We start from the raw sequence: 264,163 nt of genomic DNA on the forward strand, positions 1-264,163 counted from the left end.
CGGTGATCATTTACCACAAATTTTACCAGGAAAAGTGTTATTAATAAAGTATTTAGTTGTGTTCTTTGCTTTGTTTGCCAATAGTCACTGGGCTTCACTTGTACCATCTTAAACCAGACTTCCTTTCACTATGAAAATTTCCTTCTAATCTCCCCAATGATTCTCAGGATTTTATGTAGGATTGTGCACTGTTGTAACTGTCAAACTCTGGAAACAATCGATCAAAGTTACGGTCTTTACCTCCATTGAGAATTTTCTTAACAGAAATGATTGAAGAGGCAATTTGATGCTGGAAATAACAAAGCTGCTATTACTTAGTGTACTAAAGTGCTTCTTCAGAACTTGCTATTTCTGTTATTGTTCTGTCTTTTTATCCTTCTGTATTTATTTTATTTCAAATAAGTTTTATATTTAATTACTTTCCTCAGTTGAGAATAACATAGCCATAAATAGCTGATCAATACAACCTGATAAAATTATGTGAGGCACTAAAGGGCTAGACATCAACATCTTTTTCCCAGGGTAGAAACAATAAGTATCAGAGGACATGCATTTAAAGTGAGAGGAGGAAAGTATGAAGGAGGTGTTGAGGAATTTTTTTTACACAGAGTATGGTGAGTGGTTGAAACTGGCTGCCAGTGATTATAGCGAAAGCAGGTATGGTAGTGTCTCTTAAGAGGCTGTTAAGCACATGAATATGCAGGGAATGAAGCGATATAGATCATGTACAGGCAGAAGAAATTTAGTTTAATTCAGATCATGTTCAGTGCAGACATAATGGACCAGAGGGCCTATTTTGTGCTGAACCGATCTATGTTCTCTCTCCCTGCTGTTTGTTTTCCACAAAAATATTAATGGATATACAAATAATAGCTAAAATTAAGAACTTACTTAGTCTCCAAGAGTTAAATAATTACTGCGAAGAACTCCATGCTTAGAAATGACATTACTGAGAATTTTAGAACAATTCTAAAATTGTTTTTGTTGGGTACATTAATTGGAGAGGGAAAAATGTACAAAAATAACGTTGAAGTTTAGATACCAGAAAATATTTATGTTTTACAGAAAACCAATAGTAAATTATATATTTCATATGGATTTGGCTAAGTCTTTAAAAAAACATTCCTGCCTAGTATGAAGCACTAAATGAATGCATAATAGTGGTTTTGCATTCTATTATGTTTTCAAAATTTGGTTCAATTGAATTCATATGAGCAAAAGCAAAATATAGTAGGAACTGCAGGTCTAAAGTTAAACTGAAATTGCTAATAATATTCAGAGGACTAGGTGTCACTTCTGAAGGAAGAATCAATTAAATTTTCAGGTTGATACATAAAAAATACATTAGCTAGACAATTGTACAAAGGTTGAGGGGCAGGCCATGTTTTGAAGGAGCAAAGGCATACAGAAATACTGGAGACACATGGGATAAGAACAATCACTTAAAAGAGGAACAGCATCCATACGATATATTTAGCTGAAAAGTCCGGTTATTTGTGTAACTTCACCAGAAAATAAGCAATGGATTGTTGCTTGCCTTGGAGATGGAGGTGATTTCCTGAAGCTTATTCTAATTAAATGTACTTCTCATTATCCTCACCTGTCTGGAGATTGAGTGATTATTGTGTGAATACATTGTGTATGTGGCTGTAACCTTCCTAAATGAGGAAAGTAAATTGTTGGGACAATCTTATTTCTCTTTTATTTAATTCATTTTTCAGGATGTGAGCACCATTGACAAGGAATTTATTGCTCATTCCTTCATGTCTTGGAGAAGATGGTTCATATTTGCTGCATGGATAGTGGTGTGGAACCACATATCCTATTAACATGATCATGATTCTTCCACTGAACATCAACTGGAGGAACAAATGAATAGAATTTCACCTGACAAGGAAGGAATTAGGAAATGAAGCTTGGATCCTTATGAGTCATGAGGTGAGAGCTGTTGCATTGTGATTGCATAAAGTAATACAACACTCCCCACCCTTCCTGTTCCAAATTAATTAAGCTGTGTTGAATACCTGAAACTTAAAGGTCTTCATTAAAGCATAGTCTGCAGAAAATGTGGTCTGAATATAATGGTGTTGGATATTTGTTTTTCAAATTGGGATGTGTAGGGGCAGATAACACAGGTTGCTGCTTTTATTTGGTTTGAACCCTGAGGAATGTAATTTGAGTACAATATTAAAGTTTAAAGTAAATTTAATATCAAAGTACATATATGTTACCATATACTACCTTCAGATTAATTTTCTTGCAGGCATTTACAGGATAAAAGAAATACATTCCAGCTGGACTGTACATACTGGCTGTGTGGTGAAAAAAGCACAACAGCACCTCTTTCACCTCAGATGGCTGAAGAAGTTTGGCGTGGGTTCCCAAATCCCCAGGACTTTCGACAGGGGCACCACCGAGAGCACCCTGACTGGCTGTGTCACTGCCTGGTACGGGGACTGTACTACTCTCAATCACAGGACACTGCAGAGAGTGGTGTGGATAGCCCAGCACATCTGTGGATGTGAACTTTCCTCTATTTAGGACATTTACAGCAGCCGGTGTGTAAAAGAGCCCCAGAGGATCATCAGGGATTTCAGCCACCCCAACCACGAACTGTGTCAGCTGCTTCCATCTGGCAAACAGTACTGCAGCATTCAGACCAGGACCAAGTGGCCATCAGATTTATCAATACATATTGATCTCACTGCATATCTGACCTACATTGTATTTGACTGTACATACATGTATACAAAACAATTATGTATACAATCTTAATGTTTGGGCAATATCTTCCCACATTTTGCTTCCTTATTGCTAGTACTGTGCATTGTGATAAAGGTTTTTACTCCCTCATGTTGTGAGATGGATGTAAGAAATAAAAAAATTCTACATTATAAATTCTACAATAAAATTTTATGAAAAAGTATGCATAACAAAGACTGACAAGTAACCAATGTGCAAAAAAAGACAAGCAGCGCAATTAAAAATATTACTGAGAACATTAGTTTTAAAGAGGCCTTGAGAGTGAGTCAATAGGTTGTAGAATCAGTTTAGAGTAGTGGTGAATGAAGTTATCCACACCAGTTCAGCAGCTTGATGGCTGTAGGGTAATAACTCTTCCTGATGTGGGACCTAAGGCTCCCGTACCTACTAGCCAATGGTAGGAATGACAAGAGGGCAAAGCCTGCATGGTGAGGGTCTCTGATGAAGGATGCTGTTTTCTTCTGGGAGTGATCCAAGTAAACTTACTCAGTGGTGGGAAGGTTTTCCCTGTGATGGACTGGGTTGTATTCTGCACATTCTGTACCCTTTTCCATTCCTGGGCATTGATGTTTCTATATGAGGCCATGAAATTTCTTTGCTTTTGAGTTAAATTCATACATCAGTATTTTGCAAGCTTTTCCAGGCCTACAAACCTATAGAACTAATGCTCTTTTGTGATTCTTTTGGTATTTCTTTTACATTTCCAAAATTGCTTTATTTGCTTCTCTCTGTCTTCACCTTGACAGCCTACTTTAAATTGGTCGTCTGCAGCACAGCTAGCTAATGTACACTCAGTGGGCACTTTATTATGTACACCCGTGCACTTGCTCATAAATGCAAATATCTAATCAATGCAACTCAATGCATAAAAGCACGCAGGCATGGTCCAGATGTTCTACTGTTGTTCATACCAAACATCTAAATGGGGAATAAAATTTACTTTACACCAGTAAGGTACTGTAATGCATTAGTATTACAGTGGAGTAAAAGGAAGTACTGAGAGAGGAGTTGGCCAAAGTTCATTGGAAGAGGACACAGGTAGGAATGATGGTAGAACAGCAATAGCTGGAGTTCCGGGGAGCAATTGTGAAGGCGCAGGATAGATACATCCTGGAGAAGAAGAAATATTCTTAAGGCAGGATGATGCAATCGTGGCTGACAAGGGAAATCAAAGCCAACATAAAAGCAAAAGAGAGGGCATGTAAAAGTGCAAAAATTAGTGGGAATTTAAAGGATTGGGAAGCTTTTAAAAACCAACAGAAAGCAACTAAAAAGCCATAAGGAGGGAAAAGATGAAACACGAAGGTAAGCTAAGCAATAACATTAAAGAGGATACCAAATTTTTTTCAGATACATAAAGAGTAAAAGAGAGGTGAGAGTAGATATCAGACTGCTGGGAAAAGACACTGGAGAGTTGTTACTGGGGGACAAGGAAATGGCAGACAAACTGCATAAGTATTTTGCATCAGTCTTCACTGTGGAAGACACTAGCAGTATGCTGGAAGTTCAAGAGTGTCAGGGGCAAAAATGAGTGCAGTTACTATTATTAGGGAGAAGGTGCTTGGGAAGCTGAATAGCCTGAAGGCAGATAAGTCACCTGGACCAGATGGACTGCACACCAGGGTTCTGAAGTAGGAGACTAGTAATGATCTTTCAAGAATCAACAGATTCTGGCATGGTTCCATGGGACTGGAAAATTGCAAATGTCACTCCACTCTTTAAAAAGAGAGGGAGGCAGAGATAAAGAAATTACAGGCCAGTTAGCTTGACTTCAGTGGTTGGGAAGATGTTGGAGTCAATTGTTAAGGATGAGGTCTTGGAGTACGTTGAGACACCTGATAAAATAGGCCAAAGTCAGTATGGTTTGCTTAAGAGAAAATCTTGCCTGACAGATCTTTTGAAATTCTTTGAGGAAATAATAAGCAGGATAAACAAAGGAGAATCAATGATGTTGTGTACTTGGATTTTCAGAAGTCCTTTAATAAGGTGCTGCACATGAAGCTGCTTAGCAATATAAGAGCCCATGATATTACAGGAAAGATACTAGCATGGGTAGAGCATCAGCTGATTGGCAGGAGCAAGGCGTGGGAATAAAGGGAGCCTTTTCTGATTGGCTGCTGGTGACTAGAAGTGATCCACAAGGTTCGGTGTTGGGACCACTTATTTTTTACATTACATGTCAATGACTTGGATGATGGAACTGATGGCTTTGTGGTCAAGTTTCCAGACAATACAAAGATAGACGGAGGGGGCAAGTGATGTAAAGGAAGCGGGGAGGCCGCAGCAGGACAGAACTGAAGAATGGGCAAATGAAATACAGTGTCAGGAAGTGTATAGTCATGCACTTTGGTAGAAGGAATAAAAACACAGATTATTTTCTAAGCAGGAAGAAAATTCAAAACTCCGAGATGCAAAGGGGAGTCCTCGTGCAGATTTCCCTAAACATTAACTTGCAGGTTGAGTTGGTGGTGAGAAAGTGAAATGCAATGCTAATGTTCATTTTGATAGGACTAGAATATAAAAGCAAGGATGTAATGCTGAAATTATATAAGGCACTGGTGAGGCCTCACTTGGTGTACTGTCAGCAGTTTTGGGCCCTTGTCTAAGAAAGGATATGGTGACATTGGAGAGGATTCAAAGGAGCGTGATTCCAGGAGTGAAAGGGTAAGCAGATGAGGAGTGTTTGATCGCTCTGGGTCTACACTCACTCAAATTTAGAAGAATGAGGGGAAGGGGATCTCCTTGACACTTCTCAAATATTGAAAGGCCTAGATAGAGTGGATGTTTCCAATAGTGGGAGAGCCCAGAATCAGAGGGCACAGCTCAGATTAGAGGGCCATTTATTTAGAATGGAGATGAGGAGGTATTTCTTTATCCAAAGGATGCTGAATCTGTGGAAAGTTCCTTGGGTGTATTTAAGGCAGAGGTTGATAGGTTCTTGATTAGTCAGGGAGTGAAAGGTTACAGGGACAAGGAAGGAGAAGGGGTTTGAGAGAGAAATGGAGCAGCCATGACAAAATAGCAGAGCTATTTTTGAATATTGAGAAATAAAAAGGATATGGGGTCCATACAGGAGAATGGTGCTGAAGTAAAAGATTGACCATGATCTTACCGAATGGTGGTGCAGATGTGGGGGTGGCCAAAAGAAGTACTCTTGATTTACTTCCTTATCTGATTAGGTTTCCATAAAATATGGATGTGAGAAATATAAACAACTGCTTTATGAAGTTTATAGTTACTCAGTCTGGAGACTTGCCTTGTCATTACAATATTTACATCACTGAGAGTTACTAGATTCAGGGTTCAAGATTGTTTAATGTCAATTTCAGTAATCAGTGTAAAGGAGAACAAAATAATGATTACCCTAGCTCTGATGCAGCACAAAAAACACACAATAAGATAAAGAACACAATAATAATAAACAGAATAAATATATTTATTTATATTTATATTTATAAGATAGCTTTAATACATATATTGATTGTATGTCCTTGATGTAGCGTCAGGTAAAGGAGTGTCCTTCCATAAGGTGACTAATAGGAAATGATAAAGTAATAAATCATAAATACAAATAAGTCTGCAGATTCTGGAAATCCAAAGCAACACACACAAAATGCTGAAAGAACTCACCAGGTCAGGCAGCATCTATGGAAGTGAACAAACAGTCAAAATTTCAGGCTGATACCCTTCTTCAGACTGAAAAAGAAGGGGGAAGACACCAGAATAAAAAGGTGGGGGAGAGTAAGGAGCCTAGCTTGAAGGTGATAGGTGAAGCTAGGTGGGTGGGAAAGGTCAAGGGCTGGAGATGAAGGAATTTGATAGAAGACAATAGGAGAAAGGGAAGGAGGAGGGGACCCATGGAGAAGTGATAGGCAGGTAAGAAGAGATAAAAGGCCAGAAAGAGGTAAAAGGGAAATTGAAGAAGAGCAATGGGGATAGGGTTTTGTGGGTGGAGATGTTGATCAGCTTTACTGCTTGGGACAAGTAGCCTTTTTTGAGTCTGGTGGTCCTGGCGTGAATGCTACATAGCCTCCTCCCTGATGGTAGTGGGACAAACAGTTCATGAGCAAGGTGTGTGGGATCCTTCATGATGTTACTGGCCCTTTTCCAGAACCTTTCTGTATACAGTATATGTCCTTGATGGTGAGTAGGCTGGTCCCAGTGATGCATCGGACAGTTTTGACTACCTGTTGCAGAGCCTTCCTGTTCACTGCAGTGTAGTTTCTGTACCGTGCAGTCATGCATCTTGTTAGAAAGTTCTCCACTGCGCAATGTGTAGAATCACATGAGTAGAGAAGTATATAGTACAGCTTTCTTCATCCTCCTGAGAAAGTAGAGGCATTGATGACCTTTCCTGGTTGTGTAAAATGTGCTCTGGGACCATGAGAGGTTGTGCGAGATGTTTAGTTCCAGGAATTTGAAACTGCTCATAGTTTTCCGTTCTGTGCCGCCGATGTAAAGAGGGGTGAGATTGTGTGAGTTTTCCTGAAGTCGATAACCACCTCCTTTCTCCTGTTGGCATTTAGAAAGAGGTTAGCTGCCTGGCATCAGGTTTTGAGTTCTTCCTCCTCCTCTCATTAAGACATTTCATTGTTGTTAGTGATGAGCCCCACCACTGTTGTGTCACAGGCAAACTTGACAATGTGATTACTTGGGTGTTTGGCCATGCAGTCATGTGTGAGTAGAGTGCACAGCAATGGGCTCAGCACACGGCCCTGGGGGCACCCTGTGTTGAGGATGATGAGGATGGAGGAGTGGTTGTGCATCCTGACTATCTGAGGTCTGTTGGTCAGAAAGTCCAACACTCAGTTGCACTGTGGTGTACAATGCTGTTCATTGACTTTAGTTCGGCATTCAATACTGTGATCCCCTCCAAGCTGATCACCAAACTTCGCCAGCTTGGTATCAGCTCATCCCTCTCCATCTGGAACTTGGACTTTCTGACTAACAGACCACAATCAGTTAAGTTAGACAACCTCTCCTCCTCCACTCTCACCCTGAACACCGGCGTGCCTCAAGGCTGTGTGCTGAGCCCTCTTCTGTACTCTCTTTTCACCTATGACTGCGTTCCTATACATGGTTCTAACTCCATAATCAAATTGGCAGATGATACCACGGTGGCTGGCCTAATTAGAGGGGATGACGAAACGGCCTACAGGGACAAGGTCCAGCACCTGGCCACATGGTGTGCCGATAACAACCTGGCCCTTAACACTCAGAAGACCAAGGAGATCATTGTGGTTTTCAGGCATGCTAGGAGCCACACTCACATCCCCATCCACATCAACAGAGCTATAGTGGAGCGTGTCTCAAGCTTCAAATTCCTTGGTGTCCACATTTCCAAGGATCTCACCTGGTCCCTGAACTCCTCCATCCTGATCAAAAAGGCGCAACAGCGCCTTTATTTCCTGCGGAGCATCAAGAAAGCTCATCTCTGTCCCAGGATACTGACGGACTTTTACCGCTGTACCATTGAGAGCATACTCACCAACTGCATCTCAGTGTGGTATGGCAATTGTCCCGTATCGGACCGCAAAGCACTCCAGCGTGTGGTGAAAACTGCCCAGCGGATTATCGGCACCCAATTGCCCACCATTGAGAACATCTACCATAAACGCTGCCTAGGCAGGGCGAAAAGCATTATCAAGGATGCATCTCACCCTAACCATGGACTTTTTACTCTCCTCTCATCTGGTAGGCACTACAGGAGCCTCCACTCCTGCACCAGCAGGCACAGGAAGAGCTTCTTCCCTGAGGCTGTGACCCTGCTGAACCTCACATCACAGCGATAAGCAGTATTGCACCCATATTGTACTGTCTCAGTACTTTTATATTTGTGTGCTGTAGCACTTTTTATTCGCAGTTATTTTGTAAATAACACTATTCTTTGCATTTCTGGTTAGATGCTAACTGCATTTCATTGGCTTTGTATCTGTACTCGACACAATGACAATAAAGTTGAATCTAATCTAATCTAATTTTAGACTGAGAAGTAGGAGTTTGTTCACCAAGGTCTGTGGGACAATAGTGTTGAATGCTGAACTGAAATCCAGAAACAGCTTTATGACATAAATGACCTTGTTTTCTAGGTGTGTCATGGCCAAGAGTACAGCAGACACTATGGCATTTGTCATAGAGCGTTTGTCAGTAAGCATATCGGTGAGTTCAAACGTAGGAAAACAATGAGTGTACAATAAAGAAAACTGGACTAAACATTATAAATGGAATTTTTCTTGAGGTGTGACTTGTGACTATTAATGCAGAAGAATTAAGTTTTAACAGGGAACAAGAAATTGAGTCACTAGCTCTTTTGTTCAGTCCATGTTGAAAAACTGTTCTGCACACACCTTTGGTCAGGCTGCATGGTTCTGTTACTCACTCTCCCCTCTTCTGAGCAGGGATCTCATAAATAATACACAGTGGATGAAAACATGGCCCTTAGCAGGTCATTTGCTGTTTTACTTTACGCTTGTGAAAAGCAGGTGTAAAATACTGCAATCAATGTAAAGAAATGGACAGAATTTTAAATACATTCCTTTTTTTTCACCTGACATATTATAATTATATGCGATAGTTTTATTGTTTCTAATAGTACAATGGCTATAAAATGCATTCATTTATTGTTATTACAATATAACATTATTATATTTTTTCAGATCAAAATCCCCAAATGGTACAAAATACAGTGAGGGTATTTGCCTCACTAAGCTACAGAAATTCCATGGAATTTATCTTTTTGCAGAAATGGTAGGTCTTTCCATGATTCCGTATTTAAATCTAGAATTATGGTGTCTAGAGTAATAACTGTCATGTTTCAATTCCAAACTGGGGTGTAGGAAATAAATTATTAATTGAAAGCTGCAAGAACTGCCACATTAGAATATTCAATTAAGCAACAAATGTTAAAAGAAAACACTATGTTTAGAAATATTATTCACAAATTTGATCTGTTGCTACCTTTCAATTCTACTGCATTATTTTTAAATATTTATGAAAAGGATTTTTCATTTATAATTTAGAAGTAGATAGTACAATACAAACACCTTACTAAAGTAAAATTCAAAAACTGAAGTTCACAGTGCTCACAGACATTTGACACTTAAGAATTTAGATCGAAATAAATAAACACCTTGGTTTGGTGAAAGGGAGGCCTGGATGTGTACCAGCATTTATGAAAACACGTTAATTTCATGTTGCAATCATCTGTTTCATAATCCTTTTGTGATAACTTGTTTCACTATCCTTTCCTCTTGCTAGTCTTGTTATGATGTATATCTTCTCTGGCAAGACAAGTCAGCCAAGCTCACTCACTCCCTGTGAGAAGCAACCTTGCCTTTACAAGCTGCCTCTCAACAGAAACGTTAATGAGCTCAGAAATTTAATGTTTGAAAGAATTACCACATTTTACCACATAAGACCTTTGTGGTACACCTCTAGAAGTCCAGATAGATCGTGTTGACTGTGTTATCCTCATTCCTGTAACTTTAGAACCTTAATTAAGTTTTTCAGAGATTATTTTCTTTACAGAAACAGTGCTGGATATACTTAGGAGTAGTGAAATATGAGATTTCCAATGATTAAGGATTTCATTTATTAGTGAAGTCCGGCTGATAGCCCCTTACATATTTGTTTTCAGCACACAGTATTCTGAGAAAATTGAAGCCTGTTGGCATTATTCCAGTTATTAAGTAATTGAACTGTATCATGGGAATATTGTTTGTAAAGACTGTTTGGTGTTTGGAACTCTTGCTTAACAGTGCAGAACAAGTAATACGTCAATGTTGAGATTCAAGATTACAATATGACGGCTTGCAGTGATTGTACTTGGAAGAGTTGGGTTGGTGAACAAAGCAGTTCTTTTGGAGGGAGGTGTGCAGAGGCTTCCAACTAATAATATCCTAATCATCCAAGAAAGCACGCCACTTCACTTGCTTCCTGCAATATCAGCTGTGTAACCATCTGGCTTTCTGATATTCTCTGGGACACACTACTAATGTTGTTTTCTAACTGTAGAGTTGTGAAACACACAATATGTTCCCACAATTAGCAAGATAGTACTGACTGCAAACCGCAAGGCACCTTTGATCAAATCAAGGTACTGAAACATCTCTTCAGTTCTTAACACTTCCTTATTGTTCCACTCTTCTGTGATACTGATCTTACGAAGAGCTGTCATGTGAGTTGCAAGTTTCTCTTCTTGTTCAGCCATCCTTTCTACCGTTGAACCAGAGCTGAGACTCTAAATTAAACAAAACATTGGAAGAGGTGGTCCCAAATTTCACATTTGGGAAGTTTAGTTTGTAATGCATTAAATAATTATTTAAATTCTGTCTAATACCATTCAATGACATGAATTTCAGTAATGCTCCATTACAACTCAGTATTGTCATCGCTTATGTAATTGTCAATTATTTATGTGCCTGTGATGTTGCTTCATCTAGGCTTTTCATTGCACCTATGCATACATGCACTGTACCTGTGCATTTGTCATTGAACATTTGATGAATTTTACTTCATGGCTTAGCATAGATCACACATAGTGACAGGTGACTATTGATGTGGATGGAGAATTGGTTAGCAGACAGGAAGCAAAGAGTGGGAATAAACGGGACCTTTTCAGAATGGCAGGCGGTGACTAGTGGGGTACCGCAAGGCTCAGTGCTGGGACCCCAGTTGTTTACAATATATATTAATGACTTGGATGAGGGAATTAAATGCAGCATCTCCAAGTTTGCGGATGACACGAAGCTGGGTGGCAGTGTTCGCTGTGAGGAGGATGCTAAGAGGATGCAGAGTGACTTGGATAGGTTGGGTGAGTGGGCAAATTCATGGCAGATGCAATTTAATGTGGATAAATGTGAAGTTATCCACTTTGGTGGCAAAAATAGGAAAACAGATTATTATCTGAATGGTGGCCGATTAGGAAAAGGGGAGGAGCAACGAGACCTGGGTGTCATTATACACCAGTCATTGAAAGTGGGCATACAGGTACAGCAGGCGGTGAAAAAGGCGAATGGTATGCTGGCATTTATAGCGAGAGGATTCCAGTACAGGAGCAGGGAGGTACTACTGCAGTTGTACAAGGCCTTGGTGAGACCACACCTGGAGTATTGTGTGCAGTTTTGGTCCCCTAATCTGAGGAAAGACATCCTTGCCATAGAGGGAGTACAAAGAAGGTTCACCAGATTGATTCCTGGGATGGCAGGACTTTCATATGAAGAAAGACTGGATGAACTAGGCTTGTACTCGTTGGAATTTAGAAGATTGAGGGGGGATCTGATTGAAACGTATAAAATCCTAAAGGGATTGGACAGGCTAGATGCAGGAAGATTGTTCCCGATGTTGGGGAAGTCCAGAACAAGGGGTCACAGCTTGAGGATAAAGGGGAAGCCTTTTAGGACCGAGATTAGGAAAAACTTCTTCACACAGAGAGTGGTGAATCTGTGGAATTCTCTGCCACAGGAAACAGTTGAGGCCAGTTCATTGGCTATATTTAAGAGCGAGTTAGATATGGCCCTTGTGGCTACGGGGATCAGGGGGTATGGAGGGAAGGCTGGGGCGGGGTTCTGAGTTGGATGATCAGCCATGATCATAATAAATGGCGGTGCAGGCTCGAAGGGCCGAATGGCCTACTCCTGCACCTATTTTCTATGTTTCTATGTTTCTATGTGACCTCCCAAGTCCAGTCTTTGGCAAACAGAACCAAATGAATTATCTTGTGATGGCCAAACAACCAAAAGAGCATTTAACTCTTTGCATCTGCACTATTCTAATGCACCCTAATAGTTCAACTAGAATTCCCAAATAGATAGCAAATCCTTAGCTAGCATTTAACGCTAGTCCTCTGATATGGTCTCATGACAGAGTGTCAAAAACCAACCACTATATTTCAAGTAATTTGACAATATAGTTGTGGGAAAGGAAATCAAACAGTGCTTTTGGGTCATTGCCATGTCAATTAACATCATGTCCAAAAATAAACAGATTGTACCCAGTAACCATACCAGGAAGCAAATATATTCCAGGGTGCCCTTTTGATCATGTTGTCAGACTATTCACATTTCATTGCTTCACTCAATTGTCTGGGAGCTCATTTGCCAGGGCAATTTGATTTAAACTGAATTCTTGAAGCAAATACAGCTAAAGAAATGTCTAATGCTATGTATTCACATAAGTTATTTTTCTTGTTTACTTCTCCTTTAAAGATAAATTATTTCAGCTTGGATGCAATCCTATAATACCAGTCAACTTTAAAGTGTATTTATTTGAGCTCTTTGACTGTCCCTTAAAGATTGATGACCATTGTTTGGAACGGTTTTATAAATCCTCAACCAAGCCACTAGATGGAGCTCCTTGGGTTGCCAGGACTCTCCTAAAGCTATTTATAGAATGGCAAAACAAGTTTTTTCCTTAAGCCAAGAAACATTTGTTTTAATTCAAATTAAAAATAAAAAAAAATCCTATGTGTTCATAACAGTAAGTCACAACACTTACACAAAAGAAAGTAGAACATTAATTCCAAGTCCTCCACCCTCTTCCACTCCTGATAAGCACAGAAATCAATGTCTCCTTTGGATTGTTTTTGTAGGAAGTGCGACATGCAGGTTAATCAATTGATATTATTCAAGTGCTTCAATTACATTTAATTGCAAAGGAAATACAAGTTTTAAGCATTTTTTATTTTAAGTTTGCTATAAATTATTATGTGCTTCTGTATTTACCTATTAAGCAACACCACCAGCAATATCTGTAGGATTCCTATTAAAGGATTCATAAAATTACCATAAGACCATAAGACAAAGGAGCAGAAGTCAGCCATTCGGCCCATCGAGTCTGCTCCGCCATTTTATCATGAGCTGATCCATTCTCCCATTTGGTCCCACTCCCCCGCCTTCTCACCATAACCTTTGATGCCCTGGCTACTCAGATACCTATCAATCTCTGCCTTAAATACACCCAATGACTTGGGCTCCACTGCTGCCCGTGGTAACAAATTCCATAGATTCACCACCCTCTGACTAAAAAAAATTCTTTGCATTTCTGTTCTGAATGGGCGCCCTTCGATCCTTAAGTCATGCCCTCTTGTACTAGACTCCCCCATCATGGGAAACAACTTTGCCACATCCACTCTGTCCATGCCTTTCAACATTCGAAATGTTTCTATGAGGTCTCCCCTCATTCTTCTAAACTCCAAGGAATACAGTCCAAGAGCAGACAAATGTTCCTCATATGTTAACTCTCTCATGCCCGGAATCATTCTAGTGAATCTTCTCTGTACCCTCTCCAACGTCAGCACATCCTTTCTTAAATAAGGAGACCAAAACTGCCCACAGTACTCCAAGTGAGGTCTCACCAGCGCCTTATAGAGCCTCAACATCACATCCCTGCTTCTATACTCTATTCCTCCAGAAATGAATGCCAACATTGCATTCGCCTTCTTCACTACTGACTCAACCTGGAGGTTAATTTTAAGGGTATCCTGTACGAGAACTCCCAAGTCCCGTTGCATCTCTGAACTTTGAATTCTTTCCCCATTTAAATAATAGTCTGCCCGTTTATTTTTTCTGCCAAAGTGCATAACCATACACTTTCCAACATTGTACTTAATTTGCCACTTCTCTGCCCATTCTTCTAATCTATCCAAGTCTTTCTGCAGACTCTCTGTTTCCTCAGCACTACCGGCCCTCCACCTATCTTTGTATCATCAGCAAACTTAGCCACAAAGCCATCTATTCCATAATCCAAATCGTTGATGTACAATGTAAAAAGAAGCAGCCCCAACACGGACCCCTGTGGAACACCACTGGTAACCTGCAGCCAACCAGAATAGGATTCCTTTATTCCCACTCCCTGTTTCCTGCCAATCAGCCAACGCTCTATCCACATATGTAATTTTCTCGTAATTCCGTGGGCTCTTATCTTGTTAAGTAGCCTCATGTGTGGCATCTTGTCAAAGGCCTTCTGAAAATCCAAATATACAACATCCACTGCATCTCCCTTGTCTAGCCTACTGGTAATTTCCTCAAAAAATTGTAATAGGTTTGTCAGGCAGGATCTTTCTTTAAGGAATCCATGCTGAGTTCTGCCTATCTTGTCATATGCCTCCTGGTACTCTGTAACCTCATCCTTGACAATCGACTCCAACAACTTCCCAACCACCGATGTCAAGCTAACAGGTCTATAAGTTCCTTTTTGCTTTCTTGCCCCCTTCTTAAATAGCGGAGTGACATTTGCAATCTTCCAGTCCTCCAGAACCAGGCCAGAATCTATCAACTTTTGAAAGATCATTGCTAATGCCTCTGCAATCTCCACAGCTACCTTCTTCAGAACACACGGGTGCATTCCATCTGGTCCGGGATTTATTTATCTACCTTTAGTCTATTCAGCTTCCTGAGTACTTCCTCTGTCGTAATTGTGACTGCGCACACTTCTCTTCCCTGCCACCCTTGAGTGTCCGTTATGCTGCTGATGTCTTCCTCAGTGAAGACTGATGCAAAATACTCGTTCAGTTCCTCCACCATCTCCTTATCTCCCATTACAATTTCTCCAGCATCATTTTCTATCGGTCCTATATCTACTCTCACCTCAGATTTGCTCTAAGTATCTGTAAATCAAATTTACATGGCCTCTGCTGACAGGTATTTCTTGATATAAATAATAATGGCAGTTCAATAGTCTGTGATAATTTATCAATTAGGATACAGTAAGATTTTCTTTTCAAACATAAAATAGTTTTTCTTACTTAATGACATTTAATTGCGTCCTGAAAAAAGGTCTTGGCCCGAAACATCGACTGTTTGTTCATTTCCATGGACCCCACCAGATCTGCTTAGTTCCTCCAGTATTTTGTGTCTTTTGCTTTTGATTTCCAGCAGCGGCAGAATTTCTTGTATTTATAATTGTGAATGGTGTCATGATTACTTTTCCTTAACATCTTGGGCAGGTTAGGCCCATCAGTTATTGAGTATACCCTAAGGTAATGCTTTGTGTCATTGATTATGAAATCCTGATCTTTGTTAATAATTAACTGCCTTTCTATAGAATAAAGGAGCTTCAATTGCCTATTAAGTGTGAATTTTCAAGTTCAGTTTGTAGCTGCACAGGGACTGAATGGCCTGATTCTGCTCCCATGTTTTATGGTTTCACAGACCCCCCTCACTTCATTTGTCCTGTCTGTATGCTCCAGTACAGTTCAACAAACCATCACTTCTCCAATATCATGCTACTGAACCTTCTCTTCCTGCTCCTGCACATTTAACTCTAGAGACTCGTTAGAACTTATACTTGTATCCTTTATATTTCTCATCCTATTAACAAAACACATTAGATGCTCAAGTCACCTGAAGATACTTTCTCCTTTCTGGACCCAGACACTCTTTTTGATTTGACAAAAGTGTTTCTATTAGTATATCATTCACAACATTTGAGTGTTTCTCACTATGGTAAAGGCCTGCTATAAATCCATGCTGATATTTTCCAGAAGCTGTCTATGTCCCATTGTTCTATATATTGCTACTTCTCTTCTGCGATAATCACGTATAGGAATATCCCTACAGTATTCTTACAGAAACAGGGAGTAAGTTTGCTTTCTTACCAGTGATCTAAACCTAAAAGGAACATAACAAAAGTGAAGGTAGATGTAAGCAAAATGGGGGTGGGGAGGGTGGTGGAGAAACTGCTGTTAAAATAATTATTTATTCATCTGCAAAAATCTAAATTGTATCTGTTAGAGCATTTTTTGGGGTTAGCACATATAGCAACTAACTTCAGCGACCAATCTTCAGCTGCAAATTCAGACAATCCTACGCTGCAAAAACTCATTTCAGGGAGGTAGCACCATCAATTTGCGGGACACTCCTTAGCAGCTAGCCAGCTAGTTTAAATAACGGTAGCTATGCTAATGAACGAATGACACCTGTTAAACTCACCTCAACATGTCTTTTACATTTTAACCCACCATGGGCAATAGAAAAGTCACTGTTGCAAACAGCGCAGCGAGCAACACTGTCATTATTTTTTACCCCTATCAGGCAGGGGTACACTTTAGTGTAGTCTAGGGTGACGTACATTTCATATTTTCTTTTTTTGGAACACTCGGCCATGGCGCTCTCTCTCTCTCTCTCTCTCTCTCTCTCATGGTCGCTCTCACTTGCTTTCTCTCGCTCGGTTTCAAAAAAGTTGATTTCCGTGACATTGTATATAATTTGCAGGCATCAGGGAGCCACTATGAATATGCGGGAGACTCCTGGAACTTCTGGGAGAGGTGGGATGTCTGCAAATTTACATTGTGGATTAACTCTAAAATGCAGCCCTGAACAATGGGTTCCTCAGAACCATGAACCAAGTTAACTGGAAGACCAGACAACGATGACTTATATTTGTTATTTGGATGTCTGTAGTATGGGTGTGAAGAGAAGGGTGTGAAGGTAGTGTTGTAAATATGGAATTGTCTTTGATCTTCGGCATATAAAATTACATGTAGTGTTCGTTGGGTCATCCCTCTCCCCCTCACGACCACAAAAGCCTGTCAGCTTTTTTTGTGAGTGTGTGTATCAAATTAAAAGACTACTTTTCATATCTATCTATTTTGCCTCTCCAGTGATTTTGTTCACATGCCAACAGGATCTATACAGACTTAACCGACTCAGAGCCTTTTAGTTTAATCATCAGATCCTGGCAGCTGTTGCACACTATAGTACCAAAATAATCTAACTCCAGTACAGCAAAAGTCAAAACCTAGAAAAGTAAGAGTTGATTCACAATTATTGTGTGGATCGCAACATTTCAGAACAACAAAGAAACATGAAGAAGCACTTAAAAATAAATACATACTGTCCATTTAGCAGCTTTCACACACTTGCGTTGTCTGGAGCCAACAGCCAATGAAATAGTCTTAAAACCCAACCATTCTTTAATGTAGAAATTCCAGCAGCCAATTTTGCACAACATAAAGAATAAAACTATATGTTACTGTACAATCTGTTTTAATTTTTGGCTGAGAGATAAATGATAAGCAAGATACCATTAGTGGAAATTTACTATAGTGTACAATACATTAGCCATATATAAATACATTAATTAATCTAAATTAATATTGCATTATTAAATCATTGATGAAAACATGTCTCCTCAATGGGCGGTCTATCAAAATGATCATAAATGGAGACAGATATGTCATATTATCATAAACCACAAAAGTTATAAGTTTCTTTGAAGCAACAATAGGAACTATGATAAAATATATTTGCAAAAGTAATTCAGAGTTCAAATTAGTGTAGTATTTCTGAATCTTCTAATTCTGTTACAAATATGATGATCCATTCTGGTCTTTAATGAATTACAAGTGATTCTTTGACTCAAGTGGGTAGTCTTTTAACACAATAAGATATCTGAAGATGCTTCACAAAAGAATTATCAAACAAAATTTGACACAGCTACAAGAGTAGATATTACAGATAATGATAAATAGCTTGACAAATAGGTATTATGTAACATCTTAATTAGATATAAGAGATGGGAAGGTGTTGGCTGAGAATTACTGGTTGTACCACCTCATTAGATGAGAGATAGCAGATGGAGCAATTAAAATTGAGATCTACAAAAAATTGAAGGATTACACTTATTTTGGAAATTTATAAGATTAGAAATTATGAAGGGAGAAATGACACCTTGAAGGTATTTAGAAACAAGTATTGGGATTTTGAATCCATGACACTCTAACCAGAAACTAATATAGTCCTAGCCATTGCGGAGACATTTTTGTTCATTCAATTATTTAATATTGCAATATTAATTTAGACTAATTAATGTATTTATACATGGCTAGTATAGGCCTATGCAGAATGGTATTGAAATCTGATGTGAGTTAAGACAAAGCTAGCTGAAGTTTGCATGAATTTAATTTTATAGAATGCAGAATTCTACAAATTGAAATGCACATAGTGGTCCCATTTTGAACAAAAGTGTGATACCTGAAAGCCACAGCAACCTCTAGTGCAATTGCTTCTATGGACTTTCTTGAAAACGATTCTTTATTATCCAAAGCCCTATCTTGTTATTGTGAACTGCCAATATGCTTTTTATGCAGACTACAAGTGTACATAAATGTGAAATAGATTATATCACTATCAAATTATTGGATGGAACATCATTATGAAAAATGCCATATGGACATTCTTGGCAATAATTAAATATCAAATTTACTACTTGAGAAACCTGGATAGTGGAATTTCCTGTCTGCAAAAAATGTAGATCCAATGAATAATGCAAATTTACAGCTAAAATATAAACATTTCAGTCTGTCACTTTTCAACATTTCAAAAGGATACAAACTAGTTTAATTTTATGCTGGATTTCCTGATTAGGAGCCAAAACTTGTAAGTACCTGCCAGCCTGCAAATTTCCTCCACTAAGCAATAATTAACTTTCATTTGACATCAGAATCTGCTACTTACAGCTAGCAGACCTTATGCTTCAAATGGACAGGCAGAATTGCATCTCAGCAAGATAATCATTCTCACTAATTTATCAAGAATCATGTCATGAGAGGTTTTTAAAATATGTCAGACAGGAAGCATAGAGCATTAAATTTAAATGCAAGTGTGTGAATAATCAACAGAAACCCTAGTAATTAAGTACAAATTATTTACAAAATCCACCGATATCATTGAATGGTCTTTGAATTTTTGCCTAAAATTAACATATTTCACTTTCGTTGTTCATCCCCTTCTGTTTTTCTACACCATTATTTGTACCTGAAAAATTTAGTAGCCCATCACATTCCATTGTTAATAGTGCTAAACAATTAAAAGTAATGGGAGGAGGAGACAGCTCCTAAAACATTCATCATCATTATTATGTGCCATGTTGTATGACGTGGGCAATCATGGTCTTCCATCTGCCTTTAATCTGAGAAGTTCGCATGACATTAAACATTAACCTCCTCAATGGTTCAAGGATAATGCCCCGGGGAACTCCTGCATTAATACCATAAGGTTAAGGTGATTGATTTCCAATTATTACAGCTATCCATGTGTGCTGTGACTACAACAACAGGTCAGAATTAAACTGTCCTGCCACAAGTGACTCACTCCCTGATACCCTTTTCATTATCTATGAGGAACAAGTCAGGAGAATAATGGAATACTATCCATTTGCCTGAATGAGTGCAGCTTCAACAACACTCAAGTTTAATACTATTCAGGATAACAAAAAAAATCATTTTAGTGTTATCCCATCCATCTCCCTAAAAATGTAATACTTCCACTGCAGGTGCACAGTGTCTGATGTGTGTACTACGCACTGTATTTACTCAGCTAGGGTACTCCAGCAGTATCTCCCAAGTCCACAGGGTCACTAAAGAGAAAATAGACTTCAGGCACATGGAAGTTCACCGCCTGCAGGTTCCCTGCAAATCACACAGCACCTTGACTTGGAAATGTTCTGTATAGTTGTTACTTCATCACTATTATGCATAAATTCTGTAAGTCTCATTCCAACAGTACAGGAGGATTACTTGCACAATAATTATCAATAAACGTTGCCCTCTCTCGTATTGCTAAATCCCCCAAAATAGAATAAGTTGAAAAAAATCCTAAACGTCTACATTTTTCAACCACCAATGTGCCATGGTTGCAGAATACACTCGTTTCAATATGAAAAGCAACTACACATCAGCTATTCCAATTATACATATCTCCCAAACTAACACAACTGTCACCAAGAAAGATAAAATAGTGGGCATTTGTGAATGCCATTGTCTGGTGGTTTCTGAGTTACAAACCATTTTGAATTGGCAATTCAGCCCTCAGCAGCTTGTGGGAAACCTAATTAAGAGTTAGTAAATTCAATTAATTTTCAAATGAACTAGTACATACGAAGCAGTTTGGCAAATTGGTTTAGGCATTTTTAATTTCTAAGTATATCTCAGCAAATGATACCCCAGAAGATCCCTATATGAAGAGATTACAGATATTTATCTGGTTCCTTGCCAAGTATAAAACCAGGATGTTTCCTTTTAGACTCTGCCTTTTCTTTACATATCTTTTCTAAAATTTCAGATATAAATGAACTTAATATAAACTGTTTTCTATGTAATTACGCAATAACTTACATGAACATGTCAACCTACCAGCCAGGGTAGTTAGCATGTATTGAATGAACATATACAGTATATTCCATTATACAATGTTAGACTGTATTGGGGTATCATATTCGAGCCAAGTTATCAACCAATTTGTTTTCTTTTGTAAATTTTATTGTATTGTTAAAATGTTACAAGTACCTTTCAGAATTTTGAAATATAACCTTGAAAGACTATTTGTGTCTTGCATTTATTTCAGTCTTATATTTCTTCACTTTATTTGTATCAATGCCTAATTCTAATCATTTGTTGAATACTGCAGCCAATTATTGAGATATATTTCACAAAGAGAACAAGAGTTAGACTAAAAGCCAATTTAAAATTGTGTGACTTTGCCAAAAATCCTTATTATTATCAGTTGCTTGTAGTGGCAGCCCAGGAAACCAGACAAAAATAAAGTTGGCACTTGGCTAGCATTTGCTGCATATGCCCTTTGTTCCTGGAATCTGGTAGCTTTTGTGTAGTACAAAATTAAATGCCTAATAACCATATAATTTAACCATGAGTAAGGAAATAGATGTGAAAGGATCAAAATGTTGAAATATAGAATTAAAGCACATTTGCTCCAAATAAATACATTTCCTGGCTTTCTAAATCAATAAAAACTGCACAAATGCTACATTGAAAACATAAAGGAAAACCTTTGGATATAAAACAACTTCAAAGTTTAATATGTATGAAGAAAATTACAAACCCTGTACAATGGCAAGTACACATTAAAAAGTTGTGAATATTCACATAACAGAAATAATACACTGTTCATCAAATTTTATATAGGAGGCATTGAAGAGGAATTGTAACATCTCTGGGAAACTAATTCCTTCATCCTACATATTCCCACTTAGTATATTTATTAACATTCTACAGTTTCTTTAAAAGTTTTGTTTCTGCAGAAATCTTTTATTTATTACTCAGCACATTAAAATGAAAGAAAGACAACAGTGGAAGACTTCCAATTGACAGAGGCACATGCTAATAAACTGAAAGTTGTGATCTACGATGTCACAATGCACTTTTCAAACACCCTCATTATCGTGTAACTATACATTATATTACATGATGTGATCATGAATCAATAGCAATAAAATAATTACATAGTATTATTGTATATTTTCTGATGTATACCCACAATTCTGCATCAGAATTATTACAATATTATTACAAAGTAATTGTATTCCTAGCCATGATATCAAACCATTATAACGTGAGAGTGTATTATAATAGCACCCATACCATTATGAAGCATATGGTTTACAAATTGAAATATGGATCTTCCTAACATTTTAGAATATAATGACCCATAAAAGAAATTTAGTGTGTTTTGTAAATTCACTTGCAGTGTGGTGCGCTTATACTGTATCAAGTTAATTTTGCTGCCACTGCAGTGTCACTACTGCCACCTGTTTTAAAGCTGCTATATTTTTGCAATCAATATTAATTATGGTCTTAATGTATATGCCCATAAAACTGATCTTTGCTGTTTCTGAACCTGCCACTCATAGTGCTAGTATTCAAGGTATAGAGCAGAGGCAAGTGAAATGAATACATAAACAAGTTTCCTTTCATTTCAAGAGTGAAGTAAAAGACTACATCAAGGACAAAAATGTTCAAAAAGATCATTGAACCCTTTAACTAGTTTAGATCTTTTTTTTGTTGATTTGCCCTTCAGAACTTTATAAATTACTGCTAATATTAGTAAATATTTACCTTGTTCATATAACATTTTCTATCTGCTGACTGAAAGAATCATTAAAGCTGAATATTTGTTTCCTGTTTTCATCATGTTTATTGGAAGTATTCCTGGGTTATAAAGAAACATAGTGTTTGTGAATAGAAAGGAACTTGCTTTCTAATACACTGTGTTGCACATTTGACTACACCCTGATAAGGACAAAGCTATTTCCTATTTAGATCTATGGATTTCCCTCTTCAACAGTTTGTGTCCTAACTCAACAGTTAATTTCCCTATTTTTTTGTAGTTAAAAAATGCATCACTAAACTGAATGGAATATGCTGACCTATTTTCCACTGGATGCGTGTTATTATCTTTCCTCTTTTTGCAATACAGCAGTCAAATCTGTCTTATCTATGTTCTTTTCCATTGCTTTTATACTGAGAAAGGTCTAACTATTGTGATAAATTATTCTCAATTTCCTCGGCAGCTAGATTCGAAAAATGCCAGATTAATACAACCATTAGACTATAGTCACTAGTAAAGTTATCACCAAGTTGGATGTCACAAGTTCATCAAATATGCTGCATTAAAACTTACATCATTCCTTACTTTCAGATTAAAATGCTCAATTTTTGTTTGCTTCTTACTGACGACCTGTAAAACAAATAAATATTACTACAATCTTATCTTTAGAATTGTGATACTTCTGTTTCACGTTTTCTTTGTTTTGTCCTTGACGGCATATTTTACAGATATGTAGTTCATGGCACAATTATTGATCTGCCTCTTTTAATAACTCTAGCAGTAAAGATTTACTGTCAGACAGGTATCCATTGATGCATAACTGATGAGCATGGACAGTTAGGTCAGGAGCAGGCACTCAAAGATTATTAAAAGTGCAAGAGGCAGGATTCTGAGGCCCCCAGTGTGAATATATTTTTAAACAGATGAGGGCAGTGTTCTCCAAAAGAAGCTTAAATACAAACTTGGCAGATTTGGTCTGTACTCTAACATTTGCTTCTATATCATCCTTCTCACCAAAGTTTTCTCTAAACTAAGCAGTTACAGAATTGCAGATAGAATGCCCTGGCTGGCACATCATACTTCACTGGCCATAAAATGGCATTAAACTCAATAAAAACAGAAGGCCGAGGATAGCTAGACACCATCACACCCTTCACTGCACCATTACTAAACATGATGCTGGAAACTGATGTATAGTGTTGGAGAACTAGCCTGTCCAAATCAGAAAGGTGAGCTGGAAGCATCAAAACATGTAATCTGAAGCCTAAGAAAGAAGTAATAGATCAGAACCGTCCAATACGTCTCTAGGGCCTCACTATTATCATAAAGGGCAATCAAAATTTGACATATCCCCAAAGCAAAATATTAATCTTTAAACAAAATGGCACATATTTCTTGAAAAGTGTATATATATGCAGTGGTATGCAAAAGTTTGGGCACCCCTGGTCAAAATTTCTGTTACTGTGAATAGCTAAGTGAGTAAAAGATGAACTGATTTCCAAAAGGCATAAAGTTAAAAGTGACACTTTTATTTAATAGTTTAAGCAAGAAAACTTTTTTATTTCCATCTTTTACAGTTTCAAAATAACAAAAAGGGAAAAGGGCCCGAAGCAAAAGTTTAGGCACCCTGCACAGTCGGTACTTAGTAACACCCCCTTTGGCAAGTATCACAGCTTGTAACCGCTTTCTGTAGCCAGCTAAGAGTCTTTCAATTCTTGTTTGGGGGACTTTTGCTCATTCGTCTTTGCAAAAGGCTTTTAGTTCTGTGAGATTCTTGGGCCGTCTTGCATGTACTGCTCTTTTGAGGTCTATCCACAGATTCTCAATGATGTTTAGGTCGGGGGACTGTGAGGGCCATGGCAAAACCTTCAGCTTGCGCCTCTTGAGGTAGTCCATTGTGGATTTTGAGGTGTGTTTAGGTTCATTATCCTGTTGTAGAAGCCATCCTCTTTTCATCTTCGACTTTTTTACAGACGGTGTGATGTTTGCTTCCAGAAATTGCTGGTATTTAATTAAATTCATTCTTCCCTCTACCCATAAATGTTCCCTGTGCCAGTGGCTGCAACACAAGCCCATAGCTTGATCGATCTACCCCCGTGGTTAACAGTTGGAGAGGTGTTCTTTTCATGAAATTCTGCACCCTTTTTCTCCAAACATATCTTTGCTCATTGCGGCCAAAAAGTTCTATTTTAACTTCATCAGTCTACAGGACTTGTTTCCAAAATGCATCAGGCTTGTTTAGGTGTTCCTTTGAACCTTTTGAATAGAACTTTTTTGACCTAAACATCACCAAGAATCTGTGGATAGACGTCAAAAGAGCAGTGCATGCAAGACGGACCAAGAATCTCACAGAACCTTTGCAAGGAAGAATGGGTGAAAATCCGCCAAACAGGAATTGAAAGACTCTTAGCTGGATACAGATAGCGCTTACAAGCTGTGATACTTGCCAAAGGGGGTGTTACTAAGTACTGACTGTGCAGGGTGCCCAAACCTTTGCTTCAGGCCCTTTTCCCTTTTTGTTATTTTGAAACTGTAAAAGATGGAAATAAAAAAGTTTTCTTGCTTAAAATATTAAAGAAATGTGTCATCTTTAACTTTATGCCTTTTGGAAATCAGTCTATCTTTTACTCACCTAGCTATTCACAGTAATAGAAATTTTGACCAGGGGTGCCCGAACTTTTGCATGCCACTGTATAAGTGTAGATCACAAGACTAGGCATGAAGGACTTTGATAAGATGAATTGAGTTTCCACTGTAAGGTAGTAAATTAAAACTTTTGAAGTATTGCAGTGGTGTTAAATTCTTTATTTTATTTTTATTTAGAGATACAGCTCAGTAAGAGGCCCTTCTGGCCCAATGAGCCTGTGTTATCTAATTACACCCATGTGACCAGTTAACCTACTAACCCATACATCTTTGCAATGTGGGTAAAAAAGAGCACCTGAAGAAAACCCCATGTGGCCACAGAGAGAACGTACATGCTCCTTGCAGCCAGCAGAGGAAATGAACTTGGGTCGTTGGTGCTGTAATAGTGTTATGCTAACCGCTTCACTACCATGTCCCTCCAACAGATAGCATTTTTTAAAACTGTTGCCTCTTTCATTGTTTCTTACAAACGTCACCTCTCTCAGTGCTCTTATAAATACTTAAACATATAATATATTTCTTGCCAGCAGTTCTGTGGGATTGTATACCATCTCTTCCAGGATGGGGTGGCAGAATTAAATGATGCATGTTAAACACAAGCCAGTATGTTTTCCTTCAAATTAATTTGCAAAGTTATGCAGTTTCCATGGAAAGTGAAAAGTGCTAATATTAATTTTGTGTAAACATCAGCTGTTATCTTAATGCTTCACAATTATTAAAATCCTCAAAAATATTAACACTTCTTTGACATTTATTCAAGACCTGGTTTTACAGTCTAATAAATAATGAAATTTCTTATGGTGTCAAATCTGACTTGGTTAGCAGCATGTGCCTCTTAGCTGGAAGATTCGGGGTTCAAATCCCACTCCAGAGATTTGTGGATGAAAATATAAACTGGCATTCCAGTCCTATACCAAGGGACCACAACATTGCTTGAAGTGCTGTCTTCAGATGTGAGGTCAAACTAAGAATCCTTTTGCTCTCTGGTTTAGATGCCAAGGTCATTATGTTCCATATAGAGCAGCAAAGCATTTCTCCATCAAACCAACATCAGTATAACTGATTATCTGACCAACATCACTACTGCAGTTGTGCAGTTTGTTGTGCACAAATTGCTGCCACATTTTTTTCACATTACAGTAGTGACTACATTTCAAACAGTGAACATCCTGATATTGTGAACAATACTATACAAAGAAATAACACTCAGTTTTTGAATTTCGGAAGTAGTGTGGTTAAACAGACATTACATCTGAGCTCAGTCAGCCATTTACTCTTTAGCTTAGAATGATTATTAAAATTGAAAAGGATTCGATCAAATATGTTTTTAAAAATCACCTAACATGGGGGCGATTTTGTATGTAGGAAACAAGGCCTGAAAGCCAGCACAGGTGACATCAAATAAGGTCTTTGACATATCACAAATCAAAAAATAATTCACTGTAAAAATTAGTGAAAAACTCTAATACAAGAAAAGTTGAATGAGATTTGAAGATTTGTTTAAACAAATTTGAATAAATGTTCTGGTAAATCAGAGGCACTAATTGTCTGGCAGGATAGAATGTTATTTCTCTATCCCAAGGAAATTAATAGTTCTAATGAACAGCCATTTAGCAAATTGAAGAGAAAATTAGCCATCTTTTTTTAGTCTCCAGAGTTGACTGTCTTTATTTTCAGAGTATGGGAAATAATAAAATGACTAAACTGGGTTTCTTTCCTTAATGTGCTTCAATGACTCTGTAAACCAATTCCCCAAAGTGCTACTGTAGACTCACTGCTTGAATTCCCATTTTCTCTCCTCTCAGATGAGCAAATTTTCATCAATCTAGACAAGGGGAATTATGGCAATTTGACTGAAAAGATGTTTATATTAGAAATGACTGCAGTTTGAGGCAATGTTGAAAAAGTTAATTGTTTTGGAATGTGATGACTGGAACCAGGTGAGCTGGTGTTTTTGTTATTTCATGCTCTTGTTGCAGTGATCTTCGTCAGCTGAAGAGTTGGTTGTAGAAAAATCTTTTCACTTATGTCGACCTGTAGGGAAAGTAAGACACCATTCTATAAATAAACTGGATTTTACATTTTAAAACCTTTCCTTCTCAACTAAAAACATTGTTTCCTTAACAATGTAATCAACTTAGCTAGGTGAGCCATAACATTGTGGTTAGATTCCTCAGCTGAAAAATTTGGAACAGCGCTGTTGTTTTGTAGGGGAGGAGGGAAGTTCCCCTGGTCAGAATCTCTTTCTAACAACTTGAACTATAGATTGGTGGGTATAAGGTTGCTCACACTCGTCCTATCTTCCCTGCAGTCCCCTACCCCATAACAGCTGATCAATCAGCATCATTAGTAATACGTGGACTGAAGCAATGACTTTTCAAGGACTTTTCCATATGTTTGATCGTTAACAGAAGGGTTTCTCCATTTCCTGACACTGAACTTCCAAAATTGGATAATTACATGATGTGCTAATAACCAGCAAACTCATTGCATACTCAGATCCATGCAAGCTCTTTGAAAAGTTGATACTTGAGTATCTATTGTACTAAAGTTATCAGAATCAAAACAAATTCAAAACTCATCTATAGTTACTTCCTGCTCTTATTTCCCAAGCTGGAAAGACCAAATAAAATGGAATAATCGGGAAATCTCTTCTATTAATGATTTCACATTGCAGTATTAGATGCTGAATGTGGCTAGTTTATTAAGCCCACCTGACTGGCATGGAACATTGTAACACAAGAGTTCAGACAGGACCAACGTGAAGGAAAAAAAGCTTTAAAAGTAATTTGGAGAATTAACTCCTCTGAAAGCTTTATAGCAGCAAAAAGTTCAAGGTTACAATATAATGCAATCAAAAATATAACTCTACAGGTTATTCATATAGAACACAGACTATTCTGGAATGAAAAGATATTAACAAATAAAAATTTAATTAAGAAATATTAGTTTCTTGGGAAATAGTGACAATATTTTCCCCACATGCAGTATACAGTATATAAATAGGTTCTCACATTCAGTAAACTTCAGTCTGTATACATCAGCATTTTTAACTTTTGCTTAAAATAGTTGAGTCTTGATCCAATGCTCAGCCTGTTATAAAGATTTTCAGTATGAACTGCAAAGGGAACGAAAGGATCCAGAACAATTCCATTCCGTGTTATGGCAGTCAACTAATATCATGTAATCTTCTTACCAAATACTTAACAAGGGGAATTCTTTAATACTAAATTGTTCACTTTTTTTACTACTTAAAAGATTCAAAAAGGAGCTAAACTTTATGTGGTGTGAAGAGAAAAGAGGTATTTTACACCTTGGAAAGCAAACGTTCCTCATTTCAGGTACAGCAAATTGAAAGTTTGGGTAAACCCAAATTTTCAATTTGTCCTGCAAACCAGTGGGTACCTTACTGGTGGCAGGAACTCGTACAATGTTTGCTAGTGAACTCTGTAAGGCCTCAGCCTTGTATTCCAGCGGTATCAGAACACCCTCTATTATATCTCCAAGCCTTATTCAGACATGGTTGCTAAAATGGAAAATAGACAGTTCAAAGATTGCATGTTGCAGTACAAAAAAAAAGCCATTATGGTGACATGAGTAATTACTTACAGATAAATTGGCTTTAATAGTACATGAGAGGGTTTCTGAGGCACATGGTAGACGGAGAATGAATCAAATCCACCTATAAAATCAACTGAAATCACAACAAAATTGTAAATAAATAAGATGTATGAAGAACACCTTTCCATGGTTAAAACAAAGCAACCAAACAGCAATTCAAGATGAAAAATATAACAAACTGATCAAGATAAAGCTGAAATGAAAACAAACCAAAGCCAAGATACAAGAAAATACAGATAATGAGAAGAATTTCATTTTCAACACCAAACTGAAAAAGTATTCCATCAGGTAGACCAGAAATGTTTCTGCTCCAGCAATTATTATTCGACATCATTTAAAAACCGTGACACATCAATGTTGCAAATTCAAGCAGGCAACTGAATGCAATCAACAAACTGAAAAGTTGAATCACCCTTGTATGACAAATTCCTTCAGATGGGCTGGGACCATCACTGTGAACATTGAAGAAGGATCCTATGATGCAAAAGGTGATGTTTGAATTCTATGCTTCATATTTAATCTAACTCATTTTGTTATTTATTGAAGGTGTGTGAGCTTTGAAGAAGTGCACTTCATTCAACCTCAGACTTAATTATACCTCTTACTCTTGACCTCCGGTTCCAAGAATCTATAGCTCTTTAAGTTAGGAATGCACTTTTCAGTTGTTGCTTGGAGACCAACAAGAGTGCAATCAGAAGGGAAAGGAAGGCAACAGCATTTTAAAAAACTTTCAATTTCAGATTGTTCCTTATGAGCAGATCTCTGCTCACAGAACTTTTACAAAGATATGAAGGAGCACTGTTACATTCTACTATAGGTGCCAAAGAGATGTGTTTAATCAAGCACTTCCTTGAGCCAGTACAGTATCCCCAGATGTTTTTGTGTAGTTGATGGTGAAGCACATTCTTGAACCGGTGCAGTCAATAAGATAAAGTTATTTTGGCAGTGCTAATATGTAGGGATATTTCCAAGTGAGGATGATTTTCAATTAGTTGGGAAATATAAAGGCGGTGGACTACCCATGCCTTGACACTTCTAGGTAATAGAACTTGCAGATTGCGAATGCTGTTCAAGAAACTGTGAGCTGCTGTATTACATATTTAAGAAGTAAACATTGCATATTTATAATGTCAATGGTGTAAAGTAGAGCTCCATTTTGTAGAAAGGAGATGATAGAAAAATAACCTGGCAGATGTCTTCCAAGATTATGAAAGGTTAGAGCTGGAAAAGTTTATTTCTATTTGAGATCAGAAACAAGACCTTTTAATGTGTTAGTAATTAACAATCCAGAAAAAAATACCCAGAGAAAGGGGAGAATTGGGAGTTTTGTCACCACAAGTAATATTGAAGGAAATAGTATAGATGTGTTTAAGATATATGCACAAAGATGGGTGCATGAGGGTCAGAAGACAAGGGTGGGATGACATCATTAGGATGGAGTTTGTTGGTGTCCTAATGGTCTGAATGATCTGTCTCTTACATTTGGTATCTACAAAGAAATAAAGACAGGACAAGTGAATGAACCAGATGAAGTAAAATATGGGAAGATGTGCAATTGTCTAAATTATCTAATCGGAGTTAGATGCAGCAATTCCTGACAACAAGATACTGAAAGGTTACTTGGTTAAATAAGATAACAGACTTGAATTTACAGTCACATTGATCATGATCTTACTGTTTCAAAGAGCAGTTTCAATGGGCTGAGTGGCCTCATGTTGCTCTTAATTTGTATGTATGAACATATGCCCTTTTTCTAATTCAATTTCTCCTGCCTTCCACCCAATCACAGACCTTCCCTTTCATTCTTTCTTTTCCTTTCCACTTCTGCAGTATTTCAAACCTTGATTTCCAGCATTTTAGTCTTGATAAAAGACCATTGACCTAAATAGTTAATTCATTTTCTTAGTTTATAGGTGCTGCTCAAATTGCTGAAAGTTTTATGTGGCATCTTTTTTTAAAATTAGAATTTCCAGCAGTCATAGTATTGCAAACTTTGCAATATGAAATATAAGTTATGCAAGAAAATTAATGACTGTTAAATGTTAGAACCCCAAAGTCCCCCCCAGTTCTCCTCCCTCCCGCGCGTAAGCTGCAGCAAGCAATGATCCCCCCTCCCCCACCGGCAATGTATTATCATTCTTTCCTTCTTATACATATGCTCTCAGCGAATATAGATAGATAAGTAGATACTTTATTGATCCCAAGGGAAATTACAGAGTCACAGTAGCATTATGAGTGCACAGATATACAAATATTAGAAGAGAAGTTAAAAAGAATAAAAAATAAGTTACCTCAGTCTAGCAGGAGGGGGGTCATCACTTCCCCGGCTGTAGATTGATTCATTATAGAGCCTAATGGCCAAGGGTAAGAATGACCTCTTCATTGCACTTTGGAGCAGCACAGTTGTCTTAGTCTAATAATAAAAGTGGCCTGCAGAGGGTGAGAAACATTGTCCAGAATTGCCAGGATTTTCCATAGGGTCCTTTGTTCTATCGCAGCATCCAATGTGTCCAGTTTGACTCCTATAACAGAGCCAGCCTTTCTAATCAGTTTATTCAGCCTGTTTGCATCTCCCGTGTTGATGCCATCGCCCCAGCGCACCACCACAAAGAAGATTGTATGGGCAACTAGGCCGGTAGAATGTGTGAAGGAGAGGCCTGCATACTCCAAAGGATCTCAGCCTTCTCTGAAAGTAAAGGCGGCTCTGGCTCTTCTTGTACACAGCCTCTGCGCTGGTGCTCCACTCAAGTCTGTCATTCAGCTGCATCCCAGGTACTTGTAGGTCCTCAACACATCCACTTCCTCACCGTCAATAGTAACAGGGAGCAGAGCAGGCTTAGTCTTCCTAAAGTCCATCACCACCTCCTTTGTCTTACTAATGTTGACCTGCATATGATTCAGCTTGCACCATTTGACAATGTCCTCCTCCAGGTCCCTGTATTCATCCTCCCGTCCTCCCTTTATATACCCAACTACTTCTGAGTCATCAGAGAATTTCTGCACATGACATGGCTCAGTGTTGTATCTAAAGTCCGAGGTAGACAGGGTAAACAGGAAAAGAGACAATACAGTCTCTCTGTGGGGCCCCCAGTGCTGCTCATAGCCATGTCTGACACAGAGCTCTGAAACCACACAGACTGCCGTCTGCCTGTCAGGTAGCCCATTACCCAGGATACAATAGAAGTGCCAACTGCATTGAACAGTGCTTATCCTCCAGCAATGAGGGCTGTGTGGTATTGAGGGTACTCGAGAAATCAAAAAACATGATCCTCACAGTGCTGCCCTGCTTATCCAAATGAGAGTAGGCTCTATTCAGCAGGTAGGTTAGCTACCTTTTGTCTGAATGCTTATCAGGTATAAATCTGTCCATTTCTTTGTTTTCATACTTGTCTTTGTATCAGTACAAATAAATGCAGTAGTTATAGTCAACCAGCATCAAGGGTATCTGTCCTGGTGAAAGTGTTATTTTATCCCTTTACCTTTTCCTGTACAAATCAATACCCCGCCATTTCATGTGACCAGAGTGTGGTCAGACAAATAAGAAATGGTGTACAGGTCCTGTTAAAATAATCAGTATTAGGAGGTTTACTGGTACACGGGACTTTTCTCAGTTTCATTCTTAATTAATTGTGTACTAATTACATTAACTTTGCTGTTCTGTGTGACATTTCAGCTTTCTATGAACTTCGTTCAGGCCTGTATCAATTAGCAGAAATTACTTTGGTCTACTAACCATGATGTCTCCTCTATGCTCCACTAATTGCATTATAGCTAATTTGCCTTCTTCATTCCACACAACATTGATCTTTTTATTAGCCTGATCCAGAATTGGCTCTATCTTAACTTCTCATCTTGTTTCAAAAGCCTTTGGAGGAAGCCGTTGACACATTTCTGGCTATGTTTACACAATGAGAGTTAAATGGAATTTGTAAAATAAAAGAGTTAACAGTATGTAAATGTCAATTGTACATATAACTGATTTAGAGAGTGAAAGTATATGTTCACATGTTCTACCAGTCTGTTGTCACCAGTACAATTTTCTACGCAGTGGTGTGCTGGGGCAATGGCATCAACATGGGTGATGCCAACAGGCTCAATAAACTGATTAGAAAGTCTGGCTCTGTTATAGGAGTCAAACTGGACACACTGGAGGCTGTGGGCGAACAAAGGACTCTACAGAAAATCCTGGCAATTCTGGACAACATTTCTCACCTTGGGATGCCACCTTGGCTGAACAGAGGAGCACTTTAAGTAATAGACTAAGACAAATGTACTGCTCCAAAGAGTGCTATATGTGGTCATTCTTATCCTCGGCCATTAAGCTCAATAACAAGTCAAACTATAGCCGGGGAAGTGATGATCCCTCTCCTGTTGGATTGTTTGAGGTAATCTATTTTTATTCTTTTTTACTTCTCTTTTAATATTTGTATATCTGTGCACTTGTAATGTTACTGTGACACTGTAATTTCCATGGGGATCAATAAAGTATCTATCTATCTATCTAATATTGGAATACATGGCTGAACATAACTGTGTAACATTATATACACAGAATCCCACAGTTGGGCTGCCTGCAGTGCTTTAAAGGGGTTACCAAGTGTATGCACTGTCAAATTTAAAATAAATCTTCAACAGTGATTTAAAAAAAACTTATTAGGCATTGTAGTTGGTATACTTTATCAAACACAAGCCACGTGAGAAGACTATTTCACAGTATGTCAATCATTTCATTCTATCATAGTACTGGGACACAAAAGCAGAAATCACTGCTGATCAGCTTGAAAAAGGCAATACATCTGGTCCAGATGGCGCCTGCGTATAAAGCTCCTTCGGTCAACATCTTCTGGATAGATCATGAAACTATATATTTCACTTCTTTTATGTCTTTTATATTTGTTCTTCATGTTGAATGTGATTCTGGAACTGCTGGAGCCTGTGATTTGCTGTTTGGAGATTATTTGGGTGTTCCAGCACTCTGCAGACTCCAAGAGGATTCTGGGAGGTAGAGGTGGCAAGCATGGGCAGGCAGCAGGACAGGCCACAAGCTGATGTTTAGCTACATTTCACCAATTAAAGCTTCCATTGTCCACCGATTAAAGCAACAAGCAAGATTGAAACATTGAGGTGAATGTGGCAGCTTGGAGGGCGTTTGGGTGTGTCAGTGCTCCACAATCTCCAAGAGGATTCTGGGAGACAGAGGCAGTGTGCACAAACCTTGTAGCGGGCAGGCTGTGACATGGAGCGCAAGCCGATGTTTGACTCCATTTTACTGATTAAAGCTTCAATTATTCACCGATTAAAGTGAAGAAGGAGATTGAAACATCGAGGCGAGTGCAGAGGGTGAGCACCAGCTGCCCGTCTTTTGATCACTCTGCTAAGGAGAGAGAAAGGCCTATTGGAGAGTGTTGCACAGGTTTTCTGCATTTTGGATATGGACTTGAACTATAGACTTCTTTCAGTCTTATAGTTTTCTACATTCTGTGTTTTTTGCGCAATCTATCTTGTTTTTTTTTTGTGGAGAGGGGGATTTGGGGGTCGATGTACCTGTTCCATTTAGTTCATTTTTTTTGTGCAGGAGGAAGGATTTGGGGGTTGATGTGCGGGTTCCATTTTGTTTGTTTTTTTGTGGGGAGGGGGATTTCGGGTTGATGATCATGCTGCCTTTCTTTTCTTTCTTGGTTTTATGGCTACTCAGAGAAGAACTTCAAGATGTATACTTTGATAATAAGTGAACTTTTGAATCTTTTGAACATTTACCTCTGAAACCTGAAATATTAGACTGCACCCTAAAATATATTCATTAGAACACATCAACACAAATAGTCTCTGAAGCTCCTGTCTTAGCTGACCAATTACTGATAAAAAAGTTACCAGATCAAGATGGTGCCACGTACAGCGGCTGTGTTGCGAGCTCCATTCCAAATCTACAGTATACTACTAATTTCTACAATTGTCTTAGCATTTTCTGTTCAAGTAGCTGATAGTCACTTCAGTATGATAGATTGACACTTCTGAACATCGGAAAGATGGCATTTACCCACGATGTGCTGCCTTTCCGACACTGTGATCCCCTGCTTGCACAAGCCATGGGAGACTCATCTCTTACACCGCCACTCCCTCGGAAGGAGCGCCAGAGGCAAGGGAGAAGGGCTGGCGTCCTATTGAGGCTGAGATGGTGTGCTAATCGGCAACTGCTCCCTAGCATACTCCAGGCTAACGTTCAGTCCCTGGCTAACAAGCTTTGTGAACTGAGATCCAGAATCTCCTATCAGCTGGAAACAAAGGATTGTAATGTTCTGTGGTTCGTGGAGACCTGGCTGACAGAGGAGATACCGGATCATGCCATCAAGCCCTCTGCGTTCTCCCTTTTCTGGCCGGACAGGTCGAAAAACATCACTGGAAAGAGTAAGAGAGGAGGGGTATGCTTCATGATCAGCAATGCTTTGGTGTGACCCCCAGAATGTGCATACCCTAAAACCTTGCGTTCCCCAGACCTGAAATACCTGGTGCTGCTGTGCAGACCCCACTGGCTGCCTAGGGAATTCACGGCTGTTATTATCACAGCGGTGTACATTCCACTGCAGGCTGATACTGACCTGGCTCTCAAGGAACTGTACAAGACCATCAACATGCTGGAGACTGCACACCCAGAGGCTGCCTTCATCATCGCCCGTGACTTTAATCGAGCAGCGCTGATGAAAGTCTCTCCGAAGTTTTGTCAGCACATTCAGGTGAACACACGTGGAGATAAGATACTTGACCACTGTTACACTCACTTCTGCAAGACTTACAAAGCTCTTCTTCACCCAGCTTTTGGAAAATCAGATCACTCTTCGATCCTGCTTTTAGCGACATACAGACAGAAGCTGAAACAAGAGGCAGCCATATTTAAAACCATCCACTGTTGGTCCGACCAATCAGCCTCCATGCTGTAGGATTGCTTCGATGGCATCGACTGGAATGTCTTCCATGATGAGGATGTCTCCGAGTTCACGGATGGAATCATGTGCTTCATCCAGAAGTGCATCGACGACGTTGTCCCCAGAAGTCAGTCAGGGTCTTCCTGAACCAGAAACACTGGATCAATAGCTCCGTGCGAGCAGCACTTACCGTGCGACATCGAGCTTACATCACTGGTGATCAGCTAGAGCTCAAGAAAAGCAGCTATGATCTGCCCAAAGCTATCAAGATTGTGAAACAACAACATAGGGACAAGAGCAAGTCAAGATTCACAACGAATAGCACACGAGACTTGTGGTGAGGGCTGCATACCATCGCAGACTTCAAAGCCATGACTGTGGCCTCTCTCCCAAATGAGCTGAATTGCTTTTACGCTCGATTTGATGTCGCAAACTCTGAGCCTCCAAGGAAAGCCACCGCTATAACCTGCAACCTCATCATCTCTGAGGCTGACATACGCAGATGTCTCTAATGAGTGGACAGTCGCAAAGCTGCGGGACCAGAAGGCACCCCAGGGTGAGTACTCATGATGTGTGCAGCACAACTGGCAGGTGTGCTTACTGACATTTTTAATCTCTCCCTCTCCCAGTGTAGAGTGCCCTCCTGCTTCAAATTATCCACCATTGTCCCTGTACCAAAAAAGACCAAGATAACATGCCTGAATGACTGGTGTCCTGTCGCACTCACCTCTAAAATAAGCAAATGCTTTGAGAGGCTGGTCAAGGACTACATCTGCAGCATGCTACCGCCCAAATAGGACCCCCTACAATTCACCTACTGACACAACCAATCGACAGATGATGCAATAGCCACAGCTCTACACACCATCCTTACACATTTGAAGAAGAAGGATGCTTATGTGAGAATGCTGTTCATAGACTACAGTTCAGCATTCAACACCATAGTTCCATCCAGGCTCGACAAGAAGCTCAGAGACCTCACCCTTGACCCTGCCTTGTGCAGCTGGATCCTGGACTTCCTGTCAGATCGCCGGAGATGGTAAGAGTTGGCTCCCTCACCTCCATCCCTCTGACTCTCAATACAAGAGCCCCTTAGGGCTGCGTACTGAGTCCCCTCCTTTACTTCCTGTATACCCATGACTGTGTTGCCACCCACAGCTCCAATCTGCTAATTAAATTTGCCGACGACACGACATTGATTGGCTTTATCTCAAACAATAACGAGGTGGCCCACAGGGAAGGAGTTATCCCTCTGACACAGTGGTGTCAAGAAAACAACCTCTTCCTCAATGTCGCAAAAACAAAGGAGCTGGGTGTGGATTACAGGAGGAATGGAGACGGGCTAACCACTATTGACATCAATGGATCTGGGGTTGAGAGGGTAAACAGCTTCAAGTTCCTCGGCATCCACATCAAAAATGACCTCACGTGGTCTGTACACACCAGCTGTGTGGTGAAAAAGGCAAAACAGTGCCTCTTTTACCTCCGACGGTTGAGGAAGTTTGGTATGGGCCCCCAAATCCCAAAAGCCTTCTGCAGGGGCACAATTGAGAGCATCCTGACTGGCTGCATCACTGCCTGGTATAGGAACTGTACCTCACTTAATCGCAGGACTCTGCACAGAATTGTGAACGTCCCATGATTAAGAGTATTTACAAGGACAGGTGTGTAAAAAGGGCCTGTAGGATCATTGAGGACCCGAGTCATCCCAACCACAATCTATTCCAGCTGCTACCATCCAGGAAACGGTACCGCAGCATAAAAGCCAGGACCAACAGGCTCTGGGACAGCTTCTACCACCAGGCCATCAGACTGATTAACTCATGCTGATGTGAGTGTATTCTATAATACATTGACTGTTTTATTTATTATGAATTATTATGATTGCACATTGCGCATTTAGACAGAGACATAATGTAAAGATTTTTATTCCTTATGTGAAGGAGATGTAAGAAATAAAGTCAATTCAATTCAATTGCTTGTTTTCAGTTACTAATTCTGACATTGTCACAGCAAAACCAGAGTGCACTGAAAACGTTGTTTGTCTGTGGTCACTTCCTCGTGCTGCTATAGGCAGAAGTCTTTCTTGGTTATAGGAGATTTTATACCTAACCATATGATACAGAACCTGAAATGCTTACAATGACATGGGTGGAATTAATGACAAAATATTCTATTCCATAACATGGACATCCCTCTTCTGGAAGAGCATAAAAATGATTTATTTGTCAGGGACTCATCACAATACAGTGCCCTTATAGGCCACGCGACGACATGATATATTTAAGTAATTCAGATCTGAAGGACACCATAGAAATGATTCGAGAACTGTATGCAACACACAGTCAAAAGACACAGTTGAAAGGTTAAAGAAAATGAGACAAATTGCTAACTTTAGTGAATGCAGATAAGTAGAGGTTGTTAAATATGGCAGAGACAACATTTTGTATTGGATTCAGGTTTCTCAGTAACTTGGAAACAGCAACTTGTATAAGCACATGTGACATAATGGATAGGTTTAATAAAGCAGAGTATTCCGGATTGAAGAGTTGTGGATGAAAATGAGTGATGATACAACAGGGAACAAGATATCATTGCCAATACCTTGTGGATTTTCAAGGATTTTCACTGCAGACACAATTTACTTCAGGGTAATAAAATGTACATGACACTGTAAGGGAAGCCAATGCGAAGACAGAGAACTGAAACGAGTCAGTCAACTTGAACGGCCCATTCTGATTTTATACTCCACATAGGTCTTCTTCCACTGAAGTGTATTTCTTCTGCTCAGCATGTCAACGGTCTTTTCTCTACTTCACATATTTATTTAGCTTTCTATATTTATGCTAATTGTCTCAATAACTTATGGGAGCAAATTTCACTTCTTAATGATTCTGGGTAAAGCTGCTCTCCCCAATCTTTCCATGCAATTTCTTATGCCCCCCCCCAACCACCTGTAGTTTTGGTCTGACCCAGATGTGAAATCATCTTCTCCATACCTAACTTACTAAACCAATTCATAGTTTAAATCTTGCTGCCAAGTTACTCTTCAGCTTTTTCTCAAGAATAAATCTCCACATTAGTTTTGCCTTCTTGATACAAATAATCTCGCAGTTCTGGTAAAATGCTTGCAGACACTTGGAGCACCTTGTCCAGTAGCTTGATATCCTGAAGACAACATGGAGATTAGAATAATGCCTAAATAATTGTTTATAGCATCCAGTGTTTTCTCTCCACTATAAAACCAATTAAAGGACCTTGATTTTCACTTATTTGGACAAATTAAGGTAACAAATTGAATTACCAGCAGCCTTAAATCTTGATCCTCCTGTGTGTAATCTGATGCTAGATATAGATACTCACCATCAACATTAAAACTTAATTCATATGACATACAAGTACTTCTTGGGTAACAAATAGTACTGTTGGCATGAAATGAATTGTTACAGATTTTAAGTTGGATTATGTTTGATGTTTCACCTATCCTCAAACAAAATCGAAATGTTTAAATCCTGAATTAGGGTAAGGTGCTTGCACATAAAATGTACTGCCAGCTTCACTGTTGACTCATGATCAGAATATTGTGGCTTGAATTCCCTGGCTGGTCTTGACTCCACTTTCTAAGATTCTTGGTTAAATGATCATCTCCAGTCTTACTTCAGGCACTTCAGTTTTGTATATGCATCATATGATGCGTGGCATTATTGAGTAAAAGCTGTGGCAATAGTTGCTGAGGTGCTAGAATCATCTTTGATATTTGTATATTCCAAAGAATTCTCTGGTGTAACCCTGTGAAGAAGCAAATAAACAAATCCAACTATGCCAGTATCCTAATAGCATTTTATTAAAAGTAAACAATCCCAACCAGCCTTGCCCAGGTTCTTTGAAACAAACCTCAGATACCTTCATAGATTAAAGAGAAACTGATGAATAGTTAACAGGTGGAAGGTGCATCTTTAAAGCAGTTCTCACTTTTGGAGAACAGCTTGTAGCTGGCTATGTTACTTTAAGCTATTCAAAACACAAATGTGTGTACAATGGCTTCCGAAAGTGCTCTACTTTCCAAAATTCATTCTGACAATGTTCCAGAAAATTGGAGGATCTTTGAGTTAGATTGATAAAACTATGCTTGTGGCAATGAAGCAGTAGCAGATGATGGAAAGCATCCAAGTAACAACACATTTTACTCTGAAGGGTAGAAATATTTAAAGGTTAATCGATTTGGACAAAGGGGGCCAAGAAGGGGATGGAGACAAACTAGTAGATGTGCTTGGAGGTTATACCTGCACTAACAAACATGCAAACACTTTCCCTTTGAGAACATAAATTCAACATTTGAATCCAGGGGGCTGGAAAATGATGAGTAGTATGGAACAGCGTTACAAAAACTTACTGAACGATATAAGTTTCATAGGATTACACAAGAAGAAATACTCAGTGAAAGGTATGTTTATAATTGCTGATGAGAGTGGGAAATTTTGAGAAATTAACCTAACCTTTCAAAAAAAGTGAGATTTCTCAGATGGCAGAGAGCATAAAGGTAAAGGAGAGTCAGTGGATATTGTTTACTTGGATTTTCAGAAGGCCTTTAATAAATTGCCGCCCTGCACATGAGGTTGTTTAACAAGATAAGAGCCCATGGTATTGCAGGAAAGACATTAGCATGGACAGAAGATTGGCGGACTGGCAGGAGGCAAAGAGTGGGAATACAGGAGGCCTTTTGCTGGTTGGCTGCCAGTGACAACGGTTGGTGTTGGGAGTGCTTCTTTTCATGGCATATATCAATAACATGGATGGTGGAATTGTGGCCAAGTTTGGAGATAATACGAAGATAGTTGGAGGGACAGATGGTGTTGAGGAAGCAGGGAATCTGCAGGAGGACTTAGGTGCAGTAGATAAGGAGAATGGGAAAAGAAGTGGCAGATGGAATATAGTGTAGGGAAGTGTATGGTCATGCACTTTGGTAAAAGGAATAAATTTTCTAAACTGGTAGAAAATTCAAAAATCAGTGATACAAAGGGGAGTCCTCATTCAGCTTTCTCTAAAGGTTAGTTTGCAGGTTGAAGTGCCGGTAAGGAAGGCAAATGCAATGTTAGCATTAATTTTGAGAAGACTAGAATATAAAAATATAATACTGAAGCTTTATAAGGCATTGGCCAGACAACACTTGGAGTATTTAGAGCAGTTTTGGGCCTCTGAGCTAAGAAAAGATGTGCTGGCTTTGGAGAGATCCAGAGGAGGTTCACGAGAATGATTCTGGGAATGAAAGGGTTACTATATGAGGAACATTTAAAGACAAGAGAATGGGGTTGAAAAGGATGATAATTCCCAGCCATGATGGAATGGTGGAGCAGATTTGATGGTCCAAATGGCCTAATTCTACTCCCATGTCTTATGGTCTTAATTTAAAATGATCAGTAGGAAGGGAAAGGTATGTCGCATCCGGAGTTTCTCCGGTTAGCGGATGATTTCCCTCCGCGCCTCTCTGACGTAGTGGGGAACCGCGTACCAGGCAAGTTACAGCAGTGGTTTGCTATTGCCTTCTGCCGGGTGAGTTTCCAAAGAGATCACAAGTCGTACCCCAGCACAGATGGAAAGTGTGCAGGGGAGCCGGCTGGATTCGAACTCGAGACCTTTCGTCCCGAAGTCCGGCACTGATGCCACTAGGCCACCAGTAAACCAACAAAATATAACACATGCAGCATGTAAATCAAAAGAAATATCCAGGGATGACAAAAATAAGTTTAAAACTATAGTTAAAGAAATGAGTATTAGAATTGTGAGCAGAAGCTCAAGTTCCACATGAGAAGATTGTGTCTTATTTGTGTTAAAATATGTGGCAACTACAAATAGAGTCAAATAGAGTAATCATTTTACAAAGAAATAGCATGGAAAAGAATTTGCATTTAAACAACCAGGCAGAGTCATTTATTAAAAATCAATAATAGTTTTTTATGGCCAATGAATTCAGTACTTTGGTTTGGATGATAGAGTCAGGCAACTACCTATGATTTTAAATATACATTACAATTCAATATGATGCAGTCCAGTTCACAATATTGCAGCAAATGATTTTCAACAAAGGTGCAATCACATACATCACCAATTATAGGTTAAAATTAAACTCTCTTCCAGTTGGAGGGCAGAGGGAACTATTACTTTAGAATCCCCATCATGAGCATAATGTTTCTTGTGAATAGTACAGCTTGTTTGAGCATGAATATTATTAGTTATAATGATAATGACGCAATAGAATACAATCCACTTCAGTCTTGACTAATGTGGTAAAAGACCATCCCAGAATAGTTAGTGTTGATATATTCTGAAGTGATTAGTGATAGAATTGGACAACATATGGGAGAATCCCCAAGCTAGTCTCTTTGAAACAATAGATCTACATGTCACTTTAAGGGATACGCTGAAATAAACATTAAAAGGCATGATCAGATAAGGTTTTCTGGCCCTAAGAACAACAACTACTCAGATATGTTCAATAGGAGCTATTGTGATGCACGATTATTCAGCTACAGATATCAAAGACTTTAATAACGATATTTTAAAAAGTTTCATCTACTGCTAACTCATTTTAAGCATTAAGAATCGTGAAAACTTTAGCACCATGTGGGTGGTTATAATGCTTAAAATGAGTTTTGGCATATAATATTGATGATTAGTCATCACACAACAATACTGGAAATGCATGATATTTGAGACTACCTCAGTGATAATGTTCTTTAAAGGAAATTGCATGAGTTGGTGGAAGAATCATAATTCAGTACAGTTATATGATGTAGCTGCAGACTTTAGGGAAACAGTAGAAGTGACTTAAAGCTACAATAAACACTTGGCTTTTGGGAGCAGCTTGTAGTTGAGCCCACTAGATGAGCAATTCTGAATTGGGTGTTATGTTATGTTATGAACCAGATATGATTAGGAAGCGTAGGGGCCTGTGATCATAATATGATAGAATTCACCCTGCAATTTGAGAGGGAGAGACTAAAGTCAGGTGTATCAGTATTACAGTTGAGTAAAGGGAGTTACAGAAGCATGAGAGAGGAGCTGGCCAAAGTTGATTGAAAGGGGACACTATCAGGCATGACAGCAGAGCAGCAATGGCTGGAGTTTCTGGGAGCAATTTGAAAGGCACATGATGGATGCATCGTGAAGAAGCATCTAAATCTAGCATCATATTTTAAAAGCAGGATGAAGCAACTGTGGCTGACAAGCCAAGTCAAAGCCAACAAAGCCAACAAAGCCAAAAAGATGGTACATAATGGAGCAAAAATTAGTGGGAAGTTGGAGGATTGGGAAATTTTTAAAAGCCAACAGAAAGGAGGAGCTTAGGAGGGATAATGGTGCCTAACGGCGACTCTTTTGCTTGTATCTTCAGAAACAGCTCTATTTCCACCTTTAATATCTTTATTTTTCCCTTTCAGGGTTCTTTTGATGACCCTGACCTGGAATTACATGCAGCCTTTGGTTCTTTGCAGGAATGGGACCTGTTCTCGGGGTTCCACAGCTGGCTGTTATTCCACATGCCAAGGGTTTGGCCTGAGAGTCTCGATCGTGTTTGGAAGCCTGAGATCTCAGGGCTCTAGAAACGGGCGGATTGAAGGTCGGTGTCATTGCAGGAGACTCCTGTGTCGTCGGGAAGGCCAGAAAATCTTTTGCTGCAGACCTGAAGACCCGAGGTCTTTGCGATCTTCAGAACCAGAGCTCGAAAAAAGCGACAAAATGGACTTTTAACATTGTAACCAGTGGGTTGTTGCTATGTCTCCCACTAGCACTTTGGTAGAAGGAATAAAAGCATAGATGATTTTCTAAATGGAGAGAAAATTCAACAATCCAAGGTACAAAATGATTTGAGAGTCCTCATGCAGGATTCCCTAAAAGTTAATTTGTAGGTTGAATCAGTGGTGAGGAAGGCAAATGCAATGTTAGCATTCATTTCAAGAGGACTAGAATCTAAAAGCAAAGATGTAATGCAGAGGCCATATAAGGCACTGGAATATTGTGAGCAGCTTTGGGGCCCTTATTTAAGAAAGATGAGCTGACATTGGAGACTGTTCAAAGAAGGTTCATGAGAATGGTTCTGGGAATGGAAGGGTTATTATATGAGCAGCGATTGAAGGTTTTGGGTCTGTAGTCACTGGAATTTAGAAGAATGAGAGGAGATTTCATTGAAACCTATCAAATGTTGAAAGGCCTCGACAGAGTGGATGTGAAGAGGATGGAGATCTTTGGTCGAGGATCAGAGGGCACAGCCTCAAAATAGTGGGATGTCCATTTAGAACAGAATTGCGGAGGGATTTCTATAGCCAGAAGGTGGTAAGTCTGTGCAGATTATTGCACAGACAGCTATGGAGGCCAGGTTACTGGGGGTATTTAAGGCGGAGGTTGTTACGCTGTTTATTAGTCAGGATGCAAAATGTTATGGGAAATGATAAGAGAATGGTGTTGAGAGAGAAATGGATCAGCCGTGATGAAATGGGCCAGACTCGATGGGCCAAATGGCTGCTCCTATGTCTTATGGTCTTACAGGATTTCAATATTTCTTGGGATGTCTCACATATCCATCAGACAAGTTGAAGCTGCACAGAGATTTGCAGAGTCATTCTGGGAAGAAACCCAAAAAACAGCACCATAACAACTTTGCCAGGTTTTAGAAATCATAATATTGAGGAGGCAGTAACTTTACAAATTGCTGCAGCTCGCTCAGAACTTGTGATAATAATTATACATAATGGTTATCAGTTGTCTTCCTATCAAAGGAAGCAGAGATAAGATATGCAAAAATGAGAAAGGAGCTCTTAGCAAATTGTGTTTGCCTGTGATGAACTTGAAAAGCAGCGAACGATACAGGGCAACTCACACAAAATGCTGGAGGAACTCAGCAGGCCTGGCAACATCTATGGAAATAAATAGTCAACGTCTTGGGCTGAGACCCTTCATCAGGACTGGAAAGGAAGTGGGGAGAATGTCAAAATAAGGAGGTGGGGGGGGGCGGAGAAAGAGGATAAGCTAGAAAGTGATAAGACCATAAGACTATAAGGCATAGGAGCAGACTTAAGCCATTCAGCCCATTGAGTCTGCTCCGCCATTCCATCATGGCTGATCCTGGATCCCACTCAACTCCATACACCTGCCTTCTCATCATATCCTGTGATGTCCTGATCAATCAGGAAACTATCACTTCTGCTTTAAATATACCCTCAGTCTTGGCCTCCACCACAGCCTGTGAATCCAGGAGGCTGGGGGTGAGGGCATAAAGATGGTGGGAAAGGCAAAGGGCTGGAGAAGATGTAATCTGATAGGAAAAGAGAATGGACCATTGGATAAAGGGAAGGAGGAGGAGTACCAGGGTAGGAAAGGATTGTCATGGCATGTAAACCAAGCAAAGGATATCAGTCAGAGGTCAGCACTTGTGATTTTATACAAGATTGAAGAAATTGATCACTGTAAACATTTCCAGGTAAGGATACACATTGGCAATAGCTCCATCATATGGCTGCAGATGTGCATGTGCGTTAATAAGCAAATAACATTGGGCCAGGTTGAGCTGATCCCAATCAGGAGACCATCTCTGCCTGTGCTATGAGTTAATGTAGCACCTTGGAAAAGATCAGCCCTGATCTTACTGAGTCCAGTGGATTCAATAATTAAACAAAAGGTGATACTGGATTGGAACTGCCATGCCTCAAAGGAACAGAATCAACTCTCCAGGCACCTGAAGGCTGAGATCCAGAAGAAAACGTATGACCTAAAGAACAGATAGCAATAGAAACAGTGCAGGAAGCTTAGCAACTTACCGACAACCAAGGTGTTTGATGCAGCCAAAGAACGAAGACCCCATCCAAATGAGAGCGAACAAGTTAACGTAAGAAAGGAGAAAGGGAACACTTTGAAGATCTCAACTGCATTGTCCTTGAAATATGCGCCCTTGACCCCTCAGCAAACTCTTCAATCCAAATTTGCTGTCACTTCTGACCAATTTGGTGTCAGAAAGGGTTCATGCCAAGTGAAAAACAACAAAACCTCTGGAGCAGATAATATACTTGTTGAACTTCCAGAACTCACCAGTGAGAAATTTCACTCACAAATCCAGAATGTCATTGTCTGTATTGAGTAAGAGGAGGATGAAAAGTGAGCCTTTGGAGATACCATAATTGTCAATATAAGTGATACATCTAAATGAGATAGTAGCTGAAGAGGCATTTCTCTATTGTCTACAATCAGAAAAATTCTGCTCAATCCTCTCCTCACAGTGGTCAGGAGCTCCTCCTCAAAAACCATGTGAATTCCATCTATATAGTGGCAGAGTTAACATGATCTTCACCATACAACAATTTCACAGAATGCAAGAACTGCATCAATCTGACTGTTTTTGAACCCACTAAAGCTTTCGACTCCATTTATTCGGATATTATGGAGTTCTTTTCTTATATTAGGCTGCCTGCAGAAATTAATATCTATTTGTGTATGATGACTGGGATCCTAACCAATAAATGTACACACAGCCAATCACGGCTGGTGTCAATCAAGGCTCTGTCATTGTCCTGACACATTATTAATTTTTCTTGCAACAATGATGCACCTCATCTTCACCAAGTTTACTGCTGAAGTGGAATTAATTCATAAGGTTAATGGATAGCATTTAACCTACATCACCTCATAAGCTCTTTACATACAGATGATACCATCAGTTGTTGTTCTTTGAGCATTGGATTTCCTTGTACAGTTAGTTCATTTTAAAAACTGGAAGAGGCAAGAAAATTCACAGCTACCTCTAACTTGACCCTTGATGATGCTTGCTTCTGAAATGACCAATTGTGATATTTGTTGTGTTCAAAGTTCATCACACGAGGAACCTTCAACACGACAATCTGGTTTGATCAGCGGTGAAGATTGTTGCTGAACTCCATGAGGTATATAGCTCTAATCCGCTCTGTGATTATTACAGTAACTATATTGAAGTTCATCAGCCCGGCCTGGACTTGGGTGCAGGTCGGTCAGGTCTGCCTGACAGCCCAGCTGGAGAGTGCAGCGCTGACTGGCTGGTAGGAGGCTGTGGAGACCTGGCGGTGGGGCCGGCCCAGACACAGGACTTGGCTGGGGAGCGGCTGCAACTCCGACAGCATCGTCGCTCCAGTAGTTGATGATTTCTGGACCAAATCGCAGTGAGACTAGGTTCGTTTTTGGAGGTTATGGAGAAACAGCTGAGGGAATCTTCACCAGTGGCACCATCAAAGCTATGAGTACATAGTCAAACTGCCTTGGATGTGCCTCGGGAAAGGCAAAGGCCGAGGGAGTAAACCCCTACAGAAAACCTGGAGTGGAGTCCTATGGTGGGTGGATGGCTTACTACATCGCCTTCGGGCAACTCTTGCAGCAGTGCTGGCACCATCTGTATTGGCTCCCGCTTTCCATTGGACTCAGCCAGCAACGCCAAGAGGGGGGTCTTGGCGTCAGGGCAGCCCAAGACCTCCATATCCCCCACCTCGCCCTGGCCCGTGACACTATGGAGAGGACAGTCATCGATGTCGCAAGATATCGGCACAACACTGGGAGTGGCAGTTACCAGTTATAAGCTCATCTAATTGGCGTAGGAAACGAGCGCCAGGGACCACTTCTGACAGTGGAAGAGATCATCACATCTCACTGAACAGCTACCACCCGCCTTAGGTTGGGCAGCCTCCAGCCAGTAAGGTGCTATCCTTAGGCACAGGGACCTGCACAGTGCAGACTGCAACACAGACCACTCCTTTGTTATCAGTCAAGAGTGGGGCCATCATTCCAAGACTAAGGGCCGATCTCACATCAACGCCTGCTGAAAGAGAACAGCAGTTTGCATATGCCTTCAAGGCCACAATGAAGAACAGTTCTGCTGACAGTACCTCTATTAACTCCAAGAGGCCACAACTCTGTGATGCCATCAGCCATAACAGCATTTGGGAAAAGGAGCACGAAAACGCAGACTGGTGTGAAGCGGACTGGGAAGGAATGGAGCAAGTGACTGAGGCCAAGGGGAAAACCCTGCTGGCCAACAAGCAAAACCCCTGCACGAGCACACGTGACGGCCTTAGAGTTACTAGAAACAAGGTGCACGACATTCGACATTATGCAAACAACTACTGACTGAATTTGTGCAGCGAGATCCAATCAGCTGCTGACTGCAGAAATGCAAGAGGGATGTTTGACGGCATCAAGTCAGCAACAGGCCCTTCAGCCACCAAGACAGCCACAGTGAAGTCTAAAACTGGGGAGTCACCACGGACCAGAGCAAGCAGCTTGAACATTGGGTAGAGCATTACCTGGAGCTGTATGCAACTCGGAACATGGTGACCCATGCTGCCCTGGAGGCACTGCCTGACTTGCCTCCATGGAAGAGCTTGATGAGTTGCCATCTCTGGAGGAACTCAGCAAAGCCATGGACTGTCTCACCAGTGGGAAAGCCCCAGGGAGAGATAGAATTCCCCACAGAATGCTGAAGAGTGGAAAGCCTGTCTTGCTGCACCATCCACTTGAGCTTCCATGTCTTTACTGGGAGAAAGGTCACATCCTGCAAGGCATGCGGGAAGCCAACATTGTCACATTGTATGAAAACAAGGGTGACCGTAGTGACTCTGACAACTACCGTGGCGTCTCTCTCCACAGTATTGTGGGGAAAGTGTTTGCCTATGTTACCTTGGCACGACTTCAGAGCCTGCCTACCCAGAGCCCCAGTGCAGGTTCCAAGCAGGCAGGTCTAAAGTGGACATGATCTGCTCACCGCGCCAGCTGCAGGAGGAGTCTCGAGAACAGCAGAAGCCACTGTACATGACCTTCATTGATCTGACTAAGGCGTTCGACCTCGTTAGCAGAAGCCTACTCTTCAAACTCTTGCTAAAGACTGGCTGCCCCCAAGACCGCGTATCATCATATCATCCTTCCGGAAGGACACACTCAGCACTCTCTGCTTCAAAGGAGCAACTTCTGATGTCTTTCCAGTGAGCATTGGAGTGAATCAAGGTTGTATCCCGGTACTGACACTCCTTCACTACGCTTTCACAGACATAGCTGAAGGCATCTCCCTTTGCACAAGAGCTGTTCACAAGCTGTTCAATATCACTCGCTTATGCTCCAAGACCGAAGTTAGGACAGCCCTCATCCACGAGATGCTGCTTGCAGATGATGCAGCATTGACATCACAAACTGAAGGCCGACTCCAAAAATCCAACAATTGATTAACTGCTTCGCCCCTGCCTGCAAGGAGCTTGGGTTAACCATCAGTCTAAAGAAGACAAGCCAGAATCTCCAGCAAGCATCACCATTGATGTTTGCTCTCTTGATGTAATCGACTCCTTCACCTATCTTGTGTCGACCATCACCAGCTCCCTGTCCATTGAAGCAGAGGTGAAGAGCAGATTGCCAAAGCTGCAGCTGTCATGGCCAGACTGAACAAGAGAATGTGGAACGGCAGACAGCTGACACCTCCGACATTCACGCAGCCACAGACGCCCCAGATGGTTGGGCCGTGACAAACGGATGGACCAGGGACACATTCCCAAGGACACGCTGCACGGCGAGCTGAGCGAGGGTTACCACCCACGAAGAAGACCATGCCTCTGCTGCAGGGATGTCTGCATGCCAGACATGAATCTGGCAGGCACCAACCCCAGCATATGGGAGGAAACAGTTGAAGACCAGACAGCATGGAGGCTGCAGTGAAAAGCGGTGTACAACGTGCTGAGATAGCAAGGGCCAACGTGCTCACCAACGAGAGAGCCAGAAGAAAAGCCAGAGCTGCATCACCCAGAGCACGTTCCTCCTTCACCTGCAGCTGCTGTGAGCGAAACTGTCATTTTAGAGTGGAGCCGTACAACAACTCCAGAACGTGCAAATATCCCAAAGTCTACAACCCAAGAGCAATCAGAAAAAGTGTCACACTATCATCTCCCAAGACGTACGGATGCTGACGACGATATTGAAGTGACGAGAGTTATTTTAGATACCTTTAGGAGTGTGTTCAAAAGATATTGAACATTCATTAGATCCAAATAGCAAACGTACAACTTTGTTTTGCAAAACATCCCAAACATAAGGGACCATAATTTACTTTTGCAGTGATTGCTATGTCATTAAGTGATGATGGCATGTGTCAAACATATCCAGTCTATAATCATATGATCAGGCTAGGTACGTTGTCAAATCAGTCAAAAGACTTTTCCGGACTGCGTCCGGTGCTCCCGATGTGGCCTTTTATATATTTGCGAGACCCGACGCAGACTGGGAGACTGCTTTGCTGAACACCTACGCTCTGTCCGCCAGAGAAAGCAGGATCTCCCAGTGGCCACACATTTTAATTCCACATCCCATTCCCATTCTGACATGTCTATCCACGGCCTCCTCTACTGTAAAGATGAAGCCACACTCAGGTTGGAGGAACAACATCTTATATTCCGTCCGGGTAGCCTCCAACCTGATGGCATGAACATCGACTTCTCTAACTTCCGCTAATGTCCCAGCTCCCCCTCGTACCCTATCTGTTACTTATTTTTATACACACATTCTTTCTCTCACTCTCCTTTTTCTCCCTCTGTCCCTCTGAATATACCCCTTGCCCATCCTCTGGGTCCCCCCCCCGCCTTGTCTTTCTTCCCGGACCTCCTGTCCCATGATCCTCTCGTATCTCCTTTTGCCAATCACCTGTCCAGCTCTTGGCTCCATCCCTCCCCCTCCTGTCTTCTCCTATCATTTTGGATCTCCCTCTCCCCCTCCAACTTTCAAATCCCTTACTCACTCTTCCTTCAGTTAGTCCTGACGAAGGGTCTTGGCCTGAAACGTCGACTGCACCTCTTCCTAGAGATGTTGCTTGGCCTGCTGCGTTCACCAGCAACTTTTATGTGTGTTGCTTGAATTTCCAGCATCTGCAGAATTCCTGATGTATTGTGTTTGCCTGCAGATTTCTGTAACATTCATTCACTCAGAGTCTTGGACTATATTTTTTTGTGTGACTTTATTTTACTGACACCTTATATGTGCTTGCTATCTTATATGCACTACATGAGGGGTGATTGATAAGTTCATGGCCTAAGGTAGAAGGAGTCAATTTTAGAAAACCTAGCACATTTATTTTTCAACATAGTCCCCTCCTATATTTACACACTTAGTCCAGCGGTCGTGGAGTATACGGATCTTGGACCTCCAGAAACTGTCCACAGATGGGTGATTGATAAGTTTGTGGCCTGAGGTAGAAGGAGACGAGTTATACAGCTCTCGTTACATGCACATGCAGTTCAACTCTTTGAGTGATTATGCAGAAAGTTTGAAGTAAATAACATTACCTCCTTCTATCTTAGGCCACGAACTTATCAATCACATCTGATGCGTTATTAACTTCAAACTTTCTGTATAATCACTCAAAGAGTTGAACTGCATGAGCATGTAACGAGAACTGTATAACTCATCTCCTTCATATATTTTAGTAATTTTTACTATGGAGACTAATTTACAATACTGTTTATTTTTCACATATATTAGTCTTCGGGAGGTCACTTATTTAACATATATTTTTGGAGTTGGCCCCTGCAGAAATGGGGTTAAAGTTAGTATTAGTTAGTGCTTTCTTCAGCCTTTTCTGGCTTAGTTCGGGTTTCTACTTGGGGTTGGGGGAGGGGGTTGTCTTTTTCTTTTTTAATTTTTTCTATTGGGCTGATTCAGAACTACAAAGTTGTCCCCAGTGTCGAGATTTCCAGTTCCTCTCTAATCATGTATTCCTCTTCCGATTTCATGAGCTCACATTATGGTTAACCCCTTACTTACCAAAGGGTTAATTTTTAGTTATGGCTCATTCTATTAATTTTGTCTCTTGGAATACAAATGGTTTAAACCATCCAATAAAACGGAAAAAGATTTTCAAAATATTCCAAAGACTGAATGCTCATATTATCTTTGCTCAAGAGACTCATGTAAGGAAAGAGGACAGTCAACGCTTCTTTAAGTTTTGGAAAGAACAACAATACCATTCAAATGCTCAAGCCAAAATTAAAGGCGTTTCAATTTTTATTGATCCCTCAATTACATTTATTCATCAAGACATTATTTCAGATCCTAATGGCAGACTTCTGTTAATTACGGGGGTACTTTTTAATAAAAAGGTCGCTATGGTTAATGTTTACGCTCCGAATGTGGATTATCCTGAATTCTTTAAACACTTACTCACCTCCTTTCCTAATTTAAACGAGTATATGTTGATAATGGGCAGTGATTTTAATTTATGTTTGAATCCCATGTTGGATAGATCCATAAGTAGTCCGGCTTTACCGAATAAGTCGGCTACTATTATTAACTCTTTTATGTTGGATACTGGGATTTCAGAAATTTGGTGATTTCTACATCCAAATGATAAGGAATTCTCCTTTTTTTCACATGTACATCGTTCTTTTTCCCGAATTGATTATTTCCTGATTGACTCTCGTTTGATTCCATATGTAGTTGATTGTAATTATGACATTATTGCCATTTCAGATCATGCTCCATTGAAACTTTCCATCAAGTTAATGGATACCTTTTGTACTACCAGACAATGGCGATTTAACCCTATTTTGCTTCAAGATCAGGACTTTGTCAAATTTATAAAGGAGCAGATTGATTTCTTCTTTTCAACTAATACTACGGAAGTTTCCAACGGAACTGTTTGGGACGCCTTTAAAGCTTATATCCGTGGTCAGATTATTTCCTATTCGGCTGGTTTGAAAAGACGTATTAACAATGAAATACTTCTGTTGGTTGATAAAATTAAAGAAGTCGATAAAAAATATGCCATTTCTCCTAGTAAGGAGCTGTACAAACACAGAGTTGAACTCCAATTGGAACATAGCTTATTATTAACATCCTCGATCGAAAATCAATTAATGAGAACTAGAAGTGATTTTTATATTCATAGTGATAAATCGGGTAAATTACTGGCTAACCAATTGAAATTTGATTCGGTTAAACGTCAAATTACTAAGATCCGCAAACAGGATGATACTTTCACAGTTGATCATGTTGGGATAAACCAAACCTTTCAAGAATTTTATACCTCTTTATATCACTCTGATTTTCCTCATGATTCTAATTTCATGCATGATTTTTTAAGTAAATTGAGTTTTCCGAAACTATCTCCCGAAGATTGCCTATCATTAGAAACTTCCATTTCAGAGGAAGAAATAATAACTGCAATCTCATCATTGAATTCCGGTAAAGCACCCGGTCCCGATGGGTTTACAGTGGAATTTTTAAAATTTTTTTCCTCCATTCTTTCTTCTAAGTTGTCTAGAATATTTAAGGAAGCAATCAGTTTAGGTAAATTACCACAATCGTTTTATGAAGCCTCTATTTCCTTAATTCTTAAAAAGAATAAAGATCCTACAGATTGTGCATCATACAGACCGATATCTCTTCTGAATGTAGATTCAAAAATTTTTTCAAAAATTCTAGCTACTAGACTGGAGAAGGTGTTACCTCAAATTATTTCCATGGATCAAACCGGATTTATTAAAAATCGTTATTCATCCTTTAATATTAGGAGGTTAATGAATATTGTTTACACCCCCTCATTTACTACCCCGGAATGTATTATCTCATTAGATGCTGAGAAAGCCTTTGACAGAGTTGAATGGCCTTATTTATTTAATGTTCTTGAGAAATTTAATTTTAATTTGACATTTATATCTTGGATTAAATTGTTATATTACTCCCCGGTAGCCTCAGTTTGTACAAATAATTATAGATCTCCTTTTTTTCGTCTTTTTCGTGGTACTAGGCAAGGTTGCCCTCTTAGTCCTTTACTATTTAATATTGCTCTTGAACCTCTAGCAATTGCTATTCGTGACTCGCCAAATATTGTTGGTATTACCCGTGGAAACGAAATACATAAATTATCATTATATGCAGATGATTTGTTGTTATATATCTCTAACCCGGAGAAGTCAATTCCTGCTATCTTAGATCTGTTAGCTCAATTTAGTAACTTCTCTGGTTACAAATTGAATCTTAGTAAGAGTGAATTATTCCCTTTAAATAAGCATGTACCTATTTATGGATGTTTACCATTTAAATTGGTTACTGATTCATATATATATTTAGGGATAACAATTACGAAAAAATATAAAGATTTATTTAAAGCTAATTTTTTACCTTTAATTGATCAGATTAAACTTTTATTTACCAAATGGTCCCCAATCTCTTTGTCTTTGATTGGTCAGATTAATGCTATTAAGATGATCATTTTGTCCAAATTTTTGTATATATTCCAATCGGTTCCAATTTTTATCCCAAAATCTTTTTTTGATAACGTAGATTCAAAAATTTCCTCATATATCTGGCAGAATAAAAATCCTAGGTTAGGTAAAAGATATCTACAGAAATCTAAAAAGGAGGGGGGGGCTCGTCCTCCCAAATTTTAGATTCTATTATTGGGCAATTAATATTCAATATTTAAAATTTTGGCTACAAGATTTGGACGCATCCTTAAACCCTCATTGGGTAAATCTTGAATCTAATTCATTACAAGGGTTTGCCTTGGGTTCGGTTTTAGGAACTTTACTTCCTTTTACTTCTTTTAAATCATATAAACAAATGAATAACCCAATAGTTAAACATACTTTACGTATATGGTTTCAATTCCGAAGATTTTTTGGGTTTAATCAATTTATTCTAGCAAGTCCCACTATATCAAATTTTCTTTTTCAACCTTCCACGATGGATCAAGCTTACTTTGATTGGAAAACCAAAGGTATAATATCTTTTCGCGATTTATTCTTGGATAACTGTTTTATGTCTTTTGATCAACTCTCTAATAAATATAACTTACCCAGATCTCACTTTTTTAAATATCCACAGATTAGAAACTTCTTAATTACTGTCTCTCCTAATTTTCCACACCCATATCCAATGGACACTTTGGAAAAAATCTTAGATTTAAATCTTTCTCAGAAAGGTGTAATAGCAATTATATATAATATAATTATGAATCTATGTCCTGATGCCTCTAATAAAATTAAAGCTGACTGGGAAAGAGAACTTGAGATTAATATGCCGACTGAAAAATGGGAAAAAATTCTTCAGTTGGTGAATTCATCCTCTGTATGTGCTAAGCATAGGTTGATACAGTTTAAAGTAGTCCACAGGGCTCATATGTCCAAAGATAAACTATCTCGTTATTACTCTTATATTAATCCAATATGTGACAGATGCCATTCTGAGATTGCTTCTTTAACCCATATGTTTTGGTCATGTCCCTTGTTGGAGAAATATTGGAAAGATATTTTTGATATTATTTCAACGGTCCTAAATATAGACTTACAACCTCATCCAATTACTGCTATCTTTGGACTACCAATGATAGACTTAAATAATTTAACCTCTTTATCACGAAGGATGATTGCATTTCTTACTTTAATAGCTAGAAGGTCCATTTTGTTGAATTGGAAAGAGATCAACTACTGTATTTCATTGGTTTTCACAAACTATGGTGTGTTTGAATTTGGAGAAAATTAGAAGTGCAGTTTATGACCCTTCTATTAAGTTTAAAAAAACTTGGAGGCCATTTATTCAGCATTTTCATTTGATGTAATTTGATCATTTCCAAACTTGTTTTATTTCTCTGTACTGTTGTCGGAGGGGAATGGAGTCGTCGACACTGAGGTTTTCTTCTTTTCCATTTTCAAGTTGTTAGTTTTGCCCAAGTCTTTTAGTTTAGTTTAGTTGATTAATTTTTTTTTCTTTGGGGATGGTTTTTTTTTTTTGTTTTTTTTTTTCTTTTTCTTTTCTTTTCTTTTTTTTTGCTTTGTATTATCCGTGATTAGTTCTACATGTATGGGAGCTTTGTTAATTTCCATTATTTGGTTTTGCAATTACTTTTTTTAAGTGTAACAATGTATCTCCTATTATCTGTATTATTGCTATGTTTTATTTCTGTATTCTGAAATTAATAAAAAGATTGAGAAAGAAAGAACTCATCTCCTTCTACCTTAGGCCACAAACTTATCAATCACCCCTGCTGTAGACACTGTCTGAAGGTCCAAGATCCGTACACTCCACGACCACTGGACTAAGTGTGTAAATGTAGGAATGGACTATGTTGAAAAAGAAATGTGCTAGGTTTTCTAAAATTGACTCCTTCTACCTTAGGCCACAAACTTATCAATCACCCTCGTACGTATCTTATGGATAGGGGAATCAAGGGTTTGGGGACAAGGCAGGAACCGGGTATTGATAGTAGATGATCAGCCATGATCTCAGAATGGCGGTGCAGGCTCGAAGGGCCAAATGGTCTACTTCTGCACCTATTGTCTATTGTCTATTGTATGTTGCTTTGTGCTGTTTGTGATTGTTGGTATTGTGTTTTGCACCTTAGACCTAGAGTAACGTTGTTTCATTTGGCTGTATTCATGGGTATTAATACATGGTTGTATGACAATAGTCATAGTAGTCATAGTCATACTTTATTGATCCCGGGGGAAATTGGTTTTCGTTACAGTTGCACCATAAATAATTAAATAGTAATAAAACCATAAATAATTAAATAGTAATATGTAATTATGCCAGAAAATAAGTCCAGGACCAGCCTATTGGCTCAGCATGTCTAACCCTCCAAGAGAGGAGTTGTAAAGTTTGATGGCCACAGGCAGGAATGACTTCCTATGGCACTCTGTGTTGCATCTCGGTCAAATGAGTCTCTGGCTGAATGTACTCCTGTGCCCAACCAGTACATTATGTAGTGGATGGGAGACATTGTCCAAGATTGCATGCAGCTTGGACAGCATCCTCTTTTCAGATACCACCAGTTTCATCCCCACAACATCAATGGCCTTACGAACGAATTTGTTGATTCTGTTGGTGTCTGCTACCCTCAGCCTGCTGCCCCAGCACACAACAGCAAACATGATTGCACTGGCCACCACAGACTCGTAGAACATCCTCAGCATCATCCGACAGATGTTAAAGGACCTCAGTCTCCTCAGGAAATAGAGACGGCTCTGACCCTTGTAGACAGCCTCACTGTTCTTTGACCAATCCAGTTTATTGTCAATTCGTATCCCCAGGTATTTGTAATCCTCCACCATGTCAACACTGACCCCCTGGATGAAAACAGGGGTCACCGGTGCCTTAGCTCTCCCCTGGTCTACCACCAGCTTCTTAGTCTTTTTCAAATTAAGCTGCAGATAATTCTGCTCACACCACGTGACTAAGTTTCCTACTCAGCCTCATCTCCCTTGCTGATGCATCCAACTATGGCAGAGTCATCAGAAAACTTCTGAAGATGACAAGACTCTGTGCAGTAGTTGAAGTCCAAGGTGTAAGTGGTGAAGCGAAAGGGAGAAAGGGAAATTTGAGCTCTTAGAAGCTGAACTATTATGATATTTTACACTAATGTAAGGGGTTTCTTCTTTTATGTTACTGCTAAGGCTAATAGAAATGGCTTCTTTGTTATGTTAGAATAAAATGGCTTTTTTGTTATGTTAACTGCTGAGAAAGTGCTTCTCTCTTGCAGCTTGTTTGGGTTATAATTATTGATAGAGAGAATTGTATTCATTTGTTAACCAATTGGGATAGATGTTATTCTTTCTTGTGTGTCTGTAAGCTATAGTTTTTGTGGGCTTTGGGGCAGAAGGCGTGATGGGGACAGAGAGAGGAGACGCGATGCTGTAAGCTGGGCGATGGAACAGACCCTGAGCGGGAGTCTGAGGCCCAGGGTTTTCGGGAGGAGAACTGAAGAGGAAGGACGTGCTGGACACGCTCTGGTCGACCACTGTGGTTGGTCCCAGGAGGCGGGTCAAGGGGGTTGGAGGAAATCGCACAGTGGAAAGAAGACCCCATTCATTGAGCTCCAACGGTTGTGTATGAAGTGGTTGAACTTTGTTAATTTTGGCGCCTTTTACTTTCCTATTAAATTTTATCTCTATTAATTACATAGTTCCAGTAAGATCTATAAAGTGTAATCATTTAATCGCATATGGTGTATTGTCTGTTATTTGGCGGGGTGGGGAACATCACGCAGCATCCATAAAAACTTGATTACCCAGTTTGGCGGGGCCTAAGGCTGCTCTCCCTAGACGAAAGCGAGCTGAGCGAGCCTGAGGCTTACCAGGGGGCTACACTAACTATTATAACATACAAAATCTATAAGTTGAAAGGAATTCATTTCCACAAAAATAACATTTTACTGAATCAGAAAAGGCTTTAGAATATCACTTATAAATGTTCTCAGTATTGAATTAAATGTGCCAATAAAAATTAATTGAAATTGAACATTGATAAATTTGCTGAATAAGTCCAAAACTTACTTTAAAAGGAAAGTGGTGACTTGACATGTTTTACATCTTTAACATCAGTTTTATATGACCAACAGAATATATATTTCAAAATTTGCCAGATGATGAGCTATTAAAGGAAATTCTATAGTTATAATTTAGCACATTTTCAAAATGGAAAAAACAAATATGATTAACAAAAATTCAGATGAATCTGGGTAAGTGACTGTATTAGCTGCTGACAATATTAATGATTGATGACCTACCAAAGTTAATTATTTTAAGTGGTACATTTGGCATGAATATACAAATAAAATAGCTCTCCTGTGTATTAAAGCATCGAAGAGTCATAAAACAATAAAGTCATTTGGAAATAACAGGAATTCTGCAGATGCTGGAAATTCAAGCAACACACATCAAAGTTGCTGGTGAACGCAGCAGGCCAGGCAGCATCTCTAGGAAGAGGTGCAGTCGACGTTTCAGGCCAAGACCCTTCGTCAGGACTAACTGAAGGAAGAGTGAGTAAGGGATTTGAAAGTTGGAGGGGGAGGGGGAGATCCAAAATGATAGGAGAAGACAGGAGGGGGAGGGATGGAGCCAAGAGCTGGACAGGTGATTGGCAAAAGGAGATACGAGAGGATCATGGGACAGGAGGTCCGGGAAGAAAGACAAGGGGGGGGGACCCAGAGGATGGGCAAGAGGTATATTCAGAGGGACAGAGGGAGAAAAAGGAGAGTGAGAGAAAGAATGTGTGCATAAAAATAAGTAACAGATGGGGTACGAGGGGGAGGTGGAGCCTAGCAGAAGTTAGAGAAGTCGATGTTCATGCCATCAGGTTGGAGGCTACCCAGACGGAATATAAGGTGTTGTTCCTCCAACCTGAGTGTGGCTTCATCTTTACAGTAGAGGAGGCCGTGGATAGACATGTCAGAATGGGAATGGGATGTGGAATTAAAATGTGTGGCCACTGGGAGATCCTGCTTTCTCTGGCGGACAGAGCATAGATGTTCAGCAGAGCGGTCTCCCAGTCTGCGTCGGGTCTCGCCAATATATAAAAGGCCACATCAGGAGCACCAAACGCAGTATATCACCCCAGTCGACTCACAGGTGAAGTGTTGCCTCACCTGGAAGGACTGTTTGGGGCCCTGAATGGTGGTAAGGGAGCAAGTGTAAGGGCATGTGTAGCACTTGTTCCGCTTACACGGGTAAGTGCCAGGAGGGAGATCAGTGGGGAGGGATGGGGGGAACGAATGGACAAGGGAGTTGTGTAGGGAGCGATCCCTGCGGAATGCAGAGAGAGGGGGGGAGGGAAAGATGTGCTTAGTGGTGGGATCCTGTTGGAGGTGGCGGAAGTTACGGAGAATAATATGTTGGACCCGGAGGCTGGTGGGGCGGTAGGTGAGGAACAGGGGAACCCTATTCCTAGTGGGATGGCGGGAGGATGGAGTGAGACCAGATGTACGTGAAATGGGGGAGATGCGTTTAAGAGCAGAATTGATAGTGGAGGAAGAGAAGCCCCTTTCTTTAAAAAATGAAGACATCTCCCTCGTCCTAGAATGAAAAGCCTCATCCTGAGAGCAGATGCGGCGGAGACTGAGGGATTGCGAGAAGGGGATGGCGTTTTTGCAAGAGACGGTGAGAAGAGGAATAGTCCAGATAGCTGTGAGAGTCAGTAGGCTGAAATAAATCCAGTGTCAGTAATGTAAAAATGAACAAATAAATAATGAGTATTAACAGAGCAATTAAGAAGTTCCTAAATGCTAGGCCTCATTTGGAATATTTTGTGCAGTTCTGATCGCGCTATTACAGGAAGGATGTAGAAGCTTTAGAAAGGGAGCAGCTAAGGCTCATCTGGATGCTTCCCAGATTAGTGAGTATTAAATATTTAAGGAGAGACAAAACAATTAAAGATCATTTTCTCTTTAGTGGAAGCAAATGTGAGACCTGATAGAAGTTTACAAAATTATGAGGGGCATGGATAGTATGTATAGTTAAAGTCTTTCTTGCAGGGTAGAAACGTCAAAAGAGTGCAAGTTTTAAGGCAAGAAAGGACTGAAGTTCAAAGGAGAATTGTGGGGAAGTATTTTTTTAAACACAGAGAGTGACAGGTGCCTGGAACATGCTGCCAGGGGTGGTAGTGAAAGCAGACACAACAGTACCACTTAAGACACATCTTGAAGGGCACATAAATATGCTGGAAATGGACGGATATAGATCACAACCAGGACAATAGGTTTAGTTTAATTTGGTATCATGGTCAGAACGGACGCCGTGGGCCATAGGGCTTGATCCTGTGATATCCTGGTCTATGTCCTGTGTTCCAATGTAGAACTTTCATAATCTTTCAATTGATCAGATAAAATCATGCAACTTAAATCAGGCACAGTACGTGGGAGCATGGAAAATAGTGAAGAATTATTTGACACCAAGAACAAATTCTTCATTTATATAGCATACGGTTAGGAAGGTATAGCATTACAGAATACAAGGAATAAATCACTGGAGATTCTGTGGATATGAATTAATAATTCAACCTGCCTTTAAAATGTTCTGTGAAAGAATTTCTGTCACAGGGACGCTATTTATTTGAAGACATGTTGACAGTTCCTGTGGAAATGAGCTGGTGTTCTTTGGAGCCCTAGGCTACTACAAACAAATTCAACATCTCATGAAGTTATAAATTCTATCATTTACTCAAGGATTCAAATCAGTCTTTTTCTCTGCTCATTAATCCTTCCACCAGAGCTGATTGTGTCAGTTTCAGCACCATCTTTCCTGTTGGCATGTCACAGGTTTTCGCTGTTGCCAGCATGTAGCCCAGCAAGTCTGACCTCTGAAGCTAATTCTTAAAGGCAGCACTGTGCCAACTACAGCAGGGAAGGCGACGGGGGGAAACTATCCTCGACAGTTCACAGGGACCCTGGTGCTGTCAAAAAACCATGGTGTCTTTTGTGAATGGCAGCACCAAGACTCTCCTGGGATTCAGCCAGGCATTGTTGACAGGATACTGCCAGGGAAGTCCTGTTAGGGATTAGGTACATTCTATAAATGCTAACATTTTAAGGAAGCCTGCAGAGTTCCCAGGCTGCCTGTTCCCGTGAGCTAACAGAAAATATATCCTCTCAAGTGTGAGGTTTGACTCACCATCATAATGCAGTGGAGAGTAGCAATCTGCAGTATGGAATGGCCCTGAGAGTAACTATTACTTTGACATCCACAGGCAAAGCTTAGAACATAGGAACAGGAAGCAGTCAAGCCTGTGTGTACCTAACGAAATGGGAGCTCATAGTTCTGGTTCAGGATAAACAATGCAGTTTAAGTGTTGGGATCTTTAAATAGCATGAAGACATTGGGTCTCTGAGTTAATAAAATCTTGAGACCTGAAAATGTCACTATAGACCAATATTAAATACTGTTGATGTTGTTATAATGTTGAAGCCATTGTGTAAGGTTATAAAAAAGAATGCTAATGCAAATAAAATTCTCACAAAATTTAAGGAAAAGAGTTTCCGCATGGGCACTTGCATAAGGTTACTCTGTGTTAAGCCAATTTCTGAGAGCACAACATCATTTCTTTCGCAGCTGTAAAACTGTTTCCAGTCTAAAGCTAATAGCTCTATCATGAATTTGGCATTGGAGAAGGTTTCTTTAGCCAAATGATCTCTTTATGCTCTGAAATTTTGATGGTTTTATATCAAATGTCAATGACAATCAGAAAATTAACTTTTAAAAAAATTAGTTAAAACTCAGGAAGAATCTATGTATCACATACAAAATGCTAGTGGAACGCAGCAGGCCAGGCAGCATCCATAGGAAGAAGCACAGTCGAAGGGTCTCAGCCCGAAACGACGACTGTGCTTCTTCCTATAGATGCTGTCTGGCCTGCTGCGTTCCACCAGCATTTTGTGTGTGTTGCTTGAATTTCCAGCATCTGCAGATTTCCTCGTGTTTGCGTTTTTAAAAGAATCTCCGTATCATTGCTCACCCATCAGCAAACTGAATTATTTGCACCCAAGATGTAATACAGCTGAACTTCCCAATTTTTCAGTTAAGAAATGGCATGGCAAGGTGTTGAATTGTCCCCCACACGTATCAAAAGAAACTTCTCAGATCAACAGCAATGGAACAACTTTGTATGCAGGCAGTGGGAGCAGGAGTATGACACCTGAGCCTTCAAGGTCATTCGTCAAGTAATGGTTGATCTTCTACCTGAGCACTATTTTGTTGCACCATCCCCATATCCATTCATTACCTGAATATTCAGAAATCTGTCCATCCCATTTTTGAATGAAAATCCTTAGACCTCCATGCTGTTCTGGGGAAAATAATTCTCTGAGGGAAGAAATTTCTTCTACATCCTAATCCTAAATGTCATAGCTCTTATTCTGAGGCTACGTCCACACTACGCCGGATAATTTTGAAAGCAAAGCTTTTTCTCTTCGTTTTGACCCTCCATCCACATTGAAACGGCATTTTTTCATCCCCCGAAAACGGAGCTTTTCTAAAACACTCTCCAGAGTGTGTAAATTTGAAAGCGATTGTTGCGCGTTGTAGTGTAGACAGGGTAAACGGAGATATTTTAAAACACTGTCATAACAACACCACAACAACAATGCTTTTTCTGCTTCTGCTTGGTACTGCGCAAGCACTGCCGTACGGCTGTTATAACGCGCAGTCGGTGTGAACGGCGTGAGAGTTAAATTGTAAAGTGAGCTTTTTTGACTATTTAAAAACGCTGTCATGACGTGCTGGAACAGATGGCCGCAGCGCGGCATTTCATTGTTTTCTTGAACGCAACCCCCCCCCCACTCAACCTAACAATTTCAGAACAGACAGCAACGAGACTGAAGCCAGAAGAGTTAGAAATGTACTCACCAAATACTTTGACCAATAGCTTACTGAATAAATAAGTATACTCACTTTGCCCTGTTTTCTGTTCTTGCTTGTATGAAGGTGGTTTACCTATTTATGCAAATACTTCTCTGACAATAGATGTGTAACAGCCTAATGTAATGTTGTATGGAAATACAAGATAACACTGATGCAGACATGTTTTATACATTTAACAAGGTGCTTTATTAATGCAACAGAATTAGTCAGGTTTTCAATGTTCATTGTCAGCTGGGTCATACTGTCCGTGAACTCCCTGTTGGTTGCCTCCATACGCTCCAGTATTTGTTGTCTTTTAGTTTTAAGTCCTCCTGCACCAGAGCAAACAGCAATTCCTTTAAAGTTTTTCTAGTCTGTAACTGGACAAACGCGCACTAAGTATACCGTTTCCTCTTCACTTGTTTTCTGTGTGTCCTGGCCATGCCCAGTAGGAGGAGTTTCACCCAAATATCCGTTCTAATGTGGACAGAGATATTTTGAAAAACGCTTGCTGTGGACGCTTGTCATTTTCACTCGAAACCGGCGTTTTCATAATTATCCGGTCTACTGTGGACTTAGCCTGAGATTATATATTCTGGTTCTAGAGTCTTCAACAAGAGGAAGCATCCTCCCTGAGACTTATTGAGCCTTGTATATGTTTTGTACTCTTATGAATTCAGGCCTAGTCCCCTCAGGCCGCAAACTTGCCCTCCCAGGAACAGATCTAGTGAATGTTTTTTTTGCATTCCTTCTAAGGCTTTATATCTATTTCTATTAAATGGGCAATCGTTTACATATTACTCCAGGTACAGGCTCACTGAAGTCTCACATTATTGTATGGAAATATATTTACTTAATTTTAAAATCCCCTCATAATGATGACTGATATACCACATTTCATTCCATTTTTTATTATACCTGCCTATTGGTTTGAGTTGCAAAGTTTCCAAGGTCCAGGTGAATATCAATATTTTCCAATTTGCCACCATTTAAAGACTATCTGCTTTTCTGTTTTGTCCAGCACCCCAAATGATATCACATTTTTCTGTATTATGTTACGTGTACTCTTCTGACCTACAGCTATGCTTGGCTCTATCCCCTCAATACATCTTTAGATCCTCCCCCATACAAGTAACTCTGCCCAGTATTGTTTCATCAACAAAATTCAGACTCAGAGTTTGAGAGGAGAGGAATTAGGGACGTGACCAAAGGCACAGCTCAAGAGATATGTTATAATGTGGAATCTGGAACAAGATGGAAACACGTTAGTGGCTAGTTGCAGAATGTGGAAGCAAAATGACTAAACCAAAAATATGGCAAAATGCTGAAAGACTTGTTCCTTGATTTTGAGTTATTTCTCTGACCCATTGTTTTCCCAATGCCTCGAAATTATCCGTTATATTTGTGATTGTAATTTTCTCTTTCCTGGTAGGCAACTTTGAAGCTGATTGGCATGGGATGAAGTTTGGATCATATTGTTGCACCCGGTGTTTCCAAGATAAAAATGTAGCAGAAGTCACTGCTCAAATACAGTATCTGTACAAGCTGCTAAAATAATGTTTTGTACAGTCTAATAATGCATCTTACACATATAAATCAGTGAGACATTTGTTGCAGCTGCTGTAGCTCTGTGTGTTCTTTTCCTTCAATGCCAGAAGTCACTGGAGCTGAAACCTATAATTCACATGGGTTTGAAAGAAAAGATTCCAGTTCCCTTTCTCACTGAAAGCTGTTACAGCTGGCTCACTTTACACATACTATGTCTCACTCCAATTAACCAGTTAACAGTTTCACACACCAGTACTTACAGCTATCTTCTTCCTCTGTAAAAACACTGATAACATAACAGGCGTAGACAAATCCAACGAGCTGCAATGGAAAGAAGAAAGACTTAATAACAATAGATTATTTTAAATGTACATTTATTTTCAAGTTCCAAACACTCTATCATTATAAAATAGGATATATTCTACATGAATATTCTATTCAACAACTACGCTATCTAAAGTAAAACATTCAAATTCCTTCAGAGGATTCTATTATTGGCACAAAGCTGTCAGTAATTACATTTATGGAAAATCTCATAGTGCAATCAAACTAATAGTGAGTTTCTGGTGCAGTGATGATTATGCCTTCAATAACAAATATGGAATATTCTAATATGCTCATTAAAGACATCAATGACCATATTAATTCAATGTTTTTTTTTCTATCTCTAGCCACTTTATCTTCAGGATCTTTTTAAACTTGTTCAGACTTTTAATACAGTGCATTTTCACCAACCAGGATACATTGTCAGCAAAATAATTTCAAAATCGACAGCTCTGCTGTTGTATTACTCAGCTGGTGGTCTGCACTGTAGATAGAATGTTTATCTGCTACTCTGGCATGTGTTCAACTGCTCCATGTGGTGTAAACGTCTGAATATGAAAATCTGGATAACCATAGTTGTTTGTAAGTCTCAAAGGTCAATCAACGCCCAGCTGAAACTGTTATAAGTGCTCAGCTGAAGGACAGTAGAGTTTTCTATGAAGCTTCTTTACAAATGTTACAGTATTATTAGAGGTGTACAAGCTGATAAAAGTCATAGATAGAGTGGATAGCCAGAGATTTATTTTCCCAGGACAGAAATGGCAAATATAAGGGGGCATAATTCTAAGGTGATTGGAGGAAAATAAAGAGGGGATGTCAAAGGTACATTCTTTACACAAAGAGTGGTGGGTGCATGGAATGCACTGCCAGGCGTGGTGGTAGAGGCAGATACATGTTGGGCATTTACAAAACTCTTAGATAGGCACATGGATGATAAAAAATTTCAGGGCTACGTAAGTGGGGGAAGGGTTAAAAGGTCAGCAAAACATTATGGGCTAAAGGGCCTATACTGTGCTGTAATATTTTACATTCTATTTGAAATGTAAAGTAAAAGTAAAGGCATCCGTTAGTCTTGCGAGACCGTGGATCTGCACCTGGAAAGTTTTCACTCTCCAGGGCGCAGGCCTGGGCAAGGTTGTATGGAAGACCAGCAGTTGCCCATGCAGCAAGTCTCCCCTCTCCACGACACCAATGTTGTCCAAGGGAAGGGCATTCGGACCCATACAGCTTGGCACCAGTGTCATCGCAGAGCAATGTGTGATTAAGTGCCTTGCTCAAGGACACAACACAAGTTGCCTTGGCTGGGGCTCAAACTCACGACCTTCAAGTCACTAGTCCAATGCCTTAACCACTTGGCCACGTGCCCTCACTGTGAAAAGTGAAATGTGAAGGGTACACGTTAAACACAAGACATTTTTGTGTAAAATAAAAAGTTATTCTGCTTTCTGTCGTAGCCATTCTTATCAATTAGTGATTAGCAAATGGCCATCTGTACTGAGCAACAAATAAAGCACATGAAGCTACCATTCATTATTAGCCTTGCCCGTACCTATTGTAATGTTTGGAACTATACTTTAAGCATATATAGAAATGTCTTTGTGTTTTAATTCACAAATAAATCACAGCAAATGATAGTCATTAGCTGTACTTCTAGAGAACTGGATGGTTATAATGGAAAAGCATTTCATTTTGATGAAGGCTTTCGATCCTGTTTTAGGTTAGTCAATAGACAGACACAATAATTCACATGAAAGGCTAATAAATCAAATGTCTGAAAGCAGTATAAATCAGGAATAAAGCATGAGTGCAATCATTTCCAGACTGAATCTCAGCACTTGAGAAATTCAACCAGGTGTGAGTATAAATGAATCATCTTTCTCCTTCTGACATAAGTTCCACTCAATGCAGCACAGGACTGTAATGTGTTCTGTAGTTCCAAAATATTAAACTAATTGAAATAAAAGGATGGAGGGCGAGAGATAATGTGTCTAGTTCTGTTTTTACTTTTCACGAGGTGCACACATGTGATGTTGTGGCATGATGACGTATCCCATTCATGTACTTTTACATATAACCTACAATGCCTGAAATGCAGAATCAAACAATACATTTACCGTATTACAGAAGTATTAAATACCAACAAGGACAACATCTTTCCTTGTGCCATATTCCTTTACATGTTAGTCTAAAAACATTTGATCACATTGTTCCAAGGAGCAACAATCATTGAATACTCTTAGGACAAATGTTGTACAGACCTCCCTAAGTGGGTCCCAGCCCAGAGTCAGCAACCTGATCCTTCTAGGGCACATTCTCTTGTTTTCTAAATTCCCTGCTCTCCTTGGAATACTTCACAAAAACATAGCAAATTCCACATCTCCACATGATCCAACATAAGAATTCCAAGCAAAATCTCACACCTCACCTTCCTCAAGGCATACAGTATCTATGGTAACATTCAAGCACAGAACACCATGCAACTTCCCCTGCTTCCTATCCCTGCACTACCCCTCACTTTATTTGTAGAAGACATACAAAAAATATTCTTGAGAAATTAATAAACACAAGGAACACTGGAGAAATGTAATCTAAAGAATCTTTGGGTGTAAAGTTAGTCTACAAGGACCAATCATAACTGACATGAAGCTAAGGAAGAGTGCATGATGGAACTGGAATTTTCCATATCAATGATTTAAGATTTAAACAGATAACATTGAATAATTTAAGCAGATAATATTGAACAATAATGAAGATTTCAAAAATGATCAGAAAACTTGGAATAATATTTGGCTTAATGAAAAATAGTTGTTAATAAGTTTTTTTACATTCATTTTCTTGTGTGCTTTGTAACCATAACTGACCACTATGGCAAATCAATCTTCAATAAATCAATGACTCCCAAATGCAATTGAGATGTAAGTCAATGTAAAAGGAGTGAGGTATATGATGTCTGATTCTACCAATGTATGCTGGTTGAGAACAGTCTCACCCAATTATACTAGGAAAATCACAGGTAGACTACCTAAAATTGTCCACCTATCAATTTTTGTGCATATAATTTTGTGAGCAGCAATTTTCGAATTGCCAGCAAAGACAGCTCACCATCTCAATTAAGTATGTATTTGGGCAATTCTGTCTTTAATTTCTTCTCCTTTTTAACATTGCATTTTTTGGTAATTAAATTTAAGTAGATAATCATGTAAACCAGTTCCATTATCAGTACTATTAAGAGATACTCACATTTTCTGACAACCTTTCTGCAATTGAAAAGAACTGGTATGTTTTTAAAAACTCAAAAGACATTAGTAAAAACATTAGCTTGTTATGCAGATGACTGCACCAAGCTATTGAGTCCCAGCTGGATTGGTACCGTGCATCCTTCCTGATTTCATTTCTGGTCAATCTGCATTTTGTCAGCATGGATTGAGCTTTTACACAGTCATAATAAATAACAATGACAGACAAGCTATAATTGCATACTTCTAATGCTATCAGTTGAATTGTATCATAGTACAATTGCACTGAAATGGTGATACTTTCTGAATTTCTCAGTAAATACTAGGCAGTTTGCAGAAATCTGCTCTCAGTGTATTGTTTATTAATGCTAATCTTGATTTCTCAAATTCTCTTGAACATTTGGTAAACAACTTCAGACTTGTTTTCCATGTATTTCATCCTCATTCCTTAAACAACTAATCCTGCTGAGCAGCATCCTTGCATTCCTGCTCCCAGGAACATATCAAAATAATTATAAGTTGCTGGATGAAACAATAATGCATATGAATTCCATGTTATAACATGCACAGAATGCTTTGGAATAAGTGAGATTAATGACAGAACATTTAGGAACTACATTGGTAAAAAGCAATGCTTGCATTTTGAAAACACACACACAAAATTCTGAAGGAACACAAGCCAGGCAGCATCAATGCAAGGGAAGAAGCCTGACAATTCAGGCTGAGACTCTTCATCAGTACTGGAAAAGAAGGGGGCAGAAAGCAGAATAAGAAGGTGGGCAGAGGTGAATCTGGCAGGCGATTGGCGAGACTAGGTGAGAGGGAAGGTGGGTGCGGCTATGAAGAAAAAAGCTGGGAGGTGATAGCTGGAAAAGGTAAACAGCTGGAGAAAGAACCTAACAGAGGAGGATCGTGGACAATGGAAGAAAGGGAAAAAGGATGGGAACCAGGGGGATGTGATAGGCAGGTGAGGTGAAGATAAAGAGTGATAAGGTAACCAGAATGAGGAATTAGAAAAGAGAGAATGAGTGAGGGGAAGAAATTACCAGAAGTTAGAGAAATTGATGTTCATGCCATCAGGTTGGAGGCTACCCAGACTGAATATGAGATGTTGCTCCTGCAACATAAGATTGGCCTCATCAGAGCGGTAAAGGAGGCCATGGACAGAAAAGTCAGAATGGGAATAGGAAGACTAATTGAAATGGGTAGTTACTAGGAGATCCTGCCTTTTGTGACAGACAGAACAAAGGTGCTTTCCCAAGCAGTCCCCCCACCTGTGTTGGGTCTCAATGACGCAGAGAATACCGCACAGTGGAGGAGGGCAGAAAGGAATTCAGGATCTTTATGGTGGAATCAGTCATCTGAGGAGAGATGGAGAGGGGAAGGTAGTGTCTTAATCAGGCAGGTTTGGGATTAGTTATTGAGAATGGAAGTGACGTTGAGACAGGAGGTAGTGCAGCTCTCAGTGTTGCACGAGCTGTGGTAAAGGGGAAACTTCTTCAGGGAACTCAGCAATAAGGGAGGAGTTTTTAAAGGAGAAACTACCTGCAGTTGTAAAATCCCCACAAAATCATTCAGGGTCTTTCCCAGACAGAAGTCCTGGATGAACTATGTGATCCACAACTGCTGAGGGTCAGATCAGTGGTGTTCAGGCTTGGTCGCCAAATAAAATTCAAGAGATCCAGGTACAATCTCCAGAAAGCCATCTCATGTGAAGTGACAAATCCCGGCCAAAGTTGAATCACTGAAGGATGCCCAACACCTGGGTCAGGACTTCAATGTTATCACCGTCTACAAAGTAAAACTAAGCGACATAGGTGACAACAAGATTTTGCTACCAGATGAGCTTACTGCCTCCATAAAAACATAGAGGCAGCTTCATGAACTCCTACAGCACCCATTGATCCTGTGATTTCTGTCTTTGAGGCCAACATGTAAGCATCTTTCAGGAAGGTTGAATGACGGAAAGCATCTGGCTCAGACGGGGTACCTGGCCAAGTAATAAAGATGATCAACTGGCTGGAGTGTTCCCTGAGGTCTGTAATCTCTCACGCCAGCAGTCTGAGGTACCCACCTGCTTCAAGCAGGCTTCAATTATATTGGTGCCTAGGAAGAACCTGGTAACCTGTGTCAATGACTATCACCCAGTAGGACTTACATCTACTGTGATGAAGTGCTTTGAAAGCATGGTGATGAAACATATCAACTCCTGTCTGAGAAGCAACTTGGGTCTGCTCCAATTTGTTTACTGTCACAACAGGTCAACATCAGATGCTATTTCATTGGCTCTTCACTCAACCATGAACATCTGGACAGTGAAAATGCATACACCAAGATTCCCTTCATTAATCACTGTTCAGCATTCAAAAATATCAACTCCAACCTACCAGTAAGCTTAAATACCTAGGCCTCAATACAGTCAGTTTGGATTGGCAACAGCATCTCCACCACAATCATCATCAGCACAGGTGCACCACAAGGTTGTGTGCTTAGTTCTCTGCTCTTCTCACTTTGTATTTATGACTGTGAGGCTAACCACAGCTCCACTGCCATATTCAAGTTTGTTGGTGGCACCACACCATTGGCCGAATCAAAGGTGGTGATGAGTCAGCTTATAGGAGGGAAGATTGAAATTCTGGCAGAGTGGTGCCACAACAGTAATCTCTTACTCAACTTCTTCCTTGAGATCTTTATCTGAAGGAGACCTGGTGCATGTCCATGAGTACATGAATGACTGGAAGATGTAATCAATTAGAATGTTACAGTAAATTAAAATTTAAAACAAACTACATATACTGGAAATCTAAAATAAAGATGAAGGAGCTAATTATTGACTTTAGAAGGAGGAAATCAGAGGTCCATGAGGCAGTCCTAATTGGAGGATCAGAGGTGGAGAGGGTCAGCATCTTTAAATTCCTCTGTTTTATCATTTCAGAGGATTTTTCCTGGGCCCAGCACATAAGTGGCATTAAGAAAAAGCATGGCAATATCTGTCTTCCTTAGGAGTTTGCAAAGTTTCAGCATTTCATCTGAAACTTTGACAAACTTCTATAGATGTACGGTGCAGAGCATATTGACTGGCTGCGTCACAGACTGGTGTGGAAACACTAATTCCCTCAAGCATAAAAGCCTACAAAAAGTAATAGATATGGCCCAGTCCATCATGGGTAAATCCTTCCCAACCATTGAGCACATTTACAGTACAAGGAGTGCTGTCGCAGGAAAGCAGCACTCATCTTCAAGGACCCCCACTATCCAGGCCAAGCTCTCTCCTCTCAGGAAGGAGGTACAGGAACTTCAAGACCCACATCACTTGGTTCAGGAACACTTATTATCTCTCAGCCACCCAATCAGTGAACTGTTCCCACAACTAATGGACTTACTTTCAAGGATTCTTCATCTCATGTTCTTGATATTTATTGCTTATTGATTTATTACTTTTTTTTCTTTCTTTTTGCATTTGCACAGCTTGTTGTCTTTTGCACACTGGTTGTTTGCCCGTCCTGTTGAGTGCGGTCCTTCAATAGTTCAATAGTTATTCTTGTATTTACTGTGATTCCCTGCAAGAAAATGAATCTCACGGTTGTATATGGTTACATATACATATGTACTTTGATAATAAATTTTAACTTTTCCCATGGATTTTATCATAATTGTAGTACATATAGATTACCATATACAGCCCTACATAATAGAATAATGATCATTATAGAATAATGATCATTATACATAATAGCATAATGATCATTATAGAATCAATGAAAAACCGCACCAACTTGGGCATTCAACCAAACTCTGCAAAAGTAAAAAATAAAGAAATAATAACAATAAATAAATAAGCATTAAATATTGAGAGCATGAGATGAAGAGTTCTTGTAAGTGAGTCCATCGGTTATGGGAACAGTTTAATAATGGGGCAAGTGAAGTTGAGTGAAGTTCTCCCCTTTGGTTCAAGAGCCTGATGGCTGAGGTGTAATTACTTTTCCTGAACCTGGTGGTGTGGGTCCTGAGGCTCCTGTACCTTCCTCCTGATGGCAGCGGTGAGAAGAGGTTGTTCTTAAGCCACATTTTCAATCTCACTCCTATATATTTTCTAGAAGCTTCTTATTTTTTTCCCTGCAGCAGGTGTCATGCCACTTGAATCTGGCTCTTCATAGGTTACACCTTATTAATGGAATGTATTTTATCTCCTGTCTGAGTATGAGGTGACCGCAGAGGCTTTTCTTTCCTTTGTTTAGTTATTTGTTCTTGTAAATGGTGTCTACACTCATAGTGAAGGAATGCCTTTGCATGAATGGTCTGTGCATTTCCAACTAAATTGGACTGTAATAACATCCTGCATAGATGTCATCAGATATTACTGCATTTTTCTGGACAATTCCATGGATAAGCAAATTAAACACATGGATTACATCTTTGTGGATGCAATAGCATAATCCAATTGGTTTCTAATAAAATCATTATCAAGCAACATAAGTAAATGTTGCACTGTGATAGAATTATTTTGGTCAAAACATTCACACTTTGCCTTTTTCTACAGCAGCATTAGAAGTGTAAATTACTACAAAGAAAAGTGTTACTTCAGTGTTCAAGGAGCCACATTTCTTATCTACCTTTGCTTTCAAATAAGACTGTCACAAGTAACTGTCTTGTAATGAAATTATTGTGACTGCTACTTAGGAAGTCAGCATTGTACTGCATAACATGGTGTATGATGTTGCAACAGAAGTCCTTTGTGCACGATACAAGCAATGTCAGCAAACAATCCGGCAGGGAAATTAGCGCTATCTGCAAAGTGTCTGGGTATTTTCGTTGCCACAGATTTCCAGTTCATTGTGTCTGCTGCATTCCAAGCAAGCCTTCAGTAAGAATAGCAAGAGGGAAATGGTAGAAATTGTGTAGTAATTGAATTGTAACTACAAGAATACCGATCCAAAAAGACAATAATGGTGTCATTTAGGGCACCAAATACATCAGTGTAGCACTAGGTCAATGGTTGTGCATTGTTAAAGGAAAAATGGATCATGTACAACTAAAATTGAAAAATCAATACATGTTACAAATAAATTCTGAACACTGACGTTATTCTCTTCCCTTTAATCTGCTCTCCGAAGTAAATGGATGAAAACATTTTCTCATGCTTACGCTAAAATCAACCTTCATAATTTTCTAATAAAATTATTGAATCACTGAACGAATCACATAATTCTGATAAATCAATATTAACTTAACCACTTCAGTTAGTTCAATAGTCTGATTCCTACGAGGCCATTTATTAAACGAGCAAATTCAAAAGTTCTAAATGAGTACATATAAAAATTAAACTAATTAATTATATATACTCCATATATTAGTGAGGATTCTTCAGGTACTTTAGTTTCATTCTAGTCCAAGATGTTGTCCGGACTTTTCCAAGTCCAAGACACTGTTTCTATTTAAATGCTGAAATCATATGGAATTTATTGAGTAATCTAATGCATGCTCTACCAATTTCCACAGCTCAACAAAATATGTGATAGGTAGTAGACACTTGAGTTACTAAAATATACATAGTAGCCAAGTTCTTTCGTCAGGATAGTTCTGACACCATAGGAAAGCTAGCCTAGGACATCTGCTCAATACTGATATTATTGGTCATGGGTTACACGGGAAATATCAGGCAGGGTTCTCACCAGCAAGAAAGTACTTTGATAATAATTTACTGTGAACTTTGAACACCACTACCAAGAAAAAGGTGGGGGGGGGTGGATGGGGGTGGGTATGGGTGTAGAGTTCTGGAATGGGCCAGCATGAAAAACTAGACGTCCACATTTAAAAGGTCAACAAATCTGAAAACTTCCCATGTGCTGGAATGTGTCTTTTAAATGACTTGCTAGAGTATAGGTTAGGGCTTAGAGGATGGTGACCCTGCCACTATACCCCATCACTCCAAAAGGTGTTGAAGTGGGTGTTATGGTCTGCTCAGTTTATATTGTTCTTATTTTGGCCAGGGAGGAAGTTGAAAGAGATCTCAATTTCCAAGCATATGCCTAGAAAAGAATTAGCAGCAGATGATGTCATATTCCCCCTACTGCTGGACTCCACATGGAGCTCAGTGGCAGAACCGAATCACACGCACATCAGCTGGCCTATTTGAATGTTGTTATGCGTGAGAAACATTTAAATACTTTCCCAGAGCTTATACAACTTTAACACTCTATCCATGGTCTCCATCATCAAAGACTATCAGGCATTCTACAGACAAGGCTCATTGATATACCAACTGAAGTTCTTTATTTCATATACCTAGCTGTACCATGCTCCTTAACTCTGATACGAAAAGGAACAGGATGACTGGATAAATGCACCCACGCATGTGTAGTATGGATATTGAGGGAGTGTGGAAGTTGAGCCAACTCTCTCAACTCAGGCCATTAATTTGAAAATGCACCATTTCTTTGACATGTGTTACATAGGTATTGCTGTTGAATTACAATTTTAATAATGTGTGGATATCTCCTCTAAATAGAATACATGTTTTAAATTTTGCAAAATAATGTTATGAATATTACCTGTTATGCTTAGCCCAACTGTTTGCCAAGCTTTCTCTCTGGATTTCAGTATAATATATTGCTCGCAAGGTAAAACTCATTAGTTATTATTTATAGATGAAATGTCTTTTAATTATAATCCATTATCCATACTACTTAACCACTCAACTTATAGTCCAACAGCTGGTGTTAGCTGTCAGTTAGAAAGAAAATAGTTCCATTGGGAAATGATGTTCTCTCATATGCAAGTGAAAGCGTTCATGGTAATATTATCGTAACTCGTCTGTTTATTAACTGCAGGGTTGAATAAAAGAAGGATGACTGAAATAAATGGTGCCTGTCAAGGCTTTAGAGGTTAGACTAGGCCTGCCATTGATTGATTCATATAACAGGACAGGTCATGAAGCCCTACTGTTGCAAGACTTCCTTCAGAACTAAGGATCGGTTTAGAGGGCTGAAAATTTAAGCCTTCACAGGCCCCTCCTGGCCTTGATGCTTAACCTTTCTCAGATGTTCTGATCTATGCAGGTACCTCAGTAATGTATTAATGGTCAGCTGCCCAAAGTGTAACACAAAAGCATCTATAAGTAAGATTACCACAAATTCAACTGCAAATTTAAAATAAATTGCCTCAGACCAATTTTCTCACTGTGACTCTATCCTATAAGGTCAGACTCTACCACACAAAAATCTATCTTTCACACCAATTAATCAAGATCTATATTTATACTCTGAAACATGTGTTCCTGGCTACACATAAACCGTGAAAAGGGCAGAGGTTTATGCACTGATATTTCTAATGACTAATAGGGAAGTTCAGAAACAATTTATTAGGCTAAGGAATAGAACAGTACAGAAGTTACAAGGAGCTCAGCTAAGTCTGTGTCTAGAATACTGCTTTCAATTCAGACATTGCTTCAAAGGAGGGATATATCCCCAGCAGAAACATCATTAATAGAATAATACTAGGGATTAAAGGGTTAACTTCTGTTGACCTATTGCAAAGACAAGGATCTTGTGATTCAATAATGATAGAGAAGTACTTCTCTCCTCCAAAAAACGGTTCAAATCACATTCCCAACAAACCTCCAACATCTCTGCTCCCATCGTTTGCACATTGGTGGTTTGTCAGTCTTTGTGTGTAGTTTTTCATTGATTCAATTTTATTTCTTTGTTCTACTGTAAATGCCTGCAAGAAAATGAATTTCATGGTAGTATATTCTGATATATATGTACTTCACTTTAATAATAAATTTACTTTGAAGGGGGCCTAATTTTAAGGTGATTCAAAGCAGGGAGAAGGGAATGTCAGAGGTAAGTTCTTTACACAAAGAATGGTGGGTGTGCTAAACATCCTGCCAGGGATTGTGGTGGATGCAGATACGTTTGGGACATCTTAAAAATTCTTAGGTAGGCACAAGGATGGTAGAAAAATGGAGGGCTATATAGGGGGGAAATGTTAGATTGATTCTGGAGTAAATTAGAAGGTTGGCACAACATTGTGGCCTGAAAGTCCTGTACTGTGCTGTAATCCGCACAATCTGTATGGATTGGTGATGACATATCCTCCTCGCTGACAATCAACACTGGTGCATCTCAGGGGTGTGTGCTTAGCCCACTGCTCTACTCTCTATATACACACATGACTGTGTGGCTAGGCATAGCTCAAATTCCATCTATAAATTTGCTGACGATACAACCATTGTTGGTAGAATCTCGGGTGGTAACGAGAAGGTGTACAGGAGTGAGATATTCCAACTAGTGGAGCGGTGCCACAGCAACAACCTGGCACTCAACGTCAGTAAGACGGAAGAGCTGATTGTGGACTTCCGGAAGGGCAAGTTGAAGGAACACATACCAGTCCTCGCAGAGGGGTCAGAAGTGGAGAGAGTGAACAGCTTCAAGTTCCTGGGTGTCAAGATCTCTGAGGATCTAACCAGATCCCAACATATCGATGCAGTTATAAAGAAGGCAAGACGGTGGCTGTACTTCATTAGGAGCTTGAAGAAAATTGGCATGTCAACAGATACACTCAAAAACTTCTATAGTTGTACCATGGAGAGCATTCTGACAGGCTGCATCACTGCCTGGTATGAAGGGGCTACTGCACAGGACCGAAAGAAGCTGCAGAAAGTTGTAAATCTCATCAGCTCCTTCTTGGGCACTAGCCTACAAAGTACCCAGGACATCTTCAGTGAGCAGTGTCTCAGAAAGGCAGCATCCATTATTAGGGACCTCCAGCACCCAGGGCATGCCCTTTCCTCACTGTTACCATCAGGTAGGAGGTACAGAAGCCTAAAAGCATACACTCAGCGATTCAGGAACAGCTTCTTCCCCTCTGCCATCCGATTCCTAAATGGACATTGAATCTTTGGACAGTACCTCACTTTTTAAAATATATATTATTTGTGTTTATGCACATTTTTAAAAATCTATTCAATATATGTATACTGTAATTGATTTGTTGCATTCCTGTACATGGTTCTAACTCCATAATCAAGTTCGCAGATGACACCCCGGTGGTTGGTCTGATCAGAGGGGATGATGAGACGGCCTACAGGGATGAAGTCCAGCACTTGGCTGGTGGTGTGCCGACAACAACCTGGCCCTTAACACCCAGAAGACCAAGGAGATCATTGGGGACTTCAGACATGCCAGGAGTCACACTCACGTCCCCATCTACATCAACGGAGCTGTAGTGGAGCGTGTATCAAGCTTCAAATTCCTTGGTGTCCACATTTCCGAGGATCTCACCTGGTCCCTGAACTCCTCCATCCTGATCAAAAAGGCGCAACAGCACCTTTATTTCCTGCGGAGCATCAAGAAAGCTCACCTCCATCCCAGGATACTGACGGACTTTTACCGCTGTACCATTGAGAGCATACTCACCAACTGCATCTCAGTGTGGTATGGCAATTGTCCCGTATCGGACCGCAAATCACTCCAGCGTGTGGTGAAAACTGCCCAGCAGATTATCGGCACCCAATTGCACATCATTGAGAACATCTACCATAAACGCTGCCTGGGCAGGGTGAAAAGCATTATCAAGGATGCATCTCACCCTAACCGTGGACTTCTTACTCTCCTCCCATCTGGTAGGTGCTACAGAAGCTTCCGCTGCCGCACCAGCAGGCACAGGAAGAGCTTCTTCCCTGAGGCTGTGACACTGCTGAACCTCTCATCACAGCGCTAAGCAGTATTGCATCCGTATTGTACTATCTCAGTACTTCTATATTTGTGTGCTGTAGCACTTTTTTTATTCGCAGTTATTTTGTAAATAACACTATTCTTTGCATTTCTGGTCAGATGCTAAATGCATTTCATTGGCTTTGTATCTGTACTCGGCACAATGACAATAAAGTTGAATCTAATCTAATCTAATCTATTTATTATTATTATTTTTATTATTTATTATTTTTCTCTCTCTGCTAGACCATGCATTGCATTGAACTGCTGCTGCTAAGTTAATAAATTTCATGTCATGTGCCGGTGAGGATAAACCTGATTCTGATTCTGATCCTAATATTCTTGGTTCTACGTCCTATGAATCACTGTGTTAGTTAATCTTCAATATTGATTCAATAAATAAAAACAACATCTACTAAAAAGAATAATAGAATAATAGTCACTGCTTTCAAATCACTTGATTTGACTTGTGAATGTAGATTAGTAATGTACACTTCTGTCAGTACTAGTCAACAGCAGACAGCAGAAAGTAAGAGATTTGTTCTGTATTGGAAACACATGTCTCAGTCATATCCGTGGTTAGAAAGAGGGCTAAATTATGCTGCAGTGTGCACTTTTCTGTATGCACTTTCTCATTGAGACTCAGAAAAAGGTATTAATTTGTATGCATCCCTCTGCTGGCAAATGTGTTAGATCTGATATACATGCAGTGGCCACTTTATTAGGTACCTCCCATACCCAATAAACTGGCTGCTGAGTGTAGGTTCATGATCTCCTGTTGCTGTAGTCTATCCACTTCTCTCTCCAATGTGTTGTGCATTCAGAGATGCTCTCCTGCTCCACATCCCAAAGACGTGCATGTTGGTAGACTACTTGACCACTACAAATTACCCCTGATGTGTGGGTGAGTCAGAGAACGTAGGAGAAAAATGCTCAGAATGTGAGGAAAATAAAAACTGGGATTAGTATAGGATAATTGTAAATGGATATTTAATGGTTGTCACAGACTTAGTGGGGTGAGGGGCCTGTTTCTGTTCTGTTCTTCAAGGTGTGTTGCTGGTTTATTTCTTCAAGATGTAATTTCTTTGTGAGGTGCCTTAAACTTGTTTAAAGATTAATCCACTAAAGGCAGTAGGCTGGCTGGTCTAAAAGTACGTTTTCACTGTCACACAAAAGATTGTGCTACCAGTCATGCGAAACTTGCTAAGGGCTCCTTTGTTGAATGAGCAAGACTGACAGAATGACAGAACAGGGTAAGCTGCAGAAAGATGGAGAAAGTGCTCTCAGCAGAAGATCATTTGTACCAAGGTTCTTCAAGGGGTAATATTCTCACCTCAGGTTAGATTAGATTAGATTATGAGAACACTCAGTCCTCTTTTATTGTCATTTAGAAATGCATACATGCATTAAGAAATGATACAATGTTTCTCCGGAGTGATATCACAGAAAACAGGATAAACCAAAGACTAACACTGACAGATCCACATAAATATAACACATAGTTACAGCAGTGTAAAACAATACCATAATTTAATGAAGAACAAACCATAGGCACGGTAAAAGTAGTCTCAAAGTCCCCGAGTCGATCGACTCCCGAGTCCCCAGTAGCAGGTGGCAAAAGGGAGAAACTCCCTGCCATAAACCTCCAGGCACCATCAACTTGCCAATGCCTTGAAAGCAGCCGACCACAGCTGACACTGAGTCCGTCCGTCCAAAAACTTTGAGCCTCCAACCAGCCGCTCCGATACAGCCTCCGGAGCACCCTCCTCTGCTGAGTGCCTTCAACCTCACCCCAGCCACTGAAACACGCAAAGCCGAGGATTTTGGGGCCTTCTACTCCGGAGATTCCGGTTACCACTCAGTAGCAGCGGCAGCGAAGCGGCCATTTCAGGAGTTTTCCAGATGTTCCTCCGTGTCTCTCACGTCCATCTCTATCATATCAGAATTGTGCACGGTCCCCTACTTGACAGATTACAGATATCATTCATTCACCGTCGCTCTGCCATCTTCCCTCCTAATATTCAAAGAGACATCAAGGCTTGAGGTCAGACTGAAAACTACCAACTGTTGTACCTACAACTATCGCCTCAAGCCAGGCCAAGAACTATTGGCTGTCTTAGTAGCCATTGGTTTTACAAAGCATTACAGAACATCCTTATTTCCCAAAGTTTGCAGAACGAAGCTCTATAAGAATATAAGAATATATAGAAAGCATTTTTACAACTGAGACCACATCTCATTGTCTCTTTCCTCAAACAACCAGACAGGGTTTACAGTGATGGCAGCTTCCCTCAGCTGTTTGAGGTTGATCCCATCATGTACATCAAAGAATGGTTCTCCCCTGACAAGTGAAGTGGTTCGTGATTCTAATCACTGCTCTGCTCACTGCAAACACCCAGGTCTACAATGAGAGCCAAGCGCTGCCACACTCATTCTGTGATTCTGCCACCAGGTCTGATCGGAAGGAAAATGGGGAACAGGATTTAACACTGAATCACATGCTGCATTTCCCTAGCACTCTGAGAGAACACATATTGCTACCCAACTGAGGAGTAGGAGATTAGGGAAGAGCAAAGCTTGCTAAAGAAGGGAAGAAAGGCAGCAATAAGCTAAGACAAAGAGAAGCTTTTTGCTCAAGCTTTAAGAGATCAAATTATTTCAAACAAAACACCTGCAAACACATTCATCAAACTAATACATACAAAATAAAACTAATTATCTTGTACATTCCTTTATTGCTCGCTTCAGTGTGTCTCTGTCTTTTTCAGTAATTCCACAAGGTGTTTCCCCAGTGACTACTACCAGAGAGGCAGAAGATCAACGAACTTCATTTGTGGAGACTGGAGGGGCAGTACAGCAGAGAATCATCTTGACAAGCTTCACTTTTCACTACTTCATCCTGGAGTCTAAGGGCTGGTTGACTGATAAGCAGCAGGCCATTGCTGGAGCGACAGGAAGCGAGCTTCCTAAAGGAGGACAACCATGAAGCCTTTGCCATGCTCAGCAACCTTAATGATCTATTGTAGAAAAATAAAATGTTGGATGTTTTGTTTAATTTATTCAATTTTTCAGGATGTAACATCAACATCTTGTTGTCCATCCTGAACTGAGAAGGTGGTGGTGAACCTGTCTCAAATGCTGCAATCTTTCTGAAGCAGTACTCTAGCAAAGCAGTTGAGTTGTGAGTTAGAAACATAGAAAATCTACAGCACAATACAGGCCCTTCGGCCCACAAAGCTGTGCCAAACATGTCCTTACCTTAGAAATTACCAAGGAATACACATAGCCCTCTATTTTTCTAAGCTCCATGTACCTATCCAAGAGTCTCTTAAAAGACCCTATTGTATCCGCCTCCACCACTGTCACCGGCAGCCCATTCCACGCACTCACCAATCTCTGTGTAAAACACCCCTGACATCTCCTCTGTACCTACTCCCAAGCACCTTAAAACTGTGCCCTCTCATGTTAGCCATTTCAGCCCTGGGAAAAAGCGTCCGACTATTCACACGATCAATTGGAACATACCTATGCAGAACTCCACGCAAATATCCCCTGAATATTTGCCACATTTCTTCCGTACATTTCCCTGAGAACATCTGTTCCTGATTTATGCTTCCAAGTTCCTGCCTGATAGCCTCATATTTCCCCTCACTCCAATTAAGCATTTCCCTAATTTGTCTGTTCCTATCCCTCTCCAATGTTATGGTAAAGGAGATAGAGTTGTGATCACTATCTCCAAAATGCTCTCCCACTGAGCGATCTGACACCTGACTATGTTCATTTCCCAATACCAGATCAAGTACAGCCTCTCCTCTTGTAGGCTTATCTACATATTGTGTCAAGAAACCTTCCTGAACACACCTAACAAACTCCACCCCATCTAAACCCCTCACTCTAGGGAGAAGCCAATCGTTATTTGGGAAATTAAAATTTCCCACCACAACAACCATGTTATTATTACACCTTTCCAGAATCTGTCTCTCTATCTGCTCCTCGATGTCCCTGTTACTATTGGGTGGTCTATAAAAACACCCAGTAAAGTTATTGACCCCTTCCTGTTCCTAACTTCCCCACACAGAGACTCCGCAGACAATCCCTCCCATGACTTCCTCCTTTTGTGCAGCCGTGACATTATCTCTGATCAACAGTGCCATGCTCCCACTTCTTTTGCCTCCCTCCCTGTCCTTTCTGAAACATCTAAAGCCTGGCATTCAAAGTAACCATTTCTGCCCCTGAGCCATCCAAGTGTCTGTAATGGCCACAACATCATAGCTCCAAGTACTGATCCACACTCTAAGCTCATCCTGAGTTCTATGAGATGGACCTAGCGATGATGATGGAATGATAATATGCCCAAGCCAGCTTTATATGATGTGTTAGCAAGGAAATATAAGTGGTTGTGCTCCTGCTGCTGTTAAGTCCTGGTGGTCCTTTTGACAAATGGTACCCGAGACCTCAAAACACAGGGTTTGATGAAAGTTGCTATGAATGCTGAGACCTTGGACAACTGTAGGTGTATGCCAGTCTTGACTGGTAGACTAATGGAGACAACCATGCACTCTATATTGGAAAGTGTTGATTCCATGTGCCAAATCTCCAATTTTGTCCAAAGGCCTTTTATATGCACAAGTGTGCACTTGCAGCTTTTACACACTTTGTGGGACAAATGTGATAACTTAAACATGAATGTCAGCAGATATCCTCGTCATTGACCACTGTTACACACCAGCAGTGGTACTGACTCAGGTGTTACCCTTTCTGTGCTAGTTCACACTGGCTGCTCCAGGGCAGCCACAAACCTTCAGCATCCTGCTGGACTTAAAGTTAGACTTGATCTTCAGAAGAATCCACCTTGCCAAACTCTATAATCTCTTTTTTTTTGTGTGTTTAATGCATTTTCTTAAAAACTGAAAACTGCCATTTGGTTTGCATGTCTTTTCTTGTAAATTTAAGGAGCTTGACACTGATGCTGGACGTTGAACCCAGTGCTATGGACATTTATTTAGAGCTTCTCTTTCCTTAGGACAGAGGTCTCCAACGCTTTTTATATCATGTATCTCTACCATTGATTGAGGGGTTTGTCGTCCCCAGGTTGGGAACCCCTGCCATGATTCAAACACATGATCTTGTGCTGTCCCAAATTGTAAGAAGTTTGCTTAAAGCCAACTCATTTCAATGCATCAGTTATGAAATGGGAACTGAACAATTTGGAAATATCGCTACTTGAATTCCAATGAAGTGCCTCAACCCGAAGTATCCTATCCATAGACGCTGCCGGACCTGATGTGTTCCTCCTGCATTTTGTGTGCATTGCTCTGGATTTCCAATATCCGCAGAATCTCTTGTATTTCTGCCCACATCACTATTTTTTTTGTTAAAACCTTATTTTTGCTAAAATTTAAATCAATGCTCTCCTATGAAGCAGAAATATTTCAAAGGGAAGGTGATCCGTTGATTTAAACTGATAATTGTCAATTAAAAGTGTACAAATCAAATCAACAAAGGAGATCTATAAATGAACAGAAAATAATCAATTATTGCCTGTCTCTCTCTGCTGCAGGAACTTGGCCGGTAAGCAGTGAGTTATGTTTATATATCAATCCAAAGAGCAAGCCACCTTACCCAGAGAAAACACACTTAAAATGTATTTGAGTAATCATACCAAAGCTGTAAAGGCTTTGATTATTTATAACTCTAAGTACAAATTTCTTTTTGTGATTTATAGTTGCATTTTATGATTGTATGGAAACAATTTACAAATGTATACATTCTTGGCATTTATCTGTGGTTTGCTAATGTTCATCCATCTGAAGAAACATCATTTCCATGTTGATCAGAGAAACACAAGTACTTTATGATATTAGTCCACAACGAAATTCATTATGTCATGTCTGATTGCATCACAGTCAAGTTCCATACTTACTGCCAGCAGTATTTGTGAAGAGCTGTGAATAACCTCAATATATTGGTAATCAATAATGCAGCCCATCACCGAGATATAGGAGTGGCCATCCAAACTTTTCACATAGTTGCTTGACATCTCTCTTCTAACACAGCCAGGACCATGCTCACTCCACCAGGAATGGTGCACAGATATATTAAATGTCAGAAGGTCACTTTCCTGTATAGAAACAAGGATATAATTATTGTTGCATCCATTTTGAATAACCAACTCATTACAATCACCAGAAAATATACAAAGGTTTCCACAATTACTCCATACATCACGGCAGCTGTGCATTGACCGACCGGCTAGTTGATTGCATGCTAAAAATCTCAACCGACCAGCCCCTGCAAGCATTAAGCTTTTCTCTCCTAATCCAAAGTTCACATGCAAAGATTGTCATAGATTTGCTTCAACGATTAGAGTATTGAGATTCATTCCATTCTATTGTCCTTACCTACACCTCAGAGTCCTTCTACCACTGCTCACCTTTTGAACGATATTCTTCTGAATAATGGCCTTCAAAATCCCAGATTGAGCTAACTTCTCAGACCTCACTAGGTATGAGGCCTCTCCTCATTCAGAGATCCAAATGCAATTCAAAAAAAATCTAATCAGAGAATGAGGCCATTAGTTGAGGCACAAGCAAGGAGATATGTCATGGTCTGGTCCGTGAAGTCCGCATTCTGGTTCACGGTCCGGTCCATTGATCAGTATTCCAGGTTTTCTGGTTTTCCCTTGTCCTGTTGTGTGCCTTAATTGAGGCACATGATTCTGATTTTGGGCTGGCTACATAGATAGCCCCTGGGTTCAGCTTCATTTGCTGGACTGTTCCCTTCCCTTTCCTTCTGTTGTCTTGCCTGCAACCTTGTCAAATTCCACCACTGGAGTGAGACTGGAGCCTTGCCGTGTCAAGATAAGGAACTGTCTCTGTGTCTATGCCTTTGCTAGGTAGGTCTGGCCGTTTGCTACTACCTTGTGTCTGAACTGTCTTGCTGTGTTCAGCATTCTGTGAATGAGTCCTGGCCTTATGTCCTGCTCCCAAGGAGGGGTCCTGACTCTGTGTTCTGCGTTCCTGCCTCCCTCGACCAAGGCTCTGCATTCTGCGTTCCTGCCTCCCTCGACCAAGGCACTGCGCTCTGCGTTCCTGCCTCCCTCGACCAAGACTCGGCTTTGGGGTCTTGTCCTGTCCTTGTGCCTCGCCCAGTCCAGGAGTACCTCGTCTAGTCCAAGCTATGGCTTTGTGTTCTCGTCCCGTGCAGGAGTTCCACATCCAGTCCTGTACCCACGTCTTGTCCTCGCCTAGATCTGGGGTCTGAGCTCGAGTCAAGACCCAGGTTCCGGGTCCCTGTCCGGTCTGTAGCTTGGAGTCCTTGTCCACATTCCAAGCTCCTTGTACCTCGTCCAGGTCCTGCTTTCCTAGCGTAGTCCTAGACCAGGCCCTGTATCCTAGTCTTGTCCAGGGCCTGTGTCTTGTCCAGTGTCATTTCTTTTCCACTTCCCTTGCTTTCTTGACACCTAGTCCTGTTCCTAGTACTTCAGTGTCTGTGTCTTGCATTTGGGTCTGCTCCCAGAACAGCACCCCCACCCCCGCCGCCCCGGTATGACAAGATTAAGCTCCCAGTGTCACAGTAATGGGCTCCACTTGCCAGCAGGCAAGAGAGCAGGAGGTTGGCAATTGGAAGTTGTCAAGATCTCTGCAGTTCTTCTAATTCTGATAAAGAGTGAAGATAAGTATCAACAAATTCTCCAGTAACTATCAGTCAATGAGTAAGAGAATCTGGGCCATTCATTGACAAAACATTCATTCCAAACCTAAAGCCAAAGCTGGGAAAATGCTGTGACTCCAACATAAGCTGTAGATTATCAAGCTCTGCCAAAAATCTGCAAATATTAAGCTGGTACTGCTCCAACCAATTATTGTGACATTATGTTTCAAATGTGCCTTCTCTCTTCTTGGTGCTTGAGACTTTTTTTACTTCACAAAAATGTTCCAGTTTCAATTCATAGAATATCAAATGCCTTTAAGTGTATTCAAGCCAGAAAATAACTGCTTCCAACTGCGTTATTAATATTCATTCATAAAACTTCAATGTGGTTTCAAAACCGTTTGGTCACCAGATCTGAGCAGGTTCTATGTGGCAGTAACTAATCACAGTAATGATGTAGGCTCTTTGCCCTTATTATGCAAACTTATTTTTTCATAATGAATATAACTAAGAAAATGTGAAAAGGAGTAGTGGTACTGGTATATTTCTGCAGCAACAAACCACACATTATACAGGATGCATCTTTCAAACAAAAGTTGGTATCATTAGTTGTGTTTTTCTCTCAGATGTATTGCATAAACCTCCTGCAGCACTTTGTAACAAGCACATTCATTGCCTTATTAATGATGTTGCAGTCAGTTCCTGCTGAGCAAATGGCTCATTTTCTGCAGTCGCCAGAAGGAATCGCTTATTGAATATTCAGAGTGAAACATTGATAATCTTCACCTACCTGTTTTTAATTGTAAATTCAGTAGTGTCTTGAAGTTTAGTGTTTTAAACTACAATTGTTCATATGTAATTTGACAATGTTGAAATCATACGACAAAGTGCAATGGGTAATTATTTATTTCCCAGTTTTAGCCCTTCTCCCCTGAAATTAGACTCTGTTTTGTGATACAAAATATCTGTAGGTAGTATTCACAAGCCAAATCTTAACCCAGACAATGGTATTCATCTATGATTGTCAACTCTGAGTATCAACTGACTTCACCATAGCTCACAGACAAACTTTTCACCATCAGTGGTGACACAATGCCAACAACCATCTATTGCTGTCATGAATAGCTATGGTCAATTCCCTAATACAGAACCAGTAGGTCAATTCATCGATTCATAAAGTCATACAGGCCCTTCAGCCCAACTCAACCCTGCTGATCAAGACGGCTGTCTTCACTAATCCTATTTGCCTCTGACCATTCTTATTCATGTGCCCATCCAAATGACTTCTAAACATTATAATTTTGCTTGCCTCTACCACCTCATCTGGTAGTTCATTTCATATACCCAGTACCCACAGTGTGAAAAGCTTACATTATTAAAGACCTCCAGCACCCAGGGTATGCCCTTTTCTCACTGTTACCATCAGATAGGAGGTACAGAAGCCTGAAGACACGCGCTCAGTGATTCAGGAACAGCTTCTTCCCCTCTGCCATCCGATTCCTAAATGGACATTGAGCCCTTGGAGACTACCTCACTTTTTTTTTAGTATGTAGTATTTCTGTTTTTTTTGCATGATTTTTAATCTATTCAATATACATACTGTATAAAGTATACTGAAAAAGATTTATTATTTTTATAATTTTTTCTTTTATATTGTGTGTTGCATTGAACTGTTGCTGCTAAGTTAACAAATTTCACATCACATGCTGGTGATAATAAATCTGATTCTGATTCTGCTGTCAAAATTAGCCTTGCCCCAGCTCAGGAATTTAACTTGAGGACCAGTCCTATCCTCTTCCGTAGCTATTTTGAAACTAATAGAACTGTGGTCAGGTCTCTTAGTGTCCATCACTGACTTCTTGGCCAGCCTCATTTGCTAAGAGGAGGTCACCTGCACCCACTTCTCTATTTGAACCATCTACGTATTGCTTCAGAAAGCTTTCTTGGGTACCTTTTGTAAATTCTGCTATTGTAGACACCTACCCTATGGTAGAACAATCCTGAGATCGGATCTGGAACGATCCTGGTCACCTCACTAAAATATTAACTGGAAACTTCTATGCAAGTTCTTCCTGTCGTTGATATTAACCACTCTGGAACATAAATGCTTTTAAAAAAAATATTGTGTAACTACTTTGAAAAGACATACACCCTGTTATTAATGTGCAAATTTAATGTGTAAATCAGCCTGTAAATTCCAACAATGACAAGATATACTACGAATTCTGAATTTCTTCAGCTTGGTTTTGATTACACTATTTGCTTCCCACAATTTTTAGCTTTTTTCAAGAATCTGCTGAGGTTTTACAAATAAAAAAACCCTATAATTAAGAGTGAAGTGCAGTTTTTTTAAAGATATATAATTTTAATTAACACCAGTCATTCCCTGCTCGGAACAGGAATACTATTTTTCCACTGAGATTGGGTGGGACTACAACTACAGGTCATGGGTTAAGGGTGAAAGGTGAGTAGTTTAAGAGGAACATGAGAGGAGACTTCTTCACTCAGAAGGTCATGAGAGTGTGGAATGAGCTGCCAGCACAAATGGTGCACGTAAGCTCGATTTCAATGCTTAAGGGAAGTTTGGATGGATTCATGGATAATAGCTGTATGGAGGGCTTTGGTCCTGGTGCAGGTCAATAGCAGTAGGCAGTCTAAATGGTTTTGGCATGGACTAGATTGGCTGAAGGGCCTGTTTCTCTACTGTACTTTTCTATGAATTTATGATTCCATGACTTTAGAGTTGAATAGCACTCCTGCTTTTAGTCAATTTTTCTTATAGATTTCAAAAAGATAATGTTTACCTTTTCATGTTTATATTACCACTGTCTCAATTCAACTCTGCTTGCCCTCTGTATTCTGAGCGCAATGTATTTATAAGTCTCTCTATCACTCCTCATAAATATGAAGATTCATTGCTGGTGCCTTTGGTGACCAAAGTCCAAAGCAACACGTTATTTTCATTAGCCTATTATCAGCACAAATGTTCATGTATGTATCTTCAAAATCATTTTAGTGAGGAATAGAATATATTTATACTTACAAAATATATACAATAAGAAAACTTTATTGTATTCAGTAAAGGTTATTTTATACTATATAGCATGCTGATACTATGAACATTATTCCAGAGCAACACACGCAAAACGCTGGAGGAACTCAGCAGGCCAGGCTGCATCTATGGAAAACAGTCAATGCTTCCAGCCGAAACCCTTCTTTAGGACAGGAAAGAAAGATGAGAGGTCAGAGTAAGTAAGTTGGGGGGAGGAGGGGAGGAATAAGTACACACTGGTATGTGGTAGGTGATAGGTGAAACCAGAAGAGGGGTAGGGGGTGAAGTAAAGAGCTGGGAAGTTGATTAGTGAAAGAGATAAAGGGATGGAGGAGGGGGAATCTGATAGGAGAGGACAGAAGACTATATAAGAAAGGGAAGGAGGAGGAACACCTGACAGAGGTGTAGCGCAGGTAAGTAGATAAGGTGAGAGAAGGAAACGGGATTGGTGAAGGAGAAGAAATAATTCAATATTATTTCCTCTACATTGTCTTCACATTCAGATTACTTTTGACTGAACACAACTTTTTTAATATCATGATTGAGATTCCCCATTCTAAACAAAATATGGGGAATTTTTAAGGACTTGCATTTAGTAGAAAGAGGGCATCAACACACGGAAAATACCAGTAAGTATTCTTTAAATCCATCCCTTTGGCTGGTGCAACTTCTCTGGGTCTTTCCTTGGATCCCCTCCTTCACTTTCATATGCCATTATGCCACAACAAGCAGTTCAAGGCAGAATGTGTGAACTTTCTGAGCTCCACCAAACTGATCCACTACAATACACTAGAAAAGTAACATGAAATTTGCTCCTGTTCACTCTGTCAAAGTTAAATCACAGTTCTGATTCATCAGATAACATAATTTTCAAAGTTCTGATAATGATTCGCAACCTAATGTTTCTAGAAAATGAGCACTGTTTATTCCATGGTTGTATATGATAGCTTCATTTCCCAGCATGTGATAATTCACTGCAGCAGCGTTAAAAATAATAGTGCACTACTACTAAATGCCACCCAGAGGTTCACTAGAACAAATAGGTTCCAGAAATTAATCTTAAACTTTAATTCCCTTGTTAAATGGCTACTGGAGGAAGTCTCTGACTTCATCTTTTTTCCTGCCCTGATGAAGGGTCTTGGCTCAAAATGTCAACTATTTACTCTTTTCCATAGATGCTGCCTGACCTGTTGAGTTCCTCCAGTATTCTGTGTGTGTTTCTTTGGATTTCCACCATCAGCAGATTTTCTCGTATTTGTGAGCCAGAGGTTTTGATGAGTAGGCTAGCTATTTAACATTGGAATTAAATTATAAATTAAAAGAACACATTTTGAAAGGATACTGTAAATTTCCAGATATTGATCATCTTGGTTCTTCAGTAGGATATTGAACTGATTTTTCACTGAATTAAATCACTCCAATTTATGGATTTTTCTGATTTCCTCGAGTCCAGGAAATATTCAACTTGGAAAATATTTAAATACATAAATATGCTGGTTTATTCTAATCGATCAGGAGTGTTGATGCTGGTGTAGGTCTCATCCAACAATACAGAAGTTGCAAATTTATAGTCGTTTTGCACCAGTAAATATATAGGTACTGAAGCTATTTAACATTTAGTATGCACTTTCTGCATTTACATACCTACATCTGATAAGTACTATTCTTGCGGGTACCCATATAGGAGTTGAAAACATGCTGTGCTTTAAAAGGCAGGAATAAGCTAGACAATTTATGTGGTTTCTTTACAACAGAAGAATGAGGAAAAAATACACTTGTTTAGAAATTTCAGAAAGTAACACTCTAGCTAACAATCAGTATGGTTAAAGCAAGCAGAGTTCAGAATGACTAATTTTAAAACTAGTTCCAAATAATGTTTGCTGCAGAATCTGAAAGTCCTTTATAAATGTATGCCAGAAAGCAAGTCTGCCAAATGCAATACAACAAACAAGGAAAGCAGATGCTGCAATCTGGAACAAAGAAACATAACTCTGGAAGAACTCAGTGGGTCAAGCAGCATCTTTGAAGGCAAAACGTATCAGTCAACACTTGTAGCTGAGCCTCTGCTTCAGGACAGAGGCAACATTTGGGGTCAGGACCCTGCATTAAGATGCTAGCCAACATCAATAAAGTCAGGTCCTGAGGCAGGGTCTCAATACGAAACAGTTAACAGCCACCTTTTAATGCCACAGATGCTACCTGACCGCTGAGTTCTTCCAGCATTCTGTTTCTTTGCTATTTCTAATGTAACTTAGGAGGGGAAAAAATAACTAAAATTTATTGCAGGAGAACATTAAAAAAATGATAGTCTTCCCCCTTCTCAGTCCTTAAGAAGGACATCCGGCCTGAAACATTGACACTCTATTTATTTCCATAGATGCTGTCTGACCTGCTGAGTTCCTCTGGGGGCGGGGGTGGTGTGTGTGTGTGTCCCACCCCCCACAGTTACCCTCCTGCTGAAGTAGTGAAACTGTTTAGTCAGTCAACTAGTGCTTCCACAATATGAATAAACTGTAACATCCAGCACTACAAAGCGTAAGGAATTCAGAAGAATTGTCTTTACACAGAAGATGCTGAGAAGGGAAGTAGTTGAGGTAAAGAGTACAGGTGTTTTTAAGAGGACATTAGTTAAGCATTTGATACAGAAGACAATGGGAGCTCTACAGGCCATTTTAGATGAGAACACAGGTGAGGTGGTTCAAAAGGAGATTGAACCTCAGCATGAATTGGTTGGGCTGAATGTTCTGTTTTTATGCTCTATACCATGAACGTCTATGTAAGATCTTCCTTGAATAGCTTGAAACAGGTGCATTGGAGACATCAATTGGACCTGAGTGTTTGTCAGTGGTTTTCTGCACATTTGCTGAAGTGCTTTTAAGTTCTCAGAAATACAATGGTCCAAGATCTAATATGCTGCTTTTAGGTAAACTTCTGTAGAAAATCTGTGCAAATCACCAGAAACTAAGCTCAAACATACAGGCCTGAATCATGAATTAATCTTTATTAGTAAAAAAAATTAACTTACTAAAAAGTCTGATTTGCATGCAATGTTTAAATTTTCTTTCAGTTCAAATGTTCTTGTGAGGAAAAACTATGATCTTTCAAAGGATTTTTCACTAAAATTGTGCCATTGACTAGATTTAGATATACAAGCGGTGATTGATAAGTTCATGTCCTGAGGTAGAAGGAGTTAATTTTAGAAAACCTAGCACATTTATTTTTCAACATAGTCCCCTCCTACATGTACACCACTTAGTCTAGCAGTCGTGGAGCATACAGATCCCTTCTTTGTAGAAGTCAGCGTCTTGGACCTCCAGCAGTGGTCCACAGCACAGGTGATTGATAAGTTCGTGGCCTAAGGTAGAAGGAGATGGGTTATTAACTTTCTGCATTTTCACTCGGAGTTGAACTACATGTGCATGTAACAAGAGCTGTATAACTTAGGCCATGAACCTATCAATCACCCCTGCTGTGGACCACCTGGAGGTCCAAGACACTCTCGTTACATGCACGTGCAGTTCAACTCCTTGAGTGAAAACGTAGAAAGTTTGAAGTTAATAACTCATCTCCTTCTATCTTAGGCCACAAACTTATTAATCACCCCTGACTTCTATAAAGAAGGGATCCGTATGCTCCACGACCGCTGGACTAAGTGTGTACATGTAGGAGGGGACTATGTTGAAAAATAAATGTGCTCAGTTTTCTAAAATTGACTCCGTCCACCTTGGGCCACGAACTTATCAATCACCCCTCGTAGATCAGTATGCGTCTTAATCAAGATTCAAAATACCAACTATAAAATAATGAGTCCCAAAAGTATTTCCACTTTTAATAACATGACTACACTATGATTGAGGACAAGAATGAACATTGTTCTTAAACTGAATAACAGATCTGAATATACTGTAAGGGGTGTTATTTAACTGTGGCCAGATTCAGATTAATGGTTATTGTGCAAGTTAGCCACTGCTCTGGATAGGGAGTATCAGACAATGGCAGGGTGGGAGGCTTCCATTCTAAGAATAGCAAAATGGGTTGCTAAGGTTCCATAGTGATAATGGATGGAGGTGATCATTAGCCTTTGGAGAAACCTGCATTATGCTTGCAACATCTAGCAGAGCACTAATGATGCTTCAAGGTGCACAAAGGACTAAGTTTGTCTTTCAGAAAAATTCTACTTTGCTCCAAGTTTACACTGACAGAAAATAAAACAAAAACTGCAGATGCTGGAAATCTAAAGTAAAAACAGAATGTTGGAAGTATTCAGCAAGACAGGCGACATCTGAGGGTTTAGAAACAGAGCCAACATTTCAGGTCAAAAACCCTTTGTCAGAACTGGGAAGGAAACAAAACGAGCTCATTAAGATACAAGGAGCGTTGTCTCTGAGAGGGTTCAACATAGGGATAAGCTACGAAAAGTGAATGTAAGCAGTTAGTAAGAACACTGACAAATGAACAGATACAAAATAATGCAGGAGTTAAAAAACGCAAAGCACGAAGATATGAACTGCTGCTAAGTTCATCCTCCACTTCTAGAGGGAGAAGTAAGAGTGAAACAAAACAAGCTGATCAAATATCGTTGGTAGTCTAACACACAATCTGCTGGAAGAACCTAGTCTGCTCAGTCTGCAGTTGCTTTTGCCTCCATCATAGACAGACATCTGATATCCAAACTCATTCACGACTTTTAAGCAGATAAGCAACCATACTGATTTTAGCTGTTCACCTAAGTGTTATTTGATAAACCAGGGTAGGATTAAAACTCTGATTTTCCTTCCTTTCCAGTCCCGTTGAAGAGCCTCAGCCTAAAACATCGACAGTTTACCCTTTTCCATTGATGGTGCCTGATCTGCTGAGTTTCTCCAGCATTTTGTGTGTTGCTTTGGATTTCCAGCGTCTACAGATTTTCTCGTGTAGGATTAAAATTGCCTTGCAATTGTATAACAGCTTCAAATCAAGGGGAAACAATTGGTGACTAAATTAGGTAGGGATCTCATGCAAAAATTCATTTTGTATCTAAGAATGGAAAAATATATTCATTTTCTATGCTGCAGCTTCAACTCTTATTCATGCTTATACTTTCTTCTTTAGATACTTATTATGTTGCACCTCCAACAACAATCATACCATTTCTTTCAATAACCTTTTTGAATCTCTACTGCAATAGAACTCTGGGGAGATCTAGGCATATTTTGTTGGATTCATAGTAGAGAAAGAGGAAAAGTAAGGCAATCAGACTTGCTCAAAGGACATAAAGAAGGAAAGAAATGAAAGGAATTCTAAAGGTTTGAATTCATAACAGAGAATACATCAATTATTATAAAAGAAGGTAAGAACAAGATTAAAGGTCAAAATATAGGGGAGATAAATGCAAATACAAAACTGAAAACAATCAGAAGAAATAGGGAAGGGGATGTGACAAAAATCAGAAATAATGAGAGGAAACATCAGGGAATATGATAAGTGCAGAAGAGTAAAGGAAAGAAATAAAGATGAATCTCAAGGTTGTACACTTTGATAATAAATGTACTTTGAACTTTGATAAAGTTGTAAGAAAACAGCAAAATGTAATTGAAATATCAGAAGGACTCAAAGTCCAACAAAATATCAAAAAATGAATGGACAAGTGTTTAATGGATTACATTATATTTGTATCTGCAAAGCATCAATCCATTAAAAAGTTTATCACCACGAAAATATGATATAGAATAGCATGGTTAATATACCACAATGTACATACATCTACTGATGCCTCTGGACACATCTTTAGTTATGTTCCTGGAATCATCAGGTGTTTCGGGTCTTACAACATCATACACCCTCCTCCAGGTGACCCAGCCGGGGCTGATCAGACTTCAGCTTGTGTCCAGATGGCTAGCTACTTCTGACTCCATGGTTCCCCTCTTTTGAGCCACAGCCATCTTGAGGCCCTCTCTGCCACATCGGTGGTACTGCGGATGGCTCTCCTCTTCCTCTCTCCCTCGATGCCCAAATTGCTGAAGGCTGTAGCTAAGGAACGGGCTGCGAATCCCCTACAACCAACCTCCACTGGGAGACACCTCGCTCTCCATCCAGCCTGCTGACAGTTGCTGACCAGTCCTGCGTACTTGGAGAGCTTCCGTTCAAAGGCCTCCTCCAAGCTATCTTCCCATGGGACTGTCAGCTCCGCAGCACCACTTGCTTAGTAGACTCAGACACTAGGACAATGTCTGGTCGCAGGGTGGTGGCTGCGATATGGTTGGGGAACTTCAGCTGCCCTTCGAGGTCCACCTCAGCTGTCAGTCCCTTGCAGAAGTCAGGATGCCTGCAGGTGTTCTTTTGGCAGGTATTGGCTGCTCCCCAGCTCTGACAAAGGCAATGGTCCGCTTGGAGGGTCGGGACCGCTTCGCCCACTCAACTCCTGCACTGACGGCTTCAGCGATGGTCTTCAGGACCTGATCATACCTCACCAAGTGCCCTTGCGCAGCCGCTGAGGATGTGCTCCAGGGTTCCTCGCTTGGAGCACAGTGGGCACGCAGATGACTCTCCCTTGCCCCATGTGTGCAGGTTTGATGGGCTTGGAAGCATATCATACACTGCCTGGATGCCATAAGATGCTAAATAAAGTCTTCAGGGAAAATCCAGATTTGACCATTTATTACTTATAAAATGTTACACTGTTATTTGTTCATTTTAAGGTCAACATAACTTCAATATTTTAATAATTATATGAATAGGATGGCATCCTTTTTTTTAGATAAATGGAACAAACTTGGAATAGTAACAACAGAATAATTGCCTGTAGTGGACTCAAGGTCAATGGATTTTGTAATCACCATTTTAATATTTTTTTCAAAGAGTATATAGTGTACCAATCTATTGGAGAGAAGTTCGTTCAGGTCAAGAGCATAAAATTTGCAATTTGATCTCATAGGAACATGTAAAAAACATACAACTTGTAAAGATCCCACAACATTGCAATTGGGTAAAACTGTTCGTCCAGCTCAAAAGGAAACTTCACATCCTCTGCTCTGAGTGAAAGAGGAAAAATGAGATAGGTTAGCAACAAGTTGTGGCAAAAAATATTTTAATCAGATATTGCATTGATTACAATGGAAGCAAAAAGAATTAAAATAAATATACTTGCTACTGCCTATCTAAGGATACTTGACTTTGGGCTAAAGGAAATTTGGCAGTTTTGAGTTACAGGAGTAATGGTAATGAAGAATTAGGATTAAAAACTTATTCTCAAGTGCATGAAGAAATACACAAAAAGAGAATCATTTTGTGAGGGAGCAGAGAATATTTCATGTTACACACAAGACAGCTGCTAGGCAACAATATAGGCTCTTCATCACAACCCACAACATGTGCAATTGGATAAAGCTGTTCATGCAGCTCAAAAGGAAGCTTCACATCCTCTGCTGTTTTTGTGGTCGATAACAATTTAAAACTTATTTGAAATATTATGCACTTGTCACTACTTAATATTTTTGATTTGCATCACTTACTTTTGAAAAATTAAGTTACTTCACCCTCAAGAAGCCTCTTACTTTATTCATGAATTATTATATCAAGGTTAATTATATGAATGATTAAAAACATTCAGATGGCTGCTTGTGGAGCATCATCATGTACTTTGCACTGCGACCTTATTATCCATTCAACTAGGGCAATATTTAGTGATAAGACTTCATTAAACCAGATTTATGGGAGATATGATCTACTGTTCAACACTTGTAATTCTCAACATGTTAAGATAAAATGTTTTTAATTAACTTATTTTGAGGGTTCTTTTTTAAAATGGTGAACACCATACAACATTGACAAATTCAATGATTACAAAATTCTAATAGTTTTATCACTGCTATCTTTGAATTTTTAGACTTATTTTTTCACAGTAAGCTTCAAATAATTGCAAAAGCAAAATTCAATTAATACATTTTGTTAAACATCTGCTCTAATTGTATTACTTCTGACAAAATGTCAATTGTAAAATCATCTGTCTTTGAGTTATTAACAAAATTCATCTTGGTTGAGCAGCTGGCAAAAATATGATGAATAATTAGATATAAGGGGGCATCTGTCAGTGTCTTAGGATAATCACTGAACAGATGGACAATTTCGATATCTTTGTGACTTCACATGGAGTGAGAACATCAATTAGAAAATACGTGTGTTACAATCTGCATTTGTACTTTAAGGACATTGCCATAACTCTAGAGCTCCATTTTGAAATGATTCTTTCCTCAGCAATTTTGTTACTGCATGAAATCCTTCCAACAGGTACAATATACAGGATCTAAATGTATTATATAAGGCTTATTTAAAATTAGTCTACCAAATTATATAAACAATGATACCTGGTGGCATATGCATTACTATGTGTTTTAAAAGGCTACAAATCACAGCCTCTAATATTAGTGAATGGATGAAAATTTTATTTTAATTGCAGCTATTAAACACTTAAAACAAAATAATGTTAAAATTATGTGCTTCAAGCTTAGGCACTCATATCTCATAATTGTTATTGGACCATTGGGGATCTGTGCTTGAAATTATGTTCATTATTGACCCCAGGAAGAGGAAAGCAGAGGTCAATGAACCAGTTTTCATCAAGGAATCGGACGTGGAGAGGGCCAGCAACTTTAAATTCCTTGGTGGTGTTATTTCAGAGGATCTGTCCTGGATCCAGCACATAAGTGCCAATACAAAGAAAACATGGCAGCACCTCTACATTCTTAGAAGTTTGCATTCGGTATGTCATCTAAAACTTTGACAAACTTCTATAGATGCGTGGTGGAGAGTATACTGACTGGTTCCATCAAGGCCTGGTAGGGAAATACCAAAGTCCTTGAATGGAAAAGCAAATAAAAAGTAATGGATACAGTTCAGTCCATCATGGGTAAAGCTGTCCCCACCATTTAGCGCATATACATGGTGGATTGTCGCAGGAAAACAGCATTCATCATCAAGGACCTTCACCATCCAGGCAATGCTCTCTTCTCACTGCTATCATCAGGAAGGTGGTACAGGGACATCAGGACCCACACCAACATGCTCAGGAACAGTTGTTACCCTTCATCCACCAGGCTCTTGAACCAAAGGGGTTAGTTCAATCAACTTCACTCACCCCATCAATCAAACTGTTCCCACAACCTATGAACTCACTTTGAGGGATATCATAACACTACATCACTACATTGAGAATGTGCCCATCAGCATTACAGCTAAGGACAAAGAGCACAAATATTTGAGAGAAGCCTTGAAAGCTTGCAGCTGCTCTGACTGGGCCTTCATTAAGACAGCAACAAAAACCAGCAGGGACATCAGCCCAACAGAGAGAGGGAAGGAGCAAAGCAGATGGAAAAACAGTAATCCCATAAGCAGCTAGAGTTCCAGAGAAACTCAGAAGGATTCTCAACAAACACTAAACCCCTGTGTTCCTTCAACCTATAAACACATTCAGACAGAAACTCATCCACCCCAAGTTTCCTGCACCCAAACATATACAGAGCAATACTGTATTTGCTAACCAATGCAATGAAAACTGTACAGATTTGTATATCAGCGAGACAAAACAACCACTTCACAAATGGATAGCCCAATAAAAGAGAGCCATCAGATCAAGATTCCGCTGTGTATCTACACATAAAGGACAAGGGACGCCCCTTTACTGATAACAATATTTTGGACAGGGAGGACAGGTGGTTTGAAAGAGAGGATAAAGAAGCCATCTTTGTCAAACTGGAAAACCCATCCCTGAACAGAGGGGGTGGGTACGACACCACCTATCGGCTACTTACAATGCAGTCCTAACATCTCTACCCTGGGGACTCCATAACAGTTCACACACCCATTCATGTAAAGATAAGACTAATGACCCTCTCATTACCACTGACTCTTAATGACCCTCATGTGATTGCTATACCTTTTTTAAAAAACTACCCACCATGGATCAGAGCTGAAGAAGCCTCTTGGCTGAGTGGTGGAACGTCTTCTCGTCAACACCACAAGTCCCATTGCCTTGATTTAAAACTGATTGATATTTCATTCGTTTAATTGTGTTTCTTGTATTTATTGTGAATGCCCGCACAAAAATGAATCTCGGGGTTTTATATGGTGGCATATACAGAGGATGGCTTCCACAACAGGATAATGAACCTAAACACACCTCAAAATCCACAATGGACTACCTCAAGAGGCGCAAGCTGAAGGTTTTGCCATGGCCCTCATAGTCCCCTGACCTAAACATCATCGAGGATCTGTGGATAGACCTCAAAAGAGCAGTGCATGCAAGATGACCCAAGAATCTCACAGAACTAGAAGCCTTTTGCAAGGAAGAATGGGCGAAAATCCCCCAAACAAGAATTGAAAGACTCTTAGCTTGCTACAAAAAGCATTTACAAACTGTGGTACTTGTCAAAGGGGGTGTTACTAAGTACTGCCATGCAGGGTGCCCAAACTTTTGCTTTAGGCCCTTTTCCTTTTTTGTTATTTTGAAACTGTAAATGATGGAAATAAAAAGTTTTCTTGCTTAAAATATTAAAGAAATGTGTCATCTTTAACTTTATGCCTTTTGGAAATCAGTTCATCTTTTACTCGCTTAGCTATTCACAGGAACAGAAATTTTGACCAGGGGTGCCCAAACTTTTGCATGCCACTGTATGTATGTTCTTTGAATACTACTTTACATTGAACTTTACAGTTATAATTATTTAAAATGTTCATTTAAAACATATTTAAACAGAAATATACTGTAATTGGATATACCTTGCGCATGTCACTGGATGAGCAGTAATATTTATCTATCCGTCTATTTATTTATTTAGAGATACAGTTGCCCTTCCAGCCACCTGCCCAGTAACCCCAGACAAACACAGTTTAACACTTATCTAATCACAGGACAATTTACAATGATCAATTAATCTACCCGGTAGGGCTTTGAACTATGAAAGAAAACCAGAGGACCCGGAAAAAAGCCGCACATTCAACGAGGTGGGGTGGGGGGGGGGGCGCAGGATGTACAAAGACTCCTTATGGAGGACGCTAGGATTGAACTCTAAACTCCAATGCCCCAAGCCGTAGCAGCATCAGTCTAACTGCTATGCTATTGGGGCAATAAGTGTTAGCTAATCATTATGATTCAGACGAGGGGAAACATCACCCTTTGCTTTGTTATAACATATAGAACATCATAATATTTCTCCATTCTGAGATAGCCTATATGAATAAAGGGGAATATTGACTATTAAATACATGTTAACTTTCTTGGAGCTACTAACAAGTGGTTACTATTAGTAAACACATATGGACATCCCAGTCTTTAAATTTTGACAAATATTTGAATCAGATGCTGGAGATATATTAATGGTACCAGGACTAAAAAGTGCAAAACCCAATATATGAATTTTGATCAATTTATTTTTCTACTGGTAGAAAATATCAGTTTAGAGCCATTTATTTTCCAGAATTAGAAATCGGCAACATCCTACAATAGCAGTGCAACATTTTTTCTCTTGAGATAGCCTTATGACAGATGTTGCACCAATAGCTAACCAGCTGTTTAATTATAGTGTTGTGTCTCAATGTCAATATCAGTTTACACACGTAGTTAAAAGATATTAACCTACATTCAAATTCAAAGAACTGAACTGTTTTGGGATCTTCTGGGAAAGTGATAGGATCTTCTTTATAACCTTGAAAAGAATCAACTTTAAATAAATAATTTAATATTCCGAAGATGTGTGCTTGAAAACAGATAAGGAACAATATAAGTGCAAATGTATGAGGTCTTTACAAAGTAATAGAATAGAAGCTAAAAAAGATTATATTAATTAATTGGGGAAAAGCTGAAGTAAAAAAATGAAATAAGACTTTTCAAGAAAAAGATGAATCCATTCAATTGTACAGTATAATAATTACAAGAATGGTACTTCACTTGCCATTCTGCTATCATTTAGCAATTAATTCAGCTAGATACATTGAAAACTAAAAACATGTTTGGAGAGGAATTTTCCTGAATCAGCAACAACAATGGTAAATGTGAACAAATTTGTGCAACATAGCTGCAACATTGAACTGCTGGAAAATGTAACAATAATTACTTGTTTGTCAAATGTAAATCAAAAGTTTATCTTTGCATAGAAGAAACCACCAATGCAGTATCTAGCTCCAAATGTGAAATCTGTATTTAATTACATTCATTTATTGCTTGGTTAATGTCCTCAAATATACAGAAAATCTATACAAATTATCAATATATCTTTTACAATCAAATTAGATTGGATGTTTCTTTTGTAGCTTTCTACTTCTGAACTAGAAATCTCTGATTCCAACAATCAACCTATATTCTAAGGTGACACTACGACAAAGGACAATGCTGTCTGAGATGCTGTCTCCAGAGGGGAAGATTCACTACAGTCCCATCTGGTTATTCTGGTGATTCGGACGGATACATTAGATCTCACAGTACTAATCAAAGAAAAAGGAACATTGATCATTATTCCTTACTCAATCAACAACAGATTACGTGGTCATATATCTTTTGCTGGGTGTGAAGCTTTTCTGTGCATAAATTAACAACCAGAAAAGCATTGTGATGGATATTCACTGTCCAGGACTGGGGGTACTGGGTGGGGGGGTGCTTTTTGCCAAGCTCAGCTTTCTAACACAGCAGCTGACACTTCCAGGGATCAAAGAGTTGTTTCTGAGTAAGTTAAATTCCTATCCAATATTCATTTCTCAGCTTCCTGTCATAAAAAAGAACCAGACTTCAGTTCATAATGTAAATTGCAAGCAAAATTTAGTATGAAGTTAAAAGGACAGCTTTGCGAACAACCTGCACTATCTATAGATCACAGGCTGCTGGACCACATCTTCGGGCTGGCTGCTCAAGGGATGCAATGTAAGATAATGGGATTAATAATTGGGTCCGCATCAAACCAGACAACACTGGCTAAGTTGTTTAGTTCAAGGAGTCTTGCAGGGTAGACTGAGTCTATCACTTACCACATCAAATAGCTGATCTATCAATAGATGGGAGATTTGTGTACACAGAGAGTTAGGCTTCACAGTATTAATTTTGGTTATCTGGGATATCTGACCCCAGAAGCATTTAGACTATCTGTGCGAAAAGGTATCTAAAAAAAAAATCACATGCACGTGAAATCACCAAGTAGCAACAAAACAGTATAAATGTCAGAGAGCAGTCAGGCTTGTTAGGAATGATCATGGAATGACAAGAAGAATAGAAGAATGACAGAAAGTTGGGGTGATTAGAATCCATTCTTCTACCTTTGATTTCTGTGATGAACCACTCATTCATCTGCAACACATTGGTATGTCTTTTAAGCTTACAGGAAGTGTACCTGTGTTTTAGAAATACTTTGTGTTTAAGAAATCATTTGTAATTTGGAGATCTTTTCTAAGATAGAAAACTTCTCTGAGATTTAAAGGTGTTTTAAGAACTTATCTGAATTTAAACATGTATCACTAAAATAAGTGAACTGCGTTTAAAGTATTTTGTTGGCTGTGAGTATCTTCTCCTTGGTATATGGGTTGGGGGGACCCACCACTCACATAGTAGGTATTAGCAGCTAAACTCGACATGGAGGATAAACAGCAAGTGTTCTAGCCTTTGAAGAGTAGGTAGTTACAGTATAACCTCCTTTTAGTGAAGGTACCCAGAGCTACCTATATCAGGCAGGGCTTAAGATCCTCGTTTGAGTTCAGAGCTATGCGGACAGCAAACCCAATACCATAAAAGCATCTGCATAATATAAATCTTCATATTGAGGCATCATAGATTATTTGATATATGTGATAAGCACTGTGATTTATAATCGTTTATTAAATATATACATGCTTTAAATGTTTAATTATCTGCATTAGTATCCAGTACAAGCAGCACAACATGATCCTTCTCAAAAACATTTTTAAAAATAACTAATTTTACACAGCCACCTTTTTTCAGACACATCTAATGATTGTATTTTTATTTCCTGCATTGAATATAACCATAAGAATAATGCTCAAAATGTGCTTCAACTGACTAGTAAGGGGATGTGCACATCTTTTGCTAAAATGTGGTGTTGTTATACAGTATGTATAATTACTCAGGGATTCCTAATTTGTTAATATTTAAACAGATATGTATTGTACATCACCCAATATGTTGACAATAAAGATACCATCATTCTAAATGTAGATATCTGTAATATTGCTGTTATGTAATGTCCTTTTTAGTTTGATAAGTTTACTTGGAATAATAGTATTGAAAGCAGAACTGTAGTCAATGAACAATGGTCTGATATAGGTGCCTTTACTGTCTAGATGCTCCAAGGATGAGGGTAGTTCCAGGAAGATGGCAACAATGGTAGACTTGTTACAGCGGTAGGTGAATTGCAACGGTCAAGATTATCTGCAAAACTAGAGTTGATGCATGCCATAACCAGCCTCTCAGAGCACTTCATGATGGTAGATGTCAGAGCCACTGGGCACTAGTCATAAGGTGTATTACCTTGTTTTCTTGGTGACTGGAATGATAGTAGTCTTCTTAAGGAGGAAGGAACCACAGCCTGAAGCAAGGAGAAGTTAAAAATGTCAGCAAATACTCCTGCCAGCTGATCTACACAGTCAGGGATATCATAGGAACCCGATGCTTTCTGTGGACTCACGGTCTGAAAGACTGGCCTTACATCCATGACAGTGACTATATGTGCACCGGTGACAGTCAGGGTAAGTGGTGACATATTTGTTCTCTTCTGTTCAAAGTGTGCATGGATTGTATTAAGGGAATGGGAAGGAATGTGTCTGACTTCATTTTGTAACCTGTCATATTAGGTAAGCCCTGCCACAGCGGACGGCTGGATTGGGACTTGATTTTGGACTGTAACGTCTCTGAGCCTCTCTGATAGCTTTACGGAAGTCATAGCTTGATTTCTTGTTAAGGTCAAGATCATCTGATTTGAATGTCGTAGACCTAGACTTCAGAAAAGAGTTGACCTCCTGCTTCACCCATGTTTTCTGGTTTGGAAACACCCTTTCTTATTTAATGTTAAATACTTAACATTATAAAATACTCAAACTCATTTTCTCATTCGAGGTAGGAGTCACACTCAGGAGAGGAGTAATGTTAACTTTTTCTAAACTCAAATGTCCTCTCCTCTTCCCAATGAAGCATGAGTTGCTCCATTTTTTCACGGGATTGTTTCTCGATGCACATTTTTTTAATGAACGTCTCGCTGCACTTCAATCAGTAGGTAGTTGTCTCAGGCTCATTTAAAGCTTCCTCATCACCACTGTTATGCTTCGTACTCCAAGACATAAAAACTAATCAAAATGATAACACAGGACAGCCAGGGATAGCTCATGTATGTTCTTAGTTTCAGTTTTAGTGAGATGCACACGTGATGACATATGACATTTACATACTTTTGCAGAAAACCCACAACGGATTACATGAACAACAGAGAATGCTTAGGCAAAAATATAGTACGATTTTATGCAAGCCGTAAATTTACACTATTAAGTTAGCTTTAAAAGCAATTTTGAGTATGACCCAAAAGGATTTAACCAGCCTGAGTCTCAGCAGCCATGCGTTATCTACCTAGTGCAATATGCTTTCTTCCACTATGCTACTAGTTATTCTATTTTTTTATCTACGTACTATTGTTCTTACTAAGTCACTGTTTGCTACAGACTTAACTATTTTATGGCACCAGATCAAAGGTAAAAAGACAGTGTGAACTTTCATATTATCCCAACACTTGTTGACAAATTTGAACATTTCACATTTTTTGTTGATTTCTCCTCATTGCCAATTTGTGATGCATTTGTACATCCATGTGCTCCTTGCCATGAGCCCCAGCAGAGCAGAATATGTGGATGGAAACGAAAAACTGTTAGAACATGTGTAACTAGTTCATTGCACGTTCTAATCAAACTGCATTAGTGTGAAAATGTACTTTTCGGATTTACACACACTGCAAAGACCTGTCATTGGATCCAAGCACCAAACTTGCATTCAGCCAAGCAGGTCACCCTAAGGTTTCACTGAAGCTAGCCCCTCTTGCACGGAGGCCAGAGAAAAGCACACCTCCCTTTGCCTGCCATGTTGCTGAAATGCTAGAACTACGGCTGCCAGAGATGACCTTATTTATTTTAATATATAACTATCTAAGTTTTACTCTGAGGAAGCTTGGCGCTCTGCGTTTCCATTCTGGCTTGACTTTTTTGTGCATTGTTTGCACTTTATTTGTCACCCTGCACTGCTCCTTCTCTGTGGCTGCAACAGTCTATCCTGCTTTCTGTTTTCTCCTTACCACCTCGATGTACTTATGTATAGCATGGTCTACCTGAATGGGAAGCAAACAGGTGACCATAGTAAACCAAAACCGATACCAATACCACTGAGAAACAACAGGGTAGGCAGATTGGTCTTCCTAAAGTTCCTACATCTCCCTTGACATCAACTCTCTCACGTAGGAGATGGGAACAGTGGCTGGGGGTGGAGGGGAGAAGGCAAAGAGTTTGTGGGAGCTGGGCTGCCATTGACCTGAATAACTATAACAGGCTGTGTTAATATCTTTGGATTTCTTGCCAAAGTCAGGCAGCTGCAGCCTGGTGGGTGGCCTCTTTATTCTTAAATGTGTCTGAAAAAATATCTCTGAAAATAACACTTAACTTGTGATGTGACCTTGAAGCATAAAATATTCTAATGTTCCATGTGCCTGGGTCATTTGAATTCAGAGCCCGTTACCTTACAAGTTCTAAAACCTGCATATACAATCCTGTTTATTTCATTAGCACACGTTGCCAAGTGGACATTTCATAAATCAAAATCACCATCAAAAGTTTGGTTCTCATTCATGTTCTCATAAATAGTGAATGGGGTAAGTTCCTTGATCTGCAATTTTTTTTTAAAGCTGGTTGGGAATATCATGATTGTGTGTTTAATTTTCATGGTAACATTTCTGCAGGCTTTGCATCTGTAACTAGATGAAATTTCTCTAAATAATAAAGTCCAAATAACATTTAAGATTCAAGATTGTTTAATGTCATTTCCCATACACAGGTATAAAGGAGAACAAATTATTGTTACTGAATCCAATGCAGCACAAAACATGCAAATCAGATAAAGAACGTAATAATTATAAAAACATGATAAATATAAATACGTAAGATAGATTCATTATATGTGCATAAAGTGACGCTATGTAGAGGAGTGTCTACGTAAGGTGACCTTCACAGGAAATGATCAAGTAGTGGTGATTGGGAGTGGGTTAGTGGGTGGAGGTGTTGATCAGCCTTACTGCCTCGAGAAACTAACTGTGTTCTGAGATTGGTCATCCTGCTGTTGATGCTACGTAGCCTCCTCCCTGACGGGAGAGGGACAAACAGTCCATGAGCAGGCTGGGTGGGATGGATCCTTCATGATGTTGCTGGCCCTTTTCCGGCACTTTTCTGTACGTATGTCCTTCATGGGGAGTAGGCTGGTGCTGGTGATGGATTGGGCAGTTTTGACTACTCGTTATAGAGCCCTTATGTTCACTGCAGTGCAGTTTCCTTACCAAGCAGTGAAGCAACTTGTTAGGATGCTCTCCAGTGCGCATCTGTAGAATGATGTGAGTGTGGATGTGCATAGTTCAGCTCTCTTCAGCCTCCTCAGAAAGGGGAGGCTTTGGTGAGCTTTCCTGATTGTCTGTAATGTGTTGTTGGACCATGCAAGGTTCTGCAAGATACGTTTAAAACTGCTCGCAGTTTCCACTGCTGAGCCGCCAATGTAATGAGGGGTGTGAGTGGTACAAGTCCTTCTGAAGTCAATAACCATCTCCTTTGTCTTGTTGATACTGAGGAAGAGGCTATTTGGCTGGCACAAGGCCTCAAGCTCTTCCACCTCCTCTCTGTAGGCCACCTCATCATTGTTGGCGATGAACATCAGCAAACTTGACAATGTGATTACTCAGGTGTTTAGCCATGGAGTCATGTCTGAGCAGAGTGTACAGCAATGGGCTCAGCACGCGGCCCTGGAGGCACCCTGTGTTGAGGATGATGGGGAGGGAGGAGCAGTTATGCATCCTGACTATCTGAGATCTGTTGATTTTGAATTCCAACACTCAGTTGCTCAATGATGTACTTAGACCAAGGAGAAGGAGTTTGTTCACCAAGATCTGTGGGACAATAATGTTGAATGTGAACTGAAATTCTTGTTTTCTAGATGTGTCAGGCCAGATGCATGACAGATGCTATAGCATCTGTTGTAAAGCGATTCTGTCAGTTAACATATTGGTGACTGCCCAATACGGCAGGAATTGATATTTTGATATGTGCCATTACCAGCTGTTCAAATCACTTCATGATGATTGGCATCCAGTAATTTATTTATGAAGGTGCAGAGTTCCTTGGTATAGGGACAATGGCGTCTGGTTTGAAGCATGTGGGGAGAGCAGCTGGATGAGTGAAGTGTTGAAGATATCCATGAGGACATCACTGAGCTGGTGTGCACGCTCCCTAAGTATTCAGCTTAGGATGTTGTCTGGCCCAGCTGCCTTCTGGGGTTGACTCTCTGCAAAGTCCTTCTCATGTTTGCTGCCGTTAACGAGATTGGCTGCTCATCTGGGAGGGATGTAGCTTCTGTGGACGGCATTGTGTTGCATGCCTCAAAGCGGGCATAAAAGTTGTATAGAGTGTCAGGGAGGGAGGCATCTCTGGTACAGTTGATGCTGTTTTTCTTTGCCAAGTCAATAATGCCCTTGATTCCCAGCCACATCTGCTGGGGATTAATATCAGATAGGTGTTCCTGACTTTGTTGAGGGTAGACAGTCTTAGCTCTCTTGATGCCTAAGATGTGGTTTCTCCTGGTTGCTCTGTGAGCCGTTCTTTCTCCAGACTTGAAGGCAGTGTCTATGGCTTTTAGCAGAGAGTGTACCTCTGCGTTCTGGTTGGCTGTGATACGACCATTCTTGAGATTCCAACATCATCAACACATTTATTGATGTAGTCAATGATAGATGAGTCATATTCCTCAAGGCCTGTTTCTTCACTGTTTGTGCCAGCCCACTTGAAGATCTGCCAGTTGATCCATCCAAAATAGTCCTGAAGGATACAGATTGCCTTATTAGGCCATGCAGAGATGGTCCTTTTGACTGGTTTCTCCCTTTTCAGCAGCAATCGGTACACTGGGATTAACTTTATGGAGATGTAGTCAGAGAGGTCAAGTTGAGGGCCTGTTGGAAACAACCGCTGGAACTTTTAATTGTTTCTATCTGGCTCTTTTTACTCCCTTAATTGGCAAAGATAAAAAAGACAGTATATGATACACAGATAGAGGCTACAGTGGTTAGCAAGTACCTCAAATAATCAAAAACAACTTACAGTACTTGCTACCTTGGTATAAGATGAGTTTTGGACTAAACATTCAAATTATCAATGACATGCAAGTCCATCTTAGTAATAGTATCCTTCCTGGGCTTATCCACTATTTATGTCTTCCAGACCTTTATTTCTTTCTGATTTGACTATTTCAATTCTTTCAATAAGACCATAAGACATAGGAGCCGAATTTGGACATTCAGCCCATCAAGTCCACTCTGTCATTTTATCATGGCTGATCCCGGATCCCATTCAACCCCATACACCTGCCCTCTCATCATATGCCTTGATGCCCCGACCAGTTAGGAATCTATCAAGCTTTGCTTCAAATATACTCACCGTCTTGGCCTCAACTGCAGTCTGTGGCAGAGCATTCCACAGGTTCACCACTCTTTGGTTAAAAAAATTCCTCCTTACTTCTGTTCTGAAAGATTGCCTCTCAATTGGTGGTACATCCATGTGCTCCTTACTATGAACCCCAGCAAAGCAGTATGTGGATGGAATCCACCGTATCTAGTCCTTTCAACATTCAGTAGGCTTCAATGAAATCTCCTGGCATTTTTCTAAATTCCAGTGAGAACATGCCCAAAGCTGCCAAATGCTCCTCATAAATTAACCCCCTCATTCCTGGTATCATTCTTCTGAACATCCTCTGGAGTTTCTCCAATGACAATACATTCTTTTTGAGATGAAGGGATCAAAACCATTGACAATACTCCAAGTGTGGCCTGACTAGTGTCTCATAAACTTTAGCATTATCTCCCTGTTTTTATATTCTATTGCCCTTGAAATAAATGCCAACATTGCATTTGCCTTCTTTACCACAGACTCAACCTGTGAAGTAACCTTTTGGACGTCTTGCAGGAGGACTCCTAAGTCCCTCTGCACCTCTGATGTTTGAATTTTCACCCCATTTAGATAATAATCTGCAGTTTTTCCTTTTACCAAAATGCATCATCATACATTTCCCAACACTGTACTCCATCTATCACTTTTTTTGCCCATTTTTCCAATTTGTTAATGTGCTGTTGCAATGGCATTGCTTCCTCAACATTACCTATTCCTCCACCTATCTTCAAATTATCTGCAGACTTTGCCACAAAGCTCTCTATTCCACTATCTAAATCACTGACAAAGAATATGAAAAGTAGCAGTCCCAATACCTACCCCTGAGGAACACCACTAGTCACTGGCATCCAAAAAGAAAAGGCCCCCTTTATTCCCACCCACTGCTTCCTGCCTATCAGCCATTCTTCAACCCATGCCAGTTTATTTCACGGTAACACCACAGGAACTTATCTTATTAAATAGCCTCATCTGAGGCACCTTATCAAATGTCTTCTGAAAATCTAAGTAGGTGACATCCACTGCCTCTCCTTTGTCTACCCTACTTCTTACTTCCTCGAAGAACTCGAACAGATTTGTCAGGCAAGATTTCTCTTTACAGAAACCATGCTGACTTTGACTTATTTTATCATTAGTCTCCAAGTACCCCCAAAAAATTGTCCTTAATAATGGACTCCAACACTTTCCCAACCACTGAAGTTAGGCTAACTGGTCAATAATTTTCTCTCTTTTGTCTCCCTCCCTTCTTAATGCGTGGAGTGACATTTGCAATTTCCCAGTCCTCCGGGACCATGACAGAATCAAGTGATTCTTGAAAGTTCATGAACAGTGCATCCTTTATCTTTTTGGCCACACATCTTTTTCCGGATTCTCGAATGTAGTCCATCTCGTCCATGTGACTTATCCACTTTAAGACCTTTCAAGTTGCCTAGCACTTTTTCCTTTATAATAGCAAAGGCACTCACTCCTGCTCCCTGGCACTCATGGACCTCTGGCACACATGGACCTTTGGCACACTGCTAGTGTCTTCCACAGTGAAGACTGAAGCAAAATACTTATTAAGTTCATCTGTCATTTCTTTGTCCCCCATTACTACCTCACTAGCGTCATTTTCCAACAGTCTAATATCAACTCTTACCTCCCTTTATATAACTGAGAAAACTTCTAGTATCCTGCTTTATATTATTAGCTAGTTTGCCCTAATATTTCATTTTCTCTGTTCTTATAGCTTTGTTAGTTGCCTTTTGTTGGATTTTAAATGCTTTCCAATCATCCAATTCCCCACTCACTTTTGCTACCTTATATGCCCTTTCCTTGGCTTTTATGCAGTCCTTAACTTCCATTGTTAGCACCGGTTGCCTACTACCATTTGAGAACAACTTCTTCTGTGGGATATATCTACCCTGTACCTTGTGAACTATTCCTGGAAACTTCAGCCACTTGTGTCCTGCCATCATCTCCACCAGTATCCCCCTCCAATCCACCTGGGCAAGTTCCTCTCTTATGCCTCTATAATTCCCTTTATTCCATTGTGAAATTGATACATATGATTTGTGCTTCTCCTTCTCAAATTGCAGTATGAATTCAATCATATTGTAATCACAGCCTCCTAAAGATTCCTTTACATTAAGCTGACTAATAAAATCTGGGTTATTACACCAGGGGCCCCCAACTTTTTTTGCACCGTGGACCGGTTTAATATTGACAATATTCTTGTGGACCGGCCAACAGTGGGGAGGGTGTTCAAGTAGGGTTAAACTCACCTCAAAATGTCTTTTACAGTTAGGGTTGCCAACTTTCTCACTCCCAAATAAGGGACAAAAGTAGCAGTCATATCCTGACGAAGGGTCCCGGCCCGAAATGTCGACTGTTCCTCTTCCTATAGATGCTACCTGGCCTGCTGCGTATACCAGCACTTTTTGTGTGTGTTGACGGGACACTTGTGTTTACCCTGAGAAAGACTACCATGACCATGCAGCCTTGCACGGGCACCTGTGTGCGCATGCATGACGTGTGCATATGTGACGTGCGCATGCGCATACTTGCCATTTTTTTTTCCCACATATTGGTTTTGGCTTATCATATCATTCCTGATTTTACTATATGTTAGTGTTATTTTAGGTTTTATGTGTTATTTGGTATGATTTGGTAGGTTATTTTTTGGGTCTGGGAACACTCACAAATTTTTCCCATATAAATGAATGGTAATTGCTTCTTCGCTTTATGCCATTTCAGCACAAAAGGTTTCATAGGAACGCTTTACCTTAGCGGGGGAAATACGGGACAAGGGCGGTCCCGTATGGGACAAACCATTTAGCCTGATACACGGGACGTCCCGGCAAATACGGGACAGTTGGCAACCCTATGTTCAAGTTCAACAGTGTGTGACAGGGAATGAGGAAAAGTGCAGCTGACCCATATCATTTCCTCGCGGCCCAGTAGCTCATGCTCTGCGGCCCAGTACCAGTCCGCGGCCCGGTGGTTGGGGACCGCTGTATTACACAACACCCAATCTAAGATAGCCTTTCCCCTAGAAGGCTCGAAAGCAAGTTGCTCTAAAAAGCCATCTCATAAGCATTCAACAAATCCCCTCTCTTGCGATCCAACACCAACCTACTTTTTCCAATCCTCTTGCATATTGAAGTCCTCCATTACAGGTGTGACTTTACCCCTGTTACATGCCCTTTCCAGTTCCCTTTGCAAACTCAGCCTCACATCTTGACTACTATTTGAGGCCTATATATAATTCCCATAATGTTTTTTTTCACCCTTGCAATTTCTTAACTCCACCCACAAAGATTCAACGTTCTTTGACCCGATGTCACTTCTCTTTAAAGATGTAATTCCATCGCTTACCAATAGAGCCACACCAGATACACAGAGAAAGTATTATATCCCACAGCTTTTTATGACAATTGCTTAGTATAAAGCTGCAAGAGATTGCAGAGAGTTGTAAGTACAGCCAAACCAACCTCCCTTGTATTAACTACACTCGTGCTATTTCAGGAAAGTAGACAACATAATCAAGAATCTTTTCCACTCAATATTTTTTCTTCTCCCCTCTCTCACCAGGCAGAAGGTGCAAAAGTTTGAAATCATGTACCAAGGACAACTTCTATCCCATTGTTATCAGAAGTTTGAATATACCTTTCATATGCTGAAGATGGAATTCTTGTCCTCCCAATCAATCTCATCATTGTCCTTGCACTTCATTTGTTTAGCTGAAGCTGTTACACTATGTTCTGCATTCTGTTTACTTTACAACTTTGAGGTACTGATGTGTGGCATAATCTGCTTGAATGGAATATAGAAAATGTTTTTCATTGCATCTTAATGCTCATGACAATGACAATAAACCAAACCAAGTTCAGTCTGGCTATCAACCTTGAGCTTCCTCATCTCCATTTACTCACAATCAAGCAAGTACTAAATTTTAAAATTCTCATCCATAGCTTTGTTTGTCCTTTAATAATCTTCTAAAACCCACTGTGTTCCTTAATTATGCCCTGTGGGCTATCCATAACGTTAATCATGTCAACACTAATTGTGGTGTCTTCAAGTACAAAAGCATCATATTCTCAGATTCCCTCACTAAGCTTCTCCACCTTGTACCTTTACATCTGCCTCCCTTCCAAGATGGTCCTTAAAATATAATTCTTCCACCAAGACTTTTCCGGCATCTCCTCCAATACATCATTATGCAATTTGATAAGAACTTCGTTTGAAAATGTTCTTGGGTCAACTTGCTATGGAAAATGCCACATCAATATGTTGCTGTTGTTAATTTACAATTCTGAATATTTAGGTGTTGTCTCCTGAGAATTATAAATTGCTTATTAATGACTTATTTTATTATCTATTTGACTCCTAGAATCTTTACACAGCCTTTCTAAGATTTATATTTACAAATATTAAATTTACTCTTTGTTATTTGCATATGTAAAGTCTCAATATAATTTGATTCGACACAAGTCCTCTGAAGCAACTTCTACAGTCCAAGATTAAATTTGCCTTTATGATAGCTTGAGATGCCAATCAATCTAGTGATTCATCAGTATCTGGTTATCTGTTACAACTACGTTTTTATTCATGATGAGCCTAATTCAATGATAAATCCCTGACTCTGGAATTGCATTTGCTATTTTTAGATCAATATGCATTATTTTACATTTCTCAATATTAAGCACCATCTGGCATGGCAGAACCAATCTCTTTGAGTCAATTGCATTTCTTCTTAACATTCTTTCTCCAAACTACTAATTCTCAACAATAAATGTTTTAAGCAACACACACAAAATGCTGAAGGAACTCAGCAGATCAGGCAGCATCTATGAAAAAAGAATAAACAGTCGATATTCAAGACCAAATAAAAATTATACTTTTGAAACCTGCACCATGATCTCATGTAAAATACTTCAAGACCATGAAGACTTCTATTAGTCAAAAGAATGCTACAAGTTGAGTTTCACAGCGCATTTTAAGACTAGTAGAGAAATGGAGAGGGTCAAGTGTTGGGAGCTGAGAGTACATTTGTAGGAGATTGCTGACATGGTGTTGTAATGATATTGATGTTTTGGCTATAATAGAATAGTTAAGAGTGGCACCAACTAAAACTAAATTAAAGTAGCACCCCCCCCCCTTTTCTATCCTGATGAAGGCTTTTGGCCTCTCCATAGATGCTGCCTGACCTGCTGACGTCCTCTTGCATTTTGCCTGTGTTGCTCTGGATTTCCAGCATCTGCTGAATCTCTTGTGTTCGTAATAGAAGAACTCATTGCTGGGTGAAAAAGAAAAGAAAGGATAATGTGGATTTGGATTGATGTAAAACCAGAAAGGTTGAGTAGGCAAAGAGGGTAATTGTACCTCAATATGAACAACAGAAAATATTGCGCATGAGCAATGAATCGGTGGCTGGAGGAACTCAGCAGTTTAAGCAATGTCCATGTGGAGAAAGGAATTGTTGACATTTGCCATCAAAATGAGTATCTGCGGTCTCTTATCTCTCTAATGTTGTACAGGAGTTCAGTTTGAGCAGTTTTCATACTGTAGAAGAGTAAAAACCCAAATTGCTTGAAATATCTAAAAGAAGCTACAGGAGAGACAAACACAGCTCTGTGAAATGGCTTCAAAAGTCCTGAGAGGAAAGAAAGGTTAAGGCCTGAGAAATAGCCATTAAGTACAAAGAATAGATGATAATGTTAGGAGTGGACTTCATTCCACTGATAAAGGAAAAATTTGAAAAGTAGAATCATTTCAAAAATTGCCTAGAATGGAAGCCGATGCTCCAAAGTCGAGGAACAGGAGATTCATGTGGTTAACACACTGTGAATGAATGTTAGAGGAAAGCAATTGGAGAATGGCAGGGGTTGGAGACAGCTCTGCTGAGACATTTAGTAAGTACACCTACTCGGTAATGCAAATATCTAGTCAGGCAATCATGTGGCAGCAACTCAATGCATAAAAATGCAGACTTGGTCAAGAACTTCAGTTGTTGATTAGACCAAATATCAGAATGGGGAAGAAATGTGATCTAAGTGACTTTGACTGTGGAATGATTGTTGGTGGTTTGAGTATATCAGAAATTGCTGATCTCTTGGGATTTTCTCGCACAACAGTCTTGGGAGCAGGTGTTCCCAAACTTTTTTAAGCTATGGACCCTTACCATTACTGGCACCACCTTCTCTAGAATTTACAGAGAATGGTGCAAAAACAAAAAAGAAGATCATCCAGTGAGCGGCCATCTATAGACGAAAATGATTTGTTAATGAGAGAATTCAGAGGAGAATGGCCAGACTGGTTCAAGATTACAGTAGCTCAAGTATCAAAACATGTTTGGTATGGGCCCCTAAATCCGAACAACTTTCTACAGGGGCATAATTGAGAGCATCCTGACTGGCTGCATCATTGCCTGTAATGGGAACTGTACTTCCTTCAATTACAGGACTCTGCAGAGAGTGGTGCAGACAGCCCAGCGCATCTGTAGATGTGAAATTCCCACTATTCAGGACATATACAGACAGGTGGGTAAAAAGGGCCCGAAGGATCATTGGTGACCCGAGTCACCCCAACCACAAACTGTTCCAGCTGCTACCATCTGGTAAACGGTACCACAGCATAAAAACCAGGACCTATAGGCTCCAGGACAGCTCCTTCCACCAGGCCATCAGTCTGATTAATTCATGCTGACACAATGTATTTCTATGTTATATTGACTGTCCTATTAATTATAAATTATTACTATTTGTACATTGCACGCAACGCAATTTGAAAATTTTTACTCTTCATGTATGTGAAGGATGTAAGAAATAAAGTCAATTCAACTCAATTCACATTACAACAGTTGTGTGTAGTGGAACATCTTCGAACACACAACATATTGAACCTTGAAGTGGATGGGCCACAGCAGCAGAAGACCATGAACATACACTCAGTGGCCACTTTAGTAGGTATAGGAAGTATTTATTAAAGTGGCCACTTTGTACTAATGAGATATTTTAAATATACACTAGAATATGTTAACCCCTTTCTTCCTGCCTCCCTCCACCCCACTGTCAAATGATTCAAAACAAGACATGCTATGATACAATCAAGCAATTGTTCATTTCATGTTAAAATGAATCGGTCACCAATTCCATTAAGCAACAAGTAAGGAGTTGTCATACAAAAGCAATCACTGTAATTCACTAACAAAAAACATTTCTATCCTGTGGGAAATTAATGCATTTTTAAATGCCAATCCATTGGATCTTCCATCAATAAAATTACACTGGACTTTTTACATTGACAAATGCAATTGCAGTCAAACGCACTGTGGGAATTTTTTGACCATTAGAACCTGTCATATCTCAGCACAAATATTACAGCATTCCCAATATCAGTTGCTACTATAAATCTTAACACTACATGTGCCTTAATGACTCCATTCAGAAACTTGAATCAGTGTTTGTTAATATCCAAGCTCCAAGAAAAAAGAATATGAAGTTTATTAAAATTCTTCTCCCTCATTCATTGGTCAGAAATAAAACATAGGGAGATATAATCATCTAGATACTTGCATTTTTGGTTTTCTCTCTGCCAATATACTTTGTTTATTTTTTTTAAATTAAATTCCCTTCTTACAAGTCTTTCGCTGTGTTTCCATCCTCTTTCATCTTTTTACTATTGTACAGAAACATCTACCATCATCAGCAGATAAATATTTCATTCCATAACACCACTCCTTTGTTTGCTTCTCTGGTGGAAGATATGATTAATTTGATGTAACATGGTTAGTGTTCAGATCAAACGAAATGGCCAGGAATGTCAAAACAGCTTTTCAATTATTAATCTGCTATTGTTATTTCTCCATCTTTCCTAAAGTGTGCCAGTCTTCCCCCTCATGCAAATCTGGAGGCTGACTTAGTGCTTCAATACTATTTTGACAGGACATTTCTTTTAAATAGTATAGATCGTACTCTCAGGAGCTACTAAATCACATCATCTATTTCAGAAGTTTTTAAAGTGTTTTTTAATGCAGATATTTACTTTTAACAGCCCAATGTTTAATGTGCAGGCAAGAAGAACCATAACATAAGCCAAAAATTTCAAGAAATTTAAAAAATAAATTTTGGGGATTAGAATTTGTCTCCAAGAAAACTCAACTTTTAAGCCTCTGCTTCAGGTTGTATGAAAAGTCAAAACAAATTTCACTGTCTGTTTTTATGGTTATAATTCCTGCTACAGGATTCCTGCAATCATAGTAAGAGAAAGCTTAATAATGCAGATGCTTTTTCTGGATGAGATGTTAAGGAACCCCCCCCCACCCCCACCCCACCACCACCAAAAGATCCCTTGGAACTCATTAAAGAGAAGAATGGAAGCTTCCCAGGGTCCGAAGCATCATTTCTCATTGAACACACTTCATATATAATTTATTGGTCTAGAGATGGCTTGGGATATCTTAGACATGCTAAGTTATTAAAGAAATGCCAATTTCTCTTAATAAAAATGGTTATAACTTTAAAACTAAGAATTCACTTTATTTACAACTGCACTGAAGGTAATTTAGATTGTAAATCATTTTATTGCACAGAAATGAAAGAGTTCACATCTCTTACGGTAACTTTCTGCATTGTTTGTGGGTCTTAATATGTGAGTTTTAATCGTTTATTTTGCTGACTGCATTATTCTGTTACCACTAATTAAAGAACAAAAGGAATTCCATGAAGTTGTCAACAATTTGTATTATACTGTGGGCTGAATAATAAAGGCCATGATACAAAAGAGCCATTGTGACAGATTCGGGAACTTGAGAATAATGGAAATTTAGAGAGGAAACCACAAATTCAAAAATCACTTAACAAATAGGTCATCTGATTAACTATTTAAGTGCTGGCCAAAAACTCTGAACAACTAAATAGTAGTTACATTTAATTATTCAAATTTCAATAGCTTCTGATCAAATATGATTAAATAGCAATGTTCATAAAATGAATAATGAGTAATGAAATTAACATTTCAATTTTTTATGATAAAGCTTCATTGTAAAACTAAACTGAAGTAAAATTGTTCTCAAAATATATTGGTAGTGATTCAGAAATAAGTATTGGTCAAAATCTTGGAAATTAGCATTGATTAAATTAAAATATGATTGTTATTGTGTTAAGCAAACACCTTGTTTGCTATTTTTGTAGCAGCATTAACTCAGTTAATGTCTACGTTAAACAGTTCATGAAGGAAATCCTTTTTTTTTTCGTTAGCTTCAACAATAACATTTTCTTGGCTCAGATGTTTAATGTGCCTAGGCATCAGATGCTATTCAAGTAAGTATTAAGTTATTTTTCTAAGTTTCCATTCTAATCATTCAAGCTCTGCATAAATATAATCTGCTTGTGTTGATATAGGACTTAGTATTATCGAGAGAGCAATACAGTACAGATATAAGCCTTTTGACCCAACAAGTTCAGGCCAACCACAGTGCACATGCAGCTAGTCCCAATTTCCTGTGTTTCGCCTGTACCCCTCTAAGCCCTGTCCCTCCATGTACAGTGCCTATTCACATTCTTCTTTAATAATAATGTTGTACCTGCCTAACTGCTTTCTCTGGCAGCTTGTTCCACATACTCTGAACCTTCGGTGAGAAAAAGTTGCCCCTTCAGGAACCTTTCAAATCTTTCCCCTCTCACCCTAAATCTATGCTACCTAGTTTTGGATTCCCCTGTCCTGGGGAAAAAACTATTACCATCTTCCTTATCCATGCCTCCAATAATTGTAAACATTTTTATAAGGTTGCCTCTCTTTCTCCTGTGTTCCAAGGAATAAAGATGAAGCTTGGCAACACCTTTGTAAATCTTTTCTGCATTCTGTCCAGTTTAACCACGCCTTTCCTATAACAAGCATATAATGTTGTACAAAGTACTCCACTTAACAAATACTTTGTAGGAAAAAGCGCCCTATGTAATTATTTTCTATATTTGTTGAAATTATGATGTGTATAATTTAACTATAAATAGTTAATTAAATAGCAACTACATTGTAACAGTACTGCTTAATCCTGACACAGGTTTTGAAGCTCTACAATAAATAATCTGCACCTCTCTAAAAGTTAATCAAAGCTTCTGTTGTGCAAATAAATTGTACCAGGAATGGTCAAAACAACAATGAGGTTAATCACATGTAAACATTAGCACTCTGATCTATCTGACTACGATTCTTATACCATAATCTTCTCTACTCTGGAGAAACCTAATGCGATTGGGTGACTACTTTGTAGAGCAGCAGACTTCAATCCACAGGAACAATATAATCCAGATGAAGGATCTTGACCCAAAACATCAGCTGTCCATGAACCTTCCCTTGCTGCTGCCTGACCAGTTGAGTTCCTCCAGGTTTTTGTGTGTTGCTTAAGGTTCCAGTTGTCTGTCACTTGTAATTCTTCACTCCCACTCTGAGCTCTCTGTCTGTGGCTCTTACAATTCCCAACATATGTTTGAAGCACAGCACACAGTCTTTCATTCGGGCACAGTGCAACCTCCCAAAATCAAATTCAATTTTCAATTAACTCACATTTTCTTGGTTATTAAGAAATAAAGATAAGCTTCTATTTGTCAAGTGTACACTGATCAACACAGTCTGAAGATGTACTGGGGGCAGCCTACAAGTGTCACCAAGCTTTCAGCACCAACATAGCTTGCCTACAATTTACAAATCTGAACCTGCATGTCCTTGGAATGTGAGGGGAAACAAGAGGGCTCAGAGGAAACCCACATTGTCACAGGGAGAACATACAAGCTCCTTACAGACAGTAGTGGGAATTGAATCCTAACCACTTACACTATACTACTGCGCTACCCATTGGATATATCAGAACTGGATAATTACGTTGTAGGTTAACTCAGTTGTTTTCTCGCATTTGCATCGGCTGATCTCCCATAGCCCTGATCTGTGTTTCACAGCTTTTAGATGCTCCTTTTTTCTGTGTTCATGTCTAACCACCCTTATTGATCTATCAACCAGATAGCTTCATCAACAGTTTATTACCATGGCAACCCTGGCCTCACTCTGTCAGAGATGCTCTCTTTGTCCTATTCATCCCTCCCTGACTCTCTTTCCAACTATGAAATAATTTGTTTTCTCTCTGCCCTAGTCTTGACAAAAGATCTTTGACCATGAAACATGAATCGTTTCTCTTTCCGCATACCTGCTGAGTGTTTCCAGCATGACTGCAAGACTCTTTGGATGTGATCCTGCTAGGGGCAGTGAAGGACACTTTGTTAAACTGGTTCGACTAGAATTCTGGGTTTTCTACAACCATAAGTTAAGTGCTGGTTAATAGCCAGGAAAGTTCAGGGGCAGCTTCAATTCTGCTGTAAGACTAATGAATGGTCCACTTGTATGATAAGGTGGACTCTCGGCCTCACAATCTACCTTGTCGTGGCCTTTCACCATATTGTGCACCTGCATTATGCTTTCTCTGTACCTTCAACACTTGTTCTGCATTCTGTTGTTTTCTCCCCTTGTACTACCTCAACGTACCAATGTGATGAAACGATCTGCATGGATGGCATGCCAAATGAAGTTTTTAACTGTACATGTGACAATAATAAACCAATTTACCAAAAAAGAGTAGGAATAGAAAGGTCTTTCTCGGTTGGTTGTGAGATTTATTTAAGAAATCTTAAATCTGTATTTCTTCCGGCCCAACGAGCCCACACCACCCAATTACATGCAAGCGACCAATTAGCCTACTATGCTGTATGTCTTTGGAACATGGGAGGAAACCAGAGCACCCAGAGATAATCCATGCAGCCACAGGGAGAATGTACACCTTACAGACAGTGGGGGCAATTGAATCCGGATTACTAGTGCTGTAAAGCATTAGGCTAACTGCTATGTAACCATGTCATGCCAGGGATCAGTGCTTTGGCTGCAAGGCTTCACAACCTCTATCAATGTTTTGACTGGGAGAATAAAAGTAACATTTCCAAATTTGCTGATGATTTGAAATGAAGTGGGAATACAAGTTATGGAGAGGACGAAAAGAGACTTCAAGGGGATATGGGCAAGCTGAGTGATTAGTCAACAACATCGCCAATAGAGTCCAATGTGGAAAATAGCTAAGTTATCTACAATAAAATCAAATGTTGAATATGACCAGGTTAAGGAAAGAAATTAAAACAAAAATATTAAAACATACTTCTAAATCTTCAAAGAAAATCAATGACTCCACAGTTTCATTGACAGTAGGATTAGTTGGTGGTAATTGGGAATTGCTACACTATTAAATGTACTTTTTTTTGTAATGTTTAATCTTAATATATATAGTACAACCAGTAAAAGGAGTGTCACTATATCTGAATAGGATCCATTCAGTAAGGTTTCATTTTGAAGGGACAATGTACCTGGAAAGCACCTTCTGGATATTCACTGTTAACAACAATTGTGTCCTTATGGCAGCTTACTTTTGGATTTTATTTATTTATTTATTGAGATACAGTGCAGATTAGGCCTTTCTGGCCTTTTGAGCTCCGCCACCCAGCAATCCCTCCTAACCTAACCACAGGACAATTTACAATGACCGATTAGACTTACCAACCAGTACATCTTTGGACTGTGGGAGGAAACCAGAGCACTCGGAGGAAACACACGCAGTCATGGGGAGAACATACAAACTCCTTACAGGCAGCAGTGGGAATTTAACCCGGGTCACTGGTCTTGTGCATAACTGACAGTTTCCTTCTAACCTCATTACTTCAATGTATCTTTACCCTGCTCTAGATGTAAAATAATAACTTAAAATGTGAAATAATCGATGATGAAGAGTCCTGATGAAAGGTCTCAGCCTGAAACATTGACTGTTTATTTTTTTCCATAGATGGTGTCTGGCCTGCTGAATTCCTCTAGCATTCTGTGTGTGTTGCCAACATCTGCAGATTTTCTCGTCTTAATTGATAACCGTTCTGCTTAAATCCTAAATATTCAACAAAAACCTTTCAATAATAATCAATTTGATGTCATTTTAATTTCATATCAATGTGTCTTCAGAATTTCTGTGCCAATATTCACAATGTTGATGGAGACATGCTTCTTGGTAACAGTAAATTCCGTCCACAACTGAAGTGTAAATGACAGGTGTTAATTATGTTGCTCCTGGAAACAAGCTCTCTGAATGACAGTTAAGTGTCAACACAGGACCCCTCAAATGTCAAATGCATTAATTCACCACTCTGTCAACTGAATAGCTGGTGATTCTGTGTCATTTTAGTTTGGGGAGGATGGAGGTGGGGAGAAACAAAACCCTTTTGTCTGCCAGCGGACAATGTCAGAAGGTCACAGTGTATTGTGCAGGCAGCAAAATAGTTAACTGTTTCATTGAAAACATAACATGAAAAGAAGTGTTTTGTCCACAGGGAACAAAAGTGCTGTGTTCGTTAATTTTGTCTATCTTAAGCAGATTATTTTGTGTCATACATTGAATGAATACAAATGGAACTATCGGAGCTCTTATTGCAGTTAATGTACAAGGATTGACTCAAGGATTTTTTGCTTGATTTCTTTTGAATTGATAGATGAAAACTACAGTCCCTCCTGACAAAAAAGACACTGTTGCATGCTGTTGTTTTATGATTGAGAAATATGCTATGATTTAAAAAAACACCAATTTCTCGTGAAGGTAAATCTGTTCAGTAGTTGCCAATATAAAATACACCAGCTCTTAAAATTATTAAGACACGTGTATTTATATACCATTTTGGTGCCTTATGGATGTCACAAAGCACTTCACAAATATCTTATATTTGTATTGCAGTGTGGGGATAATGCTGTCAATATACTGCATGATCAAGGCTGAGGTCTATAATTCTAAATAATATATCATTCATCGGAAAAAAGAGGTGAAGAAAATTTCACAAAGAGACTTCACATAACTAAGATTAAAAACAAGAAATGCTTTAAATACATGGAAGGTCTCTGTTAGCAAAAAGAAAGCCAAAAATGACTATGGTATTTTAAGAGCAAACTTTTAGTAGCTGTGATAACCGGAGTTAACCAACAGAATCAAGCAAAGGCAAGAGTAGTCAAAAGCAGGTTGCATTCAAGCCAAATGAATGCTGTGTCCTGTCACCAAGTGGTGTGTAAGACATTAATAGCCAAATATAAGCCAGCAAAAAGATAAACGTGGGCAGATAATAAACAAAAGCTATCTCAGCATAGATGACAATTATCAGCCCTCAAAGGTCACCCAAGTCTGATTTGCTTGTCTCCCTGAACTTATATGTGTGTGAATGATATGTGTACAATATAGACTTGATTTTCTCCAAAAGTCAGCCCAAGGCATTCATCATATTTGTGGAGGTAGATTCACTGGGGTCATGAGAACCTACTCTAAGTGGGTCATACAATAGCTTAAACGACAAATTCTGCAATAAGCATATTTTCAACTGTAGTGGATTCTGGTTAATTAAACCACTGGTTAATTGGGGGAGTCATTTATTTGGAACAAAAACAAATCAAGAAAATTGCCAGGACTCCCTTTGTTTATTTGCCCTCTCAAGTGGATATAACCGATCCCTTGACATGTTGCACAAAGGAGGAGGGAGTATACCCCCAATGCCCTGATCAATATTTATCCTACTTTCAACATCTCTTGTGATTATCTGGTTATCATGTTATCTCTGTGAGAGTTTGCTGTATAGAATTTGGCTGCCATGTTTCCTACATACAACAGTAATATTACTTGCTATGAGACACCCTCGTGAATTCATTGAAGCCATTACGTAGATGGATGACTTTTCTTATTTATGCACTGCCTTCATTGTAGTAAAATATTCTTCGATGCTTTACTGCAGCACTGGAAATGAAATGTAAGCAGACATATAATTGGATAGGTAGTCAGTGATGGGTTTTAAGTGGAATCCTGAAGGAAGAATGGGATTCTAAAAAAGCGTAATATAGGGGAAACTAGGTAAAATAAAGGGTGATAAAATAATGTCCTAGGATTTTGGCAACTGAAGGTATGACCACCAATTATGAAGTCATCAATACCAGGGATTCACATGAAAATGATGCAGTATCTCAAAGGAATACTGGGTGGACAAAGTTATAGAAATAGGGAGGGGTGAGTTCCAGAGGTGCTTTTTAATAAAGATGAGAATTTTTAAATCTGAACATAATGTCACAGGGAACTATTTCATGTCAACAAGAATAATGGTAGTAGGTGAGGAAGCTTGCTGTGAATTTGGACCTGGCAGCAGAGATTTGGAAGAGCCTCATTAAGTTCATGGAGGTGACGATTGTTTCTTCACTGTGTTCAATAATCAAATCCACAATTAACTAATGGTATGAATGTATTTCTCATTTCAAGATAACTTGAACTTTATTTTATGAAAAAACTTTATTTTATGTTGTTGAACTTAGGACATACTTAGATTTCACAATTATACACATGAATCACATAGGTCTGGCATGGCCAGTCACTCTCAGGGGTGAAGTCCATGCATAAACATAAACCAGAAATTAGCACCAGTATCAGCTTCCTTTCCAAAGCATTTACTTTTAAGTTTGTAATTTCATTATTATTGTCATATGTATCAAGGTACAGTGAAAAAGTTTGTTTTGCATGCCATCCATACAGATCATTTTATCACACCGGAACATTGATGCAGTACAAGAAAAAAGCAATAACAAAATATAGAATAAAATGTAATAGTAACAGAGAAAGTGCAGGGTGGCAGACAGTAAGGAGCAATAAAGCCATAACGAGATCAATTGTGAGATCAAGAGTCCATCTAAATATACAAAGGAACTTTTCAATTGTCTATAGCTCAGGATTAGAAGTAGTCCTTGCTCATGGTGATACATGCTTTCAGGAATTTTTATCCTCTGCCCAGTGGGAAGGGCGAGAAGAGTGAATGTCTGAGGTAGGAAGGGGCTTTGATTATGTTGGCTGCTTTACTAAGGCAGGGAGAACAGTTGCCAAAAAGAGCCACAATGCTTTCAATGGTGCTTCTATAGAAATTGCTGAGGATCAAAGGGGACATGCCAATTTTATTTTTAGCCTCCTGTAGAATTAGAGGTGCTGGTGCACTTTATTGGCCATTGCATCTACATGCTGATGATGTTTACACTGAGAAACTTGAAGTTCTCAATCCTCTTGACCTGATGTAAATAGGAATGTATATACCCCGCCGCCCCACTAAGGCCGATGACCCACTCTTTTGCCCACAGAAGATGAAAGTTTGCTGTCATGACATCACGTCACCAGGTTTACACCTTCTCATATGCCTTAAATTACCTCAGCTTTTTCACCTTCTTTAACTTCCTTTGGTATTACACATTAATGGAAATCTGTATCCTGGTGGAAAGAGAAATTAAGCAAACGCAAAGCTTTTATTTTTGCTTAAGCGGAGCAACAGTCTTAGGTTGATGATTAGACTTGGCACATTAGTACCAACTGACTATTAATATCCATAGCTCAATGCAAAATATAGATCTTGCACACAATGCATAATAAAAATGAAATGTCAACCTTCTCATACAGTTTCTAAATGTTTTTAGAGACTTGGCATAAGTTCTCAGAGACTAAAATATAAACCATTCATCTTTAATCATTCTTCTATTTTCCAGTCATTTAACTGATGAGGAAACTTTGTAACAACATTGCAATTTGATACGGGCATGGGAGTTATCAATCTCATATCCCCATGCATCACAAATCTAACCACTTCCATCTTCATTATGATACCCTACTTCATCCTATCTAGTGTGAAATCCCCAACCATGCCCGTCATCTCCAGGTTGATTATTTTAATGCTCTTCTAAACAGCCTCCACTTTCTTCAATGTGCAATATCTTTATTGTAGTGCCTATCTATTTCTATATAAATTCATGTAATGTCAGGTTCATCAGAAAGTATCTTAAATGATACTTTGATAATGGTTTTCAAATCATCTACTGACAGGGAGTCAATATTTTACATTATTTTTAGTTGTCTAGAGGTTCACACTACCTGTACTCCATAAATTACTGGTCTCTAAACAATCTTGCAAATTCATCTGATGAGAATCTAATTACTTTTTCAGTAGGTACTCAGCCACATTATGTTAGGATCAATAGATAATGCTGAGTCCTAGTAACGGCTAACGTAACTAATGTGTGACACTTGTTTTGACAGATAGCCAATACTGAATGCACCATCAAAATTTTCCCAATGGTTTTTATCATCTATTGCCTCAGTGTATGCTCTTTTTCCTTGTTTCTTTGGATTTAAATATCTAATTTCCTCCCCACCCTCTCCAAATGAATGTATAAGATATTGCTTGTAATACTGATGAAGGGTGATATACTAACTTAACAAAGAGCAAAATAGCATTCAAAACTGAAAAATACCAGTGTGTGCTGATTATAAACAACATACAATAGCTGATCTGCAGTACTTTAGATAAGAAATTAATTTTAACATCTCTAAATCTGAATAGTTAGTTGTTATATTTCCATGCAATTAATTGTTTTTTTTTAAATTGCACCAAGAGTTAGTTTTCCTCATGTAGTCACTCTTCAATGGTTTGGCACCAGTGGCGGGGTTCAGTGACGGTAAATCAGTAATAAGGTTGGGAGTATAATTGGCATTCAGGGGTCAGTGTGATTTCAGTTGACCAGTTTGATTACCAGTCAGGAAGTGGCCAGGAACTGAGATGGTGTTGGTGAGGGCGATTGGCTCTGAAAGGATTGCTAGTCAAATCAAGGTATGTGATCACCAGTTGAGGCATGGGTGTAGACAATATCTTGGAGGTCACTTACTGCTGTCTATAAATCAGTATTGCTATTTGTTTATTATTGTTACATGTACCAAGATACAATGAAAAGATTGTCTTGCATACTGTTTGTACAGATCAAAGTCATAGCACAGTACGTTGTGGTTGAACAAGGTAGAACAATAACAATGCAGAATAAAATGTAAAAGCTACAGAGAAAGCGCTGGTAAACAATAAAGTGCAAAATAATAACTAGGTGGATTGTGAGGTCAAGAGCCCATCTTATCTCACATGATGTCTGTTCAAGAGTTGGTTAGAAGCTGGCCTTGAGCCTGATGCTTTCAGGCTTTTGTATCTTCTAGCCCAATGGGAGGGGGAGGAAAGGAATGTCTGGGGTGGGTGAGGTCTTTGACTAGTCTGTGGGGCAGAGAGTTACTTTCAAAGCAGCAGCTGTGGGTTAGTTATCAGATGGGGATGTTGACATACCGCAGTATGATTATTTGAAAACTAAAAAATTGGGAACCAAGAATGACACTGGACACCACCAGTGCCTTGCTAGAGCCCTCAAACGTAAGCACATCAGAGCTGTTGAAGACCTGAAGCAATAATCACAGCCTTTGCAATCCATGTGTGAATCTTTGGTTTTCAATTACGTGATGTAAATTCAAACTGCATAATGCATGTAACTATGACAACACAATCCAAGCATAAATGTGGTAAATGAATGGTCCTTCACCAGCACCACCCCACATCCCTGTAACCAGGTGATCATTGAATATTATTTTTTATTGTTAAAGTGCATTTATGTATTCACCCCAGTAACGTTAAAATAGCTGCCATGCCTTTAAGAGAAAACAGTGACGCCATTATGCACATGCGGAGTAGAAAAAAGCATTACAATGTTCTAGAAAGAACATCAAGACTAAGATCTACTTATCCCAGATTTTTGCGAGTAAGATATTGGTGCTGGATGGTGTGGTTATGCAAAGTTCCTTATTGGCCTAGTAACATGACCGAGGAGAATTCGCTTCAGGGTCTAGCCTATATTTGTGTAGAAGTTAAGCACATGTGGGCCAACGTGAGTATACATCATAGTTAAGATGAGATGAACTTATTCATATTTTTGATGTTGTGTATAAGGTACAGGGTTGGTGTGATTCTAACGTTTGTATTGTTTTTTAAAATTGCTACTACCGTATTAGTTTTGTATATTTTGTTTTATGTATTTTCATACTGCCTGTGTAACTATTTGATACACAAGTGTGTGGACCAAAATTAAGCTGAGATTGTAACAGTAGGAAATGTGTTCTTTAATTAATTTTGTTTTTATTTTGATAGCCTCTTTCTGCATTAAAACATCTAAAACGGATAAAGAAATTAAAAACCCGAAAGGTTGTGTTGTCCCGCGTGTGTATTATTGCTCGGCTACAAAATCTCTCTGATGATTTTACTTTCTGTTAGGCAGAAATCTATTGCAGTGACACTGAAACTTCTACTGTGTTCTCTGTGGACACAACTATATGCTGTATGCACCATTTCACAACACAATAATTAGCACCCACAAGCTTTTGGCTCCTGATGACCATCAACTGCTTCAGTGAAAGCTATAATTGATTTACAGTGTGAAAAAAAAAACACAAAGCTACCCAGACAGCAGTGAGTATCACACTGTAGTTATGTTGGAAATGGAACAGAAAAGCATGGCTGTCTGATGGCAGAACATGCTAATGTATTAGTGACACAGAGAAAACAGTTTCCCTTATGAAACAAAGGGACATGTGGCCAAGGGCAAAATTATCAGTTAGTAGAGCACATGTTGAAGTGTACATTGTCCTTCCTCTTTCGAGGGCACTTCCAAAATAGATCTTTGGTTAAGTCTACCTGCAGACATGTTTAACTAAGTATATAAGGCAATATAAAAGGGGGGGGGGGGGAAGTATTTTTTTTCTGTTTCAAAGTAAATCTTCTCCTGATTTGTATAACATAAATTGTTGCTGAGAAACTGAACATATCATTGCTGCGACTGTGCAAGCATCAACTACTCTCAGGTGAAATCTGTAACATGCCTCACGTCCAAGGCCAGTACAAGCTCTGCAGGCACATTCACCCCACAGATCAGACTTCTTTGTGTGGGATTTCAATCAATGTCAACAGAGTAGCAACTTGTCAACAGCCGATGAACAACCCAATTTCAGGATCAGAACAATAAGCAGACAGAGATAGTCATCTCCTGTTTCTGAATTAGATTTGAAATTTCATTTCAGAGTCGAAGGAATAGACTTTTAACCTACCATAGCCTGAATGTCACCCCCATCTTCAAACTCCCCATCAATTAGCATAGTATTTCTAAGGGTGCCAATCACACTTCAAAGTGTCAAATTATTAAAATATAAAACAATATCAGTCATTTCCTAAGGGATTTTCTGACATGTAGTTAGGGATATAGATAAAACACCTAATCTAAAACTCTCCTCAAAACACCAATTAAACACTAAGCTCAGACCTGTAATTAATGACTCTTTATTAAAACATTGTAAAGGTAACGTTAATTTCATTGCATCAGAACACAAATGTAAATTGATTTTTTTAAGTTGCTCAGTAATTCTAGTCTTTTTTATTCAGTATCAAACATAAATTGCTGAAAAATAAAATGCATTATTCATATAATGTGCCCAAGTATCAACACCAAAAATCATTAGATCAGAGAGCAAACACCCCTGACTCTAATCCCACAACGGATTTTACAGATACATTTACCAACCTTGTGTTAGCTGCATTCAAAGGGCTGACAGGACAGAGAGAGCACTATAATGAGTCCAGCCAGCATCCTCCTCCAGCGTAGCTCCCCAGTGGGAGGCTGGGATCAGTGAATGTGCATTTTAATTCTAACTTCTGAGAGCAACCTTCCTGCACCAATACATTTCAATTTCCCAGAACAACAGTGTTGATCGTCCTCCAAATGAGTTCAATTCTTTAAAGTTCAAGCAGTGGGCCAAACTCCATTAAAAGCATGGCCTGAAATTGCCCCGGTTCTGTCAAGGATGGATATAAACCCAACCCGAAAGTACAATAACAGCATGGTAACCCAATACTTTATTCAATATCTGCCCATTGTAAACCCATTTTTACCACTGTCTAAACAATGTGTTTGCATATTTTGTGACAGAAAGTGCTTAAAAGTGTTAACAGACCAGCAGTATAGTCAATATCCTTTACACAGTTAAAATAACCTACCTTTGATAAGCCACCTACTTCCAAATAGAAACAGATGATGAATATATTCCATGTGACCCATAGAGCTGTCCAGACAGCATACTGGAGAAATAAAAGAAAGGAGTGTTAGATTATATTCACACACACACATTTGAGAAAGAATATCAATAAATTCAATAGCAGCTGCAGGTGCAGACTATAATAATTATTCAGATTACACAGATACTCGACTTTTCCCACATGGTAATTGCAATGTTAATACTGCAATATTAAATTGAATTAGAGTTAATAATGATATTGTGCTGCCAGAACAATATTACTGAAAATGCAATTCAAAAGAGTGTAAATTCAATTCAAAAGAGTGTAAAACTATTATGGAAAATATTACTTTCAATCATTATTGGACCATTGTCTACATTTTTATACTTTCATCAATCAAAAATGATTGAACCAGCCCAAAATAGATTTAAATTCAAAATATTCATATTATCATCCAATGATTTATAACTATGCTGCTAGTCTAGTTTTGAAATGACAGATGCATCACTACTTACTCCAAATGTGGTCATGTTCTTGTTTTGTCCCACATGTTATGCACTTTGCTCATTGTACTGGAAAGCTGCATGCGCAGAAACTGATTCTGTGACTGTGTATTGTTCTGATTCACATTTGCCTACTTTAATAAAATGCTATGGCATAAGTTTCAGAGAAATTAGGATGAAGGAATTAAATTAAATTTAAAAAGTGTCAACTGTAGCATGTGCCTGACCTTGATCATTTATTTTAATGCTCATTAGGAATAGATGATACAAAATATTGCAATCTTAAAATAAGAGTTATGAATATTGTAGGTAGGACTAATGTTTATCAATGAAGTAATGTTCAAGAAGCATTCAGATGGGTATGTGAACTGGCAGGAAGAAGGGATCTAGATCATGTGCAGGCAGTTTGCATTGGAATACACTTTAAAACTTCTATAGTTGTAGCGTGGAGAGCATCCTGACAGGTTGCATCACTGTCTGGTATGGAGGGGCTACTGCACAGGACCGAAAGAAGTTGCAGAAGGTTGTAAAGCTAGTCAGCTCCATCTTGGGTACTAGCCTACAAAGTACTCAGGACATCTTCAGGGAGTAGTGTCTCAGAAAGGCAGCATCCATTATTAAAGACCCCCAGCACCCAGGGCATGCCCTTTTCTCACTGTTACCATCAGGTAGGGGATACAGAAGCCTGAAGGCACACACTCAGCGATTCAGGAACAGCTTCTTTCCCTCTGCCATCCGATTCCTAAAAGGACATTGAAGCTTTGGTACACTAGTTCACTTTTTTTAATATACAGTATTTCTGCTTTTGCACATTTTTCAATAATCAATTCAATATACATAATTGATTTACTTGTTTATTTATTATTCTGTTTTATTTTATTTATTATTATTCTTTTTTCTCTCTCTGCTAGATTATGTATTGCATTGAACTGCTGCTGCTAAGTTAAGAAATTTCACGTCACAGGCCGATGATAATAAACCCGATGCTGAATCAGAACCAGGTTTAGTATCCTCGGCAGACGTAGTGAAATATGTTGTTTTGCAGCAGCAGTACACTGGAATACATAATAAAAAGCTACTAATTACAATAATATATTTAGATATAATTAAATAGGTAGTGCAAAATGAGAGCAAAAAAAGAAAAGAAAAGTGAGATAGTATACATGGGTTTATTGCCCATTGAGAAATCTGATGGCAGAGGGGAAGATGCTGTCCCTAAAATGTTGTAGGCTCCTGTACCTCGTTCCTGATTGATAGCAATGAGAAAAGGGCATATCCTGAGTGATGAGGGTCCTTAATGATGCAGCCACCTTCTGAAGATGTCCTCACTGCTGGGGATGCTAGCGCCTATGATATCGCTGGCTGAGTTTGCCACTTTCTGTGGCTTTTTCCAGTCCTGTGGCCCCTCTATACCGGGTGGTGATGCAATCAGTTCGAATGCTCTCCACGGTACATCTGTAGAAATTTTCAAGAGTCCTTGGTCACATACCAAACCTTCTCAAACTACTCATAAAATATAGCCACTTCTGTGCCTTTTTTGAAACTGCATCAATATTTTGGGCCAAGGGTAGATCTTCAGAGATGTTGACACCCAGGATCTTGAAACTGCTCACCTTTTCCACTGCTGATCCTTCAACAAGGACTGATGTGTGTTTCTGCAACTTCCCATACTGAAGTTCACAATCAATTCCTTGGTCTTATGATGTCGAGTGCAAGGTTGTTGTTTCAACACCACTTAACCAGATGATCCAACTCACTCCCGTGTACCTCGTCTTCACCATCTGAAATTCTGCCTACCATAGTTGTGTCATCGGCAAAGCTTATAGTCACACAGTCATATGTGCAGAGAGAGTAGAGCAGTGCGCTAACAATGCATCCTTGAGGTGCGCCAGTGTTGTTTGTTAATGAGGAGATGTTATTTCCAATCTGCACTGGCTGCGTTCTCCCAATGAGGAAGTCAAGGATTCAGTTGCAGGGGGAAGTACAGAGGTACAGATATCGGAGCTTGTTAATTAGTAACAAGGGTATGATGGTGGTGAATGCTGGGGTGTAATTAATAAACTACAGCCTGATGTAGGTATTGCTATTGTCCAGGTTCAACGTTCAAAGTTCAAAATAAATTTATTATCAAAGTACATATATGTTGCCATATACAACCCTGAGATTTATTTTCTTGTGGGCATTCATAGTAAATTAAAAAAAACACAACAGAATCAATGAAAGACAGCTCCTAACAAGATGGACAAACAACGAATGTGCAAAAGACAATGAACTCTACAAATACAAAAAGAAAAAGAAATAAATAAGCAATAAGTATTGAGTACATGAGCTGAAGAATCCTTGATAGTGAGCACATGGATTATAGGAACAGTCTTAGTATTGGGTGAGTGAAGTTATCCCCTTTGGTTCAATAGCCTGATGGCTGAGGACCAATAACCATTCCTCAACCTGATGGTGTGGGTCCTGAGGCTCCTGTACCTTCTCCCTGATAGCAACAGCAAGAAGTGAGCAGGCCCTGGGTGGTAGGAGTCCGTGATGATGGATGCTGCTTTCTTGTGACAGAGCTCCATGCAGATGAGCTCAATAGCTTTACCCATGATGGACTAGGCTTTATCTATTTCTTTTTGTAGGGTTTTCCATTCAAGGACATTGGTGTTTCCATAAACATGAGAAAATCTGCAAATGCTGGAAATCCAAGTAACAGGCACAAACTGCTAAATGAACTCAGAAGGCCAGGCAACATCTATGGAAAAGAGTAAAATGTCGACATTTTGGGCCAAGATACTTCATCAGTTCTGTGCTGGAACCAGGACAGATCCTCTGAAATTATAACACCAAAGAATTTATGTTCCTGACCCTCTCCATCTTTGATCCCCCAATGAGAACTGGCTCAAAGTCCTCTGGTTTCCTCTTCCTGAGGTCAATAATCAGCTCCTTGGTCTTGTTGACATTGGGTGAGAAGCTATTGTTATGACACCACTCAGCCAGATTTTCAATCTCCCATTCAACTAATGACAAAGGTGTCGTCAGCAAACTCAAGTATGTCTTTGGAGCTGTGCTTACCTCACAGTCATAAGTCTAAAGTGATCAGAGCAGGTAGTTAAGCACACAGCCTTGGGGTGCACCTGTGTTGATGGTAATTGTTGAGGAGATGTTGTTGCCAATCCTAACTGTCTGGGGTCCACAAGTGAGGAAATCGAGGATCCAGTTGCACAAGGAAGTATTGAGGCCAAGGTCTTGGAGCTTACTGTTTAGTTTTAGGGGATGCTACTACTGCATGCCAAGCTATAGTCAATGAGGAATGTCCTAATGTATGCATTTTCACTGTTCAGATATTCCACAGTTGAGTTAAGACCCAATGAAGCAGCATCTGCTGTAGACCTGTTGTGACGGCAGGCAAAGTGGAGTGGATCCAAGTTGCTTCTCAGACAGGAGTTGATGTGTTTCATCATCAACCTCTCAAAGTACCTCGTCACAGTGAGTGCACAGTGAGTGTCACTGGACGATAGCCGTTGAGGCAGGTTACTAAGTTCTTCTTAGGTACCAGTATAATTGAAGCCTGTCTGAAGTAGTTGGGTAACTCAGACTGCCAAAGCAAGAGGTAAAGATATCAATGAACATTCCAGCCAGTTGATCAGTACAGGTGTTTAATTCTCAGCCAGGTACCCCTCTGGGCTGGGTGCTTGCCATGGGTTCTCCCTCCGTTACCCTCAGAGACTGAAATCACAGGGTCATCAGTAGCTATAGGAGTTCGTGAAGGTGCCTCCACGCTTTGATAGCCAAACAAGCATAAAAGCATTGAGCTCATGTGGGAGCAAAACCTTGTCACCTGTGTCACTTGGTTTCACTTTGTAGGAGGTGATAACATTCAACCCGTGCCACAGCATCCTTCTGTGATTGAAGTTTGGTCTGGAATTACCTCTGCTGGTATGTAAACTGTGGTCAGGAGGAGAATTCTCTTAGTAAGGTGATCCAAGGCCGAGTGAAAGAGCCAGTGAGATCCAGTCTGCAATAGACCTATCTTGGCAAGAAAAAAATTGCATTGCAGCCAGGTCCTTGCTTAAGCATGAACTGATTCTGGCCATGACCAACCTCTCAAAATACTTCATCACAGCAGAAGTGAATGCAACTGGGTGACAGTCATTTAGCTCACCCTGATCTTCTTGAGCACTGGTATTCTTTTAGAGCAGGTGGGAACCTCGGACTGCACCAGTTGGACACTCTGTCTAGTGGGTTTTCAGTTTCCTACCAGGTTCACCATAAGGGCCTGACGCCTTCATGGTCAGCACAAATATTGTGGGCAGAAATGCTCCTTCCTATGCTGTACTGTTCTATGCTCTATGAACTGAAGAAGTGCAGGACAAGAGTTCATAATTTTCAATCATTTGCAAAAACTTTAAACAAAAACATAGAGTCAATGCGAATTTTGCAGAGATATTCAGAGCAGAATGTTCAAGAAATAAAATTGAAATGTCTAGACTTTTCAAATCTTATTTGTGTGCATTGTGGTTAAAAACTCAATTAACTCACAATTACAGAATGGCTGAGTAATTTCATCTCACATCAGAACATTCCTGGGCAATTGTAACATGGTAAGATTTATCACAGGTCCTCTCTCTGCATGTGACCTGGATACACATGGAGAAAGCTATGCAATACAAAGATGGTAAATAACATGCAATGCATGATTTGACATCACATGTACAGAAGTATTCTGCCTTATGAGGCCCATAAAAAACGGACTTTGTACACTAAACTGAGCTTAACTGGGGAGATGAAGCTAAATTAGTAGTTATTAAAGGAGTCTGACTTTACTTTGCCCACTGCTAGGAGCTATGTATATTCATCCACTAGATTCTCATTTAAGTGTTTTTTAATGCCACCTCTGACAATAGTACTTATCCTGATACCAATAATCTCAGAGACCCCAACTGCAGATCTAACCAAACATGATTTTGCCCATTAACTTGTCAATGGCACCATTTCCCCCTGCCTCTGACTGCCTTCCCACCAGCTGGTTAACTCCAAGTCAATCTCTGTCAAATCAGCCCTACACCCACAACTTATACCCCACAACCACCAGTGTGACTACCCAGCAAACTCCATTTTATCCCCACTGACAGTTAATCTCTGACCAAACTTGAGCAGCTCTAACAGCAATGTCACTTCAGCTACAGACCAGGTTCTAGCTCTGTGATAGCAGAGCAAGTGGGGAAAAAAAAGTTCCTTGAAGTGTACAAAGCCTGTTCTAATGCAAATGACACCATGGGCCTTATGCCTGATAAACTACCGTTGCCATAGGGCTCACACAAAACAGGAACATCTCCACCCTTCCACATACCGCACATGATAATTGTACCTTTTCCAGGACCCTTGCATTTGGGGAAGGTGGGACCTGTACAGATTGGATGGGTTGCACCTGAACTCGAGGGGGAGCAATATCCTTGCAGGTAGGTTTTCTAGCATGGTTCGGGAGGGTTTAAACTAATTTGCGAGGGGGATGGGACCCAGAGCGATAGAGCAGTGAAAGAAGTGCATGGAGTAAAGCCAGATCTAACATATAGAGAGGCTTTGAGGAAAGAGAAGCAGAATAAACGGTGTAAAGACAGTAAGGTAGAAGGGCTGAAATGTGTGTACCTCAATGCAAGAAGCATCAGGAACAAAGATGATGAACTGAGAGCTTGGATACATACATGGAATTATGATGTAGTGGCCATTACAAAGACTTGGCTGGCACCAGAGCAGGAATGGATTCTCAATATTCCTGGATTTCAGTGCTTTAAAAGGGATAGAGAGGGCGGAAAAAGGGGAGGAGGGGTGGCATTACTGGTCAGGGATACTATTACAGCTACAGAAAGGGTGGGTAATGTAGCAGGATCCTCTTTTGAGTCAGTATGGGTGGAAGTCAGGAACAGGAAGGGATCAGTTACTCTATAGGGGGTATTCTATAGGCCCCCTGGTAGCAGCAGAGATACAGAGGAGCAGACTGGGAGGCAGATTTTGGAAAGGTGCAAAAATAACAGGGTTGTTATCATGGGTGACTTTAACTTCCCTAATATTGATTGGCACCTGATTAGTTCCAAGGGTTTAGATGGGGCAGAGTTTGTTAAGTGTGTCCAGCACGGACTCCTGTCACAGTATGTGGACAGGCCGACCAGCGGGAATGCCATACTAGATCTAGTACTAGGTAATGAACCGGGTCAGGTCACAGATCTCTCAGTGTGTGAGCATCTGGGGGACAGTGACCACCGCTCCCTGGCCTTTAGCATTATAATGCAAAAGGACAGAATCAAAGAGGACAGGAAAATTTTTAATTGGGGAAAGGCAGATTATGAGGCTATAAGGCTAGAACTTACGGGTGTGAAGTGGGATGATGTTTTTGCAGGAAAATGTACTATGGACATGTGGTCGATATTTAGAGATCTCTTGCGGGATGTTAGGGATAAATTTGTCCCAGTGAGGAGGATAAAGAATGGTAGGGTGAAGGAACCATGGGTGACAAGTGAGGTGGAAAATCTAGTCAGGTGGAAGAAGGCAGCATACATGAGGTTTAGGAAGCAAGGATCAGATGGGTGTATTGAAGAATACAGGGAAGCAAGAAAGGAGCTTACGAAGGGGCTGAGGAGAGCAAGAAGGGGGCATGAGAAGGCCTTGGTGAGTAGGGTAAAGGAAAACCCCAAGGCATTCTTCAATTATGTGAAGGAAAAAAGGATGACAGGGGTGAAGGTAGGACCGATTAGAGATAAAGGTGGGAAGACGTGCCTGGAGGTTGTGGAAATGAGTGAGGTCCTCAATGAATACTTCTCTTTGGTATTCACCAATGAGAGGGAACTTGATGGTGATGAGGACAATATGAGTGAGGTTGATATTCTGGAGCATGTTGATATTAAGGGAGAGGAGGTGTTGGAGTTGTTAAAATACATTAGGACAGATAAGTCCCCAGGGCCTGACGGAATATTCCCCAGGCTGCTCCACGAGGCGAGAGAAGAGATTGCTGAGCCTCTGGCTAGGATCTTTATGTCCTCATTGTCCACGGGAATGGTACCGGAGGATTGGAGGGAGGTGAATATTGTCCCCTTGTTCAAAAAAGGTAGTAGGGATAGTCCGGGTAATTATAGACTAGTGAGCCTTACGTCTGTGGTGGGAAAGCTGTTGGAAAAGATTCTTAGAGATAGGATCTATAGGCATTTAGAGAATCATGGTCTGATCAGGGACAGTCAGCATGGCTTTGTGAAGGGCAGATGTGTCTAACAAGCCTGATAGAGTTCTTTGAGAAGGTGACCAAGCATATAGATGAGGGTCGTGCAGCGGATGTGATCTATATGGATTTTAGTAAGGCATTTGACAAGGTTCCACACGGTAGGCTTATTCAGAAAGTTAGAAGGCATGGGATCCAGGGAAGTTTGGCCAGGTGGATTCAGAATTGGCTTGCCTGCAGAAGGCAGAGGGTGGTGGTGGAGGATTGTGACTAGTGGTGTCCCACAAGGATCTGTTCTGGGACCTCTACTTTTCGTGATTTTTATTAACAACCTGGATGTGGGGGTAGAAGGGTGGGTTGGCAAGTTTGCAGATGACACAAAGGTTGGTGGTGTTGTGGATAGTGTAGAGGATAGTCAAAGATTGCAGACAGACATTGATAGGATGCAGAAGTGGGCTGAGAAGTGGCAGATGGAGTTCAACCCGGAGAAGTGTGAGGTGGTACACCTTGGAAGGACAAACTCCAAGGCAGAGTACAAATGGCAGGATACTTGGTAGTGTGGAGGAGCAGAGGGATCTCAGGGTACATGTCCACAGATCCTTGAAAGTTGCCTCACAGGTAGATAGGGTAGTTAAAAAAGCTTATGGGGTGTTAGCTTTCATAAGTCGAGGGATAGAGTTTAAGAGTCGCGATGTAATGATGCAGCTCTATAAAACTCTGGTTAGGCAACACTTGGAGTACTGTGTCCAGTTCTGGTCACCTCACTATAGGAAGGATGTGGAAGCATTAGAAAGGGTACAGAGGAGATTTACCAGGATGCTGCCTGGTTTAGAAAGTATGCATTATGATCAGAGATTAAGGGAGCTAGGGCTTTACTCTTTGGAGAGAAGGAGGATGAGAGGAGACATGATAGAGGCGTACAAGATATTAAGAGGAATAGATAGAGTGGATAGCCAGCGCCTCTTCCCCAGGGCACCACTGCTCAATACAAGAGGACATGGCTTTAAGGTAAGGGTGGGAAGTTCAAGGGGGATATTAGAGGAAGGTTTTTTACTCAGAGAGTGGTTGGTGTGTGGAATGCACTGCCTGAGTCAGTGGTGGAGGCAGATACACTGGTGAAGTTTAAGAGACTACTAGACAGGTATATGGAGGAATTTAAGGTGGGGGCTTATATGGGAGGCAGGGTTTGAGGGTCGGCACAACATTGTGGGCCGGAGGGCCTGTACTGTGCTGTACTATTCTATGTTCTATGTTCTATTTCTTGTCCCATTCCTTACACCGGTTCAGAACAAATCAAGTGCTTTGCAACAAACTAATTACTTTTGAAATTAAGTCACTGCTATTTTTAAGTACGCATCATCTTAATTAACGTACTGTATTTATGAACAAAGACAAGGCACTGAATGACCAGTTTTTCAATTTGATAGATTTAATTAAAGAATTTTTTTTGCCAGGCCTCTGGGAAATCTCACCTCTTCTTCCAAAATGTCCCGAGTGTATTTGTTTTAATTGGAGCTTGCTTAAAAATTATTGTTAAGTAAAACATATGGAAACCCTTTGCACATATACATAACTCTCTTCTAATCCACTGAAGTCTAAATAGATAGTGATATAGAAATTTGTCTGTAGAAATAGTGACATATCACGTGTCTGCAAATCATGTCAGGGTAAAAAGTTTAAAGGAATATAGATAACATCTGTGTATTTGAGTATTCATGTGCAAAGTAATCACTTTGGACAAGAGAATGGTTAATTAACTCTTGCTGATGTTCATTGTTATTTACACTATCCAATCCCCATCTTCAATATCCTAGGACAGCAGTGCCCAACCAGTTGGCCGTGAGGAAACGATATGAGTCAGCTGCACATTTCCTCATTCCCTGTTATGCACTGTTGAACTTTAACGCACGCGAGGTCATCAGAGACCCAAGACATGCAAAGGAATGGCTCCGTGACCCATTCGTGAATGTCCCCCGTGAATCTTCCATGTCAGCATGGGAAAAAGATCAACTCCTCGAGCTTGCAAATGACGGTAGGCTGAAAAGTATGTTTGATATAACATCTCTGCCGGCATTCTGGAAGAACGTCAAGGCTGAATATCCTGAGATAGCCACGAAAGCACTGAAAACGTTGCTTCCATTTCCAACATCATATCACTGTGAAGCGGAGTTTTCTGCGATGAATGCAATGAAAACTAAATTGTGGAGTAGACTGGACATAAGGAAACCCCTTCGAGTATCGCTGTCTCCCATCACCCCTCGATGGGACCGTCTTGTTGCAGGGAAACAAGGCCAGGGCTCCCACTGGTTCAGCGATATTGGTGTGTTGCAATGATTTTATATGTTCATAAGGGGAAAATATGCACTGTGTGTTTAATATCCAAATGTTACTTAAGATGTTATTATGCTATTGACTTATAAGTGACTTATAACTCAGTGGTCACCAACCTCCGGGCTGTGAAGAATGCAGCGGTACAGCGGTGGCCAGTACGCACCCAGCACATCTTTAAGATAAAAGTCAAAATAAACAAGCTAATTGATTAGGTGCCGCCCGGCACGTAAATGTCGGCCCAGATTTCTGATCTGATCTGGGCTGACATTTAGATGCCGGGCGGCACCTAATCATTTCTCTTGTTTATTTCGGCTTTTTTTTTTAAACATGTGCTGGGTGCGTTCCAGCCACCGCTGTACCACTGCATTCTTCATGGCAATGTATCGGTCCGCGGCCCGGAGGTTGGGAACCACTTATAATTGACCTATCACGATATTCATGCAAGGAAAATATGCGCTGTGTGTTTAAGCAGAACAAGTGCTACACATGCCCTTACACTTCCTCCCTTACCAACATTCAGGGTCCCAGACAGTCCTTCCAGGTGAGGCGACAGTTCACCTGTGAGTCGGCTGGGGTGATATACTGTGTCCGGTGCTCCCGATGTGGCCTTCTATATATTGGCGAGACCCGACGCAGACTGGGAGATCGTTTTGCTGAACACCTACGCTCTGTCTGCCAGAGAAAGCAGGATCTCCCAGTGGACACACATTTTAATTCCACATCCCATTCCCATTCTGACACGTCTATCCACGGCCTCCTCTACTGTAGAGATGAAGCCACACTCAGGTTGGAGGAACAACGCCTTATATTCCATCTGGGTAACCTCCAACCTGATGGCATGAACATTGACTTCTCTAACTTCTGCTAATGCCCCACCTCCCCCTCGTACCCCATCCGTTATTTATATACACACATTCTTTCTCTCACTCTCCTTTTTCTCCCTCTGTCCCTCTGACTATATCCCTTGCCCATCCTCTGGGTTCCCCCCTCCCCCTTTTCCTTCTCCCTGGGCCTCCTGTCCCATGATCCTCTCATATCCCTTTTGCCAATCACCTGTCCAGCTCTTGGCTCCATCCCTCCCCCTCCTGTCTCCTCCTATCATTTTGGATCTCCCCCTCCCCCTCCCACTTTCAAATCTCTTACTAGCTCTTCCTTCAGTTAGTCCTGACGAAGGGTCTCGGCCTGAAACGTCGACTGTACCTCTTCCTAGAGATGCTGCCTGGCCTGCTGCATTCACCAGCAACTTTGATGTGTGTTGCAGTAAATCCTTACCTTGTCATATGAAGAGTGTTTGATGGTTCTGACCCTGTATTCACTAGAATTCAGAAGAATTAGGACTGACCTCATTGAAAACTATCGAATGGTAAAGATAGAGTTGATGTGGAAAGGATGTTGCCTACGATGGGAGAGTCTGACCAGAAGACACGGCCTCAGAATAGAGGGGCATCCTTTTAGAATGGAGATGAGGAGGAATTTCTTTGGCTAAAGGGTGGTGAATCTGTGCAATTCTTTGCCACGGGCAGCTGTGCAGGCCAAGTCTTTATGAATACTTAAGGCAGAGGTTGATAGATTCTTGATTGGCCAGGGCATGAAAGGATAGAGGGAAAAGGAAGGGGATTGGGGCTGAGAGTAAAATTGGATCAGCCATGATGAAATGGCAGAGCAGACGCGATGGTCCAAATGGCCTAATTCTGCTCCTATACCTTATGGTTTTACATTTCAAGGCCCAGTGAGACTGCATCTGAAATATTATTATGGATCTGGTTTCCCTTACAAAGGAATGGTATACCTGTAATAGAGGGAGTGCAGCACAGGATTTTGAATTTGATTTTTAGGATACTAGGGTTGTTGTACAAGGAGAGATTCAGCAGACTGGGCCTGAACTCTCGAGTCTAGGAGAATGAGTGGTGGTCTCATTGAAATATTTAATATCCATACAGGACTTGACATGGTAAATGCAGTGACATTTCTATCCCTGGTTGGGCTAGAGAGAGATCAAAAGAAACTTCTTCACTGAAAGTATAGGAATTACTGGCATCATCTACTTAAAAGGTCTATAGAGGATAATCACTGAAACAAGATCAATAGATTTTGGGATATTAAAGAAATTAAGGGATATGGGGTATTTTGCAGGAAAGTAGCACTGAGGCGAAAAAAATTAACTATGGTCATATTGACTGGCAGAGCACACAAGGGGTTAAATGACCCAATCTTGCTTCTATTTCTTATGTGCTCATAATATTGAAGCTATCTAAGGGGATAAGCACTGACTTAGGGATACACATGTCAATAAAATAACTTACCATGTGGTGGAAACAAGGCATAGGAAGAAGGATTACCTGCCACACAGGAGAGAGCATGGGTTAGAAACTGAGATAACCGAGGTGCATATTTGGGAGAGGGGTGTGGCTGTGAGATTGAAGATGTTGTAGATTCTAAATAGGGGAGTAGGTACAAGGAGATTCTTCTTCCCAAAACCTGGACAGGCCCATAATTGCCTGAACATTACCTACGGCTGGCTTTCACACTTCAAGGGATTATTTTCAGCAATTCCAATACCTCAGCACTACCACATCTTCACCTCTCCTACTGTTTCAGCACTCCAAAGTGAACCTTCCATTGGGCCTGCTCCCACCATATTATTTTATTTCAACTAGAGTCTATCTTCCATCCCATTGCACCTCTTGCACAACAGCCCCACTAAAACACTCGTCCTTTACATCCTATTATCCAGAGGTGAAGAACCTATATATTTACACTCCCATGTTATAGTATGCCATATTTCTTGTTTAATAAGTAGCCCTCTGGACACAGGGGAGATGGAAACCAGTTTTTATAAAGCAAAAGAAAAAACGCATTTTGTGATTCCAAGTTCTTTCTAATGGGGATAGTCAACATGAGACTCACGCACACAGCTGTCACTGATTCAGGTTAGGGTTCAGATGCATACACTTGGACACTTGGAAATAAAGTACATGCTAATATACATCCCATTTTCAGCTTGGTGCGCACTTTATCTTTTTAAATGCCAGGTGACCATTAGTGTTTGATACATGCATTAGTTTCAATTTAGTTTGTACTGACTTGACAAATAGGGAGAGGTAGCAATGCAATGGATTTAAGACCTGAAGATATAGGAGCAAAATTGGGCCATTTGGCCTATCGAGTCTGTTCAGTCATTTGAACATGGCTAATTTATTTCCCCTTTCAACCCACATCTCCTGTATTCACCCTGTAACCTTAAACACCCTTACTAATCAAGAACCTATCAACCTCCACTTTAAAAATACCTTAAATATATATGACTTGGGCTCCACAGCCATGTGTGTCAATAAAATTCTACAGATTCAGGCTATAGAAATTCCTCTTTATCTCTGTTCTAAAGGGATCCAAAACTGACCAATGCTATATAAAGCCTCAGCATGACATCCTTGCTTTCATTTTCTAGTCTTTTCAAGATGGCTGCTGATATTACATTTGTCTTCCTCACTAACAACTCTACCTGCAAGTTAACTTTTACAGAACTCTGCACTACGACTCCCAAGTCTCTTTGTGCCTTCAATTTCAGAGTTTGCTCCCTATTTAAAAAATAGGAATAGACTATTTACTTGGAACCTCCTCAAAGAGCTCCAGCTACTGCAGTTTAGGTTCAAATGCAACAACATGTCTAACTTGAGTACAAAATATCTCCCTTCCTCTGCAGCAAGAAATATTGTTTTGAAGTTCAGGCTGAAGAATGCAAAAAATAGACCAAGTTAAATTTTAACGACTAGATGTATTGCTTTTTAAAGGAACCACTCAAGATGTAGACTGACTTTCCTGCAATAAATTTCTCCAGCTGGAAAATGTCAAGAATATTCAGTACATTCTATTTTCTGATGCCACTGTGTTATCCTTTTTGAATATCAACCTCAGTATGGTGTCACAATAAGCTTTCCCATCAGACCAGCACTCCACCAAGTATGTTACTGCTATTGTCATTATGCTCTCTGAGACAAGGTGCACTACCATTCAGCCCTGTTGAAACCACTTTGTCTTGTTTCCTCACAATAATTCTCTTCATTCATACTTTTGTTGGTTGAAATATAAACATTAGTGTAAAGTTCAACACATGCACTATCCAAGCAGTGGAAACCCAGAACTTTAAAATCAACATCTAAAAGGCTACAAATTTTCGAATTTATCAAAGGTTGAAGTGATTCCACACATACAGTAACATATCTGAAAGAAAGAATCTCAGCTTCATTGCACCTGTTATGATCATGGAATGGGATGTTCAAATTTCTACAGATGTATCGTGGAGAGTGTCTTAGGAACAGCTTCTTCCCCTCGCCCATCACTTTTCTGAATGATCCATGAACCCATGAACACTATCTCGCTATTCCTCTTTGGCACTATTTATTTATTACAACTTTTCTGTCTTGCACTGTACTACTGTCACAAAAGAACACATTTCACAACATATTTCAGTGATAATAAACCTGATTATGATGTCATTCACAGAATTATGCAACTTGAGCCAGAATCTAAGGGGTATTTAGTGTATAATTGAAAGAGACTACACTGCAACCTGCAATTGTGCACTAAATGCCCCTTAGATACTCGCTCAAGTCTCAGGAGAGAGTTAAAACTCTAACTTCCTGACTTAAATTCACAAACTAGTATCATAAAAGTGAATAAGTACCTATTTTTTAGATGTCATACTGGTTATTATTAAGGCTTACATATCATAATATATAAAGCAACAAACAAAATGCTGAAGGAACTCAACAGGTCAGGCAGCATCTATGGAGAGGAAAAAACAGTCGACATTTTGGGTCGAGACCCTCCATCAGGACTGGAAAGGAAGGGAAAAGTTAGAATAAGTTTGGGGGAGGGAAGGAAGATATAATATACAGCATATTATTGTCTCAGAAAAGAGTTCTCTATGAAGAGAACCAGAGATTATCTTGATCCAGGCTTTCAGTTTAGTAACCTATAATCAGTCATCGAATTCAATGTTCACTGAAGTTTGAGAAATAGCAGCGTATTATTCTGAATGAATTCACAACGGAGTACCACATGCCACCATTTTTTATTGTGAAGTACAGTATTTGACTCCTGCTATGCTGGAAAACATTTATGCCACTTAGTTTTTTTTAGCTATCTATGGATTTGTAAGCCTGGTCAATCAGTGTCAGGAGTTACTTTTCATAACCTTGGAAGTCATCTCAACCATACCTTATGCTATGCTCACCCTACAACATGGTTCCACCAGAGGTCATTGTGAAAGCATTTAGGAATAGACTTTGTCTTGTCTGTCCAGAACATCATTTCACACGTGTTTCATTGACTCTTCAATTTCTTTCCCCACGGTTCAAGAGCAAAGTTCCAAGTAAAGCATAAGTAGATATAAATAAGAGAAAATTTGCTGATGCTGGAAATCCAAGCAACACGCACAAAATGTTGGAGGAACTCAGCAGGCCAGGCAACATTTATGGAAAATTGTACAGTCGACATTTCACGCCAAGACCCCTCAATGGGACTGGAAGAAAAAAGATGAGGAGTCAGCATAAGAAAGTTGGGGGAGAGGAGGAAGAAACACAAGGTGAGAGGTGAAACCAGGGGTGGGGGAAGGGGTGAAGTAAAGAGCTGCAAAGTTGATTGGTGAAAGAGATTCAAGGATGGAGAAGGGGGAATCTGATAGGAGAGGATGGAAGACCATGAAAGAAGGAGAAGCGGGAGAAGCACCAGAGGGAGGTGATGGGCAGGTACAGAGAAAAGGTGAGAGAGGGAAATGGGAATGGGGAATGGTGAAGGAGAGTTGGGGGGCAATTACTGGATGTTAGAGAAATCGATGTTCATGCCATCAGCTCGGAGGCTATCCAGACAGAATATAAGGTGTTGCCCCTCCAACCTGAGTGTACCCTATGTGAGACAGTAGAGGAGGCCATGGACTGACATGTTGGAATGGGAATGGGATGTGGTTTTAAAATGGGTTGCCACTGGGAGATCCTGCTTTTTCTGGCAGACAGAGGGTAGGTGCTCAGCGAATCAATCTCCCTATCTACATCGGGTCTCACCAACGTACAGTTGGCCACACTAGAAGCACAGGATACAGTAGATAACCCCAAAAGACTCACAGGTGAAGTGTTGCTTCACCTGGAAGGACTGCTACTGGCCTTGAATGGTAGTGAGGGAGGAGGTGTAGGGGCAGGTGTAGCACGTGGCACTTGCAAGGATAAGTGCCAGAGGGAGATTAGTGGAGAGGGATGAATTTTTTATTTCATTCATTTATGGGATGTGGGCAATGCCAACTTAGCCAGCATTTATTGCCCATCCCTAGTTGCCCTTGAGAAAGTGATGTTGAGCTGCCTTCTTGAAACGCTGCAGTCCCTGAGGTGTAGATACACTCACAGTGCTGTTAGGGAGGGAATTCCCTCCAGTGACAATGAAGGAATGGCGATATGTTTCCAAGTCAGGATGTTGAATGACTTGGAGGGGGATTTCCAAGTGGTGGTGTTCCCAGGTATCTGCTGTTCTCGTCCTTCTAAATGTTAGTGGTTGTGGGTCTGGAAGATGCTGCCTTAGGAACTTTGGTGTGTTGTTGCAGTGCATCTTGTAGGTAATACACACTGCTGCAACTGTTTATCGATGATGGAGGGATTGGATGCTTGTGGAAGGGGTACCAATCAAGTGGGCAGCCTTGTACTGGATGGTGTCAAGCTTCTTGAGTGTTGATGGTGCTGCACTCATCCAGGTAAGTGGTGAGTATTCCATTACACTCCTGACTTGACCCTTGTAGATGGCTGACAGGCTTTGGGGAGTCAGGAGGTGAGATACACGCCGCAGGATTCCTAGTCTTTGACCTGTTCTGGTAGCCACAGTGTTTATATGGCTAGACCAGTTCAGTTTCCTGTCAATGGTAGCCCCCAGGATGTTGATAGTAGGGGATTCAGCGCACTTGCGTGGCCCAAATGTTACTTGCCACTTGTCAGCCCGAGCCTGGATATTGTCCATTTTGGTATGAACTGCTTCACTATCTGAGGCGTGATGAAAGGTGCAGAACATTGTGCGGTCATCTGTGAACATCCCCACTCTGACCTCATGACGGAAGAAAGGTCATTAATGAAGCAGCTGAAGATGGGAACTCCTGCAGTGATATCCTGAGGATGAGATGATTGACCTCCAACCACCACAACCATCTTCCTTTGTGTCAGGTATGATTCTAACCAGCGGAACGTTTTCCCCCTAATTCCCATTGTATGCCATACTCGGTTAAATGCTGCTTTGATGTTGAGGGCTATCATCCTCAGCTCATCTATAGTACTTAGCTCTTTGGTCCATGTTCGGACCAAGGAGGTGATGAGTCAGGAGCTGAGTGGCCTTCACGGAACCCAGACTGCACATGCATAAGCAGGTTATTGCCGTGTAGGTGCTGCATGATTGCACTGTTGATGACCCCTCCATTACTTTGCTGATGATTGAGAGTAGGCTGATAGGGCAGTAATTGGCTGGGTTGGACTTGACCTGTTTCTTGTGCACAGGACACACCTGGGCAATTTTCCACATTGCTGGGTAGATGCCAATGTTGTAGCTGTAATGGAACAGCTTGCCTAGTGGCATGGCAAGTTCTGGAGCACAAGATAGAATCAGAATCAGGTTTATTATCACCAACATGTGACGTGAAATTCATTAACTTAGCAGCAGCAGTTCAATGCAATACATAACCTAGCAGAGAGGGAAAAAACAATAAAAATAAATAAAATAAAACATAATAATAATAAATAAACAAGTAAATCAATTATGTATATTGAATAGGTGAAAAAAACACGCAAAAATAGAAATACTGTATATAAAGAAAAACTGAGGTAGTGTCCAAAGATTCAATGTTAGATGGCAGATGGCAGAATCAGATGGTAGATGGGAAGAAGCTGTTCCTGAATCGCTGAGTGTGTCCTTTCAGGCTTCTGTATCTCCTTCCTGATGGTAACAGTGAGAAAAGGGCATACCCTGGGTGCTGGAGGTCCTTAATAATGAACACTGCCTTTCTGAGACACCGCTCCCTAAAGATGTCCTGGGTATTTTGTAGGCTAGTACCCAAGATGGAGCTGACTAGATTTACAACCTTCTGCAGCTTCTTTTGGTCCTGCGCAGTAGCCCCTCCATACCAGACAGTGATGCAGCCTGTCAGAATGCTTTCCATGGTACAACTATAGAAGTTTTAGAGTGTATTTGTTGACATGCCAAATTTCTTCAAGCTCCTAATAAAGTATAGCCACTGTCTTGCCTTCCTTATAGCTACATTGACATGTTGGGACCAGGTTAGATCCTCAGAGATCTTGACACCCAGGAACTTGAAGCTGCTCACTCTCTCTACTTCTGATCCCTCTATAAGGATTGGTATGTGTTCCTTCGTCTTACCTTTCCTGAAGTCCACAATCAGCTCTTTCATCTTACTGACATTGAGTGCCAGGTTGTTGCTGTGACACCATTCCACTAGTTGGCATATCTCACCCCTGTATGCCCTCTTGTCAACACCTGAGATTCTACCAACAATGGTTGTATCGTCAGCAAATTTATAGATGGCATTTGAGCTATGCCTAGCCACACAGTCATGTTTATATAGTCTTCAGGACTATTGCCGGGATTTTGTCGGGGCCAATAGCCCTTGCAGTATCCAGTACTTTCAGCCGTTTCTTGATACCATGTGGAGTGAATCGAACTGGCTGCATGGTGACATCTGGGATGCTGGGGAATTCTAGAGGAGGCCAAGCTGGATCATCTACTCGGCACTTCTGACTGAAGATAGTCACAAATGCCTCAGCCTTATCCAGGGGTAGGCAACCTACGGCCCGTGAAGGTATTTTGACCGGCCCACGAGCATATATTGAGTTACTATGCTTATCCGGCAGCGAGCGATTTTTCCTTGTTCTGAGTGTTTCACGTGACCACACGGATGGACATGCATGGTGCCTTGTTACACTGGCCCCAGGTTCCGTTTTGTTCCAAACCAAACACTGGTATATACGAATGACAGGAAGGCAGACTACCTTATTAATATGTATTAGATACTCTCTGTGCACGTGCAGGTTTTCAGATGGGATCGTTCAAATTTGTAAACAGAAACAGTGCCACTGTGTTTTAACAAGAAATCCATGCTAAATATCCAGATATTTACATGTGCTATGATACTTGTTGAATAACTCACATTTTGAAATAATATCGAAGAAAAAAATTCCAATGGCAATGAATGCAAAACGCAGGAAGGTAGACACTGAGTGCCAAAATTTCCAAGACACTTGGACACTAGATTACTTCTTCATCGAGCAAGCTGGGAAACCAGTTTGTCTCATTTGCCTAGAAAATGTTGCTGTGAAGAAGGTGGCAAATATCAGGCGAAATTACGAGACCCGCCATAATGGAAATTTTAACAAGTTTACTCGGCAAGCAAGGAAAGATGAAGTTGAGCGAATGAAGGCTAGTTTCGGAAAACAAATGTTATTTTTTGCCAAGGAAAGCAGTGAAAATGAAGGAAATACCCATGCCAGCTACAAAGTCTCAAAACAGTTTGCAAAAAAGATGAAGCCTTTTACAGATGGAGAGTTTGTCAAAGAATGTTTACTGGCAGTGGTGGATATTGTTTGTCCTGAAAAGAAATCTTTGTTTGCATCTATCAGCCTGTCAGCAAGAACGACCACACGGTGAGTTAAAGAAATGTCAGCAGATGTTAAAAGTTGTTTAAGGGATGCCTGCAATGAATTGTAATTTTTGACTTCTATAGAAAATGTATTCATCCAAATGAGAAGTATCCTAACTTAGTGGACCATGCAAAAAAGATGGCATTGTTGTTTGGCAGCACTTATCTGTGTGAGCAATTATTTTCAAAAATGAAGCACACCAAGAACTATTTGAGAAGGAGATTGACTGATGCCCATCTGGATAATGTCTTGCTCTTGGCATCAACAAGTCTGACACCCAACATTGAGAAGCTTTCAAGCAACAAACAGCATCAAGTTTCACATTAATTTAGCGACTGTTTGCATTAAAATTTTCTTTTTTATTATACTTAACTTACCACCATTCAATGCATCATGTTCATATGTTTTATGTTTAAAGATTCTTTGTGTCCTTTTAATAGATTCAAAAGATGCCTTGATTGAAGTAAATGGCAACTAAACTGAGTTCTTTGATTACCAATTGGCATCCTTGGCTAAGCACAGATGATTTTCTAGCATGCATTAATCATTAATTTGAGGCAAAACATAACGAGATGTATTTAAACGGATAATTCCCATATTTCAAGTTTTTTATGGCATCTATCTGGCCCACCGTCCGCTCATTAATATGCGATCCAGCCCACAGAGGCAAAAAGGTTGCCGACTCCTGGCCTTATCTTTTATACAGATGTGCTTAGCTCCTCTATCATTGAGGATAGGGATATTTATGGAGTCTCCTCATCCAGTGAGTTGTTTGATTCTCCCCCACCATTCACAGCTGGACGTGACAGGACTACAGAGGTTAGACCTGATCCGTTGGTTGTGGGACCACTCAGCTCTGTCTATTACTTGCTGCTTATGGTGTTTGGCATGCAAAAAGCCTTATATTGTGGCTTCACCAGGGTGATGCCTCATCCTGGTGTTGTTCTCAGCATGCCTCCTGTACCCTTCATTGAACCAAAGTTGATCCCCTGGCCTGGAGGTCATGTTGGAGTGGGGGATACGCTGGGCCGTGAAGTTACAGCTTGTAGTTGAGTACAATTCTGCTGCTGCTGATGGCCCACAGCGCCTCATAGATGCCCAGTCTTGGGCTGCTAGACCTGTTCAAAGTCTATCCCATTTAGCACAGTGGTAGTGCCACACAAAACAGTGGAGGGTTTCTTCAATGTGGAGATAGGATTTAGTCTCCACAAATACCGTGCGGTGGACACTTCTACCAATGCTGTCATGGACAGATGTTTCCACAGCAGACAGGTCGGTGAGAATGAGGTCAAGTGTGCTTTCCCCTCTTGTTGATTCCCTCACCACTTGCTGTAGTCCCAGTCTGGTAGCTATGTCCAGTAGGACCCGATCAGCTCAGTCTGTGCTGGTACTCCAAGCCACTCTTAGTGATGGACATTGAAGTCCCCCACCCAGAGTACATTCTGTGCTCTTGCCACCCTCAGTGTCTCCTCCAAGTGCTGCTCCACATGGAAAAGTATTGATTCATCAGCTGACGGAGGACTGTACGTGGTAATCAGCAGGAGTTTCCTTGCCCATGTTTAAACTGGTACCATGAGACTTCATGGGGTCCAGAGTTGATGTTAAGAGTTGACAGAGCAACTCTCTCTCTACTGTATACCACTGTGCCACCATCTCTGCTAGGTGCGTCCTGCTGGTGAGACAGTACATACCCAGGAATGGTGATGGTGGAGTCCAGAATATTAACTGTAAGGTATGATTCTGTTAGTACAATGATGTCAAGCTATTGCTTGACTAGTCTGTGAGACAGCTCTCCCAACTTTGGCACAAGTCCCCAGATGTTAGTACAGAGGACGTTGCAGGGTCGACAGGGCTGGTTTAGTCGTTGTTGTTTCCAGTGCCTAGGTCGAAACCTGGTTATCCGTCCGGGTTCATTCCTTATTATTAACTTATTGGCAGATCGATACAGCTGAATGGCTTGCTAGGCCATTTCAGCGGGCATTTAAGAGTGTCTGTGAGTCTGGAGTCACATACAGGCCAGACCAGGTAAGGACAGCAGGATTTCTCCCCTGAAGGACATTAGTGAATCAGCTGGGTTTTTACAACAACCAACATGGTTTTGACATGAATGGACAAGGGAGTCGTGTAGGGAGCAATTCCTGCAGAAAGCAGAAAGTGGAGGGTGGGGGAGATGTGCTTGGTGTTGGAATCCCGTTGGAGATGGTGGAAGTTACGGAGAATTATGTGTTGAATGTGGAGGTTGGTGACGACAAGAGATCCCTGGTGGGATGGAGGGAAGATGGGGTGAGGGCAGATGTGCACAAAATGGAAGAGATGCGAGTGAGCAACAGAACAACCCCTCCTGGGCGAAACAGCATCATAAGTCAAAAACAGATGGGTAGACAGTGCACTGAACAATTAATTCAGCTGGAAGAGTAAAACACTTGATGTTCTACAATTTTCTATCGACTCCTAGTGGGCGAAGCATTGTTCTCAATCTGTGCATTCATAATCACATCAGATTCTTGGATCTTAGAAATTTCACTTTAATTTTATGGACAAAAATTGGATGGTATTTCATCAGCATTAATCATAGGATGAAAGAAATTGGTTAAAATGCGCAACAAGGTATGTAATCTAGTAACAACATTTCCTAAGAATGAGATTAAGGAGCTTTCTGATTAATGCATTTAAAAACATGAAGGGAAGTAACGACATAGAGAGCGAATTTACCCAAGACACATTGTGTTTCACACAAAATGAGATTAGCTTCTGGTCTGGAAGGCATTGCCTGTAAAATTGGTGTAAACAGATTGAGAAGTGAGAATATTCATTACATCTTTGAAAAAAGTAAATTGCATGGCATTGGTGTAGAACAAGGAAATGGAACTAAATGGAGAGCTATTTCAAACAAGCCTGAACAGGTATAATGGCCTCTTTGTGTAATCTAATGTTCTATGATCCCTTGATATGATCCTGCGAATGGAAAAGAGAGAAAATTCAACAGCAGTTCTTCTCAACAGAAATTCCTTTAGAACTCCGGTCAATTTTGATTGAAAAGAGTGCAGAGAAAATTACAAGGAAAGTTATAAGGCAAGTGAGTTACAGGGAAAGGTTGCATTTTATTCCCCACAGCGTCAGAGAATGAGGGGAGATTTGATAGATCTATACAAAATTACGAGCGGTATAGATAGGATACATACAGACAGGCTTTTCCCATTGAGGTTGGCTGAGGCAAGAATTAGAAGTCATGGGTTAAGGGTGAAATGTGAAATGTGTAAGGGGAACATGTGAGGAACTTCTTCACGGAGTGTGGTGGGAGTGTGGAACAAGCTGTCAGCGTAGGTGGTGTATGAGGTTTCATTGTCAATATTTAAGAGAAATTTGGCTATGTACATGGATGGGAAGAGTATGGATGACTATGGTCCAGAGCAGGTTGATGGGACTAAGCAGATTAATAGTTTGGCACAGGCCAAAAGGCCTGTTTCTCTGCTGATGTGTTCTGTGACCCTATAACTTTATGAACAAGGGCCTTCAGCCTCTCATGCTACTAAAAAAATGTCCAGAAAATACTCAGCTTACACACCTCTTAACAACACAATCATTATTTCTGAAGCACTGTGAGATAGTCTACCGTGTGAATGAAAGATTACAGGTAGAAGTAGCTATATCAGGATTAAGACAGACAATAATTCTCTCAAAGCTTTAGTAACAATGTGCAGTTAAACTGTCACCAGCACAGCAATACCAATCAGTCATCTTTATCTTTTCAGATTTGGCAGTGTCTTATTGTAAGATTCAGGCTCTACTATCCTGCTTCTTGTACAATACAAAGTCTCCATGTTCCACATATTACTCTTGCTGTTCTGTTCCCATTTGAATGTTAAAGATTTAGATGTAGCCCATCTTTTCTCTCTCACTTATCTGCTAGCTATTGTCATGTTTTGTAACTTCAAAACTAATCAAAAGAAAGACACAGGAGATCAGGGATAAAATGCGTACTTCTTAGTTTTGTTTTTACTTTAAGTGAAGTGTGCACATATGATGTGGCAGCATAATGACGTATGTCATTCATGTACTTTTACATATAACTCATAATGAATTATGTAAACATTAAAGAATGCTAATCAAACAGTATTTTTACAATATTACTCAAATTTTACTGAAATATTAAATGAACAACACTCCTCCCTGCTTTGCTATAAACGTCAACTGAATATAGAACGCATCTCAACCTATGAGATTTGCACAGTGCTGTATTTGTCAACATGGAGTGGAGAGCAAGTTTGTAAATCTGCTGGGAGCAGAGGATGTTGGGAATGGCAAGGGTGGAACGCTGTGGGAGGGGCATGGGATTATATGGGAGAGAAGGAATGCCAGTGGCGGGGGTGGGGGGAGGGGTTGCTGGTGTGGGTGCTGACACACCTAGCCTGAGACACCAGCCAAGGTCATTTGATTCCAAACAATTCATTTACTTATCATAACAGAATGTCTCTCTGGTGCTTCCCACTCCCTCCGCTCTCCCTTCCCCTTTTCCCAACCATGATTCCCCTCTCCCTGCCCCCTTCCAACTCTCAGTCAACAATAGAGACTCATATCAGAATCAGGTTTATCATCACTCATATATGTCATGAAATTTGTTTTTTTTTTGTAGCATCAGTACAGTGCAAAACATATAACTACTACAGTACTGTGCAAAAGTCTTAGGCAGCCAAACTATAACTGAATTGACTTTATTTCTTACATCCTTCACAGACATGAGGGGTAGAAATTGATTTGGGGGCCCATACCAAACTTCCTCAACTGTTCTGATGTGAAAGAGGCACTATTGTACCTTTTTCACCACACAGCTGGTATGTAGAGACCACGTGAAGTCCTCAGTGATGTGGATGCTGAGGAACTTAAATCTGTTTACCCTCTCAACCCCAGATCCATTGATGTCAATAGGGCTTAGCCTGTCTCCATTCCTCCTGTAATCCACAACCAGCTCCTTTGTTTTTGCAACATTGAGGGGGAAGTTGTTTTCTTGACACCACTGAGTGAAAGAGATGACTTCTTCCCTGTAGGCCACCTCCCTGTTGTTTGAGATTAGGTCAATCAATGTAGTATCGTCAGCAAATTTAATTAGCAGATTAAAGCTGCAGGTGGCAACACAGTCATGGGTATACAGGGGGTAAAGGAAGGGACTTAGTACGCAGCCCTGAGGGGCTCCTGTATTGAGGGTCAGAGGGGTGGAGGTGAGGGAGCCCTCTCTTACCACCTGCTGGCGATCTGACAGGAAGTCCAGGATCCAGCTGCACAAGGCAGGATCAAGGCCAAAGTCTCTGAGCTTCCTGTCGAGCCTGGATGAAATTATGGTGTTGAATGCTGAACTGTAGTCCAAGAACAGCATTCTCACATTAGCATCCTTCTTCTCCAGATGTGTAAGAACGGTATGTAAAGCAGTAGCCATTACGTCATCTGTCACTAGGTTGTGTCGGTAGGTGAATTGTAGGGTGTCCAGTCTGGGTGGTAGCAAGCTGCAGATGTAGTCCTTAACCAGCTTCTCAAAGCATTTGCTTATTATGGAGGTGAGTGCAACAGGACATCAGTCATTCAGCCACATTATCTTAGTGTTTTTTGGTACAGGGACAATGGTGGATAATTTGAAGCAGGAGGGCACTCTATTCTGGGAGAGGGAGAGATTTAAAATGTTTGTAAACACACCTGCCAGTTGTGCTGTGCACATCCTGAGTACCTGCCCTGGGATGCTGTCTGGTCCCGCAGCCTTGCGACTGTCCACTCGTTGGAAACATCTGTGTACCTCAGCCTCAGAGATGACCAGGTTGCAGGTTGCAGCGCTGGCTTTCCTCGGAGGCTCCGAGTTAGCGACATCGAACCGAGCGTAAAAGCGATTGAGCTCACCTGGGAGAGAGGCTGCGATGTTGGCAGCACCACTACGTTTGGGTTTGAAGTCTGCAATGGTATGCAGCCCTCGCCACAAGTCACGTGTGCTATTCATTGTGAATCTTGACTAATATATATGTGCCTAAGATTTTTACCTTCCTGTGTGTATATATGTGTGTGTGTGTGCGTGTGTGCGTGTGTGTGTGTGTGTGTGTGTGTGTGTGTGTGTGTGTGTGTGTGTGTGTGGTACCCATCTGCTTCAAGCAAGACTATGCTGGTGCTTAAAAAGAACTTGGTAACCTGCCTCAGTGACAATCATTCAGTAGCACTTACATCCTCTGTTATGAAGTGCTTTGAGGGGGTGATGATGAAACGCATCAACTCCAGTATGAGAAGCGAATTGGATCCCCTGAATTTGTCCACTGAAACAACAGGTCCATAGCAGATGCCATTTCATTGGCTCTTCACTCAACCCTGGAACATCTGGAAGCAAAGGTGCAGACATCAGGATGCTCTTTAACTGCTACAGCTTTGCATTCAATCCCCTCAAAACTAATCAATAAGCTTCAAGACTTTGCCCTCAATTCCTCCTTGTGCAATTGAATCCTCATTTTCCTCACTTGCAGATCCCAGTCAGTTTGGATTAGCAACAAGATCTCCTCCATGATCTCCGTCAACACAGGTGCACCAAACGGTTGTGTGCTCAGCCCATGCTTCACTCACTTTACATTTATGAGTGCGTGGCTAAACACAGCTCCAATGCCATATTTAAGCTTGCTGACAATGCCACCTTCATTGGCTGAATCAAAGCTGGTGATTGCAAATCTGGCTGGCTGGCGCCACATCAACAACCTCTCACTTAATGTCAGCAAGACCAAGGAGATGATTATGGATTTCAGGATGAGGAAACCAAAGATTCATGAAGCAGTCCTCATCAGAGGATCAAAGGTGGACAGGGTCAGCAATTTTAAATTCCTTGCTTTTATGATTTCAATGGACCTGTCCTGGACCCAGCACGTAAGTGCACTTACGAAGAAAACATGGCAGTGCCCTCTACTTCCTTAGAAGTTTGCAAAAATTTGGCATGACATCTTATACTTTGACAAGCTTCTATAGATATTCGGTGGAGAGTATATTGAATGGCTGTATCACAGTCCAAAATGGAAACACCATTGCTTGTGAACGGAAAATCCTACAACAAGTTCTGGATATGGCACAGTCCTCCCATCCACTGAGCACATCTACAGTACCTGGAACGTGGTCACAGGAAAGAAGTCCCATCGGGGACCCCCATCATCCAGGTCAAGCATTCTTCTCACTGCTGTCATGAGCAAGAGGGCACAGAAGTCTCAGAACTCACACTAACGTGTTCCGGAACAGTTAATACCCCTCAACCATCAGACTCTTGATCCAGTGGGGATAGCTTCATTCAATTTCACTTGCCTGTTCCTACAACCCATGGCCTCACTTTCGAGGATTCTACATCTCATGTTCTTGGTAGTTATTGCTTGTTTATTTATTATTAATATTATTATTGTATTTTTATTTTTCCTTCAGCTCAAGCTGGTAAAACCTGAGGTACAGACATAACCAAACGTGATCATTGCTCAATTGCCAGAAACATTTGGACGATATGAATGGTGTTTGGTATTGTGGCTTTCTGAAGATTTACACAAATATTGCTGTGCAGGGCTAATCATTTAATACTATTGGGTAGTGACTTTGGGATGATACCATTTGTAAATATGACTATTGCGGGACAATGTATCCTTGTTAACCCTTTCCGTACCGGATGCAGCAATTCAGATCGACGGGTTTACCATACACCGTCAGGATAGATCTATAGAATCTCTCAAAAGCAGAGGTGGAGGAGTATGCCTCATGAGTATGCCTCTTCTTGGTGCACAAATATATCAGTGTTGTCCCAATTCTGCTCACCAGACCTGGAATATCGAGCAATTAAGTGCCATCCTTTTTACCTACCACGGGAGTTCTCTGGGACCATTTTGGTAGCAGTATACATTCCACCTCAGGCCAGTGTCAATCAGGCTTTAAATGATCTGAGCAATGGGATCAATATGCATGAAACAGTACATCCTAACACCTTCACCATTGTTTTGGGAGATTTTAACCAGGCCAGTCTTAAAAAAATCACTAAGCAACTACCATCAACAGATCACTTGCAATACTGGAGGAAGCAACATATTGGACAATTGCTACACCACCATCAAGAATGCATACTGTGCTATTCCATGCCCTCACTTCGGGAAGTCTGATCACCTGGCTGTACTTCTACTCCCTGAGTATAGACAGAGACTGAAGACTGCAGCACCGGTAACCAGGACCAAGAAGGTATGGACAAGGGAAGCACAGGAGAGCCTACAGGACTGCATTGAATTGGTGGACTGGACTGTATTCAGAGATTCATCTACAAGCCTGGATGAATATGCTGCAGTTGTTACCGACTTCACTAAAACCTGCGTGGGTGAGTGTGTGCCTACAAAGACTTACTGTACATTCCCAAAACAAAAGCTGTGGATGAACCAGGAGGTGCATTGTCTGCTGAAGGCTAGATCTGTGGTATTCAAATCCAGCGACCCAGGCCTGTACCAGAAACCTGGTATGATTTGCGGAGGGCTATTTCAAGGGCGAAGAGACGATTTCGTACAAGGTTGGAAGCGGTATCAAATGCACGACAACTCTAGTAGGGTTTGCAAGACATTACTTCCTACAAAGCAAAACCCAATAGCATGAATGGCAGCGATGCTTCACTACCAGATGAACTTAATGCCTTCTATGCACGCTTTGAAAGGGAGAACACAACTACAGCTGAGAAGTTCCTTGCTGCACCGGATGACCATGTGATCGCTGTCTCAGAGGCCGATGTTAGGCTTTCTTTAAAGAGGTTGAACCCTCACAAGGCAGAAGGTCCAGGTGGAGTGCCTGGTAAGGCTCTGAAAACCTGTGCCAACTAACTAGCGGGAGTATTCAAGGACATTTTCAACCTCTCACTGCTATGGGCAGAAGTTCCCACTTGCTTCAAAAAGGCAACAATTATACCAGTGCCTAAGAAGAATAATGTGGGCTGCCTTTATGACTATCACCCAGTAGTACTCACATCTACAGTGATGAAATGCTTTGAGAGGTTGGTTATGACATAACTGAATTCCTGCCTCAGTAAGGACCTGAAGCCACTGCAATTTGCCTATTGCCACAATAGGTTGCTGGCAGTTGCAACCTCAAAGGCTCTCCACACCACTTTAGACCAGCTGGACAACACAAACACCTATGTCAGGATGCTGTTCATCCACTATAACTTAGCATTTAATATCATCATTCCCAAAATCCTCATTGGGAAGTTGCAGAACCCGGGCCTCTGTACCTCCCTCTGCAATTGCATCCTCGACTTCCTAACTGGAAGACCACAATCTGTGCAGATTGATGATAATATCTCCAACTTGCTGACGATCAACACCGGTGCACGTCAAGGGTGTGTGCTTAGCCCACTGCTCTGCTCTCTATACACCCATGAATGTGTAGCCAGACATAGCTCAAATACTATCTATAAATTTGCTGACGATACAACCATTGTTGGTAGAATCTCAGGTGGTGATGAGAGGGTGTACAGGAGTGAGATGTGTCAACTAGTGGAGTGGTGCCGCAGAAAAAGCCTGCCGTCAGTAAGACAGAACAGCTGATTGGACTTCCAGTAGTGTAAGACGAAGGAACACATACCAATCCTCATAGAGGAATCAGAATTGGAGAGAGTGAGTAGTTTCAAGTTCCTGGGTGTCAAAATCTCTGAGGATCTAACCTGGTCCAAAAATATTGATACAGTTATAAAGAAGGCAAGACAGCAGCTATACTTTATTAGAAGTTTGAAGAGATTCTGTACATCAACAAATTCACTCTAAAACTTCTGTAGATGTACCATGAAGAGCATTCTGACAGGCTGCATCACTGTCTGGTATGTGGAGGGGGGGGGCTACCGCATAGGACTGAAAGAAGCTACAGAGGGTTGTAAATTTAATCAGCTCCATCTCCATCAAAGTACTCAGGACATCTTCAAGGAGCAGTGTCTCAGAAAGGCAGTGTCCATTATTAAGGACCTCCAGCACCCAGGGCATGCCCTTTTCTCACTGTTTCCATCAGGTAGGAGGTGCAGTAGCCTGAAGGCACACACTCAGCGATTCAGGAACAGCTTCTTCCCCTCGGCCATCTGATTCCTAAATGGACATTGAACCCTTGGACATTACCTCACTTTTTTTTAGTATGTAGTATTTCTGGTTTTTTTGCATGATTTTTAATCTATTCAATATACATATTCTGTATAAAGTATACTGAATAATATTTACTTATTTACTATGTATTGCATTAAATTGCTGCAGCTAAGTTAACAAGTTTCACACCACGTGCCTGTGATAATGAACCTGATTCTGACCTTGTTAATGTTCCGTAGTCTTTCAATTTAATCTTTTATTTCAACATATTTTGTATTGATTTCTGTATATTATGTGTGCTTGGAATTTTTATATCTATTAAATAATTTGTTTTTGCTCATTTATCCTGTACTATTATATTTGGGTGGTTACTATGGATTGTTCTATCTGTAATAATGGAAAGTTTATAATATAATTTGTAGGATTCTGACTCTAAAACTGGATCATGTTTATAGTTATAGTAAGGTATGGTGTCTTTTTGGAGTTTGTATTTCAAAGCAAGATTTTGGTGATTGATGTTTGCCACTTGTATTTGCCTGCTTAAGCAATCAGATTGAGTTAAACTGCTGCAGGATCTTGTAATGCGCTGGTTTCTGTTGGCATTTTTTGCATTTATCATCTTGATTTTTTTGGTTTTTACTACATATTTTTGATAATTTTTTGTGTTAACCACCTAGTTCTTCATTGCCACAAGGAACTCCTCTATTTCTGGGAAGAAATCTCCCACAATGAGCTAGGTGCATGATACTTCCCTGTCAACATCAAGTCTGCTCAGATCATAGGGATGTCTTTCATTGATTAACTTTTTCTTCTATAGTGATAATTACTTCATTTTTCTGAGTTGTGCTTTCATTTCAATTTAGTGATGTGTACTTCTTATCAGGATTGCATATGCACATGTGGAGTGCTATTATTATTGTTATTATTATTTCCCTTTTGTATTTGTACTGTCTGTTGTCTTCTGCTCTTCTGGGCGAGGTCTTTCATTGATTCTATTGAGGTTCTTGGGTTTACTGAGTATGCCCACAGGGAAACAAAACTCAGGGTTTTATATAGTAGCGTATATGTACTTTGATAATAAATTGACTTTGTTCTTTTGAACTTTGAAGTTTTTCACTTATTTCCTTTTCCAAAGTTAAATGGGAAAATCCAACAGCATTTCCAGCATTAGTCAGGCTTGTGAATTCAATCTATAATTTTATCCTCCAAGAAACAGAGCCTATCTCTGATTTCATGCTGCTGCTGTTAGTGGAACTCCCCACTGTGGAATGGAAATGGACATTAGTGGTTGATAATCAGTAATGAAGGTAAACTCTCTCCCATACAAGTACTGGTTGAAACATCCCAAACCAGATTCAGCCACATAAGCTGAAATGAACTCTCCTTCCTTTTAATTCCATTTATGAAACCTAAAGCATTCTACAATCAACAATGGTTTTGATTCTAAATGTTCCTGCATTTCTTTCATGATATCATCAAAGCTCATTTTGGTTGGTTTAATTGAAGCAGTTAATCTTCTGATTAAACTGTATGTTCTTCCAGCTATTTCACTCAGTAACACTGGCACTCACTTTTTCATTTGCTTTAAAATACTGCTCAATTAGTTCAGTATCATCATCCAGTTATCTGTTGTCCAACTGAACTCGTCTATCTTTCCAATGTAACCAGCTATTTCTGTTTTTTTAAATATTTTAATTTACTATTATTATTACCCTTATAATTATATCACTATTATTAAACTCATTGCTTTTGTCTATTTTCTGGCTTTTTTTAAACTCAAATGTCTTCCTGCACCTCCAAAGAAAAAAAAACGTGCTGCACTTTTTTTTTAACTTTAACACCTTGCTGTCCTTTTTTTAAAAACTCGAATATCTCGCTGCGCTTCAACATGTATGTAGTTGTCTCAGGTTCATTTCAAACTTTCTTGTCACCACTGCTATGTTTGTAACTCCAAAATTAATTGAAAGAAAAGCACAGGAAACCAGAGATAATACATGCAATTCTTAGTTTTGTTTTTCCTTTAAGCAAGACATGCAGTTATGACATGGTGGCGTAATGACGCGTGCCATTCACATACTTTTACCTATAACCCATAATGAATGATTAATCAAACAATTTACAATATTATTCAAATATTACTGAAATATTAAGTACGCAGCAGTTATCCCTCCACAATAGTGACAGATAGATTAGGTCTGCGGTGTTCAGCCTCTAACTTAGACCATAAAGGGGAAAACAGGACAGGGGTAGTTAGTGACATGGGAGTAAGGAGGGTGGAGGAGGGACGGGGTGAGGAGATAATGGGTAGGAAGACGGGAAGAGCGCTTTGTTTGTTCATAACATTTAGTAGCACAGTGCTTGTCTACAGCATGAAATGTGATGGAAGAAGGGACGGAGTGTTAAAGCAACTTGAGTTGGATTCCAGGACAGTGTGTTAACATGAGTGGATTGTGCTGATTGGAAGCATTGAGAGTGAAAACTTTGAGATCGAACTTTAGAAAAGAAGCTGGAGACTAGATCAGATATGGATATAGTATATAATATAATTATCCTGTAACAGTGAGTGTGTAATCATGGGGTATTAGAATAAATGAAAGTTCATGCAGTCTTGCTTGAGACAGTATTTGGGACAGATTAGAGGAAGTTGTCACAGTATAGCAGAATAGGAAGCCACATCCTAAGACTATGGTAGTGATGGGACATAGACTACAGGAAAAACTGTTCTTCGATCCTTGATAAATAGTATTTACAAGACTGGAGATCGTTTCCTAGACAATGGAATGGTAATGTTTCAACCTGGCATGCCCAAGCAGTGTCAAAAGTTGTAGTCAGGCAAAATAGTCTGAAATAAAGAGAAGGCTGACTGTGAGTGTCAGAATACTAGAAGCAGAGCCCCTGATATTTCAGCACTGGGAGTGTTATTTTGGAGTCTGACCAATGAAAAGGGGGGGGGGGGGAATTCACAAAAAAGTACTTGAAACATGGATCAATAGGATTGAAGAATCTTATGAGAAAGCTACACTCTGGTAATCACAAAATACTCTGCAGATGCTGGGGTCAAAGCAACACACACAACATGCTGGAGGAGCTCAGCAGGTCGGGCAGCATCTGTGGAAACGAACAGTCAACATTTCAGTCGGGTCTTGGCCCGAAACGTTGATTGTTCATTTCCATGGATGCTGCCTGACCTGCTGAGTTCCTCCAGCGTGATATGCGTGTACACTCTGGTGATGTTGTGTAATTTTATTATTATCTATTAGCTTTCTCTCATTTATTCCTGGGATAATGGAGGCATTGATGAAGCAAGTTGACCCCAGTTCCCTAGTGTGAGATAGTATAGTATTTGTTGTGCAATTTCAGATAACAGTTAAGAGTTGATAGTCTAGAAATTCAATTACTAATTTTTATTTTCCTTTAAACTGCATTGTAATTCATCCTAATGCTGTCCATGGAAAGCTGTAAGGACAGGTATTCTATAGCAAGTCTCATAGAATAGTATCATTGGATTTCTCTACATGACTCTAAGCTGTGCCACTCTTAGTTCAGCTCGTCAATTTTAGCTGTATTGATTACTTTCAGATTCTGAGAGTTGCTGGTACTTAACCTTGCAGGAGCTATCTCAGCTGCTCTTAAAGGTTCATACCATTCACTTCTACTACAGAGTGTTGAATGGAATCTTCACTGAGGGAGGTGGTGAATGAGTCATTCGAGTAGGCAGAGGAACACATTCAGAGGACGGTGAGGTGTAATACCCAAAGGAGGCAAGTTCACTCTGCGGGGGGGGGGGGCTACAGTAATCCTTAATGCTTTTAGCAGGCATGTCTTTGTGGGGATGCAGTCTTTGAGATTCTGTACTTTGGTGAGTCCTGAAAAGCAATCATTCCGATGCATACTCTGCTCTTTTCACTCATACTGATGACCGCCCTCTTGCAGCGGCAAGTAGCGTACTACCAAGATGTGATGGAGATCACCAGTTGAGGCCTGAAAAATTGTGGCTGTGAAGCTGAGAATGATTATGACTGATCTCCACAAGCAAAGCACTTGAAGTACATGTGTAAAGCTTGATTTGTGGCCACAGATGTTAGATAAAAAATTGAGTGTGGTCCTTTAAATTGCAGGTTAAGAGAAGGCATTGTTAGTAGCACATATGAAATGCTGAAGGCACTCAGCAGGCCAGGCAGCAAAGAGTCAATGTTTTGGGCCAAGACTTGAAAAGAAGTGAGAAGAAGACAGACTAAGAAGGTGGGGGCAGGGGATGGAGTACAAAGTAGAAGGTGAGAGGTGAAGCTAAGTGGGTGGGGTGGTGGGATGAAGTGAGAAGCTGGAAAGTGATTGGTGGAAAAGGTAAAGGGCTAAAGAGGAAGTATTCTGAAAGGAGAAAAGAGTGGACCATGGAAGAAAGGGATGGGAGAGGGAAGCAGGGGGAAATGATGGGCAGGTGAGAAGAAGAGTAGAGGTTAGTAATGTCTGGTTGCTCTTTGGGTAAATAAGAAACACCACTTTTCATGGTAGAATAACACACTGGAGAAGAACTCTACATTGTACATCTGTTGATGTCATTTGGGAATGTTTTCCATCAGAGGAAAAGTGCAGGAGAAAGAAAGTTCCTACCAGAAAGTCAGGAGTCAAATATTTCACTAGTTACAATGACACTGGTTACAAAGCACACTTGCAATACTCCCAGTTAAACTGCCTTTCTGCTGCACACCTCCAGCTGTTTGAAGTGGTGTAATTTTTAGGGCAAGGCTGTTATAGATGAAAACGGAGCACAAAAGAACAGAAATTTACTTACTGAGGATTATACAGAAGAAAAGTTGATAGCCATGATGCAGAATTTTCAACTTCTAAAACAGTCGGAAAATCATGTCACATACAAATCTAAATTTTCCATGTGTATTTATAGGGTTCAAATATTCAAAAGAGATTCCTCTATAGAATCCAGTCAGTGAGAAATAATCTAATACACTGGAGAATATCATATCTTGATCAAGCATGTTATTAGCCATTATGAATGGTTTCTTATCTAACAATGGCTGGTTAGAGTTAACATGATGGGAAAATTGAAAAGTTCTTACTTACCACCACAATGTACCGAGGTCTGTATTGAATTGTACCAAAAAGGCCAAGTATAACAACAATGATGTGCAAGAAATTTGCTAGGATGGGAGCCCATTGATATCCCAGGAAATCAAAGATCTGTCTCTCCAAAGCAGCAAGCTTAAAAGAAAAATTTAAAAAAGAACACCCAAGTTAATCCACTATCAATCATTCCTGATAGAAAAAGAAACTCACATGAATGTTATTCTTTATAAGTTTCTCAAAGCTATTGCAATATGTTTTATACACAACTTATTCTTTTGAAATGCTTTTTTGTGCATAAATACATTTTGTACACATTAGGTGCCACTAACGATCATCTCAGGGTCCACTAGCAACCATTCAGGAAATTGGCCTGGGAACAATTCATGTTAGTGCCCCTAGATGTTTGACAAGTGTCAGAAGACACATCTAATGAGGTCATTCTGCATGCAGCAGTCATTGCCAAGGTTACTGTCCGAAAATGGTTGTTAAAAGTGCAACCTCCCACCTAGACTTTTAGATACACCAAAATAAAGTGCAAAGCCCAAGTGAGTCAGTTAAAGAAACCCCTTTGTTACATTTGTGTATTACTTTCTGTATATCAGCCCATTTTTATTGCTCAGTATTTTTGATGCCACATTGTTGTGCTTATCCTAGTTTATTCATACTTTCCTGTAGTATAGTATTCACTACAAAGATTTTCGCTTGAATGATGAGCCTAAGCCTTACAGATATCTCGGGCCACTGCTGGAATGAGAGTGAGATCAGTATACATGAATAGATTGGGTGGGTGGGGGGTAGGTGTAGAAGAGTGCGTTGGGCAGATGCGCTGAGGAAGTGTGCATGCCAGTTTCCTCAGTCACAACGTGTCCATCATGGTGAGAATACCTTTGAAGATCTACTTTGCTTTCCATTGTTCCTAGTGAAATTGATAAAGTCACTGGCATTACTGCAGAGAACTGCTGTTGAAAAGGTGCAGATGAGATTGACTACATGGATCAAGATAATCCATGGATTTTCTTAAAGCAGGTTTTCTTCTATTTCCCTCACCTTCACCCTTACCTAATTTTACCTATCAGCTTATATTCCTTTATCTCCCCCACCTTCTTATTCTGGCTTCTTCCCCCTTCCTTTCCAGTGCTGATGAATTCTAAGCCCAAATTGTTGAATATTTATCCTTTCTATAGATGCTGCCTGACGTGCTGCGTTTGTGTTCATTTTGTACATGCTGCTCTGGATTTCCAGCATCTGCAGAAATTTTTGTGTTTATTATTTCTTCTATTTCCAGATTTTTTTTTTAGTCACCTTAGTGGGAAGTAGCATGATATGCACTTGTAAAAGTGAACCCCAAATGCTAGGTGCTCCTGCTGAGAGAAGTCACCCAATGAGTCGTCAAGATTTAAAGAGGACACAGCCTACAATTCATTTGTATGTGACCAGCTTACACTGCAAGTTCCAATGGTAACATGTTCTCACCAAATGAACACAGAACAGAGAGTTAGCCATTATCTATTTTCTCAAGATTCTCTTGCTCTTAAAACAACTCCATCAGCATTCCTATTTTGCATTTAACTTATTTGAATATCCACAAATGTGTATTAAACTGTAGGGGAATGTCTGTGCCTGATACGTAAGGCATTAGGCACAGCAGGTGTCTCTATCTCCAACCCAATTCTCCACATATCCCAAAACACTTGAATGATCAGAGAATGACCAATGAGACAACTAGTTTTAATAGTTGGGCACTATCTTAAACTAATATAATATATCACTTAAACACTTTTACAACTTTATTTATAGCAACATACAAAATTTCTCATGCATTGGCTTTCACTTGGTAGTTAAGCACAATACAATCATGTAAAGTATATTATATGAAATAACTGTATAATCTAATATTTATAATCACATCACTATGAAACAATATTGATTGGCGAGTAACTGTTCATACATACTGTAGTTAACCTACAAAGAGCTTCTGGTGAACTTAGAACTAGCTCAGTCAAGGCAAAGAGTAATTATTAACAGTGAATATGACTTAAATGATGTGGCTAAGCTCACATTAAAACAGAAAACTAAACATTGTCACATTGGTAATACTACTAGGAGTAACTACAAGGTATAGAAGTGTGATGGATATTCACTGTCCTGGGCCTAGGGAATGTTTTGCAAAGCACAGTTTTCTAACACAGCGGCTGACACCTCCAGGGATCAAAGAGTTGTTTTAAGTTAAACTCCCAACCAATATTCCCTGCTGAGTTTCTTGTCATAGACAGGAACCAGTCCTCAGTTCTTAATGTAAATTGCAAGCAAGTTAAAAGGACAGCTTTGCAAAGTTTAGGTAGCTAAACTTGCCATAGAGGATAAACAGGAAAGTGATCTAACCTTTGAAAAGTAAGTGGCTACGGTATAACCTCCCTTTAGTAAGGTTAACCATAGCTATCTATATCCAATAGGTGTGAGGATCTTCGTTTGATTTGAGACCTTCAGGGATAGCAAATCCAATATCATCACAGAATGACTTAAAAGTGTGATAATATTTTTAAGCCACCGCAAGGGCCCGGTGGGGAAGGACCACAGTATAGGTTTCTCCACCCGTGAGAGTGGGAGGGGTCGGTGGGCGGGGAGTATACCCCTCAACAATGATATGCTAAGCTGAACTACGGGAGTGCCACGTGGGTGGCTATTAATACGGATATATTACTGAGTATAATGGAAACGTATGTAAAGGAGGAAAAGTTATTGTATGGTTTATTGTATATATTTATTTTTGAATAAAGTATATTTTGAAATAAAAAAAAATATTTTTAAGCAAGTGTGAAAAATAATCGTGAGAGTTATTTTTGCCATGTCCTAAGTTTTAGTAATAACCACACTATGATATACTGAAAGCACTGGACAGAGCCTCAAGGAATATTCTGCTAACATATTTTAATAATGGCTGCTACATCTGCTCATCTGCGCTTCTAGTTATTTACTTGCTTTCAGCAAGCGTTGATCACTATTGGGCAGCCCCAAAAGCAATAGGAAAAGTGGAGCTGGCAAAATTTTTAAAAATTTAGTTTCTCGTCTAAAGAAAACAACAGTTCCACAAATAGTCTATGGATATGGATACAAAGCACTAGCTGCACATTTAGCTCAGCAGCACACTGTATTTGTGTCACATACAGAAATGTTGATCTTTAGAAATTTTCACAGAATTATAGGTTTAAGAAATATGTTAACAGAGTGATTTTCGAAGCCATTCATTTTTGTAATCAGGTGAACCAACTACAAATAATTTTTCTGAAAAAAATCTAGTAATTAAATACAAAGGCAACGATTATTGAATAAAGTAGATGTAGAATTCAGTTGAGAGTACCTTTGATGTCATTTTAAATAGTACTGAGCTATTTATTTTAGAAGGAATAATATTCATGCTAAAATAACAGATAGGAATGCTTTTGGAAGAAAGTGAGTCCATGTCAATATTGACTGGAAATCCACAAATGGGTTGTCAGGTCCCATTTGATTTTGATCAGGAGTCACTCAGAAGTGAGAAGGAGAATCTATGAAAAAGAGCCACGTCACGGAAGGAAACCATGAAGGGAATGTTTGTGAGGGGCAACAAACATTAAGCGGGAAGCTGGAAAAGTGCTGAGTCAGCAAGAGAAGGTTGTGACTTGGCAATAGGAACATTGTGCGTCTGGTTGTGTCAGTGGATACTGTGAGTTGGGTGAAGTGATTACAAGCACAAAAAAGGACATTAGCCTTTATCACAAGAGGAATTAAGTACATGAGTAAAGATATCCTACTGTAACTAAACAGGGCCTTGGGGAGACTGCAACTGCTATACGAAGTAAAGATCTGTTTTTCCTACATAAAAAAGATTCACTTGCAATACAAGAAGTGCAGCGAAGATCCACCAAAGGAATTCTTGGAAGTGGGTGGGAGCTGTTTCTGTGAGAGGGGGATTGACTATCAAGACATAAACAGATGGTGCCTATACTAGAGTCGAGTTCAGAAGAATAATCTCATTAAAATGTACTGTATAAAAATTCTTACAGAATTTAACAAGCTATACAGGGGATTGTTGTTTCTCCTGACTTGTGTGCTCAGTACTAGGAGACAGTCTCAAAATAATGGATCAGCAACTCAGAACTGAAGAAAAAATCACCTCGTCTTCCTCAGAAGATGGTGAGTGCTAGGAATTTTCTATCCAATGAGGTTGTGGAGGCTCAATCCCAATATATCTAGGCAAATATCAATAGACTTTTGATCAAATTTGATTTTGCTTTCAATGGAAAGTGACATTGAGGTCAGAGATAAGCAATACTGAATGGCAGAGCAAGCAGAGGAATTAAGTTCTTACCTTATTAGGAATCCATCACAGGGATAGTCCAGATTCAGGAACAAACATATCAGGGAAGGTAATGCCTTGTGGTGGAGTAGATCAAATGGGGGTAGGGCTGATCACCAGACAGGGAAAGGGCATATCATGCAGTTCAAGATGTTGCAATAAGAGGAGAGAATCAGGGAGAAATCTAATCAGCAATCATCTTTGCAACTCCCTTCTCACAGATCACCACCCACAGTCATTCATCTAAATAGCTGCTAAAAATAGATGAAGACCTTATAATGACAGGCTGGGCTGACCTGAAGGGAGCAATTTAAGTGTCCACATCTCCCAACTAATCTCACTAAAGTATCAGGTGTCAGATTTTGAATTGGCAAAATGAGCTTTTCTGTTCCTCCCCAGCCCTACCTCTCTCCTGCACATCACAAAGGGATGGGGGGAGTTAACACTCTACAAAAGAAATTCAATCATGTCAATGCATAGTGTTTATGTTTCCCACAGAAAAAGGAAAAAGATGTAATCAATCCTGGGTGTATTCAAATTCTCAATGAGTTCAGACCATATCTTGTGTTTGTATTCAAGCTTTAAAATAATTCAGACAGGAACATGATACAAACAGACATGGCTTTTGTAATTCTCCACTGCTGATTATTAACATATATCATTCATACTAAAGAAATTAAGGGACACTTTGTAAATCCCCGTCTCTCCGCAGACTACAGGAAACACCTTGGAAATTTTATCAAGTAGATAACATTACACAATAAGAAATATATTCATTGGGTTATAGAGGAAAGATCAATGCATCGGAATTTGCCCACTTAATCCTCTACAGTAACATCAGCAAAGCGCCAAAAAGATTCTATTAATACAGAGTACACTAAGAAGCTGAAATTACCAATTTGATCATAGGTCTATGATCATTGGCTTACACAGCTTTAAGCCAATGTCCACACCAGTATGACTGCAAATAAGCAGACCCAGGAAAAGTGAGTGTTCCCTTTAGGGGCTATGAGACTTCTTTGAATCAGAATTTGTTTTAATATCTCTGACATGCAGTATATTGTGAAATTTGTTGTTTTGTAGAAGCAGTGCCGTACAATAGAAAAAATACTATAAATTACAAAAAGAAATATATTTAAAAAAATTAAATTAGTGCAAAAAGAAAGCAAAAATAGAAAGATACTGTTGATGTGTTGGTTCATTGCTCCAAAATCTGATGGTGGAGGAGAAGAAGCTGTTCCTGAAACATTGAGTGTGTATCTTCAGAGTCCTATACTATTCTCTGATGGTATTAATAAGAAGAGAACACATCCTGGGTGATGGGAGTCCTTAATAATGGATGCTGAATAAAGTGCTACAGCAATTTGTCATTCTGAAGAAATAGTGACAATATGGTTAGAATTGTGGGTGATGTTACTTTTCTGATCTCTGAACATTTGCTGCTAAAGTGAAGAACTTGCTCCAGTTTGACCACTTACTTATCCCAAAGCAAAACTGAGGAGATTAATTGGGTGAGAAGGACTTTCTGCTGAACACCTGCCTCTAATAATGAACCCAATTATTTTGTTGTGTTAGCCCATTTGGCATATGTAAAGGACAGCAAGACTAAGCAATCCTGGCTTCCCTCAGTCACCACCTCAGCTCCACTTCCTGGGAGGAAGGCTTGCATCAAACAGCCACTTTGTCAGCAGATAGTGGGCAAGTTAAAACCATTGTGCAAGTTTAATTTGCAATTAGTCTGTTGTGGTTTCCTCCACCTCCCATAACTATTATTTGAAGGAGACTCTTCAGTTTCAGTAATTCCCCCATTTTTTAACCTCCCCTCTCAGCAGCTGCAGCAGGTATAATGCCGTACTGCACATACTGTACTGCTTTAGGAGTTGGTCCTCACGCAGCAGCCAACTCCTAAAGAAAGGTTCAGATAGTGCTGGAAGCTGATGGAAAATCTAATTAATCTTCAACTAGAGAAAAAACAGACAGGCTCAGTGAAGGATCAGCTTGGTAATCACAGATTCTGCCTTTCCCACATCAAGATGAAATACTTATCCAGCAAATTAACATACCTTTTCTATCTTATGATATTCTATACAAGCTAAAGACTTTCTAGTCATAGAACAATACCAGTCTGGTATTTAACAGCCAGTATTTTACAAATTACAAGTCTAAACCACTTGTACAATTTTACACTTGAAATACATACAGTCACCAAAATTTTATATGTCTGTGTATGAGCCACTTAATCCTGTCTTAATTCATGTTATAATTATAGCTCTGTCTGTTCCTGGCACGATTGACTATGTAAAATATGAGCATTTATTCTGTTCTAATCTGTTATGGAGAAGCACAAATGTACAATGTAGTGCATTCAACATCAGAGCATAAAATCGACCTGCATTCCAGTCAGGAATGGATTATTACGTGCAAAGATTTCAGAGAACCTTTGGTGTTTAGTACTTAATCCTGTATGCATTTAATATAGCAATTAAAAAGTTCAGAATTAATTCCAGAACAAAAAAAAGACCTTCTTAAATGTGTATATTAAAATGTGAGAGGAAATGTTACCACTGAGCAGATAATGAAGTACGAAGCTGGGAAGTGATAGGTGAAAATCTAACAGGGTTGGAGAAGAAGGAATCTGATTGGAGAAGAGAGTGGACCATGTGAGAAAGGGAGAGAGACGGGGCATAGGGGGATTTGATAGGCGGAGAGGAGAAAAAGCAAGAGGCCAGAATGCGGAATTCAAGACAGAAGGGGGAGAGGAAAAAAGTTACCAGAAGTTGGAGAGATCGATATCACTGTCGTCCGGTTGGAGGCTGCCTAAACAGAATATGATGTGTTAATTCTCCAACCTGACTGTGGCCTCACTGTTCCAGAAGGCCATGGATCAACATGTTGGAATAGGAATAGGGATAGAAATTAAAATGATTGGCCATAGGTCACCTGGACATATGCAGTGGCATCTAAAACATGTCATGTTTGCTTGAATACTACTACTACTACAATTTATATGCCTTCATGGTTCATGGGTGGCACAAGTCACAAATACAGAAGCAGACCTCATGACACAAGTGAGGCCAGCTTTATTACAACCTCCAGCTTCTCCATCTTTTTTACACCCCACCCACACAGCCCAAGCAAATTGTTACCCCTGATTTTTCCACCTCCATGTCAGAGTTGGAATCAGCTTTAATATTACCAGCATGTTGTGAAATTTGTTGTCTTTGCAGAAGCAGTACAATGCAGTACAAAATAATAATAAAGGCATGACGTTGAGTGCAAGGTTGTTGCTGTAACACCACTCAACTAGTTGATATATCTCAGTCTTGTAGACCCTCTTGTCACCATCTGAAATTCTTCCAACAATAGTGCATAGTCAGCTGATTTATAGATGGTATTTGAGCTGTGCGGGTCATTGGTGTAGAGAGAGTAGAGCAGTTGGCTAAGCACACAAGCCTGAGGTGCACCAGTGTTGATTGTTAGCAAGGTGGAAATGTTACTTCCAATCGACAAAGATTGTCCAACCAATCCTTGAGATCCCCATATCCTCCATTCCCACAGCTAATTCAACTAATATGTCAACTACGATATCAAGCTTTCTCACCCCTCTGACTTTTCCACCACCCTAACCCTTGCATCCACAAACTAGGTACACAATTTGCCTATTTCTTTCCACAAAGAAAAACAGACATCCCACCCTGCAAAAACTCACTTCAGGGAGGTAGCACCATCAATTTGCGGGAGACTTCCGGGAGAGGTGGGATATCTGCAATAGAGTAGCTCCTTAGCAGCTGGCCAGCTAGTTTAAATAACATTAGCTATGCTAATGAACGAATGACACCTGTTAAACTCACCTCAGCATGTCTTTTACAGTCTTAACCCACTATGGGCAATAGAAAAGTCACTGTTGCAAACAGTGCAGCGAGCAACACCATCATTATTTTGACCCCTATTAGGCAGGGGTACACTTTAGTGTAGTCTGGGGTGACATATGTTTTATTTTTTTTTGGAACACTCTGCCATGGCGCGCTCTAACTCGCGCTCTCAAGCGCTCTCGCTTGCTTTCTCTCTCGCTCACTCTCAAAAAAATTGATTTCCATGATATTGTATATAATTTGCGGGCATCAGGGAGCCACTATGAATATTTAGGAGACTCCCGGAACTTCCGGGAGAGGTGGGATGTCTAGAAAAGGTATTCCAATGCTTAACTGCATTTCTTTTTCATATGCAGCCTTCCACCTAATGCACATCTTTTTGAAAAAAATACATAATTTGCAAGTTTGCATGCTGTACAGTGAATGGACCCTTCTGGGCACTGAAGAATTTTTAAGCCAATGTATCTCTGCTAGATTTACACATCCATCTTTTGAAATAGCAACAAATCAACGTTCTCATACCAAAGCTGGCAAAGCAAATGACACAAGAGTCATGAGCTTGTGCCGGCCTATGCAAACAGGCTGGTGAGTATATAGCATTGGTAAAGGGTGGATATAATTAATTTAATGACTAGTATGAGGGCTTCCAGAATCCTAAAGTAAAAGCTGAAACATTTTAAATAATCTAAAAAATGAGGAAGTCAATAAAACTGGACTATCATTAGGACTAGAAGACAGATCCAAAATTATTTACTAGCCTTTTACTAAGAGGATTATTTACTGTACTTGCCACTGTTCAAGATGTGATGTCTTAAATACTGGAGAAGCCAAATACTTTTCTCACTTTATACCTATGAATGTGTGGCTACATCTCTAATGCTATATTTAGGCCTGCTCTCAACACCACTGTTGTTGGCAGATGATGACATATAGGAGGGAGATTGAAAATATCTTTGAGTGGTGCCACAACAACAAACTCTCATTGAACATCAGTAAAACTAAAGAGTTGATTATTTAATTGTAGGAGGGAAAAGCCAGGTCTATGAGCCTGTTGTCATTAGGATATCAGATATGGAGAGAGTCAGTTAAATTCCTTGGTGTTATCATGTCAGAGGATCTGCCCTGGGATCATTACAAAGAAGGTACAACGGCACCTCTACTTAGAAGTTTGTGTAGATTGGGCATTTCATCTAAACCTCTATAGATGTACAGTGGAGGGTATCCTAACTGTCTGGTATGAAAACACCAATGTCCAGGAGCAGAAGAGACCAGAGAAAGTGGTGGATACAGCCCCATCCATCACAGGCAGAGCCCTTCCCTCCATTTAGCACATTTAAAAGGACAGCTGCCACAAAAAAAGCAGCACCTTCCATCGAGAACCTACACATTCCAGGCTATGCTCTCTTCTCACTACTGCCATCAAGCAGGAGGTACAGCAGCCATAGGTCACACACCATTAGGTTCAGGAACTGTTATTAACCTTCAACCATCAAGCTCCTGCCATCGTGGATGACTTCACTCACCTCAACACTGAACTGATTCCACAACCTACAGACAGAATTTCAAGGTCTTTGCAACTTGTGTTCTCAGCATTATTAATTTTTTATTATTTGCACAATTTGTCTTCTTTTGTACACTGGCTGCTTCTCCGTCTTTATTTATGCATTATTTTTCATAAATTCTATTGAATTTTCCTTCTTGATCTTCCGATACAATGCTCCTTCAGTCGACATCTTCTGGATAGAGCAACAAACTATATTTTGTTTATGTCTTCTATGTCTGTTTTTCATCTCAAATATGATTCTTGAACTGTTGGGGAGTGTGATTTGCAGTTTGGAGATCGTTTTGGTGTTTCAGCACCCTGCAGTCTCTGAGAGGATTCCGGGTGTGAATGTCATGGCAAGAAGTTTGCGGGAAACCGAAATTAGACTCCATTTCACCAATTAAAATTTCCATGCTTTGCCAATTAAAGAGACGAGGGAGAATGAAACATCGAGGTGAATGCAGAAGGTGAGCGCTGGCTGCCTGCCTTCTGATCGCTGGTGGGATTGCTCTGCTATGGAGAGGGGAGACTGCCTTTTCGCCACTGGTGGGATCACTCTGCTACAGAGAGAGAAAAGCCTGCTGCTGGGCTAGGAGAATGCTACCCAGGGATTCTGCATTTTGGATATGGACTTGAACTATAGACTGTTTTTTCAGTATTATAGTTTTTTATATCCTGTGTTTTTTCCGGATCTTTCTCTTGTTTTGTGTGCACTTGGGATGGGATTTAGGGGTCGCTGAGCCTGTTCCATTTTTTGTGGGGAAGGTTAATTTAGGGGTTGATGTTCATGCTGCCATTCTTTTCTTTCTTGGTTCCGTGTCTATATGGAGAAGAAGAATCTGTGATAAAAGTGAACCTTTGAACATTTGAACCTTAATTGTCTGCAGAAAATGAATCTCAAGGTGGTATATGGGACATACATGCACTTTGATAATAAATTTACTTTGACTTTAATTTGATTTTGAAATGCAAGTTGGGGAACTAACTTTGAAGAACCTTTCTGTTCAGTGACCCTGAGCTTCCAATTGCCTGTCACTTTGATTCTCCATTGAATTCCCACTCTGACCTCTGTCTTCGGCTTCATACCATGTTTCAGCAATGCCCAACAGACCTTAAGGAACAGTACCTTATCTTCCATCTAGGTTTGTGGCAATGCTCAGAATTTATTACTGAAGTCAAGAGTTTAAGCTAAATCGTTCTGTTTCAACTTGCTCCTATGTTTCTTTATGTCTCTGTTTCCAATAGGTGACTCAGGAAACTCTTTGGATCCAGGCTTGAGCCAATCTTGAGGACGATCCAGACTTCTTGTTTCCCCCATCCTTTTTGCTCTCTTCACCCTTTCCCCTTTCTGCAACATAAACCATACCTGTTTACCCACTTCCCTTCTGATAAAGGGCCATTGACCTTAAACATTGCCTCTTTCTCTCCACACTAATGCTGCCTTATCTGCTCAGTGCTTCTGGCATATTCTATTTATGCTTCAAATTTCCACATCTGCAGCCTTTTGTTCTAAAGCAGAAACAGGTGACCTCATAGGACTAAGGAGGTTGTAACTCACTGGAATTCTCTACCATACACAGTTGTGGATGCACAGTTATTGAGAATATTCAAAGTTGAGATTGAAGATCTCAGTATGTAGGGCATAAGATCTGTCAGGACCTGTTGGTACACTGGAGCTCACTGGTGCTGCTCCTATTTCTTTTGTCCTTGTAAAAGAACTCGGTGGTGTATACTGGTACATCTACTGTGATTCAATAAGAAATGTTTGTATATTCACAAATATTGGAGGGAGTCCAGTTTATATGGACATAAAATGAATAGACCATTTATCTCTTGGAGACTGTCCTGTCCTTCACCAAGACCATGGCTGATCTACAAACTAAATGTATTGATCTGCCTTTTCCCCATTGATGGTGCCAGTGACCAATGACAACATCCTGCAAACAGCTCATAAAACTACTAGGTACTGTTCTTCTTCTGAGCTGTGATCAATTGCAGCCTGAAATTGCCCTTTCAAAAATGAAATTTTGAGCAGACTAAGTGATCTAGCACTTCTGCAATCTCCTAGGGGATTTGGTGAGAATGAGAGTGGAGAGTGCAGTTACAGCTACAGCTGAGGTATGCACGGCATCGATTCCTAATGGCGGAACATGAACCCATGGTCCGATCCATTGCTCAATGCTGATTAAAGCGTCAAGCAAGATTAAAATCATCGTGGACAAGAGTGGAAAACAGATGGGTCTTCAGCACCATATGCCTGTGTTTGACTTCTCTTCTGCTGCTGCTGCTGGTGGGTGGAAGATGCAGGAGTTTTGGGCTCCACGCCCCCAGGTTCAGGAGCAGCTGGGCTCCTGGACAGGCTTACCCCACCACAGCACTGAACGGGCCCCGCAGCTGCAGACTCATTTTCAGGGAATCTGCAGTTCACATCCCTTTGTCTTTTTGTTTACTTTTTTTTAAATCACTTGCGCAATTTGATCAAGGCACATCAGCCCTGAACTGACTTGCTTCCTTCAGTGACTCTGTGTCGATCGACTTACTTTCAGGGACTCTACGATTGACGCTATTTGCTGTTTGCACAATTTGTTCTTTTTTTTCCCACGTACATAATGGTCTTGTTGAGTGGAGTTTTTCTTTAAGCAGGTTCTGTCGTGTTTCTTTGTTTTGTGGCTGCCTGCAAGATGATGAATCTCAAGGTTGTACACTGGATATATACTTTGACAATAAATGTATTTGGAACTTTGAACTTAATGTTAACTTTGGTTCATAAAAGTGTATCAATCTCTGATCTAAAATTAGGAATTAACCTAAAATCAATTGACTTTAGCAGAGTTCTAAATGAACAAACTGGTTCTATGTTTTAGAATAGGTCTTGTCTTCTCTCTCTAGACCTCAGAATTTTGGACTCCAGAGGCTTTATCAGCAGTGTAATAACCTCATTGCAGTGATTGCCATGAACAGTGACTTGCATGAGCAATTTGAACTTGCATGAGACAAAATTCTCAAAGCATGCTATTTTCTCTCTCGCCGGATATTTTCTGGTTTAGTATCTACTTTGCAGTTTGGGTTGATGGTGCTGGATATCAATCTATAAGAAGCAGCTCCACATATGTATTCCTTCAACTATCCAATGCCAAATAGAATATGTCTTTTATCAGTCAACAGCCCAGGCTACAGACATTAAAATCAACAAGCATATGGTTCAGTTTCACCAGAAAATTTCAAAATCAGATAGTCTACAAAACCCTCCAAAGATTACAGTTGCACATTCGGCGAATTGACAATGCTTTTGCTCTTTCATTTGCTGAGTGAATAGCTTTAACTATTCTGACTGTTCCATCTGAGATTCCATCATAGTATATGCCAACTCACAAATTCCTTTTGCTGAAATTTCACTTTCCGTTCATTCAGATGACCTTTGACACTGAGAAGAACAAACCATACTTTGATTTTTGCTTCCAATTTGTAAGAAAATGCTTCAGTTTGATTTTCATGTTCATGTAGCATCTGACCACCTGGAGTAAAATTAGTTTCTTTTCTGATATGGCCTGATTTAGCCAATACACTCATGCTAATTCTGAATAAGGTGTATTGATCGCTTTCAACAGTTTGGCATAATGGCAACAAATTATTGAGTGGATTCAATAAAATTGACAGCATTTAGAACAGCTTTCACTGCATCCTTCAATAAATCCTCAGCAGTAATATGGGGTCAAAGGCTCCAGAGTGGAAGGAGTGCATCCGATCTCACTCAGATACCTTTTCAACAGTATAATAAGGCTCTCATTCTGTGTCAGCCTGGTTTTGATGCAACCACATGGTTTGCCAGAATCAGCCACATTGCTCTGGGGCTGGAGTCACATGAACTTGCAAGTTCAAGCAAGGACAGTGGATTTTCCTCTCTGAAATACCTTAGCGAATTAACTGTGGTTTAATGGCAAGTTGACTTTTTTCCCCAGTCATCATTACTATTACCAGTTATTTTCTCAAAATTTATTTAATTAACTGATTTCAGACTATTGAATATCCACAGAATGACTTGAACTTTTCCAGATCATAACATCGACTTTAGATTGAGGAATCCATTAACATAATTGCTATGATATGAGTCCCCAATCATTCAAATTACATAGGAATTCCTCATAATACTGCTTTTCAATAGCTGTATTACCTACAGTTTCTGTAAAGGTGTAAGAATAATCTGTACTGGCTACAATACATTAGTTTAACCTTCAGTTCACTAAAAATATCTTGCAAGAACAATTTAATTGTCTCTGGGAACTATCAAACTTCAGAACATATTAGTCACATATTCTATTGCATATTACTAAATATAAATTCTCATGATAATCTTCTGGAGCTCTTGCATGTACTCAGGGTGAAGGTTGTTCCTGTTTTTTTTATTTTATACCCTCAATTCAACAACTAGACCGAAACAAAAAGCTGACATTCTGGCTTCCAGCCAGGAAAATCATGTTTACCACTTGACAAGTGACTTAAATCTTGTTTAAGAGAGAGCTCCGTGATGCATGAATGCACATGGGCAGAGATCTCTCTTAAATTAAAAATTCAAAGAGGTGTAAAGAGAGAATATTTAAATGTTTAACAAGTAGATAAAGTTTTGGTAGGCTTATGAAGTGAAGCTGTTTGGCTGAGGATCAAAGCAAAGCAAAATAACTCGCGCCTTTGGAAAGCAGATTTCATGTCATACTGGATTTATAAACCATATACTATCTATGTGAAATTAGTCCTGCAGGCTGGAGTCAGGTTAGGTTGCAGTTACAACTGCTTTCTGCAAATCCAGATATATTCTATACATTTGTTATACATCTGGAACTTCTCCTGAACTGATTCTAAAACAGTGCCCGAAGTTAAAGCCCATCAACGTTTGGTGGTTATAATAATTAGATGAATGTAGATGTAAAAATCATGCCAGTTGCCCGACATAAACTAATACCTTACATATTATCTTGACTTAATTTTCTATTGAACAACAGACACATTTGGAAAGACATACTGCCATGGTGTTGCTTATGAGCACTCCAGGATATAACCTGAAGAGTGAACAGGTGACAGAAGGAATAAATCTGTAATTCAGCCCATCAACACATGTAACATAAAACCAACGTGTGGAACAATTGGGCCAAATGAGAGCTGTAGATGAATACAAGACTGAGCAGAAGTAGGGATGGAATTTGTTTACTTTGGCTATGGAAACTGGGAAGGCCAAAAGACCCTAGGTGGCAGGCCACATTCCTGGGGCAAAGGTCAAATATGAATTCATTCTTTGCATCAAGGCCAGGAGCAGAGATATCCTTGGAAAAGAGCTTGGAACAGAACTTGGAGCCATGACAGAAGTTGACAGAGGCAGTAAGTTCACTCAATTTTTGGACTATTTTTATTGCAGTCACCTGTGAGAGGTGTAGTGTTTTCTGTTGAGGTTGCCTCATACAGATTTCGGCTGTTTGTTTACTATTTCATCACTGTTTGTATTATTTGCACGTTCTGATAATTTTAGCCCAGTTCTTTTCCTTCTGTACAGATGGTGATGAGGGAGAGTAAACAGTAACACTATCCTCTAACAGACCAGTCCGGAATTGCAGATGTTCTGTAAATAAATAGTGGTGTTATGTAAACTAAAAATGTTATAGGTGGTTATTAGATATCAAAGAAGCCAAATTTTATGAAGTTTGGAGGTTACAGCATGCTATGTCATAAAACCTTTCCTCCAAGGAACCAAGATCTGCCACATGCAGGATTTGCAGGATTCCATTTCAGCAACACAACTAACACTTAACCATAATAAAGTATACCGTAGTATTGTGGTACTGTAACGCTGTGATCCAGAACCCAGTGCCAATGACTCAGGTTCAATTCAAGCCAAGCAAACAACTTTAGCAGAAAATAGTACCTCTGACAAGAGGAGTTTGTTCTATTGCGCTGTGACCACGAGTTTCCTCTAGGTGTTACAGTTTCATCCCATACTCCAAGGACTTATAGGTCAGCAGGTTAATTAGTCACGTAGGGGTAACTGGGCAATGTGGCTTCATTGGGCAGGAAAGATCTATTAGAGTGCTGTATCTCTAAATAAAATAAATAAATCCCAGCTTGCATTTAGCACTCATAATGAAATGATCTTGGAACTTCCTCTTCATACGATCTGCTTAATTTTCCACTACTAGATATTGTAGGATTTCAAAAATGAAAAACTGATCAACACCATTCAGTAAAGTTCAGACACTACCACCCAACTATTAAGGGTAACTTACTGAATTAGTTATATTTTGATAAGTATAGTTCTCTGAAAGAACATGCAGTGCTTTATAACAAAAGTTCATAATTATTAATTATATTACACTCTACAATGTAGAACATTATGTAATTATTTAATTTTTTTCTGAGTTGTCAGTGCCTCCAAAGACTACTGGCCTTTTAGGCAATAACCAGCCTGATATTTTATGTTCCCAAGTACCAATATCTTAAATGTTCTGTAATTTCTTTTACCAGCTCTAAAAGGAAATTAACATGTTTGTGCCCCTCATCTGCACACAACCCTGAGAAAGTATAAACACCTTTTTGTGGACAAGGTTGTTTGTCTGCTTTGCATGTTAGCCAAATTCCAAACATCCACCATTACATTCCCTAAGAACTAAGATTTTTGGGAATTGCCTGATACAAGGTTTCTCAATCATGAATGGCCATGCCGCCATACACCACCTAATATGCTAAAGTGTTGCTCTATCATGATCACATCTCTGATCTGTGTTTTAAATAAATCACCTGTGCTTCAGCCTGGTGATCTGCCTTTGCCAATGGTATAGTATGAGTGCAAATTGAACCAGGTCCTGTAATGATGGAAACTGACTAGATTCCATTTGTTGCACGTTCATAATGACTTCTGTATGTTTTTTAACACAAGTTTTTATCTCGCAAGTCAAAGGGATTTCGACATCTTATCTAGTTTAGCATTTCCATGAAGTATCTAATTAGTGTTGAAAGCCTAATTTTTTAATTGAGTCATAATTAGGAGAAATAAAAAATATCCTTCAGCATTATTCAAAGAATAGTATCAATGGTTTCATGGAATTTTGGATGACATTTATTGCTCTATCAAACCTCCAAAAGCAGATTCACTGATCCCTTGTCTAACTACTGACTATGGGACTTGAGTGTAAGCAAACTGGCTTTCACATTTTTTTCTATAAAACAAATAGTTTCGCGACTGCTTCAGCCTAAGAATGATTGTACATTTATGAGTGCCATTTCTTCCTCATAGCAATAAATGCTTCAGTCAATTGAATGAAATCATATCAGATCTAACAGCAGAGTACAGGTCTTCCAATGTTTAGACAGGTTCCTGTGAACCATCTGTATTCTGAACAGTTCACAAGTTGGAAATGTGCCCACAAACCAAATTCCCAGGTGCCCACAGTCTCGCAGAAGCCAGCAAATGTGTACCATCAGTCTCCCAAATGCTTGTTCATATGTCTGGCCTGCACATAAATTGTGTATTCATAACCGGGGGAGTTACCTGCACTTAAGTAAGACTCTTAAGCACAGAAGGTGACTTTTCCTCTCACAATATACAAATTCTACAGTGAACTGTCAAGTCAGCAGAAAAGGTGAACTGCGATCTACTATCACTGCTGGACTGTAATGTGTCCACGACAGAAAAGCGGGCAGGAGAAGTCCTTGAGGAGAGTGTCCCACCCTGCACACTGCCCTTTCCAAAAGTTCCTTTCTGGAAAGTGGTGCAGGGCTATTAAAACAAAACTTCACACCATTTTAAAAGCTTCTTCCCCCAGGCAGTTAATTTGATCCACCATTCTAGTTTACCCACAGACCCCCCCCCCATCCATTATCTCTGTCACTGCACTGCATTGGAGACACTTTAAATGACTTTTATAATGCTGTCTTAATTGTAAATACATGCTGGTATTTATGTATTTAAATACATTTCATTCCATATTCTATAACTTATTTAACCTCTAACTTTATTTTCATATAATTATTTATTCTCTATAATTGTTAAATATTGTTTTTGCTGCATGCCATGCCCTGACCAATATAAGTCCTCATGCATCTTCAAATATATGGTGAATAAAGTTGATCCTTGATCCTAAATCTGGTATGTGTTAACAAAATAAAAAGGCAATTTGCTTTAAACTTATGAGACATCACACAGAGAATGAAAGAAAAGGAAAGTAGGATTGTGTGCAACTCATCCTTGGTGGTCTAGTTCTTATCTTCATTGGAAATATTTTTTGCTGGTTAATGCCTTTTACCATTTTCTCCTGTTATTGATGTGGTAATGCAAGCAATAATTCATGAAAACATTTGTGAAGGTCAGTGTTGGAAGAGATTATAAATCTTTCATCATGAGATTAACTACATAGTAAATAACACAAATATTCTTTTAAATAATAATGTTTTACACTGTAATTTTATATTTAAGGCTAACCAGCATTCATATAAAACAAAGCAAAACCAAATTCTTGAGAATTTTTGACAGTAGCATGAGAACTTCATTTGCATAAATACCAGAAAAACAAGAGTAAGGTTGAGCATCTGCTACAGATTAACTAGTTCATAAATTAAATGCACCACCTGTTAAAAGAAACACTTGCCTCCACTGTGATAGATTAAATACTGTTGCAGTGTACCACACTCCACAAGATCTAAAGTAAAATACATAAACCATTCTTAAAAGAATTACTTCATGCATTAATCCTGATCCATGGATGATTCAATTTTCAAAATGCTATTTTTTCCCAAATGTAAAAGGCAGAACATTTTAAATGTGCTGTTTAGAAATCTTAGACACCCAAAATAATGGTAGGCAATATTGAAAGAAGGATTATAAATCATAACAGGTAATCAATAAACAGAGCTGATGTCTGCAGAACTGACACATATGCAGTACCATAGCTGTTCTGTACCACCTATTCAAACCTTATCTGAAAATATAGCAGACAAAACACTAATAACATTTATAACACTTCAGTGGTGGGCAAGTTGTTAGAGAAGATCCTGCAAGACAGGGTTTGTAAGCAGGTGGAGAGACATAATCTGATTAGGGATAGTCAACATAGCTTTGTCAAGGGCAGGTTGTGCCTTACGAGCCTGATTGAATTCTTTGAGGATGTAACAAAACACATTGACGAAGGTAGAGCAGTGCATGTAGTGTATATGGATTTCATTAAGGCATTTGATAAGGTTTCCCATCTGAGGCTCATTCAGAAGGTATCGAGGCATGTGATCCAGGGAGACCTTGCTTTGTGGATCCAGAATTCGCTTTCCCACGGAAGGCAAAGGGTGGTTGTAGACAGGTCATATTCTGCATGGAGGTCGGTGACCAGCGATGTGCCTCAGGGATCTGTTCTGGGACCCCTTCTCTTTGTGATTTTTATAAATGACCTGGATGAGGAAGTGGATAGATGGATTAGTAAATTTGCTGATGACACAAAGATTGGGGCTGTTGTGGATAGTGTGGAGGGCTGTCAGAGGTTACAGCAGGACATCGATAGAATGCAAAACTGGGCTGAGAAGTGGCAAAATGGAGTTCAACTCAGATAAGTGTAAGGTGGTTCATTTAGGTAGGTCAAATATGATGGCAAAATATAGTATTAATGGTAGACCCTTGGCAGTATGGAGGATCAGTGGGATCTTGGGGTCCAAGTCCATAGGACACTCATAGCTGAGATTTCTGAGCCTCTGGCAATGATCTTTGCATCATCAATGGAGACGGGAGAGGTTCCAGAGGATTGGAGGGTTGCAGATGTTGTTTCCAGGAAATTATAGACTAGTCAGTCTTACTTCAGTGGTTGGTAAGTTGTTGGAAAAGATCCTGAGAGGCTGGATTTATGAACACTTGGAGAGGCATAATATGATTAGGAGTAGTCAGCATGGCTTTGTCAAAGGCAGGCCATGCCTTACGAGCCTGATTGAATTTTTTGAGGATGTGTCTAAACACATTGATGAAGGTAGAGCAGTAGATGTAGTGTATATGGATTTCAGCAAAGCATTTGATAAGGTACCCCATGCAAGGCTTATTGAGAATGTAAGGAGGCATGGGATCCAAGGGAACCTTGTATTGTGGATCCAGAATTGGCTTGCTCACAGAAGGCAAAGAGTGGTTGTAGACAGGTCATATTCTGCATGGAGGACGGTGACCAGTGGTGTTCTGCAGGGATCTGCTCTTGGACCCCTCCTCTTTGTGATTTTTGTAAATGACCTGGACGAGGAAGCAGAAGGTTGGGTTAGTAAGTTTTCTGATGACAGAAAAGTTGCAAGTGTTGTGGATAGTCTGGAGGGTGGTCAGAGGTTACAGTGGTATGCAGAACTGTGCTGAGAAGTGGCAGATGGACTTCAACCCAAATAAGTGTGAAGTGGTTCATTTTGGTAGATCAAATTTCAAGACAGAATATAATATTAATTCTAAGACTCCCAGCAATGTGGAGGATCAGCGAGATCTTGGGGTTTGTGTCCATAGGACACTCAAAACTGTTGCGCAGGTTGACAGTGTTGTTAAGAAGGCGTATGGTGTGTTGGCCTTCATCAGCCGTGGGACTGAGTTCAAGAACCATGAGGTAATGTTACAGCTATATAAGACCTTAGTTAGTCCATACCTGGAATACTATGTTCAGTTCTGGTCTCCTCACTACAGGAAGGATGCAGGTACTATAGAGAGAATGCAAAGGAGATTTACAAGGATGTGGCCTGGATTGGAGAGCATGCCTTATGAGAATAGGTTGAGTGAAGTTGGCCTTTTCTCCTTGGAGCAACAGAGAATGAGAGAATGACGTGTTATCTTATTACACGTCTGATAGTGTATAAGATAATGAGAAGCATTGATTGTGTGGATAGCCAGAGGCTTTCTCCCAGGGCTCCAATGACTAACACAAGGGGGCATAGCTTTAAGATGCTTAGAAGTAGGCCAGATGATGTCAGAGGGTAAGTTTGATGTCACAGGGTGATGTCAGAGGTAAGTTTTTCACACAGAGAGTGGTGGGTGCATGGAATACACTGCCAGCGATGGTGGTAGAGGCAGATACAATAGGGTCTTTTAAAAGACTGTTAGATAGGTATGCAGTAGGGAAATTCCAGACAGTTTCTAGAGTAGGTTACATTGTCGGCCCAACATTGTAGGTCAAAGGTCCTGTGATGTGCTGTAGATTTCTATGTTCATGTTTCTATACTAACATACTGAAAACTTCATCGCCTAGAAGCAGGAGTTTACCCCCTCATGGTGGACAAAATAAATGCTGTATATTGAACTTGTGTCTGTTTCTATTTCCCCCAAGGTATGTAAAAATGTCCAAAGATGCAAGAAAAGTTGCACTTTTATGCTTAGCTGAATTTCAGAGTACGTACCACGACCTCAGCAGTTCTAGTTGTTCCAGCTGTGTAGAGTACATAGCCTTCTTCTTGATGGTCGCTGGAAAATGGCTGAACCATGGCAGGCACAATACAATGGGCCAATACAGGCACAAAGGGCTGCCACAGCCATGAGGGAAAGCATAGGACAGAATAGACATGGTACACTCCAAACCTCGCAATGAACTAACCTGATGCCCCCTCAGCTTCTACAAGATGAAGAATGGCCAATAGGCCATGTTGGTGTCAGGAGACCGTAAAAGGAAAGGTTGTAACCAGTAAGGAGTAGCCATTAAATTATTAAACATCATGCCAGTTTTGAAAAGTGTGCAGGGCGCTCATGTGATATGCCTGAAAGCCATCAATTCTGTTATCCAAATCATTGATGTACAATATAAAAAGATGTGGTCCCAACACCGACCCCTGCGGAACACCTTTAGTCACTGGCAGCCAATCAGAAAAGGCTTCATTTATTGCCACTCTTTTTCTCCTACCAATCAGCCAATGCTCTATCCACGGCAGTATCTTTCCTGTAATACCATGTGTAATGTATGGATCTATTTCTTTTAGAGCAATGACACTTCCCCCCCCCCCTTAGCACTACATATTGATCTGTAGTCTGTGCATGCGCTGTTGTTTACTCATGTGCCATGTTCTCTCTCTCTCTCTCTGTAATGTGAATACACCAGTTGAAGCCATCTTCCATGTGTGTCCTTTTACTTAATTGATATTTAATTGAGATGTAATTGTGCACAGACACAACAAATTGGTGATGAGTACAAACCTGAATGTCAGAAAATATTACGAACTGCGCCGGCAGTTATGGGACAAAACAGCACTAGAGATCTAAAGGAATCATGAGTAACAGTGAAAGACAAACTGAATTTAAGGTGAAAATAATGTGGTGGTGGCTTCTGTCAGGAAAGTTGACAAATTTGATCACACTAATGCAAGCTGGGAGTCATATATTGAGAGCATTGAACTGTTTTGTAACACAAACAACGTGGAGGAGTAAAAGAAAGCCCTACACTTCTTAGCTTAATGGGTGCAAGGGCATACAGTCTCTTAAACAACCTATTAACCACAGAAAAGCCAGCAGGAAAGGCATTCGATGCAATTGTTACAATCTTTGAGCCCTGAGCTACTGGTAATAGCTGAGAGAGTTAGATCTTACAAAGGGAACTAAGCAAGAGAGAAAAGCTTTTCTAAACGCATTGCAGAATTACGTGAACTTTCCCAGTACTATGACTTTACAATTGGACTTCCTGATGCATTAAGGGATAGGCTTGGACTGTATGTGGCAGGCATAGTCAAAGCACTCAGAAAAGGCTACTGTCCAAAAGAGACCTCATCTTAGAACGGACATTGACCATTGCAATATCATTATAGATTGCAGCAAATGATGCAGCAGAACTACAGAAAAGGATGTTAGAATATGAAATGCCGAAAATGTCCCTGAATGGTACAAAAAGCCAAAGGTGTTACCAATGAGGCAAATCCTCCCACGATGCAAATGACTGTTCATTCAAAGAAAATCTCTGAAGAAAGTGTAGCAGGCAAGGTCACATAGAGAGAGTGTGCACGGCAGACAAAAAGCACAGCTGAGTGAAAAGTTTCACAAACAAAACTAAGCAAATGCATAAAGTTACTGAAAGTAAAACAGAATCAGACCACATAAAGTCTGACAAGGGTGAACTGTCAGGGCTAGCACTGCATAGCATTGAAGCAGATCACAAAATCATCCGGATCACAATAGCTGTGTCTGGTGTAAAACTAAAAATAGAGCTGGATAAAAGGACAGCCTTGTCTATAATTCCAGAGGCTGACTACTACAGTCTGTTTTCTAACACATTATTAGAGAAGACCTCAGTGATGCTAAAGACTTACACAGGCGAAAAAGTATCTCCCAAAGGCAAACTGAAAGTAAATGTAACGTATGGAGGTCAAACACAACAGTTAGAGCTTTATGTTTTGAAAAGTGGAGGGCCAGCATTTTTCAGATGTGAACGGTTGAGAAAAATCCAACTAGACTGGAACTCAGTCAAAACTCTCAGTGTGACATCAACAGGCAATGGCAGCCCAAATGGTAGCACTAACCAGAGGTTGTCACAGCTGCTTAATGCTAATCAGAAGGTGTTTGAGAAGGGAATAGATAAACAGATTGGTCAAAGTGGCCAGAGGTTATACCAATGAAGTCAACTGCCTCAGTAAAGACTGACTCCCTTCTGAGGGCTATCTTCACCAGAAATGGCTTACATGAATCAGACCACTGATGTACACAGTGGATGTTGGAGATCAGACATGGAGACATCATGTGGACCAGATACTGGATCCTCAACCGAAGAACACACCTGAGTCGACAGCATTCAACAAGATACCGGACAGTTACCGGACTTACTGCTCAGTGATGATGTCACTGACAGCAATGTGACACTGGAACCAAGAATGTTGTCTTCGACAAGACGCGCACCAAGCCTGATGCCATTCCACAGGTCCAGAGGCACGACAATGACAATATAGTTGAAAAGACTCCTCCCAAACCTAATGCCACTCCACAGGTGTAGAGGCACTATCCTGAAAGAAACACAGCACCACCCAGAAGACTGAATTTTTAGAACTGTGGAGTTTTTAGAACTACAAAACAACCCTCATCTGAAAACAGAATGCACAATCAAGGTGAAAAACCGTTTTCAATTGCTGCAGGATGAAGGAGGCAAATCTTCCTGGGACATACTGAAGGAATCCATGGTTGTAGCTGCAAAAGAAACCATCCCACAAAAAGAACAGAAAAGTAAGAGGGAATGGATAACTGAAGATATAATAAAATTGATGCAACAAAAACAGACCATCAAACCAAGAGACAGCGAAGAATACAAACAACTTGATAAACAATAAAAAGAAAATGCAGGGAAGCTAAGACAGATGGCTAAATGAGAAATGTTCAGAGATAGAAATGCTACAAACCAATAACCCTGGAACAAAGTTGATGCACAGTCAGATTAAAGAACTAACGGGGAAATTACCTTGCGCAGCAAGTGGATGCATCAAGGCAAAAGATGGCAGCTTAATTATGAACAAAGAGGAAATCCTAAGCAGATGGACAGAATATATAAGAGGACTTTTTGAAGACCAAAGAGGAGAAAAACCGAACATAAAGAAGAATCTTAAAAGACCTAACATTCTAAAATGAGAAATTCGAGCAGCCATAAATAAAACAAAACATAACAGAGCAACTGGTCCAGACAACATCACTGTTGAAATGATACTGGCCTTAGAAGATGTTGGAATAGAGAAAATAACAGAAATAGCAAATGAAATCTATGATCATGGGGAGATACCTGATGATTTAAGTAAATCAGTGTTCATCACACTTCCAAAAAAAGAGGGAGCAACAGAATGTGAGTTACATCGTACAATGAGCCTGATGAGCCATGTCGCAAAAATTACTGAGGGGAGTAAACCTAGAGGAAGACCTTGGTTTAAGTACATCAAAAGCATAGCCAGGTGACTACACATCGAGGAAATGGAAGTCATCCAAAAAACGAAGGATAGATCTATATGGAAAACCATGGTCACCAAAGTCCGCATCGGATATGGTTGGTGCCTAGACAGACAGACAGACAGTGAAGTTGTTATGGACTGTTACCGTGAAAGCAAAGCATGCTTATTTGGAATATGCATTTATGAAATGGAAATTGATGATTTGTACATAGACAGTGTAGGTTGCATTAACCTAAAAGGGGAGGAAGTGTATTTCTTTCAGAGCAGTAACCACCCCCCCCCCCGCCGATTAGCCCTACATATTGATCTGTTGTCTGCACATGCACCGTTGTTTACGCGTGTGCATTGTTCTCTTGTTCTCGCTGAGAACTCTGGAAACATAGGGTTACTATGAGCTAGCCATCCTTGCTTGGCAATTTCATACACTTTTGAAAATGTTGGGACATTCTTTGTTTCCCTTTGTGTTTCAGAATTTGTTACCGGCAACTCATCTATCAAGTCAGTGTGGATCACTTCTGCTGGACTTCTCTTCTTCAGTTGCCAGTAATGGAAGACATGACAAGCCACCAGCATTGCTGTATTGTTTGGTACCCTTGAACTCGATGTCATAAGTGTGGGCTCCTCGTTGTAACCAGATAGCAGTCATCACTGGAATTCCCTTTCTGGGATTGAAATTGGACATAAAGGGCTGGTGATCTGTCACTAGCGTAAACTTTTGTCCGTAGAGGTAGTGGTAGAACTTCTTTATTCCCCATACTAGACTAAGGGCCTCTCAGTCAATAGTTGCATTCTGCACTTGTCAGTGACCTTGAAGAAAAAAGCAATTGGATATTTAAATCCAACTTTCACAATGTGTGACAAAACGGCTCCAAAGCCATAACAGCCCAATCTCGTGGGCAGGGAAGGGTCATAATGGATGAGCAGTTCATCTGGTGTTATTAGTCTCTTTGTTTCCTTGAATGCTCTTTCACATCTTTCTGACGATTCCCACTTTGCTCCTGTCTGTAATAGTGTGTTCAATGGGTGCAGCACTGTAGCAATGTTTGGAAGAAACCTGTGGTAGGAGTTTACAAGGCCCAAGTATGACCTGAGTTATGGCTCATTTTCCGGTCTGGGTGCCTGTAGCACTGCTTCAGTCTTCTCTTGTGACTTATGTAAGCCATGCTTGTCAATGACATGTCCACAATATGAGATTTCATTCTTGAAAACCTCACATTTCTCTCTCTTTGGGTGCAGGCCATACCCACTCAGCCTGGTAAGAACTTTATCAAGGTTCTGGAGGTGTTCTTCATCACTTTTGCCAGTCACAATGATGTCATCAAGGTAATATTGTGTTCCTGGGATATCTTGGAACACTTGGTCCATTGCCCTTTGCCAAATTGCTGGAGCTGATGCAACACTAAAGACAAGATGCTTAAACTGGAACAGTCCCTTGTCAGTGTTGATTGTGAGGAACATCCTGCTTGACTCCTCAATCTCCGTTTACAGATAGGTTTGTGACCGGTCAATCTTTGAAAACTCCTCCCCGTCTGCCAAAGATGCAAAAATGTCTTCTATTCATGGCAGCGGATACTGCACAGTACACACCACCAGGTTGATGGTCACCTTATTCACCCCACATATGTGAATAGATATGGCCTTCCCTTTCTTGATCACCAGGACAACGGGCATGGCCCAATCATTCCACTCAACCTTGGAGAGAATCTTGGATGCCTCCAAGCTCTGCAGTTCAGCATCCAATTTGGGACATAGTGCATAAGACACTGGACACACTTTATGGAATATGGGTTAATGAAAGGGAAATTGAATGTTTTGTACATATACAGTTTTATATTGCATTAATCTATAGGGAAAGAAAGTGTAATGTATGAATCTATTTCTTTAAGGCAATGACCACTCCCACTTAGCACTACATAGTGATTTATTATCTGTGCATGCGCTGTTGATTACACATGTGCATTGTTCTCTCTTTCTTGTTGCAATGTGAATACACCAGTTAAGGCCATTTCCCGCATGCATGCTTTTATTTAACATATGTGTGGTTGTACACAGACACAATACCATGGGCTGTTACCTTGCTAAGCAGCCTCAGGTGTGGCACCTTGCCAAAGGCCTTTTGAAACTCCTAGTATACAACATACTCAAATTATCCTTTGTCTGTTCTGCTTGTTATTTCCTCAAATAATTGCAACAGATTTGTCAGGCAAGGTTTTCCCTTAAGGAAGCCATGCTGACGTTGGCCCATTTTATCATGTACGTCCAAGTACCCCAAATCATACTTGGGACCCAATGAAGAAAAGCTGTGGTCCGGATGAAAGCAGTCACTTTTACGTTAAAGTTCTCATTTCCTACTTATATGTTCCTAATGTTATGCGGTAGTGCTGCAAAAATTGTCTCATGGTGCTTAATTAGTGAAATTAGTTACACATTCGGTAATAACCATAAATTCAGATTAACAAAAATTTTGCTAAATATTGCAATGATCAACAAGTATGCTTTCCAAGTTCAGCTCTAAAGTTTTTAATCTCAAAATGAACGCGTTTGTTTTTTCCAAACGAAGCATACAAACCTAATAAAATGATTCAAGGAAGCAAAGTAGATATCTATCCTCAACTAACTACATCTTCTTCTCACAGGGAAGGAGAACCAAGTGCCACAGACCGCAGATGTTGTTGATTACTAGGTTATCAACCTATGATGTTAATTAATATCATTACTTGTCCTAAATATAACATTGGGAATATGATCTCCTTTTTGTTCTCTATCTTTTACTGCAAAATGTAACGCTCAGATGTGAGTTTGAGTCCTTCATTTGTCAATTCACATTCATAATGAAGTAAGGTACAAACGTAGGAAACTCTACAAAGCTCAGACAACAGAGAATTGGTTAAAAATTTGCTCCAAATTTGAGTGTTTCAATTAATACATTATGTTGGTGATATGCCAACATAGAGATTTGCTAAACTAAAACAGAGAGTGCTGAAAATACTCAAAAAGTCTGGCAGCATTCTTGGAGAGAAAAGTATGTTTCAAGTTAATGACCTTCCATTGGAACTTGAGAACATATGAGTATGTATGAGAAGATCTCATGGAAGATCATAAGCTTGCAGCATTAAGAATTTTTCTTCCCGGCTGTCAGCAGGCTTGTTCGGGATTTACAGCATTTTCTAATTCCAATTTCCAGGAGTACTTCACTTTTTAGAGAATTTCCCCCTTTGTAAATCTTGGCATACAAGGAGGATGGAGTGTATTTTTTTCGTAAATTCTTATTTATCCTAAATTAAAGTAAATGCCCATTAAAGTGAGCTGCCAGGGCTTCACTAGACAATCTCTTTATAGAACCCTCAGCTCAATGGCCACCACTGTCACAAGGAGGCGAGAGCCATCGGCAACATCACTAAGGCATCAGAGAAAGTCTCAAGATGGCCGTGGATGAAGAGAGCAAGTCCATGGGGATCTGCAGCACATGCTACCTGAACGCAAGTCATGGCTTGGTCAACCACGGCCGGGCCACCTGGCTGAGGGTGTGTGGTGTTGACAGACCCGAAACATCCGATGACCCCAGGATACATCATTGATGACGTGTTCAGAGTACTGTGAGATATATTCTTTGAAAAAACACACTGAGTAAGAGTTATGGGTTAGGTAGGCATGTTACACACAAGGCTTTCTAATAGATGGTAGGAAATAAAATATTATACAAATTTGTTTAATTAGCAAGAATCAGTTGACTGAATACATTGCAGAGATGCTGATCTTAATAGCTAATTGAAAAACATAATAGATTTTCTAGATTGGTTTTACATAGCTATCTGCTTAGATGGCAGTGATTTCATAATTTCACAAGGATGAACTTCCAATACAAATATGTATCACTAAAACATTGAAAACATGATTACATGCATTTTGTTATTTTCAGAAGATCTTGGGCAAAATAAAGGAAGATTAAGTTATCAATCTTTTAGCATATAGAAACAATATAAGCCAAATATTTAACCATGCCAGAATAGAACCCCTTCCATTAACTACAGCCATCATAAGATTTCACCAATGATTAATTAAAATATTAAAAATTAAAGGATTCAGACTTCCACTGTTAGATTTTAATAATATTCCCTCTATGCTGATAAATAAGTAATGCATCCTTCTTAAAGCATGTCATTTGAAACATAAAAAACGAATATCTAGTGGACAAAAGGATGAAATTGTGGACACTAGAAACTTGCCCACTCTTGCAGAATACCGTAAAAAGCTCATTAGAAAAAATAAATAAATTCGAGCATAGTGAGTTAAAGAATCAATAAGATAACAAGAAGTGTTTGCTGGTAGGACAAAGCTCTAAAACTCAACTCCCCAACGTACATCACCTGTCACCATGGAAACTATTAATGAGTAATTGCTTGCAGCGATATTAAGCTTTATAATATGAACAAAAAATCCAGATAGCAAATGTATCTGTGCATCCTATCAAATGCCAACACACACTTCAAGCAACCTTTCATTTATCCTTGATTAGTAGCGCATTTAAACTTCAATTTCCAACAACCTGTATGCACTTAAAGTTGTGTAATCCAAATTCCATATAACCTAAAAACACACAGAGTTTGTTCACTGCACTAAATGTCTGAGACACATTCAAAGAAATCACAATGGCCTATTGTGGAATAATTTACGTTAAAATACCACTCCTAGTCAAGTTAACATTCAATCACCATCAACAAATGCAGAAAATATCCACAGCCAGAACAGCACCGTTTTAAAAGCTCCTTTAAACTGATGGTAATGGCTTAATGTATATTTATACGCTTGTTCTGTACGACATATTAAGATCATTCACACCAGAGTAAGTTTACATCATTAAATATGAAACTACTTCCTTGCCTTCATCAATTCATTCAGCTCATTAGAGGCTTCAACCTGTTTTACCTGTTATACTCAATCATATAATTTACTTTTAACAGTTGTAAAAGGAAATTCCTTTCTAAATTAACACCAAAGATATAATTTCCTCTTTGGGTACAGCAAGCATTAAGGCCATAAACCGGATTTAAGATTATAATGAATTTAGTTGTTTGTTCACATTTTCAATCAAGCTGATGTATAAATTTCTGAAGGTAAAATTTTACATATACAAGTGGAATCAAGCAAAATTTAAGTCTTAGAACATGGAAAAGTTCAGAAGAGTACTTTTAACCAACTCTAGGACTAATCTAGCCCTTTCCTTTCACATAGTCCATCATTTTTCTTTATCTGTCTAAAAGTTTCTTAAATGCTCCTAATGTATCTGTTTCTACCAGCACACCTGGCAAAACGGTTCATGCACCTACCACTCAGTGTATTAAAAAAACTACCTTGACATCTCCCCATTACTTTCCTCCAATTTATGTCCCCTCATATCGGCCACTTCTGCCCTTTGACTGTCCACTCTGTCTATGCCTCTTATCATCTTGTACACCTCTCACCTCTCATCAAGTCATCTCTCACCCTCCTTCACTCCAAATAGCCATAGTTCACCCAATTTATCCTCATAAAGCATGCTCTCTAATCCAGACAGCATCCTGTTAAATTGTTTATGTTTTCTTATGCCAAAATACAATTGTTTTAAATATTGTAAATTCAATTTTAGTAATGTACTGAAAGTAGGCTTATTACAAAAAAAACATTTATTAAAGAATCCTTTTTATTTTATATTTCCATATTTCCTTATGACATATGAGGTTACTTGACCAACCAAGTCAATTCAACCTGACAGAGCAATTCTGTTCCCTCACCAATTTTCTCAGTAACCAATGAAATAAAAAGATGTACCAATTTCATCTGTGCTGGAGTCAATTCCTTAGTAAAAATGTGTCTTTAATATGTAAAAGCTTCCATAAGCATGCATAAAGTTAATTTCAAAGGCGTTTTTAAGCTGGAAAATGTGCAGTGAATGGAGCCAGCATTAAACATATTGTTTATTAAACAAGAAGATTATAAGCACTCCAATTTATACTGAATGCAAGTGCTTGAAATTCCTCAGCTGTGTTAATTGACCAATTTTGGATGAATTATGTCAATAAAAAGAACATAACTTGGTAAAGCTACTTCTATGTTATATTTAATAGATAATTATGTGCTGCAGATGCTCCTGTACCTAGCGACAATTTATGCACAAGTCAGTCTATGTCTATAAGCTAATCTTATGTATTTATATTTATTGTGTTCTTTATACCTATTGTGTTTTTTTATGCAGCACTGGATCCAGAATAACAATGATTCAGTTTTCCTATACATTAGTGTCCTGACGTATGACAATAAATAATCTTGAATCACTCCCAACAATGAAATAGTACACCTTAACTTCCATTACAGATTTTACTCCAGCTGAAAGTGTTCACAATGGTTGGGGAATTTATGCAGAATTTAAATAAATGCTAATAAGATGATGAATACAATGGCCAGTTTACATATAGTTTATTAGGATTACCTTCTAATATCATATAAAGCATTGTGTAAAGTCAAACCAGAAATTAATATCTGTGCAAAACAGGCGTTGTTTCAATTGCTACATCAATATATGGTATCAAACTGAGGCTTTTAATAAAGCTGCATGCTGGATATTGATAATCCAGTTGGAACATTCATATCAGGCCCAATCCATTAAGGTCCAATGCATTAAAGATGTTAACATCTTTTTGTTGCCTATTCTAACTAGACAAAAAAACATTAGTCTGATTGACAACAGCACTGAGAGACTGACAAATTATTAATGATACAAGATCACCTCAACATCAATTATTGCAAAGAAAATAGTACAAAATATTAATAGCTGCAATGAATCATTTAAAGTCCATTACCTACTGGTATTCTATAAACTACTATATATTGTCAAGGTAACAGTTTCAAAACTCAAGGCGCTCTTCGTCACAGTCTTCAGTTTTCTGAAACTTCCAGCCAAAATCATTTTCTCTTACTTTTCGCACAGTGGCACTGCAGTTAGCTCCAGCAACCCAGTTTCAGTCCCTATTATCCCAGATTCTTCAGTTTCTTCCCACTTCCCAAAGATTCACAGGCGACTGTGAATTACCCCCTGTGTAGGTTGGGTAGCAGGAGATCAGGATCATTGACCTGCACCTGAGAGAGAATAAATTACAGGGAAATAAGTAGGGGAACGAGAGAGTTAGGACTACCCTGAGATTCTTCAAACCTTGATGGGGCAAACAGCCTTCTTCCATGTCATAAGAACATCTGAGAAATATACTACTGCTTCTCAGTTCCAAAGCTTCTTCAAAAGTATAAATGCATGGAATGAGCTTCCAGCAGAAGTGGTTGAGGCAGGTTCTATGTTGTCGTGTAAAGTTAAATTGGATAGATATATGGACAGGAAAGTAATGGAGGGTTATGGGCCGAGTGCAGGTCGGTGGGACTAGGATAGGGTAAGAGTTTGGCACAGACTAGAAGGGCCAAGATGGCCTGTTTCCATGCTGTAATTATTATATGGTTATATATGGCATGTCTATTTAGGAGAGTATCCTTTTTTTCAATCCATTCTCATATATGTGAAAGACTTTGGATTTTTTAAAAATAAAACCAGACAAAATGCAAGATGACATTATTTTAAAACCAGTTATAATGGATAAAACAAAAATAAAGAAATACAAATCAAAATGTAAATCAGTAATGTCCACGAATGGCATCTCTAAGTTTTTCAAAAAGGTTTTCAAAAGCCATACCAATTTCCTAAAACCCCTTGCATGTTGCAAACTGTTAACAAGGATGTTTCATGATGGCATTGGCCAAACATCACAACTTCTCCCCGATGTAGGTTTGAAAAATGGTACATCACATCATGTATGATCATTCTTCCAACTCATAATCCAGCATTACCTTCAGCACAGTCCAATTCATTTGAATTCCTTCCAGTTAGTGGACTTCAAGGGAAAGTTATTTATTTTGATTTTATTATGCTGATGTCACTCAGATCTTTTGCACCATAATAGGTACCAAATGATGAGGTGGCAATGGCTAGGATGATCTGTTATACTTAAAGCAAACTACTGTATATCTTCTACTACTGTACCACAGTACATTACACACACAAAATCCTGGAGGAACTCTGCATGTCGGGCAGCTCCTACAGAGTGGAATAAATAGCCAATGTATCAGGCCTAGACCCTTTGTTAGGATCTTATATTTGTAAAAATTAAACATTTGATAAAAATTACTTGTACATAAAATTACTTTTTATTTCCATATTTCCTTATGACATAAGAGGTCACTTGGACTATCAAGTCAATGGCAGCTGATAGAGCCATCCTGTTCCCTCACAAATTTTCTTGGTAACAAATGAAATGACAAAAATTACCAGTTTCATCGATATGCTGAAGACAGTTCCTTGGTAAGCTGTGTCTCAATATCTAAAAGCTTAATTATAACATATATTGAGGTTGTAATAATTTAAACAATATCTACTCCACACTGCGTTAGTCATTAGTTTCTGGGTTAACATGACTGTTAGTCATGATTCCATGCAACAAAGCAGTGGCATGCTTGAACACCTCATCAGTATGTTCATCAAGCTTTTCAGAGGCAGTGTATGAAGAGAACCACAAATTCTGATTGGCTTCCAGCAGCTGGAGGAGATCCCAATATTGCTGCAGTAGGGTGGGGCTCACAGCAAGGTGCATGACATTTCCAGAGGCTCCATGGTGTTCTGGAGGGAGTGGCACTGGCTCGGATCTCATTCTATTGATATCAGAAAGGATGCCCAAACCCCCAGTCAATATCTCAGACTACACAGTCTTCTTTTATGAACTCTTCAAACAGACAACATCTTTGAGAGGCAGAATTAATGATTTAGATTTGTAATTCATTTGCTAGCAATTAAATAGGAAACTAAAGATAATATAAATCAAAAATGGATTACAATTTATTGTTGCTGCAAATTCTGTTGATGATAGTGAATAGAAAGGTTATTCAATATAAAATAGAAGGGATATTTAATATAAAAAGCTAGCAATTGTGCAACAATAAGCTTATGAGCATTTTATGAAGTCTGTTTTGACTTACAAGGCTAAGACCAGAGGACACAGCCTCAGAATAGACGGGCGACCTTTTAGAAAGGAGATGAAGAGGAACTTCTTTAGCCAGAGAGTGGTGAATCTGTGGAATTATTTGCCAAAGGCAGCAGTGGAGACTGTCATGGGGTATATTTAAGGCAGAGGCTGATAGTTTCTTGATTAGTCAGGGCAAGAAGGGATACAGGGTGAAGGCAGGAGATTGGGGCTGAGAAGGGAATGGATCAGCCATGATGAAATGGTAGAGCAGACTCGATGGGCCAAATGGCTTAATTCTACTCCTATATCTTATGGTCTTATTAAGCTTCGATAAAACCAGCAGTAAGCCATAGCCTTGTCCATGTTTTATAAGAATCTCCTGACCCTACTTCTGTCACAAAATATCTAGATTTCACTTCCTCTTAACCTCTTGGCAAAACCTCACTACAAGATATCCAGCTTGTCTCCAAATGCCAGAAATCATATCAGGAACAAATTACACAGCATTGTTGCTTAATCTGATCCTACCTCCCTTGTCTTCACTGTATCAATGAAATTCCCTTTGTTCTATCTACACTTCACTGCTACCTAGCCTAGCCTGTTTCTCTCTTTCTCACATCTGACAAAAGATTCCTCATCTGACACATTAACTACTTTCTTTACACAAATTCCTTTTCCAGAATTTGTTTCTATGTCATATTAGGTCATGTTTTCTTATCCTGCTTACAGAAGTTTTGCTAATCAAGCCCCACCACTTCACCATTAATGACACATGACACAGACAAAGAAACTCATGTCTGGTAACTACAAGCATTGAGCCATTTTGATTCCTCTATCAAAGACATTCACCTATTCTACTCGCGGCCTCCCACCTTCTCTCCTACTGAAAATTTCCCAGGTCTGATGAAGTCTCACAGACTATAAACATTGTCTGTTTACTTTTCCACAAACCCCGAATGACCTGCTAGGTTTTCCAGCTTTTTCTATCTTTTTAAATTTTTGCAGATTCTGACCTATCCAAAGTTCAAAGTAAATTTATTATCAAAGTGCTATATGTTACCATACACTGCCTTGAGATGAATTTGCTTACAGGCACTTACATGAAAAAAAAATACAATAGAATTTATAAACACAACAGATTCTGGAAATTTTGAGGAACACAAAGTGCCGAAGGAATTCAACAGGTCTGTCAGGCCTGCACATATAGGCTCTTCCCCATCTTCACCTAGCTAACAGGAGTCACCTGCCACTCATTTCCAATTTATCACCTGCAGCCCATTTAAACCTAGTTCTTATCCACAATCCCTGTTCACTCTTTGAATCAGTCAGCCCTTAACCAGTTGCTCGTATCCTTCTGTCACTTTGTTTCCTTTGTGCTTAGATGTGCTTCTCTTGTTTTGTGGGCAAAACAAGATTATTAAAGTGATTGCTCACTCCTAAATCGTCTCCAGCTGCTCTGGTCTTGGGTCAAGCTTCCTCTAAATTTCCTGACAGTATGAGTGAATGATCGATTAGCCCAGCAGAGATTGCACACCAAAAGGAAGTCGCCTGTGACATGAAGCAGCAGGAAACCATCGACCATCTGTTCACCACTCTCTGTGTTGATAAGCAACGCCGTGGCAGTCAGCTTCCTCCGTCTGAGCCCAGGATACCAGTGCCCGAATGCTTCAATGAATCCCTGACCCAATGCCACATCTCCCTCTCCCAGTGTGTCTTACACTTTGAGCTCCCGCCAGCTCTGTATTCGACAAACTGAGCCAAGATCAGTCCACGTTCCTCTCCTGTCGTATTCCTTCTTCAGCCCTTTACCTCTTTCACCTATCACCTCCCTACTTTTCAATTCCCCTCCCCTCCCCCACTGCCTCCCTCACCTAGTTTCACCTATTCCCTGCCAGCTCGTACTCTTCCCCTCCCCCAGCCTGGCCTCTGCAACCCCCACCCCCCTTCCTTTCCAGTCCTGATGAAGGGTCTCGGCCCAAAACATTGACTGTTTATTCCTCTCCATGGACGCTGCCTGACCAGTGATTTCCTCCAGCATTTTATGTGTGCTCCAATAGAATTTACAAAAAACTATACACTGACAAAGATTGACAAGCAACCAATGTGGAAAAGAAGACAGATTGAATCAGTTCCGAGTAGTGGCGATTGAAGATAGATAGATAGATGTATCTATCCCGAGGGAAATTTGGTTTCGTTACAGCCGCACCAACCAAGAATAGAGCGTAAATATAGCAATACAAAAAACCCCAACAATCAAACACCAAAATGCAAACTATGCCAGATGGAGAATAAGTCCAGGACCAGTCTATTGGCTCAGGGTGTCTGACCCTCCACGGGAGGAGCTGCACGTTCAATGGCCACAGGCAGGAACGACCTCCCGTGCCGCCAAGTGTTGTATCACGGTGGAATGTGATACAACCACCATATGCCAGTGAAGTTATCCATGCCAGTTCAGGAGGCCAATAGCTGCACGATAATAACCTACAATCTATAGGCAGTGTGAGACCCAAGGCTGCTGTACCTCCTGCCCGGTGATAGCAGTGGGATGTGTGGCATGGCATGTAGTTTTACATCCAGAGGTCTTGTGTGACTGGTCCAGTAAGTATTTCAGTATATGAAGATACCCAGAAGGTTAAAGCAGTGGATTCAGTCATGATAGTCTTGTTGAATATTAACAAAAAGGACGTGAAGGGGTTGTTACTCCCGAAGCTGAAGAATTCATTGCTGGCATTTTATTCTGTCTTCCATTTTGACACCATCAGGTCTGTCCTCTTGTCTTCTGGACTGCAAAATTGAAGCTAAACACAAACTAGAAGAACAGCGTCACATAATCCACCTGGTCAGTCTACACCCTGGGAGTCTGAGCACTGAATTCTCCTGAATGTTCCCCTATCTCTTTTCTTTCCCCTCTTGATCTACCAGCTCCCAGCATTTTGCCTCTTTCCCCTCCTCCACTCTCATATACCCATCATCCTTCTCTCCCCCATTTATTCCCCTTTGCCGTTCCTGACTCCCTCCTTTAATTCTATGCCCAAACCTTCCTCTCCTATTAGATTGTATCATCTTCAGCCCTCTGCCACTTCCACCTTATCAGCTCCCAACTTCTGATATCACCTCACTCTTCCTTCCCCCCAATCTGCTTATCACTCCCACCACACCTTCCTTGACCTGGATCCACCTATCACCAGATCTTGCAATACCCTCTACCTTTATTATACTTCCCATCTCCCTTTTATCATTGAGTCTCAATGGGAAATGTCAACTGTCCCTTCTCCTCCAGAGATGCCAGAGATGCTCCCTGATTCCAAGTCCTAGACCTTGTAGAGATAGACATTCCTGCATATGAGATTAAAATATTAAACACAATCTTTTTCAAAACCTGGTGCTTCACACTGTGAGATTTACTTTCAGTGGTAATAAATTATCCAACCAGATGTGAAATATTTCCTTTATATCCTCCCAACTACAGACAAAACTTGGTCTAAAAAGCCTAGTTCCTCTTAAAATTGTCTAACATAGAACTCTAAAGTCATTCAAACTATTTTGTATTTAACAGGATGGCAGAGTTTCCTGCCTGATCATCCTCCACAATTTCAAAATGGTAATCTTCTCAAACAGGGAATTATATTCTACAGGTATTATAAGTTAGACACATCGGTTGGTTAATCTCATTCAATTTCAACGAAGAACAAGTGCAAGTCTTTAATAATAACTGGACATTTATTTAAAATATAATATGCACCACCTACCCACTTGCTTTCCATTATTGAAAGAATTAGAATTTGCACGTATTATGTCTTTTAGTGGTTTTGCTTATTGTGCGCAACTCCTATGAAAGTTACTGACAATATATAACTCAATTAATTCTACAAATTCATATCATAGATGAGATATTATGAAAATTTAAATCTACAATAATTTTAAATGCTGTGAATAAGAATTTCCTCAGAGAACCCAAAGCAGTTTACCTTCCTCACATTCCTCTCCTCTATGTAAAAAAACATTACCAGAATACCTAGTGTCATTTAAATATAAACAGCCGAGCATTTAAAGGTACTTGCCTATGTCAGTGGCCAACATTGCTCACCTTTAAAAGTATTGATTTGCTGACCTTCTTGCTTTCTCCAAACTTTAGTAGCTAATTGTATTTAAAATAGAATGCCCTTGTAGCTTTTAAATTTCTATTTGGATTATGACAAACCGGGCGCATCCATTGTCTACTTAGACAGAGCCATTAATGACAGAGCTGGAAACCGATCACCTTTTGGGTCAAAGGCATCATATTCATAAAAGAATGTTCCAACAAGTAACCAGGAAGATCAAAATACTTCCATAATTGAAGCAAAGGCTAACACGAGCACAGGGTTTCATTTAAATCCATGTAGGACTTTTCATTTACAAAATACAGCCACGACCAATATGTGTGGGGGAATACTTGGCCAAGATAGCAACTTCTAGGAGGAAGTCAAATGCTCGGCATGAAATGATAATGAAACAAAAACGCATGTGAAAGCTAAACCACTGCTTAACGCTTCAGTCAGCCTTGAAGTCCTATTCAAACAGCATTATTTTATGGATGTATTGCAATATAAGTGATAATTTAATATATTATCTGACTAGATTTACACAAACATGCTATTGAGAACATAAATTTAGTTGTAAATTGAACAAGTTCAGCTGCAAGGACCTGTACATGAACTTCATAAAAAGCTCAGAGGGAACTGTATTAGCACCTCAGCTTATTTAGGTAATGATTGGAAGAGCTACCTTGTTCTGATGATGACATTAAGTATCATCTAATAGCCAATTCATTATTCTGAAGTGTCAGGCTAGAAAACATACCAAGAGTAGATCCCAGGAATACCAAATCAGAGGAACAAGTAGACAAATCCACATACTGAATGGCAGGTCAATTTAAAAATTAAGTATCTTAAACTAACTATCTTAGTTACCCCACTCCATGTATAGCTTTACAAAATGTCATAGTGCTATCTGCCTCATCAACAAAACACAATTCTGCCTTCATCCTGGTCACTTTGTATTGCTTCTCTTACAACACCATCTCAATGGTTAGATTGATCTTCCACCTAAGACGTGAGAGAATAGGACCAATCAAGTGCGACAGTGGAAAAGTGTGTATGGAACCGGAGGAAATAGCAGAGATACTTAATGAATACTTTGCTTCAGTATTCACTATGGAAAAGGATCTTGGTGATTGTAGGGATGACTTACAGTGGATTGAAAAGCTTGAGCATATAGACATTAAGAAAGAAGATGTGCTGAAGCTTTTGGAAAGCATCAAGTTGGGTAAGTCTCCAGGAGCGGATGAGCTGTACCCCAAACTACTGTGGGAGGTGAGGGAAGAGATTTCTGAGCCTCTGGCAATGATCTTTGCATCATCAATGGAGATGGGGGAGGTTCCAGAGGATTGGAGGGTTGCAGATGTTGTTCCCAGGAAATTATAGACTAGTCAGTCTTACTTCAGTGGTTGGTAAGTTGATGGAAAAGGTACTGACAGGCTGGATTTATGAACACTTGGAGAGGCATAATATGATTAGGAATAGTCAGCATGGCTTTGTCAAAGGGAGGTCATGCCTTACGAGCCTGATTGAATTTTTTGAGGATGTGACTAAACACATTGATGAAGGTAGAGTAGTAGATGTAGTGTACATGGATTTCCGCAAAGCATTTGATAAGGTACCCCATGCAAGGCTTATTGAGAATGTAAGGAGGCATGGGATCCAAGAGAACTTTGCATTGTGGATCCAGAATTGGCTTGCTCACAGAAGGCAAAGAGTGGTTGTAGACGGGTCATATTCTGCATGGAGGTTGGTGACCAGTGGTATGCCTCAGGGATCTGTTCTGGGACCCCTTCTCTTTGTGATTTTTATAAATGACCTGGATGAGGAAGTGAAGAGATGGGTTAGTAAATTTGCTGATGACACAAAGGTTGGGGGTGTTGTGGATAGTGTGGAGGGCTGTCAGAGGTTACAGCAGGACATCGATAGGATGCAAAACTGGGCTGAGAAGTGGCAAAATGGAGTTCAACTCAGGTAAGTGTAAGGTGGTTCATTTTGGTAGGTCAAATATGATGGCAGAATATAGTATTAATGGTAGACTCTTGGCAGTATGGAGGATCAGAGGGATCTTGGGGTCCAAGTCCATAGGACACTCATAGCTGCCGCGCAGATTGACTCTGTGGTTAAGAAGGCATACGGTGCATTGGCCTTCATCAATCGTGGGAATGAGTTCAAGAGCCGAGAGGTAATGTTACAACTATATAGGACCCTGGTCAGACCCCACTTGGAGTACTGTGCTCAGTTCTGGTCGCCTCACTACAGAAAGGATGTCGAAACCATAGAAAGGGTGCAGAGGAGATTTACAAGGATGTTGCCTGGATCGGGAAGCATGCCTAATGAGAATAGGTTGAGTGAACTTGGCTTTTTTTCCTTGGAGCGACGGAGGATAAGAGGTGACCTGATAGAGGTGTATAAGATGATGAGAGGCATTGATCATGTGGATAGTCAGAGGCTTTTTCCCAGGGCTGAAATAGCTAACATGAGAGGGCACAGTTTTAAGGTGCTTGGGAGTAGGTACAGAGGAGATGTCGGGGGTAAGTTTTTTTATGCAGAGAGTGGTGAGTGTGTAGAATGGGCTGCCGGCAATGGTGGTGGAGGCAGATACGATAGGGTCTTTTTAGAGGCTCCTGGATAGGTACATGGAGCTTAGAAAAGTAGAGGACTATGGGTAACCCTAGGTAATTTCTAAAGTAAGTAGATGTTCAGCACAACATTGTGGACCAAAGGGCCTGTATTATGCTGTAGGTTTTCTATGTTTCTATGTGGAGCCCAAGAAACTTTTTGTTTCTGAACTTAGAACACAGAACATGTAACTGTACTGCACAGCACTGGCCCTTTGGTTCATAATGTTATATTGAACTTTTAACCTATCCAATGTTCAATTTAAACCTTCCCTTCCACATAGCCCTCCATTTTTCTTTCATTTACGTGCTTATCTAAGAGACTCTTAAATGTCACTAATGACTATTAGACATTTCCATCCTGGAAAAAGGCAGTAGCTATCCATTTATTGTCTCATACACCCCTATCAACTCACCTCTCGACCTCCTTTACTCCAAAGAGAAAAGCCCCAGCTTACTCAAACTTTCCTCATAGACATGCTCTCTAATCCAGGGAGCATCATGGTAAATCTCCTCTGCATTCTCTCTGAAGCTCCCACATCCTTCCTATAATGAGTTAAACAGAACTGAACAAGATACTCGGTGTGATCTAACTGAAGTTTCTCAACATTACCCCTCTGCTCTTGAACTTAATCCCCCAACTAATGAAGGGCTCCATAACCCCCTTATCCCCCACGTGGTGGAGGATTACAAATACCTGGGGATATGAATTAACAAGAAACTGGACTGGTCAAAGAACACTGAGGCTGTCTACAAGAAGGGTCAGAGCCGTCTCTATTTCCTGAGGAGACTGAGGTCCTTTAACATCTGCCGGACAATGCTGAGGATGTTCTACGAGTCTGTAGTGGCCAGTGCTTTCATGTTTGCTGTTGTGTGCTGGGGCAGCAGGCTGAGGGTAGCAGACACCAACAGAATCAACAAACTCATTCGTAAGGCCAGTGATGTTGTGGGGATGGAACTGGACTCTCTCACGGTGGTGTCTGAAAAGAGGATGCTGTCCAAATTGCATGCCATCTTGGACAATGTCTCCCACCCACTACATAATGTACTGGGTGGGCACAGGAGTACATTCAGCCAGAGACTCATTCCACCGAGATGCAACACAGAGCGTCATAGGAAGACATTCCTGCCTGTGGCCATCAAACTTTACAACTCCTCCCTTGGAGGGTCAGACACCCTGAGCCAATAGGCTGGTCCTGGACTTATTTCATAATTTACTGGCATAATTTACATATTACTATTTAACTATTTATGGTTCTATTACTATTTATTATTTATGGTGCAACTGTAATGAAAACCAATTTCCCCCAGGATCAAAAAAGTATGACTATGACTATCAACTTGCCTGGCAACTTTTATGGGTCTACGGACGTAGACCCTAAGATCCCTCTGTTCCTCCACACTGCTAAGGATCCCTTCATTAACTCTACTTTGTTTTCAGGTTTGACTTTCGGAAGTGTTTTACTTCACACATTTCCAGATTGAACTCCATCTGCCACTACTCAGCCCAGCTCTGCAACAGCACCCAGAAACTCTGAAAAAGTACACATTTCAGTGCAATTCCAGGGTCATATAAAAGCCACAGCTCTGAGGTACAGAAAAAATACACATAGCAGCTCAAAATAAGGCTGAAATATTACTGGGCTTGACCCCATCAAAACAAGATGTTGCCAGAGGTGGTACAGTGGTGGATTCAGTAGTGGTGTTGTTGCACAGCTCCAGAAACCAGGGGTCGATCCTGACCTCTGATGCAATCATACATTAACAACACGAAAGCCAGACTTGGGCAGGTACATGGATAAGAAAGCTTTAGAAGAATATTGGCCAAACACAAGCAAATAAAAGCAACACATAAAATGCCGCAGGAACTCAGCAGGCCAGGCAGCATCTATGGAAAAGAGTCAACAGTCAACGTTTTGGGCCAGGACTGATCGTAAATAGGAAAAGCTTAGATAGGCATCCTAGTTAGCAGGGATTGGTTGAACCAAAGGCCCACATTCACGTAGTATGACTCTATCCCAAGACGCACTCACAGATAGTTGGTTACTGTAATTTGACCCAAGTGCAAATGATGGTAGGAGAATAAGGAGAAGATGATGGATATGTATAAGAGAATATACAGGAAATAACTGTGGAATTGGACTGATGGGACTGCTTTGAGGGCCAGCAAAGACTTAATGGACTGAATGGGCTCCTTCTTTGTCATTAGAAAATATGAAAATATGATGTAGAGGAATTTTGAGCCACTACTATACGTTACCAGACAAGCCCTTCTGGGAGCCTTAAATTTGGTTTGCACTCCCTTGGAAAACTGAGCTGATCAAATTCAGAACATCAGGATGTCACAACCATAGACTCTACCACGGAGTCTGAGCGCATTCTTGCAGGTGGGCAGCTGAAGGGGACGGTCAATCACATCCATGGGTATGCAGGTTCCAGCCAACTAGTGCTTCATTCTGATAGTATTTAACTCCCTTCCTTTCGTTCCAGTCTTGTCGAATCTCAACCCAAGCACAGCCATGGCAATGCTCCCTTCTTACCGTAGTCCTTCTTTCAGGAAAGTAAACTACAATTTAGATTGACGCTGTAAGGGAGCAGAATTTATTTCGTATTTAGTTACTGCTTCCAAGCCATAATGTCAGCGTTAGTTTGAGAGTTTTAGTTAACGGCCCGGTTGGCCCGGCATTTATTATTCTCCTTTTGCTCTGCACAGTTCTTATTAAAATTCAATGAACTGCTCAATCCACTTCAGTGTCTCTCCCTCTGCACTTGGGACATCACCATATATCCCTGTCACAGGAAGATAAAAGAATTGATAAAGTAGAGAATTATATTAGCTTAGGGAGTCCAGAGGATTCACAGTATTAAAATTAGAGCCACACTAATCAAAGACAAAGATATCCAGATCAGCTGAAACTAGGCATTTGTATACCACTAAGTATTCTGATTTTCTATTTTATTAACAGATCATAAAATCACATTATCTCAGAAAATGCATTTTCACCCCAAAAAAAATGGAAATCTGCCTCTCCAAAAAGCTGTGAAATCTGCGTGAGTTCAGTAATTCAATGCTGAAATCAGTAAATTGCTTTTGCTATTAAGGAATATGGATCAGTCATGACCTGACACAAAACCATACAGTTAGGAGGAGCTGAATGCCTAGCTCCTCCTCTCTTGTTTATGTTAAAAAGTGTAAGCCTACTCTCTGAATAGATACTTTTCTAATTCTGTCACAGGAAGGGAGACCTGTTCCAGCCAAGCGAATTGAGGTCAATAGTTCCACTTTGTATACAGGCTGCCAGAACTGACTCTATTGGCTGCTTCCTTCAATCTCTCTGTCCTAGATGTTGCTGGTTGCCTGCATTTCCCAATCATCCCAGATAGAGCTGGTTTGAATTCAAAAACATTAAATTATTTATCACAAGTTAAGAACTCAGAAACAATAATAAGATCACATTGATGAGGCAGACAAGCCCCACCAACAAAATTACTAAGTAAACATTTAACAAAGGCACAAAACTCCCACATCATTAACCTCTGACTCTAAGATTCATAAAATTAATTTAAAAATTAAACAAGTTATTAAAATCATTGAAATGTTTAATTACTCAAAGAAAAACATTCATGGTAATATAGTTTCATCCCTATTGTTCTTACTTGCAGCAGTAAAATTGACATTAAAGTGAATCTGCACCACAGGACCCTCAGCATAAGCACTGGAGAATCTCAGAAGATCATAACTTGCCACGCAGAGCCCAGCACTGCAGTCTACTGGCATCTCCCATTAAGTTTTGCACCTTGATAATACAAAAATCCTGACTTTACTTGCATTTTGTCAGGCACCAACACATACCCTTACCTTTTTTCCCTCTCAGGAAAGACAGTCCCGTTACTCCACCCTCATCCTTGAAGTTGTTTTTGCTCAACATGGAAGCTTAAGACTTCCTGTGGAATAACCTTCTTGCTTACTAAAGAGCAGACTTGAGTGGGAAAGGAATGAACTGGCATAACATTTTCATTTTACAATTCAAGTTATACTGTATATTAGTAAGAAAATGGAAAAAACAGGTGAAAGGGTAGAAAAGATGAATATATATTAAATTAGAAAAGCACATTTTTTATGTCTGATCATCTCCTGCTGTCATTTAAATTTTGCCAGATGTCGAGCTTCAATAAAGAATCCAGATCACCCTGATATATAAAGAGATGGTGTATTGTTGAATCAGTCAAATGTGATAAAATTTCCATACAAATCAAAATACTAATAATGAAAAATGACTTTTCTTTGGTTTCAATCAGATTACATAACTGAAAATGATTTATAGTTTGACAATGTTCCTTATCTAAACAAAGCATTGCAAAACGTTGAGATCTGATTTCAATAAAAATATCATCTAACCACAAAATACAGCTCTGCTATGTGTGCCAACTAGGCATGTTCAAACAGTCGCAATATTGTTTTATTCTTTTAGCCATGCTTTTCTGGAATATTCCAAGATATATGAAGAACTGTAAAAAGTTTCATATTTTCCCCCATTGTAGAAACTTAATTGCTGGAATTTCCTCCCATTCATTCAGTAGAAAAACCTCTTCTACATTTTTTCCAAAAACTCTTCAATGTTGAACAGTTGGAAACCTTTGTGACCCTCCTCATCCCAGGTAGAGCAAAACTCTAATATGATTTTAAAAATCGAAGAAAGGTTCAATTAAAATGACATTCAATTAAACTCACTGGCTTTGAATTTCGTTGGTGTGAATAAAAACCATCATACATTTGCATTAAATTAATTGGCTAACTATGTTAACTTCTTTGTTATTTTAAGCTAACTTAAGGCTTCATTATGCAGCAGATAAAAGAGTGGTCTTAAAACTTGAAGGATGCATTAATATTCACTCTTTGTAAGTTCATGGCACTGTGATTAGATTGTTCAAATAGTTGAGAAGGATAGCTATCCTCGCTTATTTAAATATACATTATAATTAACATTCATTCAAAGACTGATCTTGTGCTGTGTATCAGTACTGAAAAGGGGCACAAAAGATCACGTCACATTATGTGCTAACCTCAATGGACTAACTTTCGCTGATCATTAATCATGGTTGCTGTGTAAACGGAATTCATGCTGAATGAATAGTACTTTAAATGATTTCATGGCAATTTTGAGGTTACGTTCTTTTCACAGATTCCCAGGATTTCTTTAAATATATAAATCGATATAATGGATTATTTTGGAGTTCAACAAATCTAGTATATTTAATTCATTTACTAATATTGCATAAACATTTGCATCTCATTAAAAATGTAAGGTTCACATAGCATAATATCGCAGAGTTCCAATAAACTAGTAAAAAACATAAATGGATGTATAATACTATTACTGTTTCTTTATACAAGTTCATTTTTTGAAATTTAATTCTGAGCATCTTTTCTATGCAATATAATTTGAAGAAAGAAAATATGAAGTGTCAACTAGACAATTAATCAGGAATCAACAATATTAAATATTAAATAATCAGCAAATGAATCTGTTAAATTGATTCTGTTTAATTGGGACACATTGGGACCAGTACATATTGGCCCAATTAAGTGGCTGCCCCAGTTATCCAGGTTTCATGAAAATAGTTTAAAAAGTATAAAAAAAGGCAAACTACTGTTTAACTGAGTAACAAATTATGTATTTAAATGAAATATAGAACAAATTATAACACTACCAATACTGTTACAGTACTATAAAACTGTGTATTAGTTTGTAATGATTACCAACAGAAGAATTCATCAAGTATATGCTGGCGTGTTCTTTTGATTGACTGTAAATAAACAAAATCAGCGTAGACACCTAATGCAGTTAATGGACTGCCTTCAATGTCTTCCTGCATAAAGTAATGTCATAATCCACCAATAAATTTTCTGCCATCCTGAGTAGTCACTAGCTCAGGTTCAATCATGTCATCATGTCATCTTCATCACTTCCCTCACCTTCATATTCCTCACCTTAGGGTTCTGATACAATGCTTTCAATGATTGTGTCCACCAAATCTTCATCTTCATTGTAACATTCAAGATGGTTGTAGATACCTTCAAATTCTGTGTAGTTCCTAACTTGTTGGAGTAGTGAAATCATTTCACTTCCACTACCAGCTGTTTCTGACATCTCCAATCCTGAATGCTTGAAACTGCAGTAGGCAAAACAGTTCTGAATTGTCTTGTTACTTATTTCTTGCCACCTATCACTGACAAGCTGTATTGCCTGTAAAAGATTAACCTTTGCACTCACTTCCTTTGCTATTGAACAAGATGTCAGTAGATCTTTTTCAATTGCTACGAGAATGTGGTTCATCAACTTTGCACAATACAGCATCTTTAATTTTTTTATGATTCCCAAATCCATTGACAGCACCAAGGATGTTTTATTAGCAGGCAGAAATTCCAGGTGGATGTTTCTCAAACATTCTACACTAGGGTGTGCTGCACAATTGTCAACAAGCAGAAACATTTTGCTTGAATTCTGCAGTAGCTCATCAGCCAGTTCTTAAACATTTCAGAAGTCATCCTTGACAATTTTTGTTAGCATAGTACTCGATTGGTAAACTATCCATCTCAGCCCTTTAGTGCATCAATGTTTAATGCTCTTCCCAATAACTAGCAATTTCTTTTTATCAGTTCCAGATATATTTGAACAACACAGCATAATCACACAATCCATTGCTTTCTTTGAAGCTAAGAGTTTTGCATGTTTTTAGCAAAGGGAACTGTTTGGTGTGGCATGATTAAAAAAGCCCCATTTCATCAGCATTGTAGAAATCACCTGCACAATATTTCAGAAAAATTGTTAGAAAGTTTTGGAGATCTCCATGTTTCTGCACTTACTGCATCAGTACTACCCTTCTCAATGTGAACTTTCTTAAATTCAATATGGTGCCTACATATCTGTTGAGACAACCAGCCATCTGTTGCTGTAAAATCTTCATGAGCCAGCTTCTTAGTTATCTACTCTGACTTGTTTTTTTAGCGTTGGTCCACTGACACATCCACCTCATCCAGTTACAATGTAAAACTATTGACTGAGATCATCTTCCACATCTGGATCCTTATCACTGTCCTTTCATTTTTGTGATGTTCCCTGGTGTCCCTCGTGTAATGCCCATTCTTGTAATTTATTTTGCTGATATTAGAAGTGTTGAATTGTAGAGTTCGGCACTCCAGTTATCTCTGTCAGCTGACGATGAGTGGTGTTAGGTGGATGGCTTTTAATTTGGTCCAATAGGGTCATTTTTTCTGCTGGTGTCAAATCTTTTTTGTGGCATCTTGGCAAAGATCTCAAATTTTTTTGAAACGTCAAAGTCAAAAATACTAAATTATCAAAAATCACTGGGTTTTGAATTGGCGTGCATCAGCCCAGATGGATAACAGAATACAAGCATGCAACTTACACAACTGTTGAGTTGAATTGAATGATCTTTATTGTTCACTCAACTGTTCACTCTAAGCATGAATGTAGTCTAATGGCCACACAAGTGCACATGACTAATCATCTCCTGCGCCAATTAAGTGGCAGAGTGTCCAAAATAAACTAAGGGCATCTTGGCTATTTTCTAGATTAATTTTTTTTAAGAGTTGTCCCAGCTGCCCCGATTAACCAATGGCCCAACAAACTACAATCTACTGCACCTCATTTTAAAACAATTTTGCTTTTTGGAAATGATTACTCTAACACCTTTTATTTTTAACATGCCTTCAAATATTCGTTTCTATATCCCGTCATTGCCAATAATCATTATTCTCCAGCCAATGAATTCATTAAATGCAGAATCTTTAAAATCCTTGTCTTTGTCCACAAATCTCCACCTCTTATAGCTCAATGTGAATTCACGCACTCTGCAATATGTCAGCACTGCCCTATCCCTATCAGTGCCTGTCCCATGATCACCCCACCTGCAGATCCCCAGCATGTGGCCCTCTTGGCCCTATAATGGAAATATAGTCTGGAATTCACTCCTCCCTCACAGATGCTTCTTGACCTGAGTTCCTCCAGGAGATTGTTTGTTGCTCGAAACTGCAGTCTCTGTGGTCTCCTGTGCACTACTTTCTAATCCTTGAAAGGCTTTGGTGAACTCCTCGGTTATTTTATCATCAGCTGTTTTGATCTAATGATCTGTGATGCCCGTTTTCATTGTTTTTATATACATTTTAAGATTTAATTTTTATCTTGTAACACTAATTCCTTCCAACAAGTAAGTCTCAATTTTAACTCAGCTGCACAGACAAGTAACAAGCTGCTCTGACCTCTATGAACCTGCCAAACATTCATATAGTATTACGACACTCTGCAAATTTCACTCAATTTACAGTACGAAACCGAGCACATCATCACGACTACAGCAATCAAAGTCAGAAGATTTTATGCACCCAAACCTTATCCAAAAGCCTCATATTCTCCAAAAGCAATGATTCATGAATGTGCTGGTAATCAGTGCCCTCCTTCAAAATGGCCCCTAAGTTAAAAGATCTATCTCTTAGTGCTGTTTTGGCAATGGCTCCTTTTACTACCAGGTTTGTTACATTGACTGATAGTGAAGCCACAATGGCTTCTGCACTGAAGTCCAAGGTTAAAGTAGCAGGTGAGCCTCACTTTGCATATTTTGAAAATGACTGGTGGTTTTTGATTGACAATCTACCCTCCTGCTCTGAGCAGCAGGTCAGTGAGTCACATTTTTGTAGTGCAGAAAAAAGTGTAATATTGGCAGCAAATCCACTCTTTGGCTTTAAAATGCCTGCCTACTAGCATATCTGTCAGGAAAGCAAAGTAAGATTAATGACCCCATTTTCTAAAATGCACACCATAATGAGGATCTCCAATACAATTATATTCATTTTTCCCTAGTAAATAAAACATCAGCAGAGCCGATTTTCAGTTTCAGTGGTGGTGAAAAATGATCAGTAATAAGTGGCCCACATCTTATACAGCCCATCAAGTTTCCCTTCACTTTACGTCGATGAAAAGGTGTCAACATACTTGTGAACGTGGGGAAAAGCAGGGTAAGTGGAATTAGAGGTCAGCAATGATCTTGTTAAATAATGGATGAAGATCAAGGAGCCTTCTAGTTCATTTATATGTTTCTTGTTCAATTAACTACCAATTTATTGTTCACTGAAACTTATTCCATTCTAGTCTTGTCATTCTTCATTGCTGAATTTTAAATGGATGCTGTTATTGTAGGAATGGGATGAGCTACCCTTCAACCACAACTACATGGATCTGATGGGTCAAATAGTCTCCACAATTGTCCTTATAAGATCATGAATTGTATTCCATTGGCAGGGAATCACATGGCTGGATTTCTCAAGCTGCATAGAAATAACTAAAGGTGGGAATATATCTCTATCACATGTAGCTTCAATAGGAATAGAAAGAACAAGAAATATTGGCTCATGGGATATGATATTGTTGCAGGTCTAATTGACATTTGGAAGAAGTTGATTAGCCACCTTTTTGAATGTTCCAGTCTGGCTTACGGCTTGTGAAGTGACACATGCCATTAGGGCAGAGTTTCCAATATTTTAAGGGGCGACCTTTTAGGACAGAGGTAAGGACAAATTCTTTCAGCCAGAGAGCAGTGAATCTGCCATGATGGAATGGCGGAGCAGACTTGATGAGCTGAATGGCCTAGTTCTGTTCCTACGTCTTATGGTCTTAACTCTGTGATACTGAAGGATTTATGATGTTTTACCAAGTCAGGATAAGGTGTGATTTAGATGGAAAATTGCAGGTATTGGTGTCACTATTCATCAATACTTCACTGGCAGTGTTCATTGTCTGGTATTTGTTTGCTATAAATATTACTTGCCACTTGGGAACATTATTGATTTCAAATGACCTAGAATCCACTGCTGCTACTTGGGTCAAATAGAGCTTTGGTGTAAAGGGAGATATTTTCAGTTAATCTTTAAAATTCAGTCCTTCCTCCAAATTTTGAGGCCTGGAGCTCAGTAGTCCAGATGGAACCTAAGTCAGCATCAGTGAGCAGGCTATTGGTGAGAACATACTGCTTGCAAGCATCATCAATGGCACCTTCCAGTACGTTGCCAATGATGGGGAATATGTAGGTGGAGCACTAATAGTTCAGATTTATTCTCTGTTTCCTAAACTGGACATCCCTGAGCAACTTCCAAGATTGTGAATAGACATAAAACAATGGAACAGCCTAGCTAAATATGCAGTTTGTTCAGGAGACTCTTCAACAATTTTACATTAGGATTGGTTGTTCAAGTCTTGGCGCTAGTCACAATGATATTACCTAATTGTCATAAAAAAAACTATCTGGTTCACAAATCCAGGATGAGCTAACTAATTGGAAGCTAAATTGGTTTGGATGTAGGAGATAGAGGACGGTAGTGAAGGATTATTTTTCAGATTGGAAGCTTATGAACAGTGCAGAGTCACAGAGAATCAGTGCTGGGTCCTATATGTATCCACTAACGATTTGGATGAGAATATGCTCAACATTGTTAGCAACAAATCAAAAACAACAGGCTGGGGAAATAAACCAAGGAATGGCAATGGAATTTAACCTAGACAAGTGGAAAGTGTTACACTTTGCAAAGTTAAACCAGGGCATGACCTACTTTGTAAATGGCTTAGCCCTGGAGAGCGTCATAGAATAGGAAGACCAAGGGGTACATAGTTCCTTGAAAGTGATAATGCAGATAGCCAAGGTCCTGAAGAAGGTGTATGGCATTCTTGACTTCAGATAGTGGACTGAGTAAAAGAAGTAGAAAATAATGTTTCAGGTGTATAAGATGTTGGTGAGCCCACCCTAGGAGTATTGCATGCAGTACTGGTTGTTGAGCTATGGAAAGAATGTCATTAAAGTAGAAGGGTGCAAAAAAGATTCACAAGACCGTTGCCTGGACTAGAGGGCTTGAGATATAGGGAGAAACTGGATAGGCTGCAGTATTTTTCCCAGAAGTATAGGAATGGTAACTTCATGGCAGTTTTTAAAATCATGAGCAGCACAGGTAAAGTGAACGGCCACAGTCTTTCTCCAAAGGTATGGAAGTGTAAAACTACAGGGCATAGGTTTAAGTTCTAAAGCAAAGATATAGAGGGGATGCACGGATCAACTTATTTCATGCAGAATGTGATGGATGTATGGAATGAGCTACCAGAGAAAGTGATATAAGCAGGTACAAGTACAATGTCTAAGAAACTTAGGCAGGTACATAGATCGGAAAGGATAGAGGGATATAGACTAAATGCAAGCAAATGGGATTAGCTCAGAGAGGCAAACTGGTTGGCTTGGACGAGTTGAACACGTTCAAGGAGCTATTTCCATGCTGCATGACTCGGCACATAATATTGATGATGAAGATGACTCCATGATTCCAAGAGTCCTTCAGGGAAGGGAAGTTGCCATCTTTACATAAACCGGCCTATTTTTAACTTTAGAACTACAAATGTGAGCAATGTTTATCTGCCTGTTCAGCTGAAGAGCAATTAGAGATGTAAAATAAATGCTGGAATTTCCAGCAGTCAACATGTCACGAACAAATAAATAAAACAGCACAAACAGTCATAAGATGTTGCACTTTAATTCAACATTTGAAAGGAAGGAATAATGTGTATTTAGAAGATTTATATTAACTATATCCAGTCAGTTTATTCTTAAACTAATTTACAGAAGTGACACAACATGCAAAAGTAAAATGCTTTAAGATATTCTATGGTGTGAAAGGTGCTTTCTGAATACAACTACATTGTTTCTTATAACTGTTTATCTGGCAGTGTTCAATTAACAGCAATGTGAAATCATTGCTCTTCCAGATACAGAATTTATTTATAGATTGTTCACTGTTGTGCTAAGGCAAATGCATTCATTGTTTGTTTTAATTCGTGTGAAGCAACAGTCTGCACTTACGTGTTGTACAACTGAGATAAAGAGATCATTGTTGGCTTGTTCTTAGTGGAGAGTTACAATGGGAAAAATAAGAGTAAACTGCTTAATCACAATCCACATGATTGCAGTCCATGGCAATCAAGATCTTATTCCAAGATATAATAATCCTAATGTGCAGGCTCGAAGGGCCGAATGGTCTACTTCTGCACCTATTGTCTATTGTCTATTGTAATTCTTAGCATATTAAAACAGATCAAAATCTACAAAAAATATGACAAATACAATTCATATTAAGAAAATACTTATCAGTAGATGCCAATTCATACCTAGATACATAAGATAATTATAAATTTCTTGAATCAATTTATCTTAATTTCAGCAGCTATTACAGTGCCTGATTTATGGTTTTCTGTATCTGAATAACTTGGATTAGGCCTGGGAAAGTGCTGCATCTACCCACAAACGGAAAGAGAAATTGGGGAAAAGTACCTGAATCATTAACATCATTTGTCTCTAAGTACTGTCTGTCTTGGTAAGTACTTCCAGCACTCTGTGCTCAACAGAGTCCTGGACATACAGTTCAGAAACAGGCTCTTTGGCCCAACTCATCCATGACCACCAAGATATCCAATCTATGCTAAACCCGAATTTCCTGCATTTGGTCTATATTGCACTAAGCCAGGGTTCCCAACCTTTTTTATGCCATGGACCCCTACCATTAACCGAGGGTCCATGGACCCCAGGTTGAGAACCCTTGCTCTAAGCCATCCTATCCATGTTCTGGTTCAAATATCTACAAACCTGCCTTTACCACTTCTTTGGTAGCTTGTACCATGACTATATGGAAAAACCTGCCCCTCAGATCCCCTTTAAAATTTTTTCCTCTCACCATAAACCTAATTACTCTAATTTTATACTTCCCTACTTCGGAAAAGAGACTGTATCTATCTACGCTATCTTCTTCCCTAATTTTATAAGCCTCTTGGGCCATCCCTTAGTGGCACTTTGCTTCAGTGACAATATTCCCAGTTTATCCAGTCTCTCCGAATTACTCAAAATCTTCAAGCTAGTTTCAGATTTCCAATATTGTTGATGTTTTTTTTCGAATGCAGATCTCCATTGTGCCACAACACAATATCTTGGTGCAACTAGTCAATGGCGACTTCCTCTTTATTGAAAATATTGCCCGGTGCATTCTCTGCAATACAATGGAATTGCAGTAACAAATACCTTTAAAATATTCAATGAGTTTTAAATACACAACCTAGCCTCGTCCTCTTTCCATCACCATAGGTAGAAATCAGATTTAAAATCAGAGTAGGAAAGTATTTGATTTACTACTTCTTCTCCTGGTTGTTGGCCATGGCAATTTCCGCACATAAAGAGACTGCTACAACAGTTATTACCATTTAAAAGTACTGTAAAATACTTTGGAATATACTGAAGACCACATTAATGGTGCTATATAAACAGAATCCTTTGTATTACTCTTTCCCCAATTTACACATCATTTATTATTGATGGCCTCACACTGCTAGTGCCCAGACCCGGACAATGGAGATGTTATGAGCAATGGAGACACTTCTGCGATATCAGAGACATGAGGTGCACGTGGCAGGGAATTCAGAAGATTGCCGACTACAAATCTACACTGCACATCAGTGACCATGATGCTTCACTCCCTGAGAGGCTGAGTGTCTTCTACCTCTGGTTTGATACACAGAACAATGTGCTGGCGAGGAAGGCACCCCGCCCCCACCCCGGGGGAGCATACAGACACCATCTGGCTGAAGCTGAGGTGAGGAAGACCCTGGTCAGAGTCAACCCACGCAAAGCTGCGGGGCCCAATAATATACCAGGTCAGGTTCTGAAAGACTACACAGACTAGCTGATGAAAATATTCAACAACTATCTGGAGCAATCCATTGTCCCCTCAGTTTTCAAGGTGACAATTATCATTCCAGTGCCAGAGAAGGCAACAGTAACCTGCCTAAATAACTATCATCTGGCGACAATAACATCAACCATTATGAAATGCTTTGAGTGACTGGTCATGGAGCACATTAAAGCCTTTCTCCCAGCTACATTGAACCCTTTCTAGTTCGTTTATTGCTCAGATCAATCCACCGACAATGCAATAGCCTCTGTCCTCCACTCTGTCCTGTCCCACCTGGAAGATGGGGTCTCATATGCCAGATTGCTGTATATAGACCAGTTCGATGTTTGCCACCATCATACCCCAGAAACTGTCCTTACCTAGTCTCAACACCTCCCTCTGCAATTGGATACTGGACTTCTTAACAGAAAGCCCACAGTCTGTGTGGACAGCAACATCTCTAGTCCCATTACACTGAGTACGGGCACTCCACAAGGCTGTGTGTTAAGCCTGCTGCTGTTCACACTGCTGACACATGACTGTCGCAGGATCCAGCCTGAACTGCAAAAGTTTGCAGATGCCATGCCTTACAGTCAGAAACATGCAAATTGATCATGTGGAACAAGGACATGACAGACCAATTGAATAACTACTTTGGTTCTGTCTTCACTAAGGAGGACATAAATAATCTTCCGGAAATATTAGGGGACCGACGGTCTAGTGAGATGGAGGAACTGAGGGAAATACATGTTAGTAGGGAAGCGGTGTTAGGTAAATTGAAGGGATTAAAGGCAGATAAAAGGAAGTAGCCCAAGAAATAGTGGATGCATTAGTGATAATTTTTCAAAATTCTTTAGATTCTGGATTAGGTCCTGAGAATTGGAGGGCGGCTAATGTAACCCCACTTTTTAAAAAAGGAGGGAGAGAGAAACCAGGGAATTATAGACCGGTTAGCCTGACATTGGTGGTGGGGAAAATGCTAGAGTCGGTCATCAAAGATGTGATGACAGCACATTTGGAAAGCGGTGAAATTATCGGACAAAGTCAGCATGGAATTGTGAAAGGAAAATCATGTCTGACGAATCTCATAGAATTTTTTTGAGGATGTAACTAGTAGGGTGGATAGGGGAGAACCAGTGGATGTGATATATTTGGATTTTCAAAAGGCTTTTGACAAGGTCCCAACAGGGGATTAGTGTGCAAACTTAAAGCACACAGTAATTGTGGGTATGGTATTGATGTGGATAGAGAATTGCTTGGCAGACAGGAAGCAAAGAGTGGGAATAAACAGGACCTTTTCAGAATGGCAGGCAGTGACGAGTGGGGCACTGCAAGGCTCAGTGCTGGGACCCCGGTTGTTTACAATATATATTAATAACTTAGACGAGGGAATTAAATGCAGCATCTCCAAGTTTGCGGATGACACGAAGCTGGGCAGCAGTGTTAGCTCTGAGGAGGATGCTAAGAGGATGCAGGGTGACTTGGATAGGTTAGGTGAGTGGGCAAATTCATGGCAGATGCAACTTAATGTGGATAAATGTGAGGTTATCCACTTTGGTGGCAAGAACAGGAAAACAGATTATTATCTGAACAGTGGCCGATTAGGAAAAGGGGAGGTGCAACGAGACCTGGGTGTCATTGTACACCAGTTACTGAAAGTGGGCATGCAGGTACAACAGGCGGTGAAAAAGGCAAACAGTATGCTAGCATTCATAGCAAGAGAATTCGAGTACAGGAGCAGGGAGGTTCTACTGCAGTTGTACAAGGCCTTGGTGAGACCACACCTGGAGTATTGTTTGTAGTTTTGGTCCCCTAATCTGAGGAAAGACATCCTTGCCATAGAGGGAGTACAAAGAAGGTTCACCAGATTGATTCCTGGGATGGCAGGACTTCCATATGATGAAAGACAGGATCAACTAGGCTTATACTCGCTGGAATTTAGAAGATTGAGGGGGGATCTTATTGAAACGTATAAAATTCTAAAGGGATTGGACAGGCTAGATGCAGGAAGATTGTTCCCGATGTTGGGAAAGTCCAGAACGAGGGGTCACAGTTTAAGGATAAAGGTGAAACCTTTTAGGACCGAGATGAGGAAAAACTTCTTCACACAGAGAGTGGTGAATCTGTGGAATTCTCTGCCACAGGAAACAGCTGAGGGCCAGTTCATTGGCTATATTTAAGAGGGAGTTAGATATGGCCCTTGTGGCTAAAGGGATCAGGGGGTATGGAGAGAAGGCAGGTACAGGGTTCTGAGTTGGATGAACAGCCATGATCATACTGAATGGCAGTGCAGGCTCGAAGGGCCGAATGGCCTACTCCTGCACCTATTTTCTATGTTTCTATGTTTCTGTGACACAACAGTGCTTGGCCTTATCGAGAACGATGACAAGATGAAATATAGAGAAGAAGTGGAGCAGCTAGTGGATTGGTGTGAGATGAACAACCTAATCCTGAATGTGGAGAACACAAAGGAAATCACTGTATATTTCAGGACGGTGCAAATGAATCATCCCCCTCTGTGAATACGTGGCTCATCCAAGTTAACTCTTCCAAATTAAGTGCATCAAGTTCCTGGGAGTTCACATCATGGATGACCATATCTGGTCCCTTAATATCATCTCCCTGAACAGGAAAGCACAGCAGCACTTCCACTTCTTAAGAAGATTAAGGCAAGCAAGGCTTCCCCACCCCCACCATTTTAACTGTGTTTCATAGGACACCATTGAGAGCATCCTGACAAGTTGCATCTCCATCTCGTATGGGAGCAGTCAAGCATCAGGCCAGAAGTCCCTACAAAGGACTGCCAGAGCAGATGAGAGGATCATATGGGTCTCCCTACCACCCATTGGGGACATTTATCAGGAGTGCAGTGTACACAGGGCCCTTAGTATTATTAAGGATCTCATCCATCCATCCAGCATCCCCTTTGACTTACTACCTTCAGGCAGGAGACTATGATGCATAAAAACAAGAACAGACAGGATGAGAAACAATTTCTACCTGCAGACCATTAGGATTCTGAATTTCCAGCTGCATCGTAATTGAAGTGTCACTGGTTAATCTGCTCATATAGTTCTTTTGTATGCTAAATTTACCACTAATACCAAAACTGCAAAGATAGTTGATAGTGAGGAAGAAGGTTCTAGGGCAAATAAACATTTAGATGGACAAAAAAAAAGTGGCAACTTCATTCAACCTAGAAAAGCAAGTCAATGTTTTTAAAGTAGAGAAATAAGACAAGTGACTTCATGATTCTGGCAGCATACACGTTCAGAGATTCAAAGTGTATGCATGTCTATAGATCCCTTGTTCGCAGGAGGGATACACAAAAAGAGGTTAAGAAGGAGGAGGAGAAACTTGCCTATACTGACTTAGGAACAGAAAAGAGAAGGGAGGTCATGCTAAGATTGTACAACATCTTATTCAGGAGTTTCGTGAGTCAAAAAATAACTACAATTACTGCAAATCCGCAATAAAATAGAAGGTCTTGGAAATACTCAAGCAATATCTGTGGAAAGAAAAATGCAGATAGCATTTCAGGTTAAAAATACAGAACTAATGAAGACCTCTAAATGTTAATGGTGCTTCACTTTCAACAGATGCTCCTGACTGACTAGGTACTTCCTACAGTTTGTTTTTAAGCTAGTGGTATTGTGTACAGTTCAGCACATCAGACATTAAAAAGGTTGCAATAACATTACAGCGTGTGCAGAGCAGAGTCACCATGATGTTGCCTAGGCTGCAGCTTTATAGCTATAAGCAGCAGTGCCTGTGGCTGCCTGTAAGGAGACTAATTTCAAGGTTGTATGAAGTATACATATTTTGACAATAAATGTACTTTGAACTTTGAAGTTTATACAAAGGCTGTATCCTTTCAAACTAAAGAGATTCAGAAGATATCTAGATCCAAGGATAAAGTAGAGAATGCCATTTTCCTTCACTGATTTACATATTTATTCGCATGGCCTTAAATGTCACCTTCCAAGAGATTTGACATGTAAAGAGATTATGACTGCACTTCCAGATGTAGCATAAAGCATATTATCAAGTTCACTGATGATACAACAGTGATTATCCTCATTGGAAACAAAGATGAGTCAACATACAGAAAGGGGGCTTGTCAAATGGTGTGAGAACAACATGAATTTCAACATGGACAAGACAAAGGAGATAACTGTGAAGTTCAGGAAGGCACAGGTTGATCATTCTCCATTGCACATCTATGGCTCTGCTGTGGAGAGTGTGAAGAGCTCTAAGTTCCTTGGTATGCACGTAACAGACAATCTAACCTAGACCCACAACACCTCCTCACTAGTCAAGAAGGCACATAGTGCCTACACTTTCTGAGGAGATTGAGGCATGCAAGTTCCTCACCCCTGTTACCCAGTCTGGCAGTCATAGCCCTGATCCATTCTGATCCATTCAGAATATCAGTACTAAAATATTTTATTTATTTATTGAGAGACAGTGCCAAATAGGCCTTTCTGGTCCTTTCAGCCATGCCACCTGGCAACACCAATTTAACTCTATCCTAATCACAGGACAATTTACAATGACCAATGAGCCTACCAACAAGTACATCTTTGGAATATGCGAGGAAACTGAGGAAGCCTAAACCATCACAGGGAGAAAATACAAACTCCTTACAGGCAGGGGTGGTTTCACATTTCTATTAAAAGCTGTCAAAAGAGCCCCAAACCCAACATAACTACAATAGGATCTAATTAGCTCATGGATATGACAATGCAACAAGAAAACCAATACTTATTTACTGTGATTTGAACTATTTATGTCATAAAGTTGCACCAAGATTAAAAGAATATTTTTCATTGATAAATATTCAGTAGATAGGGATGACCTATGAGTTACTGCTCACCCTTCATTTGTAAATACTGTTAATAAAATATATTCTCTGGATGGTGGGAATTTAAATTCCTGATTGATCATAAAATTTACTTTCATTCATTTCTCAGTAACTCCACACCTAACACATCTGCATATTTTTAAATAGCAAAAGAAAGTTGTTGAATAAAGATACTAAAGTTAGTTTGATCTTTGGTTCACTCTCATTTTACATTAAAAATACTTTGAGTCAAAAAGGCAAGACCTCAGCATTGGGAATCAAAATCCGTTTGTTGAAAGCCATGCTAGAGGCCAGCCAGCACTTCAAAGTCAAGTGCAAGTTTCCATTACTATGTATATATATTATTCTAGACCATCCAAATATTGAACTTCAGTCTAACCCATTAATCCTAAACACAGTGTTAGTATGACGTTTGTATGCTCTTATAGTCCAAGAAAAATTATAAATTCAGTAAAAAGTTGTAATCAAACGTGCTCCTAGATTCATGAAATACATTCACGTGTCGCCTGGGACTGTACTCGTTGGAATTCAGAAGAATGAGAGGAGATCTTATAGAAACATATTTTTTATTTCAAAATATACTTTATTCAAAAATAAATATATACAATAAACCACTCAATAACTTTTCATCCTTTACATACGTTTCCATTATACTCAGTAAGTATCCGTATTTATAGCCACCCACGTGGCACTCCAGTAGTTCAGCTTACCATATCATTGTTGAGGGGTATACTCCCCGCCCACCGACCCCTCCCACTCCCACGGGTGGAGAAACCTATACTGTGGTCCTTCCCCACCGGGCCCTTGCGGTGGCTGCACCGAGTTTCAGTGCGTCCCTCAGCACGTACTCCTGCAGCCGAGAATGTGCCAGTCGGCAGCATTCTCCCACCGACATCTCCATGTGCTGGTAGATCATCAAGTTTCGGGCCGACCAAAGAGCATCTTTCACCGAGTTGATGATCTGCCTGCAGCACCGGATGTTGGTCTCCGTGTGCGTCCCCGGGAACAGCACGTAAATCAGAGAGTCCTCTGTTACGCAGCTGCTGGGGATAAAACGTGACATTAGCCCGTCCATCCTCCTCCACACCCTCTTTGTGAACTGGCAGTGTGCAAAGAGATGGGTCACAGACTCCTCCTCACTGCAGTCCTCCCGTGGGCAGTGGGGTGCGGAGACGACGTTCCGGGCGTACAGGAGGGCTCTGACTGGGAGGGCCCCTCTCACCGCCAGCCAGGCGAGGTCTCGGTGCCTGTTGGTGAGATCTGGTGATGAGGCATTTTGCCAGATGAACTGGACAGTCTGCTCAGGGAACCACCCCACTGTGTCCATCACGTCCTTGTCCTGCAGTGCCTGCAGGACACTTCGTGCCGACCACTGCCTGATGGCCCTGTGGTCAAAGGCGTTCTCCTGGAAGAACTTTGCTACGTAGGACAGGTATGCCGGCAATGACCAGCTGACTGGGGCGTTGCGCGGGAGTGGGGCCAAACCCATCCTTCGTAGCCAGGGCGACAGGTAGAACCTGGGCACATAGTGGTACTTGGTGCCCACATACCTGGGTTCTACACACAACCTGATGCAGCCACATACGAAGCTGGCCATCAGGGTGAGGGCGGCATTGGGGACGTTCTTCCCCCAGTTGTCCAGGGACTTGTGCATGACGGTCCGTCTCACCCGCTCCATCTTGAATCCCCAGACGAATCTGAAGACAGCCCGGGTGATTTCCGAGCTGTAGGAGCGGGGGACGGGCCAGACCTGCGCCAAGTACAGCAGCCCTGAGAGCACCTCACACCTGATGACCAGGTTCTTGCCCGTTATCGACAGGGAGAGCCCTCCCCACAGTCCCAGTTTCTGTTTCACCTTGGTAGTCCGCTCCTGCCAGTTCTTGTTGCACGCCTCAGCCCCTCTGAACCAGATCCCCAACACCTTCACGTGGTCAGACCTGATGGTGAAGGGGACGCTGGATCGGTCGGGCCAGTTGCCGAAGGGCATGGCTTCGCTCTTCGTGCGGTTGACCCTGGCCCCCGACGCTAGCTCGAACTGTTCGCAGGTGCCAATCAACCTGCGAACTGACCTCGGATCAGAGCAGAAGACGGTGACGTCGTCCATGTACAGGGAGGTTTTCACTTGGGTCCCTCCACTGCCTGGCAGCGTCACCCCTCTTATGCCCTCATCCCTTCTGATGGCTTCGGCAAAGGGTTCTATGCAGCAGACAAACAAGACAGGGGAGAGGGGACAGCCCTGCCTGACTCCAGACCTGATGGGGAAGCTGTCTGTTTCCCACCCGTTGACCTGGACTGCACTACGGATGTCTGTGTAGAGCAGTCTAATCCAATTCCAGATTCCCTCCCCAAATCCCATTTTGGAGAGCACGTCTGCCATGTACGTGTGCGATATCCTGTCGAAGGCTTTCTCCTGGTCCAAGCTGACCAGGCAGGCATCCACCCCCCTGTCCTGCACGTAGGTGATGGTGTCCCTCAGCAGCGCGAGGCTGTCTGAGATCTTCCTGCCCTGTACAGCACAGGTTTGGTCCGGGTGGATCACCTGTCCCAGAGCAGGCTTGACCCTGTTGGCGACAGCCTTGGACAGGATCTTGTAGTCCACATTCAGGAGAGAGATGGGTCTCCAATTTCTAATGTCCTCCCTTTCCTCCTTCTGCTTGTAGATGAGGGTGATGATGCCCTTCCTCATGGACTCAGACATACTGCCGGCCAGAAGCATAGCGTTGTACACTTCCAGCAGGTCTGGGCCCATCCAGTTCCACAGAGCCGAGTACAACTCAGCCGGTAAGCCGTCGCTTCCGGGAGTCTTACCCGACCCAAAGGAACGGATGGAGCCTGTCAGCTCGTCCAGGGTCAGCGGCTGATCCAGACTCTCCCACTTGCCGTCGTCTAAGACCTGCGTGATAGACGACAGGAAGTTGCGGGAGGCTGTGGATTCTGTGGCCTTTTCGTCGTACAGACCGGCATAGAAGGAAATTATGAAAGTGATCGATAAGATAGAGGCAGGAAAGTTGTTTCCACTGGTAGGTGAGACTAGAACTAGGGGATATAGCCTCAAGATTCAGGGGAGGAGATTTAGGATGGAGATGAGGACGAACTGTGTTTCCCAGAGAGTGGTGAATCTGTGGAATTCTCTGCCCCAAGAAGCACTGGAGGCTACCTCAGTAAATATATTTAAGACAAGGTTGGTAATTTTTTGCATAGTAGGGGAATTAAGGATTATGGGAAAGGCAGGTAGGTGGAGATGAGTCCATGGCCAGATCAGCCATAATCTTATTGAATGGTGGAGCAGGCTGAATGGGCAAGATGGCCTACTCCTGCTCCTATTTCTTATGTTCTAATGGCAATTAGCCAAAAATGCTGACTTAGTTCTTATCTCTACAGAAGCAGCCTAACCTGCTGAGTATGTCAACTATTTTGTATTTTTATTTCAGATTTCCAGCATTTGCAGTATCTTGCTTGAGAATAGATACAAAGTGTTCAATACACAAGTGACAAATAAATTCTGATTGCTCTGAGAGAAACTTCGGTAACTTCTATCCTTATCTCTGAACCGCTATTAATACTGAAGAGCATCAGTTAACTAAAATAATATATTTTGTAAAATACAACGTTAAGCTGCTGCTACTGATTCTCGTTCTGCCGAGTTTTTTGTCAAGTAATTCGCTGTAACTCGTTTAGATCTGGGATACTTCTGGGAAAATAAAGACGAATCTCAAGGTTATATACGGTACTGTATATGTACTTTGATAATAAATGTACTTTGAACTTTAATTCTGGGGTAATTAAATATGTATGAACTAATCACCACTGGATTTGAAGCTATGACAGTTAATTGCAGAGTCCAGTTTGACAATTTGCATTGTGTGGGACAATTGTACGGATATGCGCAAAATACTTTCCCAAAGCTGAACTGTTTCTCGTGTGGGTGAAAGGCAAAAATACCAATTAAACCACACCGAGTTTTCTGCTTCCCTTGTTTTGCAGAGTTTAAACAGACGTTACAAACTGCTCGCAAGTTGTAGCATAAATGAAAAATGAATTTTTTTTTGTTTTTTTACACTACGTGGGAAGCGGCTAGTGCCGAAATCTGTAGTAACAGTAAGCCTGGCATATACCATGCGCACAAATGACTGACATTAAAACGGAAGAAAATACACTGATATGAAACGCCATCCCACAGCACAAAAGTGGAATTGCTCCTGCCAACCGCTTCCTTGCTGAAAAGGATCCCTCCATTAACCTGGAACAAAGGGTAGCGACACCAGCGGGAGATGGGCTGCACCGCCAACAGTGAAAAGAATTCTCCCCACCAACCAAGGAAAGATACATGACAACACGAATTACAAATTACCGAAGGACAATTAACCGTTGTTTCAGTTACTACTTGTACTTTACGCCACAGAGAAATAGAAAAAGATATTGCAGAGGAATTGAAAAACACACTGATGTTCAGACTTTTGGGAGGATCGATTTACTGTTTTCTATTAAGCTTTGGCACGTTATTGCACGCTGCTGCGGTTAGATTTACAAAATGATATTAATTAGTTATATTGCTCTAAAGTTAATAAATAATAAATATTAAATAGCTCATCATCTAACAAATCTGATCAGAATCAATAGCCCTAATTCATAATAAATGCATTATAAACGTTTTTTACACTCACCAGCTGAAGGATACACAGGAAGATTAGAGCACAGCGCCCGGTACAACAACCCATCCTCAAATTCAGGAAGATTTGTAGGTTCTGTGACAATGAGGATTTTTTTTAATCTGATAAACTAAGCAGTCACTGAGGCTCATCCAGCACCATAACGAAGATAAAGAGGTATTTGCAATGCGAGAAGCTTTAGGTGTCGGGTTGTAAAGTGCTTTCTTTGTAGGCGATGGTGATCGCAAGTAATGGAGAGCTTCTAACCGCCTGGCAGAAACTTCAGTGAAGTGAATGTATCGGGCTGACAGCGAGGAGTGAGTGTGTGTGTGTGTGTTAGAGAGAGGGAGGGTCACTAACGGACGGATGTTGTTCACTTAAAGACAACAGCCTATTTTGGAAGGAGACGATTATTTACACCCAGGCATCTTCCGTTAGTAGCGGCAGCTTTCAAAGAATTTTGTTTTCAAGTCAACTCGAAGAGTATTTTAATTTCTCCCAAATACCAAAAATCTTTTTAACTCATATTACCCAATGCAAAATCTTTCTTAGCTAGCCGCTCACTCCTGTTGTTTGAAGGTTAAATGCAGTCCGCCAACATTAAATATCAAAGTAAACATGAATAGAATTCGGATATTGCCGTGTACAGTATAATAGGTTCGTGGATTAATCCGGAGAAACTTGTCGACATATCTACAGAGTTCTTGATCTAATTTCTTATCCTCTGTTTTCCACTACAAGGCTTTGTTTTGATCATGCTTTATATAAAGTAGGATTTTTACCTAAGTCCTTTCAAATCTCCATTTGAAGAGTGGGAAATGGGCTCAATTAAACAAGGACTGGCTCACTTTAAATTAACAGTAAATTCCGCTGACGAATACAGGTTTTGCATCACCATTGTCTTCCTGCTCGAGATGTGAAATTTTTATTTTATACCTCCTTCAGCCTTCAAAACGTGTAAACAAATGGCTTACAAAGTTCCAGTCTTCAGCATATTTCGGCATTATCCCTGATGACAAAGGTTGCCAGCGCAACTGCAGCAGGGGTGGGTAAATGCATTTATTCGGAACGTTCTTTTGCACGGCTGTGCGACGAACATTGGACGGTTTTGCTGCACCGCTTCTCCAAACTTGTGGCTGTTTGAATTAAACCCCACTCGGTTTCTGAGTTACTCAGCCTCATGTACAAAGAAAACGTATTGCTAAAAATGAGACGTTACGGCTTTGAAACACACTCAGGAGGCCCCCTGCTGGCGCCCATTTCGCAGTGGATCTGTTTAAAAAGCAAAAGCTTTAATTTACGAGTGATCATTCTTTTTGTCTACTCGGAACTACCTCTAAATTTACCTCGTGTCAGCTGAAGAGCTGATTGAAGAGTGTGTGGATAGATAAGTAAAGAGTAATCCCCCAACCGCCATGCAATTCCCTTGTCAGTTCACACAACACGGCAATCCCAGAAATATACGGAGACATTTCTTGGCATAAGTCCATAGAACCAACTCTTCAAAGTCCTGCCATTGAGCAGGAGGGGCCAGAAAAAAAATGTCAGGGATCTTGTGTATGAGTTCCAGCCAGAACAAGGGTTGTGGGTAAACCTGCAACACTTGGCTGAAGATACAAAGTTTGAAAGTATGTACTACCTAATGCAAGTACGGTTTCTATCGTGCTGTTATTAGACTACTAACTAGTGCTATAAAATAGACTCTTGAGCTCACAATCTACTTCATTTTGCCTTGCACCTTATTGTCTGCCTGCATTGCACTTATGATCTGTATGGATGGCATGCAAAACAAACATTTTCTTAATACCTCAGTATATGCAACAATAATAAATCAATTTGCCAGTTAGTTGTCTGGAAGGTGAGGTTGTATTCATAATTTTAACATAGATGAAGGCTGATTTTAATACACTGGCAGGCCTACCTTAAAACCTATATGAAAATGACATGGAGCTTTAGAGAGTCCAGCTCCAACAGAATATGAGGTCTACACTTTCCTGCATGGATGTGGGAGTCAGCTTATTATGATGTCTCAGTTTACATTGTACAGGTACCCGCCTAACTCCTGGATGCTGCAGCAGAGCAGAAGTTCAAAAATTTGATATGCATGGTCAAAGTGATGCCTCTGAAAAGTAGACAGGATGTGGTCTACAAATTACAGCCGAATATGGAAAATGCATGTCAAATGGCAATGTTACATTAGTCATGAGGGATTTCAGTTATGCATATAGATTGGGGAAATCAAGTTGATGCTGGATCAAGTTTGTGGAATGACTCAGAGATGGCTTTTTGGAGCAGCTTGTGGTTGAGCCCCCTAGGGTATCAGCAATTCTGGACTGGGTATTCTGCAATGAGCTGATTAGAGAGCTTAAGGCTATGGAACATGTAGGTAACAGTGATCATAATATGATAAAATTCACCGTGCAATTTGAAAGGAAGAAACTAAAGTCAGATGTATCAGTATTACAGTGGAATAAAGGGAATTACAGAGGCATGAGAGAGAAGCTCACCGAACTTGATTGGAAGGGGACACTTGCAGGGATGATGGCTAAGCAGCAATGGCTAGAGTTTGTGGGAGCAATTCAGAAGGTGCAGTATAGATACATAGAAAGAAGAGAAAATATTCTACAGGCAGGATGATGCAACTATGACTGACAAGGGAAGTCAAAGCCAACATAAACGCCAACAGAAGGCAACTAAAAAAATCTATGGGGGGGGGATGAAACATGAAGGTAAGCTAGACAATAATATAAAAAATTATACCAGAAATTTTTTCAGATACTGTGTACATACATCTACTGATGCTTCTGGACACATCTTCAGTGATGTTCCTGGAATCATCGGGTGTTTCGAGTCTTTCAACATCATACAACCTCCTCCAGGTGACCCAGCCGGGGCTGATCAGACCCCAGCTTGTGTCCAGATGGCTAGCTACTTATGACTCTATGGTTCCCCTCTTTTGAGCCACAGCCATCTTGAGGCCCTCTCTGCCGCATCGGTGGTACTGCGGATGGCTCTCCTCTTCCTCTCTCCCTCAATGCCCAAATTGCTGAAGGCTCTAGCTAAGGAACGGGCTGTGAATCCCCGACAACCAACCTCCACTGGGAGACACCTCGCTCTCCATCCAGCCTGCTGACAGTTCCTGACCAGTCCTGTGTACTTGGAGAGCTTCCTTTCAAAGGCCTCCTCCAAGCTATCTTCCCATGGGACTGTCAGCTCCAGCAGCACCACTTGCTTAGTAGACTCAGACACAAGGACAATGTCTGGTCGCAGGGTGATGGCTGCGATATGGTTGGGGAACTTCAGCTGCCGTTCGAGGTCCACCAACAGCTGCCAGTCCCTTGCAGAGGTCAGAATGCCTGCAGATGTTCTTTTGGCAGGTATTGGCTGCTCCTCAGCTCTGACAAAGGCAATGGTCTGCTTGGAGGGTTGGGACCGCTTCGCCCACTCAACTCCTGCACTGACGGCTTCAGCGATGATCTTCAGGACCTGATCATGCCTCCACCTGTACCGTCCCTCGCCAAGTGCCCTTGCACAGCCGCTGAGGATGTGCTCCAGGGTTCCTCACTTGGAGAACAGTGGGCACCCAGATGACTCTGCCTTGCCCCATGTGTGCAGGTTTGATGGGCTTGGAAGCACGTCGTACACTGCCTAGATGAGAAATTGGATGCGGTGTGGTTCAGCTTTCCAAAGATCAGCTCAGGTCACTTTCCTCTCAACCGCATTCTCCCATCTTGTCCAAGCTCCTTGTTGCTTCATTCCCACCGCCTTGCAGGCTCTCATCTCCTCCACTACTGCTCTCACCTCCTCCTGATCTAGACGACGCCTTTCCTTCCCTCTGATGTTGTCCACTTGGGGAGTTGGAAAGGATCCTAGCCCAGCTCGGCCTCATGTGACCACTCCCACCAGCCTCCTGTGACGCAGCCTCGCCTCTGCTTCCTGAACAACTTCCTCTGCCCTCCACTTCCTGCCAGTCCTCACTTGGATCCCTGCTCTAGCCATCTTTGGATCACTTGAGTCCCTATACTGTAGCACTTCTCTGGCTCTTGTTACCTTGAATTCTTCCTCCAAGGATTTGAAGAGCAATTGCAGTTTGTTGCGGTGTCCATAGAGTGCGATGCTGCTCAGGCTCTTTGGCAGCCCCAGCCATCTCCTGAGGTGGTTGCTAACCCTCCACTCTAAGGTTTCGACTGTCCAGATCAGAACTGCCTAGACGAAACGGGGCCACAGGATTCTGGGAAGAATGCCATGCTGATACACCCAGGCTTTAAGCTTCCCAGGTAGGCCAGACTTGTCCACAGATTTCAGCCAGCCATCCAACTCGGTGCAGGTTGCCTGAATGGATGTTGTGTCCCTTAAAGAGCTGTCAAAAACTTTGCCTAAGCTCTTGACTGGCTTTTCTGTGATGGTTGGGATGGCTGTGCCTGCGATGCTGAACCGGAACTTGTTCTCCACCTTCCCTTTCCTCAGCACCATCGATCTTGATTTGGCAGGTTTGAAACGCATCCGGGCCCACTCCACCAGCTTTTCGGGCCCTTGCAGAATCCTCCGGCAGCCTGGGACTGATTCTGTGGTGACGGTGAGGTCATCCATGAATGTCCTGATAGGTGGTTGCCGTTGAGCGGAATTCATTCTGGGCCCTCTGCACTCTGGTTCAGCAGACTTAGTGAGCATGTTCATGGCTAGGGAGAACAGTGTCACTGAGATAGTGCACCCTGTGATGACGCCAGTCTCCACCTTGTGCCAGGTTGATGTAATTGCTCCTGAAGAGACCCTCATCCTGAAGTTGCTTTAATAATCAGCGATGAGGTCTCTGATTCTGCTGGGGACGTGATGTTTGGTCAGTGTGAGCTGCACCAGCTCGTACAGAATGGAGCCATATGCATTTGCCAGGTCGAGCCACAACACTGACAGGTTGCCCTTGTTCTCTCTGGCCTCCCTGATGAGCTGTGTTACCACACCGATGTGCTCCAGACAGCCCGGCATCCCTGAAATGCCACTCTTCTGGACTGATGTATCAATATAGGTGTTCTTTGCTAGGTAGGTGCACAGCTGATTGGAAACAGCACTGAAGGTGATCTTCACCTCGACACACAGCAGGGAGATGACGTGAAACTGATCTATCTGGGTGGCATTTTCCTCCTTCGGGATCCATACCCCTTCAGCCACTATGTTCTGGGATCTTCCCCCTTCTCCAGAAGATTCTCAGGATCTTCTACAGATGCAGCAGGAGTTTGGGGCAGTTCTTGTACACTTTGTATGAGGTGTTGCTTGGTCCTGGAGCTGAGCTTGCCCTTGCTTTGCAGACGACCTCTCTGACTTCCATCAGATGCAGCTCTAACATGTTGAACTGCACATCCGGTTCAGGTGGGTCTATTAGGATGTCACACTCTCCCAACTCCTGCTCTCTTTCAGGATCATTATATATCTTCTTCAGATGTTGGACTATGTCTTCCTGCGAACAGGCCAGTTTCCCACTGCGCTTCTGCCCCAGCAACTCCTTGGTGAACTTGAAGCGGTTGGCGATAAAGGCAGCACGTTTTCGGGCCCTTTCACGACGCCGCCTCCGATGCCACTCTGCCCGGCGGAGGACCCTAATCTTCTTTCATAGTATGCACATCAGCTGGGCCAAGCCAATACGCTCCTCTTCTCCTGCCTCCTTGTATTGGGACTTCAGCGCTTTCATCTCCTGCCTGATGTTGTGGAACCTCAATGCTCTTTGGTTCTTCAAGTAAGGTGTCTTGGAGTCTTCCTTCTACTCTTCTCCAAACCGTTCAGCTGCAATGCTGACAATGATTGTTGTCATGGCTTTTAGCTTCCTATTGACCCCTCCCTTCGCCGTTGCCTCCAGAATTTGGTTAACATCTTCATCAAACTGCTTCCACAGTGAAGTCATGTTAGCTGCAGGCCATTTGATCCGCCTCCTGTTAGACTTCATGTTCGAGGGGTTAGTTTGCAACACTTGGAGGTTCCGGGCACTATGGGGTGACTCTGGGCCTGGCACCTCCTTTGTCTTACCAGGTTGGACACCTGCGCGTTGTGCTGCTCTTGCTCCCGCCGAACACTTCATCCTCGCTGGGTGGATCTTCAAGCCACGATCGTTCTTGCAGATTTTGCCACATGCACACTGCTTCCTCATCGTCGTTTGTTCATTGCCTGGGTCTGATGTCGTTGTGTCCGTCTGACTGGGGTGCTCATCCTTCCCCCCTCTCGGGCACCCCTGGGGATACCTTTCCCTTAGATTCATCGTAGCTTTTGTGGGGGTCCTCCTCTCAGAGGACACAGATTGGGTTGCCAGCCCGTTCTGCCCCGGTTGCCGTCTCTCCGGGCTGTCACTGACCCTCCAGTCGTCACCACTCTTTTCGCGGTTGTCACCCAGTCTTTCCTGGTTGTCACTGACGAACTCGGGGTGTATATAAAGGGTAAAAGAAAGGCGAGAGCAGATATAGGACCAATGGAAAATGACACTGGTGAGACAGTTATAGGGGAAAAGGAAATGGTGTATGAACTGAATTTGTATTCTGCATCAGTCTTCAGTGTGGATATCACAAAGGGGCAGTGGGAGCAGACCCAAATGCAAGACACAGGCACTGAAGTACTTGGAACAGGACCAGGTTTATCGAGATAGCAAGGTGAATAGGGAAGAAACGACACTGGACGTTGACACAGGCCCTGGACGAGACTCGGATTCAGGGCCCGGGCTAGGACTTGGACTAGAAATATGGGACCAGGACAAGGAACTTAGAACGAGGAGCCTGGACTAGGAACACAGAACTCCGGAACCAGAGCCTGGACAAGGACCCAGAACTCGGGTCTAGGCAAGGACAGGACATGGCTACAGGACAGGATGAGGTGCTCCAGCACAGGACAAGGTATCCCCTGGGCTGGGCAAGGAACCGGAACTAGATGAGGACACAAAGCTCAGATTTGGACAGGGCTGGAACACAGTGCCTGGACTTGGTCCTGGAACACAGGAATACAGAGCCTTGGACGTGGACTGGACGTTCAGGGCCTTGGACATGGACTGGATGAGGTACTCCAGGGCAGGACGAGGCTCTCAGACTAGGATTGGCTCAACTCTTGGACTTGGCTTCGTTAGGCTCTTGGGTATGGAGCCAGGACTCGTCCTTGGAGCGCAGGGCCAGGACCCTTGCTAGGACACAGGGCTGGGACCCTTTCTAGGACACAGGGCCGGGATGGCTGCCAAGGACACTTGCCGAGGGAACTGCCATGGTGGGCTGAACGAGAACACGAAGCCTTGACTTGGACAGGACTGGAACACAGCACCTGGAACTTGGAACACAGAACACAGAGCCAGGACCCCTCCTTGGGAACAGGACCTAGGGCCGGGACTCTTCTTTGACACAAACACTAAACACGGGGACACGAAGAGATAGTTCCAAACTCAACAATAGATAGTTCTTTATCTTAGCGTGGCAAGGCTCCAGTCTCACTCCGGCAGTTGAACTTGACAGGGATGCAGGCAAGGCTTCAGAAGGAAGGGAAAGGGAACAGTCCAGCAGGGATTCCTTGGTTTGAGAGGTATTTATGTGCCAGCCCAAAACGAGAATCAGGTGCCTCAATTAAGGCAGCCAATGGAATAAGGGAAAACAGGAAAACCCAGGATAAGGAATCAATGGACTGGACCATGAACTGGAATGTGGACATCACGGACCAGACCATGACAGTGGATGACAGTAGCAGTATGCCATAAGTTTCAGAGTATCAGGGGGCAGAAGTAGGTGAAGTTGCTATTACCAGGGAAAAGGTGCTTGGGAAACTGAAATATCTGAAGCTAGGAATTCAAGGACTACACTCCAGGGTTCTGAATGAGGTGGCGGAAGAGATTGTGGAGGCATTAGTAATAATCTTTTAAGAATCAATTGATTCTGGCACGGTTCAGAGGATTGGAAAATTGAAAATGTCACTTCACTTCAAGAAGGGAGGGAAGCAGAAGAAAGATAAATATACGCTAGTTAGCCTGACTTCAGTGGTTGTGAAGATGTTGAAGTCAATTGTTAAGGATGTAGTTTTGGGGCTCTTGAAGGCACATGACAAAATAGGCCAAAGTCAGCATGGTTTCCTTTAGGGAAAATCTTTTCTGAAAAATTTGTTAGAACTCTTTGAAGAAATAACAAGCAGTATAGATAAAGGAGAATTGGAGGATGTTTTGTACTTGGATTTTCAGAATCCAAGTACAAAACATTTTGTTTAGCATGAGGCTGCTAAACAAAATAAGACCTCAGGGTATTACGGGAAAGATATTGGCATGGATAGAGCATTGACTAATTGGCAGGAGGCAGAGAGTGGGAATAAAGGGATTCTTTTCAGATTGGCTGCAGGTGACTAGTGGTGTTTCACAGGAATGGTCACAGTTTTGGGACCATTCTTTTAATGTTGTATGCCAACAACTTGGATGATGAAATTGATAGCTTTGTGGTCGAGTTTGCACACAGTGTGAAGATAGGTGTGAAGATAATATGAAGAGGGGCAAGTAGTTCTGAGGAAGCAGAGAGGCTACAGAAGGACTTAGACAAATTAGGAGTATGGGCAAAGAGGTGGCAGATGGAAAATAGTGTTGGGAAGTATATGGTTATGCAGCTTGGTAGAAGAAATGAAAGCATAGATTGTTTTCTAAATGGGGAGAAAATTTAAAAATCTAAGATGCAAAGGGATTTGGGAGTTCTTATGCCGGATTCCCTAAAGGTTCATTTGCAGGTTGAATCGGTGGTGAGGAAGGCGAATGCAATGTTAGTATTCACTTCAAGAGATTATAAAAGCAAGGATGTGATTCTGAAACTGTATAAGACACTGGCGAGGCCTCACTTGGAGTATTGTGAGCAGTTTTTGGCACCTTATGGAAAGAGTTCATAGGAGGTTCATGAGATTAATTTCAGGAAAGAAAGGGTTATCCTATGAGCAGCAATTGAACGTTCCAGGCCTGTACTTGCTGGTATGTAGAGGAATGAAGAGGAATATCAGTGAAGCCTATCAAATGTTGAAGGGCCTGTATAGATTGGTTGTGAAGAGGATGTTTCCTTTGGTGTGAGAGTCTAGGACCACAGGGCAATGACTTTAAATAGAGGGATGTCCATTTAGTACAGAGATGAGGAGGAATTTCTTTAGCCAGAAGGTGATAAATCTGTGAAATTTGTTGCCACAGGTGGTTGTGGAGGCCAGGTAACTGAGTGCATTTAAGGTGGAGGTTGATAGATTCTTGATTATTCAGTGTGTTAAAGGATATGGGGAGAAAGCAGAAGAATGGGGTTAAGAGGGAAATGGATCAGCCATGATGAAATTGCGGAGCAGACTCGATGGGCCAAATGGCCTACTTCTGCTCCTATATCTCATGGTCTTTTAGTCTTATGATTGTTCAAAGTTCAAAGTCAGTTTATTATGAGAGTACTTGTATGTCACCATGTACATCCTGAAATTAAATTTCTTATGGGCATACTCAAAAACTCCAATAACCATAATAGAATAAATGAAAGACTGCACCAACAGGGCAGACAACCAGTGTGCAAAAGACAACAAACTGTGCAAAAACAAAAAGAATGAAAGAAAAAAAGAAATAACAATAAAGTGCCCAAATATTTAACAGAAGGTAAAATATACCTCTTACCTAACGGAGAAATCACAAATGGTCTATCAAAATATTGTCCAATTACTGGTTTACCAACTATATATAGATTGTTAACAAAGAAATAGTTGCTTGATAAAAAAAACAAGGAACTCTAAACAATTAGCGACTCTTGTTAAACAGCAATTAGCCAATTCTGGTGCTCTAAAACCCTCAGAGCACAATGCACTCCTGTTCCCTGCACAAGTCCAAATAGCTCGTTACAGCTTGGCTTTAAACCCACTCTCTGCTTTACTGAATCAGATGAAAATTGAGTATCAAATTGGAAACAACAAAAAGAATTAAACCTTGACACACTTTCTATACATGGATGATTTGAAATTATATGCTCCTTCATCAGTAAAGCTAAAGTAATTAATTCAAATTGTAGAACAATTTTCTAAAGATATTAACATGAACTTTGGTTTAGATAAACACAGAACACTTAACATAAAGAATGGTGTAATAGAGCTAGTAGAATGTAAAGCAGAGCAGCAGGATACAATACAACTGATGGATAGATATGAAACATATAAGCGTCTGGGATATCAACAAGCAAAGAAAATAGATCATTCTCTGATACAGGGAAAACTTTTGACAGAATTTATTTCAGGGCTTAAGAAAATCTGCCAAACAGAACTCAACAGGAAAAGTATAGCAAAGGTGATAAACCCTTTTGCTATACCCACATTAAAAGATTCTTTCGCATTAATATCTTGGTCTAAAACCAATATAGAAAATTTACCAAAAAATGACAAATTTTAGAAAGCACTACATATACTCAAATGCATTTAGATTCACACTACCTAGGACAGAAGGAGGAAGGGGAATAACAGACATTAAAAAATCATACAACAATCATTTAAAACAACTAGGGATATACTTTCGTCAATGAAACCAGGATTCAGCACTCCACACAAACATATGCAATTCTGATAAGACGTACACACTACTCAACTTAAATGAAAGCACAACCCAGAAAAATGAAGAAATTATCACTATAGAAGAGAAAGTCAACTAATAGAAGAACATGACCCTCCATTGAAGACATCCCCACGACTTGAGCAGACAAGATGTCGACAAGGAAGCGTCAAATGCCTGGCTCAGAGTTTGAGACCTCTTTCCAGAAAAAAGGGGTTCCTTGTGGCAATACAGGACCATGTGATTAGTACAAGAAAAAATATCAAATATACATAATAAAAGACCAACAAATTTAAGACGATAAATGCAAGAAATGCTGAGAGAAACCAAAAACAATCCCACACATCTGATAACCTTCACAGGCACAATCAAGTGGCAAACATCATTCACCAAAATCTTCACCAAAACCTTACTATAATAACAAGCCAGATCCAGTTTTAGAGTTGGAGTAGTACAAATTATATTATGATCAATCCATTATTACAGTTAGGACAATCTATAATAACTGTCTGGATATAATAATATAGGATAAACAAGCAAGAACAACTTAATTAATAGATTTAGCCATTCCAAACATACAGAAATCAATGTGAAAAACACCAGAAATATGCTGAATTAAAGGAGGAAATTGAAAGGTTTTGGAACATGAACTATGGAACATGTCCTGATGATACAACTGGTATCATCCCAAAGTCACTACCCAATAGCATTAAACAGCAATATTTATGTAAATCTCCAGAAATTCACAATACTAAACGGCACTAGAGTAGTCCGAAAGTTCCCAGCAAATGAGAAATGAATGTGCCTGGCTATACCCGTACTTCAGTTTTTACTGGCTCAAGCTGAGAAAAAATGAGAATACAATATAAATAATAAATAATCAATAAATATCGAGAATATAAGATGAAGAATCCTTGAAAGTGAGTCCATAGGTTGTGGGAACTGGTCAATGATGGGGCAAATGAAGTTGAGTGAAGTTATCCCCTCTGGTTCAGGGAGCTGCTGGTTGAAGGATAATAAGTGTTCCTGAATCTTGTGATGTGATTTGTGTGATTCCTGTACCCTCTTCCTGATGGCAGCCGTGAGGATAGAGCATGACCTGGATGGTGGGAGTCCCTGATGATGGATGCCGTTTTCCTGCGGCAGCACTCTGTGTTGATGTCCTCAGTGGCATGGAGGGCTTCACCCATGAATATTTGGGCCACATCCACTACATTTTGCAAGATTTTCCATTCAAGGCCATTCAGGGGCATTCAAGAGCTTAAGATGTGAAGTCACATCTATAGAAGTTCATAAAAGTATTAGATGTCATGCCAAATCTTTAAAACTCCAAAGGAAGTAAAGGTGCTGTCATGCTATCTTTGTAATTGCCTTTACGTGCTGGGCCCTAGACAAGTCGTCTGAAGTGGTAACACAGAGGAATTTAGAGTTGCTGACCCTGTCCACCTCTGATCCTCTGATGAAGACTGGCTCATGGACCTCCAGTTTCCTCCTTCTAAAGTCAATAATCAGCTCCCTGATCTTGCTAACATTGAGTAAGAGGTTGTTGTTGTGGAACCACTCAGCTAGATTTCCAATCCCCTTCCTATACGCCGATTCATCACCATTTTTGATTCAGCCTAAGACAATAGTGTTGTCAGCAAACTTGAATATGGCATTGGAGCTGTACTAAGACATGCAGTCATAAGTGTAAAGCCAGTAGGGCAGGAGAAGAAGCACACAGCCTTGTGGTGCATCTGCGCTGATAGATATTGTGGGGGAGATGTTGCCAATCCACACTGACTGGAGTCTGCAAGCGAGAAAATCAAGTATCCATTTGCACAAGGAGGTATTGAGGCCAAGACCTTGAAGTTTATTGATTAGTTTTGAAGGGATGACAGTATTGAATGCCAAGCTGTAGTCGATAAAGAACATCTGGATGTATGCATCTTTGCTATTTAGATGCTCCAGGGTTAGGTGGAGACCCAATGAAATAGAATCTAATGTAGACCTGTTGTGCCAGTAGACAAATTGGAGTGGATCCAAGTCACTTCTCAGCTAGAAGCTGATATGTTTCACAGTCAACTTCACAAAGCAATTCATCACTGTGGATGTAAGTGCTACTGGGCAATAGTCATTGAGGCAGGTTACTATGTTCTTCGTACGCACTGGTATAATTGAAGCCCACTTAAAGGAGGTGGGTACTTCAGACTGCCGAAGTGAGAGGCTAAAGATTTCAGTAAACACTCCAGCCACTCTAGCACAAATTTTTAGTATTTGTCCAAAACTTTCCATGGGTTCACCCTCCTGAAGAATACTCTTATGTCAACTTTAGAGATTGAAATCATAGGATCATCACGGGCTGTGGGAGTTTGTGATGGTTTCCCAATGTCTTGACGGTCAAATTGAGCATTGAACTCATCTGGAGCCATTGTCACATACGTTGTTTGATTTCACTTTGTAAGAGATGATAGTATTCAAGCCCTGCCACAGATGATTCAAGTTAAGTTCCGAATTGCCACTTCACCCATGAGATGGCTTTCCAGAGATCCTACCTGGACCTCTTGTAACTTTCTTGGTCGCCAGACTTGAATGCCTCTGATCCGGTCCTCAGCAGATTGCGGATCTCATGGTTCATTTAGAACTTTGGGTCGGGGAAAACTGAATGATTTTGTGGGGGACAGGCTTGCCTACACCACGTTTATAAAGTCCATGACAACAATGGTGTATTCATTCAGATCCACAGTTGAGTCCTTGAACACGGCCCAGTCCACCAACTCGAAGCAGTCCTGCAGCATCTCCACTGCCTCCCACAACCACCTCTTTCTTTGTTGTCCAAATCTCTGTTGAGAAATATACTTATTATAAGTATATAAGAATATAAGGATTGGAGGTGGCGCAGAGATGGTTCACCGGGTTATTTCTGGAAATGAGGGAGTTAGCCTGTGGCGATAGACATAGACTGGGACCATACTCTCTGGATAAGTTTAAGTTCTTCAATTGCTGTGGAGGGATTTGAACATAATCTTAGATCATTAGGCCAAGACTCCAATATGGTAAATTACCCACAATCCCACTGTTCATGTAGTTTTAAAGAACTGATATCTGCTGGACAGCTGGGGCCTTATATATGCAAACAGTCTCTACATCGGGGGTTCCCAACCTTTTTTATGCCATGGACCTTTATCATTAACCAAGGGGTCCATAGACCACAGGTTGGGAACCCCTGCTCTATATCATCCCTCACCTCTGGCAAAACTGTCCAGGTACAACTACTCCTTGAATGCAGCAATTAGTGACATCACTAGCAAAAACAGAATGGTAAGAGATTTCATTCAGACAAGCAGCATCTATGGAAAAAAGTAATTTCAGGTCAGGACCCTTCCTCAGGAAGCCAAGGGTTAATTGTTTGCAAAGCAGAATTAGGCACAAGATGAAATTCTAGCAAGGTTAAGGTAGATCAGGTATAAAAAGCAAATGTACTGACTATTAGCAAAGCATGCAAAAGAGCCCATTCTCTTTAAATAAAGTAAAAACTTCATTTTCCCCCAGTTCTAAGGAAGTGCCCTTGATTTGCTCTCTCTCAGCAGGAGAGCAGGAGCTCTTCCAACATTTATGTCACTAAATTAAGTAGAAAAGTAAATTGTGCGGGGGATGTGGAAAGTGTGCACAGAGATTATAGAGAGATTAAGTGAGTGGGTAAAGGTCTGGCTGCTGGAGTAAAATGTAGGTAACTGTACGGTCTTCCATGATGGAAGGAAAAATAGATCAGATTATTATTTAAATACTGCTGTGCAGAGGGACTTGGGAATGCACGTGCATGAATCCAAAAAGATGCAACAGAATATCAAGATGGCGAATGGAATGTTGGCCTGCATTGCTAGAGAAATGAATTTAAGAGCAGAGAGGTTATACTACAACTGTACAGGGTTCTGGTGAGGCTGCACCTGGAGTATTATGTACTTTTCTAGTCTCATTACGTGAGGAAAGATATACTGGCTTTGGAAGCAGTGCAGAGATGGTTCACCAGGTTGATTCAGGAAATGAAGGGTTAGCCTATGAAGAGAGATACAGCCTGGGACTATACTCACTGGAATTCAGAGGAATGGGAGTGAATATTATAGAATCATATAAAACTATGAAAGTGATGGCTAACATAGAGGCAGTAAAGTTGTTTCCACTGCTAAGTGAGACTAGAATTAGGGGACATAGTCTTGAGATTCAGGGGAATAGATTCAGGATGGAGATAAGTATATAAAAGCAAGGATGTAATGTTCAGGCTTTATAAAGCCCTGATGAGGCCTCACTTGGAGTATTGTGAGCAGTTTTTGGCCTCTTATCTTAGAAAGCATGTGCTGACACTGGAGAGAGTTCAAAGGAGATTCACAAAAATGATCGCAGGATTGAACGGCTTGCATGATGAAGAGTGTTCGATGGCTCTTGGCCTGTATTCACTAGAATTCAGAAGAATGAGAGGTGATGTAATTGAAACCTATTGAATGGTGAAAGCCCTTGATAGAGAGGATGCTTCCTACAGTAGGAGAGTCTAGGACCAGAGGACACAGTCTCAGAATAGAGGGGCATCCTTTTAGAATGGAGATGAGGAGGAATTTCTTTAGCCTGAAAGTAATGATTCTGTGGAATTCATTGCTACAAGCAGCTGTGGAAGCCAAGTCATTGAGTATATTTAAGGCAGATGTTGATAGAATCTTGACTGGGCAGGGCATGATGGGATATGGGGAGAAGACAGGAGATTTGAACTAGTAGGAAAAATGGATCAGCCATGATGAAATGGCAGAGCAAACTCAATGGGCCAAACAGCCTAATTCTGCTCCTTTATCTTATGGTCTTATAAGGAGAAACTGCTTTTCTTAGAGAGTAGTGAATCTGTGGAATTCTCTGCCCAACTCATTAGATATATTTAAGACACAATATTTAAGATAGATATTTCAAGTTCGAGTTCAAGTTTATTATCATTCAGCTGTAGATATGTATATCACCAAAAGGAACGATGGTCCTCCTGTTCAAGGTACACAACACAGTGCATACAGTATAACACACACAATACATAAGGTAATATTACTGCAAATGAGTTAACAAGTAAAAAAGTACATTTACAATACAAGTCAAATGAAAGCAACATATACTACTGGCACTTCATACGTGATGAGACCTGGGTAGTGGCAGAGAGTTCACGTCCTGGGAATAGAAGCTGTTTCCCATTCAAACAGTCCTTGTCCTAATGCTATGGTACCTCCTGCCTGACGGTAGGGGTCAAAGAGATTGTTGGATGGATGTGAGGGACCATTTGCAACATTAAGGGCCTTGCAAACACAGTGCTCCTGATAAATGTCTTTGATTGTTGGAAGGCAGAACTTGGTGACTCTTTTAGCAGGCCTTGCAATCTTTTGTTGGGTCTTGCAGTCAGATGCCTTGCAACTTTCATACCAGACAGTGACGCAGCTGGTCAGAACATTCTCAGTGGTGCTCCTGTAAGAATAGGTTAGGACTGGGAGAGGAGCCTCACACGCCTCAATCTCTTCAGCAAGTGGAGACGCTGCTGTGCTTTCTTGTCTAAAGAGGTGGTGTTGGGCACCAGCTGAGATTTTCCAGGAAACTTGGTACTCCTAACTCCCTCCGCAGAGGAGATATTTATGTGCAGTTGGGAGCAGTCAGCTTACACCTTCCTAAAGTCCACAATCATCTCTTTAATCTTGTGTAAATTGAGACCCAAGTTGTTGTGCTCACACCATCCCACCAGCCACTCTACCTCCCCTCTGTACGCCACCTCATTATCGTTGTCCATGAGGCCAACTATACTTTATACTTATACTTTATTGTCGCCAAACAATTGGTACTAGAACGTACGATCATCACAGCGATATTTGATTCTGTGCTTCCCACTCCCTGGATTACAAATATTAAACATTAAAAATATTAAAAATAGTAAAAATTTGTACATATTAAAAATTTCAATTATAAATCATAAATAGAAAATAGAAAAATGGAAAGAAAGGTAGTGCAAAAAAACCGAGAGGCAGGCCTGGATATTTGGAGGGTACGACCCAGATCTGTTCAGCAGTCTTATCACAGTTGGAAAGAAGCTGTTCCCATATCTGGCCGTACGACGATCTACTGTTACATCATCAGCAAGCTTGATGTCTCGGTTTGAACTGGATCCAGCAGTACAGTCATGTGTCAGCAGCGTGAACAACAGCAGGCTGAGCACACACCTTTGGGGTCACCAGTGCTCAGTGTGATGGAGCTAGAGATGTTGCTGACAATATGGACAGACTGTGGTATTTCTGTAAAGAAGTTCAAGATTCTGTTGAGACTCAGCAAGGACAGTTCTGAGGGATGATCTTATCAAACACAAGCAGAGTCGATAAACAACGTCCTGGTGTATGAGGCACCACTTTCCAGATGGGACAGGATGGAGTGGACTGCAGAGACTATGACATCACTAGTGGACCAAATGAAGCAATAAGCAAATTGAAAGGGTCCAATGTAGCAGGAAGATGGGACTTAATATGATCCATATCCTGCCACTCAAACCACTTCATTATTGCTGAGGCCAGTGCCAATGGATAGTAGTCATTCAGGCAGGTTACTTGTTACCCTCTGAGAACCAGGATGATGGTGGCTGCCTTGAATAGTAGGGGAATGAAAGGCTATCAGGAAAAGAGAGGTAGCTGGAGCTTAGTCTACCTCTTGATCAGCCATAATCTTAGTGAACGGTGGAGAGGCTTGCTGGGCCAGCAGGCCTAGTCCTGCTCCTAGTTCTTATGTTATGTCCTTGAGTTCTTTTGTCTTTGTTACCAATTTCACCATTAGCAGTTTTACTTGTTTTCTTTTAGAGTCTGTATCTCATTCTTCTAAGAGAATTTAAACTAAAAATATATGAATAATTCAAACAAAATTGCTGCTAAATATATATATGTGTGTGTGTGTGTGTGTGTATATATACATTCACACACATACATCAACATAAACACACACACACACACACACACACAAACGTACACATATAAATTTCTTATCCCTATTGACTTGTGTAAAATTTTTATGAATCTAAAATAACTGTATTAATATCTCCACTAAAATAGTTGACAGAGAAATTTCAAACACACCATCATTATTACACTAATTTATTAGTCCCTAGTTTCACAATCTATGTTTTCTTTTGAAGATTTCAGAAAAATTAAAATATTTTCTATTCATGACGTGCACAAACAACTTACCATGTTGATGATAAAGAGAAATGCATGTAAGCTCTTTCCTTAAGGAACATGAATCATTTACAGATTTTTTTCTAACTTGAAGAGGGATAAGTTATCAACCAATGAAAAAATTGACCAATGACACATTAAGAAATTTTGAATATTGTAATTTAACCATATTTCTGATCCATTTTTTTGGCTCTTTACTTACTCTAAGCGATAAAGTGCTCAAGATAAAAATTGTTTAGTCTTATCATTCACCAAGAGAATCACAGACAACAAATCATATATTTCCAGAGGCAATTCAGCATAGCATGCCACATGTCAGAAGTAAGCACATCATTCTGTAAAAATAGAAACTTAATTTTATAACATCTACATTGATTGTTCAAGAGGGGGGAGGTGCTTGCAAATTCTTTTTGAGTCTCAGCCACCCTTCGCCCACCCTTTGATTTCCTTAAAACATGCATAGCACTGCTCTTTGGCAAATAAATTTGTCCAATATTAAAAGATGAATTCCTTACAGTTCTAAAGCAATATATTGATTTCAACTAATCAGTATTGAATTGCATTGGTGAATTAAAATCCTGCATTATTGACAGCTAGCTTTGGATATTAAAATAAAATTCCATTTTTTAGAACCTCCAATATTTCATTCCCTCTTTCAATCAGTCAGGTGCTCGACTTCTTCAGCCAGCAGCTCTCTCCCCCAGAAGGAAGTGCAGCATTTTAGACCATGAGCTTCTCAGTCTCCATCTGGCTGTCCACCATTTTCATTTTCTTCTAGAGGGTCGTCACTTCACAGTGTTAGCTGACTACAAACCTCTCATGTATGCAATAGCTAAAATATCAGATCCTTGATCCGTACACCAGCAATGCCACCTGGCCTGCATATCTGAGTTCACAAATGATATACAACATGGCGCAGAGAAAAATAATGCTGTGGCTGATTACCTCTCGTGGCCAGCCATTGAGGCCATACACATATGGTTTGACTATATTAGCAAAGCAGTCAACCAAGCTACTGACCCAGAGGTCTCGGCTTACCGAACTGCGATTGGCTGACATTAAGTTCAGGGAAGCTGGGATTTCTCTCCTGTGTGATGCTTTAACCAGTTGCCCTCGTCCCATAGTGCCCACAAACTGGAGGCAGACTGTTTTTAACTCTATACATGGCCTTTTGCATCTGGGCCAGTAGGCCTCACAGAAACTGATTGTACTAAAGTTTTTGTGGCATGGCCTTAGAAAGGACGTGTCTGATTGGACTGCAGCCAATGTGGAGTGCCAGTGGCCAGAAATTAACCATCGTGTGCAGGTGCCGTTGGCATCTTTAGAGGTACCTGAGTGACAGTTTGTCTATGTCAATGGGGAACTTGTTGGCCCTCTCCACCCCCCCATCCCATGATTTCATGCACCTCCTTATCATGGTGGACCACATCACCAGGTAGTCAGAGGTTGTCTCCCTAGCATGGACGACAGTCACAGAAGTGGATCAGGCATTCATCAGCACCTGGGTTGTTTGTCTTGGCACCCCATCTGATATTTCCTTTGACCGTGGCCCACAATTCATACCAGACCTCTGGGCTGTGATGACCCAGAACCTCGGTGCAAGGCCTCATCACTCTACAGCATATCACCCGCAGTCCAATGAGCGATTTCACTGCTCCTTAAAGGCTGTTCAGGTTTCCCTGACCAATAAGTGTTGGCGTGATAGTCTCCTGTGGGTCCTGCTGGGGCTCAGAACAGCTCCAAAGGAGGACCTCCAGTCGTCCATGGCTGTGTTAGTATACTGGCAGCCATTACAAGTGCTAGGTGATTTCATTCTTGACACCACAACCATCTGGTCAGACTCTCAATAGTTTTCCACCCTCTCCAGTAAATTCAATACCTTCATGGCTTACAGCGCTCTTGGGTTCCTGTTGACCTATATTCTGCCTCATTTGCTTTCGTCCATCATGATGCATACTGACATCCCCTTAGGCCCCCTTACAATACCCCGTTCTGCATTTTAGAACAGGGAGAAAAGATTTTTTATCATAGATCAGAGGGGTAAAGCGGAACATATTTCAGAAGATCGCCTTAAAGTGGCCCTCCAAAATTTGGAGTATTCCGCTACCATGCCCCTGGTGACACAACATGACCATGAGCATGTCAGCACACCTTTGGACGAGCCAGGGTCACCTATGGGACATAGGACCCGAGCTAGGCAGCTCATCCGAGTTCTGGATTGGCCCACAATGCCAGATTCAGTGAACTCTGGAGGGGCCTGCATAGGGTAACGTAATTGATGGAAAAGTACATCATTCACAACCACCAACACTGAGTTGGGGTTTCACTTGAACAGGCAGGTCTGAAGAGATGAGGTTATTATGTAAAGACTTTTAGTGCACTTTATGTTCCGTTTTTGGTATTCAATAAATAGGTTGCTACAGTTCTGTCTCAAACATAAAACTTCTCCACAATTTTATTTGTGAACATGTACAAGCCAGTCTGCACGACCCTAATCACTACCTTGTGTAGCAACCTGATGGCAAACTTTGCAGTATAATGTTCTAATTGTGTTATTTCTAGTAAAATTTATCTTTTTCTTCCATCTCTAATGCTACTGCAAACAAGTTTTACGTTGCGCCTGTGTATATGTGTCCTTGTACGTATGATAATAAGCTAGACTTGACTTGATCTCACATCTTTTGGGGCTACCTTGTATAACGTTGGATCTTTCTTCCCTTGAGGTTTCTTAAAACAGTAACTTCAGTGTGTCCAAGCGTGAGCTCTTCCCTTTGTCACAGGGCAGCTGCTATCAGTGAAGCAAGTGAGCCAGCACTCGCTTAAGTTAAATGCATGAGCTGCTTGTGGAGATCCAACGGCTGACACATGCCTAAAACTGTTAATGGTGCCTGAAGATCAATACCAAACCACCCTGTGTCCTGAACAGACAATCTTCTGACAGTTATGGATTGGAAACTGGGACAGCACCAATTTCCATCCCATGACTTTGTGTATTAAAATATGTCCTCAGGCACTTAACAAGAACCATCCTTGTTTAAAGATTATTAAAGATTTTATTCATTATCACCATATTGACTGCTCAATGACCTTTATATCAAGGACATAAAAGATGTGTCTATATATTGTGTTTTTATGGCTTTTCAGGATATTTTAAAGCTCTTCACATATATTGAGGGATACGTTAGAAGTGTGGGCAGTGTTATAATGTCAGGATATGACAGCTATTTTGCTTCCAGTAGGTTCACACGTACACAATGCGATAATGACCAAATATGCAGGAAACTGAGGATATCTCCTTTAACATTTTTTTCAACATTATAAACTGAAATCTTTTTCAATGGCCAAGTTAGGCCCAAGGAAATTTTGTCCTCCTGGACCGGCAAAAATAATTTACTGTATTTGCAGGCACCTTCCCCTTCCTCACCAGATATAACTGTAAATGCACAATCCACTCAGTTAGTTATCAAAATTACATGGAGGTCTTACATATTTCATAGGACACCAATTTATATAGACTTATTTATGTGCTACTGCCTGACTCAGGCTGATAGCTCACCCAGCTGTGAAAACTCTCGAGGCAAATGACAGTGGGTGGGAGGTACAGGAGCAACAATACAGTCAGTCCAACACTAATGTTTTCTCTGCTTGCTCCTGGGCAATGGGAGTTAATATCAACTCTCACAAGAGACAATAGTTTTCAAAAATAACCTCCTGTCCATGGGCAAAATAATGTTCTCATGCTACTTCATCTGACATAATTGATTTGATTTAAAAAACATGGATAAAGTCTTTTTAGCATTGGAATTATTTGACTCAGTTCATGATAAGTATTTTTTGATAAAAATTTGCAAAATCAATGCTTTTAGCGATAACTGCACCGGAATTTAATTTCTTATTGACTGCATTAAGGCCATAAGACATAGGAGCAGAATTAAGCCATTTGATCTATCAGGTCTGCTCTGCCATTCCATTTTGGCTGATTTATTTTCCTTCTCAAGCCATTCCTCTACCTTCTCTCCATAACCTTTGACACACCTACTAGTCAGGACCCTCTGCTCTAAATGTACTCAATGACTTGGCCTCCATAGCCATCTGTAGCAATGAATTTCACAGATTCACCACTCTCTGGCTAAACAAAATCCTCCACATCTTTGTTCTAAAGGGACGTCCTTCTGCTCTGAGGCTGTGTCCTCTGGCCATTTTCACATTTCCAATTCCTGAATTTGTTCCCCATTTAAGACTATAAGACACGGGAGCAGAATTAGGGCATTCAGCCCATTGAGTTTGCTCCACCATTCCATCATGGCGGATTTATTACGCTTCTAAATCCCATTTTCCAGCCTTCTCCTTGTAGCCTTTGACACCCTGACTAAGCAAGAATATATCAACCTTCACTTTAAATATATTCAGTGACTTGGCCTCTACAGTCAGCTATGGCAATGAATTCCACAGATTCACTATCCTTTGGCTAAAGAAATTCCTCCTCATCTCTGTTTCAAATGGATGTCTTTCTATTCTGAGGTTGTGTACTCTGATCTCAGACTCACCCACTACAGGAAACATCCACTCTTTCCAGACCTTTCAATATTCGATAGGTTTCAATGAGATTCCCTGCCTCATTGTTCTAAACTCTAGTGAGTACAAGCCCAAAGCCATCAAACGTTCCTCATATGTTTACCTTTTCATTCCCAGCATCATTCTCATAAACTTCTTCTGGACTCTCGCCAATGCCATCACATCTTTTCTTAGATAAGGAGCCCAGAACTGCCCACAATACTTCACGTGCAGTCTGACCGATGTCTCATAAATCCTCAGCATTACATCTTTGCTTTTATATTCCAGTCCTCTTAAAATAAATGCTAACATTGCAATTGCCTTCCTTAACTACTGACTCAATCTGCAAGTTAACCTTTAGGGAATTTTGCACAAATACACCCTTTGCACCTCTGATTTTTGAATTTTCTTCCTTTTTAGAAAGTAGTCAATGTTTTTATACCTTCTGCTAAAGTGCATGACCACAAACTTCCCTACACTATATTCCATCTGCCACTTCTTTGCCCATTCTCCCAACCTGCCCTTTGCAGACTCCCTGCTTCCTCAACACTACCTATCTTCATATAGTCTGCAAACTCAGCCACAAAGCCACCAATTCCATCATCCGTATCATTGATATATCACATGAAAAGAAGAGGTCCCTACACTAATGCCTCCAGAACACCACTAGTCACTGGCAGCCAGGGCCGGATTTAGTGGGGCCAGGGCCGCTGGGCTGGAGGCCCTGATGGGCCCCTGCCGACACCATAAAATGCTGCTGTACCAAGCAAATAAAGGCAAGAACAAGAGCAAAGGTTGTACTGGTCTAAATATCAAAGCTGTGGACCAGGACATTGGTTTAGTACAATACATAGGCTATAAACTTACAGGCCTTAAGAGGGAGGACAGAAAGTAATGCAGGTTCTTAGTTTGAAGGACAGCATCTAAAGCACTCAAAAATTGACTTGGCTTAGTTGGCTTGTAAAGTTATGAGGGAGACGAAGTATGACGTACTCAATCTAAAATATTTATTTAGCTATTGCTGCGCATACCAAAGGCCTTATTTCTCAAACAATGCCAAAGCATTTTTATCTAGGTATTTTTCTCAACCGTGTGTTCTGAGGAAGTAAAATGGAAATGAGAGACAAAAAGGCCAAGAGAGATGGCACTATGGCAAGCTAGGAAACTTGACAATACTCCAGCAATCTTTTTGAAAAATGAGATCTAGCACATACTAACCTATTGCTGTGCTGTGTGGTTTGCAGAGTAAAGACCACTTATACTTACTAAGTTTGTAAACAGTCAACTATTAGCCTATTGCCACAAAAACAGGAATAGCACTGACACACAAGCCTAGATATTTACAAAGTTCAGATACTTGTTTTTCAAAATTAAGGCCTAGTTCTTCTGGATTTCTTCGCAGCAAAGTCCTTGATCAGATCACTAAAATCCAGTTTCCGAACAAGATCACTTTCAAGTGACATCAGAGTAAGATGATTCAGCCTGTCCTGTCCCATTGTGGACCTGAGCCTATTCTTCACTAGCTTGAGCTTGGAGAAAGATCGCTCACCAGTTGCATTTGTGACAGGGAGTCAGGTAAAGCCTCAAAGCAATGTTTACATTTGGGAAGATGACCTGCAAGTTTTTTTTTCTCTGAGGAAGCATAAAAGCTCTGTTGAGGATGAAATATCTTTGCCACTTACAAATTCCCTGAAATGGACAATCTCCTCCACAAAGTCTAACTCCAGGTCAGCTGAATATCTGCTTTGAAGATCAGATGCTCTCTTGCACAGATGTTGAACAGAGAGAGAAGGGATAATGTTTAGGATGGCAAATATGTTGTTAAGGTCATTATATGAAGCAAATCTGCAATCAATTTCTGAAAGTAATCTATCCATCATGACCAAAACAACAGAAGCTGAGATTTTTTCTCTGGCTGAGAAGCCAACATCAGGTGTTGTGGATTCACCCAGAACGGCTTTACGTTTTCTTTGTCGTTGGGTGTCTTCTTTGTACACTTGTGAGACTGTTGGAGACATAGTTTTACCTTGGGTCTCAAAGGTATCAAATTGATCACACAAGCTGAAGAATGCAATGCCACAATTTGTTCAGAAAAGCTATCTCAAGCTTGTCCATTTTTTTGTATAGTGACCTTGCTTCATTTCTAGTTGCCACATTCTGATTAATGTCATCTGCAATGCTCTTTAACGAATCTTGAATATTGACAGAATTTCCTCACAATGCCTGTGTGGCTTCTGCATGTGCAGCCCATCTAGTATTAGAGAGAGACTTCAGAGTTTCAATGTGCTTGTTCGCATTAGGCTGAAGTCCTGCAGTCACCACCTTCCACCTAGAAGTTGACTTGGAGCAGAAAAATGTGAATTTTTTCACATTCTGCATGAAGCTGAAAAAATCAGTTGTTTCAGCACAACAGTTAACACTGTTGATTCCAACGAGATTCAATGTGTGTGCTGCACATGGAACCCACGCAGCAAGTTGGTTGATTTCCTTGATGCGGGATTGTAAGCCTTTGTATGCACCAGACATATTTGCAGCATTGTCATAGCACTGCCCCCTGCAGTTGCTTATGTCAATATTCATCTCTCCTAAAACTTTGAGCACAGACTCACATAAAGCCTCCCCTGTGTGGTTCTCAATGAGTAGAAATCGTAAGAATCGCTCCTGAATGTTTCCATCATTTGATACATAATGTAAAATGCATGTGAGCTGAACTACGTGTGCAACATCTGTGCTTGAATCGATGCTAATAGAAAAGTATTTGGCCATTTTGCCTTCACTGACGATCTCTGACAGAACTCAATCACTCATGAGCTCAATAAACTCCTCACATGTTTTAGGTGAAAGATATGAAGGGGTGCCTGATCCTGCACTTCCAAATTTCAAAAACAGGTCAAACTCACTTATTACCTCTAGAATGCCCAGGTAGTTGCTGTAGTCAGGCCTGCCAAATATGTCACTGTAGCCTCAGATAGCAAGTCCGCTCTTGACCAAAAACTTCATAACCACCACCACTCTTCTTAGTACGTCGGTCCAGTAGACACACTCTGACTTGAACTGTTTTTGCAGTTCTGTATCTATTCTTCCGCTGTCAGTGTAACGTAGGTCAGTATCGTTTTCCTGTGGTGTTCACTGTTTTCATGCTCTCCGATGCGCTCAGCGGCATGTTTCCAGTCACTAAAGCCAGTTTCGAAGATGCACTGACAGTTAAAGGACAGTGGTCCTGTGCTAACACTGGTGCTTGCGCTAGCTGTTGAACAAGTCTCTATTTGTCCACCGGTCTCAGACTGTGACAAGAGCAATGGTACTGCTGCATCATCGAGAACAGGTTTAGAAAATTCTGTCAATTTCAATGTCTTTTTTAATGCTTCATCTCACTGTCCTCTTTTTCTTGTTTCTTTTTTCTTTTCTGTGCTCCACTCTCCTATTTTTTTTTGTCCGCCATGATGATTTTGGGCCCCTCTGCAGCTCTGGTTCCTGGGCTGCAGCCCAGCCTAGACCTACCTAAAGTCCGGCCCTGCCAGCGGCCAATCAGAAAAGGCCCATTTATTCCCACTCTGCCTCCTGCCAGTCCGCCAGACACTAAGGACACTAGTAATCTTTCCTGTAATACCATGGGCTTGCTAACCAGCCTTACATGTGGCACCTTGTCAAAGGCCTTCTGAAAATCCAAGTAAACAACATCCAGAGACTCTCTTTTGTCTATCTTGCCTGAATTCCAACATATTTGTCAGGCAAAATTTCCCCTTAAGGAAAACATGCTGACTTTGGTCTATCTTATCATGTGCCTCCAAGTACTCTGAAACCTCATCCTTAATAGTAGACTCCAACATCTTCCCAACCACTGAAGTTAGGCTAAATGGCATATAATTTCCTTTCTTCTGCCTTCCTCATTTCTTAAAAAGTGGAATGACATTTACAATTTTCCAGCCCTCCGGAACCATTCCAGAATCTAGTGATTCTTGAAAGATCATTACTAATGTCTCCACAATCTCGTTAGCTACCTCCTTCAGAACCCTGGGTGTAGTCCATCTGGTCCAGGTGACCTATCTACCTTCAGATTTTCAGCTTTCCAGGCATCTTCTACTTAATAATAGTCACTGCACTCACTTCTGCCTCCTGACACTCTCAAACTTCTGATATGCTGCTAGTATCTTCCACAGTGAAGACTAACACAAAATACTTATTAAGTTTGATCGTCATTAGTTTGTCCTCCATTACTACTTCTCCAGTGCATTTTCCAGCAGTCCAATATCCACTCTAGCCTCTCTTTTACTCTATGTATTTGAAAAAAAAGTATTCTCTTTTATATTGTTGACTAGTTAACCTTTATACTTCATTTTTTTCTCCATATGCCCTTTTTAGTTGCCTTCTGTTGTTTTTTAAAAACTTGCCAACCCTCTAACTTCCCACTAATTTTTGCTATACTATATGGCCTCTCTTTTGCTTTTATGGTGCCTTTGTTCCCTTGTCAGACAAGGTTGCCTCATTCTCCCTTTAAAATACTTCTTTGTCTTTGGTATGTATCTATCTTGCACCTTCTGTCTTGCTTCCAGAAGCTCCAGCCATTGTTGTTCTGCCTTCATTACTGATAGTGGCCCCCTCCAGTCAACTTTGGCCTTCTCTTCTCTCATGCCTGTGTAATTCCCTTTACTCCACTGTAATACTGATATGTATCTGATTTTATCTTCTCCCCCTCAAACTGCAGCGTGAATTCCATCATATTATGATTACAGTCTCCTAAGGGTTCCTTTACCTTAAGCTCACTAATCAAATTCTGTTCATTATACAACACCTAATCCTGAATTGTTTTTCCCCTAGTGGGCTCAACCACAAGCTGCTTTAAAAAGCCATCTCATAAGCATCCTACAAATTCCATCTCTTGGGATCCAGTACCAAACTGATTTTCCCAATCTATCTGCATATTGAAATCCGCCATGACCATCATAATATTTCCCTTTTTACAAGCCATTTCTGTCTCCTGTTGTAATTTGTATCTCACATCCTGACTACTAATTGGAGGCCTGTATATAACTCCCATCAGGGTCTACAGCTTGACTTCAGAGTACTCAGAAAAAGGCTGAAAAGCAAGACTTCCAGGGTGGTTATCTCCGGTTTGCTTCCAGTTCCCCGTGCTGGAGTGGTCAAGAACAGGGAGATAATGGATCTGAATGTGTGGCTGAGGAACTGGTGCAGGAAGCAAGGATTTACATTCTTGGACCACTGGGTTATGTTTCAGGGTAAGAATAAATTGTACAAAAGGGACGGGTTGCACCTTAATAAGCAGGGCACCAGCAATCTAGCAGGCAGGTTTGCCTCTGCAACATGGGTGTGTTTAAACTAAGTAGTGGGGGGGAGGGGACAAACTGGAAACATAAGGATGGAGATAAAGGGAAAGTGAGAATAAGAAAAGTTGAGAATAAGAAAAGTTAAGAAAGACAGCAGAATCAACAGAGCAGAAAGCTCAAGAAGGGATCGTACAGTATGGCCAAGTGAAATAGGAATTGATATGGGAGGTGAGGAGAGTAATGAATTGAAAGTATTGTATATGAATGCACGGAGTATAAGAAATAAAGTGGATGAGCTTGAGGCACAGTTGGAAATTGGTAAGTATGATGTTGTGGGAATAACAGAGACATGGCTTCAAGTGGACAGGGCCTGGGAAATGAATGTTCAAGGGTATACGTCCTATCGAAAGGACAGACTCATGGGTAGAGGGAGTGGGGTGACTCTGTTGGTGAGGAATGATATTCAGTCCCTTGCAAGGGGGGACATAGAATCAGGAGACGTAGAGTCAGTATGGATAGAACTGAGAAATTCTAAGGGTAGAAAGACCCTAATGGGAGTTATCTACAGGCCCCCAAACAGTAGTCTGGATGTAGGGTGTAAGTTGAATCAAGGGTTAAAATTGGCATGTCGCAAAGGTAACGCTACAGTTGTTATGGGGGATTTCAACATGCAGGTAGACTGGAGGAATCAGGTTGGTGCTGGACCCCAAGAAAGGGAGTTTGTGGAGTCCCTCCGAGATGGATTCTTAGAACAGCTTGTACTGGAGCCTATCAGACAGAACGCAATTCTAGATTTAGTGTTGTGCATTGAACCGGATTTGATCAGGGACCTCAAGGTAAGGGAGCCAGGACCATAATATGATAAGTTTTAACCTACAATTTGAGAGGGAGAAGGGAAACTCGAAAGTGTCAGTATTACAGTTGAACAAAGGGAAATATGGTGCTATGAGGGAGGAGCTGGCCAAAGTTCAATGAAACAATACCCTAGCAGGGATGACAGTGGAAAGGCAAAGGCAAGTGTTTCTGGGAATAATGCGGAAGGTGCAGGATCAGTTCGTTCCAAGAAGGAAGAAAGATCCTAAGGGGAGTAGGAGGAGGCCGTGGCTGACAAGGGAAGTAATGGACAGCATACAAATAAAAGAGAAGAAGTGTAACATAGCAAAGACGAGTGGGAAGCCGGAGGATTGGGAAACTTTTAAAGAGCAACAGAAGGTAACTAAAAAGGCAATACGCGGAGAAAAAATGAGGTACGAGGGTAAACTAGCCAAGAATATAAAGGAGGATAGTAAAAGCTTCTTCAGGTATGTGAAAAGGAAAAAAATAGTTAGGACCAAAATTGGGCCCTTGAAGACAGAAGCGGGTGAATTTATTATGGCGAACAAGGAAATGGCAGACGAGTTGAACAGGTACATTGGATCTGTCTTCACTAGGGAAGACACAAACAATCTCCCAGATGTAATAGTGGCCAAAGGACCTAGGGTAATGGATGAACTGAAGGAAATTTATATTAGGCAGGGAATGGTGTTAAATAGGCTGTTAGGTCTGAAGGCTGATAAGTTCCCGGGACCTGATTGCCTGCATCCCAGGGTACTTAAGGAGGTGGCCTTAGAAATCGTGGACACATTGGTAATCATTTTCCAATGTTCTATAGATTCAGGATCAGTTCCTGTGGATTGGAAGGTGGCTAATGTTGTCCCTCTCTTCATGAATGGAGGAAGAGAGAAAACAGGGAATTATAGACCGGTTAACCTGACATCGGTGGTGGGAAAGATGCTGGAGTCAATTATAAAAGATGAAATTACGACACATATGGATAGCAGTAACAGGATTGGTCCGAGTCAGCATGGATTTACGAAGGGGAAGTCATGCTGGACCAATCTTCTGGAATTTTTTGAGGATGTAACTGTGAAAATGGACAAGGGAGAGCCAGTGGATGTAGTGTACCTGGACTTTCAGGAAGCCTTTGATAAAGTCCCACATAGGAGATTAGTGGGCAAAATTAGGGCACATAGTATTGGGGGCAGAGTACTGACATGGATTGAAAATTGGCTGGCTGACAGAAAACAAAGAGTAGCGATTAACGGGTCCCTTTCGGAATGGCAGGCGGTGACCAGTGGGGTACCGCAGGGTTCAGTGCTGGGACCGCAGCTGTTTACAATATATATTAATGATTTAGATGAGGGAATTAAAAATAACATTAGCAAATTTGCCGATGACACAAAGCTGGGTGGCAGTGTGAAATATGAGGAGGATGTTATGAGAATGCAGGGTGACTTGGACAGACTGAGTAAATGGGCAGATGCATGGCAGATGCAGTTTAATGTGGATAAATGTGAGGTTATCCACTTTGGTGGTAAGAACAGGAAGGCAGATTATTATCTAAATGGAGTTAAGTTAGGAAAAGGGGAAGCACAACGAGATCTAGGTGTTCTTGTACATCAGTCACTGAAAGGTAGCATGCAAGTACAGCAGACAGTGAAGAAAGCTAATGGCATGCTGGCCTTCATAACAAGGGGAATTGAGTATAGGAGCAAAGAGGTCCTTCTGCAGCTGTACAGGGCTCTGGTGAGACCACACGTGGAGTACTGTGTGTAGTTTTGGTCCCCAGATTTGAGGAAGGACATTCTTGCTATTGAGGGAGTGCAGCGTAGGTTCACAAGGTTAATTCTCGGGATGGCGGGACTGTCATACGTCGAAAGATTGGAGCGACTGGGCTTGTATACTCTGGAATTTAGAAGGCTGAGAGGGGATCTTATTGAAACATATAAGATTATTAAGGGATTGGACACGCTGGAGGCAGGAAGAATGTTCCCGCTGATGGGTGAGTCCAGAACCAGAGGCCACAGTTTAAGATTAAGGAGTAGGCCATTTAGAACGGAGTTGAGGAAAAACTTTTTCACCCAGAGAGTGGTGGATATATGGAATGCTCTGCCCCAGAAGGCTGTGGAGGCCAAGTCTCTGGATGCTTTCAAGAAAGAGATGGATAGAGCTCTTAAAGATAGCGGAATCAAAGGTTATGGGAATAAGGCAGGAACTGGATACTGATTGTGGATGATCAGCCATGATCACAGTGAATGGTGGTGCTGGCTTGAAGGGCCGAATGGCCTACTCTTGCACCTATTGTCTATTGTCTTTTTACCCTTGCAGTTTTTTAACTCTACTCACAAGGATTCGACATCTTCCAATCATATGTCACCTCTTTCTAAGCATTTGATTTCATACTTAACTAAAATAACCACCCACACTCTCCAACTACCTTTTAATATTATGTGTACCCTTGGATATTAAGCTCTGAACTATGATCTTTCAGCCACAACACAGTGATGCACACAATGTCAAATCTGCCAATCTCTAATTGCCCTACAAGATCATCTACAGAGCCTATAAAAAGTATTCACCTGTTCTTGGAAATGTTCATGTTTTACAACATTGAATCACAGTGGATTTAATATGGGTTTTTTGACTCTGATCAACAGAAAAAGACTCCTGCATATTGAAGGGAAAACATATTTCTACAAAGTGAACTAAATTAATTACAAATATAAAACATAAAATAATTGATTGCATAAGTATTTCCCCCCTTCAGGTCAGTATTTAGTAGATGCACCTTTGACAGCAATTACAGCTTTGAGTCTGTGTGGATAGGTATCTGTCAGCTTTGCACTTCTGTACACTACAATTCTGCCTCATTCTTCTTTACAAAACTACTCAAGCTCTGTTGACTGCATGGGGATCATGAGTTAACAGTACTTTCCAAGTCCTGCCACAAATTCTGAATTGGATTGAGGTCTGGACTTTGATTTGCCCTCTCCAGGACATTAACTTTGTTGTTTTTAAGCCATTCCTCTGTAGCTTAGGCTTTATGCTTGGGGTTATTGTCTTGCTGGAAAACAAATCTTCTCCCAAGTCGCAGTTCTCTTGCAGACTGCATCAGGATTTCCCTGAATTTTGCTGCATTCATTTTACCCTCTATCTTCACAAGCCTTCCAGGGCCTGCTGCATTGAAGCATCCCCACAGCATGATGCACCCACTACCATGCTTCATGGTAAGGATGATATGTTTTTGATGATGTGTAGTATTTAGCTTGTGCCTAATATAGTTTTAGACTAATGGCCAAAAAGCTCAATTTTAGTTTCATCAGACCATAGAATCTTCTTCCAGCTGAATTCAGAGTTTCCCACATGCCTTCTGGCAAACTCTAGCTGAGATTTCATGTGAGTTTTTTTTTCCAACAGTGGTCTTCTCTTTGCCACTCTCCCAGAAAGCTGTGACTGGTGAAGCACCCGGGCAACAGATGTTGTATGTGCAGTCTCTTCGACCTCAGCCACTGAACCTCATAACTCCTCCAGAGTTGTCATAGGTCTCTTGCTGGCCTCCCTCACTAGTCCCCTTCTTGCACAGTCACTCTGTTTTTGAGGGCTGCCTGCTTTAGGCAGATTTACAGCTGTGCCATATTCTTTCCATTCCTTGATAATTAATTTAACTGTATTCCAAGGGATATTCAGTGACTTGGAGTTTTATTGTATCCATCTCCTGACTTGTGCTTTCCAATAACATTTTTGCAGAGTTGTTTGGAGTGTTCTTTTGTTTTCATGATGTAGTTCTTGCCAGGACACTGACTCACCAGCAGTTGGACCTTCCAGATACTGGTGTATTTTTACTACAGTCAATTGAAACACCTTGACTGCCCACAGTGATTTCCATTTAACTAATGATGTGACTTCTAAAACCAATTGACTGCACCAGTGATGATTTGGTGTGTCATATTAAATCATATTATGCAATCAATTATTTTGTGTTTTATATTTGTAATTAACTTAGATCACTTGGAAATCTGTTTTCACTTTGACACAAAAGAGTCTTTTTCTGTTGATCAGTGCCAAAAAAGCCAAATTAAATCCACTGTGATTCAGTGTAAAATAATAAAGCATGAAAACTTCCAAGGGGGTGAATACTTTTCATAGGCACTGAACTATATTCTGTATTCTGTATGCATTCAAATGTAACACCTTTAGTCCTGTATTCACCACTCTTTGCATTTTGCTGTCATGTCACACTTCAACTCACCCCACTGACTGCAAATTTGCCCTGTTATCTGCCTGTGATTCCTTATAGTCCCACTACGCACTGCAGCTACTTTTATACCAGCTGCCCTATCCTCAGCCCTATCATTCTGGTTCTCTTCTGTCTGCCAAATTATTTAAAACCCTCCCCAACAGCACTAGCAAACTTGCCCACAGATGCTTAGGTCCGCATCGGGTTCAAGTGGAACCCATCTTCTTAGTGCAGGTCACACCTTCCCCAGAAGATGATCCCAATGATCCAGAAATCTGAAATTCTGCTCCCTCAGCCTTGCATTCATTTACCAAATCATCCTCATCTTACCCTCACTGTACATGGTGCAGTTAGTAACCTAAAGATTACTAACCTGGAGGTCCTGCTTTTTAGCTTTCCACCTAGCTCCCTGTATTCTCTGTTCTGGACCTCCCCCCCACCACCATTTCGGATCAATGTTATTGGCACCAATATGTACCACAACCTCGACCTCTGGCTGTTCACCCTCCCCTTTTAGGATGCTATGGACCAAATTGGATACGTCCCTGACTGTGGCACCTGGGAGGTAAAGTACTATACAGGTGTCTTCATGGCATCCACAGAATCTCTATGTCTCTGCTCTAACTACGGAATCCCCATCGTGACTGCACTCCTCTTCTCCCCACTTCAGTTCTGAGCAGGAGAGCTAGACTCAGTGTCAGAGACCTGCTGGCTGTGGCTTCTCCCTGGTGGCCCCCCACCTACCCAAAAAGGGCTTTAGAAAGTATCTTTATTCTTTCTATCAAAGTGCATGACCATATACTTCCCTATGCTGTATTCTATCTGCCACTTCTTTGCCATACTTCCTAAATTGTTCAGTTCCTTCTACAAGATTCCCTGCTTCGTCAACACTACCTGTCCCTCCACCTGTATCATCCCCAAGTAATAGACTCTCAACTTAAAGACAAACTCGAATAGAATTCTGAAAGATGGTTTTCAATATTAATGAAGTTCAAACAGAGTGAAATGAATTAACAGATCATAAAAATGTCAGGATTTTTGTTTCAAAAAATAATAAATTATATTTCAGAGTAATATTTATTTGTACTTTGCTGTTATTGTCAATAACTTCATACGCTTCACTGATCTAATTCAAAGAACGTAGAATGGTATAGCACAGTATAGGCTCTTTGGCCGATTATGTTGTGCCAACCTTTTAACATGCTCCATGATCAGTCTAACCTTTCCGTCTTACTACACTCCTTTTTTTCTTTCATGCATGTGCTTATCTGAGAACTTCTTAATGTCCCTAATATAGCCAACAGCCAGAGGTCATGGTACATATTGGTACCAATGACATAGGCAGGAAAAGGGAGGAGGTCCTGAAAGCAGGGAGTTAGGAAAGAAGCTGAGAGGCAGGGCCACAAGGGCAGTAATCTCGGGATTTCTGCCTGTGCCATGCGACAGTGAGTATAGGAATAGAGTGAGGTGGAGGATAAATGTGTGGCTGAAGGTTTAGAGTAGGAGGCAGGGATTCAGAATTCTGGATCACTGGGACCTCTTTTGGGGCAGGCATGACCTGTACAATAAGGATGGGTTGCACTTGAATCCAAGGGGGACCAATATCCTGGCAAGAAGGTTTGCTAAGGCTATTGGCGAGAGTTTAAACTAAATTGCTGCGGAGTGGGAATCGAACTGAAAAGAGAGAGGAAGGGGTGGTTGGTTCACAAATAGAGACAGCTTGTAGGCAGTGTGAGAGAGAGGATAGGCAGGCAATAGAGAAGGGATACACTCAGACCAATGATTTGAGATGTGTCTATTTTAATGCAAGAAGCATCATGAACAAAGCGGATGAGCTTAGAGCGTGGATCAGTACTTGGAGCTAGGATGCTGAGGCCATTGCAGAGACTTGGATGGCTCAGCAGCAGGAATGGTTACTTGGAGTGCCAGGCTTTAGATATTTCAGAAAAGACAGGGAGGAAGGCAAAAGAGGTGGGGGCGTGGCACTGTTGATCAGAGATAGTGCCATGGCTGTAGAAATGGAAGAAGTCATGGAGGGATTGTCTATGGAGTCTCTGTGGGTGGAAGTTAGACAGCAAAGGGTCAATAACTCTACTACATGTTTTTTATAGACAACGCAATAGTAACAGGGACATCGAGGAGCAGATAGGGAGACAGATTCTAGAACGGTGCAATAGCAACAGGGTTGTTACAGGAGATTATAATTTCCCCTTTGGGGCCATGATTGTCTGGGATAACTGCAATTTTTTTATGTCCACAAATGCTGCCTGACCAGCTGAGAACTTCCACCATTTCTGAAGCTCAAAAGATTCTGCAGTTGCTGAAAATCCAGAGGGGTGCCAGCAGAATGCCGGAGCAGTTCAGTAGGTTGTGCAGTATCTATGGAGGGGTGTCAAATTTATGGGGAGAAGGCAAGAGAAAGATGCTGAAGGGGGAAATAAATCAGCCATGACCGAACGGCAGAGCTGACTCACTGGGCCAAGTGGCCTAACTCTGTGCTTGTCTTATGGTCTATGGTCTTATTTGGAGATCCATCCACCATTTGCATGCCACATCCCCTGCAATAGAGTCAACTGAAGGCAAATTAAGAAGGTACTGGATGATGCCACAGCAGTGTTCAGAGATGTGTATTTATATTTCAGTAATATATGAGTAATATTGTTAGTATATTGTTTGATTAAGCATTCTTTGCTTGTTTACATAATTTATTATGAGTTATACTTAAGGAGTACATGACTGGCGTACATCATTACTCAACAGCATTATGTGCGCATTAAGCAGGAACTAAGGACAGTTAATTGGGAATACCTTTTTTATGGCAAATCCAGACATGTGGAAGGTGTTTGAAGATCAATTGCACAGAGTACAGGAAAGTTACATTCCCATTAGAAGGAAGGACAAGGATGGAACGTTAAGAGAACCTTGGATGCCCAGAGAGGTGATGAACTCAGTCAAGAAGAAAAAGGAGAAATACGTAAAGCTTTGGAATTTTGGATCAAACAAAGCACATGAGGATTATAAAGAAGCCAGGAAAGAACTCAAGTAGGGAATTAAGAAAGTCAGGAGGGGCCATGAAAAGTCTTTGGCAAGTAGGATTAAGGTGAATCCTAAGGCACTCTATACATATATCAAGAGAAAGAGGATAACTAGGGAGAGGGTGGTACCACTCAAGGATAAAGGGGGAAACATTTGCTTGGATGCAAAGAATGTGAGTGAGATAATTAATGAGTACTTTGTTTCAGTATTTACCAAGGAAAAGGATACGGAGGACCAGGAGATTGGTGCTGAGTGTATTGGCTGGTTGGATTCAGAACTGGCTTGCGCAGAGAAGGCAAAGTGTAGTGGTTGAAGGGACTTATTCAAGCTGGAGGTCTGAAATTGGTGGTGTTCCACAGGGATCTGTGTTGGGACCTCTGCTCTTTGTGAAATACATAAATGATCTGGATGAAAATGTAGATGGGTGGGTTAGTAAGTTTGCAGATGATATCAAGATTGGTAGAAGACATGCAAAGAATACAACGCGATATAGATCGGTTGCAGATATGGGCAAAGAAATAGCAGATGGAGTTTAACCCAGATAAATGTGAGGTGTTTCACCTTGTAGGACAAATACAAGGAGACAGTGCACTGTTAAGGACAGTATTGCTGAGCAGAGAGATCTTGGAATCCAAGTTCATAGCTCCATGAAAGTGGCTACACAGCTCGATAAGGCAGTCAAGAAGGCTTGTGGAATGTTTGCTTTTATTAGTCAAGGCACTGAGTTCAAAAGTCAAGAGGTTATGCTGCAACTTTATAAAACTTTGGTTAGGCCACATCTGGAGTACTATGTACAGTTCCGGTCTCCCCACTATA

The 264,163-nt window shown here is 40.4% G+C and overlaps 1 protein-coding gene across 1 annotated transcript; it reads right to left on the reverse strand.

The window, feature by feature from the left end:
• Positions 1 to 25,251: 25,251 nt before the first annotated feature.
• LOC140208385 (sodium/potassium-transporting ATPase subunit beta-1-interacting protein 3-like) lies at positions 25,252 to 228,100 on the reverse strand. Its single transcript, XM_072277042.1, has 7 exons — positions 227,687 to 228,100; positions 164,022 to 164,159; positions 129,128 to 129,208; positions 83,685 to 83,882; positions 64,746 to 64,806; positions 28,860 to 28,944; positions 25,252 to 27,284 (listed from the first exon to the last, which is right to left on the reverse strand). The coding sequence occupies exons 1-7, from the start codon at positions 227,738 to 227,740 to the stop codon at positions 27,275 to 27,277; spliced, it is 627 nt and encodes a 208-aa protein (XP_072133143.1). The 5' UTR covers positions 227,741 to 228,100; the 3' UTR covers positions 25,252 to 27,274.
• Between the last annotated feature and the right edge of the window lie 36,063 nt (positions 228,101 to 264,163).

Source organism: Mobula birostris, chromosome 2 (assembly GCF_030028105.1).
Source record: "Mobula birostris isolate sMobBir1 chromosome 2, sMobBir1.hap1, whole genome shotgun sequence".
Classification (NCBI taxonomy): Eukaryota; Metazoa; Chordata; class Chondrichthyes; order Myliobatiformes; family Myliobatidae; genus Mobula; species Mobula birostris.

Coding starts and splice junctions, on each gene's coding strand:
- LOC140208385 (XM_072277042.1), bottom strand. CDS start 227,740: ATGGGTTGTTGTACCGGGCGCTGTGCTCTAATCTTCCTGTGTATCCTT. Junction 164,160..227,686: donor TCCTGTGTATCCTTCAGCTG/GTGAGTGTAAAA, acceptor TTTTCTTTTAAG/CTTGCTGCTTTGGAGAGACA. Junction 83,883..129,127: donor AAGTAGGTGGCTTATCAAAG/GTAGGTTATTTT, acceptor GTTTCTATACAG/GAAAGTGACCTTCTGACATT.